Source organism: Labrus mixtus, chromosome 16 (genome assembly GCF_963584025.1).
Source record: "Labrus mixtus chromosome 16, fLabMix1.1, whole genome shotgun sequence".
NCBI classification, from domain to species: Eukaryota; Metazoa; Chordata; class Actinopteri; order Labriformes; family Labridae; genus Labrus; species Labrus mixtus.
The window spans coordinates 24,012,257-24,278,422 of NC_083627.1; the positions used below are offsets into that span (position 1 = coordinate 24,012,257).

General features: G+C 38.8%; 1 protein-coding gene across 1 annotated transcript; it reads right to left on the minus strand.

The window, feature by feature from the left end:
• Positions 1 to 2,907: 2,907 nt before the first annotated feature.
• Positions 2,908 to 138,873, minus strand: csmd1a (CUB and Sushi multiple domains 1a). Its single transcript, XM_061060452.1, has 5 exons — positions 138,693 to 138,873; positions 137,704 to 138,588; positions 57,567 to 57,789; positions 28,520 to 28,632; positions 2,908 to 3,626 (listed from the first exon to the last, which is right to left on the minus strand). Exons 2-5 carry the CDS (start codon positions 137,918 to 137,920, stop codon positions 3,415 to 3,417), a joined length of 765 nt encoding a protein of 254 aa, XP_060916435.1. The 5' UTR covers positions 137,921 to 138,588; positions 138,693 to 138,873; the 3' UTR covers positions 2,908 to 3,414.
• Positions 138,874 to 266,166: the final 127,293 nt, after the last annotated feature.

A 266,166-nucleotide genomic window follows, 5' to 3' on the forward strand; every position in this document is an offset into this window, starting at 1 on the left:
ATACATTTCTGGTGATATTATTAAAAGCAATGCATTACAGGCCTTTGATTGCATGGCTGAATAATTGATAAGAATGCTATTTCGGTTGGTATGAGTGCCTCTAGGTGTCACCACGCACACATACACACAATCAGAGGGATACAACTCTGCATACATATAAGGGGTTTCTTTTGTGGGTCTTTGCATGTTGTGTATGGGTGTGTTTGTGAGTTTTTGTGAACATATTAATAGCTTAGCTCCTCTTAGCCTTCCTGACAGATTGACAGAGACATTACTAATCCAGCAGTGACAAGTTGCCATCTCCTCTCTCTCTCTCTCTCTCTCTCTCTCTTCCTCTCTTCCTCTGCTACCCTTCTTTCCTCACCCAACCAAAATTACAACTCAGTGCAGCACATTGAGGTGCGTTGTGCAACAATTCAGCACTTTGTTGCATGCATTAGACTGGATTTATTTGGTTGATCATACAAAACAGATGGGACCTGTAAGATTTAGAGTGGAGACAATTTCAGTGTCTACTTGGAATTTTACACTTCTTTATAATCCCAGACTATTTTAATTTGGCAGTATGTGTTGTCAACATTATAATAAGAGATAGAAAAGTCTGACACAATACATCTCACATCTACACAATCACATTCTCTTAAGAAGAAGAAGATTTACTTTATTGATCCCCGCAAGGGGAAATTCTGTTTTTATACTCTGTTAATGAGCCCTGCTACACACACATAGGCTGAAATATACACTTGCTCAAACAGGATCCTATGGACATGCACTAATGATGTCAGAGTGAGCTCCTGAGCGGGTGGTGGGGGTTCGGTGCATTGCTCAAGGGCACCTCGGCAGTGCTCAGGAAGTGACCTCTCCAGCTACCAGACCAAACCTCCGGTTTCCAACCCAAGTCCCTACAGACTGAGCTACTGCCGCCCTACTACTTACCTCGATAGTTTGTGTGAAACATTCACAAAAACAGAAATCTATTGGATATGTAATCTAGGGATCATCAGGGGTTGTTAAAGATGTGTTATCAGTTCGACTTGGTAATAAAATCCTTACCCATTACATAACTCTTAAATACAGGACAATAAGATACTGAATTAGGCAAAATAAAAAATTTCGGAAAATTTCTCATGTCTGGATACAAACCAGCAGAAAAATAAGCCGCTGTTTTTTTTGTTTTTCTCAACAGGTGGTCTCTGTGGATCTTTATGCTGTTTCCATGCTATCTCATCTGAGTCAAGTAGTTATTCTACTGTTGAAGTGATTTGAAGTATTCTGTATTTTTCATGGGTTTGAATGCATGTTTTTGGCTCATTCTATTGACGCTTTAGTCTTTTTCACTGCCATTAGCCATGAATGTTTGCATGAATGCTTCCTGTATGTTACTTTGAACCTTGCTAACAGAGTCAATCATATCATTGCTGCTGACAGTCAGGACAGCTCGTAGAGCAGCTTCCCTTAGGCTGATTCTGGAGATCTACACCTTCTGTTTGTGAGCAATTCATTTCCTTCTTTCTTTGTAGCAGATGGTGTTATCTCTGTTGTTTATCCCTTGTACTTGCATTACTAAGGAGTGCACATCCCATGAACTGATAGTCCTCTAAGTTCAATAGTGTATCCACCCCTACTCTCCAGGGAGGAGGGTGATGTTCAGGTCCCCTCTGAGAAGTGTAAGAGGTTTCTCCTGTGTGTTAAAGGATGCTGCTCTTCTGGATGACTGCCTTTTCGTTGCTTATCAGATCTACAACTGGGATGCATTCAGGTGGAGTGGCAAGGTTCAATATATTAACCAACTCAGTGTCTATTCCTCTGCGAGTTCAGGTCAAGAGTAGAATAGCATACAGGGAGGAGGGAAGAGTCACTGTTTGTACAACTCCGACAAAGGAAGAAACACTCAAATCAAGGGGACTGTTTTGCTGCATATTTCTTGTCCTCACAAATATAGTTTAAATATAGCTCCTTCAGCTGCCATCTGTGGATTCAAAAATCTCCAAGAAAAAATCAAAGTTATTGGCCACTTTCCTTCTTACTCATCCCAAAAATCAGACATAGGCATACTTTGTTTGTCTAGACTTCTGACACCGCATGTCACTTACCCATTCACACCTATTCTCACACTGATGGCAGATGTTTCTATGTAAAGTTACTACCAGGAGAAGTAGCTTATCCCATTTGTACACATTCATACACCAATTACGAAGCAGTGGGAGCAACTTGGGGTTAAGTTGCAGACAGGTAGCTGCAGGAGCTGGGAATCAAACCCCTGACCTTCTGGTCAGACTCTACCAACTGGGCCACAGCCGCCCAGAAAGATATCTGTTTCAATCAGGGTTGCTTTAGATGCTCTGCCTCTCTTTAACACTCATCCATATATACTGGTTCTCTGAGTTAATAAGGGCCTGTATACTGGCTACACATTCTTTGTTAACAGGGACCACTAAGAGCCATAGAGACTCAACCATACGGACTGGGGAAATGAAACAACGAGCTGTCAGCTGCTGAGAGTCATATCTGCAGTTTGTGGGGATTATTCTCAGTAAGACTGGCTGTACAAGCAACCCTTTACATAACAGCGAGTTCTTATAATAATGATGAAATCTTAAAAATCATAACGGGGTTGTAATGTAATAATTATTTAAAATGTTTATATAAGCAGGACAAGCAGTGACCTACTTGACAAGCTTCTAACAATGTACTTTGTTTCTGTCATTTTAATTATTATTACATTACTTCAAACTAATTTTCAAAGGAAGTTGTGCAATAATCACAAGTCTCTGGATTGCATCCACCTACACAGTATGGGGGTGGGTGGCACAAATGCACAAAGTGCAATAGAGTTCTTCCTCTGCATATATACAATGATGTATTGCAAACATCACCATATACAGATTGTCTACTGTACACCTAACCCAGAAACCCAAAAATAGACAAAAGCATACAGTATGCTTCACAAATTTGCTTCGCTCCAACACACGCACGCAAGCGCACATACAAATAAACCAATGAATATAAGGTAAAGTATCAGAGAAAGCACACACTACAGTCACAAGCACTCCTGGATACGGTGCTTCACATACTTACACACTCACATTCAATCATACACACAGATGTGGTCTGTCTGTCTTTCTGCCTCTCTCACAATTACACATAAACAGTACACATACTTTATATGAGGGTTTTTCTTCCAGTATACAACACATTTTGTTTATGGGGAGTATTATTTGGCGTTTCCCTTTTATTAACTTCTAGTTGGAAAATTGAGCATTTGATTTAAAAAAGAAAGTAAATTGAGGTCTTTTAATTTCATTTTCATAGTTTGCCTTCATTTTTAAATAAGCAGACGGCAGATTTTTAATGGTGTGTCCCTTTGGAAAAAAAACCCTTCATATTCAGTCTTGTACATACACACATACAGGTTTAGTCGTCCATACCTCGACAAATCGGAGCAGGAAAGTCCCAGACAGCTGTGTTTCCAGCATTGGTGATGCAGGTGAGAGTGGCATGCCCGTCCAAGACATACCCAGGAACACAGCTATACCGCACACTGTCTCCCACAGCGTATCGGGGGCCACCACTCAGCACTGCTTTGGGTGGGACACCTGGGTTTCCACATGATGAACTGTGGAGTTCTGCAGAAACAGAGAGAATGAGAGGAAAATAGATCAGGGTTTTTCAATTTCCTTTTGGAATAAATTGTGCTAAAATGTTAAACGAAGCATTTCCCCAAACTCATCTGTCACTCAACCAGATAATAAATCCAGCTTTTGCTGTGATGTGAGGAATCCAAAAGCTGCTCTCAAGCCCTAACAGTCCAATTCCTTTAACTGCAGATACCATTATAAACAGAATTTCATGGTCATATGAGATGCACACTTGCATTGGAATTATGCAGTTTAAAGCTACACATTGTTTCAGCTTCTTTTAAAGTCTTACCCTAAACAAACAAGCCATAAAGCCTGAGGTTCTTTACAGTACATATAGCACATCACGGCAGCTGTTAAAGGACTTTTTTGACTGCACTCCAAGTCAAAGCAGACAAAACGTAGCCCCAGAGAAAAGGAGGGAGACAATACCAGTGTGTTTTATAGTTAATCACATTATTCCCTCTAGATACAGTTATGTGCTGAAGACATATGCACAAGTGTGGGTATAAACAACCGTACACACAAGCACAAACACAGAAGAGAGAGGGAGAGAGCGACAGAAAGGGAGAGAAAGGGGTATTACAAGCCATAAAGCAGGAAGTAGATGGGAGAACAGGGACCAACTCGGGTCTTATTGTTTGAACTTGATTGATACAACTATGGAACTGTTCAGACAGATGGGGGGTTAGGGAGGGAGGGACTGGAGGGAGACGGACAGATTGTGTGAGGAGGAGGCAAGAGCACAGAGAGGCATAAAGAGGGGGAGGTGGGGGAAAAAAAACGAGCAACATGATGCTCAATGTGATAGATATATGTGTGTAACTACTCAGACAGAGTGGGGAGAGGGGGGAAAAGAGGGGCAAGTTTAAAAGGGAAGAGAAATGAGAGAATGGGGGAAATCTGCAGTTATAGTGATAAAGATTATGCTCAGTATGCTCCCAAATGAGTAGTGAAAACAGAGAAAATTTTACAAGAAACTATGAAAACCTCACAGCTTCTGCTTCAGTCATACTTGTGCAATCATTCCTGAATGGAAAGTTTAAACATGGCTGCAGGGGGAAAAAAATGAGGTATTATCATTTGAAAAGCTTACAGTGGGTAAAGAAGATCTGATGTCAGCAAACAATCCGATTGAGCGATGTTTAGATTTGTGGGCTGATTAGTTTTTTCAATCACACCCTTTTCTCCTCTCATATTGTGCCTCCAGAGTTACCATAGTGCTGGTAAATACTCAGAGGATTAGTTGGACATTTTGTATTCCTTGGTGGTGATGAAAACAGCTACTTTTTTTCTTATTAGCGCCCGTGTTGATTGTGATGTGGGTCAAGACAACCAAAGCTGAAGAATCATTTTTAAAAAAAGAACGCAAATAATTTAATAACTGAAATCATTCACTTGGAAGGAAGTAAATACACACATTCATGACTTCTGTGACTAGAGTAAAATCTAAAGTTTTAGTTGAAGAGTTTCTTTGTGTTTATTTAATCCTGCATCCCAGGAAGCATGGACAGAAAAAGAGAGAGGAAAAGACCCTCTTACCGCCCATATCCTTATCTTCACACATACACACACACAGTTACAGAGAAATGTACACTGACAAGACACACTTGCACCCTTGCACGCATCTGCAGGCCCAGGGTCATCCATCACTGTGGCCACCCCCTGTGCTGCGTTGTGATTGGGTGTCAGGTTGGCCTAGTGTTGCGACCTGTTGGCCTATCGATTTTGCCAGTCAGCGCGGCCCCACTTGGTGTCAGGATGTTTGTTGTTCAATGTCCTATCAGACACACATTTACTCTTAGCAACACAAAGACATATACACACACACACACACTCAAACACACACTCAAACACACAAACTTAGAGCGGGTCTGTTGGTGGCTCAGGGTGCTGTTGGAGATGCACAAACATAAACACTTTGTTTCTCTGACACAGGTTTTTTTCGTAAGTGTCCTTACATAATTCTGCAACCTTCTTTTATTTTCCCCTATTTTTTCCATCTGTCTCCTCTTCTTTACTCCATTGTTTTTTTCCTTCATTCCCAAATTCCCTGTTTGTTTAATCCCTCCCTTGTCTTCTATTAATGTCTCTTCCTGTCACACTCCTTCCCTTCCTCCCCTCCTGTTTCCTCCTAAACTTAACACTTTGATGACAAGCCAGCAAGCTCCTTGCCTCCACTTCTCTCTCTCTCCTGCTCAAACTATACCACTACATCACCCTTCTGTCCATCCCTTCATCCCTCCTTCCTTTCTCCCTAGTTTATAGTGTACATCACATAGTTTCATTACACTAGTTTATTCAGTAGCCGGCGGCGGGACCGCAGTCTTCTTCATGGTTTATTGCTGCCTGCCCACTTTCATTTATTCTCTCTTACCCTCACTTCTTCCTCCTCTCTAGTCTCTCTCTTTATCCATCTTTGTCTGCCTCTCTGTCTCTGTCTCTCCCTAGTTTACCATAACCATGATTCCAGTCTCAGTTGCTTCATTACAAGCTGCTGCTTTTATGGACCATCTGTAGAACTATCTGCATTCGTCACACACACACACACACACACACACACACACACACACACACACACACACACACACACGCAGAGAGGTGTACAAAGGCCCTCGTGTAGAGCAGACACCAGCATGCAGCTTCTCTTTCTGCCACACACACACACATAACCATTTACCTGGCTTTTATTTCTCCCTAGATAAGCAATTACAGCGAAGGCCAGGAACAGGGAGCACAAGACGGAAGAATTGAGGTGGGAGAAAAGAGCTGATTGGTGGGTAAAAGACGAGAGCAAAGTGCTAAAAAAAATAGAAAAGAAATGCTGTCATGCTTTCATAGTTTTCAGTAAGACAGATGACACATCAGGCTGATGAATCGGAGGAAGGACAGCGAAGACAGGGAGACGGAGAGGGAGACAGAAAAAGGTAAAATTTAGAGAGCGATGATTCAATGTGTTTGCAGGTTTTACACCTCCGTCAGCAGCAGGTTTGATAAAGGATGAACCAAGTTTTATATATCAGAACATAATAGATGCTGAAACGCATGGAATCTGTTACAAGAAAACATGTACATAGATTTATTTTAACTGTAATAGAAAAATGATTTTCAGAAACTGTTTTCAAGACATTTCCTGTAAAAGGGGGAAGGTTTATGAGGTCTGTAACAGAAAAGACAAATGACTTGGGAGGTCTGTCACAAACAGATAGGTGTTCTGGGGCACTTAGATCTATAAAAGGTTTCACTTGCTAACAACTTCAGAACAAGTCTGCTGTCAGTGTGATTTATTCATCACCTGGACCAACTCTTTTTATAGTCTTGTGAAGAACTTTTGTCATAAAACAGTTTTGGTTCTGGAAGTGATTGACATTTTACAGCCTGAGTTGTACATCTTTTTTTTGGTCAGGTTTATTCCACCCCACAAAGACAGAGGCAAAACACAGATTAAGTCTTGTCACACCTTTTGTCAGTTTAGAGTTTTATTACTGAATAGTTTACATAAAAATAATGAATATTCTTTTAGGAGCTTTTCTGTCAGTGGAACAAATTCAACTTCATAGATTAAAAAAAATAAGGGATATGTATGTAGGACTAAAATACACATTTATGCATGATTTTTTTATCAAGTACATTACAGAAAGACTAACTGAGAAAAAAAAAAGAAAGACTAACTGAGGAAAAGCCTGAGAATCTTCAGAAGAGCAGAGTTAAGGGGCGCTGGTGGCGCAGTAGTTAGTGTGCGCGCCCCATGTATGGAGGCTGTAGTCCTCTAAGCAGACGGCCCAGGTTCAAATCCCACCTGTAGCTCCATTTCCGCATGTCATTCCCCACTCTCTCTCCCTGATTTCCAACTCTATCCACTGTCCTATCTCTCCATTAAAGGCTCAAAAAGCCAAAAAAGAAGAGCCGAGTTACGGAGAAAGAGGTTACATCAATGGATTTGGGAATAAATGAGCGTCATGGTAAACAGCGGACATAAGTCATTTGTGTGCACATTTCTCACTTACAGTAAAAGCATTCGTAATATTGTCAGTGGATTTTTATGTCAATGTTATTCCCCCTATTGTTCGCAAGCTGCTGCAGAGCTGTCAAGCAACTGTCACTCTTACTGGGATTCAAGCAATTTCCTCACATTCTAACTATGACAGCTCAGCAATCACAGAAAGGATAATATGGAATTATTCTAACATGGCTGTGTGCTTTTTAATATGAAAAAGATTAATGCCAAGATGAGATATCCAGCATTTGAAAAATGTGAAAGCTGTCACCATAAAAGCATCAACTGAAGAAAATGTTGAATGGTAGAGAAAATCAGAGAAGAAAGAATAATATGTAGAACCCAAGAACGAAAGGAGTGTACCTTTCTTTTGTAACCCTCGTTTTTGAATCAAAAAAGAGTGTTTAACTAGTTCAGACCTTTTCTTCAGAAGTGTTTATTGAGTAGGTAAGGATAGGGCAGACCATCTCCCTATTCATTGATGATGAAATGATTGGCTCTTCCTGGCATGAAAACCACGACACAACAAACCAGCATGCAAGATAAGCAAAAATGCAAGCAGTACAAGCATCATCCACAGCTCTTGCCTCTCCAGTACAGCATACTGCAACATACGGCAACATACAAAATCCAATAATAGGAACAGCAGGGATACTTTGACTCTAGTCTAACTCCCTGTGGTGAAACAGGGCAGACACACCAGTAGGGACAGGGTTTCTCTTTCATCCACATGCTGGTCTAACTTTGACTTAATAAGTAGGCTAGAGCACTGAATTTATGATTACATACATTACAATATGTGAACTTTGAGGAGGCATTCAACAAATAAGAGATTGGTTAGATGTTGACCAGTATCAAGATTCTCCAGCTAAGTGACAATCAGAACATCACCAGCCATGAGTGACTGATTTACTTGTTTTTATTTAGCATACAATGTTAAAGTGATACGCCAGGTAAATGTGATGATAGTAAAGCTCTAAACTTTTCTAAAATGGTAATGCCTGATTTTAGACAGAAGTATCTAAAAAAAAAAAGCACGCCTCTGCAGTATTTGTGTAAAGATAATGGTCATATTCCACCTCTGCATACTAGAGCAGGCCAAGCATTTTGGGTAGTTTATAGGGAGGTCCATTTCTGCACCAATCATCCACTTGATTTGTGATAACATGACCGCTTCACACTTATTGTTCCAGAATGAAGCACCATAACTCTGCATTTTGGTGAAACTGACAGCTTGATGATGTGGGCACAATTAGTCTTTTTAAATTGTGTTGCCAAATAACATTAGTTGCCTAATTGGCCCCGATGGGACTTATGCAGGGCTATACTGGGTCATAAATTAAGACAGTGCAGCAATAAAAGAAAATTCCAAAATACTTTTGTGCAAAGCATAGGGTTTTTTTCTCTCTCTCTCTCTCTCTCTCTGTCTCCCATTACTTACAAAAATTACAGGGTAAGGGACATCATTTCCAACAATCTACAAGCTTCCTCCCCAAATCTTGACGATGCAGAGGTTATGCATCCTGTGTGGCAGGAAAAGTGAAAGATGCAGCGCTCAGAGTTCTGCATATGTGAGTGAGTAGTGCATAAGACTTTTTTGCCTTAGACCAAAGTTAAGGGTCCCTGTCCAATTTGTGCTCTGCTTTCTATGCAAACTATAGCAAAGCATTTCAGGACTTTAAATTCATGGCAACATAAAGAAAAACGTTTTAGAGTACAATGCAAAGATGTTCATATCAATATTTTGTCTGGTGTTTGATTTGTTTTGTCTTTTATGGAACTTAATACAAAGCAAAGGACAAAATAAATCTTACAAATGCACTGAGAGTACGTCCATGTTTTATACAGTCTAATGTTGAAACTGAGAATTTTTTGTTTTTGTTTTTGGTCACACAAAGACAGAAACATACTTGTTGATGGTGTAATTGAGAATAATTATGAGTGATTATGAAAACATTAATGGAGGTAGAAAGGACTAATGGCGGCTGAAGATGTGTGTGTGTCAGAGAGAAGCTGAGACATTCTGGGGGAGAATTAAATTGGGAAGAAAAGAGAGCTCTTCGATAGAGTAACAGTCATTAAATGCATCAGATCATGTGGCAGCTGTGAGGATCAGTTAATACACACAACCATGCTGCTAATGACCGTGGCTACTTATGGAGATCAAACGTTATGGACTCAGAGCAGCAGACCACTAATGTCTCTCAGGGTTTATTACACGCCATGCCACAGACAATCAAACACACACACCACTCTCGCTGAAGGTAGAGGAAGTCCTGAGGATTGTTTTAGTGGTTTGCTGAAGTTCTATGTGAAAAGTAATCATCTATATTCAATATGGCTTTGAAGTAGCTACAGGAGGCAGCCATGTGTTTGCACTGTTGCTCATCTTGTTTATATGCCTGAAGAGAATAATTATTGACAAGGTGTGCCCTGGGGAAATGATTGACATAAATGAACCTTATTGGTCAGATTTTGCCTATCCCCGACTGATCATCCAAAGTTTTTTTTTTTTTTTTTGCACTCAGATCCAAGTGAAGCGGTTCACAGCGGGCCTGGATCAGTAAAAATGTAATACAAACATATCGATGGCCTGGTTTCTATGTTATGAACCAGTTCAATGAGGTTGTGATTCCTATCCTGCATACTCTGTTTAGCATCTGTAATCTCGTGAGACTTAATGGTTGACTCTTAACCTCTCACAAATGTATTATCTTAAAGAGCATGCCAGTTAGTGTAAGTTAGCTCACAAGGAGAAAACAACAACATTCAATGTTGCCGTAATTTACAGTTCTCCAACCCAGAAAAACAAGTCACATGTACTGATATGGAAAAAGAGAAACTTCCCAAAAGTCTGCCCATCTCTACGCTTTTTGCAGAAAAGTGTTTAAATACAACGACAGAATGAAGAATCACACCTGTTGAGGTGGCAAAGTGAAACCAGTCCAAGTATGCTAACATTAGCATGCAGTAGCCCAAGCAGACCGTAATATTAAACACTTTCTCTAGTCACAACTCTCCTACGTCATGGTGTCGATAGCCCAATGTATGACTAAGGTTTACAAACTAACAGTGTTCTTGGGAGTAACGGCTTACCTGACATGGTTAATACATTTGACTTTGAGAGAATGACAGAATGTTTGATTGTACAATGAGCATATTCTCTCTTCTCTTGGAAAAGTAATAAACAAAAGGACATGTGATTTTGAAATGACACACAGGCTATCATTTTTTTCTCAGTTCTATAATGTAAAAAAAAAAAATAATTTGGATTCAATTATCATATTGTAGTACATCAAATCGAATCAAATCACATCACATCACATCAAATGGTCCAGAATTAAATTGCACCAAATCAGATCTTAGCCCTAGAGAACCGAATCAGATCAAGTTGCCTTGTAAAGGAGAGCAGTGTTTCCCCTACCATTATATTAAATTTTAGATTAATTTATTGGGCTTTTTGGGCCTTTATTGTAGGGATAGGATAGTGGATAGAGTCGGAAATCAGGGAAAGAACTCATTTAAAGATACCTTTCCGATAGAAAAGGACAGCTGTCATTAAAAGTAACACATGAACACCAAGATTCCTTCAAGTCGTCGATTCGTTGTGTCGTCGTGTCGGCTTGTCCCCACCCCCCAACGCTGTAAACCTAGGGGAAACACTGCAAACACTGTCTCCTTTTTTATTGTAATTATGGAAGTCAGGTATTCATCACTTGACATACCATTGTGAATGCAGAATTATTTCAACTATAGATCTAATAAGGACAGACTTTCAAAAACATGAGAGTATGTAATACAAAATAATAAGAGTCATCCGAGTGAGGATGCCATTTAATGTGACTCACTGAAATCATTCAAAGCATGAATAGCCCTGGAAAACATTATTACTTAATATTTTTGGGGATACAATATTCATCTAGGAACGCTGCTTGAATAGATCTACCTCCTTCTTTCTTCCAGCCTTGCATATCTGCATGCAGTTGAATAAGAAGATAATGACGGCAGACTGACTGCTCACGAAGAAACACGGGATGTCAATTATCAGCCCGTTACCTCCACTTCACCGCTGTGTGTGTACGCTCTAGTGCAGAGTGTGTGAGGTTCAGTAAACAAGTGTGTGTGTTTTGTGAGTTTGTTTGTGTCTGTGTGTATAGCTCCTTGATGTGGTGATCAATGTTTCTGTGAGCCCTGGTTCAATAAACCATTACAGTCCCCCCTAAAGACATCCTGCCATCAGAGTTTCATTAGACACACATACACATACACATACATACAAAGGAAAGCAAAAAATAAGACTATGTGTTGTCGTTTGATCCAACCTGAAAGGGCTACCTCCATCTTTCTTAAGAGCACAACAAATCAGCTCCATATGTCTGGATCAAGCAAAATGCTATCAAGGTCCAGTGCTTACAAGCAATGCAAAAACAGGCAGCTTGCTGGTGTATGATGGTTATATATAAAGATTGTACGAATATTTTTGGCAATAAAGGCTGGTTTAATTGTCAAAGTGTGCAGTTTTTTCAAAGCAAAAAGGCAAGTGTGTGTAATTATCCAAAGTCATTATCCCATTGAGTTCTAGATACCATTAGTCTTAATATCAAAGGGCTGCACTGATTTCAGTCAGGGTCCTTATTTGCTTTCTTCCCTCTCTAAATGACCCTTTTCTTCTCCATCTTGCACGTCCATATCTTCCTCACACCTCTCCCTCTCTTCTTCTCTTATCTCTACTCACAGCCACCCCTCTTTTATTAATTAAAACTGTGTGTGTGTGTATGTGTGTGTGTGTGTGTGTGTGTGTGTGTGTGTGTGTGTGTGTGTGTGTGCGCGCACATCAGGCTTCAGTATTAATTAAAGGTGTGAATGCTAATTGGTCAGATCAATAACGGGTCGTTAGGCCTCAGGGGCCAACGGCCAATAGGAAATCGTTAGGTGTCTAACATCACTGTCACTCTGCTAAAGCTGCACTGCACTGTGACATATGCACACAGACACACAATTGCACTTACACACACTGATTTGTACTTGCACCCACACTTCTGTCATCTGGAGAGACCTCAAAGGTTGCAAAAGAGCAGAAGGGGTGAGCAAGCGTCAGCTGGAGAATAGATAAAAACTTACTGTATGTTCCTAAAACTAAATCAATATCCATTAAATACAGCGAGACACTGATAGGGGGAAAGAGAGAGGGAGAGAAGGGGTTAGAGAAAAGATTCAGATGCCTTGGTTGTCACTTAAGAGGACTGAGAAAATGAGTGAGTCCCCTCAGAAGGCCTTTTTGTGCTGATCAATATCAGAGCACTCTTTCTTCCCTCACCCACATACTCACAGTTCTCTCTCTCATCTTTCAATGTGTCCTCTTTCTTCTGCCTTAGATTTCTGATTGTCAAATGTTTTGGTATGATGTTTAATTAGATTGCTTACTAACAGTAAAACGCTTGTCTTTACCTCATTGAGAATTGCTCAGGAGAGTAGAAAAAGAAAACAGAAGACAAAAAGAGAGAAAAGAAGAAGAGGAAAGAGGAGGAGGGAGGGAAGGATTCTTTTAGTTTACGTGGTTTAGGTAATGAAAGAGAGAAATATCACTCAAAGAAAGGAAAATTATCCGCTCAATTTACAATTTCTAACTCACCAAAACAGTACCTTTGTACTCCCCTTAAGGTATTAAATGCTTTTCAAAGAAAAGGTGAAACTTTAGCAGCTAACAAACTCCGTTACCACAACTTTAGATTCTTTCTTAGATGCCTAATCTTGGATTAGGTGTGGACAATACTGTGAGAGATAACATTACTCCATCCAACACACATTGACTAACTACTGGTTGTGTTGTTATGAAATTTGGAGGTTTTTTGAGGTGAGCGATATTTCTTGAAATTTAAACCCTGTTTTTTTACGGCAACGATTTATTACAGTATTACAAATTAATAAATTAAAACTATGAAACATAATAGCTTTAGTTTATTTCATAATTATTTACATGACACTTATGTTGTATAGATTTTAGGGATATGAAGCATTTGAAGATATTCCCAAAATAGGAAATCTGCCCATGAGGACACTGGATCAACAATTCCTTATGCAGTTTAAAGAGTCGATGTGCACATTTCCATAAAGGGTTTGCTACCAACATTTTGTATTTATTCTGGACTCTACATAAGCATTCCTGGAGAAATTTCACCAAGCAGCCCATTCGCCTTCTGTTTTTTTTTAATCGTTATGACCCCAAAGCTTTTCCAGCAGCTCCATCCTGAAGACAAACATGACGGTCTGCTACAGTTAATGCTGTTGATCCTTCCATCTGACATTTCGTATTATGGTTGTTATGAACAGTGCTCCCTTGTGGGTTTACTAGCAGGGCTTTCACTGTTGTCATTTTCCAATATCGCCTTCACAGAGACCTTTTGCTCATCTTAAAACAAACAGACACCAAGTGAGATCACAGTCACTGATAGCTATGCAAGGTCCATGGGTACTGATTTGCAATTTTTGAGTCTCAAGGGGTTCCATGTAACAAAACAAAACTCTGGTTTTAAAAAGTTCACTTGCAATTCCATTTTCCAACAGGTAAGCCTGGTGAGGGGAGGCTTGTTATCACCTACTAGTTCTATGGTCCTAAGGGCCAATCGAATGTGGGGAAAATATACCTTAGTATACCTGGGTGGGCAGCCTAGGTGAGAAACACTGCACACTACATGTTATAGGCCACACGTGGCCCCCTGTATGTCTCTACACCTGCATGCCCCATCAGAATTACTGCCTTAGAGAGAGTCATTGTCAATGTGTGTGTAGGTCTCCAGTCACTGACAACTTCAGCCATACTGTAATATATAATACGAATATATAATAAAAAAAATGTCAACTTAGCCTGCCCCTAAGTGTGTGTGTGTGTGTGTGTGTGTGTGTGTGTGTGTGTGTGTGTGTGTGTGTCTGTGTCTGCATATAACTCGTAACTCTGGGCTGATAACATCTGTGTGTTGCTTCGTTGCACAGGCGAGGTGTGCTAGCTTGCTAGCTATGTGGGTGTGTGTATTTCCCAGAGTGTGTGTGATATCTAATAGCTGTGGTTACTGTAGCATGACTTATTAAATTTAACATCAAGAGACCCCCTGGAAGGCTGACTGACAGATACCAGTACACACACACACACACACACACACAGACACAGACACACACAGACACACACACACACACACACACACACACACACACACACACACACACACACACACACACACACACACACACACACACACATTTAATGCACCAAGCTCACCTTAACTGTGAAACTAACCAACCAACACAAACATAGCTGAGTAATCTTTTAACATATAAATGCACTGATTATATAATGCATGAAAATCAAACATATTGGATGCAGGTTTTGGCATGACCTCAATTTCCTCTACAAAATACAGGTTAGAGAATTAACTTAAGCAGGCAAAGAGCCCAACATAAGTGCCGCCTTCTGTCATTGATGCTACTTCCAATTATAAATGCTGAGCAAATCAACACTCAGGTTAAACAAGGGTAAGAATTCCTTTGTGTCTTGATCAAAAAAGCTGCTATAGCTGTTTTAGTTGATCTGGTTAAATCCCTGACATGGGCCGAGATCCAAACACTCAACGTTTGAAGATTTAACATCGGCTTTCAAAATCATTTTTGTTGAATTAATATAAAAATGTATAGTATGATGACAGCAGCCTTACAGCTGAAATTTACTTCAAGACAAAAGCAGCTGGCCTCTGTCATGTTTCAGTTCTTTCATCCCATTTCCATGATGTCCCTTTAAATCTTTTTTTTTCTTTCCTCTCATCTAGTCCTCTGTCACCAGTCTTTGAACCATTATTGCAGTACAATCTCACATAAACTACAACCCAACAAGTGTGTGAGCAGTGTTGTTTGTGTTTTCATGGGTAATTGATGCACAGTCACTGGGGAATCAGTTCCTGCAGACGTTGTTCTTTTATCACAGGACAAAACTAAAATATTTTCAACAATCTTTTATGACAGAGGCAGGCATCACAAGGCAGGACTCTGTCTGCAAAGTAAAGGAGTTTTAAATTAACTTGCCTTTACTTCACAACTAACTGAATGTGATCAAAACTGGTGTTAATATTTTCCAAAAGGGGTGCGCGATTTATCCGCATTATTTATATTTAGCCATTTATTCCTCGGTGTGGGCGCCCAGGTTCATGTCCGAACGGGGGCTAACTAGTTTCAGCTTAAATAGGCCTTTTATGACACAGCTGCATTGGAGACTATCCAGCCTCACAATAATACATTAAAAACACTTATATTGTTTAAACAGTTTATGAGCGAGACAGAGACCCTGTCAGTATTTTCTTAAATAGTTCAAGCATTTGATTCATAAAATAGCCTATTACTTGAACATTATAAGCCGTGATTAGTATTAACTTAAACATCATCACACAAGTCTGTTGGTTAAAAAAAGGGATTGGTACAAAAAAAGGTGTAAAAAGAAAAGTGTAATGTTGTCTATGTTTCTGTTTTGGTCCTATAGGCAAATAAAAAAAACATCTTGATAAAGTTTGGATTTTTTATATTGTATGCAACATGTCCTTAGTCAGTCACAACACGTTCAGCTGATAAACTGAACTACTTTTGGTTTGTTTTAGAGTTTTAAATATTTTTTTTACATCATGCTTCAAGTTATTGTCTTGTGCTTAAATACTATCAACCTTTGTAGCCCCAGTTTTATGAGCAAAAAAGTGAAGGTGCAGCCCTGTATATACTTTTTTTAAAAGAAGTTCAAGTCAAGTCGACACCAAGATAGGGTCTAATGTTTAAGGTAGAAATATTTTGTAACCTTTAAAGGAAGTTTATTTAGTAAATGGTCCACAGCAAGAACTGTAAAATTACAAGAAAACAAAGTTCAATGAACAACACATGGACAGCCTGTCTTATGTAGGATGCAGGCAGTAGTCTTGTGATTAAACCTCAAGTTCATATTTTTTTTAAAAACGTTTTTAAACTTTCAAACTTCACTACTCTCCATTACTGTACTATAGTTCTACTTTTTAAAGAAACCTTAGTTAAGACGCTCAAAGCAATCTACAGAGTAGAGAAAAACCAAATCTGCTGATAGAAAGCACAGCACACGGGTTGTAGAATACAGCGCTGACAGTCATTTTAACAATTAATCAGACGATTAAATATTGAGAGAGGAACCCCATTGGAACACCGTTAAATAATGAAATCTTCTGATGAGAGGCAGCTCTAGGAGGTCAGAGATCACTCAGTTGACGTATCTTGTTGGATTGTTTTTGGACAGTGTTACATTTGGTGAATCTCTGATTGGCTGACAGTGTTGAGGGATACCTCTTTCCTGAATGCTACCTCGGACTGCTGTTTGAGTCTGGACATCAGAAAACTGCTGCGTAAGCATGACCCTGCTCATTTTGTAGTTATGCTAATAAGGTGACATTCCTTCCGGCTTGGCAGAAGGAGCTGATTGGATGGGCCGAGGTTGTGACCCTGAAGGGAGGCCGTTTGATTGGTTGGCTGACGTAAAGCTGAATAATGGACTGACATTGGCTAGGAGGCTGTATTATCATCAACACCCTCACATACACACAAACTGTACACTTCTGCAGCACATAAGAACACTTCCACACACACACAAATTTTAAGTGTACCAAGAAGCCTATATTTTAGTCAAGTGGCGACCAGTTGTGTGACAGTCCTGAATATTGGATCAATATATCATTTGATGTCATTTCTGTCCTGTCCCAGCACAGACGGGGTTGGTAGCTATTCGCTTTAATTCCATCATAAAAGTATTTAATACCATCCAGGTATGAGGTCAATAAATCATCTTCTGGGCTTCTATACGTGTAAAACTTCAATCTTGCCAATCCAGGCTGAAAGACTTTACTCTGATTAGATTATCAAGGTGTCACAACGCTGGCTACTTTTTGGAGAATCCTTGATTTTGGACACCTATCATATCCAGGTACTAAAACATTTGGCAGCTTCCTAACATCAATCCATCATCAAATTAGTTCATTTCATCCAGTTATTACATTAATTCGTCATATGCTGGGCTTCTGTGATATGAGGCACCTACAATATCCTGATACTAAGGTGTTTGGCAGCCGTTAACTGTAATTACATTATCCAGACATCAAATTGATACTTTGTGGACAGTTGCTGAAGGCCTAACATGGAGAGATTTGGCAGCTTTTTGTACTTGTCCATTATAAAATTGGATACAAAGATATGATTGGGTAACAGGCTGGTTATACTTGCTTTTGACAACACAAGGTAACCCTGCAAACCACACTTTAAACTTTTTTTTAAAGCCTCACTAATTGTATAATTTCCTAGATAAAAGAATATTATTTTCATAACGGTAAAGTGATTATTTTGGCTATTTTAGTGTCAATCTGGCTGATAACAGCTCCGTAGCACAGGCATTTGTACAGTTATATCACTCAGGGTAAGATAATGCTAAATACATGAGGTGCTACCCCCCTGGGATTAGTATTTTTATGAACCTGGGACTGAGCAAGACAAATATGAAATGGTGCCATCTGACATCAAGAACTGTGACAGTCCTGTGAATATGTATATGGTTTGTTACATCATTTGAAGCTCCAGTATATTACAAAGGCTTCATGCCACTAAATCTACAGAGAGTAACATATTCAGAAATCCAAAGTCATTAATTTAAAGGTATAAGAGGGGCTGGTTGTAACTGGCATTTAAATGATTTGGGACATTGAGGATGTCCTGTCCAATGAAGCAAAGTGAGAAGTTGATGATCAGTAGACAAAACATTTTCCTTTAAAATTCTGTTTGATAAAATCTGCTCTGCTCTCTGTGTGTGTGCGTGTGTGTGTGTGTGTGTGTGTGTGTGTGTGTGTGTGTGTGTGTGTGTGTGTGTGTGTGTGTGTGTGTGTGTGTGTGTGTCTGGTGTGCGTGTGTGTGTGGGTGTCTTTGTGACTGAGAGTGTGACTGTTCATTATCTACAGGGTGAATGCTCCTCACTATTCCAACCGCTGCAAGGTCAGCTTCAACGCAAGGACATCAATCAAAACAATCGCACACACAAAGACGCACACACACACGCACACGCACACGCACACACACACACACACACACACACACACACACACACACACACACACACACACACCTTTGGAGAGCATTGATTTCTACTGTTCAACCAAAAAGCATAGAGCATAACAGGGGTCGCTTCTATACTTCTTTTGTCCTTTTGCTGTTCTCGTTTTCTTCTTCTTTTCTCTCACAGATCTCTTCTCTTTCAGGGATTTCTTCTCATTCATTTCTCATCACTTCTTTCCATTACATCTTAAATCCATTATGCCCCTCTTTCATCTTACCCCTCTCCAATCTTACACGCTTGCCGGATATATACACATGGGAATTGGGAAGATGCATGCATATACATAAAATAAAGACACACACACACACACACACACACACACACACACACACACACACACACACACACACACACAGGACCGTAAATCCATCTTTCCCCAGTGACAGAAGTTAAATATTCCACTCATTTTAAATGTATGAACTGATATCAAGCTGTATATGTGTGTACGCACAGACACTACTTGTGCACTATAGATGTTTGGAGGGTCCTAAACATGTGTCGAGCTGTGTGCCATCAGTAAATGTGGAAGGGGGCAAGGAGAAATAAATAGATATAGAGTAAGTAGAATAAATAAAAGTGAATAGTTATTATATTTCTCTTCCCATTCTATCAAAAGCAGAATTGTCTCAGGCCGACCAAAAAAATCTGTATTTTCTTATTGAAATATTCTTTTGATACATCACATTGCAAAAATGCAGCAAATGAATGGATGTAAGGCTTTCAACGAAAATCAGACAACTAAAAAAAAAAGGTTTCCGACTACTCTCCAAAATGCCCTCCAGAGAGAATTAAAACACAGCTCTGGGAGCAAACATAAATAGAGACATGGCCTTGTGATGTCAAATTTAAGTGCTTTATATAAACTTGAAGTCTATTAATATTCACGCCGAAAAGCAGCATCAAAATAAACAACTGTACAAAAGGAAAGGATTATGCTCTCATCACAAACAGGGCTTTCTTTCTTCTTTAAAATCCCACAAATTGCAAGGACGAAATGCTACAAATTACGAAAACAGGGAAGTGCTACCCTTGCAAAGAAACTTCAAATCTTGAACTTTGGTAATCTATATATTTTTTATTCTTTTAAACATTATCCCCTTCAAGATCCCATTAAGATGCAGCCTCTTCAACCGGCCTGCACTTTTAGAGTCACCTTCTCTTTGCCGTGATGTCTTTAACTTACTTGTTGAATCAAAGGAGGGAGAGAAACACTGAATCAGAAAGAGGACGCAAAGACAGACGGATGGAGGGATGATAGATAGAGGAGTTGATATTGTCAGTCCCCTCAGGTCTTTTTGATAAAGATCAAACTTGACTTTTACACTCAGATCATGTTCAAGTCGGGAGCCTGGAGTCAAAATCAATCAATCAAATGCTGATAAGAGATCAGAGGGCCAGAGAAACAAATGGTGGAATGGCCCTTGAATGCCTGCCTCTAAATATGGATGCAAACCCTTTCTTTAAGTGAGATTCAGCCCCATGAGATGCTACTGACTGTTCAGATTTTACCGGAAATTTGCCTATCACAAGCATTCATGGTTGTTTCCTCAGAGGAGCCGGTTTCTGTGACCATGCATGCAGCAGTCTGATTAGTCTCATTAATGTGAGGATTGAATGTTGTTGGCTAGTGTTTACTGCTGCGACTGGCAAATAGTTATTAAGTCTGAATATAATTGATGCAGGAGATGAAATATTTATGAAAGCTTTCTCAGTGAAAGATGAATCCTAATGTGGAAAAGCAATTAAACACCGCCATAATGAAAATGTTACACTTCCATGATGCATGATCACATTTGGTATAATGTTGTCAACAGATGACCAGGGTAGCTGCCGATCACTTATTTTATGAAGCTATAGGGAGTGATCATGATTTGACTACCATCATTTCATCCTGGTCCTCCTTTTTCTGACTTCTTCCCAACTTTTCAATCTTTTAGAGACTGATCATTTAGGGAAAGCAGCTCTCCCCTCTCTTCATTGCTGCATATAAGTTCAATGGCAGATGAATGTAAAAACCAAACAAATTCATATTGCTTTTACACTTTCACCAAACTCCTGAAAAAACAACGCTGCATGTGTGAGTGCAAACAGCCGAATTGTTCACTCTCATTTCTATCAGGAGTTTTTCCTGTTAGCCCCCTTGTATTTTTTTTTCTGAGGAAAGTCAGAGTGAGCTGATGTGAGAACATAATCAGAAGAATTCAACTCAAGCGAGTGAGAGAGGGTGGTGAAGTGTATTCCCTGTGATCTGTGCACAACCACAGACTGTAAGCACGTGACCGGTACAATCTCTGTGCCTATAACTTAACTTTATGTTTTCTTTTTGGATATTCTGATTTGGTCAATATACAGATAACATTTATATAAATAAATCTAATTATAACGTCCTGTCCGAACAGAATAGTCCCCCACTGTGAGGTCAAAAGTCCTCCAAATACCTCTAGAAAAGTTTAGGAGAGCATATGTGAAAACAGCTTAAGTGGTGGCCAAACATGTAACAAAAGATACAAAACATCAGATAATAAAAGAACAAAGAAACACTTTGTGGATTTGGATGATTTAAAAAAAAAAAAGTTTTGTTCTAATTCTTTTTTTGTAAGACACAAGAAGTTCCAAGTTAGAGCAAGAAAAATAATCAAAAGGTGTGAATATGGCTGACCTTCTATTCATCTCGAGGACATCACTTGTTCTTTTTTAAAGCACTTGTAAGCACTGTTGTAGTCTACAGCAGTAAAAAAAAAAAAGAGAGAAATGTGCTTGTCTCTGTGATAACTTTTTTAACTTTCATCTAGAAAGTTGAACAGTTTTTGTCCACACTTTGACTTAGAAAAACAATGTTGGTAATAAATTAAAATTTAAAATTAAGCTTTTCACTGATTTACAGCCTTCATTTAAGGCAAATATGTTGAAGCAAACATCTAATATTCACAAGAGGGTAAGCAAGCATAAATTAACATAGTTATTTTCCCTAAGCACATACTTTTATTTCTATTTTGTTTAAAAGAACAAAACATGTAAAGCAAACAATCTGTGAACTACAGTCACCTTGTCTTGTATTTTTTTGCTGCCTTACCATAGCAAATCTTGATCATTATTGGATTTCTTCAATGTCACCAGAAAGTAAAATAAGAAGAACTGATTACATGACTTTGTTTTATGTGATTGTATTTCCAACAGAAAACATGTGTAACTGATTTCTCTAGGGGTTTTGACTGGTTTGTCATTAGTTAAATATAAGGGCTGTGGTAAGAAACATAGATACAGTTCTTTGTTGTATCTGTAGCCGACATTAATATTAATATTAAAATGTACAAACATTGGTGATTGACATAGCGAGCCCTGACCTCTGACTGGATTGAAGTTAACCACTTAGTTGCACCAGCTCCTAAATGATCTAAAAACGTTTATTTGAAGATGTTAAAGGAGTAGATTCAACAAAGTGTGCACTGGAATGACTGTAAGCTTTGGTAAGTACAGAAACACTCTTCCTGTTGGGTAACAGATGAATAAACGCCCAAATGGAAAACTGATCCAGCAATCCTACTGACACCAACGTGTGTCTGTCTACAATAGTACAATTAGAAAACCTCCCAATGGAATTAAAGGTTAGGAGTGGACAGATTGAAATAAGGTCATCACTTCTTTAACACCATTTTATTTAGTCCAATGTAACTTTTCCTGCTTCAGTAATAATTTATTTGTCCAGGTCCTTTAGAGTTCAGCTACAGTTCAGGAATTCAAGCAATTAATTAGATTTATGTTTATAGGATTTAATTAATTGTGCCTGATTGGTGTCTGGTGTGTGGTTCCTGCTTTTGTTTATTCTAAAAAAGCAAGTGTTTGAGTTCTACACCTTTTACCATTTACCATTGAATTTATTTGCATTCCTTTCGCCCTCTTCCATATTGAATTAGCCATTGTTTATATCTTCTCTGGAGGCACTATAGAAACTCTCTGGCATTGTAAGTGTAAATGAAGGTAAAATAAGCACTTTTATATCTCAGGCAAGAGGAAAAAAAACAAGCACATCACATATTGTAAGTGCAGAGGAGAGGAGGAAAAACAGCAGGAGTGAGGAGATGTTGGGGATGAGGGGAGTGAAGTGAAATCTCTGCTGACTTGTTAGTCACATGGTAGCATGTTCTCGGATGAAGAACGTGTTCGCTGGTCCATGTTCTGAAGAAAATGATTACATGTGGGAGTTGTGTGTCTCTGTGTGTAGGGTATGAATCTCTGCGTTCCTGTGCACGCTCATGTCCCTGAACACATGCATGACTCTCAATGTATGTTGTATGACTGTGGGTGATGAATATCTATATTTAACACAATGTGATCTTATTTTACACCATGTTTCTCTGCGTGCTACACAAACAAGTGCTCTGATTCCTACATACTTCAAAGTGGATGCATCTCAAGGCTTGCTTTATTATCAGATTTTGCCTGTAGGATGTCACTCATATGCCTTATCTACCATCTACATACCACTTTCTTAAAAAAGAAAACGCAAACTACTTCAAATAGCTCACTACTTCCCTTGCTTAGATGAATCAGAAAAATGTAGAATGTAATTATAGTATGTGTTGTATATTTCTTGTTTACATATGATGGTGGAATCAGCAAATGCTCTTTTATATGATGTGTCAATCAAAGAAAATTATCAGTGGGTGGCATACAAATTAAAAAACAGAAGAAGTGGCTGGTCTGAACTGTATTACCTCCACTTTTCTTCTTTTTTTCCCATATATATATTTTCATTTATGCCAGTCCTTATTCATTAAAGCCAAAAGAACACGTGGCTAAAGGTATACGGTATAATCTAGATGTGTAAATCAGGATAGACAGATGTTTAGTGAAGATGAACAAGGTCAAAAGGAAAAAGACATAGGAAGAGGAGGAGATTCCAAAAAACTGAAAAGAAAAAATTAAACAATAATCACGCTGAGATCGACTCACTTACCACACACCCACAACACACAGATGCACATGCACTCAAATGCACCGTTCTAAGTGCTGTGATAATCTGTAATTCTGTCTCATCAGCACAATATCAAACTGCCTTCAACATCACGCTAAATAATACATCACTCACTTCCTCACTCTGTTCCACACACACACATGCACACATACACTCATGTATAGTATAGTGCTGGTGTATGAATTAGTTATGGCCTGACAGTCTTCAGAGGAAGGCGAAGGAATGTTCAAGTCCAACAATCACATCAAAGTGTATCCCTCGGAGCAGACAGACTAAAAAGAATAGAGTCACACCATGGTACCTTTGCCTTGCCGAATGCAAAATTCCTTCCTATAGAGCGTTCAAAGAATGAACCTTTTTCATGGATCCCTGTTGCATTATGAGGAAATATTTCATACTTCTGTAACAAGGTTTTTGTCTTGGATCCCACAGGACAACATGTAAATCCATCCTGACGCTCAACCTTTCTTTCAAATTCATATCCAGCTCCAAGATGAAGCAGCAAGCAGGTGATACAGGGCAGTCCAGACAGCCTCCAGCTCCTCTTGGGCTCCTGAGGCAACAGTCCCAAGGCATTCCCAGACCAGGGGGGTTACAAAAAGCCCACAAGCATATTCCCGGTCTGCCCTAGGGACTCCTATTAGTTTTATGTACCTGTAATAACCCCAAAGCAAGATGACCTTGAGGCTTTCTTGTCAGATGTCCAAATGATGTCTTCCGATTTCAATGCAAGGAACTGTGAGCTTCTTCCAGCTTTCTTCCTTAAGGAAACCAAGCTTGTCTTTGATCTTTTTCTTAGAGTTTCAAACCTGATGCTGTTCAAAAGTGAGGGATTTGTGTCTATTAGTAAATCCATAGTTTCACTTTGGCTCCCTCTTCATAGTAACGTAGTAAAAAATGAGAGAGGAACAGAAAGAGACAGAGATGGACCCACACACACATACAAAAAAATGAAGAAGTGGGACCTATGATTTGCAAATGTCTTAATTAAGTGGTTCACGTACATTGTTTCACTCAGAATATAAAGTTGTGTCTGTAAACTTAAAAAAGACTTCCATGACAATCATAAGCAGGTATCTTTCTCTGTTCTTGTCTAAAAATGTATAATGACAAAGCTTATGTATTACCTGCGTAAATCTAAAATCTGAATTGGCTCCAGTAAAAGATTAGACAGAAGGATTACACGGACAAAGTCTGACTTGCCAAAAACCGGATGGATCATGCCTCTGAGGAAATCTCCTGTTGCTTGGTTACATTTACAGCCTGGCTGTGAGTCGTGGATAGTATGACACTCTAAATATAGAGAGAAGATCATCAGCATTATTTCTATTTTAGAAAATGCAAAGTGTGGTCCTGCTTCTCTGTCTCACTGCCTCCCACCCCAAACCCACCCCACCCACACAAACACACACACACACACACCCACAGCTGTAAGGATCAGCAGCAGGGCCTCTTGAGATAAGTTCACTGGATGCTTTTACTGAGAGAAAACTGGGACGGGAGTAACTCAATCTGTAAGGACTTGGGTTGGGAACCCGAGGGTCTGCCAGTTCAGGTCCCGGTACGGAACAAAGTATAGAAGTTAGTTTGGTTGCTGGAGACGTGCCAGCTCCCTGTTTAGCACGCCCACTCTGACATCTCTCCATTAATGCATCTCCTGTGTAAAACCAGAATTTCCCCTTGGGGATGAATAAACTATACAAAATCAAAAAATCATAATAATAAAAAGAAAATCTTTCTATGTCCCACACAAACACACACAGAGAACATGAGATAAGCAGCAAGAAGAAATTCATGCCAGTAAATAAATCTGGGACAACTGCTTGGATATACAAACAACAACAACACACACACACACACACACACACACACACACACACACACACACACACACACACACACACACACACACACACACACACACACACACACACACACACACACACACACACACACAGCACCACAAACACATTCAGATCTAGAAATGTATGCACACTCAGACCAAAGATGTGTGAAGTCTTCAACCAAGGCACTTTGCAAACAGTGATATTGTCATTATGGGATGCTCTAGACACACACATAAACAAGATGAACACCCACAAACACAAGGGTAATTAATCGAGAGGGTTTGCTACACTGGGTGTTTCTGTTTTCACCGCCAGGGAAGTGCATTATTTTTGGCTCAACCTGCCCAAAACGAAAAGCAAAGTGACACCTGGTGCACCAGCTTAATGTGCCGTGCTTATCAAGAGATGGCTACACAAGCTTTACATTGGCAGAGCGACACAGTGGCAAAGCTGTGCAGCCATCGAAAAAACAAGAGAAGTCAGAAGTGTGGGGGCATTTGGCACACACCCAAAAGGATCAGGAAGTTATTCAGAGAGACACATCCTCAGTCTGCAAAACCTGCAGCTAATGTGCAAATCACATCAAACTTGATGTAGCATCAGCTGGATCACCAAAGCAAAGGTAATGCATACTAACTGAATGATATCAGTGGCAAGGTACCTGATGAAACACTGAGTTTGTCAAGAATTAAATATAAATCTGTAACTAATCACTTTGTTTATTAATTGTTTATTTCAGGTAATATCACTAAGACTGAAGTTGTGTGGCTTTGACCGAGTTCCCCATAGACTGATTCGGGTTTTTGCACCAGAACAGATTTTGGATCACATAACAGCTCTATTTACAGTGCTAATCAAAACTCTCAGGGCATTGTTTTTCAGAATGACCTCTTATCTGTTTTAGCAAATGAACTCCAGCACTATAACGCAGGATTTCATTAATTGAAATTCATGATGATACATGATGTTGTATTGTTAAATTGGCACAACTTCCTGAACAAAAGACACCATTTCTTTAATGTGAACACCCCGTACCTGTGAATAAGAGCCTTTATTGGTGCTTGTAATTCAGAAAACTTCTCTGATAACGTATAAATTTTCTTTCCACAGTCTCAATTAAAGTGTAATGTTCTTTGTAAAACCCTCAGCAGTGCTGCCTTGGTTATCATACATTCTGTGTAAACACAGTTTTTTTTATTCAGGATCAACGTCAATCTACTAAAAAGTTAGTACATGACCATGACTGCATCTCTGAACATTAACATTGCAAAATAATTTTCTAATAAGTCATGAGTGTTTCATTAGAAAGTTGAGAATTCATATATGCAATGCATAATGACTGTGCACTTTGTCAAACCTGTTTTTGAAATGTCAGTGATCTGCACTGAATATATCAAGGACTTACATAACTGTGAACTTATTTGTTGTGTTGGTTTGCTTGGTGTCGTGTCTGCTGTAGACAGTTTTGTTCTCTACTGTTTTATTCTCCAGAACTAACTGCCTCATTGAGGACATCAAAGTTTGTTTTATCAGAATCTAATCTGAATCTTAAATGCACACAGGACATGGTGCTCATACTAGTAGCTTCTCATTTTAACCATCACTTCAACCATTCCTATCTCTTCTTTCATCTGTGAGAATGGTGTCATGCTGTTAACTCAGGCCCTGAAGGAAGAGGGCAAAAGGGGGATGCATTAGATACCCCTGGAAGAGGCCAAATCCCCTCCAGAAGTAAATCAAATGTTTTGTCTTTGATCAGGTTTTCATGCGCCTTGGGTAAAACAAAACAAATATAAGAAGATTAATTCATATTAAATGCTATTTTTTAACTCAATGATCCAGTGTTTTGTATGAAACATCTTTGCCATGAAGCTTTCTTGCTGAAGTAAAATGATATCAAATTAAGGGTAAAATTAGCTACACTGATGATGTGACATCACAATATCACTACAACTCTTTTTCCCTGTCCTTGAACTTCTATAACAGAGAGATTCAAGTATGCTGCTATTTTGTGCAATGCTTTCCTCTCTCTAGATTTGGAAATTTCGACAGCCTCCAGTGTTAAAGAGGAATGAACTTGTCAACCATAAAGGACTTATTTCCTGTGCAGTGTGAAAGGAAGTTTAAAAAAGAAAAAAAGGCAGTTCTCCTTAAAGCTTTCTGAATAGTGTCTCAAAGGAATTGAATTGAAAATAGAGCATGCAATCACATCAACATAAAAAGGTATAACGCTACAGATGTAAGTCCAAATATTTAGCATTTATAATCAGTAAAAACATGTAATACATTTAGTTTAAAAAAACAGTTGATTATATAGAAAACATCTCCATTGCAAAAAGTGTCATTGATATGAACACAGTACATTCATAGACATTCTAAAGTCTCTAAATCCACTTGTTAATTCATTCAATTTTTAATTTATACAATGATTTCAAATGTTGAAAATAAAATAAGAAAATACACATAGCATAGTGTGTTTAGAGACTCTGTAGTGTAGTGATTTATGTAGGTAAAATGTGTCAACCAATTATAAATATAGGTTGAAGGCAGTGTTTTTTCCTTGGAGCCCCTCTTACTTACTAATAAAAGCTGAGCACCCCCAGGACCCACACAAAAAAAGGTAACAAAAATGTACATACATTTTAGATGTTACTATTATAACCTGAATTAGAGGTGTGGCTGACTAAGTAGCATGATATTTTAAAATGAATAAAAATGTGCTGTTCCACCATTTAATCTACACCACGTGTGTTGAGATTATTGTAGTTTGTATGTGTAAAACTACTTCTGACAACCTTAGAGCAGACAGGGAATGCTCCAGACTGCTCCACAGTCTCTCATAGTGGTTTGTTATTTACTTTGTTCCCTTCATTCAACAGATACAAACACTAAAGTACACAGGCACTCTCTTACCTTCATAGTTGAGTTTGAAGCCGTGTGCAGAGACGGCAAAGTCGCTGGTCAACCTCAAAGAGAAGACATTTCCGGTACTGGTGACAGGGGCAGGAACCTGGAAGCCTGTTAGCCTGTACGAACACAGAGAAGAATGTGTTGACATTATCAACATATCACAAGACACATTAAGCATCAGGAGAGAAAAAAAACATCAGCCCTTCTTTTGTTGACCACATAAAAGGACATACAGCTTGTTAACATATAGCAGCAAGGGGGTTAGCATATTGATATATTTTACATTTACCAATTAAACCAAAGCATCAGTAGAAGGATGAAGAAGACATTTGAAACAGTATTAACACAACTGACATCTTTTATTTAACCTTTTGTTTACTGGTTGAAAAATTCCAAAAGCTGAAAATCTTTTGGAATTTGTGATTTAGTCAAAAACCTGAGCAATTTACAGTCTGTTGTCAATCTGAGTTAAACTTTCAGACAATAACAAGTAAGCTTTTAATACATCTTTTGTTTGGTGAAGCTTTGGACAAGAAGTTTGCATTCTTTACACAAAATGCACAAAAACTACTCTGCTGTGTTGCATGTAAGGCATACAGAATGCCTTCTTGTTGTTTGTCTAACTATTTTACACCCCATGATTACACTCCAATTTCAAAGGTTTCCTCTCACCATTACTGCTGCCTGGTGTAGGGCCTCTGAGGCAGAGCACAAACAGCTTTCCGTTATTTGAAGACGTAAAGAAAGGCTGCACTAAAACACACTTCTCAATAGGGGCTTTTAAATAAATCAGGCTACAGGATCAAAGTGTGGCCATGAGCATGGTGAGCTGTTGTCAGCTTACCAGTAATACCCAAATGGGTTTGTGTAAAGACAGGTGAACAAAAAAAAAACAGGAGTCAAATAGAAAGGCAGGGTGCCTTTAATCTTTACTACACATGTTTGAGTGTGCCTTCCAAACAAAAGCTACCCCATACATGCCCAGTTGTGTCTTAAGCTTGTCGATTCCTCCTAATTAATGGAGGCAGAAGAGAGGAGGAGATGGCTTTTTTTCAGATATGGCAAATTGCCAAACCTTCCTCCTGCCACTGCGACATTTTCTGTTGTCCTCCAGCTACACGTTTTCCTTCTTATTGTGCTTCCTCCTGCCTTCTATCTCCTCTTCATCCTTCTCTGCCTCTTTCCTTAATCTACCCGTACCATCATTTCCTCTGGCATTGAGTCACACTTCTTCTTTTTCTTCCTTCTTTGCTCTTATACACTACCTTCCCACTTTCCTCACTTCCCTCTGTGGCATTTATCCACCTCAATTTCTTCACCTGCTCTTTAGTGCTTCTTCGCCTGTTCCTGGCATTCACACAGCGACCATTTTTTAGACTTCCCCACCACACTTTCTTCTTGCCTTTCTTCCCTTTTCACCTCTGTCACCTATTTTCTACTCTCTCTCTCTATATATGTTATTGTTTCTACTTTTTCTACATTACTTTTCTTTTGAACCTACAGTATATTCACTTTTATTACTCTTCTCACGCTATACCCAGCGTTTCCCTCTGAATTCTGTATGCCCCCCCCCCCACTCTGGGTGCAATTTGCTTTGGATTAAAATAAAATGACAAATGGTAAAAGAACAGTAAATTAAGTGGTTTCAGTTTGTGTATCTCTTGTATTATTTCAAGTACACAGGATGTCCAGTGAGGGAGGGCTATAGCCAAGTGGCTACTGACAGCTGTTGGTTTTTGTAAACACATGAATCATCTTTGAGGGCAAATTTGTAATCTTCTTCTTTCACCCCTTTCGTGCCCCTCGGTTTCACTCATCTTTTCTTTTTTTATAGAAGAAATGCACTTTCTATACAGGCAAGAAAAAAAAACTTTTTCACTTCATGTACAACCAAAAAACTGCAGACTAACTGGCTATTGTTTTTTTCTCCAATGAGAAAGGATGCTAGCTTTATCCATAGCCAAACAAAACATCCATAGCTTATGACCATAATGAATGTAAACTTTGTCCTATGACCAAATTAATGAACAAGCTATTCAGTTAGTTTGTTCTTTTTTGATGCATGCTCATCCGTAAGAATTGTGAGGGCCTTATTTTGTGTTTTCTTTCTCCGCACTCATTGAACCTTAGAGTGCCGTATATTTCATAATACAAAGAAGGCACTTGAGGAATCTTTAGAAAAAAAACTAGCAGAGGTGACATATTCAACCCTCTACTGAGAACATTTCTAATGTATTAAGCTCTCCAATACTGCTTTTTTTTTGAAAACCCACCCTCTCTCCCTGGCCTCTATCTACTCATCCTCTCAACTCTTATTCATTCTTTTCCCTCCTACCTCGCTTTTATCTCTATATGGACATACTTTATCCCTCTTGTCTCATCCTCTCATCTCTCAGCCTCCTCTTCATTTCTTTCACCCTCTCACCTGCCATTTTTCATAATGCATTCATTGTTCGCCCTGTCCTGACCTCTCATATCTGTTTTTTACCATGTTCTCCTCTTTCTTTGCCACCACCAGATCCTCCTCCTTGTTCTGCTCGTAAATTGAATTTATTCCAACCTGTAGGTGCAGCTTTTCACAATTATGCTAACAAACGACCTTTCTGTGCTTCAGCCCTTCATGCATGCCTCCTCCTCTCTTCAAAATGTTGCCATTGTTTTTAGTTTCCTCTCTCTCTTTTGGTCAGCCCTTTAGATCTTCTTGATGCTCATTTCTTAACTGACTAACTCCCTTTCTATTTCTTCATTGTCTCACAACTACTCCCAATACCACACAAAGAATAAATGGCGGCCAAATTCGTAAAAGCCTCAAACCATCTCTTTAATCTCCCCCCTGTTCCCTATATTTATCTTATCTTTATTTGTAAGTTTCTGTTGCCTTCCTATTTTTGGTTCTCTCATCTAACATCCCCTTTAATATTTTCCTTTTTCTTTATCCTTTAGCCTCATATTTGCATCCTTTTGGTATTTCTTTTTCACGTTCATTGATGCAAGAACTGCCATTGTGTTTGTAGCTTGTATAGCTTTGCAAACAAGATGTGTTCTACCGAAAGCCATTTAAGAGAAAATGGAAAGGAAGGAAAAAACAGTGAATGTGTTCTTGGTATTATGAGGAGCTGCTTGATAAAACACAGCCAGCATAAAACAGCAAATACTGTGATGGGTAAATAAATCTTGAATCATTCCCCTTTTTCCTACGCTTCGTCTAAAATATCTGGTTTGTAATGCTTCACACCTACAGAAACAAACTTTCAGCGCATATGCACACACAAAGTACACACTTTTTTATATAAAAAAAAAAGAAATCATCTCTGCATTTTTGTGTTTTGAGATTCATGAGGTGATGCCAAAGTACTTCTACAGAAACTGAAAGACAGATAGAACAGTGGGTGCCTGATGTTCAAGGTCTATTGTTGTGGGAGAGTGTGCACTTGTGTATGTGTGTGTGTGCGTGTGTGTATGTGTGCGTGTGTGTGTGAGAGATGTATAGAGTTGAATCACATTAGCCAGTGAATGAAGAACTAGCTAATATCAACAGAGTGCTTTCCCTGCTCTGTCTCTCTCACACACACACACACCACAAACACACACACACACACACACACACACACACAAAGAAACGCTACACGTGCACGCACGCACGCACGCACGCGCGCCCACACACGCACACACACACACACACACAAAGAAACGCTACTCCCCTCATTTTCTCCAAAAAAGCAACCATGCAGTCTGCCTAATGCGATTGTCAGAGCCCCTCTCTCTGTTTTACCTCATCTCTCTCCCCTTCCCTTGTATCTGATGGTCTCTTTATTGCCAGCAGGCTGAAGATATTTTTCATTATTAATACTGCATTATTACATGAAAAATAAATAAGTGGGTTGAAGATATGAACTGTAAAAAACAAAGAAAAGAAAATATATCACAGTTTAGGCTTGGTGTTGATAAACTAGTTCTCAAATTGAATTATATCTGAACTATATTTGAACTGCACTGTCAAATTGCATCAATCAATTATTTGATTCTTCAAACAGACATTGACACACCTTTGACCTTGAGAAAATAGTTTCTGTCACAAACCCCTCTTTTAGCCTACAATACTTTTGATCACTGTGGCCAGTAGGTTGCACAAATTCACCCCCCACTGAACTAAACCCTCGCATTTGGCGGGTGGCAGATGCTAATTTGTAACTCTGGTCAGCACTGATTATGTCCTTAAGGTAAAGTCTGAGAATCTTAGAAACTCTACTGATATTATTTGACAAAGTTAAGTACATCTGAAGCATTTTTATCTAAGTTGATGTCATCCACATTAAGGCCAAAGTATTTTGTAAATACAGTCAGAATAAATGTGGAAAGGAGCTCAGTGTTAGAGTCTGTATGTTAAAAGCTGTTTATTTCCCCTAGGCTAGTGTGAGTTTGTGTAGTCTGTCAGTCGTTAACCATAAAAGCAGCAGCACCAAGAGACCCCGGGCGTGTTCGTCTCTGAGCAAGAGCAAGTGTGTACATCTGTGGTTGTGTGTGAAATGGTGTTAGTGTATTTAAGTATTTTTTTATTGAGTTGATACTGACCCCATGTCTGACTCCCCACACCAAAATGCTCTTAACCTCCTCCTCCTCCTGCAGTCCCTTCTTCCTGTTCCTCTGTCTATTCTTGCCTGTCGCTGCTTTTTCCTGTCTCTTTCCACTTAGACGATGTTTACTGTGTCAATTTCCATTTTCCTACAGACACTCTTTCCCAACAGGCAGGTAGCTTTCTACATGTAGAGGAACAAAGCCCTTCCTCATGTCTCTTGTCATTCTATTTTCTAACTATTCCCATTGTCTTTAATAGAGACAAAAAAATGTAATTCTTTACTTTTAGCTTGTTTTCAGATTAAGAGAAAATGTTCTTTTGTTCATGATTATGTTATTTCGTGACAGACACCTAACAAACCAAATAGATAATAAAGCATTGTGCATTTTATATAACTCAATGATTCATCCATATCACAACTACTGTGTTGAAGTATGGGGAAGTGCTATGGGGAAATATGAAGGCATAAATGTTGATGTTAATCTTCTTTAGGCTACAGGGGCTGTGAATGTTCAGTTTCCTTTGGCTTGAAAAAGGCCACAATAAATTGAAGTATAATCATGTTGTTTTTATTTGTTAAAGGCTTTATATGTGATTTTTCACACTTAAATATAATATAAATCAAGTATATCCTCTGAAAATAACTCTGTGAGTCATGCCTGTCTACAATGGGTGTAACACCGAGTCCCACTGTCTGTGATGTTTTCAGAGTTTTCAGAGTCCTATCTTCACTTTGTTTACATCGTCAGGACGGCCGGCCGACTCCTCCCCTCATGTATAAAAGTTGTTTAATTGAGGGACTAGAGAAAAGAAGAATAACATACTGTACTCACTGCTTAACTGCGTTTCTAGATCACGCTCATTTCAGGTAAATTTACATGCAGTGTGAAGATATGAGCATAATAAAGATCGCTAGCATTAGCATGCTAACACAACAATGCACCGCAAGTTGTTTTGGTTCCATGCTGGTGCTCAAGGGCGACATCTTCTGGATCAAAAAAATCACATATAAAGCCTTTAAAGATAGTTGAATGCGAATAAAAAATAAATGCATGTCATTCACTTTTCTGTCATTCCAAGCATGTTAGTATCGGTGGAAAAAAACGTTCTTGACGCCTTCTATTTTGCATCTCTCTCTCTCTCCCTCCCCAGCCTTGTTGCAGTACAATACGTTTAATTATTATATATTTTATATTTAGTGCCCTTACATCTTGGTTTCAGCAGAAGTAGAGAAATAAGATAATAAACGTATAAGAAAAAGGTAAAAGCTTGTTATTGAAACAAAATCTGTCACTGAGGCGAAGAAAGAGCGCGAGAGAGAGAGAGAGAAATATTGAGTTAATTACTGTATTACACACTCAGGATTAAACAACTTCACATTATCAAAACTGTTTTTCAGGACAAGGGATGGTTTGGTAAAAGGTCTAAACTGGACCAATTTACAAAAAAGCTTTTCCAAGTTAAATTAGCATTGAAAGTGAATCCCCTTTTATATAAAAATCATATTTATGTAAGGTGACCACCTTACATGGCATCAATCATTCACACGAGGGAAATGACACCAGAGACGTCTCTCTCCATTGGTCGCTCAGATGGATGAATAGGAAAATAAATAACAAGCTATTCTAAAATAATGCCCTGGCTAGAAAATTGCATTCACAAGTCAGGGACGAAAATGGTGTAATAGTGACCTTGAACCTCAACCACAAAAACTCTAATAAATACTGCCAGTATAGCATGGTGAGTCAAAGAGCAATGTGTGTGATGCACGTATTCCTAGACTATCATCAATGCTCAACCCTCTATGTGTTTTTTAAAGGGAGACTTCAGGTTATCAAGTTCTTCAAATCAAATTCTAAAATGTTTATTCCATAAAAAAGTTATTTGTTGGTCAAAATAAGATAAATATTGATATACATTATATAAAAAAAGCATCTTCCTCTATGAAAAAATAAATCTGGTCTCCCCCTTCCCACTCCTCCACTTCATGTCAGAAGATTTATTTCCTCTGCTCATGTTCAAAGTTCAGGGTCTGTAGTGAGTGATTGATTAACATCACTACCCTGAGTGACACACACACACACACACACACAAGCGCACACACGCACAAAAACACACACAGACCACAGTCATTTTTCAGGTTACACCCTATGTGGTCAATAGTCACTAGTGTGTCTTGTAAATCAGTCATTCTTTACCCACCCTGAATTCTGTGTGTACTTCAGTATGACTATATGTGTGTAAATGTGTGTGCTCTTTTGTTTTAAGGGGTCCTTGACCGTGGTGGCATGCTATCCATTAAATGAGTCACACACACACACACACACACACACACACACACACACACACACACACACACACACACACACACACACACACACACACACACACACACACACACACACACACACACACACACACCACCTATACACATATTGGCCAGGTCGCCCTTACACCCCACTTATTGACCTGCTCCATTCATCACAGATGGGGAGTGGAAAACAGATGCATTTTTTAGCTCAGTATGGGATAAAAACAAAAAAAAACACAGCAGCAGTGAAAGAGAAGCATTAAACCGAACCCTGAAAATTGAATAAAACCCTGTCCTATCTGTTGAGGTGAGGGAAACCTGAAATACTAATCTAATGACATTGAATAAAAATATGAATTCACAAAAAAACTCTAAGCAAACCTCTTGACAGCTCATATGCATATGCTTGGATGCATAAGTTGGGTCAGAAACAGAGAATGTATTAATTATGGACGAAGTCTGAGTGAGTTCACCCATTACTGCAGGTAGACTTGGAGTCCCATTGCTAGAAATTCTGTCTCAACCTAACTTTTAGGCAGAGAGCTGGAGCTGAGGCTGGTTTTAAGCCTCTTGACAAACCGTTACATCGTGCCTGCCCGTCAATCAAGTCAGCTGCACGCTGACTTTGTGAACATTGTGAATAATGTTTATCCTTTTTCAAATCAAAACGGATGAGTTATCAAAAACTTCAAACCTCATACAGTGTGTGCCATCTCTGTGACACGATATAATCTGACCATTCATCTTTTGAACCAGGCTGTAAACAAGGTCATTTGTTTACCAGGCATGAACTTCTCCACACAGACTCTGTTAAACAGTTGTTATGAACATTGATCATTCAGTGCACGCTAAATGTACACTCCACTTTTAACTTTCAACACTCGATTCAGGAGCAGTCAGAGATGACCACACCTCCAATAATGAACAGTCTGCTTATGTTATGTGTTCAACTTTGTCAAAGCTAAATCGAGAGAGTGTTTTTGTGTATTAAAGCAAACTAATTATTCCGGTTGGATTTTTGTTGTGGATTTTGAGTTTGTATTGTTGTAATGCAGCGGTGGTTCCAGAGCATGGAATCAGTGATTCGATTCAACAAAACCAAATACCTTATTAACTCAATTAAATGGACTGTAACAAATGTGTATGTGAGATGAAAACACAATATATTACTTTGTATATACAGTATATGGTGAATAAGTTAATCTATCTTCCAATTAATATTGAACCCTGCTTCCGGTGCTTCTGGAGCCAGCCTCGAGCGGACACTCGACGAACTGTAGGATTTTGCACTTCCGTATGGGCTTCTTTTTTCAACACCAGAGGTTGCCACTTGGTCAGAACGAACAAAAAACAATTTACTTCCAGCAGATAGCAATCAGTGCTACTAGCATGGCTTTGTCTCACAGTCCATATACACCCGCAAAAATTCATGTGTGTTTAGTAAACTTTGCATCAGTGTGCATGTGCAGCCCTTACTTTAATCTTACCACTATACTTGTGGATCAATCTGTTCATACATGTATGTCGGGCCATTTGTGTGTGTGTCTATGTGTGTGTTCGTGTCACTTATTGTCACACTTATTGCCACCCAGCAGTGCAAACACCCATCTTCTCCAATCCCCCTTAGCGTTGCTGAGATGCTCAGAGATGATAAGCCGCTTTGTGGTGTATCCTGAAGGAAGGGGCACCATCACTGGTGACAGAGGCACCATGGCTGCTCTCAGCTCAACCCAGAGGAGAGACACTCTGACTGGGGTTGAACAGTGGATTAACCTCCCTGTCAGCCCCAGAGGTTCTAAGACAAACATGCAGAAACTCAGCCTGACATGAGCTAACTCACATTAAATGCCCAACTGTTATTGTGGAATAGAGAACTACCAGTCATGTTGCCTATTAATGCAGATTTTCAAATATTTTAAACAAAAATGTGGATATTATGCTTTAAGATGAAAAAAAAAACCTTTGCTAACATTACACATTTTAAAGCTGTGATAATGAGCAAATCCAAAGATGCAACATCCAAGAGGAACATATATGGCACTTGCAAAGAACTGGGCTTGGCTAGAGACAGATTTGGATTTTTAGGGTTGCAACTAACAATTATTTTAATAATCTGCTGATTATTTCTCTAATAATCAAGACTAAATGTCGACAGGCTTTGCTACAACATCAAATAGCCTTAACAGGTTATGCAAACACAACAAAAATATATGCTAAACAATGTGTACAAGAGATTTTTGATTTACCTAATTTCTCACTAACATACATACATACTTTAAGACCACACTGATGACAATACTGATATACTTTGACTTTAATATAGTTTTACTCGACTCGTAAAAAAACTAAACTTGAGTTCCTCACTGTTTTTTTGATCAAAGATCTATTTTTTTTATCTCTACGTCGTCTCGTCATCATTATGGAAAAATTGCCTTGATAAACATTTATCCTCATATTTTTTGTTAATCACTCAATTATTACCATCATTGTTAAAGATTAAAGCAAAGTTTACAGCACATTTACACACAGCTTAAGCTGAAATCGATAATCAAATTTTTTGCCAACACTAGATTTTTATTAATTTCATAGTTTTTTGTCACAGCCCTACCAGATTTATAGAGTAGAACTTGGACTTCTTATATTCCATTAGGCTTTCAATAGTAACAGTAAACAGAGCCCTTTCATTGTTCAAAAAATAGTTGTTGCTTCCACTATTAAATTATGAATCTTCAGTTCTTACTTCTCCCTCCCTCCCACTGCTTCAGTCTCTCTCTCTCTCTCTCTCTCTCTCTCACACTCTCTCATCTCTCAGGCAGTTAGACAGATAGTGAGTGCTGCCCCCCTGAGCTAAAGCATGTTTAGGCTGCTGGCTAACCTATCGCTTACTATTAAACCTGACACGCATACAGAGAAAGAGGCAAACAAACACATGAAGGCAAAGACTGGAAGGGGTGCATACATTAATGCAGGTTTCACAAAAAAACATTGTTTGCATGCAAGTGCACCTGGATTCTGTAGATAGGTAGAGACAGATTGCATGTCTGCTGGTATTTAAAGGGGAGGTGTCAGGGCTGACAGCACCTTAAAGGGACAGCCAAAAGAGAGATATATATGGATGGATGGAGACCAGAAGGAAAGGGAGGATGAGATGGGATGGAAAGAGACAGAGGGAGAATGTAGGTGGAGAAATATGAAGGGGGAGGACATTCACACACACACACACACACCAACTGTCAGTACCACAAATTGACACAAATGTCAGGGAGGACACGTTTCAAAAAACCTTTTCTGTTTTTGTAGTTGAATATGAAGAACATAGAACTTGCTGATTTTTGTGATTTAAAATGATGCACAATAGGACCAAATTGTAGGTGGTTATTAATATTCATCATTGCCAACTTTTGCTGTGAGATGAAGATAATGCTTTAATGAAGAACACTGAGTATCTATAAAGTAGGTGAACAATATTAGAGAAAGTAACTTTCTCTTAACATGTTTGTTGATAACATTCTTGGAATCAATGCATTTTCAAATGCATGCTCATCTTGACAAAAGTCACATATTTTGTGCACATAAACCTTTATATAGATACCCAATACTGAACCCAAAGGCCTATTCAACCTGCTGTAATAAGGTAAACAATAAATTAACCGTACTGGTAGTGGTGGCCGATATAACGATCTTAGATCGTGAAGGATTTTAACGTGCTGACAATCTGCCAAAGCAGAGAGATCGTAGAACCGGGCTAATATGATTCATCAATCATGCTGCAGTTTATGCTCCGACACAGCCGCGTCTCCCCCTCTTCTGCTCCGCAGCGGTGAAAATGAAAACAAAACTTAAAAGTAAGTGCGCAAAAACAACTCCATCCCGGTTATATGCAACCGTTCTGATATTTTCTCAAACCGACACGGGGTGAGCAACGGTTAACTTATCTACATAGTTTGCACAGTGAAGTTTACATCTCGGATAGTGACACAAGAAACCATTTAACGAGCCGGAAAGACGTTAACAGTCTGCAGAGAGTCAGACAGAGCGGAGCTCAGACAGACAGACAGTGATGGGAGATATAACCCCGGTGTTTAAAATGTTGCCGTGCGTATTTTCTGCTCTCTCTCAGTTTTTAAAAGTTACTAACAAGCCTCTCCACCCGAAGCTCACCTGTTGTGATAACCAAATTAATAGGGATTATGCTAAACGACATTAAACGTTGTGTGCAGCAGGCAGGTGAGAGTGAGTAACCATGGTGACTGTCTGTCCCGCCCCCTCTATGAATGCAACTCTTCTTTCAGTAAAAATTACTTTGATCATGTGTTACAGAATTAGATTATGTTTGATTATATATCAACATAACTAAAGTTAGTCCAATGATGTCATAAAAAACAACATAGCCTATAAACAAAGGCTGCAGAGCCTGTATGAAGCTACAGCTGTAGGAACTCTGCAGGGCTGAAATAGAACAGAAACACAAGAACTTGAAGTCTACATGTTTTTAAATGAATGCATCACTGCGTGTTCCTGATGAACACAAAACGAGGAAACATTACTCAATCATAATTTCAAAGTGGTGCAGACAACCTTCAAATTGTGCATAAATAAAGGTCAAGAGGGAAAGACGTTTCTGGTGCTAAAAATGTTCAGGGGTGAGACCTCCAGACCTCCTACGAAGACATTAATCAAATAGACTAAAATTGTCAGCACAGTTTTTGTGCATTTAAAAACATTATACAGGGAAATATGTTTGGTTGAACTGGTCAGTAACTAGCAAATTAGTCTTAAGATCAGTATGAAAAAAATCGTGCTAAAATCGTGATCGTGATTTTGCCCCAAAAAAATCGTGAGATGATATTTTTTCCATATCGCCCACCTCTACGTACTGGACAACAGAGCAATTTTTCTAAATATATCCTTTGTACCTCCCCATGAATTAGTTTGTTTCTTAGTTCTGGATGTGGAGCCAGAGACAACAGCCTGCTTTTTGTCGTGCATTCCTGTGTTGTAGACTTAAATCCTGCTTTAACAATTAATAATGAACCTGCAAAACATACCTGTTCTGCCCTCAGACTCTTGTTCTGGGTAGAAATAATGTTTTAATGTGAAATGAGATTCATCAATAAACATACTCAACTTAGCTTAAAGAGTGTAAAGGCTTGGTGGATAACTCCTGGAAAATGGCTTCTTCAAGGAAATAAAGTAAGGGTTATTTCTTTAATGTTTGGTTGTAGAGGTCAGCAAGGGGTTGCAATGTCATCTAATCAATTTTTCACATTTAACACTTCAATATAAAAAAAACCTTGTATCCCTTTGTGTGTCTGTTTGAACTGAGGCCTATAACCTGGCCTTGAAGTAATAACTACCCCCTTGACTTGTAAGAGGCAAAAAACAACTACACAACGCAGAGTGGCACACAGCAAAACAGTCGAATCTTATACACACAATAGCAAATCACACACACATGCAGAGCAGCAAATGTTGGCAATGCATCAGATACATGTATGCAGCAGTGAATGGTTGAATGTTAACATGGCGTTTTGCCTGAAGGCTTTTGGCACATTTTTCTGTTTATGTGAAACAATTTCTCCGAGATAAAAAAAACTGGATCCAAATTAAAAACAAGGACAACAAAACTGCTTGCTCCGTAGCTCATGTGTTCACTGTGTGAAATTTCTGGGTGGTACAAAATGTACCACATGAAAAACCTGATAATCACAAGGAAATACATTTTAAATGTAGTCATTTATATTTTCAGAAAAAAAGAAAAGCATTGCAGGGTGAGCTTTTTACAATGTATTTTGTGGTTCAAGTAAGCTTAACATTGTACACTCGCACACGCACACACACAAAACCTGGAATTACCAGTATGTTAAAAACAGTTTAAACCCCTGAATATCTTGCTTTAGCTTTTTTTGGTGTAACATTTGAGATAGAAATGCACTACAGGGTATGTCAGCAACTCATAAAATAGCATTAAGAAGCTACACTTAATAATTGTGTTGGTTGTGGGGCGCCGTTGGCTTAGTAGTTAGTTTGTGCAGCCCATGTACAGAAGCTGTAATCCGGGATGCGGGTTGCCCTTGTTCGATTTCGACCTCAGGCTTCTTTTCCAGCATGTCTTTCCCCACTCTCTCACTCTCTCCCCGCTTCCTGACTCTATCCACTGTCCTATCTGAATAAAGGCATACATGCAAACATGATTTTCTGGTTAGTAAATGGCCCCTCTGCTCCTTAATCAACCCCTTTCCTCCCCCCTATATGTGTACTTTGATACCGGAAACAGAACCTGTAGAAAGGTTTTCTAAATGGATTTTGAATTCACTGAGGTAAGTATAATTTACATCAATACAGTCCTAACTAAAATCAGAAACATACATAAGTTCATCTATATATAGCTAAGATCTAATGGTCATTCACTGAGTTAAAGCATTCTCGTGTACTTTTGCATACTACATAATAGATAGATATAAACCTTTATAAAATGGTTCTTGCCTGAGTATCTTGCCTGGCACAAAGCCATTGAATTCCTTGTACCTACTATGAAATCAATAGAAGTGGACCGACCACACTTAGAGACCTCAATTACTAATAGTGTAAAAATAAATTACATTCTTTATTCAAAATCGCTACTTTAAGTATACGCTCTATATCATAGCTTTGGCTTACAATAGACATTGAAATGCCTTTTTGTGCATGAATGTCTTGAGGCTTGAGTGTGCATGTGTGTTTCCCACTGTGTGTCGTACTATGTTAGTTTTAGCCCCAGGGCTCAGGGCGGATTCTGTCATCATGTTTTAATGTTTAATAACACAAGGCTAGTACACAGCACTGAATATAAATGACGAGGACACACGCACACGCACACGCCCACACACACGCACAACAACTCAAAAAGAACCATTAGAGATCCTATTGGACCTTACAATTTTAAAAAGTCGGGACTAACAACGGTCATTATGGCATGGAGTGACATTTTAAAAACACACACTGTATATAATGCCCATGGTCCAGTGAGGATACACAGGCTACAATGGTCAAGTGACAGACAGTGATTAATTGATACATCAACCCTAAGGGTGTTCACGCATGTGCCTGTGTGTTAAGGTTACTACATGGTCTTTTAATTGAATTCTTGTATTTCTGTCTTAAAGGGTAATGGAGGGAGCATTAGAGCAGAGAGAAACACATTGTTCTCCCTCACTCTCTCTGTCTATGGGCTTTTATGTCTCCTAATGTGTGTCTGTCTCTGCTCTATTCTTTTTTTGTCCCTCTAGGTCAAGTATTGAAAGTGTTACTTAGAGGCTAAATGGAATTTTTAAATGTGTCCGATGTTCACGTATGAACACCCTAGCAATAAATCAAATGGAGTCATTGATATCTTTTTAAAGATAGGGAAATACTTCACTGAACTGGCAACACCTTGTTGTATTGATATAAAATACAAAAGTGTTTATTGCTGTTTAATGTATGCATAGGCAAGATAAGGATAAAGATGATAAGACATACAAATCATGTCACTACCCACCAAACTGTAAATAAAAAAAACATTATAGTGTCCATCACCAGTTGGCCTGCACAATTAATAGAAATTTCATCGGCATCATGATTTTGGCCGACCCTTGGTCAAACGAATGTGATTGATGGGGATTATTTACATTTAAAATATGCGGTTAGCCAATTGAAAACTCTATTAGGTCTTTATTGAAAAAGTTTCAAAAAGGTTTTGTTCCATCCTACTGGGTCTGTTTCTGGAGCGTGAGCGCAGCCATGAGCAGCCATCAACAGCTGCCCTAACAGCTTCACAAGATCACAGGAGAAGATCACACAGGAACAAAGACAAAAACTTGCAAACATGTTGCATTGTATTTCTGAGATAGGTGCCTGTTTTGACGAAATGTTAACAAAATGATGGGATACACGATCGGTTATCTGTATATTGTGTTTTATTTTATATTCTATTTGTGGTTTTATTTGGAACGGAACAGTGTGGAGTGGCACTGCTGGTACGCTCTTGAGAAGGACTGCGGCCCGTGCTGTGGAAAGTCGCAAAGGTTGATAATAAACTGCAACCATTCCTTGTGGAAATTCCTTTTCTGATCCATAAGTTGGAAGTATAAGCATAAGTGTCGAACCATTATCGTTTCAGGTTCAAATAATGTTTCAGTATCCAGACTCATGATGCTATACTTGGTATCGAATGGCCATCAACATGGCAGGTCTATAATCAGGCAAACAAAGTGAGAGTTCCATGAAACATTTGATTCAAAGAAATAGATCATTTGTGAATCAAGCTTTGTATTTCTCTTTCACAGCTTTTTAAAATGGTTATTTAAGTATCCAATCACAGAATCTAGGGTATTTCTATCGTATAGTTCATTTCTGGCTTAAGGAATGATGCAAGGTGAATAACCTTCTGCACTTTGCTTTGGTCTTTGGATAGAATAAAACTTTACATATTAAAATACTAAATCGCCCTGGACAGTGAATTTATGTTGAATTATTAAAGTAAGAATTTCTGCAGTCTTTGAGCTAAGAAGCACACCTATGGTGGTGTGATATGTACATTAAGAAAGAGATACAGAGAGAATATTTCTGGTACACTTAACTAAGGAGTTTCCAGGAAGAAATGCTGAACAAGGCACACACAACCAACTGAGCAGTTTTATAGATCATGCAGCGGAGACAGAAAAGAAATACGGATGACGAAGAAGAAATCCCACATTGTGAATGAGTCATTGTTGCTGTCTCAATGTTTCTGTTTAGAGACATACAAAAGGGAATGATTCCTCTGTCGTCCCACGTCAAAGTACAGTACTGAAGTTTCAGCGCTCAAATGATAGACGCAGAATTGTACAGCTTCAGTGCTGTAATCATCATATAATGAGAGAAATATTTCTCTTTGTGCCAATACAGTTCAATTCTGAGGGATGCTGGGTGGCTATGAGACTGCAACAAGACATGGCAGTCTGAACAAATGACACATATATCTAAAAAAATGTTATAAATAAATAACAGAGTCCTTACTCAATCACTAAGACATACTTTTGTACTCTGAGGGGCTTCTACAGGTTTCAAGAGCCATGACAGTCTAAACAGTTATCATCCCAGCAACCTGACTAAAGGAAAAAAAAAGTATAACAGGAACAAAGATGCCATGTGAAAAAAAAGGCTTTGTGTTTTTCACAGAGTCCATTTCTGGCTCAGGTCAATCATCTGTTTGAGGATACTAACATAAAGGAAACAGTGCCACACAGATCAGCTGATGCCACTTTAGAGACAGAAACAAGCAGAGACATCAAAGCAGATGCAGAGACAAGGAAAAAGCGTTATGTTCAAAACAAAAAAGTAACAGCAAAACTAGGCAGAAATCTGTCCAAGTGGTGGAGGGGATTGTATCGCAAAACTGCAACTTTTTCTGAACTCAAGTTCAGTGAGCAGAATAAAACAGAAAAACATGTTTTCCCTTTCCTTTAACTTATTTTATTTCTCCTTTCTGTTCAAAATCCCAGTTTCTCTTATATTTATCTCTTTCCAGTTCTCCTTTCTTTCCCCTCCAGTGTTTCCAGTCTGGCCTTCATCCCTGTCACCCTCCCTTCTGTTTCCCTCCTTATCTCTCCCTTTGCCTTTGTCTCCCTCTCTTTAATCTGTATGTATTGTCAGCCAGTGTCTCTATTTCTTCCTCCAGGGGCAGTTGGCCAGCTCTGTGGCTGATCATAGTGATCCCTCCCTGAGGAACAGTCGGGCCTGACACCTTGGTGACTGCCCTGAAGGAGCTGTGTGTGCACGAGTATATATGTGTGTGAGTGTGTGTGTGTGCGCGCGTGCCCGTGTGTGTGCGTGCATGTGTTTGTGTGTGTGTGTGTGTGTGTGCGTGTGCGTGTGCATGTGCCAAGGGGCTAATGGGCAGCTTGAGGGGATTACCAGCTAAGCCACTGGGATTACTGGAATTTCTCACACAAGCACACACACACATACACACAGTGTGCACACATACACGCACACGATCACATACACAGCACTGTCTATATTACCAGACAGTTGAGTCATCCAAGGTATATTGGCTTACTCGCTCTGCCACCCTAGTTCTCATTAGCCTACCATTCAAAACAAACAGGGTTAAAAAGATTCAACCATGACCAAGTCTATGTGGGTTTTACCAGTGCAGTGCACAACTGATGTTTAGCACATAATATCACAATTATGTGCACCCCCTCTATCTGTACACCCTTTGAATAAGTAACAAGAAGTCATATTTTAAAGTTCATACTTACAGGGATGACTCACAGTAAATAATATTCTAGTATAACTTAATAAGAATGTTATTATCCACTATTGACCAAATCACAATAAACAGTCAAAAAACATTGTATCTCTAAATAATTTCAGAGCTAACCATATATTCTAAATGTATTTCCCAACACATTTGTCCTGCTGAATCTCAACATGCTCTCTAATATGTGTCATACAGTCTGATTAAAGAGTTTCCCTGGCTGATTCACCTGTCAATATTTAACATTTATTATGACTTATTGAATTAATTACATCTGAAAAATCACATGAATTGTTCATTCGTCAGTTTCTTAAGTTGAAGTTTTCCCTTTGACAAGCACTGAAAGGCAGTTAGCATAAAACATGCTCATTGTAATGGATAAGTTATTGCTATGATGTTCAAACAGGTCCCATTTTCTGTGGTACTGTAAGACTGCAGAGACACCTCAAAGAGAATGAAGGGAGAAAAATCAATTAAAGCCAGCCCCAGGTGTATTAAAAGGCACGCAGACATAATCTCTACAGTGGTCACAATAAGACACAAAGAACAGGAGCTCTAAAAGACTCAAGAGAGATATTTCACCTGGGGATTTGACTCCTGAATATTGTACTGCACTGTTAATGTTATTGTAATGATTCTAATTATAATCTGAGCCAGGCTGAGCTGAAAAGAACAGAGCTGGTTATCGGTACTGAATTAATGACATTTATAGGAAGAATTGAGAGAGAAACAGGCAGAGTGAGGAGTGGGGGGGGGGGGTTGAATTAATATTGCGAAAAGAGAGACACAGAAAAGGGTTTTGAAACAGACATGAAGATGTAAGAATAAATTAAAATAATTCAGAGAGAGGCAGACATTGACAGAAAGACTGAGACTGGCTTTGTGAAAGAGAAATGAACTGAAAGCTGAAATTTAGAGACACAAAGGGAAGTTATGATGGATGAAATAAATCCATCAGGAAATTACATTTCAATTAACACACACCACTCTTTTTTTCCTCTCTAGTTCCTTCTTTGTGTCTCTGTTAACTGTTAACAGACAAAAAGCTGCTAAAAAATGAAGTAATAAGTGTTAATGGGGAAAATGTTTTTGTGCTCTCAGATGGTTGAATACCATCCCTGTTGAGTCACAAATTTAATGCTGTGTGCCCTTTCCACAGCACTGCATTCACATTAAATAGAAATATTACTGATCTCTTAAATGGCTGAAAATAGCTATGAAACTTCCAGTGAAAGCATCCATCTATGAAGCACAAATACACTCACACCAACAGCTATTCCCTGCACGCTGTGCCAGCCTTAGCAATTATGCACAAATCAAAGCAGGTCCACACTACATTTTTCACTCCTCACAGCCTTCTCTCAGGGATCATTTACAACAAATTGGACACCTGAGGGACACCAGCTGGGCCAAAATGTTGTTTACTGTGATAAAAGTTAATCAGCCGTTTTTGGAAACAGGATATATCGAATTGACAAGGATATCAAATAATTAATATAGACAATATATTTTGTAACATACAGTTTTAGATTTTAACAGTCATAAGTCTTTGCTGATTTGAAGTAAAGCCTGAGACTAAGACATAAAAGCAGGCAGGGTGACAAACACTGTAAAGAAGCCCATAAAGAAGAGTGTTCTTTTTCACTTCCTTCCCATCTTTTTTAACCTGAGCAAAGCTATTTGGATCTCCCAACAAATACAGACACACACACATAGACACATACACCTCTTACCACCTACAGGGCAGAACTGATGCAGGAAGAGATGAAATACCAGTACCTCAGGGGTAAACATACCTCGCTTCACACTTACACAAACTGCTCACTCACGCACACACATATAGGCTCCATCTACATCCACACTACTTGCTTTCTTCACAAAAAAGTGAACTCTATTCCACTCAGTAATATTGTCCAAACATCAAAGACCATATTTGCTTATTTTCACACAAATCACACACTGCAGTTTCCCTGTGGCTTTTATGTATGTGTATGTTTTGCTGTTGTGCTCGTGTGCAGTGGATGCAGGTCAAATCTGTATGATTGTGTGTCTAAGTTGGGTTTGGTGACTGTGTGTCTTTCTGTTTCTGTCTCCAATGTGTGTTCAGGGATATTGGTGTGACTTATCCAGGTGTAAAATTGGTGCTGTAGAGGATTGCAGAGTCTAACTGGGTCAGGGCAGGAACAGGCATGGAAGAATAAACTAGCCTTTAAATGGCAACCCAGAAAAATGAGATCTAACCGATCCTGTCTGCTGTGAGATACTGTAAACATCAGATTGGTTTATTTTCTATATTTGGAGAGTAAATTCTTGAGTCATGAGTATCCGTAAGGGCCAGTGGCTACAGTGGCAGGGCCAGAGATTTTGAAAAGTCTTGACATGTGGATGTTAACCTTTAAAGGCTTTATATGCGATTTTTCACTCTTAAATATAATATAAATCAAGTATATCCTCTGAAAATAACTCTGTGAGTCATGACTGTCTACAATGGGTGTAACACCCGAGTCCCACTGTCTGTGATGTTTTCCGAGTCCTATCTTCAGTTTGTTTATATCGCCAGGACGGCCGGCTGACTCCTCCCCTCGTGTATAAAAGTTGTTTAATTGAGGGACTACAGAAAAGAAGAAAAACATACTGTACTCACTGCTTAACTGTGTTTCTAGATCACGCTCATTTCGGGTAAATTTACATGCAGTGTGAAGATACGAGCATAATAAAGATCTCTAGCATTAGCATGCTAACACAACAATGCACCGCAAGTTGTTTTGGTTTCATGCTGGTGCTCAAGGGCGACATCTGCTGGATCAAAAAATCACATATAAAGCCTTTAATGAGGACTGAATGCTGGTGGTGTTAGCACTGCTAATGTAAACAACACTCAGGAAATCAATTTGACATTGTTTACCCACAGAAGTTGTGATTCCATGATGACCAGTGTTAAAGGAGTTGTGCTCAATTTGACATTTGTCTCAGTGTTTTCTTACCTTTAAAACAGTTGAATTGTCTGAATTGAAATTTACATATAATCGAGTGGCAAATTAGTCACAAGGAACATCTCTAATTACAGGGAGATCAGTTCAATCAAACTAAAGACATCCTATTACTCTTATTTAGTTAATACTAACTAATTTAGTTCATACATCTTTATGACACAACAAAAGCCTGAACACAGAGTCTGTGTAATAAACAAGTAAAATATGTATAACAAAGTTTGAGTGTCTTATTTTTAAGTGCTTTCTTAAATTTAACACCACAAATCTCACAGACTCAGTTCCTCTGCAAAATTTACAAACCAACTGCCAAAAACTGTATAATAAATTAAGAACATGAAGTCAGTGGTAACGCTTAGGTTCACACACCGCTGACATCTAATATGAATGTGCCCCTTAGTCACCTGGGCTAAACGTGCCACCTGTTTTAAAAGAAGGTCTTGATTAGGCCAAATTTGATCGGAGAGTGTCCATACTAAAGGGTTTGATGTCATCAGCTGGCCAGACTACATTTTAGCACAATCAAAGATCTGGATTCATGCTACAACTTGCCTCACAAACCAAATCCTTTCTAGGTCAATTGCTGCGTTTTGCCTTAAGGCTGTAGACATCATTTGCTAGACACAGTTTAGTGTTTTGAGTGCAAAAAAGGGAAACATATTGCTTTACTTACACCGACACAAAAATTGCATACAAACAAGCTGCATGCAAACTCCATCAAACAGCTGCAACACCCAAAACAGACTTTTTGTAGCTTCAATTAAAGATGCAACTTTGCATCAGCTACACTGGCAGGATTTGCAAACATGAGCATGATGTGCATGCTTTTACACATATTTGCATATATTTATGAAAAAATAAAATGACTAAAAGCCTTGTTGTTATTTCAATCTTCTTTCCTTTCCTCTGTTTTTGTGGCATACCCCCTGCAATCTCTAGTATTAACATTGTGCACCAGCTGCTGGGCAATGCAGTACATAAACTTTATAAATCACTTGCATTATGCATATTGTTTTGTCACATACATCAGTATTATGTATGGTTTGCCAAGAAAGCTACCCTGCTGCTGCTATATGGGTTACCTGAGCATCTGTCCTTTCTTCTGGGGCTTCCTCTGTTTGCTCATCCATTTTTCTGCCTCCTCTGGACACCTCACCACATTAGGGACTGCTCTCCTCTATTTCTCATCTGCTACTCTCCAGTCTTTCCTTCTCTCTCCTCTTTATGTGCCTCAGACAACTCATCTGAAGTGATAGTCAAAGAGGTTATTGTTAAAACAATAGAATTGATTATGATTGATGGCCATTAAATGATTTTTAAGCTTTCTATTTGTTCTATAATGTAAAAACCCTCCAAATATTTCCATTATACTGCACTAGATTCTAAATCCATATCAGGCAAGTTAATGCAAGAAATGAACATTGTTTCAACCACATGATGCTACATTTAGTGCATTCGCCTTACGAAAAGTAAAGGCAGTCAAAACAAAAGTTCAACTTATTTAAGCCCACCAAAAATGAAACTTAGACACAATGTGCCTTTTGTGAATGAACAGCAGACTCTAGTTTCTGAGCACTATTTAGATATCATAATACTGAGCCAAAAAATAGTACAATCTGGTAGAAGCATTATTCTCACATTGCCTCTGCATTGGTGATAGTTTGTTTTCTGATTTATCTGAGTTAGGATTCTAACATTAACCCCACCATAAAAGTGAATTCTGTCATTCTGATGATGGGGAAATATAAACACAAGCCACACTTTGTTCAGAGTAATGCAAACTGAAGTAGGCTGCCAAAGCCCTGACATGCTCCCTTGTCCTTTCACCTCTCCTACAGGCCAGCTTTCCTCCCCTGTAACCTCAGCCTCTCACTCGCTGACCAGCCTTAAGGCAGATGCCCCTGCATCACTTCGTCCACTAGCCCCAGGACTTCCAGCTAACTCACATATCACACAGCTGCTCTGGTGACACCTGACAAAATAAGCTCCCAGGCCCGCTGTTTTCCCAAAATCTCACCAATTCTTCTTTTTTCACAACTGTGACACATAAATAACTCCTTTTGATGGGTTTGTCCTCAACTTCACATCATAGAACAATTCATCAAATATATAAAGTCATTAAGATAGATAGATAGATAGATAGAATCTTTATTATCATTGTGTACAAGGACACAACAAAACTTTGTTAGCAGCAATCCTAAACAGCAGCGTTTATAAAAACAACAACAAAAATATATTTGTGGTGATATGAGAGAGAAGTATGCAAAAAGTGTCCAGAGCAATTGCTGTTCAGTGAATGAATGATAATAATAATGAATAAATAGACTGAAAGAATATATACAGTTATTATTTTGCAGTGACTGATTAATTAAACAAATATAAATATAGAGATATAGTGCAAATAAGTGAAGTTATGGTGCAGTGACAGAGTATATACAGTTATTATTGTGCAGTGACTGAATGAATGAGTAAATAAATAGACAATAATACATTTAATTATTTCCACTGCATTAGCAGGTGTACTTACATGCTCAATTGAGGGCATATAATTCGTTGTTAGCCCCTCATATTCTCAGCTAGGTTAGCTAGGCCAGATATCATATGAGCTAGAAAAGATTGAATACAGAAATACATAACACAATACGGTAGCTGCTAACCTAGCTTGTTGTTTTGGTAAAAGTGCGTCTGAAATGACTAGTATTAAAAACATAAACTTTAGGTGACATTTATTTTTATTTTAAAAGTTAAAATATACATAAAAATACTTACAAAAGGAATTTAGTCCATACCGAGAACTTTATTCGTTCTTATACTGAGAGATGATTGTTTCACACCTGAATCTGCGATGCTCATTAAAGAAACAACGTTTATGTTGCATTCAGGGCAAGTGGGAAAATTGTCTCTTTCTAGAAATTTCAGCTACATTTTCACTATGAATTTATTCCAAAGATTTTATTATTGGATGTTGTCAAGCAACAACAGAAAATGATATAGCTCTGCAGCAGTGCTCCATAAATGGTTGGGGTTAAATATTTTTTGCATTGGTAAAATTGAGAATGCATAAAACTGCCAAAAATCAGTTCATAGTCAAAATATCACTAAAAAGATTACATTTAAAATCAAATTGTGAACGCTTTACTGTGAAGTGATTTGATATTAAGGTTAATCACATCAGCATGTAAAGTGTCATCTTTGTCTTTTTCAAAACCACAATAAAAACATGCAAATTGTATACTGTATACTCCCATTTGATATGATAGGATATGGGATGCTGATATGTCTACACTCATGCACTTTAACTTATAGTATCACTGATTGCACATCTCGCTATGTCAATACTGTCCATTTACAACTCTGTTTTTGCACATGTACATTTAATCTTTCATATTTTAGACTAGTAATGCTAAGTTAAATCCTGGTTGTATATATTCACATTCTTAGTTTTGATATTTTTAGTGCTTATTTACTTTGTATTTAATATTATATTATGTTTCGATTCGCTAATATTGTGTTTTTTGCTAATATTGTGTGTTTGGACAACCTGCTGCTGTAACGCCACAATTTCCCAGTTTGGGATCAATAAAGTAATTCTATTCTATTCTATTCTATTCTATTTTTCACCGCCGTAAAATATGTACCAACTATATTTTGACCACATTTCTTACCATTAGTAGAGTCTTATAATATCCCAAATCAAACAGATGAGGCCTGTGAAAATAATCCTTTTACTTTCAATTTTAATTGTATAAGAAAATGCCTCACTTGCAAACAAACAACAACAACAAAATGATAGCAAATAGACAAAAAAGGACAGATTGACAGATTGCATTGATCAAATATTCGTACAGTGACCTAACAGGACTTCAGTGTCTGTTTTTGGAAACATCACTGTGTAGTTTTTTGTTTTGCGAAACAAATACTTACATCACATAGTGTACACATGTACACTAAATGTTTATAATAAAGAACACAAAAAAGTAATCTGTTAGAATATGGCAATAGATAATATTACTACACTTGAACACAGTACTAATGATAGGCTAAGTTAAGATCAGAAGGACTCTCGTGAAAGGGGGCATAGGGAGGTTACACACATTTTTTCTCTCTCTTTGATCTATCATGGTAATCAATTATCAACTTGCATCTTACTGTCCTCATTTATGTGTAGTTTCATAATTATTCGAGAGCTTATGCTTCTCACTTTACAAAACCTTATACATCTATTCTTCCTGTGCCCTGGATGTGTAAAATGATTTTATTTCCTCATGCTGTCTCAAATTTGTTTTGTAACAAAAATGTGGGTTGCTGCAAATACCTGCTCAGCGAAGCATCACCCCCTGGTTATACATTTTTAAATAAGAGCAGATTTTCCAGCCTGGGTGGGGAAGATGGTGTTATTCACTAAAGAGTTGAAGTGTCTTTCAGTAAGTGGTGCATTCAAAACCTTTGAATTGCTCTCAATTATTCTTCTGAGACACTTCCTGGTTTACTGTGGATTGATTGATTACACTCCAACACCCTGTGATGACTTCATTTCAGGATTCTGTGACCTGCTTTCTCTCGCAATTACTAAAAATGATTCCTTTTGATTTTAATTTGCCTGCTATTGAGTGTCAGTAGCATGCAATTACACATTCATCCACAATCTGTTATTTTCTATTTTAATCCTGGATGTCTGCTGAAGACAAAAAGTGGGCCTACTGTTTTTTCCCATTGTTTTAGTATTTGCATCTCATCCATTTTTCCATCCAAGCAGAAAAAAAACTCAGACACTCTCTTGGCACTGACACATTATTCATTCTCAGACAGCTGTTAATTTCTCTAAAGTCGACTGGTTGTCCCACTCGTGTCAACGTTTAATTTTCCACAACCGTACCAGGCTTTCACATTTAATGTGACAAAACATCCATGAGTGACAGGGAACCAAATGTCCAAAAGCTGGTGCCAAAGGAAAGGGGCTTTCAGGTGGTGTCTGCTGCACTCACCGCAAGGTAGGGCAGAGCAGAAGGGGAGTATGCACATGCACAAAGCAAAGGCAGGTTGCTAGTTGACTGAAATGATAGTCAGGAAAATAGCTACCTTTTGAATGCACAGTATGCATGTATGTGTCCACTATTCAAAAAGCCATGGCCTTTCATCTGCTGAGGAGGAGGGGGACGAGCATAGCAAAGAAGAAAAGGGTGTTTGTTCATGAATCTTGGGACACCGTTTGTTGTGATCTGATTATCCATCCTGTTGGACGCGGCAAAATGTCGTAAGACTGAGGACATTTAAAAAAGAATCAAAAGGGTAACCACAAGATGACAGATGATGAAGACTATTAGCAGATTTAAATTAAAAATGTCACACTGTCTTGTTTAAGGGTCTCAAGATATATCATGCGCACCTCGAGGTTTCTTCTTTTTAATTTCTCATTTTGACACTGCCTTTCACAGCAGACAGGTATGCAGACTTGTATCACATTTATGGATTGTTTATTGGATTATGATGGTGCCCAAGCACCTATAAAAGTGAATGGGGTCCATCCCAAAACTGGCACAAATGGCCAGGGTTGTTACTAAGTAGAAACAATAGATTTCCTGACAGACAGTGCTAGATGGTTACATAAATGTGTCATCTGCATTCTCACATGGAGGTTAGCATGTCAAGCAAAATAGTTGTATTTTCTTTAAAATGCGGTCATTTTGGTTACGTACTTAGATGAAAAGTCTGGTTATATATATATATATAATATGGTTAATAAGGAGAAAAATGCCATGGATACATAATTGAAATTCAGTTATCACAGTGGTATTAAAGAGGCCTAATGAGCAAACTACACATTGAAGAGAAAAAAGACAGATCCGTATAACTCTGGAACATGTTCAATGACAGTTTCATTATATATTAAACGTCTTCAGTGTTAGTGTAAGCAAATCCACTCACTGTTGACAATGATCACAACATCATCCTATATTGACATCTGCAGTCATATCACGCTGTCTTTTACCTCTGACCTTTGTGTTGTTTTCCTTTGTTATTATTTATAATGAACACCGGCTGGACGAGTCATATAAAATAATGATGAGGAGAACAAAGAACACAATCAATTAGACCATGTATGCATTTCAATGAGAAACTTGGTTTCATTAAATAATTTAATTGCCCTAATTAAAACATTTTATGAAATTAATTAAGAGATCCTGCCTTGGGAGAGTTGAAATTGCAAGTAAAATTAAATATTTATCAGCTCCTAATTCTTCCAGGTATTACTATCCTTGTGGTTGGGACGCACCATGGAGTAACTTAAGTTTTGAAGGACTTCACTAAAAATATATATTATCTATTGAAATACAGACCTTAATATAAGAACTTTACAAAACACACACACAGAATGTCATAAGGGATAGAAATGCTAATGAGCCTAATTTTGGATTATGTTGAAATGGAAAGGGAAATTTGAACCAAGAAAGCATAATTATACCTGTGTTCTTTATTTCTCCTTTATTGCCTGGGATGTTTCTGTGACGTCATTGCATTATAAATATGTGTTTGACGTTGGGGTCACAATGTGTGCTCATATTTGCTTTCAAAAGTCAACAGGCTAAGTAAATACAAACTAGGCCAGCTCCATTAATCATATCTGTGTGGTGCACCATGAAGAGGGTGGACAGGTGGGACAAGATCAACCCAAAGTTCAAAACCCCATGTTTGCCACAGCCAATAATTCTAACTACCAACCAGTCACTAAAAAAGCTGAGTGTGGACTTTGATGAATCAATATTTTAAAGCTAAGATGTGTGGAATTTCTTTGGGGAAAATCATCTTCAAAATATTGAATATATATCGAGGTAGTATATTATATTTTCATATAAAAGTCAACCCTGGTTTAAGGTAAATAAGTTTCATCTCAATAGCTGAAAATTAGCTCATAATTTGTCATCACTTGGGTAAAATAAAATGTATGACTTTCGTGTTTTATTTTTGTTCAGGCAAGTAATATTAGTCATGTGACTTCAGGCCCTGTTAACTGAATAATCCTTGAAGAAAACAATAATCCTTTGGTTAGTTACATGACAGCAAAAGAGAGTGAGAGAGAGAGAGAGAGAGAGAGAGAGAGAGATTGTGAGTGTGTGTGTGTGTGTGTGTGTGTGTGTCTGGGTGTGTCTGGGTCTGATCCCTGTTAATCACTCTTCCCATAATTACCATTTTCCTGTTAATGGATCAGACCTCTTAATCACCGTTTTGCACCTTTGTCTGTGTGCATGTTTGTGTCCAGTGCATGTCCAGTGCGTGTCCAGTATATGTGTGTGTTTCTGTGTGTTTGTGTGTGTGTGTGTAAAAGGAGAGAACAAGAGAACAAGACAGCAGAGGTAATTTGGCTCAACTAGCTTGACGATTGTAACTATGCAGACCATAAATCTATCTCACAAACGATGCTTTTGCACACACACAAATCCTTTCCTGTTGTCTTACATATACAAGAAATCGAAATCTAAAAATCAGAGCACAAAGGGGACAATTTAATTCCAACTCTTTTGCCTCTCTTTCTCTCTGCAAGAGGGGGACTGAAAAAAAGAATTGGGGAAAACCTTGTGGTCACTCTACTGAACTTCTTGCTTCCTTGTTTGATTAGCCCATCATGGCAATTCAAGTATTTAAAGCCACAAAATTGTCAAAAATAAACTGATTATGGCAGCTGGCTGATTTGAAATTATGGCTGTTGAACTGTAGAAACACGGTTCATTCCCCACAGCAAAGTAATGAATCAAGTGGACTCATTTAATCTCTCCATGTCTACAACCTTTTTATTAAACTAAACCAAACTGATTTCTCTATCCTACCACTGCAGGAGCAGTATAGTTGCCCTATCCATGCATGCCTGGTGTAATTAAAGAAATAATATCTGACACAAACCAGAACCCTATCGACAGAGGGAGCTCCTGCATAATGTTGACGGTGCAGTTCAAGTTCAGTTCTACAAAACTAATCTCCAGAGGTGTCAGTGAATAGTCAGGCTGTAATGTGAAATGAGAGATATGCAACAGGTTTTAAAAAGCATTAAAACCATAGCACCATTTGATAAGAGTTAAGTTATAAATATTTTTCTCATAAATACATCCATTAGGAATGTATTTGTAATGTGCATCACCTTCTTTTTATCAGCTAAGCCCATACCAGATAAGATAGGACAGCACAGCAGAGCTAGTAATACAGATTCAGAAATTGCTATCCTGAAAATAACAAAACAGTTTTTGGATGAAAAAGTGTTTACATATTACACCAAATTGCGAAGATAATTGAGAAAATAACTTTTTTTCAGGGATTTCAAGTCTTAGAACATTTATTGTAGTTTAGCTTTGCGGCATTAGCGAACCATGCTTATGCATCCCTCTGGAACTGTCCACAGCGTTTGTGTGTAGACAGTGAGTTTAAACTCGATGTGAGATTCATTCATGTCTGTGCTTGTTTTGTTGGAAGTCATGCTCCCTGATATTTCATCATGTAAACATATTAGCTCATTACAGCTCAGCATTGATTGGCAATAACACAAAAGGAAACCTTTTCATAGCTGCAGCTTAAAGGCGTGGAAACTGGCTGCACATCAATGGTAACCTAATAATAAGCAACGGGCTGTATGCCATAACAGGTGTTTGTACTGTGTCTGCCGTCTTACTTTTTCATGGAAATTAGAGGATGACAAACACAGATAAATTGCTGTGAAAGAGGCCTAAAAAAATGTGGAAAATACAGTTTTAATTTGTCATAGAAACGACTCACAGCCCTTACACAATACCTTTGGAAAATTAGAAAACTGCCCCTTTTTACTTTGCCAGGTTTTCATATGAGCAACCCCCACTTTTCTAAAATAAAAATAGTGGTCACAAATCATAAAATAGTAAAAACTAGTCACTTTAATCTTGTCCTACCTGGTCCTGAAGTTGGCAGGATGTGGGTGTCCATCATACAAGGACAGAAAGTCATATTCTTCTTCTATGGCAAATGACAAGAACATGAGCTGGATTCTACTTTCTTCTTCCCCGACGATGACCCAGGTGCAGTTTGCCCCATTGGGGTACCCATAGGGAAAGCCTGGCGATTCTATACTGCCGTTTCTGCCCTTCAAGGTACCTCCACATGTGTAGATAAAACCTAAGGAAGAGAAATAGGAGAAAAATGTATTATTTTTCACATGTTTTTTTTTTTCAAGGAGAAAATAAACAGCCTCTGTGCTGTATATGAAAGGACAGCGAGCAAGAAGAAAAGAAAAGGAAAGGTGGTTGAAAGAAATTCATCCAACATAAAACACCTAATTAAAACATACACAAACAAGGCAACATCAAACTTTCACATCCATATCTCTGTGTGTGTGTGTGTCCTTGCAGACAAAGGGGTCATTTTATTATGTGAACATGTTGGTGAATGCATCTTCGTGTGTTTCTCTGTGCATGTAGTTAGCAATAGTCGGTGTGTATCCGCAGCAGCCAGTGCTGTAAAGTTTAAGCTTTGACAGAGACAGTGTAAAGACTGCAGGGGTTTTTTGTGCAAAATAAAGCAGATACTGTTATTCATGCCAAAGAACAAACATTAACACCCACACAGTTTTAATCTGTATCCCTCCAAAACCCAAGGACATGACTACAACCTTTAAGCAACCAGTTCCAAGTCTGTGATTTAATATTCACTTGTTTTCTTGAAGGTGATATAGCTAAAACATGCCAGTCTTGGCCGTATGGTTAGGGCGCACACCCCATGTAGAGAGGCTGTAGCCCTTGAAGCGCAGCCCAGGTTCAAATCTGACATATGGCTCCTTTCCTTCATGTCATTCCCCACTCTCTCTGTCCCTAATTTCAGACTGGATCCACTGTCTTGTCTCTCCCATAAAGGCAAAAAACCCTAAAAGAAATCTTAAGAGGAAAAGATGCCAGTCTGGTATGATGTATGTAATTTCATTTTTGGATTGAGCCACAGGTCAGCATGAATCATTATTCAAATTTGGTCTGATATATCCTTATTCTCTGATGCTGTTCAATGATATGGTATTCATGCAATATATATACTGTTCTAACTCGTTCAAATATTCATCAGCAAATCTAACAACCCCATGTATCAGTAGTTCAACATAATCTTTTCTCTGGCCTCCCCCACAGCGAGGTTCACAGGGTGGGTTGTGTTTCAGAGAAGCACCCCAGGAGCTCTTATTCACATTCAGCGTGAAGTGCTTGAACCCAGGGCTCCCCGACTGAGGGGAAAATAAGTTGCTACTGAGCTTTATTTCACCTGACTTAGGAGGTGAAATCAATAGCATTCTCTTGAATTCACATTTGTGTCCACTTCTTTTGCTTTAGCTAGTCAGTTACTGACATGTCAAGTACATGGGAACAATGTATACTGTCTGTTAGTCAGCTTTATCGTTTAAAAATGACTCAGCACTTTATAACTGAAGGACATACGCATGAGTTCCTTTAAAGAGATATACATCTCCACCCACTGTGTCTATTTAGATGGGAGAATGACAGACATGACGCAAATGCTAACTCTCACAGTATGCAGCATCAAGGGCATGAGAATAACACTATAGATCCAAATAAGCTGCTGTAGGTACTTCATTATGGCTCTATAATGTCAAGCTGGTGTGAAAAGAGGTGGAGGCAAGTGTAGGAAGAGAGAAGTAGATATCAAACTAACAACAACAAGATGAACTGAAAAAAAAAGATGTTTAGCTGCTCTGAAGCAAATGTTTCCCAAGTGAATATCACAATGCTACATGGAGCTATTTATCAGAATTTGTTCAAGTCAATTCACTTTGCTTTATTGATATGTTTTTAAGACAATGTTGCCAAAGCAGCAAACCTAAAAGTCAAGATATAGTAATAAAAGAACATGCATTACTATCCAGTAATGACTTTCAGCAGTCATGACTATACATGAATTAGAATGAATGCTATTTTAGGATTCATTCAATGGGACAATTAAATACAATACAAAAGGATTTTGTTTGTGTAGCCGAAAATATGAATGGCTATTGAATGATCATGTACTGAATGTCTTTTTTTTATTTGTTGATTTTTCTTTTGTTGTGAATCTCAATGTTTCTTAAAGCTTGGCAATATGGTGAAAGTATCAGATCTTTATATATTCAATATACAAAATACAAATGATTGATTGATTGATTAATTGATTGATATCATAACCATATAGGATTAAGGTTAGGGTGAGGGTCGATAGTTTACTTAAAGCCAGATTAATCCATGTCAATTTAAAATTCACCAGCAACCCTAACCTAATTTTCAGTTGTTTCTTCTATAATCAATAAATATCTGGTACAACAAAACAAACACAGATCAGAAGTAGGTATTTTCTGTGGCTATGATATGATGATATTTTGAAGATGATGGTAAATCTAGATAAAAGGAGGAAGTGTAGATTCAGTTAATATCCTTTGAACTTCCTTCCACAGGCTGCTTGTACTGATAAAGAAGAAGTTAAGGTAATTCTGCTGCCTTACTATTTCAAATCTCTCCGGGTTACAGCGCCGGCTAAATGCCTAAATTGTAAAATGTAGATGTAATTGATCTCCTCGGACTTCATGGTTCACATCAGAATCATTATCCTCTCCCTTTCATCTTAATGATCCTTTTATATCAAACACACCACAGGTGTTAGATGAAAAACTTGCAGTGTTCAGTAGTCAACTTGGTCCAGAGCTTTTATTTTTATTTTTTTTTGCAATGCTTTATCGATCCCCAATGGGAAAGCCCTCTACTTCTTCCACTCCAGGGGAGCTGGACTGCAGATTCAGCTTACAGAGCAGAAACCCTTGAAGCTGGGAGGGATTTAGCATCATCCTGCACAAGGACACTACAGCAGAGAAGAAACTGGCTGTTGAATTGAGCATGATTCTGTCTTCTTGCTGGGAGATGGTTCTGCAAATCACTAAGCCTCTGTGCCTGTTGAATTTTTCACATTTGTCATTCTCTTTTAGCTGTGACTTCCCTTCATCATTATTAATCATGCATAATAAAATGTATGAACTCTACAGCTTCAGACCAAAATTAAGAAACAGAGAGAAAGATTTCCAATAGTTTTTGACACAGAAGCAGTGTTCCTTTTGTTTATTGTTCAAGGTTTAAACTAGTGTCTTAATTTAAAATGGCTTTACAGTTTGTTTCAAGTCCAACTTCTAGGCCCGTAATTGATCTCCTCTGAGCGCAAAGCTCAAATCAGGATGATCATACCCCTGCCTTTCATGTTCATGAGCTTCGTTATTTACCATGGCAGCCAGGGCCGCAGGAACAGCAGGGCCCTCCCACTGGATGCTTTTCCAACCAATTATCCAAGACGAAATTCCAACCATACAACTATGTGTGTGTCTACATAGAGTATATGTGTTTGTCAAACCCTCATTTAAGCTAACATTTCTAAGACCTTAACAGTGACGGATGTAATGACCAATGGCAGATTGCATACAATTGAGGTTCTATGTCTCAGTTTGTTCAGACGCAATCAGAGCTGCAATGTTGAGGAACCTTGGGGCTACAGAAAGAGCCATATGAGATCCAAACATATAGTATGAACATACAAAGACCGACAAAACTTATATAACTGACACATGCACTCAACACACACATCAATTTTAATAGTTTGATTCTTTAAATTTGACAGAAAGAAAAGAAAAGGCAGAACATTTCACTCTAACTTGTTCGTTCTCCAGATAAAAGGAATTGTGCAATGCAACTACTCATTGGATTGCCATTTTTGCCCAGTTAAGAAAGGGAGGATCCATGTGGTTTCCAACAGGAATTCAATTTTATGATCACAGTTAAGAGGGATTTGTGTCCCCATGAAAGAGGACAACAAATATTCTCAATTACAAAGACACGGTGGATATATCAAAACGGCTGCCCAATGTATTTAAATGCAAATGTATTGTTTTATGATGTAACAAACCCTGCATGTCCAAGATAATACTTTAGTTTTAATAAAACCATAGATAGTCAAAATAGTGGCCCAGTCATTATGGAGTTCATAAACACCATAAAGACATAACTGACTTAAGACAGAAGCTTGAGATCGTATCTTCAGACACCGAAAAAGTATGTATACCTAATTAAGGGTGTACTTTATAATTTTAGGAGAAGACCACGCTACAAGTGCCAAAACTCCACATTTGCCTTTCTTTTCTTTTGCCAGTTGGTTTATCAAATATATAATTTTACCCTTGTCTTAATGATAAGCTCTTGGCAATTTCATTTTAATCGTTTTACTAAATGACAAGAATATGTGGTTTCTTTTCTTTATGTTTTTAGAAATTAGCCAGATATCTTGCACACTTCCTTTGATAGGGCCAAATCCCAATTCTCTCACTTTGCTTTACTTGCTTTACTTAATTTTCTTGACCTTCAATCAAATTTTGGCAAATACTGGCCTTTCAGAATGGAGCTATAAACCATTTGGACTTTTACTTGTAAAATGCAAATAACTGTCCTGTCACACAGAAATGGTCCTTTTACCAGGAGCGCCCATATTTCTTCTTACATCACCAATAACATGTTCTTTCTATAATGTTTATTACACAAATCCATTAAAACATGAATAGATATTTCAATGGATTTTTAACAGTTTTGCATGATTATTTGCAAGCACATGGCGTCTTTACCAGTGCTCCATGCTCCATTTTAATTCTACTTAAGTTCATAAAGCATTTTGAGAATTTTCGTCTACCCAATGAGTTGAATTGCAATTGAAAGCTATAGATATGGCTGCCAATATTTACAACAGACACACCAAGACAGGCTAATGCACTTTATGTGTGACTGCAATAGAAATCTGTGTCCCAACCCAACACATCAGACGGACAAGTTGTAGGGAAAAGATTCAGGATTAAGTGAACCCTATTACTGAAGAAGAAATAATTGTTCCATGAGTTTAAGACAGAAACCCACACAAACATTTTATGTCATTTGTTAAAGAAGAAAGGCTGCAACTTAAGCATTATAGTAAGTGCAATAGGGACTTTTTTTAGAGTGATGATGCACTAAATGAGGTGTTGACTGTTTACTCCCATGGGTGAGTTTTAGTTATGCACCCACAATTAGACTAGGTAGGAGTTATTTACAGCCTCTAAACGGGACATGTGTTCAAGGCGACCCATGGGTAATATTCTGGTAAAATTGTAACCACCATGGGAATAATATGAAAAGCAACATTTATAAAAAAAAACAAAAAACAGTATCCTGTTTTAACACCAGTCATGTTTTACATGCTGTTAAAAACAGTTAAACTACGAGGAGGTTGAAGCACCACCTGACTACTCTGCATGGTAGTAACGCTACATTGAAAGTGACGGGGGCAGAGGTCAGACGTTATAAATATATCTGAGGTGACAGAGAGAAATGCCAAAAGGAAGTTATGTTATGTAAGTACTACTTCATCTTCTAGAATCACCTTTGAAAACTGAATCATCTGTTTTATTTGTCTGTTCATAGTAATCAGGACACACTAAATTAGGGTCTAGGTTAATAAATTCTATTCCCTTGCCCATTATGGTCCAGGATTTTCACCTTGTCTTTTATTTAAATGATCCCTCTAGTGGTAAAGGCAAGTTGTTTTCATGAAGTGTATCTATATTCACAACATTGTTGTATCAGGTCATTGATTCAGAAAGAATTTGGTGATGACTGTGGTCCTATTTTACCTAAAAGGCCATCACAAGGCTTGCAGTAGAGCAGCAACAAGCGGTGAAATCACAACACTTGGTTTAAAAATATTCCACAACAAACATAATAAAAACTTGTAAAAGTTTGTAATGACTAAATTGGTTGACCTGAGACTTGATCTTTTTACTTGATTTCTCTTTTACCAACACAGATGTGTTAAAGTAATAAATGCTGAATTGGGTCCCAGTGGGTTAACTTCCCTTACAACAACTCAACTTAACGTAGTTTCATATAATTGTTAAACTTTTCCTTAGTGTGTCATTTATATTGTTGGCATAGTTAGAAAACGTGTAGCTACCCTACAATTTCTTAGCCGCAGTCCATACAGAAAAATATGAACATAACTATTTTCTCTGAACTTAACAGACTGGCTGTGTGAAGTAACTTCATTAAATTCTATGGCTGGGATAGGGTCGGATGAGTAAAGAGCCAAATAGGGACAGATGGACAAAGATGGAAAGCAGAATAAACACAGAGAATAGAACAGATTTCCCCTCGTTCATCATTGTGGGAAAGAATGAAAGGATGATTTAAAACTCATCACTCAGAGGTGAAGAGGCGGGATAGTGAAGTAAGGGGAACGGAGAAAGGGGGAGGGGGGAATATGTATAAAAAAAGAGAGGAGAGTCAGAGGAAGGCTCAGGGAGGAGGAGGTGGTGAAAAGAGAAAAGTGAGAAGAAGACAGGGGTAAAAGAGAGACTTCTAATTATGCTGACTACCAGACCGAAACTGACAGCCTTTTCTACACAATCACACACACAGATACACACTCAAATAAAGGCACAGGGTCACAGGAAGACGGTCAAACACACACAGTGAGTTAACAACACACATTCACACATATAATTTCAGGCAAATTTGGAAGGATCTTCCCACAAGTTCTTTCACAAACACAAACACACTTATTGAACACACATCCCACTGCAAAACATTCTACTACTTGCTTTACTCATTCATTATTAACATTCTCTACTCTCCCAACTCTTGCATCACCACTTTTTACTAACCCACTGATTCTGTCTCATTTCTTCACACCATTTGTTCTCCTCAGCCCATTCAGGTATTCCTTTGATGTTAGGGACTGCATGTTTTAACCTACACCACCTTTAAAAGTTATGAAACCGAGCAGTTCTGACCAATAGAATAGCCAAAGGGGACTCACTCTAATGTGCATATACATTTTCATCATCAACTGTTAGTAAGCTGTGACAGTATCCATTGTGATGTTAACGTTTGAACTGTGAAGTCATTTTTCTACTCTTGAGTTTGGTATTTTACCCAAAGCCAATTTGTTTTTTTTAGAGCCAGTAGGGACCATATTAGAATACTGGGTGTAAATGCAATGCTTCAACTTAGTCATGATTTTAGAGGTCACCATAGTAACAACATGTCCATCACAGGTAGTGATACACCAAAACATTTCCTGCTTTACCATCAGTTCTACACCAAATAGGTCTATGATTTACAAAACATGTATCATGCTGCATTGAAAAAGACTTGAAACTTTAGGTAATCAGACCATAAACTCATCAGAGAAATATCCACTGAGATAATAATCCAGTCGAGGGACATTTTTACAACAGGTTGCATAGAAGCAGAATCCTTTTCGCAGTAAGTCAGTAAGTCCAGTCAATCAGACAGAATGCTGGTTCAAGACACTTTATCGCTGGCTTTTCTTTTCAGACAAAGTGGCCAATTTCCTTTCTTATCCACAGTTGGTGGATTTGCTACTTATTCTTACTAGTCTAGCGATCTACAAATACAACGGCTTCCCACCAAGGAAAGCTGGAAAAGACAGCTAGAAACTTTGCACAGTGCACCTTTCAAGCGAACAGGGCACGCCTGCTCAATACTACAAAGATTCTGCATGGGTGGACGCTTTAAGCAAGGCATTTCCCCCCTGAAGACTTAAATAGAGTTGCTAATTGGCAAACAGTGAAGGATTTGTGGTTTGACTGGGTAGATCCCAGGTGTGAATAAATGCACTGGTACTAATGAGGAACAGGGTTTAGCTAGAAAAGAGCATGCATGCTCAGCAAAACCTCCCCTGGATAAAAGAAGCTTAAAGACAAAGAAGAAAATCTGCTTCTTGAATTGAGTGGATTTAATGAACCTTGGTCTGCTAGAGAGGCTTGATCTCTTTCATCAAAGTGATATCTCATCGTGAATGTCTTAAATGATACGCTGCACAGAAAAAAACAGAAGCTTAACAAGTGGCTTACATCTGCACTTGTCGCACCATTTTCAATTTTTTGCTGCACAACTTGTTACACACACAACTTTTAATAAAATGCAGTCTGGGCTAGTTTTATGACTTTACAACTCACACGTCATCAAAAACTTAGTGTAACCAATGCTGATTCCTATCAACAGTTCCTTGCACTGTGGGACTCAAGGGGGTAGTCGTGGATTAAACATGATGGATTGCCTATAGGGGGCCTTTCCATTAGACAAAAAAATGGATGCAGGGCTATATGATGACCTCAGGAAAAAAAATAGCGTGAGTTCCCCAATGGATGCTTGAAAATGAAAGAAATACTTTGTAGGACCAAAGAGGCATTGGAATTTTTCTTTTACCATAATTGCATCAAGAAACTAGCAAAGTGCACTTGAGACTCTGAATTGCTGGTGGATGTTAAGGTGGAGGTCTGTCTGTGTTGTCCTTGCAGTGTGAGCCGTTGACACTTTCAGGGTATTGTACAGCCTGCATGAGGCCACAATTAGTCATTTGAAATGTCTCTGGGTCAAAGTAACTCATCAGCTTTAATACCACTATATGCTAGGGCAGCATGGGAGCTCCCACTGAGGATTGTAGCAAGAAAACAGAGGATCACTGAGCATGAAAGGTTGCATAATATGTACAGGAGTTATCTTTAAGCTCTCTAAATGGACTCCAAGTGTTGCATTTTTTCTTCTATAGGGTATCTGTAAAAACACACCCATACTAAGGCTTTTGTACTGCCCTATAAACTCAGACTGCTGATGCTGAAATGAAGAATGCTGGCAAACTCCAGCTCCTTCAAGCCTGTAATTCAACATCACGCAATAACTGCTAATTTAAGCCACTTGGCACCCTCTACAGTTTAGGTGGCATTTATCCTTTCTCTTATGACATAACGATAAAGGCCAATCTGTTATTGAATCTTTACAAACATCTTGTTCAACATCACTTCAAAATTTTAAGCGTAACCTCTCCATCAACGCGTGCTCCATTGTCGAGAAAATGCCGAGCAAAAAACAGTAATTGGAGAAGTATATTGACAAGGCTCCTGCCAGAAAGCTGAGCTGAAGCATGTTAAAAACTACAATCCTACCCATCAATTCAATAAAATAATTGATGTGCTCTTCCTTACAAAATTGTAGACCATTAAAATGATTTTGAAGCTGGTAGTCTAAGGTAAAATACTATAATGTTTTAAAGACAGTGAGAAAAACTTTATCATAAAGCAAAATAAATTGTAAAAACTCAACCAGAATCTTCATTAAAGACCATGGTAATCTGTCAGAGCCTGAAAGTACTATAAGATAATTTGACTTCACACGTCCTGCAAGAAGCTTGATTATTCTGGGGAGGTGAAATCAATTACTAAGCTTGTCATTTTCCACAGGGGGATCCGATGATCAATATAGCCATTTTCTCATGGTGCTGACTACTACATGAGGAAACTGTGAAATTACTCTATTCTTCATTTGAACGGGACCCTCGGCGCCCCCTCAAGGTTGCAGGGCATCCTGAGCTCCTACTTGAGGAGGGCAGCGATGTCTCCATATGACACAAGCCCATGTGGGTGAGCACACATTCAGTCATATTAAATATTCCTCTTATCTTCAACAGTGTAATGACATTACACAAACCCAACTGAGGAGGAAGCACACTTTAAATTCTCTTCCATCTCTCTGCCTCGCGCTCTGTTTGTCCCTCTCTCTTTCATTCTCGGATGCTCTCTCTTCCTCTCCCTCCGTCTTGGCCTGTCACTGGGGACCGCAGTGATACCAGCTTCGCTTAAAGGACTATTCCGTCTAATCTCACCGACTCTCATTTATGATTAAAGAATGGCTTTCCCAGCAGGGAAAAGTGACCAATCAAATAATTGCAGACAGACACAACCAGCCAATCAGTATTCAGATCATAGCATTACTCAAGCTCAAGGGGCAAAAATGAGCTGTGTGTGTATATTTGTGAGCATGCGTTTGTGTAAGGTTGTGGTGTTAGTTCATTTAAATGTGCTGTGTACGTGTTATTAAAATGATAGTATCTGTTAATTTTCTTGAGGTGGTTTTAGAAGGAGGACAGAAAATAAGATGAAGGAAATGCAGAAAAGCAGGTGGGGGGAATGGGCGGGAATAAGAGGATCTTGACAGAAAGGTAGACAAACCGAAATCAGAAAAGGGGAACCAAATGAACAGCAGTGTGGCGGGGGCAGACAGGAAGAGAGAAGGAAGAGATAGAAATGGCCATAGAGAGAGACATAGCAGGAGAGAGTAAGCGTGTTTGAAACGTCCCATCGGTTCCTCCTGTCAGGAACGCTTGTCAGCCAAGAATTAGACTGCTCCATGCTGCAACTGACTGACAGTTGGCCCGCGGTCTAGACTATACCCTGGAGTGGTGGAGGCTAAATAAGGGAAATGCCTAGAGAGAGACAGAGGAAACACACCGGGCTGGAAATCAATTTATAACACTGTCAGTCAGAGGCAGAACGGGACGATAGGATAGAGTTAAGGAGAGAGAAAAGGGAGGGAGCCAGTGAGACATGAAGCGTGAGGAAGAGGGGACACACATAGAAGAGGACGACAAAGACATGATTTGAGCAAACAGTAAACAAATTGGAGTGATCAAGAAAAGATGCGAATAGAAGGGACACTTTGCTGTGTTGAGGGAATAGGAGAGGAAGAGAAGATACAGACAGACACATGCTACACCACTATGAACATTCAACACACTGCAGGTGGCAGAGCCTCTTTAAATAACATGCCACTGTTGAGATATAATCAGCCTATGCTCATTAAAGAGCTCACAAAGGCTGCCATTAAAGCTTAAAGCATGCTACAAATCACAGACTCATGACTGCAAACACTGGCTAACTGGTCATTTGGACTGATCCACTGCTTTAAGTTTAAAGTATGGTTTAAATTATCCAAACACATGACTATTGGTTTAATATTTATATAGAATAAACTATAATCACTACTCCTGTGTCACTGTTAATCACTGCACTATTTTTCAACAAGTGCCTGTTGGGAGGGATGACATGCTGTTATTATAATTATTACTCACCTACTTTAAGGAAAACTAATACGGTGATAATGAGGTTTCCTTTATCACTTTTCTATTGCTTAATTCATTATACAACACAGCCTCGAGTGACTTGAAATGTGAGATACTAAAAAAGACATTTTAATTATCCCTACTTGTCTCTGAACACAAAGGGATGTATTTGGAATTTAATAAAAGTGTCCAAAGAAGACAGAGTTATAGTGCCTCTCCACCGGAGCAAAAACGATGGTGAAAAAAAAAAAACAGGGATAAACATCAAATTAAAGTAGAAATTACCATCACACTCCAATGCTGAAAAACATAAAAGATTTATTGTGAAATGTGAGGCAAAGCAGAGAAAAAAAGCTAGTGGCTCCGCTAGGGAGAATGCATTGCCAACATAGATAGTGTTTGAATTTGATTAACATGTAGCCTATCAAAGTACAGAGTCAACTTTTTTTGTGATCAATCTTTCTGCTTTAAGGAAGCAAACAGCTTCCCTAATTGTTAATCAAGTAATTTCATCTAAATAATCCCTTTGAATGTTGGGTTAGCAAGAAATAACTGTTTAATAATGTCAAATTATAGGAAAGGATACAACAGGAATGGAGTAAATTCCCAGGTTATGGTCAGCTAGTTTATGCTTCTATAAGATAGGACTGACTTTAGCTGTTGTGACTAAGCTGTTAATGTGTATCAAATATGTTTTACCTTGAAATATGGCTGACTTTCATTGAATTACAAATACCTGCATTTCCCAATTCAGCTGACAGCTGTTTGCTGAGAATTTTTGCCTTTCCTTTCATATTTTGTAACAAACAAATCAGTAACACGATGCTAATGTAGGCTAGAAAAGAGTTTCATGCTTATGTTAGCTGTCGTCTAATAATGTCTAATGGGGTATCAAGCATGTTGCTTTATCTTCAAATATAGCTTTATGTTTCATAAACATCAGTCTTTTCCCCCATCAGTCTTTTTATTTTTCTAGTCAGTTAAGAAAGTATGAAAATATAACTTATTGGAAGACTCCGGATAATCATACCATTTGCAAATTGCAACACAGCAGAGTAAATGAGCTTTCCACACTGCGAGATATGGCAGTGGAAAGTGGGCCCCCTGTGAATATGGTGAGTTGGTCTTAAGGTATTTCCTAACATGCTGTTTCTAAAATGCTTGTTTTCAAGTTCACAAGGTCTGCTTCTTCATGAGACTATGTTGTCTGGAGTTATGCTAACGTTGGAAATAATTGGGCTGAGATGCCAGTTAGGCGTTAGCAATAGCCTTGGTGCGGTGTCAGGCGGCGGAAGTGTAGTGTTGGAGAGTCTGATCAGCGTCAGAGAGGAAATGTGGAGGAAGATGAGTCTGTGGATGCCAGGATTCACTGTTGAACATGGTGTGGGAGTACTAAGTTTAATTCCTGAACAAAATAAATGTGATGGACCTTTGTAACCCAGTGGCATACACTACCTAACTGATCCCTTTGCTCTAAAAGCAATATGTGGGCACCCATAGTAGTTTGATAGCACAAAGGATTGTTACATCACATCGTTTGTAGTGGGAAAATAGAGGCAACACATAATAACAGCTATTACAGGAAAAGACCTGAACAGAATGATTTTCTTGTTTGCAAAATAAACAAAAAAAGGTAGTTGTCATGTTGGATACGTCTACAGTATTTCACCAAACTGTAGGGGTCATTTAAGTATTCTACAGCAATGATATATATATATATATATATATATATATATATCTACACAGTATAAATCATTTCACTTGTAAAATCTCTTTTCATAGTGCAATTCCGCAACAGCACCGTAACAAAGCTATGCCATCTTTCAGCTTTGATACCGCAGTACACACACACACACACACACACACACACACACACACAGCACTGCTCTCTCCCGCTGGCTCACCTGAAACAGTCTCGCCCCTCTGTTACTACCAAGTCTGCATAGAGGGAGAATCACTTCATCCCCCCCATTACACCTCCACAACATTCCTACTAAAGACAAAACGTCACAGGGGTGTAAACATCGCATCCTTAAACGGCAGTTTCAATACGGCTGAAGATTACGCTTAATTATGGGACTCAAAACTGGACAAACAAATTAAAATGGAAAACATTGGTATTCCTTATTTTCAGTGCTTTGTAGAAACTTAGATTTACATTGAGTCCATTTAATACTTTGAAGGGCTTCTCTTTTGTTTTATCCCTCTAGGAAATATATAGTGCTATAAATTATACCACGCCATCTAGATTCATTGTTACTTTCACCTTAATGGTTTTTCATTTTAAATCTAATTAGGCTTTCAAAGTCAAAGCACATATCCTCAGTTGACCTGTTCCTTTAGTGTGCTTACTGGACCAATATTAACGGTTCTAATGGTCATATACATTTATTTTTTGACCTTTGATATTTATCCAAACATTCATGTCTTGTGAGTCTTTATGGGTTTGTTGGGGAAGAGGCATCTATTACAGCATGGTACTTATGATGATAGATGATGAAACTCACTTTTCAATATTGTGGGGTAAGTTACATGAATATTTAACATTTCTTGTGCTTCATCATGATTTCTTGAACCCTTTCCTGATTGATGATGGACTAAGCAGCTTCAGCTGATCATCAATCTAAGAGGTCCTCTGACTGGCTGACTGAAAAATTGAGGCAGTCTCTTTGGTTTTATATAGACATGGCATGCCATTATACCTGATGAAGTTCGGTTTGACCGAAACGTTGTGTGACTAAATACATATGTCAGCATAAAGCGAGACAGTGAGCTGGAGCTTCTCATTGTCTTTAAGTTTTCCTCTGATGCATCGGTCACACATTCAGGTGTGCAGAGATTTTTTTAATGTTTAGGTACAAATGGTCAGACATTTTTGATCAAGCTTATTGTAAAGTTTTGTTCATTCATGTGGTACAGGATAATGCTTTGCCACAAATATGACTCCAATTACCATCAGTTCATCTGTTACTACTGCTTCTCCAGCTTCACAAATGGGCTCAAATTACAAATGTTTGTGTACTGGTAGAATTATTGTTTTTTCTAGTGCTGAAGACTTTCTTTAAATTACCATATAGAAAACAGCTTCTGAATGTCAATGTCTAGTTTACAGACTACATTAAAATGCTATTGTTTTGCATGTTTCACTTTTTTATTAAGCTTAATGTTACTGAGTTTATTGACTTGAGTTTCCTCTCACATTTACTTTTCTTCCAATTCAGTTTTGTTTCCAAACACCCCATGCTTTTATTAAGGTGATTAAGGTACAGATTTGCAACGCCACATTTGAATACAGTATATGACTGAGCTTGTGAGCATGTACAGACAGAAAGATGCTACCATCTCTCGTGAGGACAGAACTATTAAATGGTCCTTATTTTAAATAGAGACACTATCATCTTTAGAAGCAAACTCCATTATGCCTTAAACAATACCATTAGATTATTGAACTGTGTCTTACTGTATGTGTCTGTTCTGATAAAGAGCACAATATACTGTATGTCAAACTGCAGATTGAAACAAAAACGTTATATAGACAGTAAATGTTGAGCCCTTCTACTGCATGTACAGAGTATGTTTCTAACCATGGCAGTCTGAACGGCAGATTAAGCCACCCTGGCTTTGCAGCACCACAGAAGTGTACAGGAGGGGGAGGGAGGAACAGTAAGCAGTAAGAACGGGAAGCAATGGGAATAAGCAAGCTCTCGCTTTCACTAATAAATTTCAAAAATCTGCTTTCTAAGAAAAAGTGGGTCACTGAGAGCAGACGAAGAATGCTAAGCAGAGGGCATTTTTTCCCCTCAGAAAAATACACGCTTGTGTGTGTGCGTGTGTGTATGTGAGTGTGTGTGTATGTGTGTGTGTGTGCGTGTGTGTATGTGAGTGTGTGTGTGTGTGTGTGTGTGTGTGTGTTGCAGAGAGGGATAGAATGAGAGAGACTATTTACTGTTTATTTTTATGCTTCAAAATGAGAAAGAGAAGAGCAAGAGAAAAAATGCAAATTACAAAGAATGAGCATTTTTAATTAAATTAATTTCTTCAATAAGATCATCTTTCTGAATACATCTGATTCGCTCTCCCTATGCAAATGCGCATAAAACAAGCTGTGAGTACATACAACTCTCAAATGGGACAGAGAGAAAAGGGCTTTTCTAGTTTTCTGTTGAGTTAGGTCTTCTGAGTGTTATCATTTCTGTCGACATCTGTTATTGTAGAAACATGGACAACACAATGTCTACTTTAAGACCAATCCTCTCCATGTTTTCCCCTACCTTTAGTGCTCTCTGACCCTACATATTTTCTCTCCTTCTCCATCAATTGTTCTGTTTTTTTCCTGGTGTTCTCACTGCCCCTTCTGCTGCTCTTTCCCATCAGGTCACTTTCCCTCTTCACTCTGGTCCTCTTGAGTAGAAGAAAGTGATTTCAAGAGTAAAATATTTGCCATGGGATATGTAATTTTGTCCAACACACAAAGCCAAGCCTTCTTACTTTTTCCTTCCCTACATATCCCTCCATACTGTAACAGCTGGTATAATACATACAGCCGCTGCGGGATGAGTGCACTAAGAGGGCAATTACAGGATTGACTCTCAGGATTCAAATTACATTTCCACTTGTCTCTAGGTAGAGTGTATGAGAGGTGGAGCAGAGGAGGTTAAAATGCCAGTAGGGTACACATTTCAGTACAAGTTACTGATTTCCCATAACAGTTATTGTTTTATTTCCACTTTAGCACTGCGCCACTGAGTTTGTCCCCTGTCATGCCCAGCAGAAAATACACATCTGTTAGCTAAAAGACAGTAAGAGAAACAATACCTTAAAACATCAAACATGTATTTGTTTTTAATGGGAACTACACAGAATTGATTATTTTACATTATGGGATAATCATCATTACTGCAAAGTCTTGCCTTTTTTTGTAGTACAATCTTTTTGGGGCCAAATCTAAGGTTTCATAGTCAAGAGTATTCGGGTAGCTGGTTGACTTGGTTCAAGGGTTAATAATGTTGATATATGGATTCTCTAGAATGTCAATGGAGGGGTCCAGAAAGTAGTGGGCGGTCACTGTTGAGCTCTATCTCAAGGGTTCAGGAGCTGACCAATCAGATAAAAGCGTGCTTGTCCTGTAGAGAGGAGTGCCTCAAAAAGACAGTATCTGAAACCGTATATGTCATTCCAGGGTGAGATAAATATATTTTTCCTAACTGTAATCATACTTCAGAGATGTCATAGAGTGCATATATACAACTTGAAATTAGTATAATACAGCTATTACTACAGCTATGCTACTTACACTATTTGAGTAAGGACCAAGAAAGGTCGCGAAAAGAAACCAGGACACGCTTTGGTAACCCAAACATCTAATCAGGCTTCTTCCATAAAACACCCCACTACTCATATCTTTGCATTTTGAAAAAAATTGTAATATAGAAAAAAATTCACAATCACCAGATAAGAGTTGCCGTTGCTTGGTGAGAACAGTCTCACAGCCTCTGTAGTAATGATATATCAGTTTATGAATTTTTGATGGAGGTTCATACAGTGCTTTCACAGTAAAGTGGGCCAGCTGTGAAAGTAGATGTCATGGTGGGAATGCATACAAAAAAATCAAAGCAGCAAGTCTTCCTTGTTATTTTTCCTTTTGTATTGTGGTATATTTTAAAATCTGTAAATTTGCATTTTCACAAATTAACTTTTGTATCCTGAAAAACATCTAATATTTAAGACTAATGTAATATGTAAGGTACAGGAAATGTTGAAACTAATGGTATTAACTAAGTAACATAAATGAACACTTGTTTATGCATTCAGTATGTAGAAAAGCAATGGAGCTTGTTTTATGCTCCACTGCTTTTCTACATACTCGCAAATTAAGATACAGACAGTGAAACAAAGGTAAAATGAAAAAAATACTGCCTGTATTTTGTGGTGAACATATACCCAAAATGCAATGTGATAACTGGAACATTCTGCTAATTCATGACAAAAAAATCATGCAATACTTGCCATCTCATTTTCTTCCCCTTCTTTCCTCCTTTTTTAATTCATGTTCTAATGGAGGTCAGGACTTGTATCCTAATTTAAATGCAATGTTTCCTTGACACTCACTTCACACACACACACACACACACACACACACACACACACACACACACACACACTTCTAGCTATCTCATTAAGCTGTTATGAGACAAAGCGTTGGTTAATAGAACAGAGTCTCAATTAGGTGTTGAATCACCAGTTATATAACAATCCTGCTGCTGCTTTAAAAATTGAATGCAGTGGGTTTATTTCACCAGAAATAAAAAAAAAATGTGTTTCTGGCTATGAAATACAAACTAAAAGAAGTTTTTGGAAAATGAAAGCTGACGATTACTAGACAAAAGGTGTTTATTGTTGGGAGAATCTCCAACGTTGCACAGGAAAACATTTGTAACAGAAAAAAACCTGATGCAGGAAATGTAACACTTTTCACCTGTTTTGATCTCAATGAGAGAAGTCGTTTAAATGGCCATCTCTTGTTGTGTTGCATGTGTACTAAATCACAAGGCTCCATCTCATCTTGTATGAAATAGCTACTCCAAGCAACACTACTGGAATTCATCCAGTCAACTCTCAACAGCAAAAGTGCATCACAAATGCTTCTTTCCATGAATATTCAGCAAACACTTTACTGGGGGGGCTCTGAGCGTGGGGAGAAGAGGATAAAAACAAAACTTTGATGGGGGGAAAAAAAAGCAGAGTTCAGGGCTCAAGAAATTAAGTCTTGTTATGGGACATGAATAAACAATGGAGAGACATGGGACCATCACACGATAACCTGGTGCTGCTTTGAGCCACAGTTCGTCATCGTCATTCGTCCAGGGAAAATCATCTTTCCAGCCTCATGTTCAAACATGACCTGATTAACCCTGCCAGTGGAGCTTGGGGCAATAATGTAATACACCAGCTAAAGTTTCCATTGTCAATGATGGTGGCTACATTTAATGTTGTCCTTGACATGAGGCACTCTTACTGATTAAACGCCATAAAGAAGATGGTTGTTTTATATGTTTCTAATTTTGGTTTAAATTCCTGATGACTGGCCAGTTGTACAGTCAAATCAAAGGATATTTTGTATTATTTTGCCTTTCAGTGCTAGAATTGGAGAGTGCTGATGTCCCTCTCAGTAGCTGAGATTCCATACAGATGGTGCAAACTTCAGAGGACCAAGAATAGGAAGGAAAGATACAGCCTTCCTAGCCTACACACAGTGCTCAGGCCTGAACTGAAATGAGACGATCTGGTCTACGGAGGATTCCCTGATTGCGTCACCAGCTGTCCCTGCCCTTCCCCTTTCATTTTTCAGTGCTGCCCCTGTTGCCTAGTAACCTAAGCTGCTGCAACGGAACTTACTAACAAAACTAACGTCACGTAAGTTGTTATTTAAAGTTTCAAGATCCCTTTCATTTTTGAACATTAGTATTGGTTTCTATTTGACTTGTCAGTTATGGAGTTGAAACTAATTATCTAGGCCTACTTATAAAATTGTATTACTCAGCCACTTGAGAGTCCATTCGTTTTTAAAAGTGGTGCCCAATTGTGATGTTGGGCCACTAAGGATGCACTGGATGCATCCTTTGTGGGCCATGAAAAGGAGGATGTGTTTTGGGCTGTATTTAAAAGATTCTTCGAAATGGGACAGCCTTCGATACACCGCTGTGACTTGATCAGTCTTCAAATGCACCCTGTGCAGGATGCAGCCCGTGAAACTGGGACATATCTCATGTCAGAAGCTAAAATGCTGTCATATTGTCAAACTTCTGTGTTCAAGGTTCAAGTCATATGAATATGGAAATGACGACTAGTTATACTTTTCCCTTCTTTCCAATTTAGAAAACAATGGATAGCGAAAATCTTGAGGGATTGGATTTCAAGTTAACCTGCAAATCTCATTAACAATAAGGTACCGACAGCTAAAGTCACAACAGCTGACATTAGCACTTTTCTAGTAAATAACTCCCTAAGTAATTTATCAAAATTCTGTTGTGGTATGTGCCAAAAAGAAACTGCAGTTAACTAGGAAGAGGCAAATTTTGCATTTTGTCTAATAATACAACAAGAAATTACTTTTTGTTATCTTGAAATATATCTGGATATCCTGCAATTGTATTGCTTTACATTGCCTTTTCAGTTGCTGATGAATCTGAAAGTATAGAATGGAGACGACCAGTCAGATTTCTTATTTGTATGTGTTTTAGCAGTCAATGAGCATCCAACTTAGGAGTGTCATCAGAGAAAAAGGGCTGTTATAAGAAAAAGGTGAACAGTTCAGTTCGGTTGAGATATGGCAACTGCAAAGACTATGGCACAATATTCATTATTTTATTAATTCTTTCTTTCCACTGATTTCACATTCATCTGACAAGAGCCCTCGTCCAACAAAAGCTTCACTAAAGTACTAAAGAAATATTTTCTGACCTTGTCCTGTCAATCTTTTAGGTCAAGATGAGTGTTCGGCTTCAACACAAAGGCAGCTGCACTCAACTAATCATGTTGAATTCAGCAGTTCTTTGTGTGCGATAGGGTGTGTAGTAACAGCTCATCTCGCAGATGGAGGAGGCCTTCTGTACCACACATGTCCATAGATGCATGCTAGCCCCCTTCACGGTATGCCAAACAGGCACACACACACACACACAACACACTAACACACATTCACACAGATTTCTCAGTTGACATTTTCGGGGTTGCCAGATTAGCAACAATCCAGTTCCTCTCCCTGCCCGAGCAGATCAATGAAACACTTCAGTACCAAACGTGGCAATCCAGAAACACACACATTTGTACACAAAGGCACACATACACACACACACACACACACATCACTTTATTGTCATTTGTGCTCAGCAGTGATCTAATTACGCATAAATAATGTTCTCCTTTATATTACCATTTTTGCATTCTGAAGGGCAAGAGTGTGCAAAATAAGCAACTTCAGGCATTCTAAACAGCCCTGAGGCCGATCTCTGGTTTATTGTGTCTTCATTTTGTGCTTTTTTTGTGTATTTTATAGATGTTGCTGGTAGCACCCGTAAAGACTTCAGAATATCTAATACAAAAGGCAGCCCTTTCTTTGTTCAATCTGAACAGCTCTAATAGAGAGAAATGTAATTCCTTTTGCATTGTTGCTACAACCTCACATGGGTCTGGCAGTTGTGCCGATTTGCCTGTATGAGGAATGAGTCACGCATGGATATGGTTGCAGAGTACATTTCTTCATCATGCAAGTGGCACCACAATCAATAAAGATTGTTTATTCCTAAATGGGCAACAACTGCTACTTTTGAAACTTATTGAATATTTTCTCCTTTACACGCTAAATTAATCTTAGACCCACATTATAAAAGGCCATCAATGCCGTATACTGTAAGTTGCATAATACAGAGCAGATGGAATATATGCACTAATGTTTTTTCTCCTCTCAGGCAATATTTGGCTCCGGCTGCCAATAACTGCTGCCTCAAGATCATTAAGTAGCATAATAAAGCCTAACATAGCCATGGGAAGACATAAAATAACTTCAAACTACACTTAAACTTTTAGTCTTAAGACGGAAGGAACATTTTGTCCAATCTTATAGCCCAGCTCCTCGTAAGAGGCTTAATGCACACTTAAAGTCTTGCCATTAACGCAATCCATCTTCAGTTTAAAATCTTTAAACAATATGAATCCTGTGCATTTTGCCAATACCACTCAATGCACAAGACGAAGTGCTAAAGCTGGTTGACTGGTATCTGAGTGGCACACATGGAAAAGTTTCCAGGGACTAAAGTGTGTCCCCAAAGGACTGTGTCTCTCATTCTCTCCTTTAAAGATGGATTTCAGCTGAGCACATATGCACGTTTCAAACAGCACCCTCCATAAAGAATCCACATGGCAGCTCCACTTAATCTCATCCAGCAGGTGAGTCATAACTGCCATTAAACACATCTGCCGGAGCAGTAGGATGCTTGCTCAAGGAAGCAGCGTGTCTTGAGTGGGTGGAGGGTTTGTGTCACTCACCATTCTTCTGATCTTCAGGCTACTGCCACATCCTACATTTTTAACCTGGCACTGCTCCACACATTTGAAGACTAAATTCATTGTCAAGTCGCATCAAGTGACATTTTTGGAGTTGGTCCACTGACAATGAAATGGAAACTGACTCAGAGGGCTCATAAAATGTTGCTTTGAGATAATGCTTTCAAATAGGTTTGTGACTGAAGGGCTTACAGCTGTGAATTCTTCTCATATGCCAGGAAAGTCACCACTGGTGCTGTCATAGTGTCCTTAAAGTTATACATACTCAGCTGGAGGACTTCTCTATAGATTACATCATCCTCACAGTCTGTGCCTATACTCTTTAAAGACATCATATTTTCTTCAATTTAAAAAGCTTTACTGGCATTAAACATTTAAGGAGCTATTTATGTAAAATGTAAAAATGATCAAATAGTATAGCTTTGACAGAAAGGATGTCGTACACCTCAGGTATAATCCATGTAATATATATCACCCTTTAAAATATAAACTATAGAAGAATATGGTAATGAGGAGGGGAAACTAGGGTAAAGAAAGCACACCACCAAAGTAAACTATACAGACACAAATCTTTAGGTCTGGCGATGGGTTGAGATCAGGACACTTAAAGCGTACATCTGTGTAGCCGTTATCAGCAGCCACGTTTTACAACCTCTCTTCCTGCAGGACTCAGGACTGTGGATTAACATTACTTTTACCAAGGAACAAAGGAACTGATCAATGATTTAAGTCTCCCTCTCAGACAGGATGTTATGAACTTTTACAACACCTGGAATAAACAACCGAGCGGAAACAGAACACTCTGCTATCTACGAATTGATCCCAAAGACATGAACTGTGTCTGAAACCAGTCTCTGCAAAGTCGTAAAATTGACCATCTGTTGAAGGACTGCTGAAGAGCTGAATTAAACCACAGCTTTCAATTCTGCATCAAATGAACATTTATGTCTTTCTTCATCTAGATATTTGTAATTGTCACATTGAATGTATTATAATCATATTTTTAGACTCAAAATCTGATCTTCAAAATAGGAATAAGAGTTATATTATGTTTAATAAGAATTTGACGTGGAGCGCTATTGCCATCTAGTGTTAAAATATCCATGAATACGTAACCTTCATAATTATACATTTAGACGTGTTATAAAGCATACTCTTTGATATTAGCTATAGAAGGTGTTATTTAAAGACACCAATTTCTTTTCCTACTTTATTAATATGTCTTATTAAGAATGTTGACTGTATAACATGTTTTTGTTCACCTACAGGATGGGATTAACTGAGGATGTTCCCAGATGGTGTGATTTTCATCTCAACATGAATCTGATAGAAATGTTTGTCTAAATATATGACGTGAACTTACATCAATGTGGATCTGATAGAAATAATATCAAAATGAATGTATGGTGGCGTATATGTTTAGATTCTTATTCTTAATCTTATTGAGTAAACTCGGTTTAGTTTAAACAATTGTCCTCCGGTCAGAATGGGAGTGACCCTTCTCATGCAGGCCCACCTCCTTCTCCCGCAGCTGATAAGAGTTCACACTCAGCTCAGATCGTTAGTTTTAGTTTTGTTTTTGGTTTGTGAAGTTTAGAGCTTCAGCTCTTGCTCGCTTCTCTTCGGACTTCGGTCCGAATCACTTCTTTTAAGTTTGTGCCGTAGAGACGAGTCTCTGCCGAACTTTCTTTTTTTTCAAAATTCCTTTATCAACTTTTTTCTTTTTGACCATTTTCTGATTAAGTCATTCAAACAATACTGCGTCTTATCTCATTACTAAATATATAATGTCACCATACATTATAATTGCATTATCCTGATCATAATAATCATATTCTTTATCTGTTTCATCTATACATTATTGTTTACCCCTTTTTATATTCAATTTTACACATAAAATTCAGGACTTTGTCTGTGTGTTTTCTTGTTTAACATTTCCAGAACTTGCTTCTTTCAAGATATGAAACTGACTGATTAATTAATTAACTTATACCATTAAAGTCATTTTCTTCCTTTAACAGGAAGTGGTGCCCCTTCTTAAATACGAGGTTAAATAAAGATATGACATCTTAATAATTTAATTACGCTACATCTGGGTTTTGCACTTTTTGTAACAACAACACATTTCATGCAGAAATAACAAACCGAGCATCTGCTGAATAGGAAAAGCAGTATACCATAACTCATTTCTGGATTTATTTTAAGGAAGGAAGAACACATTCGTAGCTATATCTGTTATGTGTTATAATGTATGATTCATAGATATCATGTCACTGGAACATAATAGAGATACATGTCTTGTTTAAGGACATTTCAGCATAGCAGGAAGCTGAATATTTGCACTCAACCTACAGTTCTGTCAATTATCAAGAAATACACAATATAAACACTTTTTGTAACCTACAGAGTATTTTCAGCAAGCTCCCTTTATCTTCTTCTATTTGGGTCTATTTCTGAGAAATCTTTCTTGGCAACCGAAAAACGTAATTAGGCCACGCCACCACTTCCCGTGATCTGCTTCTTCTTTTTTTCATGGGATTTTTTATTGGGTGCTCATGCTAAAACCTTGCATGATCTGAAAGCCTTTTAAAAAGAACAGAGAAAGTTTCCAAAGCCACAAAAGTAATTCTGGCAAGACAGCACGATTGGAAAACACACACATTTATGATACTTAAGCACTTCTTAGATTGATTGAACCATCACATTCATTGTAATTATAATCATTATTGTCTCCTATGAAGGAGGTAAGTTATGAAAGTATTTAATTTAAATTCATGAAGCTTCAAACTAACTGTTCTCTTTAGACGTCGGTTTATGTAGTGAAGTACACCTTCATCTGGGATCTCTTTTGTGAAATGAAATGTGACATCTTTACATCTTTAATAATGGTTTGTAATATACTTTCATTCCTGATATACTCAACTTCAAATTTTTGTGTCCATAGTATGGTTTTCTGGCCAATATAGTGACCACTGACCTCTTGTTTCAGACACCATAAGCTGTTTTAATTGAGGTGTCAGTTTGACTGTATTAGCATTAACAGATCACTGTGTACACACTTTATATGTGTAAAGCAACTCATTGCTTCTGTGATTGATCACAAGGCGTCTAGATGGAGGAATGATTGTTTCCAGGCAATGATTAATACACAAAAATGAACCCCAAAGACAGCCGTGTCAAACCGATGAATTATGACAGTGATACGGTTAATGAGTAGAAAGCAGCAGTGAAATTGAACAATTCGCTGGGCCGGATCAAATTTAGTTACCCCAGGGACCTCTGCCATAGGGAGCTCATTACAAACTCAGAGAAGTCTTTGACAATATTGATCTCAGTGGGGAAATGATACCCCCAACGCTCCAGCGTGAATAAGAAGCATGGAGGAAAGCGGGAGCAACAAAGGTCTGAGTAAAGCTTAAGGTATAATAGTACCAGAAAACTTGATGGCGTTTGGAAGCTGTGAACTATCCTCATCTGTGTCAAAAATGATGAACTCTATAGGGTATTCTGTCAAACTCATACTGAAACGAGATGAACACCTCAGGGATGAAGATAAAACATACTCAAATACTAGTACAAGTGAAAAATAACCCACCCTGAAACACTCACATGCAAAAAGACACTATGAGTGCACTCCAGATAAACTTCATGGTTAACAACTTACAGTGAACAAGCCACAGCCACGTCAATTACTTGAATGATCAAATATGACAATAAATGGAAACTAGCGATTGGACAAAGGGGCCAGTAAAACAGCTTATCTACAAATAAGAAATGATCCAGCAAAGTGAAGATCTCTATCAGCCTTATCACACCTTCATATGTATGAATGCAGCCAGTCAGTTAATTCAGCACCTTGGACAGCGACTGAGAGACCAATAACTTGTTATAATGCATTAGAGAGTTCTTAAAGGCTTTATATGCGATTTTTTGATCCAGCAGATGTCGCCCTTGAGCACCAGCATGAAACCAAAACAACTTGCGGTGCATTGTTGTGTTAGCATGCTAATGCTAGAGATCTTTATTATGCTCGTATCTTCACACTGCATGTAAATTTACCTGAAATGAGTGTGATCTAGAAACACAGTTAAGCAGTGAGTACAGTATGTTATTCTTCTTTTCTCTAGTCCCTCAATTAAACAACTTTTATACGTGAGGGGAGGAGTCAGCCGGCCGGCCGACACGGCGATGTAAACAAAGTGAAGATAGGACTCTGAAAACTCTGAAAACATCACAGACAGTGGGACTCGGGTGTTACACCCATTGTAGACAGTCATGACTCACTGAGTTATTTTCAGAAGATATACTTGATTTATATTACATTTAAGTGTGAAAAATCACATATAAAGCCTTTAAGACTTTTCCAAGGTTTTATCATTATTGTTTAAAGTTCCTTACAGTCCATTAGAATTACAAAATTCGACTCGTGCTGTTGGTGCAATGTCTCTGGAGTTGGAAAAATATGTATGCAAGTGTTTTAAAGTAAGCTAAGTCAAGATAAACCCCAAAGACAATCTGACAGGAGAATGTAAGCATACTCAGCAGATGAGTTCATTTCAAGAATTATTCAGGGCAGAGGTTTGAGTGTCTTTTTTTAAACTGAAGTTGATGACTCAGTCTCATCTTTAAAACAGCAAAGTTTGAGAGTTTGTTCCTTCAACAGCCATGATTGTTTAATCTAAATAGAAATAATGAACCCACACTGTGACAATCTCATATTTCACATCCTTCTCTTTTCTCTCTCACACACACACACCTTGCTCTTCTTTTTTCTCCATGCTTTCCTTGCTCTGTGGTAACTGTAGCAACAGGCAGAGAGCTGGGAAAAAAACAAAGGACAGGGAGCGACAGCGATGCACAGCAGAGAGGGAAGAGAGATGGACTAACGGTAGTCTAAAATAAGTTCTTTCTTAAGGGGGAAGGCTCAACTGGTATCACAATAAATGTATAGGTCTAGCTCCAACAGACTTAGTACTTCACCTTGATGGATTTTACCTATTCTTATTTCACTGCCTGACAAGAAAATAATTGGCAAAAAAATACTAGCATCATTGATTAATATTTAGTGGAAAATATGGATCCTGGGAACAGTGTCAATTCCTAGTAACATCATAACATATATAGCTGTATAGCTTTTAGCCCTAAAGTCTCTTTGGGCCAGAATGGATTGCGCTTACTAATAGCACCATAAATTGCGTAAGTAGCAACCATCTGCCCCATTTTAGCACCTAGCCGCTAAAGAATTTGCACTATTGATATTGTGGCGTGAACATGCCCACAAAAGGTGTCCTGCTTTTGTTTTTATCTGAGTAAGCAGGAGACAAAGATAAGAGGGAAGGAGAAATTGCTGGGATTTAATACACAGGTCTTAATGGCGTTATGTAGCATATCTGTAACTGCTCGTAGGTGAATTTTAATCACTTTTCTGCAAAGCGTAAAGATGGGCAGACTTTTGAAAATAAAATTCCTCAATATGAGTCCCCATGAATTGTTTTCTGAGTTGGAAACAATGTAAATTTCTGTGGTAAATTTGGACATTATTTTCTCCTAGCGAGCTAATTTACGCTAACTGGAAAGCATCCTAAGTTCATGTTACTCTAGAGAGGTGAAAGGTCAAACTTAAAGTCTTGCTTGATTAATGACCCTAAACACAGCATGCAAGATAGGAAACAAAATCTTATTTAAAAGGATCATAACTTTGAAACTGGGCCATCGACTGGCTCATATATTACATATTTAACGATCCAGCTATTTTGCTGACATGTATATTTTAAAATGTTCATTCACGTGCAACATATGCAATTCCTGCAATACAGTCCTGTGTATTCAAATGACATTTTTTTTTAATTGCAGTTGAATGTTTTTTTTTAGAAATGCATGCACATCTCTACTTGAAGTTGTACAAATTTTTCATGCTGGGACACTATTGCGCAGCTCCAAGCCCATTATCTCCTAGTTGTTTTATTTTTTGAAAGATTCATATAAAACATTTATTCCATTCATTGAAAGATAAATGACATGGTAAAAAATTGCGCAGCTGGAAGCTTTGTTAGTGCGGCTGAAGAAACTCACATCGCAGAAAGCCTTGGCAAAACTATTCAGGTACAGCGACACAAACAAATACAACTATACATACACATACACACATACACAAAAAAGACTCTGCCAGAATGGCGCAGCTATTACAAAAAAGCGATGCCTGAACATAATAACACTCACAAGTATTCCTGCTTGTTATGAAATCGGTGGAGTTCTTGTTCTCAAAATGCACTTTTGTATCCATAACAAGTGTATCGTTCAGAATTAAACTTTAATAGATTTTGGGCCACCACTACATGAAAATTTAATGTCAGTGCTTTTCCAGCACATTGAAGCAGATGCAAAGTGATTTCTACCCACTTTTGGTGTCGTTTTATGGACAGGAAAACTGCAGTCAAATACATTCTCTGACAATGATAACCACTGTTTTCAAGTTTTAAAGAGAAGTCAACCAGGTTGAAAAAAGAAAAACTTGGAATGAGATGGAATGATGTGAACGGAGTTCCTTATTGAGTTGGAATCGAGTAACAATACTTTGATGATGATGGATAAAAGGCAGAAAAAGAGGATGGACAGATGCACCTACAGTATTAGGCTAAGCAGTCTAAATACAAAATGTATTGTGTTACCTTTAAGCAAAACTAATTAAAATGCATTTTTAATGGCAATCAATCTTGGCAACAACAAAAAAAACACCAGTACTATATCAGTTGTATCCCTTGTAATTGTGTAAAAGAATATCCAATCCATCATTCTTTAGCCCGGTGTTTCTTTTCAAACTCCTGCCAGCTAATTACACCTCCCTTCTTTCTAGCTACCTGTTTTGTATTTAATTGTAAAAATGTCTTTGTGGCCATAATGTTGTCCACGTGGTTGAGCTTCTCTTCTTGTGTGATCACCCGTGTCTGTCAGTTCGTCTGCCTCTGTTTGATTCTGTGTCTCCGAGCGTAAATGTCTGTGTCTCTTCATATGTGTGTGTGTGTGTGTGTGTGTGTGTGTGTGTGTGTGTGTACTCTAGGGAGAATAGAGGAAGGGTTGCAGCTGATATTGGTATGGTGGCACATTGCCAATCTCATTAGCTTAGCATGCAGTGGGCAGCCTGCCCGGATAGACACTATGTATGTGTGTGCCTCTGTGTGTGTGTTTGTCTGTGTGCCTGGGAGCGTCAGGGCCAGTAGATGCCACCACTTCGGCTGATGGTTCTAATAATGGTATTGAGGAAGAAGAGATACAGAGAGAGACTGAGGGTGGGTGAGCATCACAGAGAGTTGGCTAATATTTTTTATTCAGGAGTTTAATTTAGATCCAGTGTTGTCTTGCAAGAGAGAGAACGATCTGCATATGAACAATAAACAAGTACACCACAACCCAATTCTTGATCTCAAATGGACACTACACAAAAAGACAGAAAAATCACACACGTTATTTGGGATATGTAAGCTACTAAAATTGAAATGTCTTGTAAGCATCAGAAGCAGTCTAACAACTGGAAATACTTCAGTTTAGGTTGATCAACTTGAACAAAGTCTTTGCCATGGTCAACTTGTCGAGGAAAATGTTTCAGACTATTACCTGCTAGGTTCACACATCAGCTCACCCGACTTCCCACAAACATTTTACTTGTGGCTGGCGAGAAAAGGTCCTCATAAAGTCAGGTTGATCAGATTATGCTGTTTGGGTTGTGTGACGACCCCTCTCACTTTGCTCCTACCCTGCCTGTCTGTTTGCATGCTTGCTTTTCTCCTAGTCCTGTCTTGCTCTTTCAGGTGCTTGGAGTTGACATGTGGGTGGACCTGGGAGGGTCATCAGCTGTCACCTGCTCAGCTGAGTGGGGCCGTTAGTCTTTTTTGTGTGTCATTATTAAAGTCTTCTTTTGGTGTAGGGACTACAGTACGCAGGAGAGTATCACCAGTATGAATATGGGATATTCAGGGCAGAGATGGAAAACAAATATTAATTTAGAGACTAAGTAGTAGTGGGCCAAATATTAATCCCAGGGGTACACCCTATAAAATATTTTGGGATTTGATGAAAAACCATTTGTTCTCACTTAACTCTACCAGAGAGATTTGCACAAGCTTTAGGCAAAATCATCAAAACCAGCAGAAAATAGCTTATTTACAGAAATATTGTCATCAATAGGATCAAAACAGATAAACTACAAGGACAACACAGCGCTCCTTTGTCAACAGCAGTAATATTGATGGACCAGGTGTTTAACTGTATTGCTATGTTACAATTTTTTCTTCAAGTATGCTTCACTATGAGCCATGTAGTGGTCCAAGATTTTGGAATGGAAGCAACTTTAGTATCAAGAAGATTTCCCATAAGGTAACAGATGGATGAAAACTATCAGGTGATGCAGTAACAGCAGAAACCCTGATGCCCATGATTCATAGGTAAAAATTATCACCACCAAAAGCCCTCACTCAGAAATAGTTAGGCAATGACTGAGAGGTTTTTATAGTGATAATTAGAAGTGTGGAAAGATGAGGCTTGTTTCATGTTGAAAGCAACATCATATGATTAACATGTGTTGGGGTTAATCTCCTCTTTGAAGCTAATGTTCAGACTAAAAGGAAAGTCTTGGTCTTTCTGTAATTAACATCCTTCAATACTATTATAGTTGTTTACATGACTGTTAAACAAAAGTGCCTGACATCCGAAACCCCTGTGTGTGTGTGTTTGTGTGCGTCTCCCCATGTGTCTCCGCCTGTGTGCCAGTGGGTGGTTGTGGAAGTGTACGGCCGAGAACAAGAGCGAGGGAGAGGATGAAAAGCGACTGACTGTGTAATTGGTGGTTTGACATTAGCTGTCTGCATGACTATATCCACAGGGGTGATACCGAGAAGGAGGAGAGGTGGGGAGGGGTGTGCATATAAGTATGTGTGTACACGTGTGTGTGTGTGTGTGTGTGTGTGTGTGTGTGTGCGTGTGTGGGTGTGTGTGGGTGAGGGAGGAAATATAGAGAGAAGGTGGAGGGAATATGAGGAAGGATTAAAAATTATTTCCTGGAATAAACAGCCTGTTGAATTCTGAGTAAAAATAGTGCTAGTGACTCATACTGAAAACAGAAAGCTAACCAGTCAGTGTATTAAAAAGAATCACATTTATTTCCCCTGGGTTAATTTGAAAGCATGCAGTAAAATCTGTCATAAATCCCTTTTAATTACATTGTATGCAATTAATTTTACCATCAAACACAGTCTGTCACAATAGTCTGGGGGATTTTTTTTCTGGTAACTACACTACGAAACCTAAAAATAACGGGTATTTGAACTATTTTTGTCATGCTGTGTGAAGAAATTTTTCTCCAGAATCGGTCTGGTTGATGTTCACAAAGCCAGTGGCATTTTAATTAACCTAAAAATGGCAAAGAATGAGGAGCTGTGACATCAAAAGAAAGTAAAGGTTAGTAAATCTGCCTGCTGATGAGCACAGGGAGTACTTCAGAGACACGGTCCAGGATCACTGCCTTTCATGAAAAGCTAACCCTTCCTGCAGTTTCATCCATGCATTCATTCATCAATCTATCCTTCCAGTTGCTCGTCTTTGCTCTCTCTATGCACACATCCATCATTTTCTCCTTCATTTCATTATTTAATCCATCCTCTCATCCATCCATCCATCCTGGAGACATATGCATTCATTTAAATCATTTGAAGCCAAGTGACAGATTTGGACAGAGGCCAAGTGTTGTGTGATGACCGGAATGGCATAAGGGAGGGATGATGGGATAATTGATTGTTTAATCATCCAATTAAGTCAATTAACGTAATCAAGTCAGAAACTACACCTGTGTAGAAAACACCTGCTTTTGAGTGTGTCCTCGATCCTGCTGTTGATACGCGGCTTGTAGACTTAGAAAAGTCTCTGAAGAAGAATCTCTAAGAATGAAACTGAGAGTTAGAACTACCGGAGTGATGTCAAAATATCAAATAAAAAATAGCCATTATTTAGCTCCAGTCAGCCTTGGGGATATATATGGGAAATGTATAATCTCTTTCAAAACATCATGTAAAGGATCATTCTTTCCCTAACTTAACACCATAACTGCTCTTTTTCGACAGATCAATAGTTTTATTTGGGGATTACAATAAAATAAGAACTTAGAAAAAAATTGAATGACTTGCAAACCGTATCCAAATATGACTAGCCTTTGGCAGGTAACAATTTCAAGCTGTTTACTCGCTGCCTAAATGCTCCTGTAAAACCACTACAGTCGTAACAATTAAAAGCTGCGTTTAGATAAACCAAAATTCCCCATTAAAACAATCACTAATTAAATTATTTCAAATGGCACCCGGGCTAGAGCGTGTGTCACTTAGAGCCTCCATTGAAAGTATGCTAATGAAATTCTCTAAAATGGCATTTAGATCATTACATTTCTGGTTCATTTCAATAATAATGAAATAACTCAGGAAAAGCATTAAGATAATGAGATACTCCAAATCACCACAAATGAACTACTCTGCATCAATGTTTGCACCTCATGACACTCATTTTGTAGTATGATGCAGCTACTTGAGTAACCTGGGAAATTAGATACCTCAGGCCAATTTAGTTATGGTGAAAATTATTGCACATTAATGGTGGGAGTTTGTCGTACATTATTGGGTTTGGTCACATGAGAGCTACAGTTAGAAATACAAATCAACACAAGAATCAATGCAGGTGAGCTGCTATTCAATCAACCACAGAAATCAAACTAAAACCAAGGTTGCAAAAAGCCTATTTACAGCAACATCAAAGATAACCCATTTTAATGTGTATAGATGAACTCAGTCAATACGAGACTTTCATTAGTTGTAGCTTATGCAGAGAATTTCATTGAGAAACACTTTACCCCTGATACTCTTTGTATTTTTAAAAGCAGGTCAGATGCTCGCTTATATCATCTGCTGTTAACAAGGTAACACCACTCTTTAATGCACTCAGACTTCTTTTTTCAGCCAAATTGTAACATTGACATCAGCTTTTAATGTTGACATTGCATTCCCGCATGCAAACAGTTGCAATTTTAAACATCCAGCAGCCACAAAGCAACAATATCAACCATCTTCAGTCATGTGTCATGTGTAAATTTGCTAATAGTAGACCAAAATTATACAAGAGGCAGGAAATTAAGTTTCTCCCAAATCCTGACCTTCTTTTCATACAATGAAAGGTCTTTTCATCCAGCCCATTGACTCGGGTCTTTGTTATGCACATGCATACATGTAAAAAGCTGATTAAAAACCTCCTTATGCTCACACATTGCAGTGTTTTCCCCCCAGGAGGCACCTACCTTGGGAAATCAGGTTTCTTTAATTCCCTACCCTAATTACAACAAACAGATTTTTCCCATTAGCATGACAGTAATGAACTTACTGGAAAAAAAAAATCAACTTTAACCTGTTACTTACATGCATTTAAACACACACAGTGAATCTACATATCAGCAAATATATAATGGTTTTAAAGCGGGTGAAATTCTGTATTATGTAGGTCCTTTTAAGCCATTTTCACTGGCCTTCTCAGTTGTTTAAGTTAAAAAAATGATAAAGGCAGATGCAGTAACATAATTAGACCACATTTCAAACACTTGAGGATGTAATTTTCTTTTAAATTATTATAAATGAATAGAGGTTTTGCTGTAATTTACTTCACTTGGGTTCTTGTTATTACAAATGTCACTGCAATTATTTAAAACACATGCACACAAACACACAGAATCTGATAGAATTATGAGTTTCTGCTGCTGGCCTTAAATAAAAAAAACAACAACAGAGTAATCAAGCAACGATATGGAAAATAAGGATTCACCAGCTTTACTGGCACTCCGTATTCAAACACACACAGTGCACAGGATAATTCAACTCATTCTAAAGAATGCAGTTTATCACACCAACACCACTAAGCTAACTTACAAGACAGTAAGACTGGACTTGTCTCTTTTTATGCTGCAGGCATTGCACAGTCATGGCTCCCCTGCAGCCTTCACACACACACATATGAACCCACACTCTAAAATGCACATCCTTTCACACTCACAGACGGACACACATGCACACTGCCTGCAGCGGCGCAGGGTGCTAGACATGAAAACGGCTTCAATTGACTGGAAGGAAGATTTGGACTACTCTGGAGGGCTGAGAAAAAGGAAAAAGGCAGTGAGGGATAGAAAGCAGGCAAGGCCATAGGAAAGACATTTTTACAATAATACACACACGTAGGCATGCCAAGACGCTTAACACCCAGACACAAACACCACTGCTTCGCTTTGAACATTGTGCCCATTACAGATAGCTTCTGAGATAGCAAAGGGTGCTGCTGCTATGATGAGAGCACCAGAGGGAGAGTAAAAGAGTGACAGAGAGAGATAAAGACTTGACTTCTTCTTCTTCTATCTTAAAAGTCAATATGTTTTCTGAGGGCAAAATCAAAAATCGCAGCTGCCAACATTTCCTTGGCACACAGGTATCTCTTTCTACTACTGACCTCGATCGCACAGTTTCTTTTTAAGTGTTGCTTAGCCCAAAAAAGGGGTTCATTCAACACGAGTGTCCTCACACATCAAATCCCGGCTTCGCTTCAACATGGCTAAATATATTGAGACCTGGTGATTGCACAGCAGCACCTCCGTTTTTCTTTGCTTTGAAATGGTACGCCTTCAACAAAGCATGCAGACCAATTGAAGGACACCGTTATGGTTGTGGTTCGTCTCACAGTGACACTGACCGCATCAACATTTGCCCACTTCTTCTCGAGAATTCAAAAGTATTTTCTCAATATCGCTTTCACCCACTTCTCCCACTCACACCCAGACGTCAGAGCAACGCTTACAAGTCTTATCATCAATTTAAGGATGACTGCCTCTTGTGGGTATTGGTAGGAGCTTATGTTTTGCTTTTTTTTTGCAATTTGAACTCAACGTTTCCTTTCAAATTCAGTACAAATGTATCTATTGCTTTACTGACAGATTGTCAAACTCAAGAACTACAGTGGAAAAAATGGTCCGGAAATGATCATCGGTCCAATTAATGTGGAACCTGTCCATATCAGCAACCATTACTGAACATAGAGATCCCTTTCCCCCTTGTATGCCTTGGAGGTGTTGCTGTGGAGGCACTTGAACAAGTTACTTTTTTTTTTCTTCTTAAATGATTCTGAGATTTTGAAATGTTTATTTTTAAGCTATCACTGTGTTATAGCTTCATCCCTCCTTCGCCTCTCAAAAATGCATAAGGAGATGACATTCAAAGGCAAGTGACCCATGACAAAATGTGACAATGACCGAAAGGGCCCAACACTTCAAGACTACCGACCCCTGGCTATATGCATCAACATCTGTAAGACTTGTCGCTCAGTCTGCTGCTACAGAAGCTTCCCCATGCTCTTTAAACCCAACAAGCTTGTGGAAACAGACAACAGATGGATACATCACGCTTGAGGGGTTTTTCTCCCCCTTCATATGACTTTATCAGACGATAAAATTAGCATTAAGACCCTTATGGGGGGGAGGCATTTGCAGGAAGAACACTAAGTTTATCTGATTATGACTATGAAGATGTGAGATGACCAAGATGTTGCTGGAAAAGAGAAAGTGCAAGTAGATACGAAGGTGAAAGAGATTATATCAACGTGTGTGTGTGTGTGTGTGTGTGTGTGTGTGTGTGTGTGTGTGTGTGTGTGTGTGCGCGCATTTTCTTATATACATTCTGTAAGCAGAAAGATGTAAATTCGCTTTGGATCACTAATAAAAAATCGGATATAATCTGCCTTAAGGGCTTTGAAGCATTTGAATGTGTGTGGGAGTATTTACCTTGTGTGCATCTGTGTGTTTGTGTAAATATTTGTGTTCAGGCCATGTCAAATCTCATTTTAGTTGAAAGAACATCAACAAGGGTAGAAAATAGCGAATATGGATAGCATGATACTTCACCAGTGTAACACACACTTGTATTTGTGAGTACCTTCAACATTTGATTGCAATGGAAACACAGCCACTTAAACACACATTGATAACAACTCTTTCATCTGGTTTTGTCATTAATAAAGGCCATACATTCATCCTGCAAACACAGGATGCGAAAATAAAGACATAAGTTGGAAATAATTTGCACATGCACACTTTTGTGTACACACACACACATACACACACACACAAACCCTGGATTCCACCCTCCAGCGCTATCCCTTGTAACAAGTCAAAACAATGTGGCAGTGCTGACAGCCTACATTAGACCACTAGGCCTTAAAAAGACCAAGCGTGTGTCTGTGTGTGTGTGTGTGTGTGTGTGTGTGTGTGTGTGTGTGTGTGTGTGTGTGTGTGTGTGTGTGTGTGTGTGTGTGTGTGTGTGTGTGTGTGTGTTAAATGTGAGTCACTCTTACAGATAAATGTCAGGGGGTTAGTGTTAAGTCAGTGTCTTAAAAATGGCCTAAAGCTTACAGCTATTTTTCGCTGATGATTTTTCGATCCAAGGTCACATCCCACAGAAGAGAAAATAAAAAAACTAATAAATCAGAGTAATGACAATTTGTGAATAACATTTCTTTTAGAATGATGAGACTGTTCATGAGTGTATTATATGCTTTCTTTAACAATTTGCAAATTCCTCTGCATGTTTGGCAGAAAATTACTTGCTGGGAAGTAATTATCAGTAAATGATAAACAAATAGCACTCTCTGTACTGTTTAACTTTGTTTATGTTGGTAGTTTCCATCCCTGAAAGAAGCCTCTGAGGAAGCTTGACAACATTTGATTTTGATAATAGCCCTATTAATAAAGAGATGCAGAAACTGTGAGGTCAGCATTACTATTTAAAGGTTTCATGTCTTGCTAAGGTGTCTAGTGAGCTAGTTATTGGGTTATGTCTCTAAGTATTAGTTAGTAGAATACTTTGAATAGAAGTATTCAAAGTATCATGTTCCCATGAAATCATAAAATGAATGAATATTACTTTTTCTATTGTTGTATAAATGCCAGTATCCCAATGTATTGCAAAGAGGTTTTTTGTAGATTATCAAATTACATTTTTAGAATTTGGCATTTCAAAGGTAAAGAAAATGTGACTCATATTCCATTGGTGGATGTAAATAAGTTTGTATTTAACAGTTTCTTGAAATGTTCTGTCACTCAGAGTGTAAAATTCTTCTATTCAGTACTATAAGGGAGGGAAAACATTAAATGCTAAACTTAATAGCACTCTGCTAGCAGTTTAAAGGTAACTCATTTTAATTTCATTGGATCTGGAAAACAGAGAATGTCTTTCCATGGCTGATGTTAAACTAATTTAATAAATAATAAATACTTACTAATTTCATTAAAAACATGGGTCCATCATGCATTGGTGTGACCTAGTCATTTTACTCTCAGTTCTTCGCATCTCATTTAATCATAATCATCATTATCATCAGCAGCAGAAGCCCCCAAGAGAACCCCAATTCAGTGGTGTTGGAGTTGAATTTTAGTGAATATACAGTTGAATAAGACACAGATTATTCTCCACTGACATCAATGTCCCATTTCACCAAATCATGGATGATCAATTGAAAATACATGACAAAAGGAGTTTTGTCAAATCTATCAGATTACAGCAAGGGACACTCAATTAATAGCGATAGTTCCAGAGAAGGTCACTTGACTTGTGCATTAAGTCTAAAAGCTGCAGTGACCATCCGTCAACATTAAGTGTCATTAAATACCTGCCAAGGTCTTGTGGATTATGGCACCATACTTGCAGCTTCTCATACATTGGAAGCGACCATATAAAATTGATTTGTAGAGGAGGGCCAGTCAGAAAAGAGAGAGGGTTGCTTTTATTTTTCAGGGGGAGGTTTTTCAAACTCTTCCCTCTAATCGTATTGATGTGTTTTGAGGTTTTGGGGGAAGGGTTCTGTGCTGTAATGTCTCAGAACAGGTCTATGTAACGCTTCCTTTCCTTTTTTTTCCATTTCACTTTTTTTCTTCATAATTTTGCGCTTCATCTTGACCACATAATTTCCATACAGTCCCTAATATACAGCTGGTTTAAAACTGGCTAAATGCCTTAATAAAGCCAACTTGCTTTCTTAATTTCATGCTTGCCATGTTTGAATAGGATGTAGTAGTAAGATGTGATGCGTAGAGGTAGGAGAGGGAGTCCAGCCTTAAGGGAGGAACAATGTCCTGGATTAGTTTATTTGAAATAGGTATATATATTTGAGCACTTAAAAAATACCTAACAAATAAAACAAGGCCTTTTTCATTTCTTTGTGACAAGCATTGTTGATCAGTGGTTTACTCCTCGAAACAAATCGCTGAACAGCACTGCCAAATTCCCATTTTATCGTTGCTGTTTATTTGCTGTCACAGACTCCAGTGTCAAACAACAGCAACACAAGAACACACGGGGGAAGAAAGCTTCCATTCTTTGATGTTACAAGGAGTGGGGTGAGACAGACAGATGAGTAAGTTGATCAAACAGCATCCAGCTGCGATGAAAGTTGAACCCTGTTCATCAACCCCCTGTTGATGCTAAAGTAACCTAAAAGAAAGCCTTTGAAGGCTGCACACAACATGTGCACGCCATCCATCCACATTAATGGATGTGCATGCTTGAACACATGAGAATAAAGTAACAGTAACAGAGAAAACAGAGAAAACATGTCTGACATGCTTTACCTTGTTCTTGAGGTGAGAGGGGAAGTAGGTCTGTTGTGTTTGTATCATGGCTCCTATTGTTATGCAGTGACTTTTCTCTGCACTTCAAATGCTTTTAGATTAACTGTCGGATCAATTTGATCTAATCAGGCAAGAAAACAGGAGACATGTCAAATGCCAGGTAGTGCTTAAATTATTAGTCAATTTGAAGTAGAACACGACAGTAAGCATCCCGTTTGATATAAACAGGCAGTCAGCCATTCTTAAACCTAAAAGCATTGTTCATTATTAAACGAATGGGTAGAAGTTGTCAGAGATAGGGCTGAGATGTGAAGCTGATGCGGAAGAGAATCAAACTGCAATTTCTCGAGTGGCCACTTGAGGCTGGCTGTAATAAAATAATATAAGTCTAATAAATCTGATGTTATACATCATAAAATTATGCTGTCGGCTAAAACTAAATGGCTAAACTAAAAAACAGTGGCTGGTAGAATTTTAAATTCACCAGCGACAATGGCAGGTAGGCGAAAAAGTTTGCTTTCAACCCTGAAAGTAATTTTTAAGTTTCTGAGATACCTGTTGGGGGAACTTGTCAGTCGAAGTGATGCATAGCACACTGCAGAAACAGCCTTGATTACATTTTCCATGGCAAAGATTCATAGTGAGCGATAGCTTCTACTGTAAAAGACAGCAGTATGAGATTTCCTAGTGTGAAAACACTACTGACACATGTTCAGGACAAGATCAGCTTGTCAGCATCGATAGGGGTCGGCAAAATTGACACCAACCAATACTTCCTCCAATTACAAAATCTGTAAAAAAATTGTGGCATTTCAGTGATTATTTTCTATGATAAATTATATCGTCATTAAATTTATCACCTACTAGAAAAGCCACCAAACAAAAACGTACTCTGTAATTGCAGTGCATCCAAATGATTGATTGATCTTTTGACGTAAGAGGTGACTCTGCAGATAAGGGGATTACTTTAACATGTTGTCACTATCTGAATGCCCATAAATAAAACAACTTTTTCAATCTAAGACTCTTTACGAGTATGTAGATGCATATTTGTAATACATGTGTCAAATACATTTGTGACACCCGAGATGAGTTGACGTATGATCTGTATTTCATCTAAAGATTATCCTGAGAGACACATTGACATTCCTCAGTCTAGTCGCTTTGTAAGTTACTCAGCCCCGGTGAAATGTAGTCAAAATTTCCATCTATTGTGTGCACTCAGAGAATCCCTTGAGACATTGTGACATTTTCTCAACTAATTTAGCATTTCAAAACTGTCAGCATTATGGAAAATACTGAGCGTTGTTTTAAATCAGTATGACTGCCAACTGTTTCCATCTCTTCCTCCTGTAATCCCTTCCCTTTTTCGCTATCTCTCACCTCCCCCCACTCCTCTTATTTCTACCCCTCCTTTCTCCTTCCTCCAACACCTCAACCACTTCTCCATTTTCATCTTTCCCCCCTTTTCAGTTCTTTCTTTCTTTCCTTCCATGAATCTTCTTTGGTTTTTAAGTTAGTATTAAAAGCTTAATTAGGGAGGGAGAATGATAGGAGAGAAATGTTGGCCCTTACAGCTTTGGCAAGGGTATTAAAAGCTCAATGCTCAGCCACATGCTGATCCCAAAGAGATACGCCCTAAAAGGCTATACACACACTTTAGAGCACATACACTGACAACAGTCCTTGAACACAACCTGCAGACACATACTTGTGCACTCGTGCACGCGCAGAATCTATCAATCAAGGACACTGTTATCTGATGGCCAAAGCGACCAGAGCTCCCTAAAGTCATCAGAGAAAGATGGAGACCAATGAAAGGAGGAAAGGACAGAGGGGAAATGAAAGAGGGGATCATGTATGAACTACATAGAGTCATATAAAGACTGAAATGGAGGCATATGGGGAAAGAAAATGTAGAGGTTACATGCCTGGTTGTCAGCTGGGAAAAGAGGAGGAAGGAGTAAGGTAGGGAAAAAAAGAGGAGAGATGAAAAAGCAAGCATGAAAGAAAGACCATTTCTTCAGGCGGGTTGACATCTCAAGGGTTTGTCTGCTGTCAATCAGGGCTTTACTTGGTAATTGATTGTGAAGGACTTAAAAAATTCTAAATAGCTTTGAGATTGCCTACTAAGACGTTAGGGGAATTCGTCCTGTAAGAACCTTTGAAGGGTAGGGAAATGTTTTCAGTAAGAGTTACATATGTCCACCTCTGGGAAAATAGTGAGTACAAAAGCAAGTCATCTTCTGCTGTCTGGTGAGGAGCTAGCTCGAGGACGTTTCTTTCACCACAGAGGTAGTTAAAAAGGTGGAAGAGTTCACTTCATTCCAGTCCGTCTGGCTGTGAAACTGACAGCTTTCTGCTCATGAGGCTACTTGTCCGACCTCTAGCTAAAAAGCAACTGCTGGGCTTTGCTGTCCTCTAACAGACATGGCCTCTCCAGATGACCATACATGGTGAGGTCATTGTTCACCACTGCTGCAGGGGTGCAGCACTTTTGAACACACTGTACATGGTGTGATGACTGTTTGGTGGTGAAAGTGTTCACATGATGGCCACTAAGAGATGCAATGATTTATTGTGTACGTTAATTAGGCCACAAAAGTTGTGCCTGATTACAAAAGACATCTTGTTTACCTTTAATATGTCTAACTGATGTCTAAAATATTTTTTTGTTGGCATTACATTAAGTGAATTTGGCCTCTTGAGGGCAACAGAACATTTACATAAATATCATAGAATCATGTTTCTTTACACCTTGTTTATGTAACTGTAGCAATTATGTTAGATATTGCTATTTAATTCTAGGTTGTGTAACCGTACATAAAGGAAAATTATACCTATGACAAAGGAGACACCAGACAAAGAGAGTTGGAGTGTCGGAGAACCTTTTAGCAGAAGAATAATGTGTGACAATTGAAACATTTTCCAGTAAAAGTACCTTGTTTCACCTGCATTCTTAGAAACACTGTAATGAATAAAAGAGTAAATGTAAGTTTAAGATAACTACTGTTGGAGGGGGATATACTTCCTTGGTCTAAAACTGCAGCCAATGACACCTAATGTATCAAAAAGAACATAGAGGGACATTTATGGATATTTAGCTGCTTAAGCTCTATTTCTTTTACTTGCAAGTTACTACATAGGGCCACTTGCCATTCAATTATGGGTATGTCTTCCAAATGAGGACTTTATTTTAACATTCATACAAGTGCTATATAGAGCTGAGATGACGTATATATGGGTGGTTCATCACTACAGTATGAATGACCCAATTTCACATCATTGTAAGGTTGTGCTGTATTTAAAAAAAAAGAAAAAGAGAATCAAATCTACTAATCTAACATTCATGAAGTCCAACAGAGGAAACCCTTTTGTCTGCTCAATTCTGATGGTAAACTGCACATTTCTTTCTCAATTCCCTTAAGGGTTGCTTGTCCAAATTCTAACCATGTGCTATTTTGATTATAGAGAGAAGAGTAGGAGTTTAGCAAAAGTCACCAAATAAAGTCTGGCAAAAACTAGTTTTGTTTGTCGGCTCTGCCAGCTACCTCAGCATGTTAACTTGGCTAGTACACACATTAAAGTTGCCAGTGAATTTTGGCAATGGTTGCTATCGACATGCTTTTTGGAGAATTCTGCGCCTTATCTAGGTAATTATTTAGCATTCAATATCTGCAGACTTTCCAGCCTAGAACTGATATACTTCTCAAGAAGCTTAGACATATAATTTCTTTCAAATTATGCAGACATTACGCTGCAGTATTCATTCACTATTGTTGGTACATGAAGCTTAATGGTTTATTGCAGAATGTTTTTTATTAACCAGTCACTTTAAATGTTATATGGAGCAAACCCCTTATCTTCCACCTGCCCCTCCCTTTCCCTTTCTCCTTCTCCCTTCCTATCTCCCAATTCAATATTAATTCGATTTAATCTGCTATTTAATTCAAGGAACTCTCTCTGGAGTCTCCTTTTCTTTGATCGTCTCCTCGCTCTCCCCTCCCCCTCTCCTCCGTTGCCCCCTTCCTTCTTCGATCCATCCTTTTCAGGTTTTTATTCCCTTTTTAATCCCATCATCTTCTCAATCTCACTTAGAGAGAGGGGGAGAAGAGGAATCAGGGAACAGAAGTGTGGGGGGGGGAGAAAGTAGAGGTGTAAAGAGAAATTGAAAAGCTTTATGAAATAAGTAACAAAAGAAGAGGGAGAAGGCAAATGACAAAAAAGGAGAGCAGGGGAGGTTTAAAAACGAGAGGAGAGTATTTAGGGACAACCGGATGAGATACAGAGTGAGAGAAAGGGGAGATGATGGGAGGGCAGAGCAGGGACTGAGAGTATTGAGAGGCACAGAGGGGAGGGAGAAACAAGAAGTTGATAAGATGGAGAAGAGAGGGGGAGTAGAAGAGACAGCCGCTTCCCCAGATTGCAGATATTACTCTACGTTGCATCAGTCACCCCCCCCCCCCCCCGTCAGCTGATGGCGAATGTGCATTTGCACCTTTCCTTTGGAAAAACCAATAAAATCTCAGAGGAATTCGAATTTCAAACCACAAATGCCGAGATGTGTTTACAAGAGTTGAAAAAAGTTAGTTTATGTCGCAATCAGAGGCATCAAAGTTCAAGCTTAAATAATTCAACCTTCTGCACTGTTTGTCAAAACTAGCCTTAATAATGAATAAATGCCAACGTGCCAAGCTCTTAAAAGGATTTCTTCAGACAGAATGTGTAAAAAAATTAAAAGGTGAACAAAATCCCAACACACTTCATGGCAGAAAAATAAACGGATCCGTGTTAACTAGGACTAGACCAACATCTACAGATATTCACTTTAGCAGATACTGTATGTAGGCTCTTCTGTATATCCATTGATAAGTAAATGGAACTCCTGAAGTGCAGGCATGCAAAGATTTGTTTCATGAAAATTAAAAAAATGTTTTGCTTTCCCAATGAGACAGTTCATTTTTGTAACTGATGGGCAAATAGCTTAAAAAGGATCATCCATTGCAGTGTTTTTAACCTTTCAGACCAAAGGTGCCTCAGGAAACTGCCAGGCTATCTGCTTACCTCTGTTTGAAGCCATTTAGGCTAAGCTCTCCAATTACTGTACTTTCATACAGATTGGACTATAACCAGAGCCAGGCAAACATCTGTTAATGTTGTGCAGAGAAAACAGATAAACAGTTGTGGAAATTAAGAATCAATCCTTGGATCTTTATGTATGTAATGTGTCAGATTCAATCTTTTACTGGATTTGGAGTGGGGGGATTCGTTGTCAACGCAGCAGGACCGTTTTTTGTTTGAATATTATGAACGAGGAGTAGCCTACAGTACGGCTTCAGATGGTAAGAAAAGACTTGTTTGTTTGTTGGTGGTCTGACAGAAGCATAGATTATGGCTGCTGTGTTGGTTAGATCTTCAAATGGTTTACAGGGTCAGAGTCAAGAACCAAAACTTTTATAGCAATGTAGGCTTATAGCATGAGTGATATATACACAGAAGAGCAGCTGTTAACATAACGGTGATAATAGAAACACACATCAGGGGTCAGGAGAGGTGATAGAGGAAAAAAAGTTTCTATTATTTGTAGATTTTCAAAACAGACACGTTTTCTGAGTCACCATGGCCTCTTGAGAACTCCAATCTATTGACAATGTAAAAAGTTGATGTTTTTGTTGATTTTTGATAATAACTGTTAACGTTGATGTTAATTTTAACTAAATATTAACGGATGAACTGATAAAGCAGTTAACGTCTTTGTAAACAGATTAACGGTTATTGGACTTACATTTTTTCATTAACTTTTCCCACATGAATATAACCTTTTGAAACTGCCAGGCTAGCTCTGTACCTCTGTTTTAGCCAAACTAATCTAACCGTCCGATGTCTGTGGTTTGATGTTTAAAATGCAGACAAAACCCACTGCCAAGCTAACTGTTTTCAGGTTTTTTAAGGCAACTTTAACTGTCACATACAGACAAATAAATAGCTAGATCCTATGCTTAATGAATCTTTGTAGCTGACACTGAAGGCTAAATTCAAGCTATCTGGATCCCTATTCTAAAGCTGATGCCAAATGAAACCCCTTTGTGGACATTTCCTTTTTCATTATCAGTTGTCAACAAGGTATTTTTACAGGCTGACTTGGAGCCTCAGCAACAATTTTCTTTCACTGTCCAGAGATTTCATTACATTCTCTTCTCAAAAGTCTTTGATGTATCTGCTGGAGGGGGATTTCTGAGGAGATGGTGAAATTCAGCAGAAGCACCTCCCAAACTGGACCAAATAAAAACCAGGAAGCAGATCATTTTATGAATACAATTTGAGTTCTTTCAATTACTTTTTCACCACTGAGGTACTGGCTGCCTGCAAGGGACTCTGGAGGAGATTCATTGACAGCTGGAAGGGCGGGCTGTGCACTTAGTTCACAATTAAGATCCAAACCATACAAGGCATACACACTGAAAACAAATGGACACACAGAGATACAAATAAGACATTATAACAGTTTTCTGCATTAAGATTTTACTGTTATTGCCCTTATTGCAGTTTATTTTATCCCCTCTAGTTTTACTGCCAGAACTAGGGCATCCTCCCTCTCACTATCTCTGTTTTCTTTCTCTCTCTCTCTCCCTCTCTCTCTGTCTTTCCCTCTCTAGCTCACACACATACATTAGCCTCGAGCTCATAACAACATACACCTGGTGAGAGATACACACGCATGCGGTGAAAAGAGACAAAACGGAGGGGGGAAAAGAGGAAAAGAAAGAGAGAAAGAGAGGGGGGGAGTTTAGAATTGAGGACAGAAAGAGGAGAGAAAACAGAAGGTCCCCCACACACGCACACACACACACACACACACACACACACACACACACACACACACACACACACACACACACACACACACACACACACACACACACACAAACATGCATCATAAAGCCACAGACACATACAAATATGCACACATGCACGCACGCACCATGCTCTGCTCACACACATTAGCCTGGAGCTCAGAACAGCTACACCTGGCAAGAGACGCAGTGAGACGCAGAGAGAGCAATAGATGGGAGCTTGCCTGTGAATTGAGGGCATGCAGAGAGACACAGAGGTAAAGACAATGGGAGGTAGGACAAGTTAAGAAGCACTGATGGTGTGAGCTGGGTAGGAAACAAGTGCCCAGCATGAGAAGGAGAGGGAAGATAAAATGATAAATGCAGCAAAAAAGGAAGAAAAAGTAGTAGTCATTTTAGCACAGGAAATGCTTCATAAAAGAAGAGCATTGCTGGTCTTTTTATGAACAATTATAATAAACAAGAACTTAAAATTATATGAGCCCAAAGCATACAAACAGTTCAAAATAAAAAAAATAAAAACCTCCTGCACACCACAAAACTATTCTCTGTGCTGAGCGGGTTGAAAGTTGTTGTGTGAGAATGTCGGGGGCGTGAGAGAGCAGGGAGTCAAAAATTAACAACCTCTGCTCGCATGCAGCATGAAGAAGTGTCAGTGATCTGCAAAACACTCAGTGATGGAAGAAACAACATTTGCATCTTGGGTAACAAAAACAGAAAATTATGCAGCTCACAACAACTTAAAATGCAGAATCGGATAAGAGTACAACTTTGAATCTGGCACTTTCTGTTTGAATGAATTTGCTTAAAAAGATCATGCGTGTGCATACAAACATGCAAATGTGTGTGGGGCCTCAGGAGCACGCTGCACTGTAAAGCATGTTGTCTCACTTTCCCCCCCACTGACATCCACATTTTCTTTTTCCTCAGCAGCCCTCTTCCCATTGCACAGATTACCATATTTTTCTGTTGTTCTTCCCTCACACATTTGACATAAAAAACACATTAAGCACTCCTGACTAAATTCCAATAGAGTTCGGTGAGTAGTAGCTTTTGATGAACGCACAGCAGCGATTGTCAATCCTTTCGCCTCAAGCTATTGGGGTGATTTCCTATGTGGAAGATGTGCTGAGCCGTTGGGGGTTTTGGTATGCAGCTCTGGCTTCCCTCTATCTTTCTCCTCTCGAGCAACATGTTAACAGCACAGTGATGTTTTTTTTCTTCTTCTTTTGCTCCCTGAAGATTGCTATTAATGTTTAAATGTGTAAATCAAAGTACAAGTCTTGCTTCCTTTTTTTTTTAGTCTCTATCTCGTGAGTATACTGTACTGTTGTCTTTCTCCATCATTTGCTGTCTTTCTCTCTTTCTCTGGGGCACACTGTGTTCTGCTCCGTCTATCTTCCTCTCAAGAGTGCATCCGCCTTGGTTATCCCCCCCATGTTTTATAACAATCCCCCAACCCTTCTCCTACTTTATTGCTTCCATCATGCCCAAGTTTAGTCCACGTTGTTGAAAATTCTATTTTTGGATCGTATTAACCTCTTGACTGTTATTCTTAACTAACATCGAAAAAATGCTTTGGAGGCACTTGTGTTGAATGTGACATTATTGCAAATGACGGATGCTCCTCCTTGACATGGCTTCAAATGTTATTGTGCCTTATTTTGGATACTAATTTTGATACCAGACTTGAGAATCAGAATATTAAGGCTCAAAACATCGAGCTGATATTCGTCACATGACAGTTTACACCAGTTCATTTTTGGGGGGCTTTTAAAATCTGGTATCTGATGAGTGCATTGACTGGAGTTTTTTCCTATACCATTACCACATTTAGGTCTATACCATTTAGGTGACAGTACTGGGATATCCTTAAATGTCTATTTCTACAGAAGAGATTCAGTAAATTAGAATGCATTTCCAGCATTTCCAGAGTAATTTTAAATGCCTGCAGACATTAACTGAGATTTTAGTGTGTACCCTCAGGATCTAGTTTCTTGCTATGTTAATCCATTGACTTGTTTGTGAGTGCATGTATGTGCTGTGCTTGTAGATATGTGCGTGTCACATTAAATAGGTTGAGCCCGAGAGAAAAAAAAGAGAGAAACTGCATAACTGCATGAGGTCAGCAGTATTGACTCGCAGGCTCAAACTATCTTTCTTTGCCTCTGTCGCACACACACACTAACACACACACACACACACACCAACATGGAGAGTCACACAAATAATGAGAGCTGCTTTTACCTTGAAGACACAAAGGAAAGGAGGCAGAGAAACAGAGAGAGGGGGGGGGGGGGGGGGAGGGGGCAGACAATGGGCCTGAAACAGACAGAGGGATTGTGGGAGACAGGACTAAATGAATATTTCTCTTCCATCTTTTTTACGTCTTTCATCTAGGCCACAGCTTTTTGACACACTGAAAGGGAAACACACACAAACACGAGGACATACACACAGATGCACAGCAAAAAGTCCAATGCGAAACTAAGAAGATATGAAACATTTCTCCATAGTTAATGTGAACCTAAAAGCAAAAGGAGAAATATCACTTTTTGACTGTATCTGTTGTGGTTGCTGATTAAAAAGTAGACAGCAAAAAATAAAAAGTTTTAAAAAATGGCATTGAAATTGAATCAGCATTAATTAAAAAAAGCATAAAGGATGTGATGACCATGAAATAGGAAAATTACTGCAGGACTTCTCAGTTTGAATTCATTAGCAAAAGATCCCTCTGAAAACTGAAATATTTGATTAAAACTGTTTCAAAAAGATTATAACAGAGTGAACTGTGGAGCAGGGCTTAATGAAAAACTAATTCAGCTGGCTAAGTGAAATGAACAAAAGAAGAACATTTTAACTTTATAGGTCATCCTGTTTCTAACAGAAAAAAAGAAAGTTACAGAACCTCTCTCTCTTTATTTAACAGGAACAACACTCACAAGAAACTTCTCAAAGTGCTGAGTCAGTTTCATGACCCCATACAGGACCCATGACACACAAAGAACACACTTGCACACATGCGTAGTTATAAAGGGAAATCATACTAACACAGCCATCCACAACCGGTCGGACACACATATTACATAAAAGTGAAACAACTCATGTGGTCAGCACAACTTTGCCCCACAGGAATGATGCTATTGCCTGCCTGTGTGCACATCACACCTCAAACTAGGGTAGTTAAAACCTGGGGGTAGTGCACTAACACACACAGAAATATACACATTAACAGGAAATGTTTCCTTGCAGAGTAGTGCTGAGAGATGGTCAGAGTATTCCATATTCTCCTGATATTCAATATCATTCAGTATATTCTTATAAATGAATCCAACGTGTTCAGCGGGTTTCTTTACTTGAAAATGTAATCCACGCTGCAGTGGGAAAGCAATCTCTCACTCTGTACCTTTAACAGTTTTTTCTTTGAATCAGCATTCTGCACATCATGCGACAGACAGCACAACTCATTTATATCATATAAGTTTGCCATTTCCTCTCAACAAAGCCAACTCTTCCTCCACTTTGATTCCTAACTTCCTACACTTTGTTTAAAGCACAGAGCAGGATGCTGAAACAGCCTCGACACCATTAAAACAATTCAAATCCTGGCATGAAAAATTGACTGATCAGTTCACCGATTGGAACGACATCAAGTGATTTTTCTTCAAGCCGCCACTGTCTCCAAATTTAATCTGGCTCTGCAGCCAGCTGCTCGTCCCCTCGCTACATGTTGTGGCTGCTTTTGGCAGGCTGCTAGCAAAAACTGCAGCACGCATATTTCACCATAAAAATATCACACTGGCAAGATTATAGTCAAAAAGCACAACAAAGCACATGTTGCTGTTGGCGTAAATGCTAATTTTGTGAGTGTCTTGAGAGTCGTGCTGGACGATGCGCAGCATGGCTGTCACTCTTTTACAGCTTGATTGTCATCAGAGCCAGGGACTAAAATAGCTGTTTGGAGTTTATCATGCATTGTTAGTCACGCAGTTACATAAACTCAGGATTACTCAGGTGCTATTAAGCTTTTTTACATCCATAAAAAACCACACATTGTTTTGCCCAGAAGGCGAGTTTGGAGATTTAAAATATCTCTGCGTCAGAGAGCAGGGTCATCCACAGTGCAGCGACTGTTTAGAAAGTGTCGACACATTGTTCAAGGGCACTTTTGCACGGTTTGTAAGCATTGTAGGTGTAATACCAGCCACCCTGCAATACACAGCTGGAGTACATCCTTCAGTCAGTGCCGGATTGAACTCCCCACCTCCAGGCCTTTCCCTCTGTGCAAAAAAAATACCACATTATATAGAGGATTACTTGTGTAAGGAGATATCTGGAGTAACCTTTTCGATATAATACTGCATGCAATAGGAGTTTTTAATTAGAGGTAGCTGCAGAGATATAAAGATCTTTTGGATTGATGATGTAAGGAGGCAGCAACCAGCACTCGGAGAGGAGAGATCCGTGAGCAAGAGAAATGAAGGCACGTAGATAGAACACACACACACAAACACACCCACGCAAACACACACACAGCCAGACAGCCATGAGCACAGGTAAACACTTCTGCCCTAATACATACCATCACATGCACACACATGAAGCAGAACGTAGACACACACTGTAGTCACAAAATGCTAAATATCTTACTTCTAGCTTTTTTATGAGAGAAGTGAAGAGGACGGGAGAGGAGTGAAGAGGAGTGGGGAGATTTTAAGAGCCAATAAGAGGATCAGTTGAGTGTGGCAGATTGGTTTAAAGAGCCAACATAATGAAAAGGTTCACTTCCAAAGTGCCCTTGAGCAGTGACACCTTTGGTATGTGCCAACCTGGAACACGAAAAAGGACATTTCTTAGCTTAATTACCATTTGTAAAATTATGACAGTTCACATCAAGTAGAATTTCAAGTGAAATTCTGCGTTAACCTAAGGTCTAGTTTTGATAGTTTTTTGGCCATCTATTCAACCAGTTATAAAATTGTACAAAACAAGTAATTGCAGAGCTTATATTGAAAAGAATGCTGGACCATCAGATTAAAGTATGCAAATCAGCTGATTTGGAAAAGCAGCAGAAATACAAGGGAATTAGTAGTGGTTGTTTGGGCAATTACATAGTATGCCTCCCCTTGAAAAATGTCTTGATCCAACTGGGAGGACACCTGACATGCACTGGGGGGATATATCCAATCTGGCTTGGGAATGCCTCGGGATAACCTGGGAAACTCTAGAGCACATAGTTGGGAAAAGCCTAAGAAGCCAGAGGGGATTGTCAGTGTATTTGATCTCTGGCTAATGCTGTCCAGATGTTTAAGTGTCCTTGGGTAGGACATGGAATCCCAAAATACTAAGGTAAAAAAAAGTGCTGCAGAAATCCAGCCATTTGCTATTTACTTGGCCTGCTGACACCATAGACCTGGTTAAACTGTGAAAAATGAATGGGTGGACTTACTTGAGTAGAAAAGTTTGCCTTATTGCACAGAAAAACTTTAAGAGCACAACAACTAAAGCAAGTAACATAAATAATGATATAAGCAGGAAGTGAGCCTTAAACTGATGTGGAAATGAAAGTTTGGGTTGTAATATCACTGTTTACGCAGTTCCAGGGGTTGGACAAATTATCAATATGGCAATTTTGACGTCTGGACTTGTGTGATACAATTATCCAAATGCTTGTGCCAAAAAATTACATTTTGATTTAAAAACAAAACAGCATTTTAAACAGATTTCACTGCCAATTTGACACACTGTGTCACCACTTTACTACCAAAGAAGTTGACAGCAGGATTTAAAAAAAGTTACATTTACATACATTTTTAATTCTTCAGTTAATGACTTCTTGTTATATGATTGTCTTGCAGTATATCAACTATTACAAAATTGCTGCACTGTGGGTTTGCCAGAGAGCCTATATAAGATGCCACGTGTATAGGGGCAAAAGTCTTCAGGTGGCCCTGGGTCGACTCTGACTCTTTGTAGCATGTCTTCATCAAATTGTATAGTATCGTGTTGTATCATATCCTGACTTACCCTGCAATTCCCAACCCTAAACAGTTAATAGCAATTACTACAAGAAAAAGTATGAAATATTTTAATAAATTAATTTCTATTAAACATGCACTGTAAATGGAAATGCTCTCTTACTTTCCCTCAAAATACTTTGAAACATTTTTCATTCATATATGACAATAATGTAATATGGTATGGCGTTTTGGGTTATAAGACAATAATTAAGTACACATGTTCCTAAATTCTGGTAAAAAAAAAAAAAAGTTGCAGTCTGCAAGTATATGAAAAAAATCTAACATAAAACCCCACACAGAAACAAAAACAGGGGACTGGAGACCTCTGTTATAATGGATATGTGTTACACTCCTCTGCTTCATTAAGTATTCTTGAGCACAAATCCATTATTTAAGTCAAACTAGCAGTATGCTAAATGTACTTAAGAGTCCTTAGCTCCTTTGCAGCCATAAAGAAAAGCCTGTAGCTGCGGAGCTGAACAGCATAATCCAACAATAATGAAGAACCCTAATTAGCTTTGTGTGTTCGTGAGTGTGTGTGTATGTGTTGATGTGAGCTCATCAAGAGGCGGGTGGTATGATTCCAGTTGTCGGGGGGTAAGTGAGTGTGAATCAACCCTGCTGACATCAAATGCGCTCACACACAAAGACAACACACACACACACACACATACATACATACATACATACACACCACACACCAAAGCTCAAAGTTAAGCTGTACATGCCACTCTGCACTAGTCATTGTTCTCAATGCCATGAGCCTTATTGAGTGCAGAAATGTGTGTATGTGTGTGTATGTCTGAGGGTGTGAGATAGAAAAAGAGGGTGCCTGGTAGCTTGCAGAGTGACACATTAACATTATTTCAGTGATCAGTGTCTGCATGCTGTTCGTGTGTATATGCAAGGATTCAGTGGAAATGATGACACAAGCATATGTGTGTGTGTGTGTGTGTGTGTGTGTGTGTGTCTACATCTGCGTAAAGTGCGTGTCAGAGGGTGTGGGAACATTTTGCTGAGTCACCCGGCCCATTTAATTTACTGCGTCTCTTCAGGAAACAGCTGCTGCACAACGTAACCTTGAGTAGACTTTATTGGTCCATTTGGACGAGAAAGAGTAACCAATGAGATGTCACAGTGGAAATGGCGGCTTAAACAGAATAACCTGCATGATCACATGTACATGTAAGTTCTAAGATGTGTTCAATACACACGTAAGCAAACAAAAAAGATGTGAAACAAAAATATGTATTTTTACATTACATTTGAATAATAGTATTTTTACATTGTGACTTCTGGCATTTCTGTCTTCTTTTTGGGTCCTCAATCCATGAAGCTAAGAAGATTTTTGCCCTTCTTCTGTGTTCGCCTACTTTATAAAGCTAAAACATAATATTATTATTATACCATAACATATTTTAGACACTCTACAATCCAATACGTTGGCATGTCGAGCCTTGCTTACACGCTGTCACAATGACGAGGGGATTGTACATAAGTGTAAGTAAACAATAATTAGAGGTGATGGTGCTTTCAGAGAAAATTACTGTTTTATTCTGAATGTCTCATGTCTGACAAAGTTAGTTCTGAAAGCTTATAGATTTGAGTACTATTACTGAAATGACCATCAGAGTGACAAAGTATTTATCAAGAAGGCAGAAAAGGGAGTTTGCTGTGTTTGTTTTTCCTCTCTGTAACACTAAGATCCTGATGTGTTACTAGCCTCCATGTCGTCACAACTCTGTGTCCCTGTAAAACAATCCTATGAGAAAATCTGTGCACAACTGTGATAACCCCTGACTGTGTCAGTGCTCCTCCTGTTGCCTAGTATCTCTCCCCACTCAGGTAGTAAGGGGACGGAGCCAGTTAATTTGATGTCATGCATCTGAGCAGGCTGGGCCTCAGTATTTAAGCTGGCTTCTCAGTCTCTATTGCTCTCTCTCTTGTCAACACTAACTTTGGTTTGTGGTCATTGTTCTGCCTCCACAACACCACACACATTCACCATGGAAATCACCACTGATTTACAGACTGCATATTATCTTATTAGGATATTTTGCCTAAGTCTTCAATACATTATTGCTTAAATAACTTTAAAAACGGTGTTGTCTCCCTGTTTGTCCAGCTCACTGAGCCTGGGTTTTGACAACAACACTATCTTTGTCCTTGAGATATGTTCTGGTAAGAGTTTCCTATACTTTTCTATTTTACCACTGATTTAAGTGCATCTGAAGTTTTATTGGAGCGAGACTTAAGAGCTCTATTAGGGGCCTTTTTGCTTTCAATTTAATCTGATTTTTTACCTTCCTCATATAACCAAAATGTAAAAGAGTTTACAGCACGCCATGCTAGTTAAGTATGCTACTAGACATGCTATGTAACAATAACTTTATTTCTGTGTTCCCACATTTCCTTTCTGTATCTTGACTTTATACTTTTAGATGACGGCAAATACAACAGAAAGCAAGCGTACAACAGCTGATGTCACATGTGCAAACCATAACTATTAACCCTGATGCCCTATGAGCTGTTCACTCCACACAAACATCTCTCTCAATAACAGGGCCAATATCCATTATATAACTTTCCACTGACATGCAAACCCAAAATATTTGGCAATCAACCATCCCTGCTCACTGAGTCAAGATACTGCACTCACAGAACGGTGGTGGTGATGATCACACATACAAGCGGCTGATTCTCCCGCTACATGCTTGATTTCTTCCAGCAATTGCCCCTCACAGACAGAAAGTAATCAAAGTAGTCAACATAATCTGAGTCATCTTTGAGGCAACAGCTTCAAAATAAGGCTTTTTTTTCCTTGGGAGATGCAAAGTAAGAGCACGAAAGCTTGAAAATTTGAATTTTAAAGATCAAGTCCATTCAAGTCAAGCTGGCAAACAGATCCTGGGATGTTGTTTACTTGATTATAGATATTTTGGCAGTGACAACAGAATTACTACAATCAGAGTTAAAAAAGCAATTCTTAGTATTACTGCATTAACATAAATGCTTCCAATGTTAACATACTGAGTGAAAAGCAGTCTTCAAAGTCATATATTGAGTAGAGCAGTGATTTCGATCAGGCATGCTTTGTTTAACACAGATAATTTAACCCGAGGCAACACACCATAGTCAGTGGTGACAAATTACTTGACTGACACAAGAAGATAAATCAATATTTCACAATGTTCACCAAAGTCTACAGAAAAGTGTGTCTTTGTTGAATCAACCCACTGTGTAAATATTAGTTCATAATGTGAGACCTTGATCTTGACTTATGCTCATCCAGTTTTCGGTAATGAAGTGGAAAGGGCACAGCACAAGAACAGAGATGACTTTACATTCTAAGAGGATTCATCTTTATCTGAAAGCTCTTTTGTAAATACGGTAAAAACCTTTTTGAAATGTAAATATCAGCACTCTAGCTGATGTCTTTGTGGTGTAACAGACCATTAAAATACGTTGCTTCAGGGCATTCTGATGAATCTATAGCGCTCAGCACTTTTTTTTTTTTTTTTTGCAACTCAACAGGACTCAGTTCTGCTCTTGGAATAGATAACGTTTGAAAAATGTGCGTAGTTAATGGACAGAAAACTGACACGCCTCGAGCCCAATGGAATTTTAAACCAAACATTGCAAATTTCAAGCAAATATGTGATATTGTAATAGAGCACTTACTTAAACTGGAGTAAAGGAAGTGAGAGACACGATGTAGTTTGAGATTATGAAGGGGAAAAAAAGGCGAAAGATCAAGAGATGGGGACATAGAAAATTTGGGATGAAATGATGGAAAGAGAGAAAAAAAAGAGGAGGATGAGAGGGAGGGAGAGATAGCACAGAGTAGAGAGATATGGAGTGACAGAGATAGAGATAGAGAGGGAGAGACCTAGAACAAGAAAGATTGATGGAATTAAACAGAACAGAATGGAAAAGAGATGGTGAAAATCGAGAGAGACAAAGAAAACGAGAGACGGGGGGAGAGAGAGAGAGAAAGGGAGGGCCTTATCAGTGTATTGCAGGAGGCATAAGATGTAACTGGGGAGTATGCGTGTGTATGTGTGTGTGTTTGTGTTATTGAAGTGACTTTGGTCAAGTTTAAAACCGAAAAAGTCCAGTCGACAGATGGACAGAGTGAAAAACAGGAACATCAACAGCGTGTTTATGGCTCTGGTTAATTAGAAAATCCAGGATTATAAGATGTGAATCTTAGGTGTGCTTATGAGTGTTCTTCAAATGTTTACCAAAGACATTTGACATGTTTACAATGGCTCAAAGCTCATACTCGACACCCATTTCACTCCAGGAGTTACAAACTTGCCAAAGTCACAGGTTACCCGGCCTCAAAATCAATGTGGAGCGCTCTCTGCAGACCTTCCTGTTGTTCCTCGTGTCAGATGAGACAATCGATTGAAAGACAATCCAATCAGTCACAATGTAAACAAAGCCGGCAGAAGGGTGACAGTATTTTAAAAGTGGGTGTCTTTTAGCACTAAGCCTTTTTATCATTAGGTCATGACTGCCTTTCTGAGCTTTAAAATATGTCATACAAATAATCAAATGTTATTCATTTTGGCATAGAGGATGAAAACGGTTGCCTCATCCTTTATTTTCTTAAACAAAACTCATACAACGATTTCTTAATAACAAATGCATACATGTTGTGCTTAAAATCTACAAACACTTCTGACTAAATCCAATGACTTTCATTAACTGAAGCTGAATGCTGTGAGCCTTAATAGAAGTTTGACAATAAAGGTTACCTCAGACTGTGTTTGACTGTTGCACATTTTAGGAGACAAGGTCAGTAGCTGAGCCTAAACCTGTATTCTAGATGGATACCTTCTCGTCAATTATAATTTATAATTTATCCTTTATTAATCCCACGAGGGGAAATTCAGTTTTACACTCTGTCTAATGAACATGCTACACAAACAGGCCGAAATACACACACATACACAAACAGGATCCTATGGACATGCATTAATGGAGAGGTCTCAGAGTGAGGGGGCTGCCCACAGCGAGCGCTCCAGAGCAGTTTTGGGGGTTCGGTGCCTTGCTCAAGGGCACCTCGGCAGTGCTCAGGAAGTGGACTGGACTTTATATATACATTTTCAACTGCTGCAGGCGTAACCCCAAAATAAGCAGATAATTTCCAAACAAGCTAAACTAGTGTTAGCAGTAGCCCAGCTAGAATCCCGGCAGATTTTAGAACGCTGATGAGGAAAACCAGATGGTTGAAAAAGATTTCCTTAATCATCATCATCATATCCGATGAAAACACAGAGCTATGCTGCTGCATATTTATGAATAACCCGTGTTGGAATAATAACCAACAGTATACACAGAATTGATGTTCTTGATAGTTGAAACTGTGCTTGTAAGGGCATTTAAATAACTAGATACTACAAAGTTAAACCCTGATCAACATAAAAATGCTCGTCAGGATTTAACCACCAGCTAAAATTAGATGTGTGTGAAGTTAAGGGTGTGTTTTTCTGAAACAAGCTTGAAACAGTCTGTGGAATCCACCGTTTGTTACAAACAAGACCACTTCAAGAGATGCATCAACAAGGCTGAGATGAGGAAACACTTGTTCGAGATGTCAACTGACACAAAACTCATCACATTCAAAATAACACCTTTTTTTCAGCACTTAACTTCCTCCTGAGCCAGATTTTAGCCTGTGAGTCAGGTGTCATGAATCTTTGAAAGAACTAAAGCAGCAGGTGAGCATTAAACGACACTGCCAGCAAAGCTGGACGTAACCTGAAGGCACCATCAGATGCCTGACGGAGCAAATACACAAGAAGACTCTCTCTTTGTCTCAGAGTTCTCCCCCACTGCAGATAACCAGTCAACCTACGTTCTTATCTGCTCTGTTTGTTGTTTGTATCTTCTCCACCACTCCGGAGCCGTCGCACAAATATAACCCTCCTGCTCTGTGGTTCAACAACACACACACCTCTTTGTCTGACTCAACCTTTCTTCTTCCTCCCTTCTCTCTCCCGGTTTGTGTCTTGCTTTTAGGTTTAAGTTATCTCCTTTCTGTGGGTCTGTCTGTCTGTCAGTCTGAGTGGGTGTGTCTATCTTTTGTGCTGCTCTGTGTGCGTCTGTGTGTTTAGGTTAAAGTGTTTCAGTCAGGGTGGCTGCCTGTGTTTCTGTCTATGTTCAAGAAGTGGAGTGAAAACAAATCACTTCAAATCCCCAAGTAGAGTTTCTGTGTGTCTGTGTGTGTGTGTGTGTGTGTGTGTGTGTGTGTGTGTGTGTGTGTGTGTGTGTGTGTGTGTGTGTGTGTGTGTGTGTGTGTGTGCGTGCGTGCGTGTGTGTGTGTGTGTGTGTGTGTGTGTGTGTGCGTGTGTCTCCAAGGACAATTTGCATTGATGTTGTTGATGCAGAAAGAGCATTAGAGCTTTTTAAAGATCAGCTGTCTGACGCAGTATACACACACACACACACACATGCACACATGCACACAAACAAACATAAACACACACACACACACACACACACACACAGAGAAAGCTGTGTGATAACAGCAATGTGGTGTCACACATTTAGAAAACATTGTTTGTCTTTTAGTCAAGTATAGTCCCCCTGGTATACCAAATGACTATGTTTGTGTGTGTATGTGTTTCTCAAGCATTCTTTTTCGCTTAGAAAACCGCTACCCTCTGCTGAAGTTGATTCAATACCAACAGCACACATCCTCCCTTCCTCACTCACATGCGCACACACATTTCGGCTAAAACGTGCAGATGAAATCACTGATAAAATAAAAATAAAAAAACCTTTAAATCTTAAGTGTAATTATAAGTTTAATTGTCTGAATTCTGAAATTCTGAGATGTATAGCCAATCTATGTTAAAAAAGCGTAATCGACTGATTGTCTCTCTCTATCTTTTTGTTATTTATAGTTATCCAAATACTTAATAGTAACATTTATATGTTTTACTGTGTTCTGTATTACAAGAGCCTCATCGATATATCAGTTGCAGTTTTGGCTGGTGTATTGTTCAACGGGGGTGGGCTGACACATACTGACACAAAAATTAAATTAACTGACTAACATTATTAGCGTTAGGATAATCTTAGTAAAACAATCTATTTTACTTAACATAATCAACAAACATCAGCATATGCAGACTTACAGAGTGTTTCCTAAACTCTTTGGAGACAGACTTAAAAAAACTGCTGACTCGTGCTAGTCTGGTCTGCTGCTCTGAGCCATCTTCATAAACAGTCAATGCTCAGATCAGCTGACACTACTTGACATCCTCTTTATGTCTGAGTGGGAGGTATCCCTCTGCTGATAACTTTTGGGAAGTAGTGGGTAATGTGTTCATCATGAGCGCATTTTCTAGCGCCAAACAACCACTAGACTGGCACAAATTATTCGGAAGGTAGCCGACAGCTAGCTTGAACTTTATCTGGCTGCAACAACATGGTATAAAAGAATGACCATTACACTAAGGACTTCATCAAATTATTTAAATGTATGCAAGTTAAAAAGCACTGCTTGTTTACATAAAATCAAATTTTCCAACTTTCCAAGATGAATTCAGACGTGGTACCTTTGCAAAGTCAATAGGGCAAAATTGAACAACAATCAACATACAATAGCTCTATTTTAATTGTTATTTAAATATCAGTCTAAAATAATCTGTATCATCCGGGCTCTAATGTGTAGTGTGTATAGTATGTATGACATCATCATATAATTTTCAATTAGCTAAGGCTTTGATTATGCCCTAAAAGTTTGTTCTAAAGATCAAAAGCCTACATTAGCCTACCACCAACGTCTATAAAACACAAGACAAGTAGACAATCAGCAAGCTACTTTGTTCATTATTCAGTCAGCCGGCTAGTCAACTCCTGCATCATTCAGTCAGCCAGTCAGCCAGTAAATGAATCCCTTCCTACATCCATTCTTCACTCCCTTCTCTCCCTCACACCTGTGCCGGCCCTTTTAAAGCCCTGCTCTCCTCTGGCCGTTAAGAGACATCCAGCTAATTGCTGCGATAAAGGGCTTAGCGAAAGAATCACTATACATTAGCAGTGCTTTGTGTATAGATACTGGGGCGGGCGCTCGGGATCCATTGCAGCTGTCAAAAAGATATTCAAATGAAAAGCATGTTAAGTGCAGGTTCATATTTAGACTACAGCTCTATGCAGGCTAGACGTGAAGCTCATCAGCTGACTACTTCCAAGAGAAGTTTCATCTTTTTCTAGTGTTAGTTTAAAGAAATCAACAGTGCCCAGGGTTAATGTACCAAGTACACTCGTACCATTTTTGTAGGGTTAGGGTTAGGGGTTGGACCATTTTTATTGGGGCCCTACCAATTTTCTGTATGAAGTAACTGAGTCTTTAGGTATACCACAAGCAGATTTTGTACTCAGCCAAGAAGCACAAACACTCAAATCGATGTCAATAGTGCAAGATGGAATCACTATATCTTAAAAAAAAGTTTCTAAAACGAAGATCAGCGACCTTATGTTCCTCGCCAGGGATGGATTGCGACTGAAAAGGTTTTGGAGGAGTTAGCTCTCTAAATTGCACGATCGGGCTCTGTGAATTGGTAAGACCCATCCCTTAGGTTGATATGGAAGAAAATGCACACTAAAACGTTTGAGTGCCCTTAAAAACATCTCTGAAAGAAAAAGGTTGCCTTTTTTTTAATCCATTTTGTTCGGTATCTTGTCATATTTCAATTCTACAAATTTCAGAATAACTACAGTGAGTAAGAAGTCATGGAGAGAGATTTCAGACAGCTGCAAATCGAAAACGAAAAGCTGCAAGGGAATTAGCTATCAGATTGAGGTCAGCCTTTCAGTTTTCTTGCTAGATATATTATTTTATCAAAACATTCAACTACCATGCAGGCGAATACAGCCCCCTTGACTTCACTATACATTGTTCTGAATGTGCAGCATCCATGAAACATATTCAAAGAGGTGTGACTCTTGCTTTGTTTTCACCAAAGAATAAAAACACTTTCAGTCTATTGCCTCTGCTCCCTCCACCTACACGTATAACCCCAAAGCTGAATAGAAGACGTTCAGGACTATTGTCTGGGGGCTGTTGAAAGGCGTTCAGTGTAGGCAATCACTAAGTGAGGTGGAAGTAGACGAGGCCAGTAAAGGGAATGAAGGTACACCATGAAAGTAAATTACAACATTTCATCACAAAAGAACTCCTGAAAGACAGCGGAGTTCAGAAAGAGAAAAGAGAGTCTGTAGTGATGATGTCGCCCTGAGACAAATCCTGGAGCTGCTCCTCAGACAGTGAATAATGGATCAAGTCTTTGTATCATGTCATGACAGCACACACTTTAATGAGTCACAGCGGTGAGCTGCACTGTACCTTTAAATAAGACTCAATTGGATGGATCATTTCAAACAAAAGCTCAATGAACCCTCAATGAACCATTTCCAGATTGGGGTGCTTTTTAGAAAAAACTTGTCAGCTTATGAATTCTTCAACTCTACATTTGACGAAGATATAGAGCTTTTTTGCACTGACTTAACTTTCAGAAACAGAGTATGATAAAAGAATCTGTTTTGTTTTGCATTTTAAATGTAAGGTGAAAAATGTTAGAAATGAACTGTTTTTATAGCACTGTTTGAGATTTTGCTTCACAACAGTTTTAAACTACCAACTACTTAAAATATATTAGCATCTAGATGTGGATGGTAATGACAGATTAACAAACACAGAAAAAAGTATATGAGGTGATTGTCAACTTTTTTTGGGGAAAATCAAAACAAAAACATCCTCGACCAAGCACCATGTGTCTTTCCTGTTATTCAAATGACGCAGTCAAAATGAGATGTGGTGAGGCCCAATGCTGCCGTGCTCCTATCTTGAGGACGCAGAAGAGGACAGTGCCTTAGACCACCTAAAATGTGTTCCAGAGTCTAAAGTCTGTGGCACAGTCATAGACTGTAAATATGAACAGACGAAGCCTGAGTTCGTCACCCATCTGTTACAGCGGGGGGGCTCTGTAGGCTCATTGGCAGCAGTCTCCATGCTGGAAATCCTTTCTCAATCTTATTTAGTTTTTTGTACCATGCTGTAAACATGTTAATTTCTACAGTAAAAACTGAATGTGCTGTGTATGTGACTTCCGGTGTTCCTGGAGCCAGCCTCAAGCAGACCTTCAACAAACTGCAGGATTTTGCACTTCTGCATTGCCTTCATTTTTCAACACCGGAGGTTGCCGTTTGGGCACAGTGTGTTCCTGCTATATAGAGGATGCTTTAGAAAGATGGGCATACATCAGCAAGTTCACAACGCATTTTTACAGAGCTTGTTCCACATACAGGATGCACAACAGCGCACATACTCCACAGTTAAATATCAGTGCATTTTCTGATACATTCAAATTGTGTTTTTAAAGGAATAGAAGGCTGGGAGACAGAAATATTTTGTTTTAATTGCTGTTAGTTAGATCTCCTCCAGCTCCAATGTGCGTTCTGTCTAATACATACAGAAACACATACGACAATAAATAATAATAAGTAATAATAAGAAATCTTTTACATAACTACGAGAGCCAGCAACAAAATAGTCAGACTGTCCAGGGTCCATTACGCATGCATTAGAGAATTTAGCCAAGGTTTCCAGCAGAGAAAATTAGTAAATAAATGTTCACAGTCGACAACTATTTGAGATGTTGAGCCCACAGAACATTACTTGTCATAGATCTGGTGTGATCTTTTCTGAATGTCTGGAGATTTTAATAATTCATGAAGTAACTCTTCTGTGCCCAATGCAGAAATGTTCCCAGTCTTTTTGATCATTTCTGATGTTGTGGGAAGAATTCATAAACATGTAACTTCAGCCCACCACCGTCAACATATTTCATACTGAGTCCTGTGTGTGTGTTCTGCGTGTTCAGGAGCATAATAAAAGGAGAGAAAGTTAATGAGCCGGCTGGAGTTCTATCTTTTAAAAGAATAAAGTATGAAATCTGCCATGTATAGACCAGCTGCCAGTTAAGGGTTATGATGGCTGACACTCTGATTGGTTTGATTCACGTTACACCCAAAACACACCGATGTATAATCAAGTGACGTAATACAACTTTTTTTTGCGCCACTAAACCAGCAGTTTGTAAACTGAGAACTCACAAATCACTTTTCACCACATGCTTTAGACAGCATTCTTCAGTCCATCAATTAAGGGCCCTAAAGGGTTCAACTTTGGCCAAAAGCATTATTAACTTTAGTGTTTCCACAACTTCTTCTAATTATATGGACCTATATAATTCTTGAATGTACCTCTTAATTAAAGGTAAGATTTATCCAATTCTGTTCTAATGTGCATTATAAAACTAATAAGTTTATATCTACTCTGAGTACCATCCATGGAAGTGTTTCTTCTCATGATAGCAGTAATGAATTCAAAAGAAACCTTGAAATTACAACGTCTTAAAACTCCCCACACCAAATCCGTCTAGTTTTTACATTTCTTGCTGTCTGAATCCAAGTGCTTTTCTTTAACTTATGAGCTTTTTTAAATGCCTCCACTCCGACATTTAGATACAATGTGGCAGCCATTAATGACTGTGCAAAGCGAGCAGTTTCTAATTTTTGTTTGGGAATCATTTTAATTCAGCAGTTTTCTCAACTCTCTTGTGACGGTGCACATTCCACTCGCATAATGATGTGAAGCAGTGTTTTTCTCCCCTCTTTTTCCTCACCTTGTTATTTTGAGAAGCACGTGTCTGCATGTGAGTGAGTGAACTCGGCTAAAGGAACAATTAAACAGCTGTAAGCCTGGAAGAAAAAAACAAAGGCACAAGAATCGTTCTGGGCGAGAAATCACAGGCGCAGACACACACACACACACACACACACACTAACACACAGGACAGAATGGGAAGTAATGGAGTGAGGAGAGAATGCTGCTGTCTGACATGAAAATCAACACAGCGTGACATGACCATTATACACACACACACACACACACACACACACACACACACACACACACACACACACACACAGACATACAGATCAATAGCCAACTGCTTAGGCCCCAGGCACATTATTCGGAAATAACAAACACACTGGCGTATATAATATACACATAAGCATGAACTGATGATGATTAAGAATTCCGTTTGATTCACAACAACAGGAGATATTTGCATGCAGTTCATTTGATTTTGGTTAAACTTTAAAATAAAATATCGGTATGCAAGTTTGAGCATTTTTTCACAATTTTGACATGTACAGCTTCCAGCCATATGCTTGGATTTGTTTTGTTTATTAAGGGCCCTCTTATAGATACAGTATTACCCATATTCGCGTCAGTCAGGGTTTCATTGTGCGATAACATCCCACTAACTATACATTTCAATGCAATGAACACATACAAATAGCAGAGGAGTTTTATCTTGATGTACCGTGAGTTTCATCGACACAATGAATTAACACAGGAAAAGTACTATAAGGGTGAATGAATTCACCATAATGCATGAAGTGTGGAGGGCTCTAAGTCTTTTTTTCAGTCTGTGTGTGTGTGTGTGTGTGTGTGTGTGTGTGTGTGTGTGTGTGTGTGTGTGTGTGTGTGTGTGTGTGTGTGTGTGTGTGAGTGAGCGTGTGTGTGTGTGTGTGTGTGTGTGTGTGTGTGTGTCAGTGTATCATTAAACATATCCACCTGACCTTTTCAGGTAGGGTTTTGAGAATCTCCAGAGTTAACCAAAGAGACTAAGTGAGATAGACAAACATGACTTCTCATATACATCACAGGCATGCATACAAACAAACACACACACACACACACACACACACACACACACACACACACACACACACACACACACACTAAAGGTTAGCAATTCCATTTCTAACTGACCAACATAATGTGGCAGCGATGACATTTAGCCTGTAAAGAAAAAAACAATCTTCACTGCCTGTCTCTGCCTCATTTCTCCATCTGTTTTTAATGTCTCTCTCCTTCTAATATCTGTCCCTGCAGCACTTGTTCACTGAGTTTTCTCCTTATACAGTTTCCCAGAAGTAATAACTGAGGAATGCTTAATGCGGCAGTGATGTTCATCAAGTTTCACTTCTCCACATAACAGATATATTTTATCATTTTCAGTTGTTTGGATAAAAAAAAATGGGGAATACAGTTTTTAAATGTCTTTGATTTTACTACTCTTGATGCAGTTTGCTGACATTTAGCTACATTACTTGTAGTCCAACTTATTCTTACTAGTCACATTTCAAACAGGTCTAAAGCTTCTTTTTGAAATGTTTTCTACTGTATTTAATCCGTCCAACTGTGATTAGTGTTGGCACTGATGGGTAAAGGTTCCTAATGGAAAAATGAAGCTGGTTAAATCGATTGCCACCTGAAGAAATCTGAACTGCAAAAAGAGACTTATCCTCATTGAACTGGAATATAGTATCTAGTAGGGAAATAATAATTGTATTTCTAAATCTCTATTGTTAAGTCAAACCAAGGCCCTACATCTTTGGCGCTTTGCATTTTATCATTACTTTCAGTTTTGAATGATTCACATGGCTGCAGGTATTTTTGGGGGGCTGTAGTTTTTCTCTGTCTTCTTCACTGTTCAAATATTTGCATATCTCAACGTTCCTCCTCATTGTTACTGTCTTTCGGTCTCCTGACTCCCACCCTCCCTCTCTCTGTCAACCATAGTCGGCCAGTTAACAGTAATTATGAGGTTCCTCGTTAATTAGCGAGAAGCACCCAGCTGTTTCAGCCCCACTAGACAAAGGCCTTCAGCACATACACACACATACATGAGCACACACATAGAAATAGACACATGCACACACCTGGGGAGTCTTGGTAAAATGTCAGGGCCGTTCAGATTGTAATTACAGGGAGATTTGCTGCTTCTTTCACAAAGCCGAGATAAACCACCCGACTGACACACACACACACACACACACACACACACACACACACACACACACACACACACACACACACACACACACACACAAACCCACACGAGGAACAGAAACACACACTCAACTTTTTAGAGAAAATCAATACTAGGCCCTGTTTTTGGCACACACAAGATTAGAAGTGATGCCGTAACAATCACTACTCAGTTTATTTTCAGTTGTAAATAACATCAGGTAATTTTACTTATCGATTGGGCTTCATACAAAATACTTGAGTATCATTTTAGTGAATCAAAAGACTACTTTTGGACACATTTGTGCTGTGATGATGCTCTCTGCTTCCATGAGATATCTTTAAGCATTTATATACTTCTGTATTAAGGAGGATTTCTGCATTTAAAGAGCAAGGCAGTTGTTAACTTTAAGTCAGAGTTACTCCTACCAGCCTGCTGTGTTTTAAATAATCACAATTATAAAGACAATAATGTATTTGTTATAACCACTTTGTTATTGTGTCTAAAACCAAATTCTTCTAAAATGTAAGATGCAGCCTCTGATGGATGGCCCTCTGCAATTAGAAAAAAAAAGGCATGTGTATTTCACGCGCATGATGTGGTAAAAAACATCCACCTACACAAAATGGTAACGATAATGAGAATGAACAGATTTATAATGGGGGATTGAAGCATGTATCAGCTTAGAGTAATCAGTTTAATCACCATACTGGCAGCATTTGCAGTGAATGAGATAAACCCCTCCCTCGAATGAGAATCATCAATGTAAAAAAGAAGAAGCAAGATTGACACCCAATGACAGTCAAATTGCATACAAAAAAAGTAGGGGCAGTGTCCCAGAAATAAAAGCCATAGCAAATACTCAGCACATGTTCCAATCAGACAGTCTGCCTCTCTCTAGATGTGTATTTAAGAACAAGAGTGTGTCTTCTATCTATCCATCTATCTGTGAGTGTTAAATGTGATCTTGGCAGGTTCCTGAAAGCCTGCTGAGCTGTGAAGAGGAGGTGCGATTATAATTTTCGGCATCCCACTGTTTCCACTGCACTTAGAACCTGCTACACCCATTTCCCCCAGTTCTCTAACTCATAACTCTTCGCTCAAAAGGGGACCGCCAGAGTCGATTTTCCACCGTCTCGCCCGAATTAAAGTAGGGACAACTACAGCTATCATTAAGCACACAGGAGGCACTGTTTGTTCAGTTTCATTTCATTCAAAATCAGTTATAATGTTGCAAAACTCTTGCAAAACTCTTTGTTGACGAGTCCTGTTTTTTTCTCCTCCTGCGTTTTGGCTTTTTAAAATATCCAGAAGTTATCAGATGTTTTAAATTCATGTTGAGAGCCATTAGTTTTCATATGGACTTTAGCTTTCAAAAAACTTTTAACAACAAAACAATCATTCATTAGTTTGTTTCCATCCACAATATGTAAGGACAGATTAAGTAAATCAGCAGAAATTCATTGAAGCTTTAAGGAAAATAACAGAGAATAAGATTTCATCAAAATGCTACACTTTTCTTCCAGACAGACTGCCTTATGTAAGAGCAATATAGACTGCATTTTTATGAAGAGCCTATTTAACCAAGCTGAACTTAAATTCTAGACAGTAGACACTTGTTTCATGCTCAGCACATCACCCAGGCATATTCATAACAAGCCAGCAGATCCAACTTGACAACTGCAGTATGTTCAGACACAGCAACAAATGGACGGATGGATGGACACGTGTACCTGTGTCTCATCCACTGAGACTGTGTTTGTCAATCAAAAGCCGAAATGAGTTTTGCTTCAAAAGCCATATAATTAACTTAAGTCCCTTGGCTATTTGTGTTGTTTTAGCAAAGCAGCAATCAGATGGAAATGTCATGTTTGTTTGCCCACAAATTCTCAGAAGTGTGGAGATCAAGCACAAATAGCCCACAGTTCACGCTCATTTGTCATGGCAACATAGTGCATTAAGTGTAGGGGAAGCACATCAACAACAACAAGGCATTTCCAATAGAGAAAGCAGATGAATGAAACAGTGAAATCTTCATAATGCTAACGGCCTGAAAACAACAGGACAATGCTTCATCACATGTGCGCTGTTCTTTATAAATACTGTCAAAATGTTGGTGATGATGTTGCAAAGCAGCCCAAAAATTATCTAGTAGCAATAAAATTAATATAAAAAAAGCACAAGTAACTGCTTTGATGCACAGTACAGAAGAAAAACTAAGTCAGGCACTCATCCATAGCTGTCACGTTTTACAAGTTAACCCATTATGTCTTTCAGCCTTAACCACCAAACAGAAGCAACTCAAGTTGAAAATCAACATGTCATCTGCATAAATGTTTAGTTTGATTTGAACTAGCTCCTTCAATCATTATTTGTTAAACACTTACACTGTTCTCCTTGAATTCCACATTAGTAGTGTCTTACACACATCTAAAGGAACAATGAAAAAGTCAATGGATGTACTGTAAAATCCGGTATATAAGACGCACCCTGTTTTGAAGATCTCTTAGAGAGAAAAAAAAGTTTAATATAGGACTCTTTCAATCAAAGAACACTCCACAAGGTTTATTTATGGAACAATATACCACTGTTTTCTGTAAATGCATGATTATGACCTCGTGAGGGAGAAAATATGTGAAAAAAGTTGCGCAGCCAGCCTGGTCTGTGTCGCCGTCTTTCCCAGCACAGCGTGCACTCATCTTTCAATACACAATGAATGGGGATGTGTTTTTAATCACGTCAGGTCGCAGTTAGTGGCTGCTGCACCCGCTGTAATGAAGGCGCATGTTTCAGTATTTTGTACTGGTGTATTGGTCACACCGGTGTATAACACGCAGCCAACTTTTAAGACGAAAAAATAGGTATTAAAAGTACGTCTTATACACCGGATTTTACGGTATTCGATATTGTCCATAGACAAAAGTTGGCCAGCACGTCTTAGTTATTAAAAACCCAAAATAAAGAAGAGGTTGATGACTGAACCAAAGCAATGAGACTGCTTAAATGTGTAGAATCATATAAGTGTCATACTGTATGAATACTTAAAACGCTCTAAAATTAATATTTAAACCTTAGTGGCACAGGCTTTTCAAATGTTCTCTGCATCTTTAATTCACAGCTATGGTGGCATTCATGCTGGTCAGAGAGGGAGGGACTGGCTTGTTTCTTAAGTGCAGGTAACATATCCTCACATTTAACTCTAGGCTATTAGTAATGCACGATTTCTTACATCAAGTGTTAATGCAGGATTACCCAATAGTCTTCACCTGATAAATCAAGAATAAAAAGGCTAACAGAGGAAATATCATACGATAGTAAAAGAAGGTCTCAATGTCCAACAACCTTGTGTATCCATTTTTCCCTTGAAATATTCACGTCTTTTATCATAGTCTCTAAGAGTGAAGAAATAAGAGGGAAACTGAGCAACACCAGCTTTATATATCTGATAGACTTCTAAGTAAAGTTGCATTATGGACAGAAGCTTTGATGACTTCTTCTCTCAGTAAAAGAAAAATTGATTTGTAGAATGTGAACCTGATCAGTTGTGAGAAGCCGAGGAAATGTCTTTTCAGCACTGTGACCTTGATGTCGTATGAGGAGTCCAGTGTTCCTCCGAGTTGAATGGATTTTAATTCTGTTGATTCCTGTTTTATAAAGGTTCAATTCGGTTCCAGTGACTCCAATCCTTTTTATCTTTCTATCCCTTTTATCCTTTTATAGTCCCGTTTCTTTTGATCTCAGAAACTCATTTCAGCTCAACCTCTGACAGGCATTTGGACATCCACGAGTACTCAAACAGCCTTTTGCTTCCTTTGTTTGTTGAAGGATATACATTAACACACCTCTAAAAGACTAATGCGGCGAGGTGAAAGAATTGAGACAATATGCGTTTTTCTCTATATAATATGGTTTTCTTTAATATATCTATTACTTTATTATAAATAAGCCCTAATATTAGTTTATTTATCATTTTTAAATCTGAACTGTTTGGGTTCATACAATTGAAACCATTTTTCCCATAAAACATTTATAGAATGGAGGGAAAAGAATACTTCAACCAAAGGTATGATCATTAGAGGGGGGAGAAAAAGGATTTATGTAGAAATTGAGATTTTTATCTTCTGAGATTTTAAATAGATTCATAGCTTCCAAAAACCAATTTTTTTTGGCTAATTAGTCACCCCCTGCTAAGTGCTAAGGCTAGCTCTTTCACTTAGTAGAATGCCAAATGGTGCAGAAAGAAAGTCAGCCAGTCTCACAGATGACTGGAGCAGATCCTGGAGTATGTGCTAATTCAAAAATAGACTTTGAATCATGAATCAATAATCGTTTTGAATCGAAAATAGATTCTCAATCGAACGGTGACCCCAAGAATCAAAATCAAATAAAATCCTGAGACACCCAGAACTACACGCCATAGGGACTTTTTCTCTGTCTGCATTTGCACCGCCATGGTACCTACTCTGAAGCAGGAGCTAAAAAGGTTGCTCTAAACGGGGTTCTAGGAACTCAAATAGTTCATAGTTCCTGCAGTGCAGAACCAATAAAGAAGAGAGAGGGTGAAATTTGAAAGTTGGAGAAGTGAAACAATTCTAAGCTATATTTTCTGAACTGAATACACAAACTTTACTCAAAGAACAAATGGGTCCCTGGAACAATGTTTCGAGCTTCAAAGCTAGCCCGAGAGTTACGTTTTGACTGTTGCGGGCCCCCCACCATAACTTATCGTGTATCATTTTATCTTCAAACAGTGTTACAGGGATCAAATTTTCCTCCCAGGGCAGTTTGAGTATTGAGTTATGGACATATACCACATAATGTGTACATTTCCCCAACTTTCACATTTCTCTACCAAAACTACATAGTGCACCTTTAATGATAAAGTTACACATTAGTCTAAGATTATTGTTCAAGGATGATGGACTTAATAACATTATAAGATTAAAGTACCTTACAATAGATGGGATGAGAGATGAAAATATCTCAGTGGTGAATGCTAATTCCAATATTAGTTTAATATATATAAAGTCTTAAAGCAAAGAGGCAAAAGAATAATTAAAGAGCTGCAGGCCCCAAGAATATTGGGGTCGATACTCAACATTTGACCATACAGACTTCATCCCAGGGATGGATTCAAGCTGGAGACCTTCCAACAATTACAACATCAATAAATCCACAAATTTTACGACAAAAAAAACCTCTGATACAGCCATTACACATGAGTCAAATTGGATTACATTGCGTGAAATCCAGCTTTTGTTTCAGCAGTCTCCTCAGCCTTTCTATCAGTGTCACAGGAAATCCAAGATGGAGCAATAACACAGATGACAAATATCTTCCAGAGCGACCGTTACATTTAACAAGAGGAAATGACAGAATGGGAGTACGCGTGTTGTTGTGTCAGGTTTGGTTGCGGCCGTGTGGTTAAGCATCTGCTCTCTGTCTGACCCAGTGACCCTGAGTGAGAGAGGAAGGGAGGCAGTGAGAGAGTAAGAGAGCGACAGGAAGAAAGAGAGAGCAGGACAGGGTCGGGGTGTGAGAGAAACAGACGGCCGGAGTCAAAGATCAAAACGATTACTTTTGTCCACTGCAATGGCATGCTGAGCTTTTGTCTGTGAGCTGGATAAGGACTGCACGCTCTCACCTGAAATGCCCTTTATTGAGCACAGAAACTTAATTTCAAATAAAATGACATTTAACGTTTGAAATATACTTTCACAGTATCACTGTTATAGAAATTAATTTTGATTTCAGTGTTCTTTTTATGCCAGAAAATTTGAATTTAAATATGTCTAAGGCTGCTTGGGATTTGTGTATCCTTATGCAGATCCTTAATTTGTGCCTCAGTGATTTTTTTGCAGTAGTTGAGTGTGTATATAGTTTAATACACTCTCACACAGACATTAGCTGTGACTACAGCTGTCTTGGTAACCATCCCTGTGTGCCCTGCAGAGGTGTCCTCCTTTTTGGGCCATGCTGGTGGCCGCCCAAGCATGAAAGCTTTTCAAAACAGCAATTTAAGGGAAGACTGGCACTAAATACTGGTGTAAAAATAGGTCTTTTAGACTCTCAGTGCAATTGTATGTCTACAGTGTCTCTTTGGAGTAATGTTAAGACCAAGCACAGAGAACCAGTTATATCTTGAGTCTACATTTCTTGGTAAAAAGCTTTTGCAAAATGAATCAATGAGTGTTTAGACAAGGGGATTTAAAGTTGAACAACTTTATGACAGAGAGGAGAGGAAAAAATAAAATTATAAAATAAGACAAAGTGAAAGAAGAGAAGTAATGTACGCTGGTGACAGCAGTTGCCTCCAGCTGTGAACTGCATGCAGAAACAGTATGACGGGGCCTGCTGGGGAAATGAGTCTTCTCAGGGAATAAAGCAGACAAGCACACACATGCACGTGCACACATACAACCTGCGCAAAGAAAGAAAGAAAAAAAAAGCTCCCATGGCGTGAGATTCAGACGGGAAATACATCATCACTCAAAAAGGAAACGCATCTCCTGCAGAGCTCTGAGACTCCTAAGCAATAAGACTGCAGGAGAAGTTGAGACTGCAATAGTGTAATGAAAATAATCCAAATACCTTTCTTTGTGCAAAGATATAAAAAAAAAACATGCCATGAAATGTCATAACAAAATGAGAATCATTTTTTTTTTAAGTATAATAAGAAGAGAGACTATCCTTATTAGCATAAGAGCACGAGGTGTGAGCTAGTGAGATTGTGTGTGTGTGTGTGTGTGTGTGTGTGTGTGTGTGTGCGCGCGCGCATGTGTGTGTTTGAACGGTATGTTATGTGTGTCATGTCTGCTGACAGCCATGTTTCTGAGGGTTTGGGGCACATGGGCATACCTGTCATAACACAAGGAGTCTAAGCACATACACACAAAAACACACCTGCTGTTTTCTGTTTTTCTCTTTTGGAAGCCCCAGTTGTGCTGGATAAATGCCAATGTTTGTGTCGTATTTTAGGAGAAATGGAATGTACATTTTTTATTTTTTACGATGACTATTTCCCAGGAATATCTTAACCAATTATAACACTTAATATTCTTTACAGAACACATGACTTGAATCTATTATTGATAGGAATTAAAATGGTTGAAAAGTAGTGTGAGTTGAGACAATAGTTGGGTTCATGAAGGGTTCATGTGTCTTGCAAGCTGACCAATCATATTACCGTGATGTGTGTGATCCAGAGCTTCTTGTGTATCTGTCTGTTTGTTGTGAAGTTGTCTGTGTCTTAAGAGAACTGAGTGTTATATTTCTTTAAAAATTAGAATAATTACTGGAAAGATTGAACACTTAAAAATAACTCCCGTGGCAGTTAGTAATAAGCCCCTTCTGGCTGAATGTGAATGCAGGAACATCTCACTTAACGGAGATGTTTTCATACACGTATTATAATTCCTTTTGTCAAAAATGGCAGCATGTTTGCATCATTCTTATAATCTCCAGTTGATCATATATGATATAAGAAGACAGTAAACTTGTCCTATAGGATTTTTGGTTACCTCTTACAGCTTTTATGGCAGCCATAACTCACAACTGAAATGTACCCTAATAATGGTCACATGGTCACCATAGCAACAATCTAGTTCCACCTATCTGCTATCCATAAATCCGTTGCAACATTAGAAAAAGAACCTCTGAATAAAATACGATATAAACCACCAGGGCAAGGAATCAGAGAGTATACAAAGTTGTTTCTGTAAACGTTTACAAATTGTATCAAATAGAGAAACTGAGTGTTTGTTCTACTGTGTGATGAGCTTCAATACAGTTGAGCTAAATTACAGTGAAAAATAAAAAATCATACCCTACATATTATTAAGGAAAGCAGGCCATTTGTCATGTCATTAATCAACACTCATCTTCAGGGGGAAGATAGTATCTGCTGGTACATCATTTGCACAATATTTTCTATGTTTATGTCAATACTTTTGTGCACATGGACTACATTCATTTATTTTGGAACTTGTAGCTATCCTCCTGGATCCCCAGATGAAGACACGGTATAAAATTACCGATGAATGATAAGGTGTGAAAATAGATTGGATTCAGGTTTAATTAAAGAAATGTGTTGATCGGGTTTTAATTAACTGTGAAAGATTGTGCCAGCTTTTTGCAGTCTGTACTCGATATTCAGTGTGAATATATATTTCAGTCCACATGTAAGGTGTTGATGTTAGCATTCCCAACCCTTTAAGGAGGAAATGCAACACTATACTCCAATCATTCACCACTATTTCAAAGGTCTTGGTGCAACACCTACAGCCACGTTCCTGTTACTGGCATGCAGATTTACTTGTTTAATTGTTCTGATAAATATCAAGTGAAACCCCGCCTACTCAACACCCAAAGATTGCAGAAACTCAAAAGACAATACAATACTTTTTTTTTCTTGGCGGGGGGGTTGTGCATTTATAAGAGAGCTCGGACAGTGGATAGAGTTGGAAATCGGGGAGAGAGAAAATGGGGAATGACATGCAGGAAAGAAGCCACAGGTTGGATTCGAATCAGGGCCATCAGCTTGGGGGACTATAGCCCCCATACACACTAACCACTAGGCTACTGGTTCCCCATTTCTAAAGCTTTTTAGATGCTAACTGTTATTTACATTGAGTTAGAAGTATATCGTAAGTTTTCACAGGCTTTAGATTGAACTTTTTTAAATCCAGTGAATTATTGTAATTTTTGTCATTTGTTTACCATGGGATAAACAAAACATTATATGCTATTTGCTTTGTTAGAAGTATCTTTCCATTCTTTGACTTACAAAGAAAAGAGTGGCAGCCAAATAACTCAAATAGGTACAAATCAAAGGCAAAGAGACAAGACTGTGTATTTATGGAGATCAGGCTAATCTTAGGTCACCATGACATGAACAGGATCTGGTTTACAAAGCTTTTGGGATGACCGCAGATTTTACTATATCGTTAAACTCTTTGCATGGCAATAAGACAGTGTTCTTCTTCTGTTCAGAATAATTTGTGTCGTATCAGTTGTTGTTTGTTGTGATGTTGGTTTGGCTGGAGTTTCATGTCAGCTACTGTTATGTATTTTCCCTGCAGAGCATGCAGTCATTAAGGGCATCAGTATCTTCAAGGGCAGGGTGACAGGGACAGAGTCTGGCTGTCACCAGGGATCGAACCTTTGACCGACTCTGCTGTTTATGTGTCCATCCATCTCTATAGAGGGATTGCTTTACAGGCCATTTCCCATTTTACTCCTAGCTTCTATCTTAGATGAAAACCCTCTTCCTATACTGGCCATGTAGCAGGTTCCTTTACATTGATTAAAACATTCAGCACGCACACACAAACACACACACACACACACACACACACACACACACACACACACACACACACACACACCAATAGGGAGCACCAGCTGGATATGAGACTGTCTGTCTTTGTTAATTTCTCAACTGCCTTTCACGTTTCACATTAGAGAAAGTCTGTGTGCGTGTGTGTGTGTGTGTGTGTGTGTGTGTGTTTGTGTGTGTGTGTGTGTGTGTGTGTGTGTGTGTGTGTGTGTGTGTGTGTGTGCCTGTCTCTGGTCCTTGTGCTTGTGTGTGCGCACGCTTGTATGGTTGCATGTTCCCGGTCACACCCTCAGGGTAACACATGCTGTCTTTGTGTGCCCAGCATATTTTTGTGTATTTATTAGTTTGTGTGGTTTATATGTGTGTATATTGTGTGCGCTTGCCTACTCAACATGTTCACGTCATGTCTACTTCTTATCATCTTTGAAATAATGAAGAGCCTGTGGAAGACTGACAGATTGTGTGTGTGTGCGTGTGTGAGTGAGGAAAAAAGTCTTCCTCAGAAAACCTCATATCTCCATAAGGTCACCTTCTGAGTAATTGAGAAACACACTGATTCTCCCAATTTCCTGGGCCTTTAATCAGAATCTTGTTTCATATCAGGAATGCTTCACAGTGGTTTTTAGCACAAACTGTAGTTAATATGACAAAACACACTGAGATAGATAAGTACTGCTTCTATAAATTCTAACATTCTTCCACATTTAGTCCTGTGCAAAGCTGACCTAGTTGATAGCTCCTGCAGGAAGCTAACATGTCTTTGCATTCAATTACAGTGAATTATGATTCCACTTATTACCCTCATGACACCAGTCTGTAAAAGCATGTTTGCACTAGACCTCTGAGGGGGGTGGGGGGGGGGGGGGGGGGGGGAACAATTGTATATAAAAAGCTGCTAAGGTTCCACAGTGGCCCCAGAACAGCTGGAACAGCTAACTGCAGTGGCGTCTCTCTCTTTATTCCAATTTGCATGACAAAATTATCTCTTCTTTCAATTTAGCAGCCCGCTCAATATGTGCAAGCTGACATTTCTGAAATCATAGCAAGGCAAACACAAATCGGAAATACATGAGTAGATTTGGCACTCTCCAGTGATTTAAAAACGCACCATTTGGATGGCAGTCTGTGTGCAGGAATTAAATGTGTACCCTGGATGTTGGTTGAGGGGAAAACACATGAGACATGTAAAAAGGCTGTTTCCTGTGAGTACCGTCCTATTAAAATCAACACTTAGAACAAATCTGCTAAGGATAGAGGTTGAGAAACGAAGGGGAGGAGAGGGGAAAGTGCCAGGAAAGCCTAATGGATGGGAAAAACAAATAAGGGAAAGAGAGGAAGAAGAGATGGCAGATGTGCGATGTGAGAAAGGTGGTGATAACAAATTCACTGTGGTTGAATGTCAGTGGGAGGAGAAGGGAGAAAAGAAGAATGGGTGATTAGAGGTGGAAGCAGATGGATGGAGAGCCAAAAAAGGTGAGCAGGAAGCTGCTGTATATCAAGAATATTAATAAACACAACAAAGCACGTACTTTCTCACTACTCATTAGGGGAGTTTTCAGTGCAATTAGTAACACCGAAAGCACAAGTACTTTAAAGGCATAATGTGAGAAATGGGGGTAAAGACAGCACAAATTAAATAGAAAAAAGGCTTAGAGAAAGAACTCTTACTGAAGGAGCAATGCCCTCTAACGATGGAAAATATCTAAGGCTTCAGATTCATTAAAAATATATGAAGCAACACGATCATATTAGGGTTAGTTTCAAGAATTACAATCATCAGCAACCTTTGCTTAGAAATGGATGCTATCATATAGAAACTATGCAGTAAATTGTCACTGCCAGATATTGTGAATATGAATCCAGACATCATCATATTGAATGTATCTGCTAATCACTGCGGATGACATTTAAGTTATATGGTTATACTTATTCTGTAGAACCAAGCCAACAGGTTGAGGTTACCACAAGATTTTGCCATGGGTTAAATTTTAAAAATGTCAATGCTAGCTTGAAGTTTGATCGTGTTTTTGATCTGTGATCTCTGGTGTCCGAGAGCACGTCTTTACATTTCCCTTTGCCACGTTATGTCAAACCACTTTGGGCATTGGTAAGAAATGGTGGTGTTGAAGCAGAGCAAGAGAAGATAATTGAACAAAAAAGGTAATACCGTTGCAAGAGAGGATTACAGGTAGGTGCAGGAAAGACAAGTGGTTGAGAGATGAAGAGAGAATGGAGTTGAGGATGCAACACAATGAAATGAATAACATCAGAATGTAAATGCTCAAAAAAACCGAGATGAAAGTATTGTGAGTGGGGTTAAGATAAAAGTACAGAAAAGGATGAGAGGACAGGGGTGAGAAGCTGTTAACATCAAAGCTTAGGGATGAAGGTAGCCAAGATTCAAAATGCTATCTCTCTTATTGTGTGTAGCTATACTGCACACTTCTCCTATCCTGCCTTACTCTCAACCCAGTCCTCTCTAGACCTCATCCCCCCAATTCTCTCTCTCTCTCTTGCTCAGTAAGTTAAAAGTATTTATATGATCAAGAGGCTGACTCTGCGACAGACGCATCTCCCTTCCCTGAGAAGGCAGCCATAAGCCACAGGATTAAATGTGTGTTAGAGAGTCTGCGTTGCACTAATGTTCACCGTGAGCCTGCTCATTTCTGTGAGTGTGTGTGTGTGCACATTGTGCTAATGGAGCAAAAGCATGTATGTGCGTATTAATCAAAGACAGACAAAGAGATTTTATGCCCCTGTTTTTGTAATGTCTTTTAGCCTCTAGGCTTAACAACACGCCTTACTTTTAAATGTCCATATATCTTAATCTATAATTGTCAGCAGAGAATGAAACCAAAATACTTTAAAGATAATTAATAGAGGTAAATGATTAGCAGTGGCAAATTAATGGACAGCATCCATCAATGCCTTATAATGAACATCAGAGCTGTAGGCTGCACCGATCAATCTCTGATAACCTGTGATGGGTTATAAAACCTGGTTGGAGTACCACTCCGCTGCCTGTCCAATTTAGCACTGATGACCAGCATTTAATTACTGGATGCTACCAGGGGGACAACTGATAAATTTCAATTTAGCCATGTTGCTAGAACAAAGCTCTACATTTCCATGGCTCGTCAATGTAAATTAAATAATCTATTTTTAGCCTTTTGGGTTAATTGCTTGGTACCAAGCTGGAGACTGGCCTTCATGAGAACCTGTTAGAGTTCATCACCCCAAAGATGATCCGAAATACATTTCCTGGTAGTCCAATTAATGATTAGTACTGTGATTGATCAGTGTTAGCGCTCTGATTGAATCCCCATACCGTTGGTTATATTCTGAATTAAGGTTCATGTAGAAAAAAGCTCTGAATATAGATTTATTTCAAAGCTGCAGGTTGTCAGGTTGGATTCTGAGAGTCATAGCCAGGACACATTTAGAGTCAGGAAGATGGTTAAAAAATGAAAATGCGTAGGTTCTCTCTCTTTTTTTTCTCTCCTTGTGTGCATGTTGCGATTTGGTATGTTTGGTGAGTACATTAAGCCTCTGCAAGCCACAGGACAAATCTGACAGATGAAAAAGGAAAGAGAGGAAGCTGAGAGGAGAGGATACATGAGCCCAGAAGAGAGGGGAAAAGCAGAGAGGCAGGAGACAGGAGAGGGGAAGCGAGAGAGGAGAGGTGGAGTTAAGCTGAGCAGAGCAGCAGGGAGGAGGAGGAGGAGGAGGAGGAGAAGAGATGAAATGGAGAGGAGGGGATCAGGGGGAGAGAGGGAGAGCAGAGGACAAGTACGGCAATTTTTCAGCGTCTGACTTGGGGGGGGAACTTCATTTGAGGTGAATTTGTTGACATGAAACTCAACAATATGCTTTTGAAGTTACGTTCTCACAAGGAATTTAATGTATAGAAGACGTAATCACGACATCCAAAGGGAGCTCATTTTTAATTGCACTTCTGTATCATGAAAAAAAGAGGCTTTGAAAATAATTCTATTACTTAGCAAGTTAGGAAATCAAAGTTTTTGTCGATTAGTCTAGCTCACATATGATTATATCACCACCTATTCGATTACTTTACCTTTGATTGGTTTCTAAATAAAACCGCTGGCTCACACTGATTGCTTACCTGCAGTTGGTCTGTAGAGTAGACTAATCCGCTATCCACCAGCTAAAATATAACTGCATCTGGGTGGTGGCTGTTTTATTTTTCATTTTACTGCCTCTTTTTAAAGCTTTGGTGCCCAACATGTCAGCATTGATCAACGGGACATTTAATTATTTACCTTTTTTGTTCAGCCGTTATACTTTTAAAGTTGTATTCGCCTGCTTTCTTTGCCAACTTCTACCTTTGACATTTTATTAATCTTGGGAACTTGGAATTTAAGCTTATCTCAGCCAGCCTCCATTTTTTAACTATCTGATTCTATGATTCCTCTCAGACAGCTGTGAGGAGATCAGTGCCAGGATCTGTGCACCAGAGGGTTTAAAATTAGATCTTTTGTGCCTGAGGAAATCCCACCTTTCTTGTCTTCGCTCTATGGAAGCCCTACAAATCACAATCTCTCATATGTCCACCATGGGAAAGCCTTTCAAAATAAGCCCTTTTGAGGTGAAACTACAACCCTGCAGTCTGTGGTGGTGCAAAGCCAAGAGTCTAGACGTTCCCTGCTGTTGATTTGTTTAATCACTGTAGAAATCTATAATATTTCTGCTCTGTCAGCCTACACAGGATCTCCCTTACACTGGAGGATCATGCAGACTTCACATTGACAATGACAAATGGTTCTCAATAGCTTCCACACTAGTTGGCTTTTGAGGTTTCCTCCGCCCTAATGCACAATTTTTAAACTCAGACTCCATCTTTCTGCTCATCAAACCTCAACCAATATTGTTTCTGACAAATTCACCCAGGCTTGGTGTTGTCAGAAGCTCATAGACCTTGGCGGATGTTTAGTTAGAAACCTATTCCTGCCTGTATCTTTAAGCTTGTTCTGTCTCTTTCTAGTGTAACATTTCTCTCTTCTTCTGTCACTCAGCTCTCTCTCTCTTTCCTTATGTTCCTCTTCTCTCTCCTCTTCCTCCCTATCCATCTTTCGCCTCCCCTACTCTGTCCCCCTCCCTCTTCCTATTCTCAAGGTTCTGTGATGAATGGTCACTTAGTTTCCATACCCAAAAGTCTGAGTGAGTTTATTTGCATACGTCTGTGTGTGTGTGTGTGTGTGTGTGTGTGTGTGTGTGTGTGTGTGTGTGTGTGTGTGTGTGTGTGTTCCTTCAGCATTTCTGAACAGAGAAAAGATAAAAATGGAAGCAGGGGAGGACGAAGACACAGCTGTAGACAGGGGTAGTGAGTGAGCTATACTGTGAATATTTTAACATTCTATTTTACTCAAGAAGGCAAGAAGGGAGAGAGAGAGGGAGAGAGGGAGATCAAGATCAGGAGGTAGGAAGGGGAGGGAGAAAGTGTGTGTGTGAGAGGGAGAGAAAGGGGAAGACACCACAATTAAATTACATTCATCACTGATACACAGAAGAGAATGAATATATGCCCGTATGTGTGATATATATTTGGGTATAAAATGCTTTGTAAAGGCTCAGGCCTTCACTTAAAACAACTCACGTTCACATACACACATGCACAATCTCTCTCTCTCTCTCTCTCTCTCTATCTCTCTCTCTCACACACACACACACACACACACACACTCCTCCTGCACACACTTTGGTATAAGCAGCTCACGTTCACTGCCACAGCCCAAGAGCTACCGCAAGAATATTTATTGGCTACCGGCTCAATGGCTGTATTGAAGGGAGGGAAGGAGTTAGGGAGAGAAGAAAGAGAGAGAGAGCGAGAGAGAGAGCAAACTGAAGCAAATGAAGGAAGAGGGAAAGAGGCTGTTGCCGGTTTCATCCCTCTCTCCTTTCCCCTCATCCTCCCTTTAAACCCATTTCTATTTCTCTGCTTTCCTCCGCAACACAACATACAACACACGCAGCTCACGCGCCCACGCGCACGTGCCCCACTCACACGCACAGACACCCGCACGCGCACGTAGACACCCTGACATACACTCAAATCCTCCTTACAACACAGAAAAGGCAACATATTTTTCACGACTGCAGTAGAAACCAAAACTCCTGTACGCAGTTGGTTTTGCGCGCGTGAGTGAGGGCGTTTATGACACACGCACGTGTATGTGCTCGTGTCGCATCCCCTTACCTTGCGCGCGTGAGGAGAGCGAGCAGAGAAGGAGACTCCACAGAAAACAGCGCAGCACTGTCATTCCTCTGTCCGTCATCCTCTCGTTCGTCGTCCCCTTCTTCATCCTCCCCTTATCCGAGGAGGGGTGCGCGAGACAGCGTTCCGTGACAATATCAGCATGGATACATGTTCCGCGAGCCAAGCGCGAGCCCTCTAAGCTCTCACCGGGCCGCATGCTGCTTCACATCCAGAAAACGGAGGGAGAGAGAGAGGGAGAGGGGGGAGAGACAGAGAGGGACAGAGAGGGAGAGAAAGAAAGGGGGGAGACGCGTGCGTTTTTTTCGCCCCCTCCTTCTAACATAGACTAGATAAATCCTTCATATCCGAAAAAATGACTTCAGTCAACATCCACAAGAGAGAAAAGCGGAGACACGAGGGAGGAGACGGGACGGACACACAGGTTGTCTCTCTGTCTTTAAATCCACTCTCCGCTGGATTTCAGTGATGCTTGCCGTCAATTATTTTCTATTCCGTCCCGTTCCCTTTCAAAAGAGTCATAAAGAAGGAAGGAGAGGTTGAAATCCACACTTCCACCGGGCTACATCCCTTTCTCATTCTGAAAAGCCCCTCTTTACTGGCTCAGCCTCTCCTCTTGTGTTGTTCTGTCTTCTCTGCTTCGTCTCTCTAAAAAAAAAAAATCTTCTCTTCTTCTCTGTTTCCGTTCTCCCTTGATGTCTCAAACCTGAGCAGGGGGATCTGTTCTGTATCTCTTCTCTGCCCGGATAACCGTCCTCTCCTCCGTCTCTCGACTCGTGCGTCTGTCAAACCTTCCTCTTCTCTTTCCTCCTCTTCTCCTTTCCTCTCACAAACAACGACAGAGAAACTGTAGACTCTTTACCCCTCCTGAAAGAAGAGAAAAATCATCACCCACTCTCATTATCCGTTCGTTTAATACACTTCTTTACACATGAGCCACAAAATCAGCCATCTCTTCAGAATATGCTTACCAAACACGCCGAACAAGAGCTTCATCTTTTAATGACACTGTCCTGTTTAGTAGCCTTCTATATAAAGTCCGACAAGGAGAACATACAATTTGACAATCCCTTATGTTGTCAGAAAGCAGAGGAGATATGCATCATCCCCTCTGCCTGGTACACTGAGCTCTTTTCTCCCGGTGTAGCGGCTGGTGCGTCTCGTCCTTCTCCCAGCTGGTACTGAGATGCTGCATTCAAGTGCTGCTCGTAAGCTCCTGTTTCATTCACGTGCATTTCATTTGAAATAGTTACATAGAGTAAATACAGCTTATAGTAGATTATTAACAGAGGATGTTGGCTTTGGCATCAGGCTAACCTCATGATGCTCTTTTGTTTTTCTGATTGCTGTTTGAGAAAATGAGAAAATGCTGGGGCACCCACTTGCACTGAGGAATGGGAGTTTGCCAAAACTTTGCCAAAGGATGCCCAAATTAGATCAAGGGAAAGAGAACAAGCTATCAAAATTAAGAAATCGGTCTTGAAGCCAATAACTGTGAGGCAATCAAATAAGTAATAAATTGCGCTTCAACAGCGTAACGTGATGTGTTAGTGTTCCCCAAGTGTCACAAACCAACCAATATTGTCTTTCTAGAGGTCATTACTCATTACTCATTACTCCGCTTGTCCTCAGAGATGAAATCAATAAAAGGATGAGTTTGGGATTTGGAGACTCGTGATGGACGCCGACACTTTAACGGATCCATCGGTCCTGAGAAGGGATACCGTTGAGTTCTCAATGACATTAAATTGATTTTCTAGCCAATACTTGTGCATGTTCAGTGGTAACACAATCCAACTGTATGCTACATTTGAGTGACTGCTTTTGCTGTGATATAACCAGTCCATAGGTCAAATATGGAAGTGCATTAAGAAAAACTACAATGAATAATTATATAAATAATGTATGTGACATTCTAAGCACTTATACATTCCTTGCCCCCTAAATGTCACATCTTGGTAATAATTTACACAAGAAATGTCTTGGTTTTTACAGTTTTTCCACTCGAACTAGTAGCATTATCAGGTTGTAGATTTTTTATTCAGTTAAATTAAAACTCATCTAAAACCTGCAGGCAGCAATAAGATACGCTATAAAGAAGCTTGTCTTCTCTCACCCCAAACTCTAAATATTACCTCATATTTCAGTTTTATATTCAGTTTTAATATCAATTAAAGGCTTGTAATTGGACTATTTCATTTTCTATTGTCAGTCAGACAGATAATGACGTCTTTCATTCTCTTCGGAATACAAAGGAAAAGAACTAGACGGGGTATAGATTTTCATTTAATAAGAGAAAATTATATAATACATTACATTTATAGTCCATGATGACTAAAGGGTAAATGCTATACTGAACTTATGCTGTTCAAGAATCCTTGAAGAAGTATTCATCACAACACTCATTAAAGTATCAGTATAGAATAAGTTGGCTGGCTGATATTTTGATGTTTAAAAAGGTGAGGGAAGTAAACTACACTTATCAAAATCCTACTCAAATCAGCAAGAAATTTGTAATCATCACCATCAAACAAAAAAAGTTTCACTCTGGTAGAGACAAAAACGGGCATCTGTTAGAGTATCCATTTTTCACATATATCTATTTTTCATTTAGCCTCAGAGCAGGCCTTAGCATCAAGAATTATCTACCACCATTAGTGTCTCGCTGCTTGGCAAGTAGTTTTCCTTCCAGGTTAAGAACGTGCCGTGTTCAGACTCAAAATCATGATGAGTCCTTCATATTGATGCCACCTGAGAGCTGGAAGCTATGATGGGTAATGTAATATTGTGATGCCTAGTTTTCGTTAAATGCTATATGTTTCCAAATGCATGTTAAATACATCTCTGCCTTTGAATGCAAAAGTAGACAAAAGAGTCGGTTTTTATTCTATTTCCTATTCTATTCATAGTTTTGGGTAATCAAAAGACAATTTTTTGCAGAAAGAGTGAGTTCTTTGCAGGGATGCCGGTGGCCTAGTGGTTGGGTCACGCGCCCCATGTGCAGAGGGTTATGTCTTTGGGGCAGTTGGTCGAGAGACTCTCTCACTCTCTCCCCGGTTTTCCGGCTCTGTCTGGTGTCCTAGTTTAAATAAAAGCATAAAAATAAATCTTGGAAAAAAACTAAACAACTTGCCTGTTATTTTTCACTTTATTCTATGTATACAGTTCCACCCTCAGGAACTCACTCCCAAAAAACATCAGAGACCCCCTATTACTCTCCACCTTCAAAAACATCTAAAAACTCACCTATTCTACATCGCCTACAACCACTAACAAACTCTGTTCTCATCCTCCTTCTCTAGACTATTTGTTCTTTGTATTGTTTTCATTGTTTTGTTTTGTTGTGGTTCTTTGTCAGGCATCTTTGATTATGCTGAAAAAAAAAACCTTTATAAGTATTATTATTATTTTTATCTTTATCTGGGTCATTTAATTGGTCAACTATGCTATCACAAAACAACTGAAGTTTTAACCCACACTTATAGTATGGGTGCATCATCAAGGTCATTTTTAGAGTAATGCATTAAATAACTGTAAACAAGGAGCTGAATTCCAGTGTTTAATGGGATTTTTCTATCAAAATGTATTGAAGTTTGTCATGTTATTTTAATGTTTCCTATCTTTTTGTTTCTTATCTTTAAGTTACTTTTTCCAATCTCATAATGTCGATAATGTTTATCTGATGCAGACATTCAGGAGATTCAACAAAGTTGACTCATCTTAAGACATGGGTTGTGTCCGAAATCACGCGATCATCCCCTACCGCATACTTCCTACAGAGGGACTCCTCTGTTCTGGACTATTTTAGTGCATTTATTAGGCACAATAACAAAATAAAATTGGACACTACTCGCTCTCTCATCAGCAGCTCAAATAACAGCACATATTTCAGTGATAACTTTTATTATACTGAGCCATCATCGCAAAACAATCAAATACAATAAATAAATATAAAGTACTGAATTTTGAATAAATACTGAAACAATTTAGAGATGTATGTATCATGTATTTCTGCCCACATACTCTTGTCTTGTGCCTGTTATTGTCATTAGGAAAAACTAACTCTGTAGAAAATCCTTTGCTCTTTATTATAACAGCATCTAGATTTATTTAAAAATGGCCCCCAAATATGAACCTTTTATGTGTTTTGTGTTCAAGTTGCCATTCGTCTCAGAACAGTCAAAAGCCTCAATCCACTCGTAAAAAGCTCAGAAACCGCAATGCATGATGGTATATATGTTGCTTTGACATTGACCATGAGTTTCACACTACCTTCACAATGTGTAGTGGGGTACAATGAGTGCACTATAAGGTATATTTTAATACTTACACTACAAAGTGGGGTATTCCCTATATAGTGCATTACATAGGTAGTAGTTTGATTTCAGACACAGAAATGGACACACCAAACAACGAGTAGAATAATGAATACTTAAATATCCCAAGAAATTATATAATGTAATGAGACTTTTTCAGGGGGACACATTTCCAGGGGGTCATTCACAATCCTAATTTTTGTCATTTCACTGGTCAATTTCATTCCCAAATCATAATTTAAGTACTGCATTAGCAGCAGTGCCTCTGATTTCCTGAGAGCAGCTTCAGTGTTATCTACAGCCTTGGCGTGTTAAGTGTGTGGGTGCTAAAGGGTGAAAGGGTCCTTTAGGGCAATGTATGTGTGTTTGTCTGAAATCAGTTTAGGGAATTTGTAAAAGGCGGAGGAATATCCTCAAAGGTGTAGCTATATTAATAAGCTTGTGTGATGTTATATGAGAATATGTGTTGGTGAGTGTGCTTGTATGCCTGAGTCTGTCACTGTGAAATCTGCTCCCACACACTCCCTTAAAGCACTCTTCTGCCATCTACAGGCACATCCTTCTCTCCCTTCTTCTCTCTCCCTCTCTCCCTCCATCACAAACCCCAGCGTTAATCATTCTGGCATCATCTAAATATTCACGGCACGACTTGGGAGTGAGCATGCTGTACAAACCGTCTGTCTGCATGTACCTAGCTGCATGTGTGCATCAAATCCTCTTGTGTGTGGATTTTGTGGGCCCTACGTTGGCTGTATGTCTGTGGGTAGCTCTCAGAAATCAATAAGCCATGTGTGAGGTTGGTGTCCTGAGAGAGAGAGACAGAGAAAGAGAGAAAGAGAGAAAGAGAGGGAGACCAAGTGAGGAGCTAAAGAGGAGAAGATGGAGGGAGGGGTGTGAGATTAGAGACGTAGGAGAGTGTCATGTGTAAAACAGCAGAAGGAAGAAGGAGAATGAAGGATAAGAGAAGGAAAGGAGGACAGAGAAGGCAATACAGTAAAAAGTGAGAGGCAAAATGTATGAGAAGGGAAGAAAAAGAGGAAAATAAGGTGAAGAGATGTAAGGGGAAGGAGGGGAGGTGAAAAAAAAGCCAAGTAGACAAGAAAAATGGGAGGTACGATATGTAAAACATTAAGGCTAGAGAGTTCTAGACAGCGAGTGAAAGGAGGGGTTGGAGGACAGATGAGGGGGATGGGACGAGTGTCTGTTCCTCAAAAAAATGGAAATGTACTGTATGTGTGAGAGGAGAGAGGGAGAGAGAGTAAAGGGAGAGAGAAAATGAGAAGGAATGAGACGGCCGAGCTGGAGGGACTTGCATGAGTAATCCACTTTTCTGAATGGTTCTTTGCAGGCGCCCCAAAAAAGTGAGCAAGCAGATATAATGTATTCCAGCATGTCCTAGAAACCCGGGAAACTAAAGTTCACATCGGATACTTTACTTATTCTACCTTATATTAAACCTCATCCAGTGCAGCAAGCAAGTAAAGGCATCAGTGTCTAGTTCAAAGTAATGTTGCTGACAGAAATGAACCTGTCATCTCATCCATGGAGGTCCCCTGCTGAGCAGCAGTACCACTGGTTCAAACAAGGTTGCATATGACTTTGTTACATTTCCAGAAGCCTATTCATTTGTGTCCATTACTTATTGCTGCAATCTCTCTGTTCTTCATTATCGAAGATGGCACATCCTGTCCAGTCGATTCTTGTATCCAACAGCAGACGAGTGGCTAAATAAATCTGCAATTTCTGCTCTATAACAAAACGTGTTTAAGTAATTATGGACAGCACAATGGAAACGACAAATCCTTTAACAACCCTTTGCACAGATTTTGTTTTGTATCGTGTTTGTCATGTCTCTGAGTCCCTTTGAAATAATAGTGTACAGTGCAGCCTGAAAAGCTTGCTGGAAAAAAAGGGGTAATAAACAAGAAGGAGAAGCATTGTCCTGTTTTCATATGCTGACATGTATTGGTGTATTTTCAGTCAGAAACGCTTACGGAACCAATGGCAGAATGAGTTGAGGGAAATTTTGTTATTTTAAATAGTCTTTACATTTAATTCTAAAATTATGGATCACTTCTTAAAAATGTAAGACATTTTTAACTGTTTACCTGACTTAAAGGTCACATATTCCGCAACATACACTTTACCATGGTTCTCTAACACTAATATCTGTCCTTAGTCTGTCTACAAACACCCAATTATGAGAAGAGTCCATCCTCTCTGTCTTTTGCTTCACTTTTCAGAAAATGTGTGCTCAAACAGGCAAAGAAGAGATTTTCCCTTCATGACATCACAATGGGCAGTAACCCCACCCCCAGATGGGTGACACTCGACACACTCGGGAGAGCCCAGGCCACATCCCCTTCCAGAGAGGGGCGAAACAGCCTGTTCTGAGCAGGGCTGAAATAGAGGGGTTTATAGGCCTGCTAAAATTCAGAATTGAAAATGGATTTCAAAAGTATGCCATCATAGAGCTGTATGAGACACGTCTATTTTTCAACTGAGGATAAAAAGGACATACTTTTGGACTACCATTCTTGAAAGGTGAAGTTGCTAAGACTAAACACCTGTTCAACAAGAGTTGCCACACATCATGGTTGATTTTTTTGCATGAAAAAATGTCTTTTTCACTCCAGAATATAATACGTACTTGAAGAGCACTGAACTACATAAGGCCCACACCTATTCATAAATCCTTTATTTTTCAGGCTCAATTTCTTTGCTTTGTTCCCTTTATTCTTCTTCTCTTTTATCACTCTCCCTACAGGAGAGGAAGCCAACCGGCAAGAAGAAGACACTCAGGTAGTTGCCTCAAACAGGTTTCACAAACTCCATGATGTTAAGAAGCCTTTGTCCGCTGTGACAGGACCAAAACCTCCGGCATATTTGTCACAAAGGGGGACTCCCTACAGATACAGAGACTGAGCTTGAGAACAGCAGGACGGCAACATCCTCACAACGGGGTGGCGACAAGACCCTGTCAGATGTGGGATTGCCACTATTTGACTTGAGCCCCTTTGGGACTGGCAGAAAGCGGTCACATCTTAGGCGGCTTAGCTGTGACTGCAACGAAACTAACAGTCCCATTTAGTTGGAAGTCTTGTGAAGAGAGTCATCCAAGTAACACAAAAGGGATGTTTTTTTGTTTTTTTTGTCAACAGAACATGGTCTCACAATTGGTTATTCACTAATGAGCTAATTGACAAAAAAAAGATATCCAATCAGAAGCCACAGTGCCACAGGGCAGAAAGGCAGCTGCCTTCGACACAATCGAGTGATTCCACAAACAAACACACATTAAAGGAAGTTATGACCACACATTGACAACAAACAGAATATTTGTTCATCACCAGCTGTCTGTCTGCAAGCAATGCTTCTTCCAGGGTGTGTATGGAGATAGACAGATTGTATAACAGAGTGTGTGTGGCTGTCTGTGTGAACGGGGGCCATGTACAACAAGCGGCAGCATCATTGACTTTACAACAAGGTGCCAGTGGCAATTGCATGCTGACACACCCACACCAAACACACACTCCAGGTTTTGGCTCTGATTAGTTTCACACATGGCAGAGAACATCAAGAGTGTTACCCCCGGTTATTGAGAAGACAGATACAGATGCCACCTGATTGAAAAGAGGGAAAGGGGAGGAATGGCATTACTTTGAGTGTCCTGCGGAAAACCTGCATGTGCAATAGCCTGCCAATGGTGATATGAGGTTTCTGCTCCGTTTCCTGTTCATGTTGAGTTCGAGGCTACAATAGTACTTTATGTGCTGAGTAAGTCCCCCCGGCGACTGCATTCACAAAAATATGGCCCCATTTCTCTTCATTCCTGAAAAGTTGCCTTCACCAAAGCCGGATCTCCCAGACGTGACACAGGAAAACTTATGTGTCAAAACAAGAAACTTGTAAAAAGAAATAAAATGTAGTACAGCGATGTCAACTGGAGATACAGATGTGTTCTGACATTTACGTTAAATAATTGAAGGCCCAGTTTGGTCAGAATGGAAGCATTTCCCACTACATGACAGACATACTAATTTAATAATACAAAATGGTAAAAGCCAAGATATTTTATGCACTAATGGAAATGTATTCTGTTGTACTTAGTTTTCTGCCATTGATGCTGTGCTCAAGTGACATTTGTCTTTCTAGTGTTTGTGTAGATCATAAAAGTTTGTTCCGGCCTTAGGTGACACAGAAAATGTGAATTTTGGAGTATTTAGCGGTGCAAGTCTGAGAGCAATCCTGGTGGTGTTATTGCATATAGAAGCGAGATATTGATGTGGCGCCTGGCTTTTAAGGGAGTGAAGCGGACGTGGCCCTCAGCAACCAGTTCCCATTACTTTCACAGAGTGGTGATTTGGATGCAATCTATTGCACTCCGTTGCAGCATGTATGCGTGTGTGGTCAGAGGTGTTCGGTGTGTAATCTCTAATAAAGCAGTGATGGACTGTGGTGTGCAGCCATTTTGAGGGAGATGGACTGAATCTAAGTATTGTACTGCCTTGCTCTGCCACACTCTCCTTCTCTTCCTCTACCTCTCTCTCCCTCTACCTTTTTTTTGTCTGTCTCACATCGCCTGCAGGAAAAGAGGAATCTTCTAAACGGTTATTTATCCACATCTCATTCCCAGTTTTCAATACCTCTTTCCTCCCTGCACCATCAGAGCAAGTCACAAACACACCCTTAATCACACAAAGTTGCAAACACACATCCACTCACACCCACACTCAAGGCGCGGGGCGTTTTGTTTGTGTGATGTAAATCCAGCTCCAGCCGGGAAGCTGTCAGCAGCCACACCTGATTAATAAGGAGTTCTTGAGAGTGTGTGCATGTGTAAGTATGTAGATCATGTGTGGGTCTGTGTGTTGGCGATGGGGATGGGGGGTCAAATTGATGGCTTTCAGTTTAATGAAGTGAACAATGAGGTCACACTTAGAAAATCATCAGAGGAGAGAGGAGAGAGATTGGAGGGGATTAACACTGTGGAGTACAAGAATGTCCATCTATTGTGCCAGAAGGAAAAAGTACTTGTTATGACAGTAAATATTTTATGTGTGGGGTAAAATTGTTTGTTAGCAATAGATAATAGTTAGCACTCATCTAATCTTTAAATTCTTTCCATTTAATAATAATCTTGATAAAACTGGATTTGTTTGGACACCCTCAGATACAAAGTAACATTGTCAATCATTTGTAGTCATGTTTGTATCTTCTGTAAATATATAAAAAATGATCTCTCCTTAAATCTCTGTTTTGTTCTCTGCCATCAGACACCACATACTTTATACATATATACAGCCATTTTGTCCACTGGTGATACAATCAGAGCAGCTTTTGCTTAATAACAACTGTGCAGTAGGGCTGGGCCAAATATCTTTGCAACAATTCATCGTCATCCTGACTGGTGAGATACAATTAATGAATTGTTGGTGCCAAACTTGAAAAATATTACTCAATAAAAAAGGCTGTCCCTGCCAATTTGACTCACCGCATCACTACTTCATTTACTCCTTATGGTGGAGCTAATGACATGAATGAGGGTAACGTGAACAGAAGTAAATTTACCAGACAAGAAAAAAGAAGACGGTAGGATAATGTCAGAGATTGGTGAAAAGGCGTCAAAGGATGATAATGATTAGAGGTGAAATTGACACAGAATTGCAGTGAATTCATTGATTAATCCTGCACTTTACGTTTTGGAGGTATTCTCCAGTCAATCCAGTGGTTCCCAAACCTTTTCTGCTGGGCCCCCCTTTGGCAGTTGAAATTATCTTCAAGCCTCCCCACCTCTGACTGTACACATCAACACATATACATATATAGATATGCACTAATCACACTGTCAGTCAGGCTCTTTGCTAACAAATTCCTATATTTTCAGAATTGTTAGTTGTGCATAAAGGCTCATCGGCTGTAGGTTTCACTGCTTTAGCGTCCTTACGTGATTGCACCATAATCAGACACATTGTACTGAAGAAACCACATCACTGTCCATTCTCCTTTTTCCAAGAACTTCTACCTCCTATCGACCAAAAATGACTTTAACCACATGTGCATTGTATAGCTCAACAAGCACAAGACAACAAGTTACCTAGCAACAGGCATGATGCAAGGGTAGAGCAAACATGCTGCAGCCGGAAAATGGAAAAGCACTTTATCTACAGCTTTGGTGTGTCACAAGGGGTTTGCTGAATGGATTCAAAATGTCTCCCAAAGTGATGCGTTTTAAGCTTTTATGTAACACCTAATAATGAGATTTTTCAAAGACGAGTTGCATTTTTCATACACACATACATTTTTTTTTTTTTTTTTACAAAATGAGTGTTAACACGTAATTCTTATCAGGCCTTGCAGGTTTAATGGGGGCAGTGATGGGTTAGACTATTTTTGCTCTCAGTAATGAGCTTAGAAAGGGCGGAATTTTATCTCAACTCGTGTTTTACTTGTATAGACGTAGTCTAATGCATGTTAAACCAGCAATTTTAATATATTTTAACAGATAGATTTTTACAGATGTTACCATAATAATCCTCTTTTTTTATCACAAGACTTAATATCCAGAAATAATTTTATTCTAATTAGATGCTTATCTAGGTCTTTTTTTATTCTATTTTTTCAAAAACGTAATGGATGACAGAGATACAGTACATACCAACAATGAGAAAAATACAGGATATTCTCAGGGGAATACACTCACATACAGTACACATATCAAACTGCTCTACTTATGTAAAGATCTCAAAGGGATAATCCCCATGCTCACCTGTGCTGTAGGTCAAAAAAGAGCAGTAGGCAGGGACTTAAAGCTGCTTACAATGTTGCTGTGAGGACGTTGATGTGTTTGCACTGATCTTACATTGTGACTGTTATGATTGTCAGCATTAATGTAGCCATATGTCAGGCAGTGATAAGACACCTTGTAAAAAAACAGCCTAGTGAATCCTATCAAAAGCTGCTCATGTGGAGATGTTGACTGAGGTTTTTCTTTAGTACTTTGAAGTTGGTTTGGAGACGCTGGTTATATTTCAATTGCATTGCTTTTAATGTAAACCGGATTTTTGTGTCATTGATGTTTGATATTGTAAGTTTCAAGTAATGTATTTAATTTATTTTTTAGTCAATGAACCAAAAAGTCAGATTTATCATTTCCACTTAAACAATTTGCACCAACAGGATCAAAACTTACATATATTCCTTGAATAAACTTTATACAAATCATTGGGCTTTCATCAAAGATACAACAAACCCCAGAAAAATCCAGATTTTGGATATTTGAAAGACTGTTCTGTAGATACAAAAAGTTCACAATAAAAATCACAAAATGGAAGAATAGCAGTGTTCCTGGGCCCTTATATAGCACACCCTGTCTTGATTTTTTTTCTACACTGGCTGGACTGTTCAGAGTACATTATCAAGTGAAGGACAGTACACACTGAATTGCTCTCAACAAAAGCCTACTGTATCTGTGTCAGAGGCTTATGAGAATTATCTGGAGAGGGAATCAGAGTAGATGAAGTGTCGGAAGGTGGAGTGGTCCAGTCCGTGATTGACAGAAAAGGGCCAGCCAGCCAGCAAAAGAGGAGCAAAGTCAGGGAGCGACAAAGAGAGGCAGGTGCTCAGCGTTTAGTGCCACTGTTGGACAGCAATGTTGACCGGCTAATGCTAGAGTACACATAATTGATCTAATTATCACAAAACGGCCCCCTTCTCACACAGCCTGGATAAAACTAATGACATTTCGAAATACTATCATAATCACATTTAATCAAAGCCCTTCGGTTCATTTGTAAATAGACCTAATGTGTGTGGGAGTGAGTCAGTGTGAATGTGTTGTGATGAGACGGAGAAAGGAGAAGAAAGTCATGTAAGTTGAATATTTTGGACTGTTTCAGAAAAGACATGAAACTTGCAGATTCTGCCAAGGACATAACTGTGAGACACAAGCCTTTAGGCATGGGCATACAATATTCTGAAATACCTGAAATATTCTTTACGTCAAGATTCTGGTTTGTGCAAACAACCAAACAATTCAGCTCTCTCAATTCCACAGAAATGTCTCCACCTCAGTGTCAGGGTTTACAAATTGGAAGGAGGCAATATTTAAACATGGAGAGTGCAATAAATAGGATGTTAGAGGCGCAAGTGGGCACATAAAAGAACTTGAGCTGCTTTTTTTTCTTTCATACTTTAATTTATGTTGTTGTGCAATGTTGACATCAGGCGTGATGGGGGACTTATGGAGACTTGGAGTATTATGATGGGCACATGGGGAGGTTGACCTAGTGGTCGGAGGTACCATCCAATTACTGAAAGGTCATGAGAGTATGATCCAAGAAAACACGCTGGGTGTCTACCAACAACCATGCTTCGTGTCAACATGGTCTTGAGAACGAATTGCAGCCTGCTCTCTTAACATAGGTTCATGAATGGTGAACATAGCGGTATACCCTGTGATAATAAAAGGAAAAGCACTATTGTCGAAGTAAAAAGAGCAAGCACCTTGGAGTTCTCTGGCTGAAAGCAGGAATTTAAAAGCTTTTTTGTCATTATTTAGAAAAATCCAAAATACATTTAAAAAAAAAATCTTGTTCACATCTCAATCCCCTTTTTCTTGCCAATACTGAAAACAGCCTGGTACATTCCTCAAACATGGCCAAATGTGCAAGAAGTAAGTGCTTGATGTCTCACTTAGAGAGCTACAAGCCTTGCTAATGTTAAGTACACCTTTAGATACGTGGTCAGCAGAGCGATAATGTACCACTCAGCAGGAGCCCCTTGCAGCTCTGTTAAAATAAAGATAGCTTCTCACTTTCAGTTAGTGTCACAAAGTGAAACCGGGGAAATTACATCTTGGCAGCCGTGGGAGGCGCAATCAGAAGTTTTTTTTTAGTAAAATACAGAGCAAATTTGTGATAACCAAAAAATCAAATTAAGATTATACAGACAGTAAAACATTTTCTTTATCATTCAGGTTTTTATCCTGGATTCATAAATCAGACCCATGTGACACTCAGAGCTAAATGAACATTAAACTGCTGCAGTTATATTTCTACTTGGATTAAAAACATTTATGAAAACATTGGTTCAGCTAGTTTTAAGGTTTCATTTTACAGGGGGAGGAATGATAGCATCATTTTGATATTGGAGCGCTAAGTTTTGAATAAACACTTTAAGTACAATTGATTCTGTATTTAAATTGTGTTGGTTTGAAAAATTACTTGTGAATTAGTATTTTTCTTCATTTTGGACATCTGGTAAGTTTGTAAAATAAAACGTTAAAGGGAATAAAACAACACAAGTGGAGGCAAAGAGCAGAAGACTGAAAAGAAAATGATGGATGGATGAGCGTAGTCTCCTACTGAAAGGTCACTTTTTTTTTTACCTATTATCTTCTGAGCCAGAGCCAGACAGAGGCATGATGACTGATCACAAATATTATCAGGTATTATTCAATATAACTGTTTGTCAGAGACATCTGCTGAGGGAGAAGTTCATTAGCCCCCACTGATGCTGTAGCCGTTCACTTTTTAGATTAACTGTTTCAAAGCACTGCATGTTTTTTCTTCAGGTTCTTCACTTTTACAAAATAAATTGTAGTGCTTGTTTGCATTGTTTGAATTGATACAAAGATATATTTCAGGTCAGGGACATGGAGTCAGGGTTGTTTTATTGCCTCTTATATACTACAAGTGTGTATTGTGCACCTGCTACATGAGAGATGGTGTTAAAATAAGCTGACATACAGAAAGGTAGCTTCAGTGCAGGGAGGGTTGTTGCTGGCGTCAGATTTAACTCTAGCTTCGAACTTCAAAGCTGTAATGTCTCATGCCCATTGTTAATTGATGGCAAAGCTTTGGCTAATGAGCTCTCTTGTTCCTGTCATGGGGCCAGCAGGCTCCATCTGACTTTCCAAAGGTGTAAAATCCCAGACCTAAAGCTCAAATCTAGACCATGCACCTGCAAGTTCAAACTACAGCAGATTTAGTGCTCATTTTGTGTCACATATTTTCTTTCACTATATTCTTGAGTGTTTCCAGGTAACAGTGCAACATGATGTTATTCCTGGTCATCAAATACCACTTAGTTGGGCCATATTGCCTTTAATTTGCAAAATGCATGATAAACTTGCTTATTAGGTTAAAAGAAACAACTACATGGTTAGGGTTAGGTTTTTGAGTCTATAATATTACAGCAGATGGTTTTACATCACGGATAACAAAAGGCCAGTGCGACTCATGCTGATATGGAAGGGTTTCAAATGTGAGACATGGAGGGTGATAAAAATGTGGCCTTCTGAAAGCTTGAGAATGACGATGTGTTTGGATGGTTTGCTAAGACTGAAGCACTGTAGAGAAAAAAGTAAAATGGGTATTCTACTTTGGGGTAAAGAGCAGTCAATTATATTTTAGTATAACAAAAGACAAAACTGTTGTCTATTATTAGTACATTTTCCACAGTACCATCCTTGGGCAACAACTCAACAGTGTATCAAAAGTAAAAGTATGTTATCTAAATGTATATTGATTGGAAAAAAGACAACTTTAGTTTTGTACATTCAACATAGTCAAATAACTGGACTGGAGTTGTCCATAACCTCCAACAAATTAGAACCATGCACTGTTAAAGAGTACTTTTTTAAAGCTTTGTTAAAGTTTAGGAGTGACCTGATATAATGCGTCGATTTAGTTTTCTCAGTCTCAATATCTGACAAAGAGGAACACTTGTGGAATAAAGATATATACTCAATAAGGCTTTCTTAGGTCAGTTGTACAAAAGGTCCAAAGACTTGGCCAGGTTGCTCATCTTTGTCATGTCGTTAAAGGTAGAAATTAGCTGAACTGCTTTTTAGACGAAACAGAGTAACACAGCTAAGATTTTGAGCACAATGACTTCTTCTTGGATGTGAGGACAAATATGTAACAAGGATGAATTACTGAATGCTCGTGCCTCATGTCCATTTGAGGTAAGTGGGAGTTTGTTCAGGTGGGTAAATGCAATTAAAGAAGCATATGCATTTTAAGGACAGGTGTAGAGCATGAATGATGTGTTATAGAATAGTGTTTAATATACCATTGGGACTTTGGTTGAACAAACAGTGAAAAGGAGTCTTCGGGTGCACCAATGTTTAGAGGAAGGGATTTTAGAAGGATTGTTATGGTCTCTGGAATCCCAAGTTATTAAATAGAAGTGGCTGCTTTCCAGGATGTCATAGAGAGGATGAGTGCAGATTGTTAATAATTTGGCAGGAACATCACTGTGGCACCAGCTGGCAGTTTCAGACTAGTACCCTCCTGCTAAGGCTTCAGAGACAGACTTAACAGAGCAGTCTTATACCTTCCAGTACATGAGGGAGGACAGGGGGCTGGTGCAAGAGAGACAAAGACACTGACTTTGATACTCCAGGCAGTTTTACTGCTCAGGTATTGACTTGGCAGAACATGTCTTGGCACTGCTGAGGGAGATCGGAGGTTTTGGGATGGTGCGCCAGCGTGCTCAGATGCAACTTGACAGGGAATAACATTGCAAGGGCCCATGATGTTCAATGCTAGGATCTGACATCTGCTGGTGACTATATCACTAAGGGGATGCAGGTTGAAGGAAGGGTCTCTTACTTATAATCTTCCTATTTCAGTCAATGCAGTCAATTATAACACATTTAATCTCCTTATAATCAGTACTAGCCACACTGTGCCACCTAATTGTGAGAAGCCTATTGGATATTTTCAACAGAGAAGCAATTTGTAAGGATTTGGGAACAAGCCCTTCGAAATACTCCTGGATTTTCAGGAGATTTACATATCATGTAATAATTAACTTCTTCAGTGTGTTACCGAGCCCTAATGAAAGCAGAAATGTGCAGCATGCGCCTCATCTCTCAAATATTTGGGACATACAGCAAACCATTTCGACTCCAGATTCCCAAAGAGAAGTTCTAAAAGAAGAAATTGAAATAAAAGAAGTGTTAATAATAGATTCCTTTTTCCTGCCTTTGCTTGGCAGGAAAAAAGAATTTATTTGAGGAAACATGAAGTTGTTCTCAAATTATAATTAACATAAATGTTATCAGGGTTCACCTACTATTTTTCTGAAGCCAAGTCTCTTTAAGTTCAACCTTTGAGGTCAGATATGCCAGGCTTCCTTGAGTTTTCAGACAGGCATTTGACTTCTGATTCATTAATTTGACCACATTAAGCCTAGTATTGATGCAGCTATAGCTTTTTAGAGTCTATCCATAGACTTAGTCTCATTTTTGTATATGTAAAATAAAGCACATGTAAAATAGCCAAACCAAGGTCCCCTTTGAGTCACTAGTATCTCTTGTTGACGTCAACCAGCTTTAGAAATCCCATTGTTCTGTGATTTGCTGCACAGAGAAGCTGGGCTGATCTCTAATTTAACAGCCACACATTCTATGTTTACCTTTGCAGTGCACACAAAGACCAATACAGAAGTTCTCTATTTGGTTTCTTCCATCTTCCGATCATATCTGCACCATGGCCTTCAGAAATCTTATACTCTACTGCAGTGCGTCTCAACCACACAAAAAAAATCACCATAAATTGTAATTGTTTTGATCGATAAAATCCTATCAGAATATGCCCAAAATTGTTCTTACCAAAAGGCTTGCACCCCCTCCTGAGATCTCAGGCACCCCCCTGGGGGGGAACCAATGCCCTACAGCATTATATTAATGTACAAGAAAATAGATTAATTGATGTTGGCCAGAATATTTGGTTTATGAGTGCAAGCACAGGAAAAGCTGGGTTTAAAGAATAGGACGATGCGTCAAGTTGAACTGATGCATGAGTGATGGAAGCTGACGAAGTTCCAGCCCGCATAGAGCTGGTGTCGACAGCAACATTTGTTCAAATGAAAGGGCTTCTGTTCAAAAAGACAGCTGACTAAAAAATGTGACTGCCTCACACCCAGTAAAGACAACCCCTAAGGGGTGGAAGAATTCTGTGCAGCAGTGGTCAAAAGCAGAAACCTCAAGGCTCTTCGACATGTTAGCAAAAGATCAGTGGCAAAGTTGTAGACATGCCAATATGCATCCTGAAAGAGATCAGGGGATCCACAGAGGGGGATGTTGGGTTTGGTGCTCATTTAAAAATATACCTGTATGTGCTAGGCAGGAAAACAACACATTCATGAAATTAATGTTACTTTTTGGGGCAAAAAAGACAGAACAAAGATAAATTATGCATACAGCAAAACCAACTCTTGGTATATCCAGTAGTGATGTTCCAGGATGCAGGTGGAGACACAGAGAATGCTTACAATTTTTTTCACTGCATGAAAAACATTGACATTTCACTTTGTCTGAAATGGCATCTTGGCATTATTAGCATTCCTCATTTAAATCAAAGGCACACAGCTGGAGGCATTGCTATCGGCAAGCTGGTGGGTCAAGCAAATTGGAATAAAAACACTTAGATCAGAACCTTACATTGACAAACAATGTCAGTTTTTGATTACAGTTTAAACTATTCATTTGAGTGAAAATGTGTTACAGTGTTAAAATGGAAAATGTAACTAGTATGTCCTTGTGAGGATCCTCACTGATTTATGTTTTACCTCTCATCTTTAAGCCCAACCTGAACAGTGTGTTCAAAACTACATCACTAAGTCCAACTCTAATTCTGAGCTCTACGACCAACTTTACCTGTAAAAAGCCCTTTGAACAAGTCAGGTCTAGATGAAAAGGCCAACACACACAATGTCACAGTTGTATTCCAAGGCCAGTTTTCGGTTCTTGCTTAACTACCCAAGTGATTGACAATCGAGCTAGCAGTACCTTCGCTCAAGGCTCAAATTCTGTGTTTGTTTCTTTATTTCTTTACTGTAGTAGGAAGATTAATACCAAACAAAGAATACTAATCTGCAAGTTGAGGCACAAAAACAAGAAACAGCAAGAAAGTTTAAAAAGCAAATCACCTTAGGGTGAAAAAACAGTGTCAAGGACATACAGTTATTAACACCAAAATGTCATCTCTTACCTTGCAGTTGGCTTTTCTCTCACGTTGTTTCTGTTAGCTTACGATGTATTAAAGACATGATTTAATGAGTTTATATAACCTGGGAAAATAAGTTCTTTATTAAGCAGCTATCACATTTATTAGAGATGACAGCAGCCAAATCGTAATCTTTGCTCCGAGTCAGACAGGTTAAGAGTATTAGCAAGTTTCCCACAACGTCCTTAACCCCAGCAACTCCAACAAAGCCAAAGCCCTTCTAAACAATGTCATGGATTCATATTTGTCCCAGAGCCCCTTTGAGTACTTTAGCTTTGAGTGTTTGTGGATTGTTTTGAATAATGCAATGCAAAGACTCACACACAGAAAATCACACTCTTACAAACTCACATAACAAATCAATTCATCTCAGTGTGCAGGATGTAAGAAATCCTAAAGTTCCTCATTAGCATTTTCCTTAGGCTCCTGCATTGTTCTGAATAAAACATTCCTCAGTTTCCAGCTGTATATAAGTGGTGTGTGTGTTTGTGTGTGGCCCGAAGGTGTGTATGTGTGTATCCTTTGGGTACCAACCTATTGGAATTCATTGCTCCAGGCTGCATGTCCTCTACTTGTTCTCGCACACAAAAACACACTCGGGTACACATTCACACAAAAACACACACTCGCACTGTCTGCTGAACGTGACCCAGCATATCAGCTATTATGTCAGGCCAGGGGACATGTATGTGTGTCCAAGCATTGTGTTACACCTGATATAGAAACACCTGACACCTGACACAACTCACATACCTGCTGGCACAATGCAACGCAACGTCGAAGATATAAATTATAAATTTGAGCCCCATTAGTTTCCAAGATATCAGAAGTAGTTGTTGGTTTCACTTTCAGTGCATTCCTGAGTTCCACCAAAAACTTTTTATGTTTTTATGCCTCAGAACCCATCAATTTAACTACAGCCTTTGTTCATTGTTCCACACAAGTTTTCTTTTACTATAAGTATGTTTTCTTTTAACAATACTGGGGTCTTAACTATGGAGTAACTTCAACATACTATATCTTTAATTGTCTGGATTCGCTCAATCTTAGATAACAGATAACACTCAACAGTCACACCAAGCTGTGTATCAACCTGACAAGTCAACCAAGAGTTTCTATGAGCATGTTCACATAAAAGGTGCAGTGTTAGCTTCTTTCAACCTATCACAATCATGAACACGTCAGCAGATTGTTATATTTTATTAACTATGAGCCAACTATATTAAACAATATGAAGAAGTTAGACACATAGGCTACTACAGACTTAAATCAATATGGCTGCAGTGACAAATGCAGGAAGATCTGGCAGAAAAAAATAAAAGTTGCTGAGTTTGACAGACTTAATTTAGGCTTATAAGTCCATATCTCTTCCCCATCATTGTTGCACCTAAGACTTGACTATAATAGCTCTTGTTTCTTCCATATTTAATTTTTTTGTGTGGTGTGTAAGACAGTTTTAGCTGAAGCTCTGATGATGACAAACAGAGCCGTGTAGGGGAATAAAAAATAATATGAAAATAAGTATTCGTAATTTTACTTCTTATACTCCCAAACTAGAAGGCCGTTGCTTTTCCCATCTCTATTGCAGGATGGCATCAGTAAAGAACAATTATGAACTTTTATTCACATATTGTATATGTAAAATCATAAGGGAAAGGCAAAGTGTTTCTCTCTACGTCCTCCCCTCTCTCGATCAGCTCACAGATCTCCACAATGAAGAGCTCTCTTATCCTGAAGATGTGTTTGGCATGAGTTACCATGGTGATCCTGTAAGAAGGGACCATCCTCGTATCACTGACCATAAAGCGTTAACACTAAAGTGACCCCTGCTTTATAGTACACCCCCCTGGTGCATACAATCTAGATTGAGCTTTAATGTGCAGCTGACGAATCACAGAACATGTAAAGATGATTACTTTAATATGACACAGTAGTGTGTAATCAGGACTTACAAAATGCTGCCTTTAGCCCACATGTAATACATTTCATAGAGAATGGTGAAAGTTGCTGAGTACAACCTTTGATATCCTATTGTAAGCTGCACAAAGCTTTTATAATCATCACTGTGTATAGGTTACTTTGCCGTTAGCCCTTTGGATAATATGGGTTGTTGACGTGACATGGCCTTTTCATTGTCACATGAGATAAAAATTTATATAGTTAGTGATTTTATTATTTAAAATGCATTAAAGGATTGGACATCCTTTTGCACAACTGCTGTTATTGGAGCTGCTGTGTTTTTAGATTTTTTTTACACTTTTGAGCCAAACCTCAAAAATGTGTAACCAACATGCTTCAATATTTACAACTTGTATAATTTAGACAAAAAGGGCATACAACTATTGATAAATACCCTTGGCATCGTTCTACAAGTGTCTATTTTAATAATTGGTAATCAAGTTTTTTGTCCATACATTATTCAAAAAAAGAGTTGAAGAAACACTTAAAAAGTCACAGTATAACACCAAGTTCAACTTCAGGGATGTCCATTTTATAAATCAATTACACCTGCCGCCTTGGTTCAATTAAGTGACATTTTCATTATGTTCATATAAAAAAAGGAAGTTTCTTGTATCAGTTGAATGTTAATTGCTCATCTTGTAGCTCTGCAAGGTTTTATGAGGTTTTCCCACTAGAAATATTGCTCAGTAGCAAATGCTAATTTGGGTTAATTTTACCATAATGAGTTTAGTTGGCGGCAGTAGCTAAGTCTGTAGGGACTGGGGTTGGGAACCTAAGGGTTACCGGTTCAAGTCGAAGTGCGGACCAAGTCTGGAAATCGGTCTGGTAGCTGGAGAGATGCCAGTTCACTCACTGAGCACTGCCAGCTTGTGTGTATTTCAGCCTATGTGTGTGTAGCATGTCTCAATAACAGAGTGTAAAATCTAATTTCCCCTCGCAGGATTAATAAACTATACCTTCTTCATCTTCTTCTTTTATGTTCACATTAATGTTGGGACAGTAGATTTAGATTGTGTGTTGATAATAATAGTCCAATTGATATGCATTGAAAGGTAACATATTTGATATGTTTTAGAACTTGAATATTTGTCCAATAAAAGGCAAAAGCAAGGGAACATTTTTCAAATACAGCTGACTCAGTCTGCTTTCTTTGTCATTAAAAGATATATTTTATGCTGAGTGCATACAGGCACATTACGATATTAAGTTTAAGCTAGTTATTGTATAGCAGGAGTCGATCTTATGGGATAATCAAGAGGATATTTATTAGTTTAAGTTCAATCAAAACCCTTCCTTTTATTAAAATGCTCTGAGACTATTTGAAAGCAGATTATTTAGTACTTAAACTGTAACTGAATACTGACAGTTCAGTGTATCACAGAAAGTCGATTAAAATAAACATTAAGTTTCTCAGTGATGTCTTAAAACCTTTCTACTGGAATAACTGGATCTCCTCTCAACATGTTTTCTAGAGACTGAACCTCATCACAGTCTGCAATATGTTCCCTTCTCTCTCTCTCCCTCTCGCTGTCTCTCACCCTTTTCCACCCTTTAATAATTCATACAAACGCTGAAGGTTGTCGTCTGTCTGCCCTCATGTGCAGAACAATGCTATAAATAGCATCCCAAAGCTGCAACAATAAATACCCTAAAATATAATACATTACAATATATTAAACGTAATGTTAGAAATAAGCTGCACATTATAAGATTTCTGATTAACACCAATGTTGAGGCTAAATGTGGTGTAAGGGGGAAAACATGTTTGATGGAAATCGGATATTTTATTTTTCCCTATTAAAATGCTTTCATCTTGATCTCGGGCTTTTGTCATCATCTCCTCGTTTTATTTATGCATCCCTACTTGAACAATGCTCAACACCTCACTGCCTCGACCCATCCCCCTATATATCCAGTTTGGTATCCATCCATCAAGTGTTTGCTCTAAATTCTAAATTTTACCCATTAATCCATCCAGTCAACCCCCTTCTAACCCTGGATCTAATTTTACTAGAAAACAATACCCTAAACTTCCTGCTCACAAAAAAACAAAAAACAGGAATGCTCTGTTTTAGCCTTGATTGATGGGGTTTAATTAGGGAATAATAAAGAAATCCACTCCCTATATATTATTAACGGTATTTCTCAGATAAAACAATCAGTTTCTGTGGCATAACCTCAAGCAAACCATCAAAGAAATAGCCATAACTGATCCATTATTCATCCATTCATTCAAAGAAACAACAATCTCTGTGTGTTGAGCATAACGCCTTGAACTGAAATCCTTTTCACACTCATTGCTTCTTGTTCATTCACTACAGATTCACTTCTCTACCTCAACTGACCTCCCTCTTTTTCTTACATGATTGTTGACAGGATGTGAATCTGGTCGAGGACATTGTGTGACACAAAGGCTTTCTGGATTTAAAGGCTGCCAACATTGAAAACATGAACAAACATAAATTTGGATGAACTGTCTACTTTGTATTAACCTGGATGCAACTGTGCAATCAGTTGTGGCTTTTGTGGCTGTTGCCATCATGTCTACTTCTAAGCACTTTTACAAGATGTGTTCTGTCAGGGTCTATTAGTCACGGGAAATTTGTAAATTTAAGGTTTGCAGCAGGTATCTTGGTTGTTTAAAAAAATAATTCAGCACCCATTGGGAAAATCCGTCCAGATGCCGATACCCATGTTCGAAATAACAATTTAGCCGATTGACCATTCCGATACCGATGTTTGCTTGGCGTACGACTCCCACAATGTAACCATTTTTGACAATGAAAACCAGTCAGAGTTTGTTCAACAGGTGACCTCATCCGCCCAATAAAAAAACCTCTTCTCTGAATCAGTAATTAAGTGTACTAGATGTCAGCATTAAATTGATTTGGCACAACAAACAAGCTAAATAATCAGCTACTGACATCGGCTCATGCCACATTATTTGCAGATTTACTGATGTCTGTCAACAGGGCCAATACCGATGTTGAACCAATTCATCGGTACATTGCTAGTTTAAACCTGTCCCATGTAAGAAAAACATTGTGATTGGCCTGACCTGAATAAGAACAGATAGAAATCTGTCTGTATACTGGGGTAACTGGACATATATGCCAGACTTAATGAGAAAACAGCTTGCATATTTATCTAGTTCCAGGTCAGAACTTTTCTGAAAAGACAAAGACAGCATGTCTTTGATATGTCTTTGTATGTTTAAGCAAATTAAATTCTTAAAGCACAGATTTTTTTTTCAATATGCTTTCTTAGACTCATCAAGTACGTCAAGGTCATCCGACAAGTATTCTTCTGCTTCCTGTCTTCACTCTCACTGTTAGGCACACAAGATGAGCTGACAAATATTAGTGTTCACATATTAGGATTCCTCTGAAAGGGAAGTGCTTTAAAATGAAATTTCTGGATTTTATCTGTCTCAATGTTTACATCCTTAGAGTAAGCTTCTCCCAGCTGAGAGCAATATCAATGTGCATACTTGTCTTAAAGTTTTTTTTGTGCAAACCTGATTAAAACTTTAAAAAAGAGTTGAGGATAAACTTTGAAGGTAAGAGAAAGGGAAAGTGAGTTGCAGAAAAAAGGCTTAGACCAGCAAACAGGATCATCTTCTTAAGGCGGCTCCTGTCCTAACTTGTTGGATACTCTGCTGTGCATGTTCTATCACGCTGCTGCAGCCTGTGTCCTTTGCTGTGCTGTTGTTCGCTGTAGGCCTGGCAGTGTCAAGGGGACACATAGACTGAGTCCATGCTTACTGGCAGAGAGGATGTTGGATAAACTCTGTTATAATATGCAATGACCTCCACCCCTCTCCATGACATGCTTTACTCCAGCAGAGGACCTGCAGTCATGGACTCACTTCACAAAGCCATGCCAAAGAGCCCATCAGGTTCTGAGTCTGCCAACTACCAGCTAACCCGACAATGCCTCCTTCCAGTCAAATCAGCAGCTGCATCTGCTGTTGCCAGCTTGGAGGCGGTTCAGAAATATTTTGTATGCATAACCTATTCATCCATCTTCCACGTCAAGGCCTGACAGCTTCCGCTAAGCATTACAGGATCTGTGTTTTTATGTTGTCATATATACGTTGGCAGACAGGGTCAAACACTTTTTCAACGGCTCAAAGGTTTCTTGTCAGCCACCGTACATTTTCAATGAACAATACAATGATGTGGTTGAAGTAAACATTTTAAAATGCTAAAAGTCTTGCTGCTTACAGAGTAGAATATATTGATCATATGTTGAGGGAATGGAGACTGAACATAAACACTGGATCTGTACTTGCATTCAGTGAGTATGTTTCTTAGCTCTAAGAACATGACTAACACATGATAAGGAGGTGAGAAAGTGCTTCTTCCACTAAGTTCTTTAAAACATTAAGAACTACTATTACTCATCCCTGATCAACCCCCCACAAAGAAGATCTATATCGCTTTTAAGATGTGCCATATACTGTATTGCAAAACAAAAAACAAATCTCTGTATGCTTTTCTTAGCACAACATCTGCACCAGGTCACACAAAGAGGACAAATCAAATATTAAATCAAATTCTGCAATGGCTTGGTTTTTCATTTTCTATTTTGATCTGAGCATTAAATAGAAAATACAAAAGACAAGCCATCAATTGTTTTTGGTATCAAAGTAAAACATTAATGACAAAATAACAAAAAAAAAATTTTATTTTCCCATTTTGTATTCTGAACAGAATATTTAAAGAAGGATTGATTCACTGATATTCCTGAGGACTGATGAGAAAATGTGACTTTCTGTTGGAAATCCTGCACGCCTGTTCTCTTGGCTGAAGAGGAGAGGGACTATCCAGCTTGTTATCAGTGCACAGTTCAAAGCCTAAATCCATAATGGTATGGGGGTGCATTAGTACACATGGCATGGGTAACCAGCACATATGTGAAGGCACCATTAATGCTTAACCATATACCGGTAGGTTGTTGAGCAACATATGCTGCCGATCTAGACAACTTCTTTTCAGGGAAGCCCTTGCTTCTTTCTGCAAGAAAACTGCAAATCACATTGTGGAAGTATTACAAACCAAAGCTCTATGGTAAGAAAGTCTGTGTGATATACTGGCCTTCCTGCGGTCATGATTTGTCCCAAATGAACACACCACAGACATGAAAATATTAGGAGCATTATGAAGCATAAATATGACAAAGGAGACATTGAACTGTTGAACATCTGAAATCCTACATTTAGCAAGAATGGTAAACATTTTATTTTGAAAATTAAGATATTGATCTCCTCAGTCACACACACACTACAAAGTTTTAGTTTTCACATTGTTAGGGGAAAGGAGGAAGAGGAACGGTCAGACAAACAGTTGAAGATGAAAATTAGTAAAAAGAGGCATTAGAGAAGTTTTATGTGGTAAAGACACTAAGAGACGACTGATTAGGAAGAGGAAATGGCCAGTAAATACAAGTAAGAAAGGAAATTAAGGGATAAGAAGATTATATTTTCAATTTTTTTGTCATTTCATTGTCTCTAATCTCTGCTTCTCATTCACTCTGAATACCACATCTTTTCATTATTGTATTCGGTATTATGTCTCTTTATAGCTTTACTTTCTTTGTGTGTGTCTCTCAGAAAACCTTCATTTTTTTGTTACAATTTTGGAAACTGAAATGTATGAGGTTAGTACACTGTTCTTTTCCATCATTTTTTTTAAATCCCAGGTTTATCTTTTTTTTGTCCCTCTGAACTAGAAATTCAACTTTTAAAATTATTATTGTTAATTTTTTTTATCCATCCATTTTCCTCCGGTTGTCCGAGGTCGGGTCGCGGTGGTAGCAGACGCAGTAAGTCAACTCAGACTTCCCTCTCCCCAGCAACATTTTCCAGCTCCTCCTGGGGGATTCCGAGGCGTTCCCAGGCTAGATGGGATATATAATCCCTCCAGCGCATTCTGGGTCTGCCCCGGGGTCTCCTCCCAGTTGGTCGTGCCTGGAAAACCTCTAAAGGGAGGCATCCAGAAGGCATCCTTAACAGATGCCCAAACCACCTCAACTGGCTCCTTTCGATGAGGAGGAGCAGCGGCTCTACTCCGAGCTCCCCCCGAATGTCCGAGCTCCTCACCCTATCTCTAAGGCCGAGCCCAGCCACCCTCCGGTGGAAGCTCATTTCGGCCGCTTGTATCCGCGATATCATTCTTTCGGTCACTTCCCATAGCTCATGAACATAGGTGAGGGTTGGAACGTAGATCGACCGGTAAATCAAGAGCTTTGCCTTCAGGCTCAGCTCCCTCTTTGCCACAACGGTCCGGCACAACGCCTGCATTACTGCTGACGCCGAGCCAATCCGTCTGTCAATCTCACGCTCCATCTTACCCTCACTCGTGAACAAGACCCCGAGATACTTGAACTCCTTTCAATTTTTTTAAATCTAATAAATCTTAAGCTCTTTGTTCTCAAATCGACCACTGCATCTTATGTTTCTATGCAGAAAAAATGTGGTACATAGTATACTTTTATTAAATCATCTTTTCTACACCAATATCAACAACACCTTTCTCTTCATTAGATGCTGACTTCTCTGAAAACTGTTATTGACAGAAGAAATGAATACAAGGGACCATATGCCTTTAATTAATATCTGGCAAGAAAAACTGCAATATGTCAGCCCATACGAGTCTAACGTTAAATGAAAAAAGTCTGATTATTCGTTGGAGTATTTTTGAAAGCACAGGGGCGACTCCCCTGAACGCAGGTCTGCTCCCCTGAGGTCGAGTCATTGTCTAATGTCTTGATGAAAGTATTGACCCCTCTATGATCAGATAATCGGGACTGTAATTCTACCAAATCCCAGAGAAACAGCTTGGTACCATAACAGTTATTGTACATTTAGTACACCAGATCCAAAGAACACACAGCAAGGCTATTGTCCAAAGAAAAAAAAAAAAAAAGACACCCCCATGAAAGTGTTTTAGCTCCTGTCTGTTTATTCCCCGTGGGACACTGGCTAGTAAATCCCTGCACCAGAATAGGAAAGACAAAACTAAACCCTGGTATCAAGCAAAGGGAGCCAGACTGCAGCATGTAAAGCTGCTACAAACTCAGGAATTTCCAAAGGCTTACGGCAGTCCCACAGTGGAGAGATCTGTGTAAACCCTACAAATATGAGGTCACTTCATAGCAAAGAGTTGAGCAAACAGGAAACTTTCAATTTCAATTACATGGGTTGAGGTATCTACCAAGAGCCCATGATGTATTTTAAATGGCAGGGTTTTCAGATAATAGATGTTTTCGTCCATCTATCTCTCTGTCCGTCCATCCAACCAACCAACCATGAACTTCACCTCTTTCCTTTAAGGATTGTGAGGTGCTGAAGTCAATACTAGCTAGAGTCTGGTTACTAATGAACAGGTTGCCAGTCAATCACAGGACTGACAATGGGTGAATTAGAGTCAACATGAAGCATGCCTTCAGTCTGTTGGAGGAAGCCAGTTCAAGTTGCTAGAGGGCAAACATACCGATATGTCCAGTAAACATTGATTACATCAGTAACCCACATTTGTGTATAAATAACTTTTTCTTTTTCAAAACCTCTGCTCTTCTTTGTTCTTTCTTTACTGAATTCACTTTGGATTATGGCTGCCTGGATATTAACAAGCACTTGGGCATATATATTCTGCTTAATTAAGCAACAGATTCTGTGGTATTCTTAATACTACTTGACTTCAGTCCAAGACAAAATTGCACAAAAAGAACGCAATCATGTAAAATCTGATTTAGGTGATAAAATACCACAATAACCAAATTACATTCTAAACATTAAATGGGCAATATGAATGAAAGGGAGGGTAAAAAGGGCAATGATAAATCTGAATTTCCTTGACATTTTCCCAAAGATATGTAGGGTTCTTTTTCGGCTCTCCTTCTAACCACAACTAATCTTACAATGTCAAAAGTTAAAATTATGGGCCGCAGGTGGCTGAGTGGTTAGTTTGTGTGCCCCATGTGCAGTTGCTGTTGGCCTCAAAGCTACGGCCTTGGTTTGAATTCAGAATCCAGCCTGTGGCTACTTTCCCACTCCAACAACAAAAAAGTTAGCATTATAAATGACACACACTTTATTTTTTTGCTTTACAGGTAATAAGCTTCGAATCTTAAGGTTAGAACTTTGGATTTTGTAGCGATTTGTTATGCCAACGCAGGCTCTAAATCAACGTTTTTACACTGGCTAAATCAATATAAGTTGACTTATCTTACTTACCTTCTGAATGCAATGCATCTAATTTTGGAAGAGTTTCTTTGCTTATTACAAATGAAGATGTTCTTGCTGTGTTTGTTGCACTGCAGGTTCTTGCCAAGTATTCAGTATGCTGCAGGTTGGTATGGGGCAACTCAAGAGCAAACTGTGAAACGCCATGTTTTTCTTTATTACTATTGCTGACACAAAAGGATAATGCACTCAAGTGTCTCTTGCCTAAGCTGTGTTTCACATGATGGGGAATCATTCAGCTTTCATCGGGTTTTCACTCCTAATCTGCACCGTTCTCGCTGTCTCTCTTTCTGTGTGTATGTCCTTGCTCATTAAAGTCAGTCACTTAACTAAGTTATGGATCAGTGCCATCTGCTACCCTTGAAGCCAGATCGGAGAAAAAGAGACAGAATGAGATAAAGTGATAGGAACACAAAGAAAAAAGGTCAAATGAGACGTATTACGGAAAAAGGAGAGAACAGAGTAGAAAGAAAGAGGACACAAAACTGTAGAGAGAGAAATAGGTTTAAAGAGAGCATGATGACTTTAAATGTATTTTCCTCATGGCAACTGTCTGTTTCATACTGGAAGGTCGCATCACTGTCCAGATGTCACATGATGTTAAAGTAAGAGTAAACGTGGGAGTTTGTCAAGAATAAATTAAATTCTGAAGTGTATAACATTCTAATCTCTAATGAAGGTCAAGTTCCATTTCATAATGTCACTTATATCATGTCCATACAGAACCAATGTACATTACTTACCAAACATACTGTGCTCATTTAAACCAGAATCATGATCGTTTTTTAACTAGGCCAATAGTTCTGGTTTTAGCTTTTACAAAAATTGTTTCACAAGATACTGGTATGATCGTTGAGGTATGACACATGTTCCTAAGGCCCGGCACACACTAAAAGATTTCAAAATTGTGAGAGAGCCCACATATGATGATAAATCATGGCAGATTAACAGTTCAGTTCTTACAGTGTGAGACGACCAAGTCAGCACACCACACACTAACCATTTTAATCACAAACAACCAGAGTCTCGCCCATCAAAACATGTAATCTCTTACGGTTGAATGTGACTTAAGAGTAAACAAACATGATGGCCAAGCTAAATGTAGCTAGCTGTAAGCTGGTACATCCATTACGGTAAACATTTTGGTCCAACTCTTTTCTAAAGTACAGCCCAGTGCAACCACAAGCAGCAGGAGTTAAGAGTTCCCAAGATCACAGGAGAACTACAAGATCAAGGATAAAGAGAACAACATACAAACAACAGGTTACTTTGCCTTTCCAACTTTGATTTGTTGTTCAATTGGTGCATTTTTTTTACCTAATGTTAAGAAAGTGATGGGATATACGATATGAAACCAGAATATTACACATTATACAAGATAGCAAGAGAGACAACATAGAGGGCTATTTTAAGTTTAAAAATTAAATTAAATTAAATTAAATTAAAACAAAATACATTTTGGGGCGCTGGTAGCGTAGTGATTAGTGCCCACGCCCTGCACTCATTTCTATGATCTCTGAAAGCATCAATTTATGTGCTTTAAGTTGTAGGATGATGATCCTTAAATCTATCGCTCTGCTGTTATTTTCAACAATAAAGAGCAGCTGTTGTAGTGAATAATTTGTAGGACATGGTCATAATCCAAAATCAATGCGTATTATGACACATAGAGTATCGGGGTTTCTGTATCGTGATACATTGTTGAGATTGTGGGAAATACCACCAGAACACTTTCCATGCTGAAAATCCAGACCCCTGTGTACTGATTGCAAATGGATGCAGTGGTAACTTTTTGCAAGAGCTGAGCAGCTGGTTGGGTTGATGGACAGCTAGGCCTCGGTGTATTTCATCTGAGATCTGCTCACTATTTGTTTCAGAACACAATATGGCTAGAAATGTAAAATAAAATAAAAACAAGTTGAAACCCATGCCAAGAGAAATAATCCACAGTTGGAAAAACATTAACATTGGTAAAAAAAACAAAAAAAAAACACAAGAGCTGTGATCAGATTTTACACAACATTAATTTGTAAATTACGCCTTCTTTTATTTGAAAGGCCACACTTAAATAGAGGATGACATGGGATGAATTGTAAAAATAGGTTAGTTTAGGACAGGATCTCTGTCACTCTTGGTGATGCAATAATTTGCACATTGCTCAGTAAGTTGAATCAAGCAGCTGGGTAAAAAGAAAAAAAGAAAGAAAACTGACAGAGAAGTTTAAATCCTGCCTACTATCTCATGTCTGCACACAAACTGCACACTAGTTGGCGAGCAAGTCAGGATGTAGGTTTCATGGAAGAAACAAAAAGTGACCCTGATTTAGAAAAAATTATTTCACATTATGTTGAACCATCTAACAAGCACTTTTGTTGAAGTTTAAGGACTTCTTAATTTCACCATTCTGCAGTGAGATGGATTGTAGAGTTGGCCTCATGGTAAAAATTACTCTGCAAGCTCAATTAGTGTGCAGCACATACTGGGGTAAGTCCTTGCTGGACATTTTCTGCATGGGCAACAAGTTAACTTGTTGAAGTTGGACAAGCATGTCTTCCAGGCAGCTATGGCAGACATGTGTGGTGCATCCAAAGTAAGCGCCAGGCAGCAAAATAGCTTTTTAGGGCCAACTCGGCCTGTTTGAAAAACAGTATCTGCAGGGTAGTTAGCAAGTAGTTTGCAACATTTTGATCTGTGCCCAGTTTGGGCCACAGGGCTGGGATTTCTTAACCGTCTGTGAGTTTGCACGATTGTGCGTGTTTGAGTGTAAGTGTAAGTGTAAGTGTGTGTTTGAGTGTGAGTGTGTGAGAGAAAGTGTTACAGAGTAAGGGGGATGAGAGGTCGGCAGGGTGCCAGCGTCCTCGTTTGACACAGTGAAACACTGACAGGTCTCAAGGTCTGCCAGCATGCACACACACTAATATGGATGCACATACACACAAACACACACCCACAAAAACCCAGCCACACAAGGTCTGCCAACTCACATCTGTAAAACTTTTCATGGCCAGAGGCTATTATTGGGGGGGATGGGGTGGGGGGGGGGGGGGGGGGGGGGGGGGAGGAGCAGGGAGATAGTGTGCGAGATGAAGGGAGGAAAAGGAGGAGGAGGAGACAGGATCTGGTGCATGAGAGACAAACAGACAAGTACACACACAGGAGGAGCGCTAATAAGCCTTTAAGGGTAACACTAAAAAAGCTGAGGGGATTTGGGGAGGATGGATGAATGGATGGATTGACACGGAGAGGGTGGGGGGGGCAAACATTTTAACGATTTCAGAGAACAGAAGCAGAGTGGTTAAAAAAATCTGACCCATTAAAGCATCTTCTTAACCAGACCTGAATAAATGAAACAGTTGAGTTAAATCACTTTTAACAGTTTGTGAAAAAAACATAAGCGGGTGCCAACAGTTAGTTACTAGAAAGACTTTTGATCCCACTCTTTGTTCACCTGTGCTGCTTCTACCCACTCTCCTCTACTGCTCTTTATAATGTCTTTAGTCACCAATGAACTTGCAAACTAGTCATTCTTCACTTTGTTATTTTATATTCTGCACTCCTATTTTAATATAGGGTGGAAGAGATTTAAAAACCAAAAGTTCTTAAAGGCTTAAGAAGAAGTGCAATAGCTTCATGATGTTCTAAGGTATCTTCTCTTTTCAATGTGGTATCTTTTTGTGGAGCTGTGCAAAATGTTGACAGCTTTTCGGTGCAAGACAATTTTTGATTGATTGAAAAATATTCTGTAGGCAGCTGTAAGGATGTTAAGAGAATGTATACGTATGTCAACCCCCTGTGTACACCTCAGGCTTATACAATTTAAAGTTCTCCACTGCATCCACTTAACCAATGCAAGACGTTCTGAGATGCACCTGTTTATTGACCATGTGTTGAACTGCTGGAGACTAAATTCATATATTCTTTTGTCCAAGCTTAAAAAAATGATTTTTGGCCATCTGCTTTGGAAGAAATCTAGAAAAGTTAAGAAATTGATTAGCAATTTAGCACACTTTTAACACTTGTTTGGGTGCTTGACTGCCTGATAAGCTATACTGTAATCTTAATTAGCTCATTACAAAATTCTGCTAGATTGGAATTTCCCTAATCCCCCTTCATTCAGTATCAAATTTAGAGACCTGGAGTTCTCTTCTGAAGTTTGAGAAGATAAAATTCACTCTTAGGGGTTCTGTGGAGCATTTCTTAGATACATTGCGATGCTTTTTAGATGGTTAACCAGCCTTTAAATTCTCCCTGGAATAGAAGAATAATCAAACCATACTTTTTATAAAGGTTTTTTTTTTGTGTTCCTTTATTGCATTTGGACTCACAGTACAACTGATTTTGATGACAATATGATTCAACGGCAGCCATACACATTGAACCGTTGGTATCATTATCTTAATGAATCCATGTTGGCAAAACCAAGATGAATAAAAATAACTAAATATAAATAATCAACCACATTATGGCTCAAAATCAACTCAAACCAAGCATTTTTTTGAAAATGTATTCTTCTTACCTCCTTCACCAAGTGAAAAAACTCCACTCCTATGGGTATCAATGTCTTTGTCCATGAATCGTATCTACGTTTTGCTAACAGCTTGTCTTTACTTTCGATCTTGGACAGTTAGAAATGTCGGCAAAATGCGCTATTATTTTGTATTCTTGAATGTTTTCTCACATTTTTCTTCAAGCATGTGTTTCCTCAAATCCTTTACAATAAAGTCAAAAATAAAGTAGTTCTGATGTGTGTTTTGTGCAGTTGGAATATTTTTGAATATATATATATATATATATATATATATGTCTCAAATACATACAGTATATCAGTCAGTGTGTCTGTATTAATGTGTGTGCCTGTATGTGAAAGTTTTTAGCTATCCTGCTTAGAGTGCAGTTCCTAAATGTCAGTCTGGCCCCTGTAGGGCTTAACTTCCTGGTACTAGAGGATTATGGGAAAAATGTCAGAGAGAATCTGAGGTGCTGATGAGAGCAAATGAGTGTGAAAAAGAGAGAGAGAGAGAACGGAGCAAGAGAGAGACAGAGACCAAGAGAGAGATAAAGAGCCAGATGCAGAGAATGGGTTTTGGGAATATGGGGATGAATGACAGGAATTAATCATAAGACATACATTGGCAAAGGGCAGAACACACACATACTCACACACAGACAGACACACATTCAGGTCACACATTTTGTAGCCCCTGGCAAAAATGCCTGATCGAGAAACAAGATGTGTGTATCTGCCTCTGACTGCATGTGTTGTTGGTCACAATTTTTTATGATGTGAATGATAGCATGGGCTACGTCTTAGCAGACCCTGTGACCGGATTAGATCAATACAAAAAAATCAGTGAAACAGAAAACAAATCGCAAAAAAGTTCAAGGACTGCATTGGTGAATAAGAGAAAGAGACATTCAGTTGGTAAATAACATGTACTGAACAAGACATTCCCTTAAAAGAGTGTAGCTACTTAGCTGGAGGGCGCATTACAAATTTGCCTGGGTTCAGATTCTGTAGCATCAAGAGAGACCAGAATTTAACACACACGGATAGCTTGCTTGAGCTGCCTATGGACAAATTAGGGAATTGTATTTAAATGGAAGGCTTTTGCCAATTCATGTTATTGTGATGAAAAGCAGAAGAGGCTGGTTCACACTGTTTTGTAATCAACGATTTATTCTAAAAAGTGGGGCACAAGTACATTTTGGATTTGCTGATCAGATATCAGACAGATAAGGGTTAGCCATTGAAGGCCATGTATATCAAATACAGTATGTAAACATTACAATAAGTTGCAAAATATCTCTGCTTAATTTAAATAATAACCAAAAAGGGCAACATAGGGTGGCTGTGGCTCAGTTGGTACAGTCCTCGCCTCTCAACCAGAAGGTTGAGGATTCGATCCCCAGCTGAGCAACATGTCTGATGTGTCCTTGGGCAAGACACTTAACCCTGCATTGCTCCCGCTGCTACTGTGGCGGTGTATGAATGGATTAGTGTTGTACTTACTCTGATGTACATCACTTTTGATAAAAGCATCTGCTAATTGTAACATTGTAACATAGTGTGCTAAATAAAGTATGGAGAGGCAAATTCATACACCTGGGACACTCAAAGACAATGAAACCCCTTAGGAAACAACAAGAAAGTTAAGGATCAAAACAGCAAAGCTACTAACTTGAACAATGACATAAGGAAGCATATGGCAAAAAAATGCAGCCAATCATGCAGTATTGGGATTTTTGCTAACATTGGCTGACGCCATTACAACACCTGCATCTACTGCCAAAGAGAAACACTGTGTCAGATAATATCCTGAAGTGGATACACAAGTTAAGTCCCAGTTATGTTATACCCATCCAATCAGGTTACTTAGTCAGAGCTAAATGCTGGAGCCAATCACAGCTGTCATTGGGCAAGAAGTAATGTACACACTGGACAGGTGAAGACATAACATCTATTAAGTTATTTGATGAGTCAAAACAGAGTGTTTTGAAAGTATGGCTTCTTCAGAGTTTGTCAACTGTGCTTCCAAGCATATGATTCTATTTATTGTAGAAATAAAAAAAAACTTTGTGGAGTCTTTGTGCATGACAGCCCTGTCACAGTTGTTTGTCCTTTTGTTTTCCTACACCCTACCAGATAAACACTATGTAGCTGTGCAGGCATTATTACACCTTTTATTAAAACTGAAAGATTATTTACCAAGATCCCTTCAAGGAAAGTGTCATAAATCAATATTAATACAAGAACAAAAGTGGCCCGGGCGTCAGTCGACTGTTTCCAATAATTTAATGCGTGATTTGTCCCACTCCAGAAATGTCTGAAACTGTGAAAATGTTCTTTCTGCTTGGTGCCTCTTTGTTGTTATAATTGATTGATGTGACTAAATTTCTGTTGAATCACCAGAATATTTTCACCTCAGAATCTTTCCCAGGTGAAGTAAATGTCAGCCACTGTAATGGAACCTATGACTAATATTCAAAAGGTTGTCTATTTACCTTTATATATTTTCTTACCTGCTCTCCTAACCTCAGTGGGACTCCCATAGACAACTTTGAGCACATCCATCACTCTGGATACTTTCAAAAGTCTGTTTTTTTTTTTTTTTAAATCCACTTAATACACACCCCTTAATGTATCTGTAAAGTACAGGTTTTACTTTAAAATGGTGATATACAGGTCCTATTCTGCACATATCTGTTACAATCTGCAATGTATCACAAGACATATGCACTGTGGATTTAAAAAAGTGTGGTTTTACTTGTTGCATGTTTAGGTTATTGACTAGTTCTATCTATGCAAGAGGTTTTTATATTACTTCAAATGATCTTTTATGTAGCAATACATTTCTTTGGTTCAAAGAAACTGCATGGTGAGGCAGTTGTACCAAGGGCATCTTTACATTTCAGAGGTAATACAGCCTCTCCAGATCAAAGTTTATGTCACTTATATTACCACACCACTCATACGTTCAATAAAAACTAAGCAAGGCCAGTTACTTTTCATATATACCTTTCATCTCTATTTTTCAGCTGCTAGAATTTGTGAAGATGATAGGGACAGAATGAATCATTGTGTCAGACAGCTTCATTTCGTGTTGCTTTTCTTTCATAGCTGGTTTTATAACCCTGGTCCTTTGTTCCCATTGTACAGTATGTTGACATATGACCATGTGTAACTTTTTTTATTGTCTGACTGGAGTTCTCATCTTCTTCTGATTGGTTTTGCTGGGAACTAAGTTTACTTTACAGTTGCTGTGAGACAAATAGATCGTCTTCACTGTCAGTGGATCAACAATGTCTGAAAGGGTTTGCAAACTGCCCAATAGTAACTCTACCTCCAATAAATTTCAGAGAGGAAAAGATGGCTCTGCAAAAGTCATTTTGATCACAGCATTCAGAGTAGGAGGAATGTGCTGCTCATGTGAATGCCCAAACACCCTGCTCTGCCACTATAAGTTAATTCTGCAGAACTTCTGAGGGGACCACCTAGCTTGGGCCAAACAAATACAAAGGGACATGCATCAATGAAACAGCAGGAAATTGTGGTTTTGAGAGAAGATCCCAAATAATAATAATAAGACGACAAAGAAAATATATGTTTGAAGACACATTCATATTTTGGTATTCATTTTTGGATTTGTACAACACGATGTTAGCAACTTATAAAGACAACCAGAAGAATAACTGAACCTAGGCTACATGTTTAAAGGTCATATGATTCCATAATATGTAATACAGTGATAAAGGTCATGCAGTACCCTTTATTGTGTTTCTCATCAAGGGCCCCTGTGCTTTAACCTTTTTTATTTTATTTTATTTTATTTTATTTTATTTTATTTTATTTTTTAAGATTCCTGATGTCTCCTACCAGACTACACTGGTGGGAGACAGTAAGTGGTACATGAGTCTTCTGTTGCAAAACAAAATACATATAAATAAAAAAGTATATGTACATAATGACACTGACTTTATGCATGTGATTTATATTACATGTGATCACTTCCTTACAGAAAAAAAGTGGGGGGAAAGTGAAAGAAGTGCAAGACACAGGTTCTTCTAAGAGATAAGGTTAGAAAAAGGCAACAACAACAGAAAAATGAGCCACAGCTGGTGCTTACAATCATGCATTTACAAATCAAATCCATCTTGGTGCCATGACTCCAAGTTTGGACAAGCGTATCTTATATGGAGGAGACAGATAAAGAGACTTGCAGGAGGAAGATACACAGATAGAGGTTACACTAATAGAAGTAAGGCATGAGACAGAGGACACTGAGACCCCTAGGCCTGCCTCAAGCAACCCTGAAGAAAGACCAAAAAAAGATGAAAGAAAGCTGCTGCTGTTGCTGCTGCTGAGAGTTGTTTAAGGAAAGAGTGTTGGGTAAAACTCAGGCCAGGCCAGAACCTAAGAATGAGTAGTACCATTTTGTGCCAAGCATCTTTTGGATTCTGAGAGGGACTGAGGCTAACATCATCCCAATAATGGAAACACTGTAAGTATACAGATTTTCTAGATATTTACTTTTCTAAATTTTTGCTAAAGTAGATCAAACATGACAGGGATTTTTCATATTGATGTTTTGATTGATCTGTTTTGATTGTCATTTTAAAAGGGTCAGAGTATCTACAATATGTGATCTGTGCTATTTATTTACTAGTGTATATATGATCTATTTGAGGGAGAGATTTATAAAGCAATTCTGTCATCCAGCAGATAGCAAGGTGCTTATCTCCTTCCCTTACAGTAGTTGGTGTATTTCTTTCTGAACCCTGGAGTGGCCACAGAAAAATAAATACTATATACAATATATCTGAAAGCCATGTTGAATGGACAAAATGCGTTTGCGTGCAAACTTAGCACAATACGTTTGTTGTCATTTACTGTATATAACATGCCAAGATGAGTGTGAAGAACTTCAACAGACCCAGCCTTTTTCTTGAAGTATGAAGTTCAATGTGCCTGCCTTATACATAAATAAGGGAATCACCTGTGTCATGAATTGCTTCTCAATGAAGTAATGGCAAAATTGATTCATTTCTCTATTGACTTCCACCACTTTGCAGGGGGCTGCCAGCATATAAGAAAGCCTTATATAGGTTTTGAACATGTCTTTACGACCCTTCTGGATCAGCTACAGCTATAACTCACATTATTACCTTTTATTTTTCAGACATTAATAGACCCAGACTTGTATTGCACACTTTGTCATCAAAATGGTACTTTTCAGTCCTTCCAAATAGTAAGACTTGTTGAAACCAGAGCATCTGCCCATGACCGTGGCCTTGGATGGTAACTTCAATTTCTGCTTGTTATTTTGGTAAACACCGTTCCAAGTAAAATATAGAATTTGCTGGCAACTAGCATTAAGATTTGGGATTCAGACCAACCCCCTTTCTGAATGTTTTGGAAAACCTACAGTGTTTGGGAAAATCGAAAGCCAATGTATGTTTGGCTGCTCCGGTCTACAGCTGCACATTGCAGTGCAAGCAACCTCCACTGGAGAAAATCACCACTTACTTTGTACATTGAAAGAACTCAATAAAAGGACACACAACTTCTCAAATTTCAAGTTGATCATGACTCTGACCTTTCACCATGTATTGCATAGATTTAATTAAACACACAGAGAAAGAAAGGCAAACACGGACAAACTTGGATTTAAAAGACCACGTATCTCAAGGACTAACAGAAGAACTATTATTTCACAACAAATGTATCTCCATGAAATGTCAACCTTCAAAATTTCCCTTTAGAGTAACTTATTCTATTAAACCTTGGCCAAATGATTTTTTTAAAGGAACAAAAGTGTGCTATATCATTTTGTGCAATTGCCAAATGGCTAGACATGAAGTGCTTTTAGGTTTTCAGTGAGCAGAACATAATACAGAAAATAATATATATTTAAAAAACACTTGACAAGGCATACCAAGACTTTAACTTTTCATCAAAACATTTAAAGACAGCAATCATTTTGATTGTAAAATCTGCAATGTTTTACCCTCCATTTAGTGTATTATTGATCCAAAACTAATGCTTTAGATCCACAGGGGCTCAGAATCAAAGGGTTTATGGGAGAAGACGATGTATTGGAAAGTCCAATGTTATTTTGTCAACATTTTCCACCGGAACATGAAATACATGACTCTGTTATTTGTAATTACCAAATTTCTAAAACAAAAATAAGCTCCTTGCATTTCTCGTGTTTTTCCAAATGTATCATTATGTGTTTGCTATTGTTCATTCTGCACTGCTGCCAACAAACTTGTCATTTGAAAGATAAATTAAATCCACCTTCTCTCTTTGTCAACTTAATTGGCCTTGAAACACTTAAAATGAAGTCCAGTATATCAAATGGAGCAACATTCAAAATGGTATGTACTTTTTTAACCTAGTATCAAATAGCACATCTTATCATGTCAGTCACCATATATGAATCAAATGTCTGATCTAAGATGTGCTGACATTTGTACCTTACAAAAGTACAGTAGAATCAGAGTCTGTACTGGATATTTTTAGGGCAAAAATGCTTGTGTCCATTGGCATTCTGGTTACCTTTAGGTGATGCAACAGGAACATTTGACTTACACTATGTTTTCAAAACCAACTTTGGGGAAGTTATGAGTGAGGGTGTAGGTTGCAGCAGTAACATCAGTCTATAAAAATACATTTCTACTTTTTTGGGTAAAAAGTTGAGGGGGAAAAGATAAACTAGTTTTAATACGAAATTATCCACTTGAAAATTTAAAATGGATCATTTTTGTGAACAAAATTAAACTCAGCTTGATTCATTTTTATTAATCTTGGGAGTCATTGCTTCTCATTTCAGCTTTACTTTTTAATTCTCTCATTGCAGCATTATTCTTTCCTTTAATTTCACCATCAGTTTTTCTTTTTATTCCCCTATTATTCTTTACTTTTACTCCTTTCCTCTTTTTTTGTTGCTTACTTTATAACTGAGGTGCAAAAGATACCAAGCATTTCAGGATTTCATTTCCACGAACAATTTGTAGTTGTTAACAATAATTTGTAGTTGTGTGGTTAATTATAATCAATTTATAATCAGTTTATTCCCTAGAATAAACCATCACTAAGAACCTTATCAGGTAACATTTAAAGCCAATGTTTAAAGTGTGAAAGTGTGTGTGTGTGTGTGTGTGTGTGTGTGTGTGTGTGTGTGTGTGTGTGTGTGTGTGTGTGTATGCTTCGCTGTGCTGTACATCTTTGTGTGTTCCATTGTTTCAGAGTGGTGGACCATCCATCACCATTAAACTGAAGCACAGAGCCTGACTCACACTCAGGAACAATCTAATTCCACCAAAAACACCTCTCTCCACCTCTCTCTTCTTCACTTTCCCCCGTTGTCGGGTTTTCTCTTTGCTTCACCTTCTCGTTTTCTCCCCCTCCCATTTTGTCTCTCTCTCCGCAGGATTTAGGCAACAGACTTGAGCAGATGAAAACCTCCCAAGCATGTCTGAAGTAATACCTCAGACACACACACAGAGGACACAATATTGCAGTCAGTATATTGTTCTAACTCAGCCTTTGGCATGTGTGTGTGTGCTTGTGTGTGTGTGTGTGTGTGTGTGTGTGTGTGTGTGTGTGTGTGTGTGTGTAGTTATCATTCTGTAAGCAGAGCTGAATGTGAGACGAGAGCCTCTTCAACTTTTCTGTCCAGGACCCACAGAGAGTGAAAGTAATACACTGCAGCAGACTTTGGGTTTCAATTTCTCAAGTAGTTTTTTTTGGCCGAAAGATGGCCTTGAATTATTTCGGAAAAAGGAACCGTCATTTGCTGGGGAAAAAAGTCTTAAAGGCCTCAATTCTACAATATTCACTGTCTGTTCAGGTTTAGATCCTAGAAAAATGATTAAACATCAGCTTTACAACGGATTGTTATGCCCACCAACAAAAAACACTTTCTAGGATTAAAATCAAGACAGAAAAATAGAGGATAATGAAGAATCAGTAAGACTGACCATACACAGATTAAAATATTTGATAGTGAGTGTACATTCGAATACTCTCTGGAGATTTCCCAGGCTGATGGTTAAGATCAGTAACAAACCCTATGTCATGTCTGTATGTTGTTCCCTACCCTATAAGGTCCAATTTAAAGGATTGTTCCACAAATGGTAGATCAAAATTGATTCTCCCTTTACTATTCTCTACGCTTCAGCTCAGCCTGCCGCTGTTGCTGAAAATGTGAAAGTATACATTTCAAGCATATTTAGAAAAAGGTGGCTCAATATCAAAGGCCTGATTATGATCAGGCCCAAAAAATGTGATATGCACATTCCCCATTTTAAGTTTTCCCCAAGTTTTGTGATCACAATCATCAAAACTGGAGAACAAACTCTGCCTGTTGAGAGGCCACAACAAGCTGAAGGACCATAGAGATCCATGAGTCTTGAAAGGGCTCCATAGACAATGCAATGCATGATTAGCAAAGTGCATGACAGATTTACAAAATCAAAACAGACTCAAATAACCGTGACAAGATATCTTGTCAAGGAAGAAAAACAGGTATCTTTTCCAAGACACTTAGATACGACGAACCCTGTTAACAGAAGTTAGAATGAAAAAGTAAACTCATTTCATTACAAATGTTCAATCTCAAAAACTAGTTCAACATAAAATATTTATTGTTTTTAAATTGTTATGAGCTAATCAACTTTTCCTATCTGCAAGGGCAACATTAAAAGTAAAAAGCTATTTGGAGTGTTTAGTTTCTGAACTAATTAGTGCTTTACAGAGTATGCTGAGCAAAACTGCACTGCAGGATATAATGTACATACACAGGTCACACGGATGGATGCAAATTAAAAGTGTAGCAGCAGATGGAAGATGGTAGGAACATTTGCACAGTAATTTGGGGTCTCTGCAGATGCGTAGTAGACGTGATTGGAGGCCAGTGATGTCAGTTGGGTTGTGAAGAGAGCTCGTCTTCTAACACATACTAAGCTAAATTTGGTTCATAACACATGTGGCTAGCTAGGAATCTCCACATTTAAACACCACACCCTTAACCTTTCAGTCTTAGCAATAATCATGGCGGCACTTTTCTACATTACCCTGTAATGACCCGGCCGATGAAGGGCTATCACTGATTTCCCTGCAGTTCAGTTATTTGTATTGTAGGATAAGCACTCAAACCTCCAGGTGCTGGAAGGAGACACTACCCTCAGGCCGTTTTCCAGATCGATAAAGATAGTTGATCTGACTTGATGCACTGAATGTCGAGTGAAGTCCCTTTACCAGCCGATGTACTTCAGCAAGTAAGAATTTTAGTTGTTCAATTATAAATAATTTCCTTTGAAATGTAGAAAGTGTACTAGAGTCTGCAGACACTGAATATGCATGAGACATAATCTTACATTTTCAGAGTTATTTTTCACTTTGCTCTCTTGACATAAATGCTGGTTAAGTATATTTGGACTGTGTGCAAAGCCGACGAGGCATGCAAAAATCTAAAATCAAGACACAAGAGGTAAGAGATGGAGAAGGTTTGTTATGCAGGCTGAGATAAGGAAAATGATACATGGGGGACATCAAATATTCAGCTCTCTTCATATACTGTATGGTTGTTCTCCTAAGAAACATGTAAGAGACAGCATCAGCTGTCAGAAATGTTTACTTGTGGAAAGTCTAATAGGGCATTGAAAGAAGACCCCGCTATGAAACTAGAGGTTTCTGCAGACCAGGGGTTAATAGATGCCATGCAGGTAGTAGTTGGTGGAGTTCACTTAATCACTCATAGGTTTGGCTTTTTGCCCATTAGTATTATAAAATGTCGGCTTTGAAATGTATTGCGAATGTGTAGCAGGGCACTGATGGAAGAAAAAAGAGCACGCTGCAGTGTTGTGTGGGTAGTACCCAATTTCAGAGATGACAAAGAGGCTTGGCACAGGTTAAAGTCTCTTTATATATGACTCAGCAGGACTAATACAAAACAACAAAACACCACTGCCAATAGGGCAAGAGCAAAAACTGAACACTGACTGTAGACACACAGCTGCAAGGAACCAAACAAGAAAGAGAGTGCCATACCAAACAACTAAACAGAAGCTAATTATCTCTCTCACTTCACAAGCAGACACAAACAAGATGGACTGGCTTGACTGGCGTTGGTGTGGTGCAGTCGATTCCAACACTGAACAATCTGTGACTAAAAGACACACTGTTCTACAGCAGGGAAAAACAGGAGAGAGCAATGACAAGCAGATTGAATGAATGTTTGTATTGGCCATGAGATTTAATCAATGGCATTTGTTCCTGCTGGCACCAACATGGGCTAGCACCACGGACAGTTCCAGTACTGCTGACAGACCTGTGATCAGCACTGTGGACAGCGACGGGGAGAACAGCCGAGAGACTCATTAAACAAAACTTCTTACACAACTATTCAATAGTTAAATACATTCATACCCACATGGAGATGTCATAAATTAAACTATTGGATAACAAAAATGTATTTGAATTATAAATGGCAGGGGGAAAGGCCGGCAGTGGTACTTTAAAGACTGCCTTTTAAAAGAAAATCATAATGTAGTGCAGATCACTTTCTGCTCAGCTGTAATGATCCTACAACACCCAAGCATCGTTTCTTATATTGGCACCTATTTGAAAATGTAAGGTGATACTGATATATTGTGATGGGGCTATATTGGCATGATGAAAATGGCTAACCGTTATATCTGCCGAGCTCTTATATTTACAAATAGGAAGATGTAAATGTCTTCAATAAGGAGGAGCCTTGTCTGCAGTGATTCCGAAATCACAACCTTGGGCTTTACCAGTGACTCAGCAGGGCTACAAAAGCCCCCAACAACATAGAGGTGAGTGCAATCCCCATGAGCCTAGGCCAAGTAATAAGGTTGGATGCAATGTTAGCTTTCCAGTGCATCACAAAAAAAAAGGGCCAAACTGAAAAAAAAAATGCATTGTTTCTGCAAAATACACAGTGTTAAAATGTGCTAAATGAATGTGGCTATTGTAAGTGAAATCTATTCCTGCCTAGGATATCTGAAACCCTGATAAATGCACTGTTTGTTTTTCTGCTGGTGAAAGTGCTTTTGTGAGGAAACAATCTGAAAGTCATTTCCACCGGAAGAATTTGGAGTGTGTTTGTGTGTGTGTGTGTGTGTGTTTATATGAGTGTGTTTGTGTGAATAAGGGAAAGAAAGGGTGTGTGTACATTGTTTGCGTATGTTTGTGTGTGTTGATGGAGAGTAAAGCTCGCTGGAGAAAACCCAGACAGACCACTTCCACTCCAAATTCACTTCTTATTCCTTCTCTCTATCTTTTCACCAAGGAGTGTCTAAGAGGCAGAGGTGGCGGATTAGGGCGGATGTGTTTGTATGTGTGTGCGTGTTCATGTTTTGTGTGTCAGTATGTGTGTAGGATAGGCTTTTGAGTACAGGTGCTTGAGCACGTCTGGGCTTCACAATGATGAAATTATTTTAAAAAACTCTCCTGCATCTCTCTCTAAATCACACACACACACACACACACACACACACAAACACACACACACACACACACACACACACACGCACACACACGCACACACACTTATCTGTTTTTAACACTTAGAAGTTAGGGCAGGCTGCTCTGATGAAGGCCTGTGTGGTTGAAACATGTTGGCATATTTTTAGAGTCTGTAGCCCTGACTAATTAAAGGATTTTTATTAACTTTCTCTCCAAATGACTCAGACCTCGTCTATAACTTCTAAGTTGAATCTCCACACTGAGGAGCACCAGAGGTACACATTACAACATAAAAAGTTTTTATAACATTTTTCATGCAGCACTCCAAAAGATAGTTATTTAACAAAGAGAAGAAAGGTGACACTGAGGGAGAATTGGAACAATCAGGGAAAAACCTAGATTCAAGCATGAGAAGGGGAATACAAAAGAGCATAAATACTGGAAAACGTTGGTGCTCCTGTGGTCGTTGGCTCTGTTAGTCTTTTTTTTCGAACACCTTCAACAGGCAGTCCGCCTCTTCTATTCTGTAAGATTGGCAGGTAAAAATATAATTGGCTGGTAAAATGTTCTTGCTGTGGACCACAGCCATTTATGCACAAAGCCCGTTCCTTGTCCCACATATTACCCTTATGACCTCCTATACACCCACCAACACACACACCCACGCACGCACACGCACGCGCACACATACGCACATGCAAACGCATGCGTACACACACACACTGTTATCATTGTTGCTGTTTAGCCGATGTAAGCCATGTGTCTAAATAAAGACACAACAATACGCTTCAGTGTTTGGATTCAGCCACGGCTACGCATAGGGAGTGTGTGCTTATGTCTATTTTGAAGCAAAGTGTGTGGTGCATGTCTCTCTGGGAGTGTTTCTGACAGTGTGTATGTGTGTGTGTGCGTGTGTGTGTGTGTGTGTGTGTGTGTGTGTGTGTGTGTGTGTGTGTGTGTGTGTGTGTGTGTGTGTGTGTGTGTGTGTGTGTGTGTGTGTGTGTGTGTGTGTGTGTGTGTGTGTGTAAGGCTATTGTAGTGCATCTCCTCTCAGCTGAAGCCAATTAACTTCACCGCTCTGTCAGTGATAACACACACATGCATGTGTTCATACTCGCATAAAAACAAAGATATGAGTGCACATAAATCCCTAGATGCACTCTTGGAGAGAAGAGGCTGTTTGTTTAAGCATGGCTGTTAAGGTACGGTGACAACATTTAGAGTTTGAGAGTCTGTACACTATGTAAGCTATGTAAGTTACAACTAGTGCGTTTGCAAATTTGAACACTCAGAGAAAGAGAATTTACTCTGCCTATTTCTCTTTACTTTATTTGGATACCTAAAGCTGTTACATGCTAGACAGATTGCAGAATTTTTGTGTGTTGAATAACATACAAAAGAGAGCTGTGATACAGTTAATAACATGTTGTGCTGAGATATGTTTTTCAGTAAGATTTGAAGAAACTGAGCATCTATAGAAAAAGGTTTTCAGTAAGTTGAACCGATATAATATAGAAAATGAGTGGGGATAGCCTCCAGGTTTGTATAATGAAGCTTTTTAAAGTATGCTTTAAACCTGCTCCCCCCCAATCAACAGGGAGCAACTTTATGGGTTGTAAATAGGAGTCTGGTTTAACAGAAATCTATTTTAAAAGTGAACCCATTTCTCATTAGATTGATTTTTAATCTCAGAGATGCCTTTTTCTTTATGAGTTCATGATCTTGACTTTTAAGTTTACAGTCTTTCTCAGTAATCAAGTGTTCTATTTCATAAGTGTTGCTCCCATTTGGCACAAAATCAGACAATAAGATAAGGTTTGCTTTAGGGTGTGGCTACTTGTTATTGAGTAGCCCTACCACAGAGTATTGGGATGTGGTGTGGCATGCCGTCCACCCTGATCCAACATCTCAACCAAATATGGTTAATTCTCGCTGTAAAAACTGAGATAGTAATGGAAAGATGTTGAATTGCTGAAGTCCCCAAACCAGTAGGTGAGGACACCAGGGAAAACTATGTCTCCTTCTTACAGTCTATAGATTTGCCAATGCTCAGTTGGAGTGTTTTATGGTGAACTTTTTAAGGATCTAAAGGAGCTTCAAGTAGTTTTAAAAACACCATATTCCCCTTCCTAAAATATACATAAAAGCAATGTGTTTTGTCGATGTCAACAAACTGTATCAAGGTGAAAATGCCACTTGTTTTTAAATGTTACAAGGTAGTTGGTAGCCCAACTGATAAAAGATTGTAAAGTTCAAACAGAGAACAAAATCTGTGCTTGAATTGTGCTCCACATGTGGCCCAGTGATCCAGAACAACCTCGAACTGAGTTTGACTGGAGGCATCGACAGTACAGAGATGACAGGAAACGAGAGGAGAAGAAGATGAAATAAATATGCAACAAGGATCCCAAGCCGGTTTCTAACAGGGGACGTTTTCGGTTCATGGTTGGTGCCTCGTTCCAACGAACAACTGGAAACAGAATACCATAAAATAATATTTAAATTTATTAATTTGAAAATAAACAAACTCTTATGCCTGATCAATTCAGTCTCACAACACTGCGGTACATGCAATTGTGGGACTGACATTCTACATTTCATGAACTAAATAACAGAGATGAGAAAAGTCTTTAATGAAGGTCAAATCCAATTTCATTCATGCAACCGAAATGCATTAATCCAACCCACTCATGTGTAACATATTTATGAGTAATTATTTAGATATGAGGGTTTGAGGCTCAGACTTTTCCAGCCTTGCAGGAAGCTGAGCATTCAAAGATTGGGGTCTGATAGTAGCAAATCCCCCTGATGAAACAAAGAGCCCCGGAAGAAATACAAAGAGAATTTTCAGGTGGCCCCTATTTTTGGCTTAACCACTTTGGGCTTAACCATTTCTTGGTTAGACTGAGATCTAACACCTAGAATTTCCTGAAGTCGTCCTCTTACAGCGACAGGTGTTGATGTATAGTATTGGTGGGAGAGGTTGGGAACAAATTACAGAAGCATAAGGAGTCCAAGATGTTCATTTTCAATTATTATGTGGGCCTTTGATTCCACAAAATGTGTAGGATAGATTTTAGATGAGAAAGTTATCTGCAACCCAAAACAGCAACACACAGAATCTCAATAAGTCATCATTGTAAATGAGGAGTCTAGAGTTGACAAGTGTGTGACAACTAATCTCTATGGTTATGGTGGGGTCACATTGTTGATGTCTTAGTGAGTGCAAACACAGAGTAGGACTATTGATTCAGCCTTTCTGTTCACCCCTGTGTGGGTGGAAGGCATCTAAACACACCCCTGCCTACCTCCCCCTCTCTTTGCTGTCACTCACTCTAAATGTTTTCTGGACCTCAGTATAATTACCTTTCTCTCCACCTGTCACACAAGGTGTGATTCCACTTGTTACACTGCAGCAGCTCAAGCTAACTCAGAAAAGACTATATTGAGTACTTCAGGATTAGAAAATGGTCTCAAATACCAAAACCAATTATTTAGATCTTAAGGGTATATTTAGCTTAAACATAATAATGACTTGGAACCATAGGACTCTAGCAAGCTAAGCCATCCTGAGCAGAATGTCATGACCTCATGTAAGAGCAGTATATTCAAGTATTTTTTTAACCAAAGATGGTAAAGAAACCCCTGAAGAAAAGGTATTTTGTCCACTTTGTGCAAAGCAGCTCTACATTACAATTACGTTACAATTGCATTAAGCAGATGCCTTTGTCCAAAGTGACATACATCTGAGATTAAGTACAACACAAGAAAGGACCAGAAAGGAGGAGACAACAACAGCAAGTGCCAACAAACAGCTTCAAGTAAGATTGGAACGCAACAAAAAATCTGCAGACTCAGCTAATGTTGGCATTTTATAACCATATGAGCCAAGTGAGCTACAACAGATGAACAGAGTAATGCATCTATAAAACATTGCTGGGCAGAAAACTTATTGTTGTTATCTTTTCCCAAAGTGCCTCTTGAAACAGGAAAAGGAGTTTCAGGTACGCTGCTCCTGCGGCCAGGAATCTCCTGCAGGATGATTTGTGTCTGGGGGAGCTGGTCTCTTTAAATCTTTTTAAAAGTAGATTGAAGGTGTTGGAGGAACATGCTTCAGGTTGTAGATGCTTTGAATGATTCATTTTCTTCTCTGTGACTCAGGACATGTTCATCTGTGTCTGTAATTGCTCTGTGTTTTATGTCCGCAAGTTGTTTATTGTGCTGCTGCCCCTCTTGACCAGGAAACTACAAGAGATGTCGGTCATCGACATAGTTATGTGCAATTGGCCGTTAGAACAGGGGGAGGCACCTCCTTTCAAGATAGGCTGTCATTGACTGTTATAGGCTTCTATCAAGTGTTAAAAAAGGTCAGCCAAATAGAGAAATCAGTTTTGTGGATAGTTATTGATCTATGTGTCTAATCGTGGGGAATCATTTTGTTGATTATAATGATCAGGAGAGTTCAGTAAATCTTCAAATGTTAAGTAGTACTGACCCACACACACATTGGGCTGTGAGTGTGTGTGTCTGCTGTATTGGACATGTGTAATATGGTTATAAGGTCACATTAATGCAGACATAAAATGAGGGGGATAAACCTTGTCCTATCATAGAATAAATTGATATTCCAAAATTAGAAGATAAATAGTTTAATGATGTGCTTAAACTCAAATGAGAATGTGGATCAATAAGCACAAAAAAAGCATTAACAAAACTTTGGACTGTCAGTAGACGAAATGCAAAATCTGACGGATCAGGGTCGACTATGTAAATCCTTAGTCAGCGACAGGCCATCGTATACATTTTTGATTATTTAAACAAATTTTATGGTCAATAACTTAGTCATGTATATACTGTATGATTATCCTTTACTGATATTAATCTATGCACACTGCAAAAAGCCCTTTACCTCATGTTAAACCATCTGTTACATAATTACATGTTCTATTGTCATGTTTTCTCCACCATTTTTGCACTACCTACAACTGCACTATAGTCTCATTTAGTCTTGTACATATTAGTCATTTTTTATTTTGTGTTTATTGTTGTTATTTAATGTTGTACTTTTGTACATAGAGAGCACAATTCACCAAAGTCAAATTCCTTGTGTGTGTAAGCATAAATGGACTATAAAGCTGATTCTGATTCTGCAGAAACTGTGATTTTTGTAGGCTATTCTCCTCTTCCATGGACATGTGATGTGCCTTGCTCAAAGGCACCCAGATGAAAGTGTTACTCACTTTTTCCTCTGGGTGTTGAACCCACCAATGCAGTTTTAGGCCCCAACCCAAAACCTGTCACCTCTTGTATCATGTCAGCACAGGGAGTCCAACCAAAATGAATAATATATGTACTGTATTCAGAAGAGGAAAAAATGAGAAGGGGTGGGTTGGGAAAGACGAGAAGGAAGGAATAAAGGGGATGAGACATTTAATAATGTATGCACTCTCATGTGAGAGTAAAAAGGGTGTGAGTGTGTAAAAAATGGGGAGAGACCCAAAGAGAAAAGAGAGAGAGAGAGAGAGAGAGAGAGAGAGAGATTGTGTGTATGTAAGAGAGACATTTCTGTGACCTTCTGCCTTGCAAAGCCCCATCTGACTAAGAAATGAGGAGGGATGGAGTGATGGTGGGGAAGCAGAGAGAAGACTGCTAATGAGAATGGAGAAGGATGAAGGGGGAGTAAGATACAGAGAAGGAGGGTTGGAATTTGACCATAAGTGTTGAATATTTGACATGTATCCATATGATAACTCCCTTAATTCTCTTTTAATATTGTTACTCTAAAGTGAGACTGAAAGACACACAGTAGATTTACAAACTGAAACACCTTATTCAACCATTTAATTTACAACCTTAATCAGACTAACACCGCTTTCTAGCATAAAATAAAAAGATGCATAGTCTTCCACTTATCAGTCAGGACTGGATTTTATCCCGGATGAACCCATATTTCTGATAATTGGCAAGAAGCCTGATATTATGACTGTGCTGTGGCTGTAATCTTGTCTGCAGATCACACGCCGAATAAGCAGTGTAAATCTGCCACCATCTTTTCCCCAAGAGACCGAGCTAATTATGATCCCACAACTTGTGTACATGGAGCTTCATTACCCACATGCTGATCTGAACGTTGCTATAGTGACACATTTTAAAGCATATGATTCTCTTATTAAACCTGAACTACTGATTATGCTTTTTGATCATAGGTGACTGACGAAGAGCACTTACTTGACCAACATGTGATGAATAGTATAATTGTGGGGATAATCTGCTGATTTCTTCAAAATTGATGGTGTTTGGTTTGCTTCTCCCAAGACATAAATAACTTAATGTTAGGTTGTACATTGGTATTTCATGACTATATTTCCAGTTGTAGGGAAAAATGCTCCTTTTAAGGGAAAAGTGACCGGGGTATTTAGAAGCAATACGAGAAAGAAATGGCCCTGCTTGGCATTCCCTCAGTGTTAATTAATGGTTGAAGCATTACCTCCCCCTAGCCCTCACACTATCACTGATAGCAGTGTTTAACTTAAATTCCTGCTTTTATTACCTCACACCCTCTAAGATCAACTACCACACACAAGCAGTAAATGTTTTCTTTTACAGGATGGACACACAGACATTACACAGCATTGGGCTTTTCATTGGTACCATTCTGTCTTCCATTCTGCTCTATAGGTTGGTAGGGCAAGGACAAGTCCAGTTAAAAATCAACAGCTGCACTTGTTCTGGGCACCAGTGTTTGGGGTAAGGGGTACTTACTGATAAAGGCGTCATCAAGCCTGCTCTGGTAAGTAAAAGCCAACTGCAGCCCTGGTGTCCAAATTTTCTTCCCAGAACATTAGCCTGAAGGGGAGTATGGCCTACTGCTTTGGCTCACAGACTCCAGGGCTGAATTTGTAGCCATCCTCTCTGGCCTCAGCTGGTTCAGGGAGCTGTATCACTGCTCTTCTCATCACCATACCATCCAGCAAACACTCCTGCTTGGCAAGCAGATCAGTTACAGCCTGGCTTGTTGGGACAGGACTGTCAGTCAAGTGACACTTCCTGTATCTCTCAAGCCGGCTGCCCTCTTAAGCAGTGAACAGATGTGTTTGAGCAGACTGTCCCTTGGAAGCTAGAGCGGGATCACTGGTACCTAAACAACATTCACTGGCCGCGGTACAGGATGTGCCCTTTACATTGCACTTCTCTACGGGATGATCCACTGGCAGCAACAAAACCCGAGGAGACAAATGAGGGAGCTTTCTGATGTTGCAGCTGGCTGCCACTCCCCTGGTAGCAGCGCACCATCACCCATCTCATAAAAAGGGATGGACAGAGGTAAGTATTTGCAAACATTTACATTTTTAGCAATCTTCTGGCGCCGATTCAACCAGGAAACTTATAATTGACATACTCACAACAAAAATCCATGCAATTGTTTTCCAAAAATATTTTATAAAGACTAAAACCAACTAGTGAATGAAAGCCCAGACATTGGCAATGTTGTGCAGCTGCTTTGTACACCTGGTTTCTCCTTGAGGTTAAAAGCTCAGATGTTTATACTGCACAGCAAGTTTCTTAACGGAAGGGTCACTGGAAAACATACTGACTGTTAGTTGGGTTTGTGGAGTTGAAATTGAGCGCGGTGCTCTCAGTGTGTGAGTGTTAGCACAGATGAGGCCGCTGCCATGACCAGCAAACAGGCTGATGATGGTTATCAGGCAAAAAACCCAGGAAAAAAAACAAACTGGGAAAACACCACAAAGCCCACAACTCTAACTGAAAACCCCTTCCACATGCTGTATCTTGTATTCTTAACTTTTCTTATTTAAACATTGATTTTAGTCATGCTGTACTGCAGAAGGAACTCAACTAACAACATAATTTTGCAGGTAGAACAGCTGGTGACTGGCAGCTTTCTGCAGCCTGACGTGTTACAAAGCTTAAAGTTATACACCGTCGAGTCAGTGTCATAGCGGGGGGTGTTGCTATCAGACTCCTTGCAGAGCTGTCTAACAAGCCACCCTGCTGTTCCACTAGTCACAGAGGACAGGATGGATGAGAAGTAAGCTTATAGCTGCCTTTTCACAGGGGCAGCCTCCATATATAGCTGAATGGGCCAATCCATACTTGAAAAATGTAAGAGTGATGATTTGGAAAAAATTATAGAACAAGCCTATAGAGCCTGAGTTGTAGGTTATGGTCATATATGCAACTATAGTTACCAGAATAGAGAGGCAGTAGAAAAACCGAAAGCAAAGGCTGCTGAGAAGCACATATTTCCTTGTGTGTCAAATCCTATGTTACTTTCTAAAGTCAATTTTTGGTCCATTTCAGGACCTGACTAATTGAGACAAGCTGTGCGCTGATTGTTGCCTTCTTAATGGGAGGGCAAAGGAAAAAGAAGCAAGTGCATTCTTCCAGCTGATTTTCTATGAATGCATTAAGTGTGGCTTTCACAAAGGAAACTGAATCGGACCATATTTTTACCACTATAGCAGACTGAGGCAGAGACACTGAGATGGACAAGGACTCAAGTGTTAGAAAAGAAAGAAAAATGAAACACAAACACACAAGTCAAAATGTCAGATTGAATATGCATCAATGATTAGACTGCAGATAGAAGCAGGCGTGAGATTACTTGGGCACAAGATCCGGCATCATCACAGTGAAATAGGGAACCTAAACAGCTGGTCATGTGTGTGTGTGTGTGTGTGTGTGTGTGTGTGTGTGTGTGTGTGTGTGTGTGTGTGTGTGTGTGTGTGTGTGTGTGTGTGTGTGTGTGTGTGTGTGTGTGTGTGTGTGTGTGCGTGTGCGTGTGTGTTTGCATGTGTGAGTTTGTGTGTGTGTGTGTGTGTTTGCGTGTCTGTGTGTGTCTCCCCGGGGCATCATGACACTTCATCATTTGTTAATTAGCCAGTTAAGTCATCTAATTAACACGCCGTCTCTCTAGTTCTCTGTCAGCCCTTCTTCTCCTCTTTGTCATCATGTCTTTGAAAACAAAGGGTTGGGTAGAACCATATGTGTTAAAACAGCAGTAAAATCAATTTAGCAGATGCAAATCTTACTCAGTGAGTGCATACTAGAGATCATAACTGAGAGCAAAGAGATGAAAATTAATTATTATTAATGAAAGGAAAGATAATGTGACCACACCTCTTTTAATGTTGAGATATAATCCACAATTTATTTGCATAATGTCAAAGCTGTACCCATGCATTAACTAACTCACTGCCACAATGACAGTGATAATTCCTCTATTACCATCTCTGTGCCATCACACACACAAAAACACACACCGGTTGTATAATATTTTATTAGCATACCAGCAATTTCAATGACTTAAATGACCATAATGAACCCATGGATTAGAAACAGAAACCTTATTGCTGTGAGGTGATGGCGCTAAACACTGAACCACCATGCAGCCAAGAAATTAAAATGTTAAATAAAAAAAATTAAGTCAATCTTGTTAATATGACGCTTACAAACAGTTAAAAACCTATTCTGAAAAATCTGTGACTTTTACAAATGATGCTTTTTGATGAACGTTTAATGTAGGACCTAATGGGGATTCCTTGGCTTTTGCAGCCAGCTTCAAGTGGACACTGTAGTCTTTTACACTTCTGCCTTGACTTCATTTTCTCACACCAGACTGACACTTGGTCTAACCAAGGCCTTTAATTAGTATTAACCACAGCAGTGAAATGTCAAAGAATAGTTCTGTAATTGTGTAGTTTTTGGTGGCTTTATTTAAAAAAAAAAAAAATGCTTTTGCTGTGCCTTTAATTCAGGGGACTTGATACATGCAAAAGCTAACTAGCACTTACACCTGCAAGGAAATACATTTACACTACCAAAAGCTAATAAGACGCACAATAACTTGTATAATACATGAACAATTACCAGTTTTATTTTCTGTGTCATCAGCTGAAAGAACCTTCATTCTAACAGCCACACTGTCTTTATCTATCTATCTATCTTTATGTTAAGTGTCAAATCTGCCTCTAGAAAAGGAGTTGACCTGTAATCAATTTCATCTAAGTGAAGACTGAAGATGTATACAGTAAGGATAAGGCAAGGGATCAGGAAAAGCAACAGACACAGACACAGACACACACACACACACACACACACACACACACACACACACACACACACACACACACACACACACACACGTATTACATTACTTTACTGATAACTCCTTACTTATTTAGATATATATATAGATAGACAAAGGTCAACAAAGTCTGGTTTTGTGGTTTGCAGTGGATCTGTATCACTGGTCACCGTGTGTGTGTGTGTGTGTGTGTGTGTGTGTGTGTGTGTGTGTGTGTGTGTGTGTGTGTGTGTGTGTGTGTGTGTGTGTGTGTGTGTGTGTGTGTGTGAGAGTGTGTGTGTGTGTGGGCCCTTCTATTCCTCTTCCAAATGGAGTGACCTTTCTCTAAAGGTCACACTTTGACACCCCTCACATGCACAATAATATCACGAATGCTTCGAGACTCTGAGCCATAGACCGGCTGAAATACCGGCACAACCTTGGGGGCTCTTACTCCATGCCTCCCACAAAGTTTTTTAACCTTTTCCACATTAATTTTTAATCATCAGAAATGCATGATGGGCTTCTTTTTGTCTGCTTCTGTAGTCTATTATTAAAGAAAAGATTGCTTTCAATGTGTTTTGGTGATAAGAAACACAACTGGGATTCAGACAGGCTTTTTCCTTAACAACAGTAGTTTTACTTTGAGTCCAAGAGTATGCTGGTGAAATTTTTTTTTTGGAGTTGTCATATATTTTTGAGCTGTCCATCTGCTTGCAAAGGAGACCTGTGTACATCACAAAAAAAACATTGACTTGACAGACAAAGCATGTTATTTTAAAATTTTCTTCAAAGTTACTATGTACAATTTGTAGCTTCGTATACTTTAAGAGAACCTGGGTGTCGCTCGAACTACTCAGCAAACAGCAAAACTGAGTGAAAACTGACAGCAAATGAAAGGGGGAAATGAAGTTGGACATTTGGGTGTATTTTCTGAGACCTATGTACACAATGTCTTACTGACCACAGGAACGTTTAGGCAAATAAAACTTAGGATCCAAACAAGTGCTGCATTTGACTAATGTGTGGCAGCTTTACTAAAAGGATGTTTCAGAGGTTGTGGGTGGTCTCAAACTTGAAAGTTGAATGCAGCCTCTGAAAAGGAGCTTTTGGAACAGGTGGTTGTCTGGCTGTGCAGTCCTGCCTGCCCTTTTACTCACCCTTCATGAAGGGCAGCTGCCAGCCAATCGGCAGCCCAGCAGGATGAACAAGTTGGACCTCGGCCTCGGAAATGGAGTAAGCAGACAAGAGGCAGGCTGCAGTACAAGTGTAAGTATGTTGTGTCCAGTTTTGTCAGCTTCTGCAGCTAGAATTCGTCTTTAAAAGTGAGACAGAGGTGTTCACATTTTATTTTGAGATGCGTAAGGATTTCAAATAAACACTGTGGAAATTCTGAAAATGTCAACTGATTTTGGTAAGTTTGGCCGGTGCGATTGTTTGTTTTAAAACATTATCCTAAAAAACATAGAAATAATTCTAGTATTTAGATATCCGAACTATAGAAAAACAAAATATGTGGAACAAGAAAGACAACCATAAAATGTAACTGTTTCAATCATTGTTAAATTTCCAGTCGGAAAATACACTTTTTTAAATATATATTTTTTTTGCCCAAGAGTGACAAAAGTCACTGGGTAAAAAACGTTAATTGCTCGATTTCCATTTAGACAAAAGCATGGACATAAAATACGAAATTGACTCTTGATGAGAATCTTTTTATAGATTATGTCAAACAAAATCATCCAAAAGTGGTAAAGTGCTTTGCATGTATTGTGTAAAACTGCAGCCAGAATTTCCCGAAATCCCCAAATTGTCTCAGTGGAATGTTGCTGCCCAATTTAGTCATCTCAGGATTTTAAAAATGTCTCTTATTAATGAGAGCACATGTGCTTTTTTTCCCGACCATGTGTATCCTCTCTGAACTTGATATTTGAGTGTCCAGGCAAATGGCAGGCTGTTCTGTGTCTTTTAAATCCGTTGTAACTCCTCTGTTTCTTAATGACGGATTAGACTTCTCATAGTATGACTGCTCATCCAGCAATAATCCACTCACACACACACACACACACACACACACACACACACACACACACACACACTGAGCTGGAGAAGGCAGCAGGCCAGAGGGGAAGGAAAGAAGGTGGGGGGTGCAGGATGGGAGAGAGGTACAGTAACTCTAAGGAAATTATTAGCTTACATATAAAAAGAAAGTTTGCCTACAAATTCATGTGCAGAGACATCGCAAAAGTGTGTCAGCAGGATCCCCAAAGTTTGCCTCCAAACCATTTTTTTTTAGATTTTCTGTGAGGCATTTTGGAACGCTACTTTCCATATTTACTGCCACATCTTAATGTTGTCTATATCAACGACATTTCGCTCTATCCTGTTGCCAAAGGGAAGTGAAAGTGAAGGAAATTAGGTTTGTCAGCAGGTGCATAAACAAACAAAATAAACTCACGGCACATCTATTTTAGCTCAATTTTCAGAGGCTCTTCTGTAGCCTACGCCAGGGCCTTGAGAACCTGTTTCAGTTCTTCCAATAATTTGAGATATGATGTCCTTTTTTTCTTGTTTCATGTTTAAACCTTTCTGTATTATGGTATTGTTATACACGCACATTTTGATTATTCAAAAGAGTGTTTTGTCATGCAGTAGATACATAAAATATCACTATATCACTATAACAGTATTTACAAGTGAGATTCAAGTGTTGAAAGCTTGCAGTTAGTGACCTATGCAACAGGAAAATAGAACTGACAAAGTATAAAGATGGCACCGCTTTTATTATTATAAGAGGGATGTCTCCTTCCTTATCTGCAGAGTATTTGTTAGGAAGTAGAACAAGGGAGGAGGAGATTGTCCACTAGCTGACTGATCAATGTTGCCGAATTTCTGCAGGACAACTAAAAAAAGTATCAAGACTAAAACATGTAATGGTTTAGCGGATATACTTAGGCTGGCATTCATTTTATTTCTAGGATTGGTCTTGTCAACCAGTTAGTTATTTGATTATTAGGAATGAAAATGCTTTGTTCCAACTTGTGAGGCTACAAGACCTTAAATGGATTGCTATGAAACTGAAATAGAAACATGGTTTCTGGAGCAGAGATCATAAAGACCTTTCCTCTGATCTCCTGAGTATTGGAGTATTTTGACAAACAGTGTGTAGGATATCACTACCATCTATTAACCCAATGAAAACTGCTTCAGTCACCCTCAAGTTCCAAGAATGTATGAGAAGGTAAGGGTGGTCACAAAACTTGACATCTCTAAGCTTCTGTCAAAAAAAGAACTGCAGGCTCTTTTGAGGATTTCATCCCACAATAGATAAAAAGATCATTCTAAGGTCACAAAAAACAACAATTTACAATTTAATCAATAACCTACAAAAGAAGTGACAAATAAATGTAGTTGAGCTCGTTAAGCTTCACTTTTACATTATGTGTAGTTCAAATGGTAGCATGCTAAACATGCCAAACAAGATCTGGGTCATGGCGAACAAATTTGCATGATAGCATTGTCATGGTGAGCATTATCAAAGCAATGCTGTGTCTAAATTCAGCCTCACAGAGCAGCTAACACGGCCGTGCTCTACCTGCAAAAATAAAAAGGATTTGTTTTAGCCATTTAAACACTTCTTGTAGGTCACCTTGGGGTTAAACTAGTCTTATGTTGCAGCACAGGGAATCACACACACACAAGAGTCTTGTGTTGTCGACCAAGTGTGACAGAAAGTAAGCTTGCTGTCCCTCTGAGATAGTCATACATGTTGCACAGGGCTGCACACTATACAAAAGCACACATTTATTCCCAGAAACAAAAAGAACATCTCATAAGCACAGTCTCAGACATATAAAATACCCACAAAGAAACGAACAGAGTGACAAACAGACGGACAGATTGGTAGACTATTACTCAGACTCCCTTTCATTCACTCAATTTCCAGGTTATCACTATAATCAGTTGTTCGGTGGATATAATCTCAGTTACCAGATAGACAACTTTTCAAAGGGATACTTGCAATAAAAATCATAAAAAGACTGACACTTAAAATGTTGATCTCTCTTGCTCATGCTGACATATATTATGAAAGCATTTGCTGCAGTGATCGAAAACTGAGCCACGCAAGAGCGATTAAAAAGCCTTTATTCTAATTCTTAATTGTTTCAGGGGGTTTATAAAATCAGAAACTCTCTACACAGCTTCAGCCAAATTGGGTTTTTAGTGACTCAACTGGCAAATTAGTTGACTTTCAGCAGTAACTCAGTCTATAGGGACTTGGGTTGGGAACCGCAGGGTCACCGGTTCAAGCCCCCATGAAGCAATGAAGTTGGTCTGTTTGCTAGAGAGGTGCCAGGTAACTTCTTTAGTACTGCTGATGTGCCCTTAAGATAGGCACTGAATCCCCAACAGCTCTGGTCCTGTGTAGCAGTGTACTGCAGCCTCCATTAATGCATGTCCGTAGTTCTTGTTTGTGCATGTGTGTAATGTGGGCCTATATGAGTGACAAGAGGATCTCTCAATAACAGAGTGTAAAACCAGAATTCCCCTCAGGGATTAAAACAGTATGTAAAATAGAATAAAAATAAACTTAAAAAAAAGAAAATAGAATCACTTTCTGCTTTGCTTTTGCATTGAGGGCTGAAATTTGCCAGCTCCTATGTTTCAAAGTTACCACTTTAATTCCCACAAATGGCAGACAGCAGACAAATTGAGACAGTGAAGACAGATAGACAGGCAGACTGGCAGCTATTCAGACAAAGACACAGGATAAAGAATTGGAGATGGAAAGCAATTTATTTCTCTCTAGGCATTGTGTGGTGACTTTTCGCAACCCTTCCTTAAAACTCCAGGGACCGCTATTGCTGTAACCGTGGTAACAGCACATAACAACCCACGGACTTCCTTCAAGTCTACAGCTGGCAGACACACACAGACAAACAGAGACACAGGTGTGTCCAGGCAAACACATATATGTTCATGTTTACCTGGTCTTGAGCTATATCTTACTCATTACAAATAGAAGCACACACAAACATTGCATTTTCTCTTAATTCACACACTTATAGAGAGAATTGCAAAGTATGTTTTAACTTAATTTTATTTATTTATCCCTATTAGACTTTCAAAAATCACTCAACCTTTTTGCCTCTACTGGACAACAAGTTTTTATGAACACCTATCTGTTTAGGAGACATTAAAGGGAACTTGAAGTTCTTGGTGCTATTTTGATCACAGACAAAGGATATTTCACCACAGAGGCTGTTTTTTATTCAGTTTTATCTTCACGCTTTACTGGTTGATAACTTGAAAACTTATGAAAGGATTCTCGAGAAATTTGACAGATAGACATTTTTCTGGCAGTCTGGAGCCAGGATTTCCAACTTCAAGCCACAACTAAGTTAAGCAATAAATGTGGAATTACCAGAGATTTCATACCAAATACTGTGGTGGGTTTGATAGAAAGGTTTTTTTCTTGTCTTTTACAGATGCTTGGAGTTGTAGATTGAAGGTGACATTTGCAATTAGGATAAACTAGCTCTGAAAAACGCCAAATATGACTACAAGCCTATTAGTTTGATGTGGATTTATTATTCCTGGACATGCACAATAAGACACAGCTGTGTCCATTTTTGTCAAACTGCCTACTTGTGCCCCACTATTTCTTGCCATATAACTGAAAATATTGACAGTCCCAGGTGCCTGCTCCTGATAGCTTATTGAAATTGTTTCCAAAATGCTACAAGTATTGTCAGTGGCCCTGAACTGTGCAATTATTTTCCAACTGTAAGCCTTGGGGGTACAATCTGCGACCTCAGCTCCATCTCCATCTCCTTCTGCATCCATCCCCTCCCTGCTCCTTTTTATTTATCTGTGTGTGTGTGTGTGTGTGTGTGTGTGTGTGTGTGTGTGTGTGTGTGTGTGTGTGTGTGTGTGTGTGTGTGTGTGTGTGTGTGTGGTTTTTAGCTCTTTAGGATTCCACACCTGTCCACCGGGTGTCCTCTGTGTGTCCCCCTGCTCCAAACACCTACTACTCATCATCTGTTGTGCTCTGGACACCTGCCTACACACATGGCTCTCGTTAACTCGTTACTTCATATTTAAGTCATTATTACAGTAGCGGGTGTGTCTGTTTCCTCCCTTACCAAGTATTTCTGCTAATTCTAAAGTGATCTTAGAAGAGGTAAAAACATATACATTATGATAGCAACTAACCCTAACCTTGTGCTGGATTTGGGTTCTACTTTAAAACTGTACCTGGCTGTTATTGATGTCTACCTATCATTGAGTTTTTGTTTGTCTTGCAATGCCTTCCAGTTAGTAATACATCTGCATTAGACCATACTTGTCCTGCATTCTGAGTCCACATTTGGGTCATGACACCTGCAATCTTAGATGGGTGTGTATTTGCTAGTATGTAGGCATCTGCTGCACAACTGATTTAACAGTTTGACATTGCCAGACAGTCTTGTCATGGTCTGTTCTCTGGATGTTCTTTTAAAAGCTTAAGAAAAGAGAAATGTCAGGGCTTACTATTGGACTTTTCTAATAACTAAATTAGTTTCCATCCACTGTCTTTGTCTTCTCCCTTACTCATTATCAGCTCCCTCTAGCATTCTCTCCCTCTCTTACACTTCTGTCTTTGTATGACTTGTCCTGGATACAATTAGTTCAATAATGCAGACTGGTATGTCACTGCTTTTACCAAACAGAGATAATTGAGTTTGAAATGAAACCAAACTAAAAAGCTGTGTGTATGTCTTTATGTGTTTGTCTGTTTGAGATGGATGTATTTATACAAAAGCAGTTTGCATGAATGAACCATCCAAATATGGAATAACACAAAACAAAACCAGTGGATGAGCAACCAATAGAACAGCGTAAATTCATTTCTCATCTGATACATTGTTTTAATTCACAAGGCTACGGTCTGCTGACACTGTGACATGGCCACAATGGTTAGGGAGGAGACAGCCGTATCTTTATATAAAGGTGATTTAAGTTAAATTATTTCCTTGCAAGGTTAAATCCCTTTGTGATGTCTCTGTCCCGTATATCATGTTTCTGTGTGGGATCATGTTAAGTCTCAGCCTGGTCATGTGACCTGCTTCAGCCAGGTAGTCACAGGTGTGTAGGGGGCGTGGCCTGGGGAGAACAAAGGAAGTGGGAGAAATGTTTGTTTTACTCTAGGAAGAGGGCAGAGGAGAGCTGTTGGAAGGCTTTTGGAAAGTTTTCTTGGAGGAGAGACAGACACCTTGGCTTCTTTTTTTACGGCGTTTCCTCCTCCAAGAGTACATGTGTTTAGGAGGATGATAACCATGGATAACATGTATCGTTCATAAAATCATAATGGATGCATTATAAAAACAATCATCACCCCACTACAGTACAGTTTGTGCCCATGATGACAATAACTAATCAGACATATTTGTTTTTTATAACAGGCTGTAAACATGTTAATTTCTACTGTAAACACTGTTTTTTTTTGGCTGTGGTATGACTCTCAGTGCTCCTGGAGCCATCCTCAAGCGGGCCCTCAGCGAACTGCAGGCTTTTGCAATCCTGCATTGGCCTAATTTTTCAAGACCCAAGATTGACGTTTGGGTTATACACTTTTACTCTTTAAGAATAAATATAAGGCATTCACTGTGATGGAAAAGAACAATAGCTAAATGACGCACAAAGTAATTCAGCCTGTTAATGATTGTGAGACTGCAAAATTAGCGAAAGAAGCCTATTTTTATAAAAGGTAATAAAATGAAGTAAAATACACTAAAACCTTTTTCCTTTATCTTGTTATTTCAAAAGGGGGAAAGTTCAGTGTGTGTGTGTGTGTGTGTGTGTGTGTGTGTGTGTGTGTGTGTGTGTGTGTGTGTGTGTGTGTGTGTGTGTGTGTGTGTGTGTGTGTGTGTGTGTGTGTGTGTGTGTGTGTGTAGGTGAATTTGTCAGTTTAAGTCGCATTGCCTTCTGTTTGGAAAGGTTAACTATCAAGTTGGATGTACTGAGAAGTTTCCAAAGGAGGCTGGTCTTAGTTTTCATGCAAACAAGCGAACGTCCAAAGAGAGAAAGAGAGAAAAAGCATTAACTGAAAGACAAAAAGAGACTGCAATGGCTCAAACCGAAAAGTGTGGAATAAGAACAAGCTCCTACTAGTAAACACACTTTGGAGAAACCCCACATCTCATCAGTCATCACTGAAGATGTGGTGTTCTAGTGTGTTAACTCCAAACTCATTAAAAACTCATTTCCCTCCCTTCCTTAACATCCCCACCGAGGACCTTATTTATTCATTCGAAACTATAGGCCTCTTGATGTATCATCTATCTGGAGAAAGCTTAAAAAGAAAACAAGGAATTATCATTTTGATAACTAATGAACTTTCATAAAAAGTATTAGCACTTTGAGGATACAGCAGTCGTTTTTCTACTTTATCCTAAATAATCGCCTCACTAGCTCTGTAGCTAAGCCATGAGAAGGTTTCATGTTTTTGTGTCCCTTCATGCCAACAGGTAATGGTAAATGTTAAATGAACTTGAGCTTGTATGGCGCTTTTCTAGTCTTCTGACTACTCAAAGTGCTTTTACACCACAGGTCACACCTACCCATACACACTAGATGGTAAAGGTTGTTATGTAAAGTGACCATCAGAAGTAACTAATCCCATTCGTACACATTCATACGCCAACGACGGAGCAGCGGGAGCAACTTTGTGGTCAAGTGTCTTGCACAAGGACACATCAGACATGTAGGTGCAGGAGCTGGGGATCGAACCCTGACTTTCAAATTAGGAGACGACCGACTCTACCAACTGCTGCTACCACAGCTGCCCTAACAGGGATGCCCAGAGAAACAGCTGCATTACAAATTATTGAACGAAAGAAAAAGTGTTGGGGCTATTATTTTCTTCTTTTCTTCCAATTTTTGGGACATCAAGTCATGTATGCTACAAAGGAAGAACTGTTTAAATCCAGTCACATCTGAAATCAATTCAGCTCTTTGATAACATCACATCTCCCTCATCTTACTTTCTTTCTCTACAGTGTGAGAAAATGAGATGCTGCAAAAAAAGATATGAAGGGAGAAAAAGAGATAAAGATGCAGAGAAGCAGAGAGGGGTGTCATGATTGCTTTCAATCTGAACGCGTGCCTTCTCGCCTATATGAGACATCTGTACATGGTTTTGCAGCACAGTAATGACAATCAGTTCATAGAAAATGAAAAGAATTGCATTGTAGAGATGCTGTCGTACTCATATCGATATTTGAATTCTGTTCTTGAGTTACATTAGATCTCTGGTCAATCCTGACAAAAAAAATACATTTAAAATGATAAGTATTCATTCAGTCAGTTTTGTTATACTGTTAGAATAAAGGATAATTAGCAAGATAAAAAAAATCAGTCATAGTTTACATTGTCATGAAATGTAAAACGAGGTTTGTCATATATTCTCTTATCCTGGTGTAACCTCACAACTCCCCTTATTATGATTTCGTACTGTGTGTTCTCTGAAACAGAGTCTAGAAGAGGGAACATGAGATTCGTTGTATTTTTGAATTGTATTATTATTCATGGCATGTTGAATTCATCACAATGAACATGCGAGACCATTGTGCTTGTTTTCTTCTATTTGGCTTTCTTTCCTCCTACACTTTTTGGTTGTTTTTTAACCTTTTATTTCTTTATTTAATTTTCTGTTGTCTTTGTTCATTTCTAAAAAGTCCTGCACAATATTTTGCAATGTGTTTGCTGTGCTCATACACTATGTTTTGTATGCTTTGTTTTGTATTGCACTCACACTTTTGCACAATAAAAAAGTGAAACTTTGAGTGAGTCTTTAGCATTTTTCATGATTTTTCTGATTCAAAGACCATATGCTTCAATTTGAATAAATTTTTTCAGTTTATTTTTTCAACACCCATTAAAAGGTGGGGTGAAAATAATTAGATCATGAAAAAAATGTCCAGACTTTATCACTGGATTCAGAGCAGCTTTTAGAAAGTCTCTAAACTTGCTCTGCAGACATTAATCATGGGCAGTAGGATCGAAGCAGATCAATTGTTGCTATAAGATTGTCAATAATTAGTTTTATCTCACTTGAAGTAAAACAAACAAAAGGTGCAGCTCACCCCAAAATTCATTACTATGGCTTTATACAGCAAGTTTATGGCTGTGTTGTGTTCAGTGTGTCTAATTCACACTGTTTCCTTATTTCCTTCTCATGGAGCAGAAAGCAGCCTTCGTGCATCTTAAGCCCCGTTTCCACCGAGCTGTCCGGTATGGATCAGTACAGTTTGGTACGGTTTGGTTCGGTAAAGCCTGATCCTGTTTGCGTTTCCACAGCCAACTGTTACTGTTACCGTACTCTTTTTTTTGGTAGGCGGCGTGTAAGCCGGATGCCGATAGCCGCGTCAGCTACGTAATAGCGTGACATCATAGCAGCGCGACACAGATGTCGCGCTGCGACGACGAAGAAGAAGAAGAACGCGACACAGTCAACAAAGAGCACTAATGGAGGGCATCCAGCAATTCGTGGTCTTCCTCATTGGCTTTTGGTTCTTTGTTACAAAACGCAATGAAGCTTTGTTTCAGACGAGGCTGTGTGCCGCGAGGAAAAATACAGCCGTCCTTTATTACCGCTGTTGCACAGGAAGTGACGATCATTTCGACCAATCAACGGAATGCAATGTTTAGCTCCAGCTTTTAGGGTCGGACTGGAAGACTTGGCACCAGACAGAAGGGTAGCAAAAAGCAGGATGGTAATTTGGGGACCTTTCCCAACTTTTGATAGTGGAAACGCCACAAAATGCGTGCCGTACCGTGACGAACTGAACTGAACTGCTTGGTGGAAACGAGGCTTTAGACTTCAAACTAAAACCAAATTAAATTCTCTTCATGTGTTCTGGATTTTTTTTGACAACGGAATATTCATAGAAAATGCAGTTTCAGAACTCTCTGGTCTTCCAGTGAGTTCATGGTCCATGAAATGACTAGTCTAAGACAAAAACAAATCAGCCTCTGAACATCTATTTGCATAATCACTGTCCACCACGTTAACAGAATGTGCACTGTGGTGGGTTATGAAAGATGGCTTTGAGGACTTTTACATTCTAAAAACATAGCGGGCATTATCATATGTCCTCCTCAGGACAATTTAATAACTATAAACAACTTATGACCGTGGCTTTCACACTTTACTCTTCATGGTATAGCCAAAAAACAATGAAAGAAAACAAATTAATACATTTCAAGTATGAAAACAAAGCATAGAATTTGTAGATTTAGCTTCTTCGATACCCTTACATGATGCATTCGGAAAAAAATTAACACTTGCTCCTATCCTTTGAAAGAGATATAGCCTATTGGAGGCAACAGCCAACATTGAGGTGTTCAAGTGTTGCCTTAAATTGTTTTGATAAATGATTAAGAATACCCAGGCCGAGATTTATCCTTTCCTCATCCAGTCATTGTTTAACATCTGTCTTTCAACATGAGACCCATGCAGAGTGATACATTTTTTTATATTTGTCTGTTTATAGGATTTAAAATACGATAACCAACATTGGCTGATGGGTTGGAGGATTGCATCTACAGTACCCTTTTGCTATCCACTTGGATATTTCTCTTGTTACAACCCCAATCCTTCAAAAAAACTGAAATGTGTATGATACGGCTGCATGGTACTTCAGTCATCCATCGCATTTGCAGCGTTCACTTTTCCAATAATCACACTTTAGGACATGGCGGTATCAAAGTTATAACCTTAGAAAATCCATGCGGACGATTTCTTTGTCTCAAAAAGTTACTGTCAAGGGACTGGACACATCAGTGAACATTACGGCTGTCAAACATGTCATTTTTAAAACCGTGATTCATCGCTGAATTTTAGCAGTTAATCGGGATTAATTTGTTTTCATAGCTTGTTTAAAATTCCATTAATTTGCATTCAAACCCGTTTTTGTCATGCTTTTCACCTTGTTTTTTTGTTCTGGCTTGAGCTAGGGTGGACACATCAGCATGTCTCGATGTGTCCTTGGGCTAGGAGCTGGGGATTGAACGCCCAAACTTCTGGTTTAAAGACGACCGTCTCTACAACTAATCAACAGCTGTGGCTTAGCTACAGTGCACCTTAAGGGACAAAACAGCACACAATTAATGCAATTATATATATATATATTTTTTTTTAAATTTACATATCCCAGCTCTATCCAATACTACACTATATACAACCAGAACAATAATCCTTCTGACACATATAAGATCTTGCCCCTGGCCTACAGATTCTGCATTCATAAGCAGACATTCGTTAATAGGGATAAAACAAATATCTGGTATGCATCTCGCAACATGCTTTGAGATTGGTGACGACCTAACCAAAGGTCATCCCAGTCACTCATAACGCTGTTGGTCAGTGGCAGGCACAAACAGCATATCTCTATGACACCAGAAAGAGGGCATAACATGCTGTGGGTTTAAGCTTCTGCCACCAGACACAACCCTTACTAGTGCAGGTGAATCCACTTCACACATCCACACACTCACTACAATGAGTATTTATTGCATCAAGTACATGATCCCTCTGGCTTCCCACTACCAAGACATCTACTAATTAAGTTCACTTGAATACACGACAAACTCGGAGGTACAATATCAAGCTTAAGGGTCTATTGTCTTGTCCCTCTTTCCTTATGTTATCTGCTATGCATTTATGAGGGAAGTAAAAGAGGGTGAAATGTTCACTGGGTCAAGGGGATCACTCAAGGGCAAAGAAAACACAGGGGAGTAGAGTCGTTTGTGAGTGCATTAAAAAGACAGAAAAAGGTTAGCAGAATGAGAAAAGGCACTTTTAATAGAAACTTTTGATTGAGTTCATCTAAGGTGAACCGTGCAGCAGGCAATCAAGACAAAGGACTTCAGTTACAATTCCTCAAATGTTTTGATATGTTTCCTCTGTCGCTCCCTCTTTTATCCATGTGGATTCCTTGAAGCCATGAATCAGTTACTTTCACTTCCATCTCTTTCCGTTTTATTTTCTCCCTTTTCCCCTCCCTGGAAAACTCTCCTTTTCTTTCTCTTCACATCCCAATTCTCCCCAAAGGCTTGTCCCCCGGGTGAACTTTGGTACTGATTACAGACACGAGGCAGATTAGGAAATACATTCACGCACAGACACACAGGGAGAGACACACACACACACTTATGCCAGGGCAGTTTGCATTATGTTTGGAATATTAGCCACCTGCAAAGGCACCTTTTTTGAATGGGTGTAATTCAGATTGGAAGGCTAGTCTTACATTTTTTGGTGAATATTTTGGCCTAAATGGAAAGCAATATCTATGCTGTAATATTGATCAAACAATTTGTGCAACAACCTGCTTATATTAAGGCAAATAATTACGATTTAATGAGGCCACGAATGGTAGATTTTAAACGAGTTCTTGCTGAGCTGCTTCAGCATTCATAACTGAGACACCATGTGTATTTTTACGATGTTTTGTGAACCAAATAGCAAGAATGGTTTATCAACCCTTTTCCCTCGACACAACCAGCCTGGTTAAGTTGGCATTGCTGGTTTAATGACAGTCTTCTCTCCACCACAAAGCTGAGTATATTCTTTCCTTTAGGCTGATGGTTGGCATTTTCATGGATGATTGGGTTCACCCAACTGATTCATGCACAAAATGCCTGCAACTAATAGCTCAGAGCAAGTATTATATTGATACACACACCTACTGGATGTGCTGGTCAGCTCCCTGTTGTCAGTTGTGAAGCAGTTACTGTGTCATTAATATTCATACACAAAAAAAACGGCTGATGTCAGAGAGCTATCATTATAGAGATGCTTCTCCCTACTCTGGAGAAAATAATTACACCATTTCTAGTGGCAAATTACATTCCTCTTCTATCTTTACATCATTCCTCTGCCCCTTTTTTTGCACCTCTTCTTTTCCTCATGTTTTCATTTCTCCTGGCTCTAAAATATGTAAATGAATACAATGCAAATAATAAGTACCTTAGATATTTTTGAGAACGCATGTGAATGATAAATGAGTTTACAAGGAAATGGTCAGCCAATTTTGCTTCATCTTCCCAATATGGAATGAACCTTCACTCCTGACTTCTGTGTCTACAAAAGGTTTCCTTATATTTGTTTTGTATTACCAATATGTATATATAGGTCTTGTGGTTCAATTTTTCTTTAAATCACTCTTTCTTAAATTTCTTCTGGTCCTTTTACACTTCTCAGACTTAAATCTGATTCTTTGACTTTGCTTTTCCCTTCCAATCGCTTGTTCTTCAGCTCCCTCTCCATTTTCATCTGTCCCTCCATTAATCTTTTTTTTTCATCTTCATTTTCCTCACTTGGTTCTCTTCATTCACAGGAAATTACAACTTCGTTTTTGACATGTGACATTTCTTCTCCTCCATACGCTTCTGCTCTGACACATGGAGCCTCTACTTTGACATACAACATGTGAAAGCTCTGACATAGGAAACCTTTGGGCCCTACCTCTTCTTTTCCAATATTTTCTTTCTGCAGCTCCAAACACACCTTTTATTACTGACATCAACGCTTTACTCATCACATATTTACGAGTATTATCCCCTCTTTCTTCATCCTTGCCTTCTCTTTTCCTCTCCAATCAACTCCATAACTGTCTTTTCATGCTCTATTTTCTGTCTCCTCACATGGCCAGTGTAATCTCCTCTGGTGGCAGATGTTTCTTACATTTAAAATCCTTGCTGTCCTTTTTGATATAATCCCATCCATCCCCTCATTCCAATTCTGTGAAGCTACCTCCTCATTGTTTCTCCTTTCACTCCTTTTCCTCATTTGACTTCTTCTATTGCATTCTGTTCAGTGATAGAATCCCTGCAGCTTTCCCAATCACTGAACACCTGTCTGTAATACAACAGTGTTAGCACAGACCTTAAATGTTATGTTTGCAGTTATAAGAGATAGCACAGTAACATTTACAATGTTTGATGCAAGTACCTCTCGGTCACTAACATCTTTTTAAGTAGCTCTCAGCCTTAAAGTGAAAGGACAATTACTGCAACCTAAAGGGGAAATCTTTTCTTAACTAAATTTGTTTCCATCACTTCTCATGTTATCATATTTTTTCTTTTTGTAGCATCTCTGTTTTCCTGTCCAATCAGCAGTTGGGTTTTTCAATAAGCTGTAGGCATTATTGCCAGTACACTTTAACAATGGACTGTTGGTCTTTGTGCTCCTTATCTCACTCATATCCATCATGATTATATATATGGTAGTTGTGTTTAATATGCATGTATTTATGTCTTTGTGCTGTTTTTAGGATGTGCAGTATGGCCCTCTGTTGCAAACCACATTACCCCTCAGGGACAATGAGGATTTTTCCAATCCAATCTAATCCAAAATACCTTCTATTCTTTTCTACTTCTGCTGATGCTTCCCTGTTTGTCTTTTATCAATTAATTATAAGAGCTATTGTTCCTACATCAATTAACATTGCAAATCTCTTTTCTTGTTCCCAAGAGCATCTGGCCAGGCAAATGAAACATTTATTCCTGCTCATATTTTCTGCTCATATGAAAATGTAATATTTAGATTTTTAAGATTCATATTACTTGTGAAAGTTTCTTAGTGGGACACCTTCCTGAATTCACCATGTCTCAGGTTGTGCTTCTTCAAGTCCTCATCATGGACCGTTTGATTTCATTTTGTTTCATTTCTTTATTTATTAAATTATGAAAGTGCACATTAATCAACATATCAGCAAAAAAGCATCCATGTAAATATGCCAGAATTAGCACAAAAGCTAAATATCATCTGCAGTTGTAAGGCAGATACTTACAAAATACACAAAACAATTGTACAATTACAGGAAACCTCAAAGGACAGGACATGAGTGCTTCATTCATATGGTCATGTGTGAACATCAGGCCACATACTGCTAGATTGCTTTGTGACTGAACTCTGAGTCAGAATCATCATGAACTGAATTGCAAAAATCACAAAATTGAGATCGTTTCAGGGTCAGCAAGCACACGTTTAAAATAAGCACCATGATTCACCAGGATGAAATCTAAGTGACCTCCCTCCTTTCTTCCCATCTTTTCTTTTATCTTCAATGCACGTCTCTCCAATTTGCCTAATTTCCCCTCTCTAAGAGCCTTATTTTCCTTCCTCTTTGCCCCTTTGTCTTCATTCTCTCTTTTGTGCTACTTCCTTCCATTTGTTGACTCCTCTCGTCTAATTATTTCCTTGCAGAGATTTTTACAAATGATCACTATTTTGTGGGAAACATTCATCTCCAAACTTTCTTTATTTAGCTGACTTGAAAATATGCTTCCAACATTTGTTTTTTCTTCTCATTTTACAGAAAATAATCCCAGTCTGGCATGATCAAACAGGCTCCACACATTTAATTCAAGTGCAAGGCATCTTTCAATTATGAAATACTGAGAGGGGCTTCATAAGAACACTGGCAATTATAATATTGCTGCTTTATGCAGATCATATGCCATCCAATCTAGTGTGGAATTTAATAGGACTGTAAATTGACATGCCACTTACAGTATGAGGAAGAGTGCACTAATCTTCAATCACTGTCATACTATGGGCATGTTCACACATACACACATGCACAGGTGTACGGTATATCCAACCACACACCAGAATGAATGTGCATGCTCACACACTTACCTATATGCGCATGCTAGCACAAGCGAGCTAACGCAGTCTATATGTGCTGAGTGACCCCTGGTTGAACTGAAACTGATTGCAGTCATCTGTCCGTTAACTACATTTTCTATACCAGAATGACAAAGTGATTAATGAATGATTGAGGAAGGGAGACAGAAATGGAGGCTGGGTGAGATAACAATAAATTGAGAGGTAAAGAAAGAGAGAGTGAGACAGCAAGAGAATGAAAGACAAAGAGAGAGACAAAGATAATCAGAGATGGTGTTGGAGAGAAAGAGAGAGTGTGAGAGGGAAAAAGATGTAATCACGATGAAGGGAGGCAAAATGAAAAGAGAGATAATCATCCAACTTTCCACTTGCAGCGTTAGATGCTGATTGGTTGGATGACCTCTGTGCCAACCCTCCCTCGGCGCTATTAGCAACATGGTGACTGATGGTAAAAATATAGTCCAAAGAGGGCCAAAAGAGTTTGGACAAGGAGATAGTGTTACTGTTCCCTTAAGGCCAACATAGGTCGCCATTTTTTTAAACTGCAAGTCAAGACCCAAAATGACTTGGACTCTGTTATCCTCATATGACAGAAGTACTAATCGGCTGTAATGAGCCTTGGTCCCAGGGTGACAGAATATATGTACTCAATTTTGGGCACCGAATGACAGTAGTACTGGTATGTCATAATGAGGCCGGCTCACATGGTAAGAGACTACTTCTGCATAGTTTAGTTCTCCAAATGACACCCAAGATAATATGTTTTAATGAGCAGGGGAGACAACATTTACTCATTAGATTTTCCATGTGAGGGAGAAAACTTGTGGTATCATCTAATGAGCCAACAGGTCCCAAGGTGAAAGACCTAATGTATTATGTTTGAACAACTCCAAGCTTTCATGTTTTTACATTTGGATAAATTCATTGCTTTAGCCCAGTGTGATTTGTGAATTATAAATGAAAATTTAAACCAGGTTTCAATTTCTATTTTTGCACAACATAAGATTTGCTGCTATAAGCTATGAGTAATTAAAGCTGGCTCAGATTTAAAGTATTATAATATTTAAAATATCTTAGTATTCCTACTGACGGGAGACTTTTATCATCTGTTTTTAACGAAAGCAAATACATTGTTGCCATGGTGAAATGTTCTAACTGTAGACCAGTCACTGAGTTTATAACATTTTAAAAAGCGGTATTTAAAGTCAAACAAACTCTTCTCTTGTGGCATTTTCTCTAAAAATTGGAAGATAATTGTCTTCCTGAAAATCAATTAGATTTTAAATTGGTAGCTGTTTGCTAAAGTAAGACACAAATTCTAGTCATTGACTTTAATATCTGTTTTTTCTTTCACAAGGGAAAAATATTCTTGACAACAAATCAACAAGATATACTAAGAGTAACTTTGACTCCATTACCCTGATGTGAGAGGCCATGACTCATGTTTCAAAGGCAGCTACAATTGACATACTATAATATATAAAGAGAGACAGGAAATTTTATTCTCCCTGAGGGGAAATTTGTCTGGGGCAAAGTGTTGTTTCACATAAAAATAACATCACAAAATAAAACAGATGCATTTGACATTATGCAAGAAAGTTGCCTCACATAAAAAAGACATTTAAACTCCACGTTTGGCTTCAAACAACACATTGGCCTTTAAAAGAAACTATGAGAATTAAAATGCAAAAGAGCTAAGAGCTTAAGTGCTTGTGTATTTATTGCTCTACAGTTCAGGATTAGAGTTCAGTTGCTTGATGGAGGTTGGAACAAACGATAGCCTCCAGCAGTTTGATTTACACTTTGGCACACGTAGTCTATTCCTGATGACAGAGGTTTGCATTCAGAGAGAAGAGAATTTGAGAGTCCACAATGATTTTGTTGGTTGTTTCATGACTGTCTGCTTGCACGGAATCTGTGTGGGTTCATATTCTTTCTTCCCTATTACCTTCAAAGCCTTTTAATGCATGCTGGCAAGGCTGCTTTTTGGTTGCACTGTTAGGTGCCAAGCCATGCTATAATTCTACATCTAATGACGCTCTCAAGGATGGCTGGTACAGCATCAGAATGATACAGCTGCTCAATCCATTCAACCTCAATCGCCCAAGAAGGAAAACTCTCTGCTGCAGTCTATGGCACATGATAACATTTTATGTTTCCATCAAAGAGAAAAGTTGTGTATGTGAAAACACATAAAGGACTGTCCGGTATGTGATGCAATGGGTCATGGTCCATCTCTTGCTCTCAGGTCATAGACCAACTCCTGTACTTCGTGACATTTAGACAGCGCTGGTCGGTACTTGATAAAAAAAAGGTTCACACACACAGAGACAAGATGTGGAGAGGGCACCAGTGGAGTGACATTTTTCTTCATAACCTTTACAAATAAACGTATGGCTTGTGATTGTGTTACGTATACCTCATCAACTATTTTTAACAATGTAGAAGGTTGTGTGTAGTCTACATTACCAGCCCCATGATTGTAACTTTTATTAAACAAAATCTCACCGCCTTAAAGAGCCCATATTCTGCCCTTTTTGGGGTTCGTATATTCAATCTATGTATCTACTAAAGTACGTTCACAATAGCTAAAGTTCGAAAAAAGTGTCTGTTTTCATGTACTGCCGCTCCATGCACCGGCTCGCTTCTGACTCTCTCTCTGTAAGGCTCTGAAGTGCCCACGTTCAGAGTCCCCACGTGTGCCAAGTCTGATCTGATTGGTCGGCCTGTCGGCTCTGCCGTAACTGGTCAGTCGCTCAGCCACTCTGGCTCCGAGGGCCGGGGAGCAAAAACATTAGCACCTTAGCACTACTGTGCTACCGCAGGCTACGGCATATCGTGGGCGTGCCACAGAAGTTAACAGGCGTGCAACATGAGCTGCTGGCTTGCCACAACGAGCCAATGGGCTTAGATCAGTGATCTCACGCTGACAATGACGTCACACTGACAAATTTTTATCGAGGGGGGCTAGAACCGAGCATTACATGCAGCTAATGCTACAGCTAACAGGAGGAGGTAGGAGAAGCCGTGTTTCTGCGGACTTTGAATTTTTGCACATAGATGTGTCTAAACATGCACAGGACACTTGGAAAACACACTAAAGAGCATATAAAACCAGAAAAAGAAGAATATGGGACCTTTACGCTGCCTGTAACACTTCACCATGTGCACTGCAGGTGTAGCCACTAAAAGTAAACAATAAGCAGCACATGTACTCTGTTAACAGTCACTATATGCGGCTACAGCATTAACGAGCAGCAGGAGGAAGTATCAGTGGGCATATATATATTTTATTTTATTTTATTATAAGCCATAGTTAATTTCATAGAGCCTTGTTGAAAGTAGTTATACTCTATTGTTATGAAGGCCAACAATAAGTATCTAATACCATTGATGTTCTTTTTGTTTGTTCTTATTATTTAATACTAAAGGTGACTAGTAGGGGATGGGGCGGTGCTGTAAAGGATGTGTGCTTAAAATATACCTTTATTCTAATATAATTACTAAAACAACAAAAAAATAACCCATTTCTCTGCAAATCTTTCTAAAGTAACAATCATAGAGATGTTGATTAATCAATTTGTCTCAATAGAAGTGAACTCATTTGTCACTTTTTATAAGAATCCTTGAAACTCAGAAAACAAGTATAAACTTAAACAACACAATATCAGTTAGTCCAGTACAAGTCTTCAATGGAACATAGCACATGGATTTATACTTCATTGTTCAGATGTAGGGATGTAAAGATTAATCGTCCAATCACATCGGTACTCTAAAAAAAGAATTGCAATAATATTGTGAGTGTCAGCAGCTGTAGAGCAGAGGCAGTTGGCAGCTGCGGAGCAAGATTTTGAAATTGAGGCTGCACCACCGTCTTTAAAATCGGAGGTGTGGAAGCATTTTGGCTTCCCCAATACAGAAAATGAAAGAGGTGAGAAGATAACAGATTAGACAAAAACTGTGTACAAATATTGCAAGAAGACACAGAGCTACACAGAAAGCACAACCAACATGATGCAGCCTTTAATCGACACCCCAATGAGAAGCTCCAATCAACTTCCCTTGTAGGGAGAGAAAAAACAATAAAAGGCCAAACCACACTGACAAGTGGGTTTGCAGCCCCTAAAGGAATCTTTTTCACTCGTAATTTGTCTACAGTCTCATTTTGTTGCATCCCTATTCAGATGTATCCCATATTATATCATAGACATGAAATATAAGAGTCAGTAGAAGGGAAAATATGAATTTGTTAATAAAAAAGAAAAGAAAGGGAGATAATTCAATGGATTTTTAAAGTAAATAGGATGGTGTCTACCCATGTCCTTATAAATCCTTACAACTTCCAACAAATACCTGGTGGAACCCCATAGGGGGCAGCCTGCTAGATTGACCGATTGTCGATTCCACCCTGCTCTTCCTTTTCCTGTGTTGCTAAGTTACTTTGATCACTGTGTGTTTGCAAGTGCACCATGTAGAAAGGCTCTGAAAAAAATACAGTTTTTCCAGAAAGAGAAGCATACCCATACACATCAACACACCTTGTAACAAGATTCATTGGCTGGAAGAGCATGACATAGGTTTTTAAATGTCCACATTTACACAGCCACAATAGAGTTTGTAATAATGTGAAAGAGCAGAGCTCTACTGCACACATTCTCACATACACATACTTACAAACTAGCAACAAAGGTAAAAATGACGAGATACAAATGCAATATTAAACGTGGACCAGAAACAACTTGCTATTCCTTTACATTCTTTTTCTCTTCTTCAGAAACACACACATAAAAACAGTAACTGAAAGGATAAATGGTAATTATGATTCTTCAGAAGCCTGTAGATATTATAAATGTAGGAGGTGTGTTTTTATTGCATTAATGTTTCATATATTAAATGTGCCTATTGAAGGTGGACAGAGCCATAAGAGCTGTATAAGGAAACTACATTATTAAAAAAAGGTGAAAGCTGCCATGCACAACTGTGAAAGAGTGGAGGAACTGCCAATCAAACATGTACTGAACACTCCAACGCTGTGCAAAAAGGACCCAATTAGACTAAATAAGTGGGTGTAGAGTGGGCAAATTCCTTTCTCAAAGGTTATAATTATATTAGTAATGGCATAAAAAGAGCTCTGAGAATATATAACAATCAATATACGAAATTAGCTGACCCTGGTGCTGTGGCTTTAAGAATTATCCATTGGATGTATTCTTTGTCCTTCAAACGGCAAGATTCAGAGGGAAAGAGTCATATTTACCAATGCAGATAATTTCCTCAATCATCAAATCTATTTCTTTGGCAGCACTCACTTTTATGTCACTGTTACCACGTGCTTTTCTTTGAAAATTGGCTATGCAGGTAACATTTACTATAATATTCATACACGCCATATAGTCTAAGAGACACAGGCTTCAAATCTTCAGTTTAATTCATCCCAAATACATCCCAGTGGGATTGAATTGTGCGAAATCTGTTACTATGTGTTATTACTGTTGTCTAATGTCATGGGTAATATTATTACGCCTGCACCAAAGACTTAAAATATGGAAGAACTGTTCTTAACACTAGAACCACCAAGACCGTCTGACGGACGGTTTGGGTTTTTATAATACAAATAACTCTTTTTAAATAAAAACTACGAGCCTCTCATCCAATGACTTTTCTTAAATATGTGTCCTGTATGTTTTCTGAAGCCTATGTGTAACTAAAATAAAACACACAAGATTTCTGAGCATTTATACCTCTAACCGCTGTGAGTGGGAAGTGCACCGTAAAGGTTGAGCACTTGTGCAGCAGGTTTGTGCATTACGTGCCACGGCGCTGTCCAAGGTGCTGATCGTTCATTTGTTCATCTGTTTGTTTGTTCGCAGCTGCATCTGTTATGGATTTCTGCAGTTCTTTTTCTAGGCTATATAGTTTGTAGCCGAGTTTTTGTTGTTTTTGTTGTTGTTGTTGTTGTTGTTGTTGTTGTTTTTGGCGTGCGTGTGTGTGTTGGTCAATGATTTCCTCTATGACGGGGAAACAAACCCAGTTGCAGAGAGGAGGAGGAGCACCGGTTATCTCTTTTTTTGCAGTGTTTTTATTAAAATGCATAGCCTAATATATCCAACAATATAATAGACTAAAAGTTATGTATGTGTAATTTTTGTACAATGTGTTTTAGCAACGGGAGACGTGGAGCAGCAGTAAAAAACGGCGCACTAAAAAAGCCGACAGATATTGTAAATTGACATGCGACATTTAAAAGGTTACCAATCCTGCTTTATGCTGATAGTCTATTTGGTTTGTAGATAAAAGTAAGTTGTATTTCACTTCATCAAAAAAATGCATTATTTGTGTGCTTCTGAGCACAAACAGTTTCATTTGCATATGGCGCTTGGAGGGGGGTCTAGAGTGTTGGTGGTCCTAGTGTTAAAAGAAAATTGGTTCTTTAAATGTTGGTAAATTATTGAAAGTGGATTGATTGAAATTTTTATTGAAATTTTTAAAACATACATATATATATGTATACATACACACACACACACACACACACACACACACACACACACACACACACACACACACAAGGTCATTAGATCCTTCGAAAAACTCTAAATTGACATAAAATCAAAAAGTAGTTTTTGACTCAAGTTTGTCAGTAACCAGAGTTGTGCCAAGAATGTAACACGCTTGGGATAAAATATTGCACACATCTACAGGTTTTCAACCAAAGACTACCATGTCTGAGGATTCCGCTGTTTTTTAAAATCCATTTACTCATACAGTCTTTACAACATTGCTTTTAACTATAGAACAAATAGCAATCTTTAATAGTGAGTGGGATTTTCTTTTTAGAATATGGTTGCCTTTTCTAACTACTATATACTGTATTTCACACAGGTTAGTATTTGTCTGAAATTGAACTTTCACTTAGTTGTTATGCTGGCACACAAGCCGCAGTGAGAATTTTATTCTAGCCTTTTTTGGCCTCCAAACACAGATAAATTGAAACTTTGTGCAGTGGCAGAACAACCCACACTTTCATCCAAAGCAAGGCCAGGCTGACCTAGCGCAAAATGAAAGGTTAATGCAAAAGTGCATAAAGTCGGCAGTCAAATACAGCTCTGGGAATCATCAGGTGAGGGGATGTTTTGCCTTTTCAGCAACTGGTGAATCACACAGGATGAACTGCACAGTGACCAAAGAAAATTACCACTCTTTTCCTCAGAACCATGTCATCCCTTCTGACTTAAAATTTTTGCAAAAAAAAAAAAAAAAAGGATTCATGTCCCTCCAGGACAATGGCCTTAAACATGTGGTGACACTGCATCAGGTGTGTTTGAAGTTCCAGGAAAGAGCAAAGAATGCTGACATGCATGGCTTTCCTTCACAGTCACCAGACGTCAGCCTCACAGAACATCTTTGGGAATATTTGAAAAGGCAAAAGGTGGAAGCTACTGTAACATCACAAGACTCTCACTGAGGTGTGCTCAGAAAGACTGCTTCTATAAGACGGATTCTCATACCTTTCAAAAACTTGTAGACTCAATGCCAGGGAGAGTGCCTGCTGTGGTAAAGGTGGACAGAAGGCTCAATTTTGAGAAGTTTTTACTTTTATTACAAACAGGAAAAAAAAGTACAAATTCACTAAAACTCCTTGTAACCATATATGAGAAATGTCTGGTACAAAAGAACAGATCAAAGAGAAAGTCAGTAAGAAAAAAAGCACTGCAGTGAATAAGTTATAACACCGTAGGCCATATATCAACATAAAAATGGTCTTTTCATGTCTGGAACTTCGCAAAGCACTTGCAGTAGGTGTGAATAAATACTACATAGAACATACAGATCCAAATACTTCAGAAGTCTGTTCATGTTTTGAAGACAAGAATGTTATTTCCAGGAAAAGCCTGTCAAGAGAAAAAGTGAGCTTCTCCTTATTTTAAGTGTGGGTTACTGTGCACTGTGGATGTGTCCCTCCTCTTCCTTTTCCTCGGTGCAGAATGGTACTAGACGGAGTCTGAAATCGTGAATCAATATTCAAGACCATTGTCAGCCGTCCTCATAATAATACACGGCTCGCCACCTCGCTGTCGTGCTTTTAATGAGACATGGAGACACTTTTTTTTAGACTTCTGACAAGATAAGTAACTACTGTGCACCTTCACAATCAGAGATGCAATAGAATTACACCGTATAGTACGTATGTTTAGCAGGAAATGTATGATATTGTCCATGCACCCATATTTTGACTTGTTTCCATTCCACTGGGGCTTCTTGACATGACCAATATATTCATAAACTCTCTGACACCCAGGAATAAATGCAGGAGACGATACCACTGGAGCATTGGGACTGATTCACTTGCATTTTCCATGTGACACCATTGTCAGCTCTACATGGTACCATATTCCTGGTAAGTTAGTCACACTTATATACCCCATGACCACATATAAACAAGCCAATTCTGCCTGACAGACTGCTAAAGGTTATGTCGCATGCAGTGGAATTTTACATATGTGGGGCACGTTTAGTTACACTGCAGTGTTCATACAGTAAGTGGTATGTTTGCGTAAGTCATGCAGCAAGCTTCCCCACCATGGAATGGAAACATTTACAGTGTAAACAGATGACTCACTCAAAATGTGCGAGTGTGTATATTGTATGGGGGTATTATGTCAAAATTACACATCTACATAATGTCTGCTTCTGGAAATAGATGCAAGATTGTGAAAACTGATGTGCTTTAAAAAAAAATTAGCCAATAGCTGATTCAGATGTTTTTTACAACATGTCTTCATATTGTTTATGTCCCTTTTTCAGCTAGAGCATGTCTTACAAACTGTATGCCACTGATCTTTTTATTCGGTGTACAACCCTCGCATTGACCATGAAAACAAAGCATAATTTGTTCAAAAGGTGACTTTTTACTGAGAAAAAAAACATGTCTATTGTAACACTCAGGATACAAAATTTACTTTAACTAAAATATGTATTGATAAATAATAATTAATCAATAAACAAGATGTAACAAATTAAGGTGTACTGGGCTAATGTAGGTTAGACTCTTGGAGCTGGTGGAGAATTAATTAAACACACGACACAGAATGTTGATAACCGGTTTTGCATTTCAAAGTTCAATTTTTAACAAAAAACACTTGAACTTAATCAAGTAAAATACCACAATTAAATAAAAGAAAACAGGCCTTCAATTAACAGATTCTTAAGGGCACCTTTTACCCTCCATACAACATATGCTAAATATTCCCAAATCTATTCGTATAAATCAATGCACCAAACACATCACGCGTACTGCAGTTATTTGTTATGTCTGTGCAGATGTCCAACAAATTCAAATGTTTATTTAGGTAGGGGAAATCCTACCACACCCTTTAACCACACAGCCAGGCTTGAGGCCTGCCTTTTGAGGGAATCTTGAGTCTTTTGAAGTTGCTCCTTTAGCTCGCCATCTTCTTTGCTCCGGCAATATGGCCTGACTAGTGTTCAGCCCTGACACATTCCTCCTCAGCAGCAGCAGCACAGCAGCTCCTCAAGGGCTTGAAGTTTCAGTTAAGTCCAGCTTTGTGTCCAGGGTTGACAGCAGTGCTTTTCTTTCAGAAGTTCTCCTTGACCGTTTTAGGAATGACTGTCTCCTGCTGCCTTCTGACTGACTCCTTGATTGGTTTCAATCAGGTGATTAGTGCACCTGGTGAAAGGGGGTAGATGCCTGTTGGCTGCAGACTGCATCCAATTGGCTCAGGGGATTTGAATGACAGTTGCTGTTGTCCAATTTCAGCAGTGTTACACTATGAATCAGCAGTTAGGTATACTAGCTCACCAGTATTTAATTGTTGCTACAAAATACACACACACTGTTGACTGATTTTGGTTAATGCCACATTATTTGCTGATGGTCTGATATTTGTCAACAGAGCTGATATAAGCCAATACCAGTGCTCAACAGATGAACTGATGCATCCCCACTTCTGGAGTTAATATACTGTGCGTCGCATTTAATTGGGACTAACCAACATTTTGCTGAAAAAGAAAGGAAACAGAAAGATCATTTAGTAAAATATACGGTTATACAGTACGGATTAGAAATTTTCTGAAACTGATACTTGTCTCAGTATTGGCCTCTTTCAGTTAAGAATGTTGTATCTGGTATTAGCCAGTATTCCGGTCAGCGTAATGATTGAATGTCAGTATTTTTGTTCCCAATAAAATAATACTGTGACGACCAATAAAAGTGTGGTGCTAGCAGAGATTTTAATACAAGCAAAAGGTAACAACAAATCAAGAATCTGGGCTCAATTATAGGTATCATTTAGTTGAAAATGTATCCAAACAGATCTAGTATGAATATGACTTAAAATATCCGTCAATTGTCCAAGTGGTAACCAATCAGAAAACCAACATTTCTATTATTGTTATATTGATTTAGTCACATGCAAATCCCCCCCCCCCCCCCCCCCCCCCCCCTTTTCTTATTGTTGTATTTTGAGTATATTTGCTTTTTGTAGTGTTGGTAAAGGAGTGTGAAATACTAGAAGACCTCAACTTAGATTTGAATTGGTATTTTTCAACTTTTCACATACTCAATAGTCTTAACTGTAACAAAACAGCACAACAAACCTAAACCAATCAGAAGAAAGAAAGACAGAACTAAGGGAATGTGGTATGTTGCAGAACAAATAACATGTATTATTAACAAGACTCCATGTTTGTGTGTGCATATGTGTTTTAATGTGTTTCCTCTGTGTGAAAAGTGATTTCTTTATATCCCAAAACCTATCAATCATAAGGCTGAGGACGTTTAGGGATTGTGTGTCCCTAGGCGTTTGTCAGTTTTTAAGCTATCGTATGACCTCAGCCTTTGATTCAATATTGATAGGACTTTATGATTATTTTCCATTGGAAGGTTTCCAGATGCATTATTCAAGGCCATGAGATCAGCTCTCTGATGCTTAAGACAGCAGCGACTGTAAGTGGGAACGTGATTATGCATCAACGGAATTTTGCAGGGAGAGGAATCCCAAAATACTTGCTGAACAGTGTGTTTTCTTGCATACATCGTATTGAATCTACACTGTTTTTTACATTAATAACTCAGATTTGCTTTGTGATTGGACGTTATCTTCCATGCATATTCAGTTATTTTCAAGATACAAGATACTTCCATATTTTATTTTAGGAAACGGGATTGACTTAAGTCATGAGATCAGTGCAGATAATGCTCTATGTTTTTTAGGATCTCTATTTATGTATTTTATTATTTTCATTCTTTTGTAACTACTAAATAAATTATATATATATATATATATATATATATATATATATATGTCCATATCGTAGGATTTAAATAGAGAAGATATGGTGTGAAGTTTATAAAAACCCTAATGGCCAAATGTTTGAGTGCATCCAAACAAACCCAGTGGGAAATGTCTTTAATGAATGGAAAAAGCCAGCAGCACAGCAAAAGCAATGTCAACATAGAGTTCTCCCACAGCTCTGAATTTCGACCTGTAACAATATTGTTTCGCACCAAAATGAGAGAAAATGGCCAATTTTAGTCATCTATAATTCACAGCTTCACAGGTACACTGAAACATACAGTGTTGCATTTGTTTCAGTTGAATTCAGATCAAATCCAATCATCTGCAATTGAAAGAGGGGCCATATTGCTGCACTCAAGCTTTGCTTTTGTAGCGGGTTCTTTCCTAGTATTATGAAAGCACACACAGGCACACAAATATACACATTCGCACAACTCGCTAGACACAATCCTTCAACATCAGCCTTCAATCAGTGCTCCACAAAATAAATAGCTCGTCCTATTTCCTCTCACTCAGACACACACATACTCAAGGGTGTAATGGATTTACCCATCACCTCTGCGGAAAATTGTCTATGGATATACACGCACATCCTTGATACATGATTATTCGACAATAAATAGCAGCCAGAGAGGTGGTGGAAATAATTTGGTAAGCAAGAGAGAGAAAGAGAAATAGAAAGAGAGAGAGAGAAATTGAGAAGATGAGTCAATGATTATGAGGTTGAATTGGCAAATGGATTTTGTGAGCATCATTCAGTAAATGACAGAGAGATAGTGTAATATTTGCCAAATGGTTGAATGAATGATATTCTGAATAATTCAACAAATGGCCTGCAGATGCAGAGTGAAGGCACATGTTGATGGGATAAAGACACAGAGAGGGAGGAGAAGTGAGAGCCATTAACCAAATGGTCAATGAGACACACAACAAACATTGTTGTCATCATATCAAATCTAGGAGGAGAGGAGAGTAGAGGAACATACATACATCATGACGTTGAAGCAAATAATTACAATAATGCCAGACATTTGGACCAAGGGTGTGTGTGTGTGTCTATGTGTGTGTATGCGTGACATTCCTAGGTTGTTTTCTGAGAGTGTGTCTGTGAGGCATATTATTCATACCCTCTTATCAATTACAGTTTCTGCTGCATCATCAAGGCTTGTGGAATGGCTTCTTTGTCCTTTTAACACATCTATGTGTGTGTGTGTGTGTGTGTGTGTGTGTGTGTGTGTGTGTGTGTGTGTGTGTGTGTGTGTGTGTGTGTACATTTGCAGTCTTGCTTCTGAAACTCAATTTTAATACACAGTGAGAAACAATAAACCATGAGAAACATGAAAGATCACTCACTAAAACACACACAAATAAAACATGCATTATGTATGGAGTTACCTCTACACACACAAAGTGTTAGAGTTGGCTAAGCTTTCTAAAATTCATCTATACATAGAAACCACTGGCTCAATTTCAAGGATGCCATAGGGGTCTTTAAAAATAATATATATATATATATGTATATATATATACATACATATATATAAATAAACACAAATGCATTGAAGCTCAACAATTTCAAATCAAAATTGATTTTCAAATTGTAAAATAATTGGCTCTTATTGAAATTAGAAAAAACAACCTTCTTAATATGTAGAAACCACATGATTAAGTGATTATGCTGGTTTACTTTAAAATATTGTTTGACTTACTAAAATAGCATATATAGTGTTTTGTAATAATCACTATTTGCACACTTAGACAAGCGTTGTCTTGATTTCACCTTCTGTTGTAGCTGCATAAACACAGACTTCTAACTATTTTGCCAGTTATATCTAGGGATATAAATTACAAAATGTAAAGGTAATGCTGTGTCTAAAAGATTATTGTAGAGCAACTTCAATTTCAAAATCCATTGAATCCCCATTTCATGCTGGTGAATCATTACCACCTAGTCAGGCTGAAGATGTTAAGCAGAGGTTACCATGACATCCTGCCAGGGCCCCATGAGGATTGGAATAAAAGAATATTATACAAAGCTCAGAACTAATCACATTTAATGTAACTGGGTCATGGCCACTTGAAAGTATAAGTTAAGCTTTAGCTATGCATTTTGTCATGTTAAGCTGCAACTGTGGCATTAGTTCAGAAGTGTAGCCGTCACACTGACACTACCCTTTTATTTTGACAGCCACTTAGACGAGACTATATGGAGTATCAACAATGAAACAACAACGTGCCATGTATGAGTAGGAGTGGATCAGATTTCTTTAGCAAATGCAATGCTTTGAGACATAAGGGGGGGACTGGCCTCCATTGGTCTTTGGGCCTGTTTAAATGTCCACCCAGCATGTGGGGCGGCACAGTAGCTCAGTCTGTAGGGACTTGGGTTGGGAACCAGAGGGTCACCAGTTCAAGTCCCAGTGCAGATCAAGCATTGAAGTTGGTCTGGTAGCTGGAGAGATGCCAGATCACCTCCTGAGCACTGCCGAGGTGCCCTTGAGCAAGGCACCAAACCCCCTCCCCACCACCAGCTCAGGAGCGCCCACTGTGGGCAGCTCCGTCACCCTGACGTCTCTCCATTAGTGCATGTCCATAGGATCCTGTTTGTGTGCATGTGTGTACATACTTTAGCCTATGTGTGTGTTGCATGACTACATACATAGTGTGAAAACTGAAATTTCCCTTTGCGGGATCAATAAAGTTAATCTTAATCTTAGCAGTGTCCCCACCTGCAGTCATGGAAACATCATCATTTCAGCCTTGAAACTCCCATTGGTGGTTTTAACCATATAACAGGTTTCACACAAATCTAGTTCCACTTAGTGGAGCCACTACTCCTTCGCATCGAAGGGAGCCAGATGAGTGGTTCAGACATGTCCAAGAGGCATGCCTCCTGGACATGTCCAACTGGGAGTACACCCACTGGTTGACCCAGAGTTTGCTGGCAGGATTTTACATACATCCCACCTGGCTCGGAAAGCAGAGGAGCTGGAAAACATTGCTGGGGAGAGGGAAGTCTGGATTGACTTACTTGGAAGTCAGGTAGGATGGAAGGATGGTTCCCAAACATGCTGCCTGTTGTCTTTACTGAAATTTTTGTTTCAGTTGCAGCCTGTTTGTCTGTAATGCCCTCCATAGATCTTTGATGCACAAGAAAAAGCCTAAATATAACTTTTGGAAATTTGATTTTATAGGTTTGTGTTTAATGCAAACCAAACTTTACTGGAAATTGTCATGAAAAACATTAATATAAATATTATTTTATTCTCATGGTAAAAAAACAAACAAGGATCCCTGAATAACAGATCTGTGTTAATGACCTCAAACCTGATCCATTATCTCCAAGCACATTGCGTCATGTTGAGGAACAACGTTTCCTTTAAGACCCCTACTCAACCCAAGAAAATAGTCTAGCTTAACATTGTGTTCTAGAGGTTAATTTACAAAGTGAGCCCTGATTTTTGTTTATGCACTGCAGTCTGACATATTCTGCTACACAATTTCGAAGAAGAAAACACAGCACTTACACACATACACACATGCACGCACACATACACTTGCAGAGCCTTGCTGTTACTAAGTGGAAGCCAGTTCCATAATTATGTTTCCTCTCTGTCTGTCTGATTACCAAAATAACAATTTCAAGATGGAAGTGGTATGCAAATAATGTTGTGTGTGTGCGTGTGTGTGTGTGTGTGTGTGTGTGTGTATCTGTGAGTATTTCTGTATTTGTATTTCTGTGTGCGAGAGAGAGATAATCAGATGCCAACTGAGCTGTGAAAGTGATTGCCGTGGAGCACAGTGTAAGAGAGGAAACAATCAAAAGAAACACAGTGCTTATCACGCTAACACATCCACACACGTACACAACACGCTGTAGGACGAAACTCAACACAAGTTTTGGATCTAAGTTAGCAATTTGAAAAGTTATTATGATTTGTCACTTTTTGGTTTTATATGAACATGAGGTGTCTTTTTAATCTCTTAGCGGCACATTTGCAGCAGAAGTAGAAGTTGATCATGCATCAGAAGCGGAACATATATAGTTTTATTTTGATTATTTCCAACCTTTAACATGTAGGTTTGGGATCACTAGAGTTTCAATGATACCAAATAATGGCGATACTTTAGTTATAAAACACAAAATATAAAAATTTGAAACATATTAAGTATGTTGAGTATTAAAATTAACATATTAGGTTTTGGAATCATGGGGTAACATCCACATGCAGCCTGCCCAGGTACAAGAAAACCCCAGTACTGAGGCATTGAGCTGATCTGTAATATATCGAGCAATCACAATGTGGAATCCCGATTATAGCTAAACTCGGCCTGTTTTAAACAACTACAAACAACTTTTTTAACAATAACCTTAACATTGATGAACTTATGTGTATAGCTATGATTAATGGTAATTTATTGTGATGTAATTATATATTGCTTGACACTAGTTTATGTGAACTCTTTTAAATGCATTGCATGTGTCTTTGTTCGTTGTATTTTATGTTTTTTACATTTTGTATGTACGTATATTTTGTCTGTATGCTGCTGACCTTGACCTGAGTGTTCTTGTCATTTTGATAGCACAAGTGCAAATTGTATTTTATAAAACATTTTTTTGACATATGTGTGTCAATATCAGCATGCAAAAATTGCATTATGCTGTATAGATTTTTCTCCCACCCCCAGTAACGCATCGATAAATCAAATCTGCACACATTGGCAGCTCAACTGTAATAAAAACTGCAATCAACTGTGCTTGTGCCTCTGGGTAGCCAATCTCAAACAAAACAGACAGTTCAAAGAAGTATGAATTGCTAAATTAAATTTTCATATGCAAAGGTTTGGTTATATTCAAAATCAAATTTGGTTGGCATTTGGCTACAAATAAGTCGTGTCCTTTTGTTATTAAGAACATATCCTGTTATCACTTAACCATCCTGTCTATATCTCCATAACAACCTTCCTGTCTAAATGTTTCTGATTTTATGTCAATCTTCTGCTCCTTTTTTTCAAGTTCCTTGATTCCCTACCTCTATTTTTTTTTCTGTCTCTTCTTATTCGGAATGTGACCTCTTGTTTCCTTCCTTTGACATGTGGACATGTGACTTGACCCGAGAATAATTACACATCTGTGTGTAGAGCTGAGTGTGTAACTCTTTTTTAAAGTCTAACATGGGTGTCTTTGTCTTTGAGCTATGTCGCGCTCTTTTCTCTGCTTGTGTGTGCGTGTGTGATCTTTTAACATACCCCAGGGAGCTGTGATGTCATAGGTCACACACCCTTAACACCTCCCCTCTGTTCTTTTTTTCCCCTCCTCGTTGAATACCGGTTTAGAGGTCCTCAATTTAAAAGAGATAATGAGCATGGGTCAATTAAGAGGGAGAGATAGCAAGGCAAAGTGTGACAGAGGGACAGCACCTGGGGGCCACTTCAAACATTAATGAGACATTGAGAGAAAGAGGAGGAGAAAAAGAAAGTATCATATCTACCTTAACCACTAATATTTTAGTATGTAAAATACGTTATTTATTGTGTATTATTATTTTCTTTAAAAATAACACAATAGTACGGAAGTGTATTGCATTTATATGGGGGGGGGGGGGTCTGCCTGGTTACTTGTTATTAGAAAAGAAAAGATCTTGTTATAATGAGAAAAGATCACAAAACAGATCTGCCTCTGACGTTAAGGTGGTAGCAATGAGGAGGAGCAATGCGCTTCCGTAATTTTTCAGTAAATGCCTGATAGTAATCTTGAGACACCACGTAGCAAGCTTTAATGCATTTCAGATTCATGACTTTATATCCTTGAAGCATACCTTATCTATTTAACTTATCCTAAGGAATAACGCTATGTCAAAGAGGTCAGAGTGTGCTTTCTATCTGAACATAATTGTAGCGCAGTTTTTTGACTTATTGTTACGGCTTCAAACTAAAACTTTCAGGTAAGCCACTGCTGAGCGGGTCAAAAAAGCAAAGCAAAAAACAAGCAAAAAACAAAAAGCAGCCACGGATCCAAAGTCAACTTATACATTTATTAATAGAAAACTTTTCAGCATAAACTAAACTTGACAAAATAAAATAAAAAAAACAAATAAGATCGCTATCGCTTCTATCTTAAGCTGCCGACTGCCATTTGCATTCGAAAAACTGTTCCACTTCCCCACTCTCACTCCCACCCCAGGTGTCCTTAATCAACTTAAATTACACTGCCGATACCCAAATCCATTAACAAAAGCTAAAACCAAAATAAACCAGAATAAACAATAATATAAACAAATAATTGTAATTCATTAATGTTTGGCGTTTTTCTATTTTTTAACCATAAATCATCCATATTGCCATTTGGCCCCAACAACCTTAAAGCTTTCGATTTCCGCGCAAAGTGGACAAGCTCATGAGAATGCCTTCTATATTACTCAAAGACGCTGATATCTGCCAATGTCTTAAACCAATATAGAAATGAAATGATTTTTTTCTTATGAGATTTTTATCTTTGAGAAACCAGGTAGAATTTTATTCCCCCATATGAATGCAATACACTTCCAATAGAGTGGCAACATTAATCTTCTAATTTTGATTCTTTGACTCAAAAAGATGTTGTTGTTAAAAGTCATAATTTAAAGAGCTAAAAGAAGTGTGCCATATATGAATGCAAAGAAACCCTGAACATTGACTGACATCTTGTGCTAACTAAATACCACATTTTAAGCAGTATTGGAGGTGGATAGAGATGCTGTTATCATGGGTCGATACAGATACTAGAATCATCACTGATTCTGGTTCCACCAACCCCACTGAATGCAGAAACCTTCTGCGTTGTTATTTCCCATCAGAGCCCTGAACATGTCACTTACACAAAGAGAGCAGCAGCAACAATAAGGCAGAGCTAACAGGTGAATGCTGTTGTGTAGGCGGGTTGTCAACCACAAGCAGCAACGGGAGAAGAAGAAGCAGTGTATGGTCGCAGCAGTAACAGCGTAGCTTTGGGCTGAGCGGTGTGGCAGCATGCACAGCAGAGCAAACAGTTCACCAGAGCATGAAGGCTTCAACATAACACTGGACTGGAAAGATAACATGGGTTATAAAAGGCAAGTTGCCTAGGTTGGAGTATGTCATATGAATGTAACACAGCACTTGAGTTGTCTGCCTGACCTGGCCTGTTTGCTTTGATTCATTTTTTTACAGAGCCACTGGCCACGTCTACATCAGGAACTTTGAGTGTTGTTTGAGCAGGAGGGATGTGCACAAGGGCCGTCACATTGAACCTCAATAGATATTTTGTAAAACTTCTGTGAGATATCGACTAACTCCCCCTCAAACAAAAGTACTCACATTGCTGTTCTTGTCATCTCGTAATGCTTATATATATATATTTGCCATATACTTCCAAATATCTATGAATCAGAAGAGTTCAGTTTGGGTCTATCTAGTGATGGTTCACACATTTCTCCTGTAACTTAAAACAATTTAGAATGTATCATTGTATCACCCCGGTGATGGACAACATGACAGGCTGATGTCTGATGTGACCAGTAGAGGACATAAATGTCAGCTTAGTTCGACTTGCCAGACAATAGAGTGCAGTAGCATAATTTTTTTGAAAAGGACAGAAAGACAGCTGAAGGCAGACCAATGGTTAAATGGATCAGTCGAGATGCTTCATTTTTATTTTGCTGCAGAAAACAGAGCTCTGTTTCTGATTCAAAACCATGCCCAGAAATGGTGAAGGTCCCCGTATAATCAGTTATATATTATGAAGAATCCCCCAGCACATACAACAAAGGAAACAGTTCTGTCTCTCTTGCAATATCTTGTGGTAAACCACCTTGATCATCTACTCTCATGTAATAAAATATTTCTTCCAAGTTGTCCTCTCTATGACATCTGTTTTATTCTTTATCTTCTCCCTGAACTGAGCTGTCTGGTACCCATTCCATGCTGGCCTCTTACAGGCAAGGACTTCCACTGTGTGTAAAATCCTATTCTTCACATCAGAAACCTCCATGAAAAATTGTCACATTTGATGACAACGATCCAATGTAACAGCCTCTGATGAGGAGTCTCAGTGTCAAGTGATTTTTTCCCCCAGAAACACATCAATCAAACATATAAAAAATCGAGCACGAGATATTCTCTCCAGCTGTCAAGACTTAGATCAGATTGCCACGTCAAGTTTTTCAAATTCCTGCCACTCGTAAGCATTATAGCTGAATATCAAGACGCTGCATGACCAATCAGGACTTTTTTTCCTGAGTAGCTATTAGAGCTGCTTCTCTTCTGCATGCCAAGTTTGGAAAGAAAACTGGCAGGTTCATTATTTCTAAACTGGCAGTGGGCTTTCCACTGCCCCCATATAGTTATTCTGGCCTAAAATGGATGGTTGGCATAGTTACAGTCATGGAAGAAGCAAATCCAGCAACCTCTTCTAATACATGTAGAACAGTAATTGGACTGTCTTTTATCCCAACTGAAACAGTGGGTGGTGGTTTTAATTGTGATTTTTGCACAGTTTGGTGACACACTTGGACATACTGTATTTTTTTACTGGCACAATTTTTAAATTAGATCGGGATAACTAATGTGTGATGCAGAAAGATACCCAAATTTGACGCCAAACAATCAACAGCAGAGTCAATGTGTTTAAGTAGCACTAAGGATAATTTTAATTTTAATTTTATTTTATAGATGGAATAGAATAATTTAATGACAGGCATCTCACTTTAGTTGAAAGAAGAAACCATAGGTCTTATTCCAAGAAAAAAACAATTTCACTCTGAAATGTTTTCATAAAACGAAATAAATGAGAAATGAAGCCACAGTCTAATTTAATAAAACATACACAGATCAAACATTTATCTTTTTTCTGCCATTCTTACCAGTCTACAAACAAAAATAAAATAAATCCAGTAGTCATGAAACATGACACCCTATGAACAAAGGTTACTTAAATGAAGCTACAGTTGTAGGCATTTTGCACGGCTACAACAGAACAGAAACAAGAACTTGAAGTCCACAGGTTTTCAAATGAATGCATTACTGTGTGGAAATGCACCTGATGAACATTCAAATTGATTTAATGACACAAAAGAGGACACAATACTACATCATAATTTGAAAGAGGTGCAGATTGTGATCCTGGCATAAGAATATAGTGATATATTCTTTCATATCGCTCACCACTTGTCAAGTTTCATTTGAATGGTTTGGAATAATGTTTCAGTACTCTATCACTGCATGTGAACAGCTTTTGAAAACCCTTTGTGACTACCACGTTTCAAATGTGAAGCCATTAAGCCTCTGTATCTGTCCTCTAAAGCACTTTGGTGTTATCAGTATCATATTTAAATGTTCATACTGGGTATTGAGAGCAGCTTGGGCTAGCCAGCTAATTCATCAGAAACAGTGACTTTCAGTCCTCATTATCTCTGCTGTTTGAAGAAAAGACTGTTTCACAGGTCTTCCCATGCCCACGGAACTGTTCAGATATCACAAATCCCTGAAATAATTAATATTCATATTAAAGCCTTTTTAATTGCTCTAACCACTCGATTTCCATCATTCAGATTTCAAAGCCACTGCCAAAAACACAAGGGTGTGTTTTCTAGGGTCTTCTGGAGTCATTTATCTTTGTTTTGTACACTTTTTACATGATTTCGTGTGTAATTACCTTGAAACTAGGCTGAACATTTTACAAGCCTACCACCAAGGAAAGCAGGGAGTGACAGAGCACTGGGCTGCAGGTCTGAAACTTACTGAAGGGAAGCAATAGTTGAACTACACATATTTGCAAGTGCGTGTCTATGTGTGCTTATACATGTGTTAAGGGACTAAGATTTACAACCACTGAAAAACAGTGCTTTAGTGTGTATTAAGAGTTCAATCCTGGTGACAAAGAGAAAGAGAGAGAGGGGAAAGAGAGAGAGAGAGAGAGAGAGAGAGAGAGATGCTTACTTTGTGTGTGTGTGTGTGTGTGTGTGTGTGTGTGTGTGTGTGTGTGTGTGTGTGTGTGTGTGTGTATTCCTCCCTGAGATACTTGATATTTAATGAAGGCAGGGAAAAGAGGAAAGAAAGGGCCATCTGGGCTCTGAGTACTTGTTTCCTCTCTGAGCATTCCTGAGTTTTGTGTGTGAAATGTGTCTAAGTGTGTATTTTCATCCCTTGTGTGAGTTTGGGTGTTTTTGTGTTGAGTGTCTACTTTATGTGTTTGTTGTGAACACCTGTAATTATGTTCTTCGGTCACGGGGGCTTAGGTAGCTAAATATTCAAGCCCCACACGGGATAAGTAATTTGGAGTTGTTACTGTGATACATTTTATTATATCCTGCGATGTCACGTTGTCGGCAATTCAAGGAAAATGTGCAAGACACAGTTGTATTGACACAGTGTTTCTTTACCCCCGAATGATCAGCAAGATTATTATGGGATTCCTGCAACAAAGTCATCTTATTACAGAGGCAGGAGAAAAGTACAGTGCCCTATAACTGGAAGAGCCCTTTACACCTTGCAAGTCAATACTTCTGATGTAGGTCAGAAGCTGTTCTGTTGTCAAATGGAGAGGTGGTGGACCTTTAGGCTTAACTATTCACTTACTGACAAAGAGGTATTTGCAGGTTCAGTGGCCAAAGGAAACGAGATCTGAGGACAGCCAAACTCAGTCCCAATAGGCTGACGAATTATTCAACCTAATCCAAAATACAGTTTGTCCTAACACATCTTTAAAGGGATCAATTATGAAAACAGACTGCGCGCAACAATAAAAATTCAATGTCAACTTACCTTATACTTCCCACTCTACAGTGTGTCTCATGTTTTACAATGATGAGTGCTGAAAAAGGTAAATCAGACCTACTTTGGAGTTAAATATTTCAACTGAGTGGGGCTGCACTTTGATTGTGTCTTCTGTTATTAATATTTGTAGGCTCTTGGTCCAAAGCAAATTCCCTTCAGGTCTGTGAAGTTTACATTCATTCATGCACAAGTGCATTACAGGATGTTCAGTTTTAAGCAAATTCCCTGCAACATGTAATGAGATATTTGTTGCTTGAGTTTCAGAGTTTTACCCCCTCAGTCATTTATCTTTCAACACAGATTAAACATGCACTTGATTATTGTTAGAAGTGTGAGATTACTTGTTAATCACTCAATTTGCAACAAACACCTTCATTTGTTAAACTTTTATAAGAAACATGTTGTTTTTCTTTCCACCTGTTCTTTCTCTGCATGTTTATGCCAACCTAAGAATATCTAAGACAGGGCTGAACCAAGAGTTTAAGAGGGGTTTGTTTTGTTTAAGGAGGAAATATTTTAGAAGGAAAATGATTTTATAATGAAGGACACATTATGGGGTTCAAACAGGGATCATAAACATGTTTGACAATAAATTGGCATGACTTTTCCATGATTTTTAGGATAATTTTATGTCTGTCTATACATGGAACATAAGAATACAATATCATGTCTTGATCATACCAAAGAAAAACAGTGAATTTTAGTTATTTTAGAGTATTATTTTGAGGCTGGTTAGAATCTCCATTGCAGCTCTGTCCTCAAAGACTGATGTAGCTGCAACTAAACCTCAACTGAGAGGCAAGATAATCAATTTACTGTTTAAAAGAATATGACTATAGGAGGAGACTCATCACAATCATATAGGTTTCTGCTGTAAAGTGTGATTTTTTTATTTGTGATCACACATGAACGCATGTTCACGAGCGTTCACAAACAGGCCTCCGATTAGATTGATTTGGTTTGAATACACACAAACAAAACTTCAACACAGAATACAATCTTAGTGTGTTTGTGTACCCTCAAGGGTCTACTGACCTTAATAGCGCCTTACCAGTGTGTAGTAAATCCACCGAGTTTAGATCCTGTAAGTCAGCTGCGCTCATCTCACACTGCGTTGAGCTGTCGTTCTTGATCACTAACACATGTGCAAACAGAAACAAACAGAGACACACACAAACACAACATGAACAGGTGAAATTTACGCAATATGCATGTTCATAAAGTGGACACAGCAGACACATTTTACAGCAAAACAAAACACAGGACAATGTCTTTGTTTGAGAGACTACAGAAGTTGTCAAATTGGCAGAAGATGGAAGAAGAAGATGAATATTTATCCAATCCCTTTTTGCTGCTGCAAGTAGAAATACCTAAGGCATACACCAGGGAATGATTAATGCATTATCAGCTCTGCAATCCTTTACCATGTACACACAAAGAATTAACATATAATTACACAAAACCCACTTTGAAATTACCACACAGATTTTAAATTATTTCTGACACTTAAATGCATGAAATACCAGCCCACACACTTGAGGCTAGGGTGACCAAGTGCTAACAAGCCAAACGTGGGACAAAGAGGATGTTTGTGTAGGGCAATGTTGTTCCAATGCTGGGAGGTAGATTAGTATTTGATATAGTCCATTTAACCTTAAACAATAAAACATTTCTATTGAAAGTTGAAACCATTCAGTGTCCCCCCCCCCCCCCCCCCCCCCCCCCCCCCATTAAATAAATATAATATTTTGGGGCTTTTGGGGCCTTTATTGTAGAGATAGGATAGTGGATAGAGTCGGAAATCAGGGAAAGAACTCATTTAAGGATACCTTTCTGATAGAAAAGGACAGCTGTCATTAAAAGTAACACATGAACACCAAGATTCCTTCAAGTGTTTGTGTCGCCGTGTCATCGTGTCAGCATGTCAGCATGTCGGCTTGTCCCCACCCCCCCAACGCTGTAAACCTAGGGGAAACACTGCCATTAACTTACAAACAACAACGCTTTACCTCTGGTTGATTTGGTTGCTTACACTACTGGCTGTGCATATCTTCACAGAGGCAGGTGCAAACACACATTATTTTCCGCCAATACGTGCATCCCATTAGCATGTGCATGTATTTTTGGTTAAAGTTTTGTGAACCCTTGACCCCATATAGGTGCTGATTGATTTAGGTGTGAGTTTGCTTTCTACAGCAAACTCGCTGGATTTACTACACACTAGTAAGGCGCTATTAAGGTATTAGAAAGCTGACTGTGCAGGATGTGTGACAAGTGATGAAAATGCTGTCCAGTCCCGCACAAGGCAGGACTCCTGATCACCCTACCTGGAGCCACTTTTGCCATTTTTTATTTTCTAGTAAGCAAACTACAATGTCACCACCAGAGGTCATTGTGTAAAACCATAAGCCCTACAAACTTGCTGAAGCCATGATTACTACCAAGTAGTATTCTTATCCGTTTTTTGAAGGCACTTGATTGCTTATTTGTTTTCTGACTGGATTGCTACGCAAAAGAAAGGCCAACTTTACTCTAAAAAAATACTGATATTTTCAAAAACCATCAGGTTCTTTCCAGCAATCAAACATAAGATGCCTTTTTCTAGAAAACTCACTAGTCTGACTTTAAGCCCTTGGGTTGAAAGAAGAAGACTTAATAATAAAAAAACATACTTTACCAACATCATTACTTATAAATTAACTGTCTGTCAAGTGAGTACTGTGTGACATCTGGATGTTTAAGCTGTAAGAATGAACATACTTTAAAGGCAGTGCAGTGTTTGGAGATGCATTAGTGTCTCTGTCAAAGGGTCCCTTGCGCATTATACACTTATGCAAGCACAAATAAACAGGCCTTTGTTCAACTCCAACATAAATTTCTAAGAATGTTATTGAAGAATGACAGCATTTTACTAGAGTGTTGTAATTTGTATAAAATAAACTTCACAATATTTTGTTCTTGTTAGGCCAAATGCCTCTGAGAAATAATTTACAGAAGTGCCCCTTCCAATCATTTAGAGAAGTGACCCTTCCTTTATTGTTGAGTTTTATCTTAAAGCTCCTTGAAGAAGCGGCATTTGATCTGCTCAGCAGTGTTAACAGCATGCTGAAACCTGTCCTTGAAACAGGACGAGGTGCAGCCATATCAGGTAACTTGGGGAGACAATGAAGACTTGAAAAGGGAGTTGACTGTGAGGACAGATTAGTAATGAGCTTCCTCAGTTGCCATGTGAACACATTTTATCTGGATGGTCTTAATTTGCTTCTAAATATCCTCATCTAACAAGAAGGCATTCATGCCAGCCTTCAATTAACACCTCAAAGATTTCACTTATGTTTGGTTTTTACTTTTCTATTTGTTTTTATAAGCTAGGAACCAGCAGCTTTATGCCACAGAAGATCGCGTTTCTTTAGGCTTTTACTCTAAGAGTTTTTAGTGCGACATTTTTCTTCACTGAGTCGTACAGCTTCGTGCTGGCCCATTGTGTTATCTCCTTTTCCAAGAGGCGGATCTGATCATCAGAGTTCTCTCCATGGACAATGAAATTCTTATCTTCACAGTCATCTCTTATGTTAAAAACAGCATCAAGCAATATCTTGTGCAAAAGCATTCAATGGAAAACAGACTCTTCCACAAATTAATTAATGTGCCAAGTCATGTAGCTACAACAGGTTATTTAAATTCAAAGATGACAGAAAGTAGTTGTATATAAACCTAGCCATGATTTGGCTGAGAGAGGCAATAGTTTTCTTCCAATTGTATCATTCATTATTCTTTTGTTTTATTTAATTCTGTTTAAGCTCTACAATATAGAGGCATCATTTCTTTTCACTAAGGCCTATGCATTGTCATGAGATATTATGCTTATGGAAAAAGATCAAACTAATAAGATTAAAAGGATTGCCAGGTTTCCTTCTCTTGACCGTGTTTTTGTGAAGACTCAATATTATGCATATTAAGAATTGAACACTAAATGGTGAAGAAACTCAAAGATACATCAGTGTTTTCATTTGCTGCTGCAAAATCTTTTTTTCCTGGTATATTTCAACCTACTATTAATTTAACTATCAATTTTAATGAAAGGATATAATATTAGATGACCTTGTCCAAATGTATATAGCACAGTTCCTCAACTCTAATAAATGGATACTTGGTGGGAGGCTAAATGTTGAAAGAATACATAAGATATAGAAAAATATCTTAATAAACATTTTACAAGGAGACGCATTTCTACTGCAGTCCTACACAAGACCTTAGAAACAATCGTCACTATTAAGAAGTTAATTGAAGGTAGAGATAAAATTATTTTCTGAAATCAAAGAAACAGATGATAAAACAGACAGAATGATAAAAAGATTTGATCCTCAGGATCAGCTAAGTTCATTCATCAAAGAAATCAACACCGAAATTCAACCACTCAACACTCTCTTGAATGACCTAAATATCACCTTTTTTTCTTTGGAAAAAAAAAATTATCAATGTTTTGTTGGTCCCCAAACAAAGACATTTGTAGTATATAAGGGTCAATTAACCAATTTACAGATTTCAATTAGACTGGATTTTTCTGATTCACTGACACTAAGCCCACTAACTGTCTATATGCTTTCTGTCTGGGCCATGGTTTTGCTCTGTCAATGGCACACGCCTCACCCTATTCGGACCATTTTAGAAGCAGTGTGCATGGCTGAACAGCTAGATTTTCAAGTTTCCAAGATTGCACGAGAACTACCAGATACAATAGGTTACTTTGCCTTTCCGGGGTTTATGTGCCATTCATTTGATGCCTGTTTTGATGTTAGGTTGATATACAGATTCGATATACGATTGACAAAAACGTACCTAATGCTCTACATGTTCCTGTGTCTGAGTCAATCAGCTCTGCTCAGCTTAATGCACAGCCTCCCTCAAAAATAGAATTGGTACATATTCTTAGCGGAGCAGCTTCTGGCAAGCATTTGAGATACCTGCAGTGCCGATGGAAACTCGAGCATTGACTAGAGAGGGCAGGATCAGCTCTGGAGTGCGTGGCACAGATGGTAAGAGGTGCACACAGATGCAGTGGGGTCTCAGTGTAACATTTGTTTTCTGTTTGCAAAAAAATCAAGAACTCATAAAGATTGTTGTGTAATGTACATTTAGACAAATAACAGTTCTTGTGGTTTATCCACAAACATTTCTAATAACGTTTTCTTAGTCAGTTCATTTACAATAAATTTGCCATATAATACCATTCATCTTACAATAGTCACACATCAGGCCATTTTTCTGGGCTGAACAAACACAAGTAACAGAGCAACCACAGTTGGCTCTTGTTATTCCTATTGCCACCATGTCAATTTGGCCTGAAAGACCTTTAAGACCCTGTACACGACCAAACAATATGGTTAGGTCAGGGCCCCCAACCCAGAAGTGGTTAGTATTTGATACCAGTGAAACCTGGACAAGATCATTTTCTTCCCTGTGTAAATTTTCTCAGTGGGTATGTCTGTTGAGCAAGCAATGTTTCCTCGCCTTGGGCAAACCTATCAGTAAAAGATGACCATTTGACAGCTCAGAACTGTTTGCGGGCTCTGAATTGTTTGATTTCAGTCTCAGTGGTTGGACTGTCCACTGAGCTTTATTTAACTGGAACAATACAGGAAAGGGTAAAGATGGGTTATATGTCGCTCATGTCATGTGAGCCAATGAATTCAGCTCATTTTAAATTTGTCTACATTCTCGGCTCCCTTACCATTTAATCAACACATTAACATTTTAAGTTACCCCATGGTTGTTAGTCTGATAAAGTGTGAAAGCACACTATGCCATTACAGATATTTATTCTAACATCAAGTCACACCAAAAACTCAGATTGACTACTTTTTTTATAGAAGAGCTGCAACAAGTGGATTAGGGAACAATGAGATAAAATGAAAACTTGAATAGAAGAAAAGAAGCAACACTTTCCACAAACCACATTAGTTTATACAGTTAAGGTAGTCACAACACCCCTTGCATCAACCCCAAACTGTCTCATAAGAAGACACAAATAAATTCTGCTGTGCCACTTACTGGTGTGACAGGACACTCAGTCTGTGTGTCACCATCTGAAATGTTGCCATAGCAGAAGCTGATGCTGCCAACTGAGAGTGCAAGACCCCTCAAAATAGACATAATGCAGGAGATTATGACTTGACCACAAATCCAAAACTTGTTACCAATAGGATGCAACAAAGACGGGACAAACCTTTTTATATATCTGATAATCAATGAGATGGTTGGTGAAAATGGTACATTCATTGAACGTAACATGTCAAAGTGCACAGTGCACACCAAATACTAAATGCCAAATGCAATGGTAAACTGCAGTTATTTAAAATACATTAAACCTGACTTTGGATTTTGAATAAAAATATGTCAGTTGTAAGATAAACAGTAAAATACAAAGCTTTCTTGACAAAGAACATTTTCAGGTTAAAGAGAAGGGCATGTAACCATAGGCTGGACTTTGTCATTCTTATTGATGTGTACTACCCAGGACAATTAACCCCAAAACTGGTTTTGTCAGCTGACTTTAGAAGTCAACATGAAAGCACCAAGAGGTCAATGTGTTCAGCATGAAGGTTAACAAGGGTGCTACGGAAAAAAACATCCATAAACCCAAATAACCCCTGGATTAACAAATGATAAAATATACACATGCAAGGCCATCCAGTAGTACCAGAGCAGACCTTTCAGTTCACCCTGAGCTCTGATTAACTCTTGAGCACGTCTAGAAATGGACATCATCAACCCAGGCAACCAGACTGTTTTAGCCTTTGGCTCATACAGCCAGTTCAAAAAATGATCTTATTAAAAGTGTGTTCAAATCTGCCTCTCTTTCCTCTTGTTGTGGACACTTTGAGGGGCAGAAGAGAGCTGACATTAGGGAAAAAATGATTTGTAATCAAATTCTACAAGTTGTTAATGTTCTTTTCAATTATTAGTATATTTAATCAGTTTTTAACCCTTCTTTGCAAGTCCCCTAAAAAACAGACTTTTCTGCTGCATTTGTATATGAAATGATCAGACTAGGTGTGCATGGTATGTGTGTGGTATGTATGGCAAGACTGAAAGTTAAAGGAAATAACAAAATAAAGTGTCTCAGTATGGATCTTGTTCGCTCTATCTTGCATGTGGAGCTTCCATGTGTTTTGACCTGGATTCTAAAACTCTCTGAACTCAACTTAAGAGATAGATCAACAATCCTATGAGATATTCCCTTATTTGCAATTGATGATGATGTAGAAGTATATGTCAATATTTTTTTCTCATAAGGCCAAAGAATGTACTGCTGGTTGTCAGTTTAAGTCTCTTGTGTGTGGATCAGAGCAACTTCTTGGAAAAGAAACACAGTATGAGTTGATGCAGCTAGTTGTTGGATGTCTGTTAAGAGTTTTTAGATCTTAAAGGGACAAATGAAACCAAACCATGTCAGCAAAATTACCCCATATCAAATCAGTGTTACTGGATCAACCCACTTTATATTTTACAAGATACAGTGGGTCCGGAAAGTATTCAGACCCCTTTACATTTTTCACTCTTTGTTTCATTGCAGCCATTTGCTAAAATCAAAAAAGTTCATTTTATTTCTCATTAATGTACACTCAGCACCCCATCTTGACAGAAAAAAAACAGAAATGTAGAAATTTTTGCAAATTTATTAAAAAAGAAAAACTGAAATATCACATGGTCATAAGTATTCAGACCCTTTGCTGTGACACTCATATTTAACTCACATGCTGTCCATTCTTCTGATCCTCCTTGAGATGTTTCTGCTCCTTCATTGGAGTCCAGCTGTGTTTAATTAAACTGATTGGACTTGATTAGGAAAGGCACACACCTGTCTATATAAGACCTTACAGCTCACAGTGCATGTCAGAGCAAATGAGAATCATGAGGTCGAAGGAACTGCCCAAGGAGCTCAGAGACAGAATTGTGGCAAGGCACAGATCTGGCCAAGGTTACAAAATAATTTCTGCAGCACTCAAGGTTCCTAAGAGCACAGTGACCTCCATAATCCTTAAATGGAAGAAGTTTGGGACGACCAGAACTCTTCCTAGACCTGGCCGTCCAGCCAAACTAAGCAATCGTGGGAGAAGAGCCTTGGTGAGAGAGGTAAAGAAGAACCCAAAGATCACTGTGGCTGAGCTCCAGAGATGCAGTAGGGAGATGGGAGAAAGTTCCACAAAGTCAACTATCACTGCAGCCCTCCACCAGTCGGGGCTTTATGGCAGAGTGGCCCGACGGAAGCCTCTCCTCAGTGCAAGACATATGAAAGCCCGCATAGAGTTTGCCAAAAAACACATGAAGGACTCCCAGACTATGAGAAAGAAGATTCTCTGGTCTGATGAGACCAAGATTGAACTTTTTGGCTTTAATTCTAAGCGGTATGTGTGGAGAAAACCAGGCACTGCTCATCACCTGCCCAATACAATCCCAACAGTGAAACATGGTGGTGGCAGCATCATGCTATGGGGGTGTTTTTCAGCTGCAGGGACAGGACGACTGGTTGCAATTGAAGGAAAGATGAATGCGGCCAAGTACAGAGATATCCTGGAAGAAAACCTCTTCCAGAGTGCTCAGGACCTCAGACTGGGCCGAAGGTTCACCTTCCAACAAGACAATGACCCTAAGCACACAGCTAAAATAACAAAGGAGTGACTTCGGAACAACTCTGTGACCATTCTTGACTGGCCCAGCCAGAGCCCTGACCTAAACCCAATTGAGCATCTCTGGAGAGACCTGAAAATGGCTGTCCACCAACGTTCATCATCCAACCTGACAGAACTGGAGAGGATCTGCAAGGAAGAATGGCAGAGGATCCCCAAATCCAGGTGTGAAAAACTTGTTACATCATTCCCAAGAAGACTCATGGCTGTACTAGCTCAAAAGGGTGCTTCTACTCAATACTGAGCAAAGGGTCTGAATACTTATGACCATGTGATATTTCAGTTTTTCTTTTTTAATAAATTTGCAAAAATTTCTACATTTCTGTTTTTTTTCTGTCAAGATGGGGTGCTGAGTGTACATTAATGAGAAATAAAATGAACTTTTTTGATTTTAGCAAATGGCTGCAATGAAACAAAGAGTGAACAATGTAAAGGGGTCTGAATACTTTCCGTATTGTTTTTAAGGCCCAGTTTCCTTTATTCCTGATCCTGCTGAAACAAAGCATAGCAGTTAAAAGGGATAGAGGAGATTATGCAGACAGCCTCTCTCAGTATGCATTTGGCGTTGTGCAACATGTCATCTTGGATGGGTCACCAGCCAATCACAGAACCAATGCAAATTGACATAGATCGACTCACTTCATGCCAGAGGGCAATTTAGAGTATCCGGCTCACTTAGCTTGCATGCTTTTGGAATGTAAGAGCATTTTCATACCAAAAAATCAGGGAGATAACGAAAATTCCACTCAGAAAGGGCCAGAACTAGAAGTTTTTGTTGAAAAGGAAAGAGCTACTTCCCATTATGCTCTCACTACTTCCAATTTGATAGAAATAGAGGTTCATACAACTTATTAGAGTTTTTAAAAATGGCTTTTAGCACCTCTGAAGTCAGTAAGGGAAAACACGAGAGCTGCAACATTAGGGGGCTTGTGTCCACTTAAACGCATTTTTTTTTTTGTGCTGGCATCGCCCACGACCTCAACTTCAGAGCGCTACTCACTGGCGCATCTTTTTTTTTAAACCTGTACAGCACTTTGGTCAACTGGGGTTGTGTTAAATGTGATATTTAAATAAACTTAGACTGTTGCTGGGTTGCAACGAGTTGTCTCAGGGCACTTTTGCTTCCCTTGGTAGCAACTGGGAATACTGTTTTAAACTTCTCTGTATGCTAAATATTTTCTTTTTATTCAAGAACATTTTACAGAGAAAACGAAAACAACTTTGTAAAGAAATTGTGTCCTAGCAGCTCTAGACCTGGAAATTGTACCCTTGAAATTATTAAATAATAATAATTAGAGTGCACTGACAAAAACCAGCTGACGGCTGACGGCGCCAATGAACACTTGGTGTTGAAAAGTGGCATTGCCAGCACAAAAAGAAGCCATTAGTGGACACAGGCCCTAAATCAAATAATTGATTGTTCATTAACAGAAAAACTATTAAATATTGCTTTTTGCTTCTTCATTTATTTTTGTTTTTTGGATCTCCCATGAAGGATGGGTTTGAACTGACAAAGTAATTTGAGGATCTTGCTATTAGGAATTTAATTTCGTGGTGGAACTGTGTACATTTAGTATTTGAACAGATACAGCATTAAGTAATGTAAGTATCTGTAAGCCATACTGCTCGAAATTGCATGTTATATTTGCGGTGCAGTATGTCTGTGCTTTGATTACTTATCCTTTGTTTGTCTATGGATAAAAGAGAAAACTAAACAGAGTTTTTTTATATTCCTTGTTTTATGATAGCTTATGCTATTTTTAAATAAATTCAATGCTCTTCTGATATTTATCTGCAGAGATGGATATACAGATACCTGACTACAACAACTATTTTCCTGATATCTAGGTGGCAGCAGGAGTCTCAGCTTCTGGCTGACACCTTTTTAGCATTTAGGGCTTCACACCACTTGAGGCCAAATCTAAGGGCAGAATCATTTCCTATCTATCAAGTTCTCTTTCAGAAAAAAACATTGTTTTCATCATTGATAAGGCTATATTGATGAGGTATTTTTGAATATCATTCTCAGTGTTTTAGAGTACTAACACAGTACTTAGGCCATATCTCTGATTTGAAATATATTTAATTTAAACATTTTTTCACTCCTAATGTATCACAAATTACAAATCCATTTCCATTACTGGCCAATGTCATAAATATACTTTTCTTTTCAAGGCTAGAGCCAGCAGCGACTATAATTTTTCTTTGTGGCTGTACGTGCAGAAGTAAGCATGCAAATGCATTTCTCTTCCTGCTTTTTGGATAGGATTTATTGCAGTGGATCAGAGTTCCTTATTATGCATCTACCTCTGGTTGTTACATAAATTATGTCGCACACTCGTACACACACAGAAAAATAGGAAGTATTTTGTTGGCTATATTGACGCTATTTTTGTGGTGCTTTAAGAATGTCAGTGGTGATCATTTTGATGGCCATTTATTTTGTTTACTCAGCCCTAATAAGTGATTGATATGTTTGCCACTTAGATCTGATTGTGGGCGGTGCTAATGCATTGGACTAGCACACAATGGGCTGATAAGACACAAGGATGCTGTCAGCAACGCCATGCCTAGAGGGATTATAAGCAGGGTCGAAATTAACTTTTTGACTCACCGACCAAGGTGGCAGGTAGATGAAAAAATTCACCGGCCAAACATGTTTTTACCGGCCAAAATAACAAATTGTGTTTTTGTGTCCCATACACATCTGTTACAGTACATTTAATTGAGAAGGCATATGTTCTGTTTAATCAATAACAGATTTAAGTCACAGATTCGAGCATTTCATCAGATCAGGAAATTGAGAAATTGTAAAAAATATAAATTTGCTGCCCCCTGCATTACAACATTACAGACTAAAAACAAAAATCCATCAGAGAACAATAAATTATTATTCCTCAAAACAAGTTTTCCCTTGATTTAGCTTTTTTTATTATTGGACGTGTCTGTGTCTCTGACTGCTCCTGCTGCAAGGTATCGTTTAGGTAGCTGCAGACACGGTGAGAGTGAAGGGAGAAAAGTCTAACCGACCGTTTGACCGGATCACGTGTTCTCGGTCCGTACGGTTCACAGATCAACTGGGTGCTGTAGCACTAAGTAAACAGGTGCGCATGGTGGCTAGGTGTTTCAGCATGCCCCGCGATGCTCACAGACAGACTGCCACATCAAACGTGCTTGATAGTCATAGCATAGTTTTTTATGACTTTTTGATAAAAAATGTACCCGCCCTGTGGCGGATAGCCCTCTGAAATGTACTCGCCAAACAGAAAATCTACCCGCATTTGGCACTTGGCGGGTGTTAATTTCGGACCCTGATTATAAGATTCCTGGGAATACCTTTAAGTTTCCGTTGTTAATGTTCTAAAAATAACATATGTCCCAGTTTACTATTTGCACACCAGAGGCTTTAGTTTACTTTTGTGTCGATAACTTGCATTGACTCGTCTTACATCATTCTTTAAGCTGGCTGTAGTTCCCCTTTAATTTAAATCTTTCTGAATTTGGACCTATCATAAGAAGACATAAACCAGAGGACAAGGACATGATTCTTTTTTGCCGTTTTTGCCTTTATGAGACGGTAGGACAGCTGTAAACAAGTAATATAGGGAGAGAAAGCGGGGAATAATATTCACCAAAGAGCTCCAGAACCAGGAATTAAACCTGAACCCGGGGACTGCAGCCCCTTTACATGGGTTCTTGCTCTGCTCACTAAACCAAATCAGTGCTCCTTTTTCATATGATCTTGATCTTTTCAACATTCACTACCCTGATAACCTTACTGATTTGTACCTGTCCAAATTCAATTCCAAAGAGGAGGACGGAAGATTCTATTGTATAGCCATTAATCTACAGTACCATGAGGTATTGCAATCACAGATTCCTTACTGCCTGTAGGATTAAGGCAGGCCAAGTCAAAAAATTATGCCCTTACATACAAGCTTCTCTACCAAACCTAAAAAGAGAATCACGGGAGCAGTTATAACAATACATGATCATTAACCTCAGGAAAAGTCATTGCCTAATGAACCCGCACCAACGTGAGCTATGTTATTGCTTAAATGAGCACACAAAGTTTACCAGTATAAATGTTTTGTGTATGTCTTTGTCTGTTATGCACAGGCTATTCGTTTACTCGTTGGGATGTGAGTATTGCTACCAGTCATCCAGTCTCTTTGCCTATTTACATTCCAAAGCCATCAGTTTCCTTTTTCCAGGCTGCTGACAGTTGAGGCAGCAACATGTGTAAGAGTTGACATAGATGACATTCTGAAAGAAACATAAAAAGATGTTTGGATGTGGTCTGGATGGGAATAAGTAATACTTGCATAGGCCATGCCTGGGTTTTTGCCGCCGTTTGGTCCCACCTTTACAAAGGCATTTAAGGGCAGTTCTTCATCACTTAACTGTTTACATTTTGTTTTAACTTGACAGGAATTGTTTTTTTTAATATTACTTGTTGGAGATTATACAAATGCTTCTTAGCCTCAGCAGTCAGTAAATTAACACCGTAATGCCAATGTACAATAATACTTTGAAATACTGTACAATTTCCCCTTTAAAATACACTATAAGGCTTTTTTTCAGAAAGAAGGTTAAGCCTGATTAGGTTATTAGTGTAGTCGTCCTCATCAAGTATCAAAGGTATCAAACGAAGAGTGAGTGCTCAGAGGAGAAGAATGGCCTACTTTACTAATACTATTTATTTCTCCAAAAAATCAAAACATTTTAATAGATTTGGCCCCCTTTATTTCCATGCAGAGAAACACACAGTGTGAAACAGTGACAAGCTGGGAATTGTGACTGGATTGTGTGCATATGAGTGTGCGTGTGAGAGAGAGAGAGAGAGGGGTATGGAACCATATAAATTTGTGGGTAAAAATTGGCCACCTCAGCAGAGCTTTAGGCAGTGTTATAGTGTATATATTGCCAATGATATCCAACTGTGCAACTGTGGCACTGTGAGTACAGTCTGTCTTGATAGGAACTGTATAGGGATTGTTTTTAACATCATGTACAGACCAAATGCCCCCTTATGTACAACAAAACAAGAAGAAAAAGAAATAATATTTCATGAAATAGCTTTCATAGGATACTCTTTAAAATCCAACATATAGAAGCTGGTTGGAAACAGCCTAAATGCTTTTGGTATGGGTGGTCACATACCATCACATCATCTTATGTCCTGTTGTTTTTCTGCAGAAAAGGTCAACTGCTTGAATTACAACTTTTTTTGGCATATTGTTCACAGCTTCTTCATCAAGTTCAGCTCAGAGAGACTATTTTAAGATTATGTGAAGTTATACCAATGCGGCAAAATCCTGCAGTACGACGAGTGTCCGCTTGAGGCTGGCTCCAGGAACAATGGAAGTCACATACACATGACTGGCAAAAAAGGCATTTTTACAGCATAAATTAACATGTTTATAGCCTGGTACAAAAAACAAATAGGTCTGATTAGTTATTGTCATCATTGTCACACACTTTACAGGGAGTGCATTCTTTTTAAACGGCTTTGTTTTTATTTTGAAAACGATACGTGTTATCCATAATTAGGCGCGTCTCTGACATGATTGACAGTTGGGCGCGATGTAACAGTTTGTCAAGAGGTGGTCTTTTTTGGCCTTGCAGTTGATATAGGCATTGGTTTATATTTTAGTCTCTTAAGTATAAAATCCTTACAGGAGCTTTAAGAAACTAAGTCATTTAGATATTTATTTCTTACACATGGCCTACTCATCCTGTGTCCAACAATGTGTCTCCTCATTGACTATAGACAAGACTAGAAACAAGTATTTAGGAAAACATCTCAGTCAGACGAATCAAACTGGTGCTGTGTCCAGTAGAGGTTTTAAAACAATTTCATCGAGGGCATTTTTTGCTTCATCCAGATTCCACTGCTGTTCAGAACACTTGTCAAAACGCCACACATCTCATACGAGGTTTGTCCAGGATTCAGGTGAGGCTCTGAGTGCCCCGGTGACAACCCCCCTGACAGCAGAGTGATTATTCCTATCACGCCCTGCCTGTAATCAATGACAGAAGGTCACACACACACGCGCCTCAAACACACACATTCATGACACGTTGGTACACAACACATACACTTGCCTCAAGACAGACTCCTTTTTACTACGGCTCACAATCAGGGACACCAACACATGAATACAAAACAGATAGAAAGTACACACACATACACAAAGCCTAAATGCTTGGATCAATAGATTAGGTCGTAACCCCAGAGATGAACCATATGGAACATCAATAGGCTCATCAATCACGCAATCACAGAAAATGGCAGGGTCACTCGATGTGTGAGTGTGTGTGTCAGAATGTGTCTTCTGTTTATATTATGTCAGATCATGTTGAAAAGGTTAGGATACATTTCCTGGATCAGCCTTATGTATGGCTTGGTTCCACTGAAACTGTGTGTCATATTTGTGACAGTGTATGTTTGATTGTGTGCATGTGTGCTTCGGCTTTGATCTATAGCCATTGATTACAGATATGTGTGTGTCTGCCTGTGCAAGAAGCTTATTTGCTAATATTTAAAGGTTATGAGTAGGATATTGACAGTGTGTCTAAGATAGTGTTCTTGCATGCAACTGGGGCTGCTGATGATGGTGTGTGTTTGAGTGCGTGTGTGTGTGTGTGTGTGTGTGTGTGTCAGATAATGGATAACCTGTCCACTTAACATCTTATAGCTTGACACTTTTTTCACAAGTTAGACCAAATTAACACCTTGTCCCCTGGTTATCATCCTGACCCTCGATGTCAGCAGTGAATGACCTTTCTATTAAAAGAACATTGGCGCTGATCAAAGTAACACAGGTCTGAAATGACAAATGAAGATGGCTGGTAGTATTTCATCGTGAAAGGTAATTTGCATGTGATCTCAGAGGCCAAGGGGGAGAAATAAGTAACTGTGGAGTAGCAAATATCATCTTATGAATAAGAAATGATGAAGAAAATAGATATGTTGAATCATATATCTTCCAGATTTCTGCATTTCCAGACCCTTTTTCCCTTTTTTTTTGGTCTTCAAGTAGACTCGGCAAACTTTATTAAGAAAAATATAGTTGGTATTGATGTTTTTTTTTTTTTTAATTGTGTTGATATGTCCACCGTATACATGCTTCCATTTAACTCAAATGCTAGGGTGGTGGCAAGAAGCTGCAACCAGTACGCACTAAGTGATCATTCATCTCCCATTGAGCCCCTCAGCCAAGGTACCGTGCGTGTTGCCATGGTAACTAAGTACTCTACAAATGATGAGTTCACAAAAAGCACATCCTGAGGATAAAAATCATAGCATGTTTATTTTGGTGTTCTGAAAATTAGCACATGTGCGTCCTGAGGTTATGTGCGCGCGCGCGTACACAGACACACACACACACACTCACACACACACACACACACACACACACACACACACACACACACACACACACACACACACACACACTCTCTCTCTATGCTCCTCAAACAAATGACTGTCCCTGCAGTGCCCCCTCTGTCGAAGCAGCTCAAAGCTGCTGTTGACACCACACACCAGGTGTTTATGCGAGATGGCTCGGCCGGCTGTCACAGTCGAGTGCAGACAAACAAATTGGAGTTTAATGTGCAGAAAACAATAGAGATTCAGGTCGCACACACGCTCGCCTACTCATCCCCTCCTGGATATTACAGGCAGCAGGGTGGCTCAGTTATTAGAGAGACATTACCCCAACAGGATGAGCTGTTTTTCACCCCGATGCTCTGACCCGACTTAAGGTGAGGGGCAAAGGGACCATATGCTGATCTATAATGCAATGCATTATTAGAAAATAATATGCACATGAGAATTGGATAGTTACTTAGTTAAAAGGTCCAGAGCATCATTATCTCAAAATCTCAAAAAAATCCATCCACCATCCATGAACAAAAAAGCTGTATTTTGTGGGGGGGTTTTGTTACAGTTGAGAACACAATTTGTTATAACCACTTATGCAAGTCTGCAGATATGTTTCTACAACCTCAACATCAGTCACTGTCTGGTTTCTAAACATCAGAAATACCTGCAGTGTCATTTCTCCAGTTGAAAAGCTCAGCAGCTGTTTTTGTCTTTCTACCAAAGCCCTGCAAAGTGTAAGAAAATTGTAGCAAAGATTCCCATGACCCCTTTCTCCCCGCAAGAAACACTCTGAGAGATGGTACCCTTTTTTATTTTCTTCTACTTGAAAAGCTTTTTTCCCCATAAGAGCAGACTACCTTAGTAATAACTACCTTTAGATTGTGCCCAATCTCAGTCTCATATACGACCTGTATGTGTCTAAAAAAGCATCATTTGGTGAGTCTGTCTTTCGATGGGTACAACTTTATTTAAAAAGCAAACTTAAAACACCTGAAAAACTCCTGATATTTGCTGAAGGAGCTGTATGTGTGAACGCAAACAGCCACATTTTTTTTCACTCGTACTTACTTCTTCCGGCAGACCCCTATTTTCTTCGCAGCAAGTCCGAGTGAGCTGATGTGAGAACGCATCAGGATATTATTCAGAGAATTCACCTCGAGCCAATACGAGGGGGAGTGACATTTATATACTGTGACTGCTGCACTGTGCATAGCATGTATGCATGCGACCACTACAATCTCCGCATTACATTTTCTGTTCTCCAGTATGTTGTTCTCCAATCTTTTGCTGATATGGTGATTCCGTTCAACTACACGAAGCATTGATATAAAGGCAAATATTCTCATTATAGAACTGCATAGCGGACTCTGTTGCTTTGTCTGCATGTTTTTTTTTACATCATGTCTTACCTCAGGAAATCCCCCGTCCTCCCTCCTGTCTGAAAGCGATAGTCTTCCGCTGTGAGGTGCAAATGTGAACAGCCAGGAGAACATCTGGAGCAGTCCTATTGAAGTTATCTAGATATTTTCAGGAGTGCATATGTGAACAAGGTCTTTGATTTACGCACATACACATAAGAGTTCAGGTAGCAGTGGTTATAGATGTCATCCCACATCTCAAATCCAGTTTTCTTATCTCACATGTAATGAGATAGTAAACAATGAGGATGGAAATTTCAGCAAAGACATCCATTACAAGAAAACCTCATAGAAAGCCATAACATGTTGACCATATGCCAGTTAAGTTGTTATCATGATTTTTGAGATTGCTTGAGGAAAATTTTGGAAATCAGGACTTTCAAGTATTTGATCATTCCTTTACATCGATTGGACCTTTATTTAAATATGTACTCACGGATTGGCTGTTGATTTAAATCTGAATTCAAACTCTCAGAGACAACTCCCCTAGCTAAAATTCAACATTTTGTTACTGTACTCCTGGAATTTACAGTTAGTGCTCTGTCACCCTTTCTTCATGATACAACAACTTTTTAACACATCATAAATCCTGTCAAAACGCATTCAGACATAAAGCTGCTCGGATTGAACATCCCTCAGGGCGTTCACTGTGAAAAGAGAAATATCTTCTTCTCAAGTTTTGCTGTTTTATGACTCAACTCAATAAAGATTCATTGGTGCAGTATATGCTGCAGAAACATGGGTGTCATTTCTGGGTATTCAGTGTGCTAGTGTGTACGTGTGTAGCATCTTTGGTGCTGCTGTGTAAGCAATAATTTAAACAGCTAGATTTTACATCCGGGCTAAATAGTCCCTTTGAGACACTCACTAGCAAGCACAATGCACACACTTGAGGTAAAATATTGACTAATCATATTTCTTTTAAGGCTTTTTGTGTGGGAGTGTCACAATCCACTTCGGATAACAAGGAAACAAGCGGTGAGGGTTTGGGAGAGCTGACAGTCATTAAGCGGCTGTAAACAACACCTGATACAATCCCTGGCAGACAGGTGATAGGACGAGCAACAACACAGCAGTATCCAGAGACTCTATGAACAACAGCAAAGAATAAGTATGATAAGTGTGGTGTTCTGGGAAAGCAGCCCACACAGCATCCTGGGCTTTGTTGTGGTTACAGGAACAAAATTGCAGCGCATTCAGCAACTAATAATGACAATCAAAAGTTATTCAGTGGAGCAGACCAGCAGGGACTGACTCAGAGTGTTGAGATGAGGCAGGAAATGAGGATCATTTCAGAAGCCAAAAAGCACTGTAGAGAAAAAAGGATGGGCTACTTTAGAGGAGGAAATAGATTGATTATAGAAGCAGATGTCAAAAAATAACATATTTGGGTTTGTTTGATATTGATGTTGATACAAATATCTAAAATGCTTCAAATGCAGGATGGGGGATCAGTGACTATGCTGGTGTTTGTACTGGTACCGTAATTTATAAGACCTGGATAAAATCATTATTTTTTATTTGCCGCTCCAATACAGGCACATGCATAGCGAGTTGCTCCGTACTGCCACTGGTAAGTACTGTTGGGCACAAAGAAGAAATCATTTCCAATCACTCATTAGACAACAATAGTGCAGTGTTACACAGCTACTTTGCAATAGGGCTGGGTATTGGTAATGGGTTAGGATACAATATGTATCGCAATACTTTGCAATACTTAACATCATTTACTGAAAATTTTAAGTAGGGCTAAGAATACAGATTGCTGTATTATTGGTTCAAAACTATTTAATTTAAGTCAAGTACATTTGAACGTAGTTTTTTTTCACAATACCAGAATTTTTTAACTTCACTACTATGAAAAATCAAACAATAAGATAGCTGTTTCAATACCATGGCAACAAAAATATAGGATCTGGGCACCGAAAATTGTGACCTTTTTTCATCTTTTTTGTTTCGTTTTACATGAAAGGCGCCCAAAATAAAATGCATTATTATTATTACATTACCAACCTGTCCACAGTTCTGCTATATAAAATCCATTGAGCAATTGCTAAGACTGTTAAAAGTAAAAAAATATATTTACATTTTTTAAAAGGTACAATGAGGAGGATTTTACCAAAATACAGTCAAGACCTAGCCAATTTGAAAATATTCCATCTTAATTATCACCCATAAGCTAGGTGACGTGTGTGGTGCTGTCTGGATCCTCACAGACCCTGCCAGACCCTGCAGCCTCAGTATTTTCAGGTTTTCTTTTAGTCGTGTTGCTGTGTTTGGGGTATTTCTGTATGTCAATCATTGTGCAGTGGTGTATGGAGCTCACAGCCAATACTCTGCAGGTCGGGGCTAAAAACAACACACACAGAAACGTTGTGATCATGTCTCTCTCCTGTGTTCACCACGAAAACTTGTGCATCTTCATTAGACGGCAAAAGGACTTTACAAGCAGCTTTTTTCCGAGTGGTGAATTTGGACGGTCGGTCTGTCTGTGTCGTGGCTGTATCTCACAGAGAATTGCAGACACAAACATTGCGCAGAATGAAAAGCACTGCAAACAAAATCTAGCTCCAACTCGCTCGTCAGTGGAGAGCTGTAGGCATGTTCATAAATTCTATAATTCTGATAATAATAGACCCTTATAGATTATCTTAAACCGATTAATGACATTATAATCTGTTAATGTCACAAGCCAACAGATCCAGTAGAACTCACAGTTTGCCTCACAGTTATTCTATTAACCTAACTTTATTCTGTGAAGTTTGTTGTCTATAAGGTACCTAAAGTGACTGTCTGACGTTGCATGCTGGCGGACTAGAGGGCAGCCTCAGCCTCAGAGGGCATCAAAACAATAATCTGTTCTGTGATATGGTCCCTGTTGTGATTAAAGACCTCTGACTTCTCACACAGGGGCATCTTTTGTGAGCACCAATCAGCAGACTGCAACACCAACAGCTACTGATTGATGGTATGGCTCTCTTTTCTGTGTAGAAAACAAAGATGGTACATTAATCTAAGCATGAACAGCATAAAAATGGAATTTAACTATAGAATTGAAATACTAATAATTATTTTCATTTCCTTTTCTAATATAAAAAACAGGATAAATTAGACAATAAAGTTAATAACACAGGTGGACATCAAGTTAAATTTGGGACCAGTGGCTTTTCAAGATAACTAGCCCCACCAATGTAACCACTCGCCCAGGAACGGTTCTTTTATTTATTTTTGAAATTCCTGTAACACTAACTTTTCTACATTTGTTGCATTATTTTCAGATTTGGCTTGCTTGGTGAGGGGTTCTATGCCAGTTAAACCTGACAGAGCCTACATACACATACAACGTTATCTCCATTTTTGGATCATAATACTGCCAAGCAGCACTGCTCCAGGAAGATGCTATCCATTCATGGTGCTTGTTTACATCCGAGTAGTAGAGCAATATTGTAGTACCGCAGCAGCCATATTGTTATATCTTATAAACTGTATTCATCGCCCAGCCCTAAGCACATCGTTACTCTTGATCAGGAACTGGTGGTTTTAAAAACAAGCAAGTTTTGGGTGCTGATGGCGTAGTGGTTGGTGCGAGTGCCCCATGTACAGTCCTCCAAGCAGAAGACCCATGTTCAAATCCAACCTGTGGCTCCTTTCCCACATAGACATTTTTGACTTTATCCACTGTCCTATCTCTCAAATAAAGGCACAAAAAGCCCCAAAATAAACCTTAAAACAACACAAAAACAGGAGAGAAACCCCATGTACAATTTGTGTCCGGGTGAACAATCCAAGTGAGCGCGCTCGAGGGAGTGACAGCAGTGAAGCTGTCAGCAGCTGCCTTTCAGCTATCACCTGGAGCGCAGGCACTTTTACAACATGATGCAGCAGTATTTAATGAATTGATATTACAAGAATAACTGACAAAACAACATTATCACAGGATGTGAAATTATTCATTATGTGTTACTGTTTTTTATATTAAAGGTAGTATTCTAAGGGGCCAGAGAGGGCAAGTGAAACATGAATCAACATGTAGTCTTTCAATCACGCTCTGGGACAGTGGTGCAAACCCTTCATTGCTGCACTATAGCTTTGCTTTCTCTGTATCCTCTTCCAGGCAGGAATCTTATCCACCTGCATCTGTTAAAGGATCACAGCAGAGGCTGGTTGCATTTTAAAAATCTGAGATGTGATGAAAGGTAAACTTATTTATAGCTTCGAGAGAAGCAGACTTAGGTAGTCAGTATAGGAGCCTTTCTTTTGTTTTCTGTTATTTTACTTGGATTATTGTGGATGTACTTTGAAAAAACATTTAAATGTTTAGTTATAAATAATTTAGTGCCCTGATTACAGACATTACCATAATCATAACTTTATCATTCATAGTTAAAGCAAGTTTAATTTCTAACTTTCAGTTTGGGGTCTTATTAAAAATATTACATTTTTAAATTAAACTAATCTGATGCTGTGTTCACAATGCAAACCTTAATGCTCGATTCACATTTTTTGCTTAGATCAGATTTTTTTTTGTTTGTCTGTTCACAATGTTTTTTAAATGTGGCCCGGATCAGACTGGGAATCCACACACACATCCACATCGGCCCCCGTTGGCCGATTCAACATGTTGTTCAACATGTTGAATCAGGGTCGGCGGTCGGTGAGAGGAATCTCTTTGATTGGCTGAAGTGCTCAGAGGTTTCATTTATATCCAGCTCTCGACACAGATTCAGGAAAGCCCCTTGAGCCTGCTGCTGTAGTAGCCTATCCATGCTTTCACCCATTAGTGCGGTTTCTCCTTATTTGTCGCCTCCACCTCTCCGAGAGTTGTTTCCTCTCACGCATGCGCAGAACCTATGTGGTGGTTGTCCTTCGGCTGTGGTCTTTGCGGTGTGTTCTAGTACAACTTTTTGGCCAAGACGTGAGGCGCACAGGCGGCCTTCGTCGCTGCTAGTTCTTTGCCGTCTGCTTGGTGTGTCGGGGCCTTTGGTAGTAATAACAGTCGTTTTCTTAGTTGCAAAGGTGACGGACACCCTCTTTTGGTATAACATGGTATTACATGTGACTGCCGGTAAAATTGTAAACAGCTTGTCGGTTAATACATTTTTAATCGGATAAATTCTTAACAGCAATTAAACGGTTACCGATTAATCATTAACATCCCTAGTTGTTATCTCCGTTTGTTTTTTAGGGGTTTTGCAATGAGCACTAGAGTGAGGGTGTGTTTAGACCACAACAAGATTTTGTCTTTCTACACTGGGTATTTCGGTGGCTCAGCAGGAAGAAGGTGTTGTCAATTTATAAAACAATCTGCGGTTTAATCCCAGGCTCCTCCAGTGTGCATGCTGAAGTGTCCTTGGTCCAAACACCTAACCCCAAGCTGTTTGAAGGCTGTGCCATCAGTGTTACAGTGTGTGTGAATGAGTATGATAATAGTTTCATCATGAGCACCTTGCACTATTGTGTATGAATGATTATAGAATGGGTTATACAAATTGAATTCTGTGACACAGAGTACACATGAATATGTATGTATATATATATATATATATATATACATATATATATATATATAACAAGTGGGACAAGAAAAACTGTCAAGACGAATAATACAATGAAGATCTGGCGAAAAAAATAGGTAAATCCCTTGAATGATGGCATGACACAGAGAGATAAAGCAATAGAAAATGAGAGAAGAGGAGACACAAGGAGAGAAAGACCTCCACCTTTCTATCTCTGTTGTCATCTTGTCCTCACTATTCATTTCCCCCCGTTCCCTTTTTTCCACGGCTCTCCCATCATCCGTCACTCACCCTATCTCAAACTTACGCCTTCCTAATGCTCTCCCGCTTAACTCCACAAGGATCATTATCATTTCCTGCGTTCTCTTGCTGCTTCATTTATTCACTCTTTAACTCCCTGCGATGCATTTGTTCTCCATTTCTCTCTCTCCTTACCCCTCCCCTCAGTGTTCCTCAGTCCACGCCTCTCTGCTGCCTCTCCCTCACTTCCTTAAAATGCCTTTGGTGTTTGAAAGATTTTGCGGTCAATTGATATCACTTGGCAGGCACTTTCATTTCCTTAACAATCCATGTCTCTGCTTCTCTGTCATGCGAGCTCTTCCATTCGCTTCATAATTCATGTTCCTCCTTTGTCTGTCTCTCTCCCTCTAATCTCACCTCTTCATTGTCTTGACTTTCTAAGCTTTAACATTTTTTCTACTGATTACTCTGTTCTTCTTTGCTTTATTACTCAAGTACTCCATATAATTGCTCATTCACACCAAGTCGTGTGTCACTCAAAATTATAGCTCACCTTAGAAAACCTCTCCACCACTCTCAGTCTGTTAAATCCACCAAGCCTGTTTACAGCAATATGCAGGTTTGGCAGAGGCGCCCGGCTTTACAGCACTCAGGGTTTTTCCTGCACAGAGGATTCTTTGGCGCCCCCCAAAGAGCTTTCACCCAGCGCCAAAGGAAAAACCCCAGCACCAAAAAAAAAATATTCAAGTAGCAACTCAAATCCTCTCTGAATATTTTAAAGGTCCCATATTCTTCTTTTTCTGTTAGTGTGTTTTCCAAGTGTCCTGTGCATGTTTAGGCACATCTATTTGCAAAAATTCAAAGTCCGCGGAAACGCGGCTTCTCCTACGTCCTCCTGTTAGCTGTAGCATTAGCTGCATGTAACGCTCGGTTCTAGCCCCCCTCGATAAAAATTTGTCAGTCCGACTTCATTGTCAGTGTGAGATCACTGATCTAAGCCCATTGGCTCGTTGTGGCAAGCCCAGCAGCTCATGTTGCACGCCCGTTAACTTCTGTAGCACGCCCACGATATGCCGTAGCCTGCGGTAGCACAGTAGTGCTAAGGTGCTAATGTTTATGCTCCCCTCGGACGGAGCCAGTGGCTGCATTCCCAATATGGTAAAAGAGGCGGGACATTTCCGAGAACCGTGCTGAGCGACTGACCAATTACAGCAGAGCCGACAGGTCGACCAATCAGATCAGACTCGGCACATGTGGGGATTCTGAACGTAGGCACTTCAGAGCTTTAGAGAGAGAGTCAGAAGGAGCCGGTGCATGGAGCGACAGTTCATGAAAACAGACACTTTTTTCTAAGTTTATCTATTGTGAACATACTTTAGTAGGTACATAGATTAAATATATGAAGCCCAAAAAGGGCATAATATGGGCTCTTTAAATAGTAATATATCAAACAACTATTGAACAAGCAGTACATAAACTTAAATGCAACATTTTTGACTTCCAGCAGTCAACTCCCTTCTCTCTCTCTAAACCTAATGTGATTTTGCTCTATTGGATGTGCTACGTCTTATCTCTCCACAGGAGTTGAGGGGTAATTTTCTTTTTAAACTAATGTTTTGTTATGTTGCACGGGGCCGCAGAGGGCTCAGGCACTTTGTTTTAAATTTGGTGCGCTCTGTGAGGTCCTTGCGCGCGCACTCTCTCTCCCCCGCAATTTTATGAATAAATACAAAATAGATAAAAACAGGTCAGAAATATACTTTGGCGGCCATAAATATATTTGGGCGGCCCGCCCAGGTATCGTCTGTATGTGGGAAACACTGAATCAACTACAAGTACCTTAATAGTGGTACGGTTATCCCACAGCCTGCTGTGGTCTGCGAACTTCTCCATACAGACTCTGTTAAATAGCGCTGCGTTATAAACGATATGCTCGCTAAATGCACGCTCTACTTATTACTTCTAACACGTGCCACAGAAGCCTAAGGGCAGGAGGACAGTGACGAATAGGCGAAGAAGAGAAGAAGAGTGAGTGACAGAGCAAGAAGCTGAGAACATCCCTGCAGATATTATTCTTAACAGATTGCGACGTAGCGTTAGGCTGTACGTTGTTTCATGTTTAGCAGTGTTACCGCGGGCAGAAAGTCATCCAAGCCAAGTTATGTGACAGGACATGACTTCGTTTGACAAAATAACCAAGAGAGAAAAAATACAATATTAAAATAGTAAGGATTCTTGTACAGCTAATACAGTCATTTAAGTGATTAGTCAATTAAAAGAAAATCAGCTATCTTTTTGAGATATAATCTTTTTTTTCTTCATCAATCAAGTTTTTAAATTGATATTTGATTTGGACATCGGAGAAGTCCCCTGGTACTCATATAACTTCTGATTGGCAGTTTATACAACTAGATATTTAATAGACTGCAGGATAAATCGAGAGTCAGAAAAATAATAGACGGATTCATTGACAATTAAAGTTGTTAAAGTAGTAGTGGAAGCCATGGATCTCTGCCCAGAAATGACCCTATGATAGCATCTAAACATTTTACTAAGAACAAGCCAGGCCTTTTTTCCCCCCTTGTTATTACATGAAATTAAGATGTTTTTGAGGGTTTGGCAAGTTAATTTGTCTCATAACAAGTTCAACAATACCCCAGTTTGGGAACCAGTGATCTAAAGCATCAGTAATAATGCACTCTGACTACTTCCATATCAACACATATAGATGCTTACATCTTCATTTTCATTCTTAGTTTTATACAAAACCTATACGAGCTGTACAGATGTTTTGTGAATTTGCTTTGCTAATTTGAAAGACCACTTCTGTGTGGAACACTATGTATTATTTAAAATGTGAAATAAGCTATAGTCTAGGACATCCTAGTCTTTAAGATAGGCTTAGTGTGAGCCATACAGAATATAAACTGACTTTTCTCTCAGAAGTCTGGATGTAAGGATCCAATGTGATGCTAATGAAAGCTGTAGTACCACATCAATAATAGAAATGACCTCAAGGCAGGACACAACTCTTCTACTGTGCATTGCCTGCTATGAATTATGTGGCCAGGAAACAGTGTACAGTACAGGTAACAGCCAGAATCTGTTTGAGCAAGATGAGCATCTCTACAACCAGGACCAGAAAACACCATAAAGCAACGTCAAATGTCTCCAACATTAAAAGAAACCAAGTGAAAAGTTTTAGTTTTAGTGTAAAAAATATTTAGGATTCATAGTTTTACCACAGAGTTAATGGGGACTTTAACGAGTTCACAAGAGCCTTAACACCTGTTTTATCAGTGGTATTGGTAAACAACAGCGTTCATTCATTCATTATTAAATGGGAGAATTTACCATTTTCTGCCACTTTCAGGGTCTCCACGTCCTGTATTATCTTGGTGTAAATCTTTTTAAGCTCATTCACTTAATGAGCTTAAGTTCATTTGTATCCAGTTCAGTCACAGAAGAGACAATATTTGTTGTCTTGCTTTCGTTGACAAAATTTCCATTGTATTTATGTGGCAAATCGACTCCAAAGAGCGAGGTTTTGAATTGGTCAAGTTTCTTTCTGAAGTTTGATAAGTTACAACCGTTTACAGATGCCAGTTTTTCTCACCGCAAACCAGCGTTAGCCTCAAACGAGCTCACCTGCCAATCACTCATCAAACGTGACGCAGCTGATTTTAAATCTGCGTTCAACACGTCACGCGATTTCTGTCTGTGATAAAACATTTATCTTCTCTCCCTGTAAACTATTAAAACTACCTTATTGTAACTATTTTTGAAACTCGGAATTAATGTAGTATAGAGAATTTAAAAAGCAATTAAATTAGCCTAAGTGAAAGACAATAATAGATAAGACTGTTGGGGAAATGTTTTTTTTTTTTTTTAATTTAACCTTTATTTAACCAGGTTGGTACCATTGAGATTAAAAACCTATTTTTCAAGGGAGACCTGAATGAAATGAAATTTACAGTATGAAACAATGACAGGAGATCAACATAATAAGAAACTGTTAAGATAGTGTCTATTATAAGGTTGCACTTAACTGTAAATGAGAATGTTTTGTTTGTCTCTGTGTGTATCTCCTGATGCTCTACTACAATTGTTGTGCTAAGAGTAATAACATATGTCCCTTATGCAAATATAGCAGTACATCACACTTTAAAAGTGGGTTATTTCAGCCATCATATGCCACCAATTAGCAAGATTTTTCTGTAATGTAATTTAATTTAAAGTGATATTTCTGTTCTACATTCTCACAGTCTGGCTGTAGAGGCACTCATTGTGGGGGAAAACAGTTCAGAAAAGACATGGGCAATTGGTGCATGTGAATGTGTGTTTGGATTTGTGTTCTCGGGGTCTTAGGCCATAGTGGACTATTTGTGCGTAATACATGCAAGTCCACCCTGTGAGACAGGACCTGGCAGATAAAGTTTTTACTCCCTGTGAGAAAATAAAAGATGATCCCTTTGTAAGTACTGGATATTCAATAAAATAAGATATTAATACAGTGCACATAATTATTTTAAAGAAAACAATTATAGTTTATTGAAATCAGTAATTGTTGGGTGGAGATTCAAAATTAAGAGAAATAAGTGCCACGTGTGAAAGATGAGAGTAATAAGAATTAAACATTTGATAATGAAAGTAAATAAAGAAAATATTTGCCCCCAGACATCCAACACAGAAGGTTTTTTGCACAGTAGCTCCTGTTTAGTCTTGCCTAATGCTCTGTGAATCGAGGTAAAAAAGAACATCCATCTGAAGAAACACTTGTTGAACAGATTGATTTCTTAAACTTTCACCAAAGAGAGAAAACCAACCTCAACACTGGTGTCTAAAACAGAAAATTCAGATTGGAAATGCAAAAACTTGAGTAATGACTCAAATCTGACTATCTCTTATTGAAAGCATCCCTCTGTCTCTGATAACTCATGTAAAATGCACCAACAAGACAAAAGTAGAGTAATAAGAGAGTTTCAAGTGACAAAAACTTCAAGAACTTTTACCAAATCGGAAAAAAATATATGTGCGTATACCTTTAATTAAACCCTTAAAAAATACATCAATAAAATTTTGACATTCACAGCCAGGCCTCACCTCCCTGAGGTCATTTCTGGTGAATATGAAAGGTGACAGGGAGATGGAAAAAGAGGAAAGGGGAGTGGGAGATACACTATAGAGAGAGAAGAGTGGGTGTCAGGCAGACACTGAGAGTTTGACCTGAAGGTATACTGAATAATAGATGTTTGGAGGTTGGAGTGTGGAGACGAGAGGAGAGGTAGGAGATGCCTTCACCTCATCCTTCCCAACTGATTGACTATACCTGTTTTTCCTTACTCCTTTACACATTTTTTTTTTTACTCTATTATGGGTACAAACATGCACACCTTCATTAAATTAATTTACCTAATGCACCGTGATAATTGAGCAGATTGTTATAATATTTAATGATTATTTAAATTTAATGAAAAAGAAGCTCTAAAAAGATGTCAAAGATCCGCATACTTTGACTTCTCTGTTGTATTTAAGCAAATAACAGAGGAGAACACTATTTGAGTGAATCCATGTGACCTGAGTTGTAATAAAAATTGGGTCACTTTAACCCACATTATTAAGACAGAAGTCAAATCATTGCCTGCAGCTGATAACTCATAAGTAATCAAGGTATTGCTAGAGTAATTTTTCCTTTTCAGATTAGCATGGGAAAGACTGAGGGAGTTAATAAAAGCAAGTAAGAAATGGTTTTGTTCTTTTGGAATAGCTGAAGATAGCCTCACGTACGGTAGGCATCTTTAATTGAAAAAACAAATTAGAATATATGTAATCACATTGACTGATATAATTACATATGGAAGGTCAAAGTCAACATGTAGGCTTGTCTATTCTTTATTGAGAGTATCCATGGCTGTAGTTGTAGTTCTGGTAAGGGGTCATGTTTTCTGAAACAAAAAAGGGGCTGGTCTTTAATAGAAAATGCTCACATTCAGATTTCAAATGCTGAAAGCCTGTAGACTTCTTGTTCCCTTGTGCACTTGACCTGCCCTGCTGTTTCCAGATATTGGCCCTTCAAAACTGAAGGCTGCTTTTGAATGCAACTTGTGTTCTTTGCCGCTCCATCCACCTCTGTCATATTTGTCGATTTGAATGGTGTCCAATTGCTGATTTTAATCCGCTCCCAAGCTGCCCACTGTCATTGGTTGGAGGAAATACACCAGCTCCCCACCCAGAAATGTCTCATTTCAACCAAAATAAAACAGAACGTCAAAATCCAGGTAGTGGTATTTACTGCAAACACACATGTTTGAGGGACAATAAGTGATGATTGAGCAGCATTACATTTTTATAAGTCAATATTACATTTTTTTTAAGAAAAAGCTACTGACTATCTTTAAATAAGCCTTTCTAAAGCTTAAATTGTGTTGTCTGTTGTTTCATTGTCCTGACGTGACCCTCTCTATCCAGTAAAGTGTTAGACAGTTAGACACTTTGTGACGCCTTTGTTGGAAATGTTGGAAAGAAGATGATGCGACCCATCACGGCAACTTCAGGCAGAACTGTTGCTAAATTGATTCAATAATCAAAACAATATAAAATTATACATAAGTAAGATTTTACTTCAGTGTCTGTTTCAGCACATAGTTGTTGGTGTGTATGGTTGGACCATGGCCTACAGCTGGTTGACCCTTTAACACCCTTATTCATCAGAATCATCCCTCTGCAAATTTCTCCAAGCAAAATTACACCAGGAGGGAATATATTAATGAAAATGAATCTTAAGCTATCAAGATCCCCGGTATCCCAGAGGAACTTTGTGTATCCGAGCATATTCCTTGCTTATTTGGTTTGAATATATTTAAAGTTGTTGCCGTATTAATGGTTGTTGATGTGAAATGTCAGCAGCCTAAAGCAAAGTGAAGATGTATACACGCTATTAGAATCATCATGGAGGAAATTAGCTGGAGAAAAAGTGAAGTTGCCATCGGCTGTGATTTTTAAACTGGCAAATATTTCTGTCAGCACAGTTAGGAGTCTGATAAGCATGAATAGAGGATGAAATCACCCTGTAAGTTGGTCATTCAGTGTTTTGAAGGTCTCCTACTTTGCTTTGGAATAAACACATGCACCACCAGTGATCTCTGAGCAAAGCTTTGTTTTTTTTAATTTATGAGTGAAAGTGAGTATCCGGAGAATACTTTTCCAAATGTTAAATCTTCTTTTGGTTTAAGAGTCATCTAACGGATAATTTCCTTCATATTCATGGACATATGCAAAAGAGAACAATAAAAAAATACAATGTATAGAAGTTTGAATTGGTCTAAATTCTTTAACTTTTTTTATATCTACAAGAAAGATTGTGACCAAATCTTTATTCATTATCACAACATCAGATTAAATCTTTACAGTACATTACTGCTAATCGGTTTGTTTTTTCTTTCAAAAACAAGGTTATGATTTTAGATGGTTATGTTAGAGATAGTATTTTTCCATCTAAAATTTGACATTTTCTCAACTCTCTTTTTTAATCACTGCAGTCTGTATGTGCTAAATGTTTCATTTTGGGCAGCAGTAGCTCAGTCAGTAGGGACACGGGGTTGGGAACTAGAGGGTCACCAGTTCAAGTCCCAGACAGACCGAAGTATGGAATTGGGTCTGGTTGATGGAGAGCTGCAAGGACACTTCCAGAGCACTGCAGAGTTGCCCCTGAGCAAGGTAGTGGACCTATGAAGCATATAGCATACTTGACAAACTTCTGGGTTTATAAAGAATGTTTTTGTCTTCCTCTTCTTACTACATCTAAAACTTCTCAGGGCACATGAATGTTTGTTTAGTTAATACATTTATATCTCAGCACTGATTAGATAGGTGACCACTCATTATAATGCTGATACAATATTCAAGCTGATGCTTCATATTGAAGCCCATTTACCCATACTGAAAACACAAATGAATGTCTCTATGTTGACGTCCTTGACCTCAAATGGTGTTCCAAAATGTACTGTAACTGATAATTTACTCTGAAAGATGTGAAAGATGAAATGTGACCACAGACGTGGCGTCGAAAGGCAATAGTAAACATGTTGTCACCACCAACCAATCCATCCTGTTTTGTTTTTTGTTTACAGCAGTGTTTCAGCTAATCATTTCAATTTCCAAGATGTCAGAATGCAGTGTTGAGACACATCAGTCTCCCAAATTTGATCAAATTCCAATTGTTGTGGAGACATAGCACGATGAGGGGACTGATGATTACACAGGCGGCGACTGTGGGAGACAATAAGGCCGAGAGCAACAGAAGCACTGACGCTGCGTGAGCATACATCACAGCTCTGAATGCACGAAGAACAATACATAATGTGAAGACAATACGTTTGACAGGGAGGGTATTTTTGTCTAACATTTAGAGGAAAACATAGCCTTCAAGCATCATAGCCCCAAAACAGAAGAAAGACATGTCTCCTCGAACACTCACAGGTTAGAAAATGTGCTCTTGTTGCTTGTGAATCTCCAAACTGCTTATTTCAATTTCTGCTGATAGATGAAGAGAAAGAATAGTTGTTGTTTTTACAGCACACACACACACACACACACACACACACACACACAAACACATTCTTTTAAATCCACACGGAACAGATAAACTCTTTCCCATCCACATCAAGGACTCTGTTAAAGTTTAATACACAATGATGAATAATAAGTCAAAACGAAACACTTTGAAAATAAAAGTGAAACTGGGGCTAAAGACGCCAGCTTGCGAAGAAATATTTGAAAATCCAGTATTAATAGGAGAGAAGGGTTTTGATCGTCAACTGTTCTGACGTCTCGCCCTGATGTCCTCTCATGTGCTCTGGTGATAATTCAAATGCATTTTATTAGAAAAAGGGGGAGAAGGTTAGAAAAGACGAGGAGATGTGGATTGCAGGTGAGAAAACGGAGCAAAAGCTTATCAGAATTTTCCACAGAAATAGAAATGCTCTTTTGGAAACACACACACACTTACATGTCAGACAAGCGCAGACAGACACATTGCATTATCAGTGCTATTCGGAGGAGATGTTATTAACAGAATTATTATTAAAGTTCTTCCGAGCCCCTAATGTGAAGGACAGGGCAAGGAAAATCTGTGTGTGTGTGTGTCTGTGTGTGATGCAGTGTGTGCATTTGAGTGTGTGTTTGTAGACGTCTACTGCATTTCCCTAGAAATCTACCTCTGCAGAAAAAAACATGGTGCATTTGCATATTGTATGTGTGAAAGCATGAGCAGCTGTTTTATGTGTGTAAGAGAGAGGGCTGAAATCTGTGTGCATTCTTCAGAAAAAGTCTGCTCTGAAGAAAAGAGGCCGAGAAAAAATATGGAGGACACCTTTCTGTCTTCTTCAGAACTATGAAGCTGGAATTGCAAAAGACTAAAATTAAGACTAACGTCTCTAATTGATCTACGAAAGCACACCAGAACCATCAGACAGTAGATGGATTATTTCTATATAGTTATTGTTGGAGCCATTTTGGGGTGTTTTCTTTAGTTGGGCAGACCACTGGGTGGCACCGTGAACCCAGGGAGACAAACTTATTTTAAAGGACGCTGATTAGCAGCAGGTGTTGCGCACTATTCACGTCAATGTTTTTTTAATTTTGTGTTGGGGCACTTTTATTATAGGTCGAGTATGTACACTGCGTGACACACTGTGGGAAATGAATGAGGGAATGTTTATTATATTTTCTATGTAATTATAGATACATATAAATATTTATAAAACATTTTGTTATATACGATATGTTGTTTTGAACACGACATACTACTCACACATATACGAGGAGTTCTGCAAAGAGGTAAGCTGTCATGCTTAGTCTAAAGGGGATGTTCAAATCAACGCCAAAAATGCTTGGGAGGCGAAAGTGAAAATTAAGCCATATCTAAGGTCGTTGCATGTCTTTTACTGATACGCATATGCATACACTTTTGACATTTTTAAAGAAATGATCAGTTCAATTATATTTTTCATGTTCTATGAAAGATCAAAACTAACAATGTTACTATACTCACCATCACAGACCTGTTGGAATGGAATTTGGTCACCTACATGACTCGTTCTTCTGAGTGGATTGTCCTTAAGGTCCCTCAAGCTTTTACTGAACTCGGTAAATCAGCATTTTCTTTTGATGCCCCAAACCCTCGCAGCAAACTCTTCAGGATCTGAGTTCTTCCCTCTCTTCCAGAGTTTGGGTTTTTGTCACACATTCTGAGTGTTTGTTGTGTTTTTCCTTGTTTTACTGTGCTTGTAATCTCATCGCCATTGGAAATGAGGGAAAACCTGAATGTCCTTTCGAGAAAAAAATAAAGGTTTGAAATGAATGAAACGGAATTAAATACTCTACGACCAAAAAATGTAACCTCTATTGTTTCCCTTTGTCTTTAACTCTCTTAACAGTATTGTTAAACACAGATAGCTAGAGGACACTTTTTTAGTTCTAATCTTTGTACACAACGTCCTCCCTGCAATGTCAATGAAGTGTGTTTGAATCTGAAGTAAAGAGCAAAGTAGAAGAAAAAACAAAAGGGATGAAAAGAGACAGTGTGCAGATATTTACTCAGCTCAAGTTATAAAGGAAATATAAGAAAAGAAGAACAGATTACGCATCCAATCCCTCTGCAGTGGACCTCACTGTGAGGCTGATGATACACAGCCGACATGCTGAGGCCATGTAGAGCTGTAATTACACTAACAGAAGGGACACGGCTTGGTTGGAGTGTTAGAGAGATCCTATAGATTCTCATATGACATCCATCCAGCCATCTATCCATCCATCCTCTTTTGTGAGAGTGTTATATCTCAAAATGAATATGGAATACACTCATATATCTCAGAGCAGTCAATGTTGGAATCATTCAATATTCAATACGCCTAGAAGGTAGATCATATCCCTCTCTCTCACTGTCTCTCTCTCTTTCTCTTATTGTCTATCACCATCATTCCCAAAGTATGCTTGTAGAATATCAAACTTTGTAGCTATCAACAGGAGCAACATTCAGAGAAAATAGATTATCTATCTATCCACCCATCCATCGGTACTTCTTTGATCTTTCTACATATTTCTTCTGACAAAAATGGAACCACATCTCAATCAACCAACATGAAGTCGTGACAACGGCAACAACAACGCTGCTTCATGCATGAGCAACAACAAACACCAACACACACACACACATATTCAAACATCTCCGTAGTTCATTGCTCTCTCACACACAGGCATACAGAGTCAAACCTTCTGTCAACAGTGTAGGTAACTCATACATAAACATGAAGTACAATAAACAGAAATGATGTTTGCGAGATGTTGAAACAGAAAGACAGGCAGGCTCACAGACAGACAGACAGGCAGGCGGCAGGGGGTGCATACAGAGAAGATGTGCAAATGGGATGCTGAAAAACAGAAATCTTCTCTGTGTGTGTAGGCAAGAATCTGTTTGTTTCACCATTTCTTTTGAGCAAACAAGTGTCCGTGAACTGTTGCATGTTGCTTTTATATTCCTTTTCAAGTGTTCTGCCTTTTATTCATTTGATTGATTTTCCTTTTTTCGCCTTGAACGGCTTCATAATTATGGGCAGCTGCATGTGTCTGTGTGTTGACCTCTCCAGTAGACACCCGGGTGTTTAATATTCTAGTCTGACACTGACTCTCTGTGGCCAATCATCACACACTTGTACACTCACAACACACACACACACACGTCCACACATATATTCAAATTCCACCACGCTGCCAGATAATTTCG

Excerpts from the sequence above, each read along its gene's own strand:
- csmd1a (XM_061060452.1), bottom strand. The coding sequence starts at position 137,920 with ATGCGGCCCGGTGAGAGCTTAGAGGGCTCGCGCTTGGCTCGCGGAACA. Across the intron at positions 57,790-137,703 it reads GCTCTCCTCACGCGCGCAAG|GTTTTATCTACACATGTGGA; the intron begins GTAAGGGGATGC and ends TCTCTTCCTTAG. Across the intron at positions 28,633-57,566 it reads CCTGCCAACTTCAGGACCAG|GCTAACAGGCTTCCAGGTTC; the intron begins GTAGGACAAGAT and ends GTGTTCGTACAG.